The sequence below is a fragment of the Arvicanthis niloticus genome, chromosome 26, assembly GCF_011762505.2.
Source record: "Arvicanthis niloticus isolate mArvNil1 chromosome 26, mArvNil1.pat.X, whole genome shotgun sequence".
NCBI classification, from domain to species: Eukaryota; Metazoa; Chordata; class Mammalia; order Rodentia; family Muridae; genus Arvicanthis; species Arvicanthis niloticus.
In genome coordinates this window covers 12,949,618-13,218,107 of record NC_133434.1, presented here as the reverse complement: position 1 = coordinate 13,218,107, position 268,490 = coordinate 12,949,618, and the positions used below count along the sequence as shown (strand labels likewise).

The following is a 268,490-nucleotide window of genomic DNA, read 5'->3' as shown; positions in this document are numbered from 1 at the left end:
TTTTGTCTCCCCCACCCCACAAAAACATTCATGTCTGTAAGCCTAGTAGTTGGGAGGTAGGGTTGGGAGGTTCACTACACGTTTAAAGCTAACTTAGTCTACACAGTTTTAGGCCAGTAATGGTTATACAATTAAACTCTTATCTCTAAAAAAGAAAGAGGCCAGAAATTTACACAGGTGTAGTGCATACACCCAACAACAGAAAGGACTGATGTAAGACCACTTGAGTCAAGGAGTTCAAGACCAGCCTGAATGTATAATGGGATTTCTTCTCACAAGGAAGTATGGGGAGGGGCAGGAGTTTAATGCCAACATGGGCGATGGGAGACCTTGTCTCATAAATGGTAACTACAAAAAAGAAAATTGGGTTATTTTTCAGCAATTCTGTAAAAATGTTGATGGTACTTCTCAAATATTTACATCCTCAAGGAGAAAAAGGGTAGTATTCTTAGATCTATGATTATAACATCTTAGCTGGTAGAGCAGGGTAAAAGAGCCATGTAACTGGGTGGTCTGGTGGCATGCACCTCTCGTCCTAGCACTCAGGAGGGAAGCAGAGGCAGGCAGGTCTCTGAGTTCAAAGCCATCTGGTCTGCCTGTTCAGTTCCAGTGTAGCCAGGACTACATAGTCAGATCCTGTCTCTCTTCAAAGAATAATCTAACTGGGATGTATTATTAATCTGGTTTTGTGATTCTTGCAGCTTTGCAAGATTCAATAGGTAGTTAATGTCGTCCAAGGGTTTTAGTGGTGTGTTACGGGCTAAAGTCGACAGTGGTTAGTATCAGTCTGTCTTGTGGATGTTAGAACTGATCCAGCGTTGCCACTGCTGCAGACCCTGCAGCCTCTGGTTGGCTCAGGAGTGTGATTCTAACCCATTCCTAACCTTTGCAGCTCATAAGGGGGTTGTACATTTGTAAAAGTCATATGGCCCATAGCACAGTAGTGTTTAGCTTTTGTCCTTTAAATCCCACAATTACATCCTGCAGTTGGAACATGGCTTCTATACCTTCGTGAAGAAACAGTACAGCTCTTCTAGAGATGAGCAGAGCAGCAAAGTCTATGAGACTGTCCCTCTTCTGAAATATAATGTTCTAAGGGACACAAGTGAGCCAAACTAAAACCACCCTGTTTCTGGACGTAGTCTGTCATTTAAATTGCATAGCAGAGGACTGTAGAGATGCTTCTATGATGCTTTAGGTGACTTTCTTTCCCATGTAGTGCATGACTAGTAAAGCTAACCAGGAGAAAAACACAACAAAGGTCGGAATTCAGCCATGCCTGCTGTAACCTGAACTCAAGTGGTTTGTAATATGTAATGCTCTTTTTTTAAAGCAACAGTCACACCAGAAGACACAGTCTTCTCTACTACTTCCTTCTTCCCCACAGCACACCTTTGTGACTCACACTGTGTCTGCATTTTCTTAGATTAAAATAGCAGGGGGCTGCTTGTAGTGACCAGTGGATTTCACCAGGCTTCTTGCCCCTATCCCTTCCACATACCTTGCCTCCTAGCAGAGAACTGTTTGGAGTTTGATGGAATTTGTGGATACTGATTGCTTGGTTTTCGTTGTAGTTCAGTTGTTTATGTGTACCAGCTAAGTTCCAAGTTCTTCCTAAGCATAGAAACCTGTTCAGGACTGTTCGCTGTTCTGAGAGCTCTGTCTGGTTTTAAGATGAGGACAGTGGAAGATAAACTTGGAAGAACCTAACCTAGACTTTGTTGAGAAGATGGACCAAAAGAGGCTTTCTGGAGATAACCTAAGGAAAACCTCAAGACTGAGGCAGGAGGTTCTAGAGTATGAGTCCAGTCTGTTACTTAGAGCCCCGGTCTCAAACCAGGAGGATGCAATCCAAGAAGAATGGAGTAGGGTAAGGAACATGTGTGATGCCAGCAGGGAGGGTGGAACTGCACAGTCAAAGGTCAAGGCTTGAACAGAAGGTTTGCTGGTTAAGGAGCACTGGCTGCCCTTACAGAAGACCCAGGTTCAATTCCCAACACCTACATGTCAGCTAACAATCATCTCTAACAAGTTCCAGGGGATCCAATGCCCTCTTCTGACCTCTAGACATAGTGAACAGATACGCATGAAATGTAGGCAAAAAACACCCATATACATTTTTTTAAATTAAGTATTGTGTGTCAAAACTTTTCATGGGGAGATGCAACACACATTTATATACCCCAGACAGGAATTTCACGACAGACCCAAATTAGGATACCACCTAAGTCTAAACTTGGCAAACCAATGAATTCTATTGGAGTTACTATAGGAACAGAAAGGACTCAAAGCATCACCAAAGCCTACTGCAATGTGGCTAACAGCTCAGAGAAGCTGGGGAACCTACGAAACAGGTAGGAGAGATTCTTAACCAGGTCGGTTAAAGTTTGTTGGTCTTAGTTAGTCTAAACCTCTTCCAGGCAGGTGATGGTCTGATCTAGGAGTCTTTGCAGTTCAGTTTCTTTCCATCTGAGAGGCTCTCAGCTTTTATTAACTCTGGCAGAGAGGCCTAGTGAATCTGGTCAGTTTCAGGGACTTCCTGAAACTATTTTAAGTTGTTTACCTTCATGCATAAGGAGCTTCCTTGTAGGGTGCAATGTTTCAATCTAGATAAAATTTCCACTACAAAAAAAAATCAGGATCACATTTGGCTATGTAGCAAGGAAACTGACATGAAAAAGTAATACACACTCCTTAAATTTCTGGCATTCTGACATAGTGGGCATTCTGGAAGAACACTAGTGTGTCTGAAGTAGTGGGTAGGGAACAGTAGTAAGATGATAGCCAGTATGTTTAGAAGAACATGAAGTATCTTTTATGCCATTTTAAGAATTGCACTGCCTGAAGCTGGGCATGGTGGTACACTTTTAATCCCAGCCCTCTGGATGCAGAGGCAGGTGGATCTCTGAGTTTGAGGCCAGCCTGGTCTACAGAGTGCATGTCAAAACAACCAGAGCTACATTGTGAGACCCCATCTCAAAAAAAAAAAGAAAAGAAAGAACTGCACTGCTTGGTTATATATACTAGTAGGAAATGCTGAAGAGGCATAGGTGGAAGGAGCATGACTTTGAGGCTAGCCTGAGCTATACCATGGAGTCAGTAAGATGACTCAGTGGGTAAAGGTACTTGCCACCAAACCTGATGTTCAACCCCTGAAATATACACGGTTGAAGGGGAGAAGTAACTCCTGCAAGTTACCCACTGACCTCATGTGCCCAGTCATAACCCATCTGCCAACATGTTTTTGTTTTTTAGAAAAAGGATTGAATTGGGGCTGGAGATGTAGCTCAGTTGGTACTTCTTGCCTAGCACACACACACACACACACACACACACACACACACACACACACACACACACACACACAGCCCCACCCCCCACAAACACACACAAAGCCTTGGGCTCAATTCCCTGAATTGCATAAACTAGGACTGTGGCCCATGGTCTGTAATGCCTGCACTTGAGAGGTAGAGCAATCCGAAGTCCTGCTTGGCTACCTACGAAGTTTGAGACCAACCTCAAAACATTGACTGACTTCAGCCAGGTGGGTGGCACTCTTAAGCCCTTGGCACAAGGCTGAGGCAGAAAGATCAAGAGCTGAAGGCTGGCTTACGTTACCCACTGGCTCAAGTCAGTTTGAGCTACATGGTGGTGAGACCCTTTCCAGAGAGAGAGAGAGAAAGAAACTGTACTATTGGGCTAAGACTAGCTTAGTGACAGTGCCTGCCTACCAAACAGCCCTGAATTTGATCCCTAACACCAGAAAAAGAAATCCCAGTACTTGAAGAACAGTAAAGACAAGATTATTAGGAAAAAAGATTTTAACAAGTGGAATGGTGGTGCATGCCTCTTGGAAAACAGACACAAGTAGATCTCTGTGGTTAAAGGCAGTCCTGGTCTATAAGTTAAATCCCAGGACAGCCCAGTGAGGCCCTGTTTTTGTTTGTTATGAGCAGGCAATTTCAGTTCTCTGTGACAAAAGCTAGGCTAGTAGGATAGACAGCATAGGGTGTGTGTTCTGCATCTCCCAGTCTGTAAAGAGAAAACATGAGGCCAGGGACAGTAGCTTCTGCAACCCACACCAGTTACATCAGCAGTGGTCACTCAGCTGCTTCTAAAAAAGCAACAATGTTGGTAAACAGCAAAGTTTTTTTTTTTTTTTTTTTTTAGTTGCTTTTTTTTTTTTTTTTTTTTTTGGTAAACTTTTAATTTTCTTTTATGTATAGGAATGTTTTGTCTTCATGTACTTATGTGCACCAGATATGTGCCCAGTGTTCAAGGAGGTCCGAAAAGAGCATCAGATCTCCTGGAATTAGGGTTACAGATGGCTGGAGCCACCACGCTTGTGCTGGGAACCAAACCCCCTCTATCCCCTACGAATCAGCAAGTGATCTTAACTGCTGAGCCATTTCTCCATCCTCTGAATCTTTCATTATTTTATGTATGTGAGTACACTGTCGCTGTCTTCAGACACACCAGAAGAGGGCATTAGATCTTGTTACAGATGGTTGTGAGCCTCCATGTGGTTGCTGGGAATTGAACTCAGGACCTCTGGAAGAGCAGTCGGTGCTCTTAACCACTGAGCCATCTCTCCAGCCCATCTTTCATTATTTTAAGACTATTATGAAGCCAGGCATGGTGCTGCACACATGTAATTCCAGCTAGGAAATGAGGCTGCTAGGAAAGCAAAGGTTGGGTTCTAGCTCAGTAAGAAAGAGCCTGCCTAGTATGAACCAGGCCCTCGGTTTGATCACCAGCACTCTCTAAAGAGACAGGAGGGAGGGAGGGAGGGAGGGCTGTGAAGCTATCTGTGCTGTGCATTCTCTACTTTGTGATATCTCTATTGTTTTCTTTGGGTAGCAGACTGTTCTCACTTGGTCATCTCTTACACACCTAAGAGATACATACCATACATCATCTTCTGTGTATCCCTCAGTCAATACATTTCTTTCTTGTTGTCGGTTTGTTATTGTTTGGGGTTTTGTTTTCTTTCATGGATGCTGCTTTGTTTGTGAGATTAGAGTCTCACTGTGTAGCCCGGGCTGGCGTGGAGCTCACAGCGATCCACTTCCCTCTGCCTCCCTCTGTGCTGGGTTAAAGTCGTGTGCCACCACTGCCCAGCTGAGTGTTCATATCTTGAAAGCACTTGTATTGGCCATCGTGATTATCCCTCCACTTTCTCTAAGGCACGTTACACACCGGATTCACCCACCAACAGGTCTCAGGTCTCATGCTGAGCAGGAGAAACAGTGGGGACTGGCCAAGTAGGTAGTAAGTGGTGGAGGGAGCACAGGCGGGTCCATGCAACGGTGCTGCTGTAGTCTGTATTCCCTTAGAGCATCCTGAACTGCTTTCTCACAGTCTCAGCTCTGTTTGTTTCCACTCTCAGACTATGCTAAGGTTTATTTTCTCTTAGTAACTTCCTAATCCTAAATACTGCAGAGCTTGGTGGAACCTCTTATTCCCTAATTAGTTTGCTTTTTACTTCTCCCAGGATTGTGATCACTCTTGTGATGAGTATCAACACAGTCTACCAGGGATACTTTACAGGGCACTTACCTGCACCTGCTCCCCACCCAAAAGACTCCCATACTCATTAGAACTCTCCATGCATGGGCCCCTCACCATCCAGCTGTGACCTTGCCTTAATCTCGCTTTGACTACCAAATATCCTTTAGCCCCACAGTTTCTAATCAGTTCTCATAAAAATCAGCTTTTAAATATCAGGTCATGTGATAGTTTTCTACTCCCCTGGTTGCCTACCAATCAATCACCAGGCCACGTGCCCTTTCATCTCTTGGCCATTTTGTCTCCTGGTTCGCTGTCACTCTAACACGGTGGTCCTCAACCTTCTAACATTGTGACCCTTCGTACATACAGTTCCTCATGTGGTGACTCACAACCATAAAATTATTCTGTGGCTTCTTCCTAACTGTAACTTTGCTTCTGGTTTGAATCGTAATGTAAATGTGATTGTGATAGAGGATATCTGAGAGGTGACCCTCGGGGGGTCAAGACCCACAGGTTGAGAATCACTGCAATAGCATTCCTCTGCGATGTACATGCTGGTCTCTGATTGCCAGAATTACAGCATCACTGCCACTAAGGATCTTTTTAAAAATCATTTATTTTGTATGTATGTGGAACACTTGTAGTGGCCCGAGGACAACACGTGGGAGTTGAATCTTTCATCAAACCCAGGTCCTCAGGCTTCTAGGCAAGCACCATTACCTGATAACCCATCTTTCCAGCCCCCACCAGGGGTCTTAGAAATGTACATTTCCAGGCCCTCAGTTCTTCTCCAAATTCCCAAGAACCAGCCTACCTTTCTTTAGCACTGCTTCCTGTGTCCTTATGAAACAAGCATCCCTTTCTAACCGCCCACCAGCCCATGCTCCGAAATGCGCATCTACGTGTATTCGAACACACTTTAACCATCAACAATCCGATCCTTATAACCTTGACTCTCCCCCACTCCCCAAACTCATTCGCAGTCTCTAGCGTATGCTTGTCATCCTTTTGAACACACCTTCAACTTCCTTGCCTCTCACCATGGATTTGCCAAAACCACATCCTTGGTCTACTCTAAGTTCTCTGTGCTTCACCCAGCTAAGTGGAGCTGGAGAAAGCAACTGAGAAGACTAGTTTCCTTTTATACTCACAGTCAGAACCTTAAGACGGCACCTCATAAGACCTGCCAATCATAGCGTAGTTTTTTTTCCCCCCTTAGGCCGTGATTATTTCTATCAACAGATGATCTTGCTTCCCACTTGACTAAGAAAATGTAAGCAGTTGGAGCGCTTCCACTTCGGAGACATCATCTACACACCTACCCTGTTTGCACCCATGTAAATATAGATGCAGGAGTGACTCAGCTGGCACCCGCTCGGGAGCAGTCTCAGCCTGCAGGCCTTCAGGAAGTGAGTCCCCCCAGGCCAGCATCTCCCTCTGTGGCAGGCTGCCACCAAAGCCTGCTGCTGTTTATCAGCCCAGGACCAAACACGGCAAGTGGTACACTTCGCCTGAACTAGGTGCTGCAGATTGCAAGCTCCAAGCACACAGAACTCACTTGTACAAACTGTGATGGGGAGAGTCAGCTTATCTATTCAGGATCCATGTTTTATGAAAGCTTCTCCTGTTGCCTCTGGTCCTGGCCTCTTCTATTTGGCACATCTTTGTTCCCCTTTCTTCAGCTCATCACCTCTTTTGAGCGGTCTCTTCCAATTTCTCCAGACTGCCCTCCTCGCCTTTCATGGATGACTGTACAGCACACATCCTTGTACTCTGGTGCTGCATTTACCTTTTCTCCCTCACTATGCTGCAACTGCTTAAGGAAGACATGGTATCCAAGTCACCCTTGCAATCCTAGCCTATCACATTATCTGGCTTATATAGTAGGGCTTCAAAATATGAGAAAAGCAGACTTGACTTGCCTGTGTTTGGTCCCGGGCTGATAAACAGCAGGCTTTGGTGGCAGCCTGCCACAGAGGGAGATGCTGGCCTGGGAGACTCACTTCCTGAAGGCCTGCAGGCTGAGACTGCTCCTGAGCTGCGAGCAAGCGGGTGCCAGCTGACTCACTCCTGCATCTCAACCTCCTGCGCTCAAACAGATTTGGATCCTGATTCATTGTGTTGCTGGCTGGCTGTTGGAGCAGAGACGCTTGTGCCTGAGGCTGGGAAGGAAGAGACAAGAGGTGGGCAGCTGAAGAGCCTTTATGGGGACTTACGCAATAGACTCCTGAAAATCCCTGGAATGCTTCAGAACCGTCCCATCTGAACTCTCTCTCTGCCAAGCCTGCATTTCAGGGTACATCATCCTCTGTGCAGCTGAAAGAACGTCATGAACAGCATGCTTTTCCTTACAGAGGTTTCAACATGCACCTCATAGATGGGCTTTGATAAGAATTAATACCCTGGGCTTCTTGCATGAAGCAAAAAAGGTTATCTTCAGAAACTTCAATTCCAGTGTTGGCAAATCTAAAAGCAATTAAAATACTGTTGTGTGGTTTGGAATTATAGCTTGCATGTTAAAATAGAACCATTTCCCCTAAGGACAGCCTGCGTTTTTACCCTGATGTCATCTCACTCTGGGTCTCAAGAGAGTAGGGAACTCAATAGAACAAGTTATTGAAGCCAAGTTTGATAGCACACACCTCTAATGCCAGGAATGACTCCAAAAGCAGAGTCAGGATTGCTGTAAGTTCAGCTCCAGCCAATCAACACAGTGGGCTCCAGGCCAGCAGGGCTGCATGGTAAGACCTTGTCTCATAAACAAGTGTTCTCCAACACCATCAATATGAACACCATGGAAGAGTAGCCACCAAGTCTAGGGACACTTGGAGTCGGAGTCGTGGGGAGAAAATGAAAAGCACCATTGACCAAGCAGACAGGAGAGTGGGGCTCCCTCACTGCCTTACCCTGAACCTCATTACAGCTTTGTCTTCTTAGTGTACATTGGTTTGTTAAATGATATCGAGTCATCACTACCACAGCCTACAACAGCAAACTGATTACACCTCTCTCTCTCTCTCTCTCTCTCTCTCTCTCTCTCTCTCTCTCTCTGTTTGTCTCTCTCTCTCTCCTTGTTTTGCTTTTTTTTTGAGACAGAATCTCACTGTGTAACTCTGGTAACTCACTAAGTAGATCAGGCTGTCTTTGAACTCACAGAGATCCTCCTGCCTCTGCTTATGTTCTTGGATCCAAATTTCACCCCACTGCCCCAGAGGTAAACGCTGAAGCCAAATGGACCTGGATTCGGGGCCTTGAGCTTCTTTGCTCAACGATAACCATTCAGCCCAACTGCCCCCTCCCCCCACCCAATAGCCACCCTTCCCAGGAGCAAGCGCCTCCAAGAGCCGAGTAGTAAATCCCTCAGAAGCTCTTGTGGGTAAAGCCAAAGGACACAAACCAACAAGAAAATTCTTTCTCCCACTTAAAAAGTGTTCAACTCCCATGTTAAGACAAGGTAGTCAAATGTCTTCCTGGCCTGACATCTCTGGCCACCTTCTCTCCTCTCCGGGCAGTGGTTACTCCACTGGGATGGACTGGAGTGGAGAAGGGATGTCTTCCTTTCACATCTGAACTCCAGCCCACTGAAAGGATGCTCCATTTTAGGTTGAGCTGGAGCAAACCATGGCACACAACGTGTGCCCTGTGTCAGAGCCCTGGCTAGCACAGTTTTCCTGGGCTCCTAAACAACTGGACGGGCTTTATGTTAGTAGAGAGAGCTCTAACCACAGAAAAGAGTGAGGGAAAGGGAGGAAGACCTGACCCTCAATAGTTTAGAAGTCCAAACAACCCATGGTGGTTTTAATGACCTCCTTTCTGCTCATGTTTCAAAATAAATTCTCCTTTGTTAATTTGCTTGTCTGTTTGTTGTGAGGGTCTCACTGTGTAGCCCTAGCTGGTCTGGAACTTGCTATGTAGACCAGGCTGGCCTTGAAGTCACAAAGATCTACCTGCTTCTTAGCGCTGGATTAAAAGTGTAACATCATGCCTGACTCTGTCATTGTTTTTTAAAGATTTATTTATTTATTTACTTGGTTGCTTTTGTTTTTCCAGATAAGGTTTCTCTGGGTAGCCCTGGCTATCCTGGAACTCGCTCAGTAGACCAGGCTGGCCTCGAACTTACAGATATCCACCTGCCTCAGCCTCTCTAGTGCTGGGATCAAAGAAAGGTGTGCACTGCCACCGCTTGGCCTAATTTTTAGCTTTAATTTTTTTTTTTTTACATTTATTTAGTTAGTTAGTTACCACATATGTATGGATGTGTTTGAGTGTGGGAGAGGTGTGCGTGGTATATGCACACGTGTGTGGGTATGAGCACCTGTGAGCATTTGAAGGACCCAGAAGACACTGGAGCCCAGCTCTGTCTCTGCTCACTTATTCCCCTCAGATAGGTTCGCTCACTGTCTGCTAGCTCACTGGAGCTAGCCTGGCAGCTAGCAGGTTCCAGCCATCCTCCTGTCTCTGACCTTTGCTCTATACTTTCTTCTCCCAGATTGAGGTTACAGGTACACGAGAACATGTCCAGCTTTGTATGGGTACTGGCTATTTCAACTCATGTCTTTATGCTTGCATAGTTACCCACAGCCTGTCGATTTAGATTTTTTTTTTCTTTTGGTTTTTCGAGACAGGGTTTCTCTGAGTAGCCCTGGCTATCCTGGAACTCACTCTGTAGACCAGGCTGGCCTCGAACTCAGAAATCCGCCTGCCTCTGCCTCCCAAGTGCTGGGATTAAAGGCGTGCGCCACCACTGCCCGGCAAGTTACAGCTTTCTATATAGATCAAGCTGGCCCCCAGTTTATAGTGATTCTCCTGCCTCTGCTTCACAGGTGCTGAGTTTCCACACACAGTCAGCTTTTTGTTGTCATTTGTCTTAGTGAGGGTTTCTATTACCATGACCAAAAGCAAGTTGGGGAGAAAAGGGTTTATTCAGTTTATATTCCCAGATCACAGTCCATCACTGGAGAAAGTCAGGACAGGAACTCATGCAGGGCAGGAACCTGGAGGCAGGAGCTGACACGGAAGTCATAGAGGGCTGTTGCTTACAGTCTTGCTCAGCATGGCTTGTTCAGCCTTAGAGAACTCAGGACCAGCAGCCCAAGGGTGGCTCCACCCACCAGGGGCTGGGCTCTCTTTCATCAGTCTCTAAAAGCTGCAGTTGGGTCCTATGAGGCATTTTCTAATCGAGGTTCCCTCCTATCGGATATCTCCAGCTTGTGTCAAGCTGGCGTAAGACACACATAAGTGCATCGTTGTATAGAGATGGGGTACTCAGTGTGTACCCGTGATGTCCCCACAGCAATCCTCCTCTCTCAGACTACGAGATTACAGGAGCAGGCCATCATATCTGGTGAAGTCTTAGAGATAGGGAGATAGCTCAATCAGTGAAGTGGTAAGTTGAAACTAATATACTCAAAAACCAAGATGCCAGGGGTGGTGTCACACATCTTTGATCTCAGTACTGGAGAGACTGAGGCAGGCAGATCTCTGTGAATTCCAGGCCAGTCTCATCCTCATAAGAGTTTCAGGTCAGCTAGGGCTACACAGACCTTGTCTCATAAGACAAACAAACAAACAAACAAACAAATATCAATAGCAATAAAAATCACGATGATTTATAATCCCGGCACTGGAAAGACAGAGACAGGCAGACCCCTGAGGCTCTCTGGCCAGCCAGCCTAGTCTACTTGGTTAGGTCAAGACCAGTGAGAGAGTTTGTCTCAAACTTTCACAGCTATTTCTTATGACTTTGTTTATTTGTTTTGTATTGTCAGCTCTCGAAAGATGAGTAGTGGGTATGTTTTTGTTCAATTGTCTACTCCTGAATCTGTAAATTAAATTATTTTGAGCTGACACATAAAAACAATAGTTATCTATGAAGTACCATGTGATAGTTAACTATGCAATACACTATGTAGAGGTGCCATGTGATAGTTAAATCCGCGTATCCACTATGCAGAGGTAGTAACATTTTATTTTATGTGTTTGGGTATTTTGCCTGCATGCATCTCTATGCATCACGTGCACGCCTGGTACCAGCAGAGGCCAGCAGAGGGTCGTGGATCTCCTGGAACTAGAGTTATGGGTGGTTGTGAGCTTCCATGTGGGTGCAGGGGATCAAACTTCAGTTCTCTGAAAAACAAGGACTCTTAACCACAGAGCCAACTCTCTATCCAGGCAACAATTTTTTGTTAGTTGGTTGGTTTTTCGAGACAAGAGTTTCTCTGTGTACCAGCCCTAGCTGTTCTGGAATTTACTCTGTAAACCACCCTCAAACTCACAGAGATCCACTTGCCTCTGCCTCCTGAGTACTGGGATTCAAGGCATGGGCCACTACCCCTGGCTGAATGTTTTTAAAGTATGCATTATGCTATATATATTCCAGAACATGTCAAGGGGCTGAGAATGTAGCCCTTTGAGCATGTGGGGACGATAGTGTTGGCCCTTGGTACTATTTTTAGTTAAGCGACGAAACCATGCCAAAATACCTTTACCCAACTGGTCTTGAGAATGGTGGCTTTGGGGGACTTTTTCAGGCCAGTTTCTGGGGAAAAGCCAAGCAAATCCTTGTTCAATGGTCTTAAATGACAGATTTCTAGTCACTGAGTACTGACAGTGTTCTTTATGGACTATATCTTAGAACTCTAGAACTGGCAGCTACTAACGCCTCTAAGAATGTCTGTCAACCAACACGTTGTCCACCTAGCTAAGGAACAGCTTCCTGGAATTAAAGACGGCAGAACCTAGGTTATAATTAACTCAGACTTCCTTCTCCTCTTGTACCTTGGCCATGACCTTAATCCTCACCTAGATTTTCCTTCTCATCTACGGATACAGATTTATTCTGAATCAGATCAATTGAACTGAGGTCCTGGTAGCCTTAGGAAGTTGGCTTGGTGGCCGCAGGGAATCTTAGACCATACATTTAGACTTATTCATGACTTACATAAGCAGACATCTCGTTTAGTGAGCACGCTGTAGGGTAGCTCACGACTGCCTAAAACTCCAGCTCCAGGGTCATCTGACGGCTCTGGCCTATGTGACCACCCACTCTCATATCCACACAAAGACACATCCACGATTGAATAAATATTTAAAGATAAAGGGAATTGTGACTGAGGAGATCATGTAGGGTAGGGCATTAGATAAGTAAGTAGCAGTAGACCACACTGACTGTCACTCCAATCTGACTTTAAATCCATCCAGCTGGAAATTCTTCATTTCCCAAGCCATTTGCTTTTTTATCCTCCCCACTCATTTTATCCACCCCCCTTTATTTTAAACTCCTATTAAAAACAAAGCAAACATTGCTTGGTAAGGATAAGTGGACCTTTTTCAAGGTAATTTCTTGCACACAGAATGTTTCCAGTTCCTGGAACCACATCGGTGACAATGCAAAGGAAGAATGAACAGGGAAGATAAAGCTGTGAATGGCTTTAGAAATGAGCAGTTTCCAGCTGAGCAGGTTTAAAGTCAGATGTAAATGATGGTCAGGTCAGTGAGCCCACTGCTACTTACTGAAAGCACTCAAAGCTTACCCTATGAGATCTCCTCAGTCCCCACAACTTTATTTAATTGTGTGTGTGTGTGTGTGTGTGTGTGTGTGTGTGTGTGTGTGTGTGTGTGTACATCAGATCCCCCTAAAGCTAGAGCTTTAGACAGTTTTGAGTGCTGGGAACTGAGTCCAGGTCCTCTGCAAGAATAAGATGTACGCCGGGCGGTGGTGGCGCACGCCTTTAATCCCAGCACTTGGGAGGCAGAGGCAGGCGGATTTCTGAGTTCGAGGCCAGCCTGGTCTACAGAGTGAGTTCCAGGTCAGCCAAGGCTATACAGAGAAACCCTGTCTCCAAAAAAACAAAAAAAAAAAAAAAAAAGAATAAGATGTACAATTAACTGCAGAGTCATCTCTTCAGCCTCAGGTCTCAATGAAGGAGCTGAAGTCATTATCAGATTAAAGAATAGAATGAAGAATTGTAGTCCGTTATTTATTTATTTTTAGTGTATGTGTGTGGATATTTTGCTTACATGTATATCTGTGTACCACATGTGTGCCCAGTGCCTACTAAGGCTTGGATTCCCTGGTACTGGAGTTACAGACAGTTGTGAGATGCCATGTGGGTACTGGGAATCAAACCCAAGTTATGGAAGAGCTCTCAGCCTCGGAGCCATTTCTCCAGCCCCTGTTTGTTTAGTTATTGAGACAAGGTTTCCGTGTAACCCAGCCTGACCTAGAACTTACTATGTAGTCAAGGCTGGCCTTAAACTTCCTACCCTGCTCTCACTTCTAAGAGCCAGGATTACAGGTGAGCATCAGCCTGCCTGGCCAGAAAGAAGAAAAAGAAACAGCTCGCCCATTGCTGGACAGAGAGAAACAGATACTTTTCAGCACAATCTCCCCATTTTCCTCCCCCAACCCAGAGTTGATTGACTCCTGCCACACCCTCCCTCCCGCCCTGCCCCGCTTTCTTCTTTTTCACTTAGGAAATACATTCCCAAACCATCCTTCTACATTTTCAGATAAGTCTCCTCCTGTCTGGCCATGCATTCTCTCTTTCTAGTCACCCACCATTTCATTTGTCCACTCACTCAATGATTAGCAGAATTATTATATGCCTGCTATATATTAGGATAATTGCTTGGGATTCTGAAGTGTGTGTGTATGTGTGTGTGGTAGGTGTGTGTGTGTGTGTGTGTGCGCGCGCGCGCACGCGCATGTGTGGTAGGTGTATGTAGTTTGAACACAAAGACCAGAGAAGAACATCACCAGCTGTCCTGCCTTCTCACTCTCCAGCTTATTCTCTTGAGACAGGGTCTCAATTTGGAGCTAGGATAGCAGCCAGCAAGCCCTAGTGATCCAGGTATTTCAGCCCCCTACTGGGGCTCGGGTTTGCAGGCCTATATGTAACCACATTCAGCTTTTAATATAGATGCTGGAGAATCTAACTCAGATCCTCATGCTTGCTCAGCAAGGCCTCTTACCCCCTGAGCCATCTCCACACCCCTTTTTGTGAAGGATTTTAAAATGTTACTTGTTGTTGTTGGAGTCAGGTGCACGTATACTTTGATGTAGGGCGGCGCAGAGGACAGCTTTCGGATGTCGATTCTCTACTCGTACGGTGCATTCTGGGGCTGAGACTCAGTGGTTTATTTAGTGCTGCATGGCAAATGCATTTACCACTGAGATATCTTGCCAGCCTTCGTTCTGGAGTTTTATAAGACTTACTACCTAGCATGGCATGAGAGGCATGCCTGTAATCCTAGTACTTGGGGCTGAGGCAGGAGGATTGTATGGTCAGTCTGAGATACGGAATGAGTTCTAAGCCAGCCAGGGAAACCTACAGTGTAAGATTCTGTGTCAAAGAACTGAACTAAATTTAAAAAATAAAGGAAAAGCATGGTCCCTGGATGGTTGCCAGGTTGTTTTCCGTCTGCCAGGGATTGAACCTAGGGCCTCATGTTCTCCTGTCAAGTGCTCTGTTACTGAGCTATGTCTCCCAGTGATAGCTGAACAATGTCTAAAACTGTACTCTGTGCAGCCCTGAGTCCAGGCATCTATTACACTGGGGTGAGGTACAACAAAGCAGGCGACAATGCCTTAACTGTGTTATTAGATGCGAGGGCTCCCTCCATCTCTGTCAAGGGAAGGCTAACTTCTTTCCTTTTGTATGACACGGCTCCATGTTTCCTATTTCTATGGGGCTTACAGTCCAGCAGAAAAGATAGCAAGATAAAGTCACAAGCCATACAAAGTGCAAGCTATGCTGAGGGGATCAACAGCAGGCGTCTGCATTGCACGTGAGGGAGGGATGAACACCCGGGAGAGGCTGAGGAAGGCTGGGGTGTAGAAGATGAGCTAGAAATCAGTCAAGGGGATGAGAAGGGGAAATGAACACATTAGACAGCAGGGATGGGCACCGAAGCAGGGTAGGATGAGAGAATCTGAGCAGCAAGGCAGGGAGGACCACAGGGATGGATGTATCCTAGAGACAAAGGGCAAAAGAGCCTTACGTTAAATGATGAAGCATTCTGAAGATGCTGGGGAGAGTAAAGTGTTTTAAAGAGGCAAGAACTGCAGTCAGATTTTCATCTTGGGAAGCTCAGTGTCAGAACACAATACTGAGGAACACTATGGAGGACAATGGTAGCTCATGGCGGGGTGCTTAGGAAAGGGAGCACCAGAGACAAACCAGAGCTAAGAGGCATTCAGTTTAGGAAGGTGCTCCACAAAGTATTGGGTAGGTGTGTCTGAAACTCAGAATGGTGGTTAGGGCTGCTATCTCATTTCGGGGAATGGGTGGGACTGCTTAGGAGGAAATCCCAAGCCAAGTGAGTACAGGGTTTGTTTCTTGCTGTAGCCCCAGCACCTAAAGCCTTCCTGGCAGCAGAAAGCATTTGAGATTTGAATAAATGACTAAGATAATGAAAATAGAGGCAGTCTAAGAGCATGGCTCTGAGAAACCACCATTTAGAGATGCAAAGAGGCTAGAGCAAAGATTTCATATGACTAGGGAAGTGAAGGCTGAGTCTGATCTCCAGGACCCATATGGTGGAATGAATTCCCACAGGTTATCCTCTGACCAAATCACAAGTGGTGCACACACACACACACACACACACACACACACTAAAAGTGTAATTAAAAATAAAGAAAAGAAAATCACTGTTGTTTGAGCTGGCCATGGTAGGTTACATCTATAATCTTGGGAAGCTGAGACAAAGAGACCATGAATCCAAGGACATTCTTGGCTACATAGCAAGTACCAAGTAATCCAAGGCTCTGAGACCCCATTTCTAAAGAGCAAGGTAAATACAATAATACAATAGAAAAGAACCCCTGGTGTCTGGTGGCCATAGTCTCAGCAGCGGTGGCAGTGGTTGTGGTTGAGAGGGTTTGGAAGGCTGTGACAGAGCAGGCTGAAGTACAGCTCACTGGTTCCCTGAACTTGACCCCCTCTTCGTCGTCCCTCTTTGTTTTTGTTTCCTATTTGTTTTCTTTGAGTTTGAGACAGAGTCTTGCTCTGTAGCTCAAGCTGGCTTTGAACTCATTATATAACCTTTCCTGGTCTCAAATTCCTGATCCTCCTGCCTGTCTTTCCAGCACTGGGATTACAGATGGGTCATCATGTCTGCTCTTTGCCTTTTCTTCAGTTTTTCCCTTAAGTTAGGAGGTAGGCTCAATCCTCTTGTCTTTAAATTCCTGTTTTTTTTAAAAAAAATAAAATAAATAAAATGTTCTCTTCATTCTCATACTAATGGCCTATCTTTTCTCTCTGCTAGTAAATGATAGTGTCATAAAGATATCATACATCTATTGATATTTTCTTCTTACCTGTTTTCCTGTTTTCTGATTTAGGCAGCCTGGTAATCAATCAATCAATCTCTCTCTCTCTCTCTCTCTCTCTCTCTCTCTCTCTCTCTCTCTCTCTCACACACACACACACACACACACACACACACACACACCTCAATTTATTTGCTTTTTAAAGATGCTTGGGCCTTTGTGTTTATTTTGTATAGGAGTGTTTTGCCTGTGTGTGTGTATATGGACCATATGAATGCCTGTTGCCCAAGAAGGCCAGAAGAGGGGATTAGATCCCCAGAACCTGGAGTTACAGACAGTTGTGGGCAGCTCTGCTGGGATCCGAACCCAGATCCTCTGCAAGAGCAGCAAGTGCTCTTAACCACTGAGCCATCCCTCCAGCCCACACTCATTTTGTTATCCGTTTACCTCTGCTTCTACTCTTCCTCTCACCCTCTGTATTTAGTACTTTAGCAAGACTTACTCTAGCTTCAAGTGTCTCCTGCATCTGGGCTGATGAGATAGCTCAGAGGTACAGGCTCTTGATATTTTGCCTGATGACCTGGAATGTAAACCCTGGGACTCATGTGGTGGCAAAAAAGCACTGAAGTCCTCAAAGTTGTCCGCTGACCTCCTCAAGCACATGGTGTGGCATGAGCATACATGGATAAATAAATACATAAAAATTTAAAACGAACAAGCTAGGGATGGAGAACTATTTCTGTGTTTTTGTTTTTGCTTTGTGGTTTCGTGTCTTGAAGTATTTAGTGTTCTTGAAGATGTGGGGAGTCATATCCAGGGCCTGACACACGTTAGGCAAATACTTTACCACTAAGCCACACCCATCCACTTTCTTGATTCTTTTTATTGTTTTTAGATTTTGTGTGTTCCATGTGTGCCTTTTTGTTTGCGTGTGGATGCAGGTGTGTCCATGACCTCACAGGCATGTGGAATCCGAAGGACAATCAGGTGCACCTCCTTACATACCATCTACACCCCCCAAGCCCTATCAATCGGGTGCCCTTTCTTAGGTACCATCTATTTTTCCCTCCTCCTCCCCACAGGTTTCACTCATCTGGAACTTGACACTTAGCCTGTGTAGCCAGTGAGCCCCAGGTATCTGCTTATCTCCACTTCTAGGTGCTAGGATCAGAAGTAGGCAGCCTAACTCTAGAGATTAAACTTAAGTTGTTGTAGCTTATGTGACAAGCCCTTTACCTGCACCTCAGTTTATCCTTTTTTTTTTGAGTGTTCTTGGAGACAGGGCCTTATTATATAACCTCAGGTCATCTGAAACTGAATATGCAGAACAGTGATGTGTAACAGTTTTCGCCAAGACTGAAACATTCCATCCTACAGGAAAGCTCTTTAAAGAGGTGAACAACTTAAAATAACTTCAGGAAGTCCCTGAAACTGACCAGATTCACTGAGTCTGGTCCTGCCAGAGTAAGCTATAAGAGTTGAGAGTCTGTCTGACACGAAGCTGATCTTCAAAGAAGTCTCTCAGATAAACCGAGCTACAAAGAAGACTCTGAGACCAAACCAACTAACTACCCAGGAGAAGCAACAACCAGCTGAGCTGTCTGGAAGAGGTGAAGACCATCAGAGGCACCTAGAAAGAACACCCTCTAACCTGTTGAGCTGCCTGTAGACTGTGGGTGTGTGCCAGGCCCCCAGCTTTTGATAGCTGTCACCTATGCTTCAGCAGGCTTTAGTGATGCAGCTGTCTGTTGAGGCTTGGTCTTTTGCTATGTACTGTAATACTAAATACCAGGCCTCCGGGCCTGGTTGTCCTCAGTGACCAAAGAAATACATATATACAAGTGGCGCTGTGTAGACTGTCCCCTAAGTTATTCCTGATTGGTGAGTAAAGATGCCTACAGCCTACTGCAGAAAAGAGGTAGATGAAGTTTGGGTTCTGGGCTTGGGGTCAGAGGAGGGACCACGAGGGAGAGGGAAGAAGGTGATAGAGGAGAAATGCAATGGGGTGGGTGAGCTATGAAAACATGGCTGGCCAATCGGAGTTAAGGGCAGCTCAGATGGAACATAGCAAGTTACTGTTGATAGGAAAGGAGATATAATAGCACAGCTTTAGTGCTGATTAAGGCTTATTATAAATATAAAATTCGTGTGTCTTTTATCTGGGAACTGAATGATCAAAGGTGGATTAGAAACCCTACCATCCGAGATGAAACGTTAAATACAACAAACTGGTGCCCATTTCTGCTCCTCTAAATAATCCAAGTAAAACTCATTGATCTACACAGAGAAAAAAACAAAACAAAAAACAAAAAAAGAAAAGAAAAGACTCATTGGTTCACAGAGTTGACTTTGGTGGTATCTGTAGTTAGGTCTGTTGTGGGCTCCCTATCTGGGGTGAGTATATGTGAGTGTCCCCAGAAGTTTTGTCACACAACAGTCAGGCTGGCCTCTAAATTAAGGTCATCCTCTTCCCTCTACTTACTAAATGCTGAGAACACTGGCTTGTGTCACCATGCCTAGTTTATCTCAGTGCTGGGGATTGAACCCAGGGCTTCACGTGTGCTCGGGAAGCACCTGGCCAACAGAAGGCTTCTCTAGCCCTTCTTTCATCTGTTCTTGACAGCATCCAGAATGATGGGTCAGAGCTGATCAACCTTCTCCTCAAAATCTTCCAGCAGCTTCTCAGTTATATGCCAGTGTAAAATCTGCAGCCATCAGCACCCGTCTCTTACCTCACTTCTTATCACTAATTCTGTCATTCATCTTTCTATATCCAGTCATATGATGTCTCTCCATGCCACACACCACATCCTGGGGCTCATATGTGTGCTGGTTTATATTGGAATCCTCTTCTCTTTGGGCACCATTTGACTTAACTTTCCCTTTGCCCAAAGCCTGGCCATCCTTTCTAACAATGGTGGCACCTTAGCTTCTCCGAGCTCTCTAGTGTCTTTAACTCACTAACATAGCCCTCCTAGACAGCTGCTGACCTCCAGATGCTTGCTTCTCTCCAACAGACTGTGAACACTGGGAAGCAGACCTTCCAAGAACACCTAGCCTGGAGGAGCAGAGATAAAGATAACCAAGAAGCTATTCCTGTCCTTGAGGAACCCACTCTGGTGAGTCATTCGACCTAACAAGTAATTAGAATGGAAATGCTTAAAGCATTTGGATGCCAGAGGCTGAGGCTCTATGGAAAGGGGCTGTTTGAGATGACAGTTACTGATCTCTGCAGCCTGGGTAGTAGTTAAAACCATGAGATCACCCGAAAAGAATGTGAGAAATGACACTCAGAGCCACCTGTGTCTAAGAATGAAGGACAGGGAAATGAGACTGGGAAGAACCATCTAGAAGATGGAGAAGAGCCAGCTCAGCAGAGCCACCCATGACCAAACTGCTTAGATTGCTTTTTGGGACTTGAATTTTTTTTTTTATTCGTTCCAAGACTGGGTCTTGTAGCCCACCCAGGCTGGCCTAGAATTTGGTGTTTCCTTGGCTGTCCTCAAACTTTTGGTCTTCCTGCCTCAGTATCCTGAATGCTAGATTATAGGTGTCTGCCATCATGTTTAGCTAAATAGGCCTTATAAAATCTACCAACAGAGCTAGGGAAAAGTTAGCGTGAAAGCTATTGTCTAGTGTGCACAAGGTCCTGGCTCTTCAACAAAACCCAGAACCCTACCAAAAAATATACATCAAAGAGTCCCAACAGTTCCTATGACAGTTATTACTGTGAACATGTTATATATATATATATATATATATATATATATATATATATATATATATATTATAAGGACCTAGGATTAGTACTAAGATGACCTGGTTGCTTAGCAAAGGAGACCAGCTCGCCTTCCCAAGTATATGCATCTGCTAAGAAAATAAAGATATGCTAGCAAGCCATGGTGGCATTTGTGTTCCCAGCCCTTGGAGTCTGAGGCAGAAGTATTTTGAGTTTTAAGCTAGCCTGGGATACATAGGGAGTCCCTGTCTCAAACAAGAAAAATGAAACCATACAGCTTTGAACCCAGGCAATTTGAGCATGTAATGGTTTTTCTTTTGTTTTTTAAGATTTATTTATATTTTACTTATTTATTACTTTTTTTTTTTTTGAGACAGGGTTTTTCTGTGTACCCCTGGCTAGCCTGGAACTCACTCTGTAGACCAGGTCATCCACGAACTCAAAGATCTGCCTTCCTCTGCCTCCCAAGTGCAACAACAGCGTGTACTCATAATCACTATGTTTTGATGCCAGCTCTCTGTGACTTTTCATATTTTACTAAACACCCATTGAGGGTCATGTCCCTGTTGTATCCTCAGGGTACAGCAACTGGAAGCACAGAACCCTCCACTCATGGAGCTTCTCTCCCCTTGAGACACTGACACTAAAGCAAGAAAATCCAGACAAGTGAGATGACTCAGCGGTAAGGACACCTGCTGCCAAGCCTGACAACCAGTTGATCCCTGGGACCCACATGATGGGAGGAGATAACTGACTCCTGGAAGTTGTCCTCTGACTTCCACATAAACACATAAATTTTTTAAAAAAGTAATAAAAAGTTTAAAATAAGCAAATCCATGGTAATAAGTGTTGTGGAGGAAAAAAAATCAGCATCCGGGTCTGTCGGTAGAGTGTTTGTGTAGCATGCATGGGGCCCTGAGTGGGACCCCAGCACTGAGTACAACCAGGGGTGGAGGTGTTCCCTTGTAAGGGAGAGATGGAGACACATTTAGAAAAAAAAGAGATATCTCAAACTTAGTGGTGAGAAGGGAGAGACCTTGAAGGGGATAGAGAGAGAGAGGGCCTGTGACAGGGGAATGTGAATTCTCGGAGGCCTGCCTTCTAGAAATAAGGTAGCAGGAAGAAAGCATTAGGGAGGGGGTGGAAGCAGGAAGATCAGAAAGTTCAGGATCATCCTCCAAAACATAGTGAGTCAGAGGCTAGCCTGGGCTATATATGCCTCAATTAGAAAGAGGAGGAGTAGGGAAACTGGAGAGACAGCTAAGCAGTAAAGAACCCCGGCTGCTTGCTCTCCCAGAGAACCTGGGTTTGAATCCAAGCATCCACATGCTGGCTCATAATAACCCTTTATAATTCCAGCCCTCTCCTGGCCTCTGTGGGCACCAGGCAAATACTTGTGCAGACATACATGCAGGCAAAACACCTGGATACATGACTATTTTAAAGAGAAAGAGAGACAGAGAGAAAATGCCGACGGGTGGGGGGTACAGCTCAGTGGTAGAGCTTGCCTGGAACAGGAGGCCCTGATCAATCTCCACAACTGTAAAAGGAAGGGGGAAGAAGTAGAATATGGTACCATGAACAGTAACGGTGTCCGCTGAGGAGAGGGCCACGAGCAGAGATACAGAGGAAGTGTGACAGCGAGCCAAGAGGCTTTCTGGTGGAAGAGCGCTCCAGACAGAGGGAACAGCAAGTGCAAAAGCCGTAAGGTGAAAGTGAGCCTGGCTGTTCTCAGAACTCACGGAGGTCAAGACGGTAGCGACAGGAGGTAGAGCTCTGGAGAGACGGGAGATAAGGTCAGGAGATAAGGGCTTCTGGGAGTTGCCTGAGATTAAAGGACCAAGCTGAAGAGGTCTGTGTGCTGTGTTCACATCAGTTTAAAAGATATATATGCCCAGCACTCTGGAGGCGAAGGCAGGCAGATCTCTGTGAGTTAAAAGGCAGCCTGTTCTACATTGAGAAACCTTGTCTCAAAAAAAAAACCATTACAAACAAGTGCATATTTATACATATTTACATATATACACGTATATTTGCATATTTACAGGTGCGCGTGCAGTATTTGAGGGAGAACAAGAGAACATAAACCTTGTAAATTTATGCCTTTTAAGAATATTGTAAATCTTTACCTTGCATTCTCAGTACAAGGTCATGGTAACCAAAAATGAGTTTAAAAATAAACTCTGTTGGAGAGATGGCTCAGTGGTTAAGACCACTTCCTGTGTGTGTCCCTGCCCCTACTTGGCAGCTCACAACCATCCTTAACCCCAGTTCCAGGGGATCCAAGGTTCTCTTCTGAATTTCTCTAGCAACAGGCATCCGCATGATGCGTATACGTATATGCAGGCAAAACAGGCACAAAAAAATAAGTCTAAACTAATAAAATAAAAGTTTAAATAAACTCTTGAGGGCCAGCAAGATGGCTCAGAAGGTAAAACCACTTGTTAAACAAGACTGATAACTCCCCAGAGCTCCGCATGGTGGAAAGAGGCAAGAACTGATTGCCAGACGTCATCTTCCTGACTTCCCATATGTCATATGTCATAAAAAAAAAACATAAAAATAATCTCTAGGGCTAGGGATGCAGTTCAGTTGGTAGAGGGCTTGGCTCTCACACAGGAGGTTGTGGGTTCCATCTCCCAGACTACATAAACCAGGCATGGTAGGGTATGCTTGTAATCCCAGCACCAGGAGCAACCAAGAGGATCGGGACTTCAGTGTCAGCCTCAGTGACGTGGAGTGTTCAAGGCCAAGCAAGGTTGCATGAAACCCTGTCTCAAAAACAAATGCAGCGACATCTTAGCCATGTGTTAGGGGGCTCCAGCTAAAGCCCCCGTTTTTCCTTTTACAGGTGTGCCTCCTGAAAAAGATGCTTCCTCTTGCTCCTTCCTGCCTTCTTAACCAAACGTCTGTCTTGAGCATTGACGTCCCCTGCAGCTCCTCCTCCAGACCTCGCTTGAGTCTGCTCTAGAATTGCCCATGGCTTCATGGCTGTGTTTGACTCCGCAATGAGCCTTTGTGTCGTCCTTATTCCTGTTACATCAAAACTATTTATTTTTTATTTTTTGTGTATGATTATTTTCGTGTACCACGTGCATGCCTGGTGCTCCAGGAGATCAGGAGAGGGTGTCAGGACCCCTGGAACTGAGAAACTTTTGTGAGCTACCACGTGGATTAGAACTCCTGACAAGGATCCTCTGCAAGAACTGTAAGTGCTCTTAACCTCTGAGCCATCTCTCCAGCATCTTATGATTATAGTTTCAATGTATGTGTAGGTGTGTGCACAGGTGTAGAGATCAGAGGATAACTTGGGTGAGCTGATGCTCTTCTCCAACGGTGTGGGTCCTGGGAATTAAACTCAGGGAATCAGGCTTGACAGCAAGATGTTTTGCCTGATGAGCCATCTCACTTGCCCCTCCCACTATCTCTTGGACACTTTTCACCCCTAGACTTGTTCTCGGTTCCTCCTTCCTGCTCTTTCCTCTAGCCTTCCTATACTTCACAGGTCCATTTCTTTCTCTGTCTCCAGTGACTGGGTACTTTGAGTTAACTTGCACAGCAGACCATACCCGGGCCAATCAAAAGTCACTATGACTGCGACTTAGAGACACCTGGAAAGAGAGAGAAAGAAATCGCTCGAGTACACAATTTCTAGGGAGCTTCTCCACACTAAAACAGTCATAAGCAAATAATTGCTTCTCACCACTTTTCTCTTCTTTAAAATATGAACTTGGATCACTGGTATAAATTTCAAATGGAGATAATTTTGACCCTGCCCAATCCTCGGATAACACCATCTCCTTGAACTGACAGACAGTTTGGTGGGTAAATGCACTCGCTTCCAAGCCTGACTACTTGAGTCCAATCCTTGGAACACATGTAGTAGAAGGAGAAAATCAGCTCCTACTAGTCATCCTCTGATGTCCACACACATGTCATGGCATGCGCCAACCCACTCACATGCACGCACACAGACATACGAAATAAATAAATAGATGTTTTAAAGACACCTACATAAGGAAGACAACATGTTAAAGTCCTTTCGAGTGAGTCCCCAAATCTACAAGTGTGGCTGGGAAGAACCATGTACTTAGGAGACATTAATTGGGCTTTATAGACACAGTAGATGGAAGTATGATTAATATATACATAGTTCCTGACTTTAGAAAGTTCTGTCTCCCCAGTCAGTTAGACCTTGACTTTGACTTACACCAAATGTGGGACACAAAGCCAGCTGCCGTCTCTGCTAGATTCCGTAAAACCCTTTCAGTCGTAAATACAACTAGTTATGCCAAGTTCTTTTTCAAGTTCAGGAATGAAAACTCAATGGACACAGGGACTGCAACCATTACTTCCTCCCCCTCCTCTTCTTTTTTTCTTTTTCTTTTTTTTTATTGGATATTATATTTACATTTCAGATTTTATCCCCTTACACCATTCCTCCCACCACCCAGGAACCCCCTATCCCGTCCCCCCTCCTGCTTCTATGAGGATGTGCCCCCATCAACCACCCCACTCCCACCTCCCCACCCTCGAATTCCCCCCACTCGGTGTTCAGCCTCCATGGGACCAAGGATCTCCTCTCCCACCTATGCCCGACAAGGCCATCCTCCCCTACAGATACAGCTGGAGTCATCGGTCCCTCCCTAAGTACTCCCAGGCTGGTGGTTTAGACCCTGGGAGCTCTGGTTGGTTGGTATTGTTGCTCTCCTCATGGGTCCACAAACCCTTTCAGCTCCTTCAGTCTTCTCTCTAACGAATCCATTGGGAACCCCTTGATCAGATCAATGGTTAGCTGTGAGCATCTGCCTCTGAATATGTCAGACTCTGGCAGATCTCTAAGGAGACAGCTATATCAGGCTCCTGACAGCATGCACTTCCTGACATCCATATCCGTGTCTACCTTTGGTGACTGAACATGGGATGGATATTTTTATTTTTCTTAAAGCTCAGGAGGCTAGCCTTGAACTCAGTGTTCAGATCACACTGGCTTCACACTCTGCATCCATCCACAGCCTTTACCTAGTGCAGGGATTACAGGTGTGCACCATATGCCCAGGTTGAACTGTTACCTGTGCGATGTAAGGGTGCCTTTATCAGAGAGTTATAGATTTGGCCCTTTCTTTTCAGAAGAAAGCAGTACCAGAGATTCTAAACAGATCCCTGTTCTGTGATGACCCTGTATGGGTTATTTAAATGACTCAGCCAGCTTCTTGTTTAAGTTCAAAGACCTTTGGGTCTCCTGTACTGATGCACTATGTTAGAGCTCTTTTGGAGAATGGGAATTGGGAGCGATGTCTTTACCAATAGTGAGGAAAGACTGGGTGTAACACTGGGAAGGTTGAAGCAGAAGGAGCAAGAGTTCAAGGTCAGTCTAAGCCACATAGCAAGTTTGAGGTCAGCCTGAGTTGTATGAAATCCTGTCTTAAAACAGAGGAAAAAGAAATCTGGGTAGCCTCTATCCTTACCATTAGCAAATAGACCAACAAAACGTGTGTGTGTGTGTGTGTGTGTGTGTGTGTGTGTGTGTGTGTGTGTGTGTTGGGAGGGGGTGTTGTTGTTTCCATTTGAATGAAAAAGAAGATGCTTAGATTAAATAATTTAATCTTCTTGTAATCTCGTGAAGCTGCTATTAATATTCTTATTTTTGCAAATGAGGAAACAGATATATGGCTAGGTACTTGGAAATCAAGCCTAGGCTTGTGACTCTGAACCTGTGTTAGTCACACCACGATACTGATTTGCAGTCGGGACTTCTCAGGGTAGAGAAAAAGAGAGTCAACATCTAGGAGTCCCTTTGAAAGAAATTTAGGTTTATTCGTTCTGTGTGTGTTTGCTTGCATATATGTATGTGTTAGCACTTGCATGTCTGCTGTCCATGAAGGTCAGCTGGGGCACTGAATCTCCTGGAGCTGGAGTTAGGATGGTTGTAAATGCTGAGAATTGAGCACAGGTCCTCTGCAAAAGCAACAATTGCTCTTAACTTGTGCACCAACCTCTCCAGCCCCCTTTAAAGCCAAAGTAATTTATGAGTTCACAGAAATGAGCAAAGATTGAAGTTTCCTTCCTGAAAGTTTCCTTCTCTCATTTGAAAAAAAAATGTAAAATATGTGCATTTTTATTAGGTTGGCAAAGATCAAGAAGGTTAAGAAAAAACTTTCAGGAAAGTTATGGAGAAAAAGGCCCCCTTAGAATTGCTGATGGGAATATGAATTACTAGGACAAGCTTTACTGGGGACAATTTGGTAGCATCTGTCAAAATCACAAATGTCCGTGCTTGGAGTTCAGCAACTGCACTTCTGAGACTTGATACTAAAGTTATATCACACAGTTGCAAAGTGGTGTCCAAGGTTGGGCACCGTGTTATGATGTGAAATTGAATAGAATGGCCAGGTATAGTGGGTCATACCTATAATATTAGTATTCAACAGAGGCAAGAGGATTGCCTCAAATTTGATGTCAGAGTCTGGGCTACAGAGTGAGTTCTGGGAGAACTTGGGCTACACAGTGAAACGCTGCTTCGTTTTGTTTGGATGAGAGGATGGCTCAGTGGTCAAGAGCACTGGCTGTTCTTCCAGAGGACCCAGGTTCGAGTCCCAACATCCACATGGCAACTCATAGTCATTTATAACTCCAGTCTAGGGTGAATTCTGCATTTTCTTATGGCCTCCACAGCTACTGCTTATAGGTAGTGCATAGACATACATGCAGGCAAAACACCCATCTACATAAAGTAAAAATAAAAAAAGAGACTAGGGGGAGGAGGAAGGGTTGGAGAAGGAGCAGGCCATTCAGTGGATTGAAAGCCACAATACATTTCCACTGCATGTTTAAAAACTGCATGTTTTCAGACATCCCCAAGAGTATTAAAAACAATTTCCCAGTTTGATTAAGTGAAACCACTGGGATGCCATATAAAACTTGATAGTCTTTTATTTATGGACAAAGTTCTCTATGAACTCACTTGTTTAGATATAGGTCATCTTTGGAAGTATTAGCGTAACATCTGCTATGAAATATTTACCATGAAAGGACGATAGAAATTGATGTCAGCAGTGTGCTATCTCAGAACCCATGCAGTGGGGTTTTAAATTTCATTAACATTTTAACCACATGAAGCCAGACGTGACCGTAATTCCAGTACTCAGAGACAGAAGCAGGAGGACCTTTCTACGTTTGAGGGGCTAGATTGGTTTACATAGATGAGGTCTAGACCAGTTAGACTCAAAAAAAAAAAAAAAAAAAAGCAGGGTGTGTATGTTAGGGGGCTGGAGAGAGAGTGCCACAGCTAAGGGTGGGTACCACTCTAATGGCCCACTGAGCTTTGTTTCCCACCTGTATCAGGTGGTGCCCAACTGCTTGCCACTCCAATTCCAGAGGTTCTGATGTCCTCTCTTGTCCTCTGTGGTCACCCCATGCTGCACATAAAAACAAGGACACATAAACTACAGAGGCAGAAAATTCAGTGTCATCCTTGGCTGCTACATAAGTTCAAGATCGCTCTCAGATAGGTAAGTCCATGTCTCAAAAGTAACTATTTAGAAAAAAAAATCAGCCTTATGACATACAGATATTCAAGAGAAATGAGTTAAACTTTACAACTAAAAACAAAGCACATGCATTTTTAGGGTAACATGAGAAAGGTAAAAAAGAATCTCTCTCAGTGCAACCCCCCTAACCCTGTGTGTGTGTGTGTGTCTGTGTGTGTGTTTTCTCAGGATCAAACCCAGGGCTTTCTTTCCAAATGTTAGACAAGCTCTTTCCCATTGAATGTCCTTCTGCCAAGATCGTTTTATTGGATATTGGTATTAGACCCCACTAAAGTTTTAGACCTATCCCTATGTATGTGGCCTAGGACATTATTCTAAGACTCAGTTTCCCCACCAGTAAAATAAGGGTTATCTTACATGATTAGTAAGAACTGAATGTACATAAAACATTTGGGTCATTGAAAGTACTCAATAAGAGTTAGTTATTTCTGCTCTAAAACATCCAGTCATAAACCAGATTCTGAGCTATACCAGGTCGCTTTGCATCAGCCAGAGAGAGACCGACTAGATAATTTTTCAAGGATTTCTTTCCCACTTTCCTGGCTCATGGCTTCACAACCTGCAAATACTCTCTATTCTTGCTGCTGCCACCCACCCTGCAGACCTCCCACCTGTGCTAAATCAACTGTGCATGTAGGGCGGGAGTTACGCAGAATCTAGCGGGTTTGTTTTCTCAAAGGTGGAGGGCGGGAAGAAATCCTGTTGACACAGTTATATAAAGCCTGTCACTCAGTCCCCTGCCTACTACCTCTGAAGGCCGTTATGCATATTAAAGAAGGGGGGCGGCAAATACAAAAGAAAAATAAACGAGAAAGAGTGAGAGAGGGAACAAATCAGGATGCTTGAGGGACTCCACGTGGTCGCCAATCTGTAACTGATCAGAGCAGCTATACTGAAGCAAAAACCCCAGAGCCCAACGCTAAATACATTGCAATAGAGAAACCGTCCACAATGGGGTGTGTTATGTCTTGAGCAGAGTCTTGGGTTGCTGTTTAATATCCTTTCGCAGCTCCTACCCTCTCGGCACCTAGTAAGCCACGGGAAGCAACAACGGAATCTGGTTGTGTGTGCGCAGTTGTGAATGTGCGTTTTGCAAACCATCTGGGCCCCATCCTGAGTGGTTGGAAGGATGATCGATCCCGGACGAGTTTGGGGAGTTGGGGCTTGACTATGTCTCCTCCCCTTCTCTGTTCCTTTCCTCGCTCCCTCCCCCCCCCCCGCTCCCCCCTATTCAGGCACAGACGTCTCTCTGTAGGAAGGACGTAGATTTTTCAGCACCAGGAGGCCGTGGACCTCTGGAGGCGTGCAGTACACCCTCCAGTGGGCTGGAGCTGGTTGCTACCTGCCTTACTACGACCCACCCTGCCGTCCCCAAATCTGCCACCCGGGGAGGTCCTAGTTAGAGAGCAGCTCCGGGCACGGGTGCGGGAGACCTGGGTGGCTGCGTGACCTTCCTGCGAACTCCACCTCGGCTGGGGGTTGGGGGGAGATGGAGGCAGCTCCGGGTCTGCAGGCAGTGTATCGATCCCTAAACCTCAGCCAAGGCAAATTCTTCGGGCAGCAATCTCTCCCTCCCTCCTTGGCTTTTCCATCCCCGCAGGCTTCTAACGCCTTGCTGGAGGCGCCCTCTCCTATTTCCCGCAATAAAGTAAACCCCGTGGATATTCACCCCATCATCACCCGCCGCCGCGGCCCCATCCCTCTTCCCTCCCCCTCGGCTTGCTAACCCTGCGTGCAGAGCTCGCCAGCGGCGGGCCCCTTCCACCCAGTGTATCATAATGCCCAACGCCGGGCTTCACCCCCCCAACCCCCATCATGAGAAATGTGCAGGCGAGCCCCCTCCCTCCGCGTGCATACATTAGGGTCTGCTTTGCATGCAGCGGCAGGCTGGAAGCGGAGGAAGAAGGGGCGGGGCGCCTTTGCCCGCCTCTTCCCTCCAGGCCCTGTCCGTTAGCCACCCAGTTTCAGCTCCGTTGTAACGCCAGGTCGTTCGCGCAGCGCGCACGCTGTGGCTCCAACGCCTGGGCTGGGAAAACGCACCCCAACTCCGGAGAAGGGCACGAAAGCCAGAAGCCCCTCATCTCCCTCCAGCGCACAGTGGAGCGAGGAGGTGGCGGAGGCGACCACTCGGTTGTGTGCATTTTGGAAAGAGCTCCAAGCATGAAGATGGGAGGGGCTCCTCTTTTATTGGATTTTATTTTTTTAAGGCGCGTTCACCCAGAGCCTTGCCATTTTGCATAGGAGCAACTGGGCGACGCTTCGGTTTTGCATGGAGTACAATGGAGCTTTCTGGATTCTAGAAGCGTTCCATAAGGGCTAAGCCCGCCGCTCTCCAAAGCGGAGGAGAAGGCTCGCTCCTCCGGGGACCCAGCAGCCGCGCCGCACTGGAAGCGGTTCTCCAGGGCCGCTCAAGTCCCTGCGCGTCCCGGGAACGTGTGTAATCGGCCTCTCGGCTCTCTCGGCTGCGGGCCACCCGCTCCCTCCGCCTCCATCCTCCCGCCGCCCTCGCCCCCTCCCCCCTCTCCCCGGAACCCGCCTCCGCTCCGGGCTCCAGGGCTTCCTTCCCCCCCCCCATCTTCCCTGGCGCTGCCGCTCCCGGAGGGCGGGGCATGCACTTATCCAGGTTGCCGGGCGGGAGGAGCCGGGCCCGGGGCTCGGCATAGTGCAGCGGCCTCCAGGCGGCGGAGGCGGAGGCCAGAGGCCCATATGCAGATTGCAGGGCAGGCGAGCGCCACCCGGCGCTCGGCATAGCGGGCCGCGGGGTACGGGCAGCCGGGCGGCGCCAGGCGGGTTAGGCAGGTTCCGGGGCCCGCCGCTCCCCCCCCCCTCCGCCTCCCCGCCCCCCTGTGTTGTCGCCTCTCCCTCTCGCTGCTTCACTTACGGGGCGAACATGGCGCACAGCTGTCGGTGGCGCTTCCCCGCCCGACCCGGGACCACCGGGGGCGGCGGCGGCGGGGGGCGCCGGGGCCTAGGGGGCGCCCCGCGGCAACGCGTCCCGGCCTTGCTGCTTCCCCCCGGGCCCCCGGCCGGCGGTGGCGGCCCCGGGGCGCCCCCCTCCCCCCCGGCGGTGGCGGCGGCGGCGGCGGCGGCGGGAAGCAGCGGGGCTGGGGTTCCAGGGGGAGCGGCCGCCGCCTCAGCAGCCTCTTCGTCGTCTGCCTCGTCTTCGTCTTCGTCATCGTCCTCAGCCTCCTCAGGGCCGGCCCTGCTCCGGGTGGGCCCGGGCTTCGACGCGGCGCTGCAGGTCTCGGCCGCCATCGGCACCAACCTGCGCCGGTTCCGGGCAGTGTTTGGAGAGAGCGGCGGGGGAGGCGGCAGCGGAGAGGTAAGGGGGCGAGGAACCCCCAGGTCCGGGGTCTCGACCCTCTGAGGAACCCCTCCCCTCCCCCATGCAGGTTTGAGGAGCATCCCAATTCTGGAAACATCCTGGGGTCCCTTACGCGGGGCAAATGGCCCTCCCATCTTAGGACCTCCCTTATGGGCTGCAGACCCCCAGGCGCCCTTACCCGAGGGTTCAGAGCCTTCTGGTTGAGGGCCTTTAGCCCCCGTCCCGCCTTCTTTCCCTGGACCCTTCCCCAAATCCCTTGGCACAGACCCCCTTGCGGGGGGTTTCCCATCCCGGGACTGAACCCCTCCTCCCTTTCACAGATTACCTCATCCGAGCCAGATTCCTCCCTCCCTCTGCCAGAGACCTGATCCCGCCACATCTCCGCCTCCTTCCCCGGGCAGATGTGTTACTCCTAGCACAGTCTTCCCCTTGGACATCTCTTGGGTGGTGGCTTCATCCAGGACCACGTTCTTATCCTAGCCCTTGGGAAATCCAGGTTCCTTCCTGCACCTTGCTTCCGAAAACCTGACAGACCCTCCCTCCATCCCCAGCCAGGTCCTCACCTTGCCAGTCACTCCCCCTTGTCTCTCTCACCTCTACTACCAGCCCACTCCCACCTCCTGCACCCCGGGCCTCCTCATTCCGCCCTACCCCTCAGGGGACGCTTTCCTCTCCACCTTGTCTGTTCTCATCTCTACTGCGAAGATAACAGTGCTCTCTCCCTGCGTTGTCTCTTTCCCCATCTTCCAGGGCTACGTTTCCTAGGCTGCTGGTGTCAGGAATTTACCTCCAACTCCACCCCTTTCCCTCCTTTAGAGGAAGGACCAGAGGTGTGTTAGAGGGAAAATGGCCCAGTGTCTCCCTAGGCTTGGAGCAGAACTACTTTCTAGCATTCTCCTTGAGAGGAGCAGGGTTTCCCTCCAGCTCTTGAGAAAGGGGGCCCCGGTGAGGGGTGATGTTTGTGGGGGAACGAGGACTGCATCCTCCCAAGGGAAGCAGCTGCTCTCTTACCCCACCCACTGCGCCTGAGAGCTTGCAGCCTCTAGCCCTGGCTCCCTCCCGCCCTTCTCTTTTTTCTCGTCATTTCATTATTGATCCACCTTTTCCTAGGCCAATCCTGGGTCTTAGAAGGGGGTGGAGGGAAAGCCGGGTTGGGATGAGAGTAGATAAAGGGATAGTTTTACCTTAGTGTGGTGGTGGTTGTTGATGCTTTGGGTTGGGAGAAAAAGGAGGATTATGAAGCCAAGTTAGTCTTTAGAAGGAGGAGGTAAGGCTCTCTGTGATTCCTAGTGGGAGACTCAAGGTGGGTGAGGTAAACGGTTGAGAACCGGGATGCTTTGATAAGCGGTATTCAGCCTTTTTTAAAGTTGCCCTGGGAAGGGAAGTTGAGTTCAGGTTCAGTCAGTGGCGATGCGCATTTGTTTTCCATTGGATGCAGAGAGGGCAGTTTGAATCGCGGGGGAAGGAGGAGGGAGAATGTGATGGGGGATTCTAGGGGGAGGAAGAGCAGCTGCCAGGGGCTGAAGTGAGGGGGGGCGGGGGTAGGGGTTTGCTGCTCTGGAGTGCTGTTGATTGAAACAGAAAGGGAAAGATAGCAACCAGCCGTTTCCTGCGTGCACTGCCGTTGGGGCACACAAAATGTCCTGGGCAAACCCCTTGTGGCCCATTGTGCCCCGCACCCCTTTAGATTTAGCAAAGCCTTTGGGAGGGAGGGGATCCTAGGGACCCCTGCCTCTCCTTTCAAGGAGCTGGTGTGTCTCTCTCTCTCTCTCTCTCTCTCTCTTTCTCTCTCTCTTTTAAGTTTTTAGTCTTCCAGCCTCCTTTTAAAATTTGTTTCTAAGGCAGCTGGCTCAGTAGACTGACAACCGCCTCTGACAGAGCAAGGAGGACATGATGGGGGCGTGTTCCTTGCTATGTAGCTTGCTGGCTGCAGCATCCTCTTTTCCTGCCTCTCTGTCTCCACCCCCTTTTCCCAGCCTTCAGAAGGCAGCTGCAGTAAACAGGGTTGTTTGCAAGTATTTATTGTTTGCTGTAGATTATTACTATTTTTTGAAAGGCCAATTCTGTATTTTCTAAGCTAACAACACAGATCTTTGGGTAGTTGGAGAACCAGAAGCATACATGGCGAAAAGGATGAGCCGTTGAGGTCACTTGCATGGAGTTGGTGCCTACATGTGAGTTGACTTTGCTGCTTTTTAAAAAAGGTACAGCAGCAAAACAAAACACCACCTAACACTGACATATCATTCATCTGCTGTATATTTTCAAAATTGAGACTCGACTGGTTATATGTAGAATTCTAGTACTGTGTGTGTTTGAGTAAAATAAGGAAGTCTATTAGGAGAAGGCCGTCTGCTTTAAGGGGATTCCTGAGCCGGCAACGTTCTGTTGCTTGGCATGCATTTTGTATTGAAGGACCATGTGTTCAAGTTCTAAATGTTCTGATCACATATTCAAAAGCAAAGTCAGCAGCAGAGACTGCTGAGAGAGAGAGAGAGAGAGAGAGAGAGAGAGAGAGAGAGGCAGACAGACAGACAGACAGAGATAGACAGACACCCCTGGATTCAGGGACCTAATGTCTGTCTGGGCATCAGAATATTTTATCTGTTGGTCTTTGACAAAGTACCAGGAAAGTTTTAGTCCTGTACTAAGGATTTCTTACCTGTCAGTGTTCTGAGAGGGTTGTGAGCTAGTTCTTTATTTTGCCTTCCTGGAAATTTGTGGTGTAACGCTGTTTGACGGTGAGAAGAGTGGTTGACTCCTTGCATCAGATTCCAGTGTTACTATTTTTTTTTCCTGAACTGGGCTTGAATGGGCTGTTGGTAAGCTTTCTGTCTGGTAGTTTGAGCCTGTCTAGCATGGGTCGGGAGTTCTGTGTTGCTCGTGGTGGCTTCAGCAGAGAAGCTGAGCATTTTGTGATGTAGTCTTACACATCCATGAGAGTCCCGCAGGGCCTACTGTAGGCCGATACACTTCAGGATCCTGAAGGTTGCGTCTTAGAACTTATTTGTGCGTCTTAGGAAGTCTTGTCTGGCCTCTTGAAATGGTTATAGGACCCAGATGGATTCTAACCCCTTTAAAATGCAGTTTGCTTTATGTGAATAGTGACTCGGAGTTGCGTATAATCAAAGCTAAGTTCTAAAGCTGCGTGACCGAGCTTCCAGATCCCCCGGTAGGAACCGTGTTGCCCACAGGAGACCTGTCCTCATTGCCATTGGCTCCTTGCTCTCCTTGGGTGGAAGTCCCTCTGGTAACAACATGTGAGTCCTTGAGACTCCATTCTGTTATGATGAGGTGGTTTTTCAAAGTACACAGACGTTTGGGCGCCCTATGTAAGTTACGAAGTGGATCTGAAGCTTTGTTTGTAGGACATCACAGAGGTCTGAGTCCTGTACTTCCTTTCCGTGATCTTCGTGGTGTCAGCAGCAGCTGTCATCCAGCCAGGCAGCATCTTCTGTTGACTAGAATTTGTACTACCTTGACATACATTTCAGAAATCTTTTAGCACCTGGAGGCCCTCATTGATTTCATGTGCCTTTCATGTCACCTCTCAACACGTTAAAGGTGCTTTTCTCTTGATTTCAACACTGCACTCTTTAATTATATGTGACATTAAAGCTGAATTACAACGAGGTGCATATTTGTTTTTATTTAAAGTTTCAGTGAAGTCCCTGTGGCCTGGGGCAGGCTTTTAGATTGGGCTTAGAGAAGAGGGTAGTTCTCTATCTAGCTGGAAAGCAGCTGGAGAGGGTCTGTGATTTTTTTTTACTGCCCCCCCCATCTGCTAGGACACACTGAGAAGTTCATATGCTTTATTTGCTTGTTTGTTTTTGAGTCAGGGTCTTACTATGTAGACTACTAGGCTGGCTTTGAGTTTGTGGAGATCTGCCATTCAACATTTCCTGTGTGCTGGGATCAAAGGCATGTGCCACCATGCCTGACTGGGAAGTTCACTTTTTACCTTAAGTTTCTGATCTATAAATGATGTTGTACTAAATAACTCACAAACCTTTCTGTTTCATTATTTTACTCTCCTCCTCTTCTCTTTCTTGTTCTCCTTGTTCTTCCTCTTCTTCATTATTGTCATCATCATGAAGCCTTGTTCTTGCCCTATGTCGTGGAACGCCCTGTGTAGTCCAGACTAGTTTTGGATTTGTCAATCCTCCTGCCTTGGTGTCCCCCAAGGGATGCATGCACCACCACACCTAGATCAGGATTTCTTATTCTGAGTTTATTTTCAAGATCCAGAGTAAGTGAGACTCTTTGCTGCCTTTTAGCATCAGACTTGCCCATTTCACTAACAGTATTAGGAGAAATTTCATCTTGGTGGGAAAGTTCTCTTGTATGGAAAAGCCATAAGGGTTTTGCTGAAGTTGACAACCAACTTGGAGATCCCATGTGTTGGGCTCTAGCTGTGTTCCTCATGGTGACCTTGAACTTCTAGGCTCAAGCAGTCCTGCCTCTGCCTCTTAACGTTGTTCGGATGGCAGACACCACTGTGTCTGACTCGAAGATCAACTTTGAAATAAAATGCTGAGTACCTGTAGAACCCTGGCGTTATATCCTTGTTTGGCTAGATTTGTTTTCATGGCTGGAATTTTCTTACCTAAACGGAAACTATTTACAGTCTGGATGATATATATTTTGTTAAGTGTATAAGCTTTTAAATGAAAAGAGAACGCCAGCTCATCAATGCATCTGTAAGTCCAGAGCAATAACATCTCCCTTGAGTTATTCATTAGAAAGTTCTGAAATGGATATTAAGAATACAATCTTAGGCTAATATGCTCCTTCCCTCCCTCTCTCTCATATTCATTCATTCTTTCTCTCTCTCTCTCTCTCTCTCTCTCTCTCTCTCTCTCTCTCTGCCGAATACTATGTCTCCACCCTTCTTTCCCAATTAAGCATCCCAGGGCTCATGCTCCTGGAGGAAACGGTTCACAATATAGCAAGCTCCCTTCTGACTTGAGGTTGGGAGACCATGCTCCCATTTGGGCTACACTTCTCCTCTCTGCTCACCTTGGAGCTGTCCTTCCAGAGAGCAGCTGTGCAGCCCGTGCCAGCCAGTTGCCTCCCTTACTCTGTGGCTGGAGGGGGTGGCAGCAGTACTTTTGCCTGCTCGGAGGCGTAACAGACTGCAACGCCTCTCTCTCTTTTGGAGACTCACTGTGTTTTAATTGTAGGTCTCCTAATTAAGATCTCTTGGTGCCTGCCCACATTCCTCTAGTGCTGGCACAGGGCTTCAGCTCTCTTCTAGCACTTCACTGAAGGCCTTCGATCGGGTCCTTTGTGAATATCTTGTCTCCATTCTTCTGCCACGGTGGAGAGAGCCTGGTGGCCTGGGTTCTGAGGAAGGGCAGCGTTGTGACTATCGCTGTACTAGTAGTAACCTCCCTGAGGATGGTTGTGATGGACCCTTTTCTCTTTGTGTGTGTCATTTTTGATATTAAGAAAGGTTAAATTACTAATGAATCTGGCATGATGCGCCTACATTTCAACCAGATTCTTAACCCTCTAGGCACCAGTAGGAAGTAGACGCTAAAGAGCTTACTGGGATAAAGTACTCACTCTGGCCTGTCTCCTCAAGATTGGCTCATGAAACCTAAGGAATTAAGTTTGATAATAAATTAAGTCAGAGACCTGTGGTTTTTGTGGGCTGCTAGATTGTAAGGATAAATAATAAAATGAAATTATTGGTTGAACCCAAATTGTACCAAATTTTGGAACAGATTGAATAAAATAACTTTGGTATTGGAATTAGCTTTTTAAAAATTACATTTACTGTATATGCGTGTGAGAGCCCATATGAATGGACATGTATGCATGTTTTAGCATTCTTATGGAGGTCAGAGGATAATTGGTGGGATTGATTTCTTTCATCATGTAGGACCCAGGGATCAAACTCAGGTTGTCAGGTTTGGTACAAATGCCTTTACCTGCTGATCCATCTCATGGGTTCTGAATTAGTTTTTTCCCCACCAAAATTGCTTATTAATTGTAAGTGCCAGTGTTTCTTGAGGTCAGGAACTAACTGAACTGAGCTTCCAGAATAGTTTTAGAATAGGATAGAATAATTTCTGCAAAAGGTGGCTCGGCTTTGGTTTCCAGTATACTGGTGCTGAGAATGTAGCCCGCCCTTTCCTATGTCTCATGTGGTGTGCTAGAGGACATGGGAAATCCTTATGAAGAAAAGGATCTTAAGCCTTTCACCTGGGTGCAGGTGATTTTACTGAACACATCACTGCAAGGTAGGCAGACAGAGGGCCATTTTGTTGCTGTCCCTGTCCTTCCTTAGTGGCGAAGGCCTGAGAGAGGGACTCACAGGATTTTTATGGCATGCTTTAAATAAGCTGCAGGCCTGTGCTCTTATACCTGAGTGGGTGGTTTTATGGCCTAATTCTCTAATTGTTGGCATTTATGACAGTGTGGATGCTACTGGCCCTGTGGCTGAGGTAGATTATGCTGGGAATAGGAAGAGAAAGGCGGCCCTTTGTTAGCCTTTCATTTTTCCCTTCAATAATGTCTCTCAGAAGGCCCTGAGGAAAGACTTAGGCACTAGAACTGAGAGAATGAATGAATCCGGTAAAATGGTTCTTTATGTTTTAAAAGGAATGAGTTGCTTCTCTTGACCTATCCAAAGAAATCCATACCACCACTGTTAAATATTTCAATGAGTTTTTTACCTTGTCGGGTTACACACCTCCTGGGAAGCCAACCATGAAGCTGAAGCCATTACCTAAAGTTTGCTTTTAAAGACCTGACATGCAGTTGTAGACTTGGAGAAGAAAGGGTTAGTCCACAGCTTCCTGGAGGCCAGGCTTGGTTAACTTTTTCAATTTAGAATATAGCACCCTATTAGATTTTAGTTTAACAGTGCATCAATGTAATAGTTAGTTGGCAGTTTTCTGCACAGCACATGAAAATTCCCCTTCTTTGAAATGAGTAGTTGTTTTTCTATTTGACAAAGAGACTGGAGGGATTTCCCCAGAAGATTTACCTCTAATTCTTGCTGCAGCAAGACTGTCTGAGGTACCAGTGGGTGGGTCTTGTTTCCTTGCTGTTTGTGTCAAAGTTGGAGTTTCTCCCATATATTTTATCTGTTTTCTTGCATTTCTGGTTTTGTGTTTTGTTGAGATGTTTGTTGATGACTTTGAGCAGCACGAACCTTTCTAACATCTGTACTGCCCGAGAGCTCTGACCCTCACTGTCGACAAGCTGCGTAGTCTCATTCTCATTTGACTGCATCAGAGTAACCGTGGTTCTGTCTGCAAACAGGAGAGAACGTGACTTGTGAGGAGTAGTTTTGGAGGGAATGTTTTCTGTGGGCTTACTTCTGGACTTGCTTCTAAAACCCCGAGAAGTTAATCACACGTTCATAACAAATATCTCACTCCTAGAGCAATAAATATTGATAAGGTGCCTGAAGTTAGCTTTTGTCCATTCATTAAAACAAACTAATTTTTAGATCAAACGCAGTACTGTCCCTAGATTATAAGCAGTAATTATAAGCAGTAAAATCTTGAGGATAACATCTCTTTAAGCTTGGTTAATGAGGAAATCCTTTTGTAATCTCTCTGGCTGGAGGTTTTTATTTGTGCATATATAAATGCCTTTACAGAGGGGATGGCAAATCTCATAGTCTAATCTGGAATAGTGTGAGATAATATAGCCCAGTGATTAGAGGCTGATAAAGCAGGGCCCTGGGTTTAGACTGCCTGGGTTCAAATCTTAACTTAACCCTGTATTAGCTCAATGACCTTGTAGAGTTTAACTCCTTCTCGACTTAGTTTCTTCATTTGCAAATCAGGGGTAATGATGCTTTAGAAGAGTCTTTATTGTGAGACTTAATTGAGAGCTTGCATGCAAAGCACTTAGCTCTTTGCTTAGCACATAGGGAACCCTAGTTATTATTAGAATGAGAAGTTGAACCAACAGGATGGCTATGATCTTTTCACCGAAACTGGATTGTTTTATTATTTTGTGGGGTGTGTGTGTGTGTGTGTGTGTATGTGTGTATGCACAAACCTGTCTGAGTGCTGTTGTCGACCCCAGCCCTGACATGACAAATGCTCTGTGTGTCCTGACTTCAGAATGTTACTGATTTTGCTTTAGGTTTTAAGTTACCTGTAAGCTAAGTGGAACCAAACCAAAGGACAACTACCCATCTTGGTAACAGTAGGCATCATTAGTAGCCAAGGAAAACATAATCAGAGATAAGACCCAGAGAGGGGAGAAAGAGAACAAGGAAGGTTGGCTCGAGCTGTGGAATGATCCGGCCCAGGCAGCTGCATAGGAGTTGCTACCCTTGATCCTTATGACTAATTTTCTCTCTCTGTAGTCCTGGCTGTCCTGGAACTCACTCTATAGACCAGGCTGGCCTCACAGAGTTCTGTCTGCCTTTGCTTCCTAACTGCTGGAATTAACTAATGGTGTGCACCACTGCGCCTGGCTATGACTGATATTCTTAATCTTTTTATTAATGTAATCACTTGATGGTTGCATAACCAAAAACCAGGTTTGTTTGTTTGTTTTGCTTTTTTTGTCTCCCAGGTTCAGCTCCATTGGTCTGTAATTGATAACTGTTTTACATTTGTCCTCAAGTTTCAATTTGGACAGAATCACTTTTGTTTGCTCTAGAGAGATCAGTGCAACTAACAATTTAATTATAGAAGAGAAACGGGGTTGTAAATTACAAACTCTGAGGATTGAAACTTTTGAGAAATAATAATAACTTCAAATAGTAAAAATTGAATTAAAGTTTTAAAATAATTAGTAGAAGCCAGGTAACAGCATTTGATAGTCAAAAGCAGGCAGGTCTCTGTGAGTTCAAGGCCAGCCTGGTCTACAGAACAAGTTCCAGGACAGCCAGGGCCACACAAAGAAACCCTGTCTCGGAACAAACAAACAAAAAAGAAAACATACAGTTCTGTAGTAACTCTCCTTTTAGAACTATTCTTATTTTGGGGCTAGAGAAATGGATCAACAGTTAAGAGCACTTAATGCTTTTGCAGAAAACGTGGGTTCTATTCCAAGCACCCACATGGTGCTTTACAACCATCCATAACTCCAATCCCATGGAATCTGAAGCCTCTTCTGACTTCCTCAGGCATCAGACATGCACTTGGTGCTCGATCATGTGTATATTCTTATGTACATACATACATGCATACATCAGACATGCACATGGTGCCCATCATCTGTATATTCTTATGTACATACATGCATGCATACATACATATAGGCAAAACATTCATACATAAAATAAATCTAACAAATGTTTTTATTTGTATGAATGTCTTGCCTCCATGTATGTATGGTCATTGGGTGTGTTGCAGTACCTTCCAGAAGAGTGGATGGCATGTCCTGGAACTGGAGTTAGCAAGTGTTGTGAGTTGCCGTGTCAGTGCAGGGAAGAGAACTCAGATCCTCTACAAGAGCAGCAAGTGCTCTCAACCACTGAACCGTCTTTAATCTTTCCAGCCCAGCAGTACCTCTCCAAAATGAGAACATCTTTGGGGCCAATGAGGTGGCTCAGTAGATAAAAGGTGCTACACACTGAACTTGATGACCTGAGTTCGATTCTTACAAGGTACATGGTGGAAGGAGAGAACCAACTTCTGCAGGTTGTCTTCTGGCCTTCATGCATACACTGTGGCACACGCACACCTGCACTTACGCACACAGATCACATACACATACAAAATAAATATGACTGAACTTTTAAAAGAGGAAATGCTTACTACAGCCCTTCATACCGCCCTTTGCAGGTCCAGGCGATGGTTTTCCTTGAGTGTTGTGCCTAGGAGGTGGCAGAGCTAAGATTCAAATCCTAATGTGTACGCTCCCTCTGAGTTCACTAGTGTTTCCTCATTGGGTGGAAGTCCTTTCACTCCCACCCCCACCCGCTGCACGTCTGAGTCCTGCCCATGATGCTGTTGTAGTCTCTTCAGTCTGGCCTTGTTTGCTGTTCAGTCCTCACAGTGTAGTGTAGGTCTGTAATTGAGGACCATTATGGTGCTCTCCTAATTAGCCACCCCCGCTTTCCATTGCACACAGTGTGGCCAGTGTTTTCCTCGAATGGAGATAGGAGTCTGTTACTGTTTTTTTTAAAGCTCTTGACTTCTCACAAACAGGTGGTTTTACATTCTCAACCCTATGTAGCTCACCTGGCCTGCATGTCTACATTTTAACCTTAACCTGCTACGTACACTGTCTCACTTCCTTGCTTTACATTGTACAGGGGGTACACTTCATGTGCCCTCTGGTCTTTATGCCCCCTGCCTTGGTGTATTTGCAAAGCCTCTTTGCCTGAGCCTTCACTTCTTTACCTGCCTCTGGCTTATTCAACTCTGTGGCTCAACTCAGATCTCCTTATGGCAACACATTCATGAATCATTCACGGATGCTGCTGTTGAGTTGAAATTCAGTGTCTTCTTTTACAAACTGTTGGACCTAACCCTCAAAGAACTTACTTGGTCCAGGCTTCCTTTTGTTATAGGTACCATGCACTTGTCTGTCTTTGTCCCAGTAGTTATGACTACCTTTCAAGACTGGGATGGTTTCTAAGCCGTTGTTTGTTTTACAGCGGTAACTTCTTGTGTCAAATGGATCAGTGAGTATTTATTGAACTTTTAGGAACACTTTGCTTGGATTGATTAAACTAGGAGAATGTGTACAACTAGGTGATTTTGACTTTTTTTTTTAAAATACAATAGGCTGGGAAGATGGTTCCGTGGGTAAGGGAGTTTGCCACACAAGTGTGAGGGTATGGGCTTGGATGCTCAGTACCCGTGTAAAAGCCAGGCATGGCTGCATGAGCCTGGATCCAGCACTGAGCTGGGCAGGGTCAGGTGGGTTCTTGGAGCTCACTGGCCAGCCAGCCTTGTCAGAAAATGTTGAGCTCCAAGTATAGTGAGAGACTCTGTCTCAAGGTGATAACGCAGAGAGTAGAATCCCCCACCCCATCCCTCTGTATGTGCAAGCATGCACACTCCCCACACATGTGCATATACATACATATGGCAGAGGAAAGTATAAGAACCATCACAGGACTTGTTAATGAGTCATTATTAATTACTGTTTGACTATTCATTATTGGCTAGTCTGGAACTCCTTATGTGCACTAGGCTGACCTCAGATTCAGGGATCCATCCAGGACGTAGTTTTAAAGGCACTCCAAGGCAGGGGTTTGGAAGTGATGTTGGGCTATTCTGATTAGTTGGCATTGTCTTTTATAATGATAGCATTTAGCACTGGTCATCCCCATGCTTGGATGTTGTTTCCATTTCTAGGTGCCTCAGCTTTAAAGGGATGAGGAGACCTTGGGGATGGTTGCGAGGAGACTCAAAAGCCGATAATGTAGTTAAAAGTCAGTAAGGAAAGGTTGAACGAATGAAGGGTTAAGGGATAGCTTACAATTCTTCAAAAACTCTAGCTCCACTGATACTGAGATAAGAGAAAGTAGGTTTAAACTGATGGCGGGTGGTGTTGAAAGAAGAACTGTTGCCAGTGATGGTTGTCATAGAGATGGGAAAAGGTTACCAAAATAATCCTCTCCGGAGGTAAATTTTTAAAATGCAGTTCTGCCTACATATGTATAACGTGACCTCTCTCTACCTTCCCTTCTTGTGAGTCAATAAATACAGCTTCACTCAGCCTTGAGGATATGGATCAGGTTTTATATATTTTAATATTCCTCAAGGGATCCCAGGGCTTCACTGGTTTCTCAAGAAGTACTTGATTTGGATTTTCAGTTTATGATGATAATTAATTTTTGTAGTAAGCTTCCAGAGAAATGTCTTTATGGAATAATGGTTTTTGTAGTGGTTTTATAGGAGAATAAAAACTTTTTAAAGTGAAGCTAAAAGACAAATCTTAGGCATCAAAAAGAGCCAGGAGTAAGTAGATGTGGCCTCACACAGGGAGTAAGTAATTGATTGCCTAGAGAGTTTATGTCTGTCTTCGGCTCCAGAACCCCTGTATATGGACGATTGGAGCAACGCTTGCAAGTTGCTTCCAGTCTAACATCAACTTGCTTCATGTGAATGAGTCTTATATAAACCTCTGACCCTTGGCTTTTGAGTCTGTGTGGAGGGTTTGCATCACTCAGAATGAAACCGTTTTAGATATGTTGGGTTACAGAAAGCATTTCCTGTACAGTCAGACTGAGAGCTGTGAATTGGGATTATTCATCTAGATTACTAAAACTCTGGGCAGAATTCATACATCAGGCATCTTCCCGCCGCCGCCAGGCCTCCATTGCGGTGCTAAACTGTTCAAATTTTTTAATTTAGCACTGAGAATTAATTGAGTATCAGTGCCTTATTTTTTTAAGTAAATTACTACTGAGTTTATTCTCTATGTTTCACCAAGTCTCTTTACAGCTTGTAAAAGCTGGTTCGCTGCAGGAATCCTGTGAGTGGCACCAAAGCAAGGACAGGCCACCACCTGTGTGCATGGTTGCTGCCATCAGAGAGGAGAGACCAAACTCAGACTTTACTTGTAGTTTTCCATTGCTAGCCATGCTGGTCCACACCCGCAGAGGGGAGAAGACAGACGCGGAATTCCCTCGTGCTTTCTCTGTTCTTCTGGTTTTGTTTTTGTTTTTGAGACCAGGCCTTATATTCACAGAGATCTACCTTCCTCTACCTCTCAAGTACTGGTATCAAAGGCATGCAATACCCATGCATCTGTTTTCCTTCTTTCTTTCTTTCTTTCTTTCTTCCTTCCTTCCTTCCTTTCTTTCTTTCTTTCTTTCTCTCTCCCTTCCTTCTTTCCTTCCTTCCTTTTTTCTTTCTTTCTTCTCCACCTCCTCCATAATTTATTTTTTTTTAAATTCGCAGTACAATTACATTCTTTCTTCTTGAAAGACTCCAGTATCTGAGCAATTTTAAAAATACCAGGGACTTTCTTTAAAAAGTAGTTATTGCCATCTAGTGTGGGCTTCTCAGAACTTGATAGCAAGCTTCCAAATATGACATAGTTATCAATAGAACATGAGTTCTCTGACTGTATTATTTGATCATTACATCCTAAAAGATAATGACTTGATAGAGACCTTGGTAGCCCCATTGCTTCCCTAATGAGATGTTCATGTTATTCTTCATGGTGCCTCTGCAGTGAGAAGGCCCAGCACTCGGGAGAGGAGTCAAGAGAAGTGCTAATTAGTGAATAGCAGGCCAGCCAGGGCTACATCCCAGGACCTTTATCTCAGAAGGAAAAAGAAGAAGGAAAGAGGGAAGGGGGGAGGGAAGGAAGGATGGGGGAGCAAAAACTCCTAAACTTGAATTAGGATATAACTCAAATGAAGCTAACTGCTTCAAGGTGGTAAGGGGCCAGATCCTCTTACCATAAGAAGAACCATCGTCCAAAACTAAATTAGTGTTTAATATTCCAGCCTTACAGATCTGGTTCCCTGAGAGAGAAGACTAAGCCCTGTGGTTGTGATTCTTAACAATTTTCTGCAGTGTGCCTGTTATGTGGGCTCATTTCTTTTTCTTTGATAAACAGATAAGCCAGTTGGGACTTGGAAACTGGGGAGGCTGGAACAGTACTTGGTTTCCTGAGACAGGTTCTCACATAACCTTGAACTTGCTGTGTAAGTGAGAATGGCCTTGAACTCCTGATTCTCTTGCCTCTACCTCAAGATGCTGGAATTACAGGCCTGTACTCCATGCTCAGTCTTGATTATTTGTTTTTAATGATTCTGTGAAGTAATTTGGGTCATAGCCAAGAATCTGAATAGCCTGCTGTCTGAGCTGGTGCTTGCATCCCACTGTTGTGTTTTTAAAGACAGATGAGCTATTTTATGACTTCCTCTCTTTCTGAAGCAGGGTGGGTAGAATTCACCTGGCTCATTTGCCTAACTCTCTTGGGCATCTTTACTTCTTGCTCTTGTTGACCTGGAGTGGGTTTGAAGGGCACCGTCTCCTCCCGTTAAGGTATATAGCATTTATAGGTCTTTGGATGACAGTTACTAGGTAGAACTGAATTAAAAGCTTAGAAACTAGAGTTCATTTTTGTATATTGAAAGTGTGGCCTTCTATTGTTACTGAAGAACAGTGTGTTACAGTCTTTGCACCCTCTAATCCTGGGTGACCTTTCCCTGTTAATGTTTTTTTTTTTTCAACAGCAGTCAGAGCATATGTAAAAGAGCTTCAGTCTCTTTCACCTCCCTGTGGTGCATTCAGACAGACAGCTGTCCCCTGGATGCACATGCCACCAGAGAGAATTGGCCCTCACCCCTGCTGACCAGTTCACAAGACACTGATGTCGTCAGTTCAGTTACTGTATACATTTCTTCTCTTTTTAAAGCAAAACTCTCATTATGAAAACCAGTAATGGAATTATTCCCAAGGACAGTTCTGTTAACATTGGTTTTAAGAGCGTCAGCCTTCAAATTGTCAATTCCCCAAGTATCTTGTAAAGTGCTATAATTGTTTTAGTCCTTACATTCATGTTATATTTTAAGCTGAACTTTTAAAAAAGAACTTAGATAATAAGCACCAAGTGGGAGGAGCTTGTCAAGTAAGCTCCAAGGGGGCAGAGCTTGTCAAGTAAGCTCCAAGTGGGAGGAGCTTGTCAAGTAAGCTCCAAGGGGGCAGAGCTTGTCAAGTAAGCTCCAAGGGGGCAGAGCTTGTCAAGTAAGCTCCAAGGGGGAGGAGCTTGTCAGGTAAGCTCCAAGGGGGTGAGCTTGTCAGGTAAGCTCCAAGGGGGAGGAGCTTGGCAAGTGCTGAAGCTCCAGCACTCCAAGGGGGAGGAGCTTGGCAAGTGCAGAAACTCTAGCCCTTGTCACTGACTGGTTTCTTGGGAATTTGGGGACCCCAGGGGTTTATACAAGTTGACTAAACACTCAACTACTGAATTATTGATTTGCTTTTATTTTGAAGCATGTTTGTTTTGTTTTAAAGACAGGGTCTCATGTAACCCAGACTGGCCTGGAACTCTATGTAGGCCTGCCTGGCCTCTGCCTCCCAAGTGCTAGAATTGAAGGCATATACCTCTGCACCAGGAGGCTAAACTCTTCTTGCTTCCACAGTTAGCAGCATGTACCCACACTCTGAGGCAGAATCTTCCTGGGTTGCTTAGGCTTGTCTGTCTTCCTGCTTCAGCCTTCCAACTTACTGGGATTACAACAGTTTATTTGACAGTTGTTTCTGTTATACTGGGCATAAAAATAGAGAAACTTAAAAACTATTCTCAAAGTATCCGATAGTGTTTCCTTTTCAGTTTAAGGGAACTTGGCAATACTTTTAGGCCACACTCTCTAATCAGAGTTCTCCTTCCTGTGTAAGGCCATTTTTCCCCTTGAGCACTGGATCCTGGCTCTTCTCCTCTACTCAGTGTTGCACCCCGTCAGCCCCTCGCTCACACAGGCAGTTTCTCAGCCCGTCACAGTATGAAACCATCCGTCCGAGTACAACCCTCCTTTGAAACCACCCTTGGCCGTGTCCTTCACCAGCTACTACCTGTGTTTTCATCCCTTTTACAACAGAACTCTTTTTTTATTTGTTTGTTTGTTTGTTTTTCAAGACAGGGTTTCTCTGTATAGCCCTGACTGTCCTGGAACTCACTCAGTAGACCAGGCTGGCCTCGAACTCAGAAATCCGCCTGCCTCTGCCTCCTAAGTGCTGGGATTAAAGGTGTGTGCCACCACCGCCCGGCTCACAACAGAACTCTTTAATGTGGGGTAGCTGCTGTCGCCACTTTCTCAGGCTCCCTGAACAACTGCAGTTGGCCTTTTTCCCCAAGACTCGGCTTTCCTCAAAGTCCCCCAGGGTCTGTGAGTAGATGAGTCTCAGTCCTTGTCTGATTAACCCTTGCACAGTGTTTGAAGCCCCCCTGCACTTCTCCCAGGCCTCTGATACTCTGTACTCAGCAGCTGTTACTTTTCAGTGTTCAGCATAGCTCTGTCTGCACTGAGTCTGCCTGGCTGTGGAGCACCCAGGAGCCCACCTTCTGCTGCCTTCTCTCCCCAGGCTTCCTCTGTATGCTGAGAACGACTGCACACAATTTAGTCTTCAACACTGGATACTTCGGGAAGTTCCCAACTTTATAACCAAGTGCATATTTGACATTTTTATTTAGATAATAGTAACAATAACTTGACTAAGTGTTTATTGTGGGCCAGGCTATATTGTGACCCTTGTGTATTTTCTCCCCTAATCTTCATGACCCTCTGTAAGGTGCCACTGTCCCTAGCCTATAGGCAAGGAAATGGCCACTTGGAATCCAATAGCTATTTCATACCATGCATCTTCGAAATACAAATCTTTGCCGTTTGTATTCTGTTTTGGGTTGAGTCTCCACAGTCAGCTGCTCAGGCCTAAACTCCATAAGAGGTGTACTTTACTTCTCTTCGTTCTTACCCCAAATCTAAGCTCAGTAAATTCTCAAGACTACGTCCAAAACATACCCCAACTCCCAGCTTCCTCTCACCAGCTCTACTACTCAAACCCAGGCTATTCCTTGTACTTGCCTGCCTGGACTACATTTTTTCCTCTCCTCACTGCTACTCTTTCCCTCCAGAGTTTGTTCTTCACACAGTGACCGTGTGTCCCAGTATCAGACGTATTACTCACTCAGGTTAAGCCTGGTGGTGTCTGCCACTGCTAGAGTGAACTGAGATTCTTCAACTATGGCCAGAGGTGAGAAGTTGGCCTCTGGCCCAGCATGCTTTTCTTCTTCACCTCTTCCCATTCTTTCTGTCCCAGAGCCACACTGGCTGCCTCTGGCTGCTACGCTGTGTTCGTTGCTGTCTCTACACTTTCGTACTTGTTGGGCTATCTGTGTCATCGAGGCCTTTATGTTTAGATTCTCCTCATTTAGGTCCATTCAGCAAGTTTGACTCTGCAAAAGCCAGATGCTCTCTGTTGTGGTGTACAAACAGTAGACAGTGTACAGACAGTAAAAGTTTATTTATTGGTGGTTTGCACTAGAGGTCAACTGTGGGTATTCCTTCTACCGCTATTTACCAGGGTGTGTTTTGTTTTTTAAGAATTATTTATTTATTTTATGTATATGAGTACACTGTAGCTATCTTCAGATATACCAAACACAGCATCGGATCCCCTTAAAGATGGTTATGAGCCACCATGTGGTTGCCAGGAATTGAACTCAGGACCTCTGGAAGAGCAGTCAGTGCTCTTAACCACTGAGCCATCTCTCCAGCCCTCTACCATGTTTTTTAAGACAGGGACTTTTATGAAACCAAGTTTGCATCTTCTCTAGACTGACTGGACAGCAAACCCCTGGAATATGCCTGTCTCTATTCCCACTAGTATTAAGGTTACAGATGAATACTGCCACGCTGGGCTTTCATGTGGGTGTCCGGGATTTGAACTCTAGTCCTCATGGAGGGCATTGTAAGCCAAATGAACTTTTTTCTCTCCAGATTGCTCTTGGTTTAGGTGTTTATTACAGCAACAGGAAGCAAACTAGGACATTTTTCATCAGTACTAGTTAGTATTTGTCAACATGACATAAACTAGTGACCTAAAAAAAAGGAAACCTCATTTGAGGAAGTGCTTCCATCAGATTGACCTGTAGGCATGGCCTGTAATTTCTAAATGATGGAGAGGACCTGGACCACTGTGGACACTGTTATCCCAGGCAGATGGGTCTGGATTACGTAGGAACGGCACTAAGTAAGCCATGCCGCCATGGTCTCTGCTTCAGTTTCTGTCTCACCTGTAAACCAGATGAACTCATTCTTCCCCGAGTTGTTTTATCAGAGCCAAGAGAAGATTGCAAGAGCCTTGGTCTGTGTGTCTTCAGTCAGACAGTGCCTGGCAGCACTCAGTAGCCACTGCCCGAGTGAGTGCCTGCTGAGCACGCTCGCACTGTGGCTGCCGGTGCTCCCCTCTCTTCAGTCTCCTTCCTGCCATGGTTCATTGGGTAGCATCATTGCTAGACACAGTGCTCGTCTCCATGTTTGGGTTTTGCCTTTGTTTTTACTTTTATCTTGTGTGGATAGATGTTTGTCTCTCCTCTCTGTCCTGCTGGGGTGATTTCCGTCCATCGGAGCCAGTTTCTGTTCATTCCTGCATCTGATGTTCTCTTTCTCCCATTATTCTGTGTAAGCTGTGGCCTGTTATCATTTCATAGTTTGAGTGTTCTTGAACAACTCGATATATAGTCAAGGATGCTTCATCCAGGCATGTGCCATTGTGTCTTGCCAGAGCTAAACTTTTAAAAACATAGTGGTTGTGAACTCCCTTGAAAGTCTGAAGAAATGTGTTGTTTCTCATGGTACAGTTAGTTATATATACGCGTGTGATTTGCCTGTGTTTTCGAGGACTTTCTAACCCTGCTCTTGCCTGTAAACATATTTGCAACTAAATCCGTGCTTATCCCCCTTCCCCTTCTTAAGAGAGTTCCCCTCCGTGGTGCTTCATGTCATCGCCTCCCACGGCTGCCCCACCCCTCCTCATCCCTTTCCCACTCTCTGCTCTTTAGGATTTTCAGTTACTTCTTGCCTGTTATGCTCCCCATTAATGAACAAACACAGTCAACCTCAGAAACTGCGCCCCAATACGTCCCTTCCCTGTCCCACTGCTCTTTCCTCGTGTAACTGAGGTTTTCAGAGGTAGCCTCCGTTCATCCCATTTCCCACTGTGTATGTGTTTGTCTGTGTACGTCTGCTGCTGGGGATCACACTGAGCCTCTAGCATGCTGGGCAAGCGTGCTGGGCAAGGGTGCTGGGCAAGCAGTCTATCCATGAGCTGTAGCCTCCAGCCCCATCCCTCTTTCCACAATATGGCTTGCTTCCTCCTGCCTGTGTACTGCACAGACATCAGCTTTGCCACTCCACTGTGCAACGTGAGTCGTTGCTGACCAGACCACTCCTGGGTAAGCACTTTCCCCAATCGTCCCATGTCCTTGGTTTCCCCTTCTGCCATGAAAAGCTTGGTGTACACATTCCCTTGGGACTGTTGACCAACCTTCTTTTTTTTTTTTTTTTTTTTTTATTCTTTTCCTGGTAAGTTGATCTAATACTTCCATAAAAGTCAGGTGTGTTTTCTTCAGGCCATTGTTTCCAGTAGACAACACAGACAGACATTTCTAACTCAGATAGCTGAGGTGTTCTGCCTTCCTAGTCCTGAAAGTCCATCTCTGTTCTGTACTCCCAATTTTAGTGACTATCCTCCACAAACCAGTCAGCCCGAGCCAGGCACCTGCAGTCCTCTGTTAACAACCTCCATATCAAAAGCAAATGTCAGGTTGGAAAGACTCGGTTGTTAAGGGCACATACTGCTCAAGACAAGAGTTCGATCCTAGCACCCATGTCTAATGGCTCACAACCACCTGTAACTCCAGCTCTAGGGGGTCTGATGCCCTCGTCTCACTTCTGTGGGCACCCCTCAGACACACACATAAAAAATTAAAATAAAATAAGCATGCTGTAAAATGTTTGTGGAATCTCTTCCTTTGGCTCAACCCTCTGCCATTGTAGTCACTGGCTCTGTAAGCAATCTCAGAGTATATAATGTTATACATACCCAGAATCCTAGCCTGGGCTACATGAGATAAAAAGAAAAAAAGCCCGTGTAAGCTAGGATGAACAGATGCAGGGACCTTCTCTGTCTAGCTTCTCAGAAGGTGGACAGCCTACTTATCACTATGTCTTAGTTACTCTCCTTTTGTGAAGAGACACCATGGCCAAGGAATGTTTAACTGGGGGTCTGCTAGAGTTTCTGTGGCTTTGTCATGGTGGGGAGCACACGTGGAGCCTGTCAGCACTCATGGCACGGAGCAGTAGCCAGAAAAGTAGCCCAGAGCTGCAGCTTGACCTGATTGCCTAGTGTGGGCCTTTGACTCCTCAAAGCTTACCCCAGTGACACACCTCCAACAAGGCCACACCTCCTCATCCTAATCCGCCTCAGATAGTGCTGCTTCCTGATGACTCTGCATTCAAGTGTGCGAGCCTATGGGGGCCATTCCTGTTTAAACCACCACAGTCTCTAAATGTGCAATATGTCCAGAAAGGATTTCTGTGCAGTTTACATAGTTGGAGGATGGGTATGTTTTCAGTGCACATGCAGCCCAAATGTCACTCATAGGCTTATCGTTACAGAGTTCTTTCCTGTTGGTTTATTTAAACACTGGGATATGGATATGGCTTTTTTCATTGATGTTTTACTATATAGTTATAGACAGTTACAGGGAGGAAAAAACAATTCGAGTTTCCTTGGGTAGCTCAAGCTGGCCTAAGACTCGGAGGTCTTGCCAAAATGCTGAGATTACAGAGTGCTGGGATCTCAGGTGTGTGCCATTCTGCCTGTAGAATCTCCAACCTGCAGAGCCTTTAAGATGGAGTCATCTGTGCTAGAGAGTCATCTTTAAGCACTTGAAGTCGCAGACCTAGGATCTGCTTCCCACCTCCCCACCTTCTGTCTCTTTTTGCCTCTGCCTTGGTTTGTTGTTTGCTAGGCCAGCAAACACTTGGTCTCATTCACAAGCTTTATCATCATCCAAGGGTGAGCTAGTCTCATCCTGTGTGCAGTGGCTTTCCTGACCCTGTGTCTTGCCTGGCTAGCTCACTTTGTGCAGTGTTGACACATTTGGTCCCCATGTATTGCATTCTGTTACTGTACTTAGATATCCCCTCCTCCCTCTTTCTGCAGAGTCTCACTGCAGAGTTGCAGAGGCTAGCTTCAAACTACATACCTGTTCAGCCTTCCAAAAGCTGGGATTATAAACCTGTACCACCATACCAGACCCTGCTTGAAGATGTCTTCTATCTCTGTTCATTCCTTTACCTATATGTAGATTTTGAAAGAGGTGTGTGTGTGTGTGTGTGTGTGTGTGTGCGCGCGCGCATGCTCGTGCAGGAGCCCACAGAGGCCAGAAGAGTGTGTTGGATTCCCTACAACTGGAATTCTATACAGTTGTAAGTCTTCATGTGGCCACTAGGAGCTGAACCCCCAGCCCTCTGCACAAACAGCAAGTGCAACTTCTGACTATCTCTGCAGCCACCCACTCATGTTGTTTCTTATAGAATGAATCGGTTTAGATAGTCTCCCAACCTGCACTTGTTTGTTTGTTTGTTTATGTGTTTATTTGAGGGGGTAGGGTATGAGATGTAGTCCCACTGTGTAAAGCAGACTGGCTTGAACTTGCAGTGACTCTCCTGCCTCTGCCTTCTGAGTACTGGAATTACAAACATGGGTCTTCCCATCAGACATCCCGTTTAAAAAAAAAAATTAAATAAAAAAACAAACAGAAAAACTTACTTTCTTGGAAGTTCTGGAAATTGAATCCAGGACCGTGTGCCTTATTTATGCTAGTAAGCACCCTACTACATTCCGTCTCAGCCCCCCAAAAGCACAACTTCCAGAGTAATCATCATAAACATCATATACTTTCTTTGAAACACTTCTCTCATTGGTCTGAAACTTACCAATTGGGCTAGACTGGCCGGCCAGTGAGCCCCAAGGCTCTCTTTGTCTCTGCTTCCCTAGTGTTGGGATTACAAATATGTGTGTATGAAGGACTTCATTAAGCTAAAGAATATATTCATCAGCATCTTAATGTTATGGTATCACTGTTAAAAACTTGTTTTTTTTTTCAAAGCAGTCTTTATATTTTAATTTTACTAATTTCTCTTTCATGTGTATGGGTGTTTTGCCTACATGCATGTATGTGAACCACGTGTATGACTGGTGCCAGTGTCAGATCCTCTGAAACTGGAGTTTTAGATGGCTGTGAGCTGCCATATGGGTGCTGAGAGTTGGACTTGGGTCCTTCTCAAGAGCAGCCAGGCTGCTGCACCATCTCCCCAGCCCCCTTTGACCTCTTTTGGCATTATTTAAATACATCCTCCGTTGTCACCTGTGGTTACCTTTCAGCACTGTATATCATCAGTACAACTCATTCCTCCATTAGAGCCAAAATCGTGGGTGCCTCTTGCTCAGACTCTTCTCTGTCCTTCTCCTCAGCTTCAGGTCACTTTACTGCTCTCCCTTTAGATACCAAGGGTAAGCAAGTGCTCAAGAGTACTTAAATTTCAGTGTGTGCGCGCGCGCATGTGTGCATGGTACCTTCTGTGTTTGTGATGTCTTGTATCATATGTACACATACAGAGATCGGGACAGCCTTCAGGTCAGCTCTCTCATTTTACCATGTGAGTCCTGGGGATCAAACTGAGGCCATCATCTCAGTAAACACATTAAAAAAGAAATCCCTCTGGCTAAGCAGGCATGGTAGCACACACCTGTTATCCTAGCACACTGCAAGCTGAGGCAGAAGGATCCTAAGTTTGGGGCCAATCTGGGTTACATAGCAAAGTCCCTGTCTAGGGAAAAGAAAAATTCCATCTAATTAAGTACTAGTAATTATGAGTGTGAGTCTTTAAAATACAACATAAAACCTTGGTATTTTATAGCAAGTAGCAAGAGACTCCAAGGGAATTGTGCCAACAGAAGTGATAGCTAACAGGAATACATTCCCACAGGGAGGTGTTACTCTTTTAAAGTAGAGCTGCCAAAATATCCAGCTTGCCTCCTGGGGGTTTAGTCTCTTAGTTCTCCTGTGGCCTCCTCATCAGAGTGAACCATGTATAGCAATGCCAGCTTAGTCCTGAACAAAAGTATCTCACAAAATGAGTGTGTCAGGAGTGATTTTAAAAAGGAGAGAGAGAGAGAGATTTTATTACAGGTAGTTGTGAGCTGCCTAATGTGCGTGCTAGGAACTGAACTCTGGTCTCTGGAAGAACATAATCACTCTTAACCTCTGAGCCATCTCTCCAGCCCCTCAGGAAGGATTCTTACTTACATGTTTAGTTTTCAGTTGTGTGCATGTGAGTTCGGGTGGCCACACTCGCCTTGTGGCATCGATCTCCCTGAAGCTGGAGTCATAGGCAAGTGTGAACTGCCTTGATGTGGATCCTGGGAATTGAATTCAGGTCCACTGGAAGACCATTACATGCTTTTAACCTCCAAGCCATTTCTCCAAATCCAAGGGGTGATTTTGATACTATGTTCATTGATGTTTTTTTTTTTTTCCTCATTGATTCAGTAAAGTTAATTTTGTAATTGGAGGAATTTGAGGTTTTGGACATTTTAGAGACAGATGCTGAGAAACGGCTACTGAAGGGCATGTGTGGGTTACACAGCGCTTACTTAATAAAGTAAGGTGTCCAGGAACAGGCAGGAGCAGAGAGTGAGTCATGGCAGGCTTGTCCGTCTCAGGCTCACGGTGTCTGTTTAATCGAGATGTGTTGTGATTGTCTGTGGCGATGGCTTGGGTTTCAGGAGGACCACCTAGATGGGTATCACATTTGGGATATTATGAATCATGTGTCCATGTTCTTGTATCTGAGACTGAGTGTCTTCCATAGAGTAGATGAGGATGACCCTGAACTTCTGATGCTCCTGCCTCACTTCTAAGTGCTGGGATGAGATACAGAAGTATGTAATCACACCTAGTCTTACATAGTGCTGGGGGTCATCCTTGCTAGGCAGTTACTCTCCCAGCTGAGCTCCTTCCCCATCACGGTAGAGATGCTTTCAGTGTAGCCTTGGCGGCACTCCACCTTAGGTCGAGAAGTTAAGGATTCTAAGTAGGCTGTTTTTTCCTCCCCAGACTGTGGTAAATTGGTAAGCATTAAGAAAGGCACAGAAAACCAACCGTTTTAATTGGATATAGGGAAAGGAAGTTACTAAGTGCCTGAACAATGGCATTTCATAAGGAATACTTATGAAATAAGTGCATGCAAAGGAACTGTGCCATGCCTGATGGCTATAGAGGATCAGGCCTGTGGTCTCAGCCCTGTTGAGAGGCCGAGTTATAAGATAATTATAAGATAATGCTTTGGGAGACTTCTGAAGTTTGCTGAGTGTCCTTACCCAGCAGACACTATGTAAGTGGGAGAATGAGCCGTTCTCGGTGAGAGCATGTTTTTATCCTGGAATATGAGTTAAGGCAGATTTTGTTCTCATGTTAACAAAACCTTGGTTTTTGGAAGGAAAGCTGAGGCTACACCTGCCCGTCCTTACCTTAGGTACTACTTGGAAGCAGGAATTGTGTATTTTCCAACTTTTCATCTGGAACATAGCTCTGGCTGGGACACGTGTGTGATGGTTTTAAAAGACCCAATAGATGAAATACTACTTTGAAAAGTTTGCCTAGTCTTACATAATTCTGCAAAGCACAGATTTTCATGTATTTTTCTAATTGCCTTTACTAAGTTTTATGTGTAACATCTGTAATATTATTTTGGGCTGGGGTTCTCTTGTGGGAAGTGTATTCTTATTACTTCACAAATACCACTACAAAAATAAAACAATCTTTCTGAAATGCGGTCTCACTATGTAGTTTTTTTTTTCTTTTTCGAAGACAGTGCCTTACTATGTAACCCTGACTGGCCTCAAACTCACAGAAATTCATTTATCTCTGCATCTTGGGTGCTGGGATTAAAGTCATTTTCCACCATGCCCAGCAAATAAAATGCATAAAATATTTATGAGCCAGGGAGTTTAATAGTAAAAGTGTACCTGGAAGCTCCCAGCCAGCTGCCCTATAGTTATGACTAGGAGTAGGGAATTCTACATTAATTTTTTTATAATTATATTTCACTTAGGGGATGACATTGGATAGCTTAATTTACCATAAGTCACTGGACACTGAATATGACTTAACAGTATTTATAGAGCTCAACTTGACTAGAGGGTTTTTTAATCTTGGAGCTAAGAAAAAATGTTGAACTCTTAGCAGCCCAGCCTCTAGGAACATGACTGACTGTGAGGGGCAGGTGTTCCAGCTCTTGGCCATGGTTTGTTTAGGAATATTGTGCTCCTCAGATAAGGCCCTGAGGAAGGAAAAGGTGTGTGCGTGTTGGCCTAGGTATGGTAGCATACACCTTCAGTTCCAGCACGCAGAAGGCAGAGGCAGGAGGACCTCTCTTGAGTTTGAGGCCAGCCTGATCTTCAGAGTATCAAAACAAAACATCAGGGAAACAGGAAAAGAAAACTGTGTGTACTGAGTGGTCCTGGGACCCTTAGCGCTGTGCAGCACCACGTCTCTGGCTCACTCTTCAGCTGGGCTGATGTTGGGTGTGGTGTGTGTGTGGCAATGACTGAGTGTGCACTGCCTTGATCTGGTTTTGTCAGCAAGTCTGAAGCTATTGAAAGCTAGGACTGCTACCTCTTTACATGGTCCTGACTAAGGTGAGCAGTGGAGCCATATGAGAAGCCGGCGGGGACGGTAGTTTAGTGTGTAGCCGTGGGCGAAGACTTGCTATAGCAGTCTCTGCTGCTATTTGCTTGGGGGATCTTTCACAGGGCATTTTCAGCTTGGCTTCCCTTAAGGTTTGGCTAATTTTATCTATCTATCTATCTATCTATCTATCTATCTATCTATCTATCTATCTATCTATTTTAGAAATCTGTCTATTTAGAAATTTTAGCATAGAATTTGAAGTTCAGAGTTGGAAGACTCTGACATAACAATGACAGCTTTTGCTTTCACCAGGTTGTCTGGGTCTTTGAAGAGTGAGCTTTTACTTTAAGCATAGTCAAGAAATCTGTATACATTTCAAATGCAAAAAAAACCCAAACCAACTAACTAAACAAATAAATTAAAAAACGGTTATTGGGTTGAGATATAGCCTTTAGGGGAAAGGGTCCTCACTATGTGTTACAGGGTATCCTGGAACTCACTATGTAAACCAGGCTGGCCTCAACTTCTGCCTCAGCCTCCCAAGTGCTAGCATTAAGGGCAGTCCTTTTGACTGTACATCCTTTTCTCTTCTTGTTCAATTCTTGATCTCTTATTCTGAGACCAGAATCAATTTAGAAAAATGCTTGGAAAAACTCTAAACATTGACAGTTGAATGACTGCCTGACAGCTCAGTGGAGGACTTCACAGCTAGGATTGTGTAGTTAGGTTTGTGAATGTTTGTAGTACAGATAGTACTACAAACTACATGGTTACTACAAACACTATGGTTACCGACAGTGAACACACTGGTATTCATTTTGTTTCCCTTAAAGCAAATAAATATCTCACCTGTTGGTGTATAGTTGCTTGCACTGGGCTTGGAGCATAAGACTCACACAGTTAGTGGTGTGGCCTCCTGGGATGCATTTGGCAATATCCAGATACTGTGAAATACAGGCGCGAATTGGCAGGTTGTTGGATGAGGATGATGTAGACAAAGAACAGATCGGCCAGAAGCTTGAAGGATCTGAACATGGGCATTTCATGGCTTTAGTGGTAGAATAGGAAGTTTGGTTCTGTGGGTGCTTTATTTGAACCCTTCAGTTATTTATAGGTTTAATTTAACAATTGTGGTACTGCAGTGATTACAACCGGTAATAACTGCACCCACTTTAAACATAGCTCCTTGATTGTTACCTGTTATGTGTGTAATCTTGGCCAGGTCATTTGGCTCGACCTTTGTTCTTCAACTACAACCCTAATAAAAGTAATCGAAATATGCATGCTGCTTTTAGTTTCCTAAGTGACTTTGTATAAATGGCTTGCTTCACTTTTCTCAGTGCTCAATAAAGAAAGAAACGGAGGGAGAAAGGGACTTGACTAAGCTCATGTAGCTGAGAATAGCAGAGCTGAGTCCCGGAGCCAGACTTTCTGGTGTCTCGGCCCAACAAACGTGGTCTGGCCCCCTCTAAACAGTCGAAGATTTTGTGATTTTAAGTTAGTCTCCCGCTCCTTGTTTGAAATAATTTACCATTACCTATAGTGTTTGTTTGTTTTTCTCCTAAACTACTCTTTGTCTTTCCTTCTGAGCAAGGGTGTAGTAGACTTCTTGTCTAAGGCCTGGGATTCAGTCCCCAACACCAAAATATAAAGTAACTAAATTTACCCAAAGTATATATTTAAAGTAGAATAGTATGGACTTCTTATTTTAAAAATTCAATTAAGCTGGTTGGTGGTAGCACATGCATTTAATCCTAGTACTCAGGAGGCAGAGAAAGGCAGATCTCTGAGTTCAGGGCCAGCCTGATCTACAAAGTGAGTTCCAGGACATCCAGGGCTACACAGAGAAACCCTGTCTCGAAAACAAACAAACAAAAAACGGATGAGGCTGGTTTGATATCACATGCTTGTAGTCCCATGCTGGGCTGGGGCCCAGCAGAGGGTGAGCACCTTTGAGACCACTAGCCTGGGTTATGACAATTTTGGATTGATTGGGCCTGTGTGGTTTTTGATAACTTTTTTTTTTTTTTGATACTGAGCCATCCAGTCTGCAGATCCACAGAAATGTATTTGGCTTTTTAAAAAAGTATTTTATTATTCTGTGTGTGGGTGTTTGGCCTACATATATATCTGTGCATGCGGTGTCCTGGAAGCCAGAAGAAAGTATTGGTTCCCCTGGAACTAGAGTTATGGATGGACCCTTGTGAATCGCCGTGCGGGTTCTCAGAATTGCACTGGAACGCCAGTCCTCTGCAGAGCAACAGGTGCTGTTAACACTGGAGCCATCTCTAGCCCTGTCTGGCTTGTTTTATTGTAAGATAAAGGCAGAGTTTTCCTTACAAATAATGTTCACAATAAAAGCTTATTTTAAACTAAGAGAACTTTAAAAATTACTTTTAACCTAGCAACAAAAGAAACAGAGAAAGAGAGAGAGAGAAAGAGAGAGAAAGAGAAAGAGAGAGAGAGGCGCTCTAGTATATGTTCTTTAGATTAATACATTAATTCATTTTTGGAATTATAATAGTTTTCTAAAAATATATTTTCTGAAGAGAATATCATCTTTTTTCCTCCTTCCTTTCTGGAGAGGAGATAGGGACTCGATCTGTAGATCAGGCTGGCCTTGAACTCACAGAGATTCACCTCCCTCTGCCTCAAAGTGCTGGGATTAAAGGTATGTGGGTGGCATTGCCAACCATCTTTATCTTTCTCTTAAATATTTACTTTGTGTGTGTGTGTGTGTATGTGTGTGTATATATATATATATATATATATATATATAGAGAGAGAGAGAGAGAGAGAGAGAGAGAGAGAGAGAGAAAGAGAGAAAGAGAGAGAGAGAGAGAGAGAGAGAGAGAGAAATATTGATTGATTCTGCCTGCACTTATGTTTGTGTGCTGTGTACTACTCTTGTGCTCTCAGAGGCTGAAGAGGGCATCAGATTCCTTGGAACTAGTTTTAGGTGGCTATGAATCACCATGTGGGTGCTAGGAATCAAACCTAAGTCCTCTTAGATGATCAGCCAGTGCTCCTAGCGGCTGAGGCGTTTGTCCAGCCCCATAAAATACTTTTTCACCTTAGTCTTGAAGAAGAAAAAAATGCTTCCTAAAGCTGTTAAGTTTAAGAGTTGTTTCATTTGCTTGATCAGTGGCTAAGGAGCTCACTAGCGCCTGGCTGGGGTTTTAAACTGAGGAAGAGCTCTTCACTCAGTGTCTGTCGGCGCTGTCCACAGAGGAAACTCTGGAGACGTGAAATGTTGGGACACAGCTGGGGACTGATCAGACTCTAGTATAGTGCTGTTTGTTTGTGTGTTGGGTTTGTGTGGAATCTGAAATATTTTCTCTGTCTCTCTCTCTCCCTTTCTCTCCCTCTCTCTATCTCTTTCCTCCCTCCCCTCCCCCTCTGCTTTTCTAGAAAGAGCTTTTTCTTACTCAGTAAATTCATACCAATCAATATGTTTATCTGTAGACTTTTTCTTGAGAACTTGTCCAAAATAGGCTAAAACATTCTTAGTAATTTTAAGGTAGGTTAAAATTTAGAGGTTAGGAGAGTTTTTGCTTTTGTCTTTCCTAAGCAGAATTGGGAATAAGATGTTTCCCTGTCACTGTGTGTGGTCAGTATACGATTCTTGCTGCTATCATTGCTGCCCACAGGGCATTTTAAGGTGGTACCATAAAATGCACGTTGAGACTCTCTAATGTCAGATGTACATAAATCACATCCGAATAACAGCTCCCGAATTAAGGAACTGATGGCTAAGGCACTTACAGTGTCTATACTATTTAGCAGGCAAGAGATCATCATAGGGTTTATGTTATTCCCTATACGTCTGTAGCTGTACTTGTTTTATTTGTGGCTGTGAATTTTTATACTGATTTGCTTATATGTATTAAAATTATCTTTTAAAGGTTTGGGCCTGTATATGTAGTTTGAAATTCAGGACTATCCCTTATCTCCAAAGATAAGCTTTCTATGCATTGTTGAGTAATTACACAGCTATCATGTGTAATGAACTCTATGCCTGGGTCCATGGTTTTATAGACTGTTTGGATAATGACAATTAGGATACACAGAGCAATTTTCCAATGCATTTGTTTCATCCAGGCATTTTCTTTGGGATTTATTCACATTTGTGTTTTCATTTCTGATTTTAAAATTATTTTCCTTTGTCGTAGGATGAGCAGTTCTTAGGTTTTGGCTCAGATGAAGAAGTCAGAGTGCGAAGCCCCACAAGGTCTCCTTCAGGTACGGCTAATGAAGCATGTGTGCAGATCTGCGTTCTGTCTGTTAGGAGAGCGCGGCTTCTTCCTGCCGTGTTTCGAGGAAGGGTGATTGATTGCAGTCCAGGCTAGGAAACAACGTGTGAGCTAGACTGGACGGACTGGTTCCTGCTGCTTGTGCTTGTAAATTCTTCACTCTGTTTTTCTGGGTAATACTTGGTTGGGCATGGGAAGTAGGTTTCCACAGAATGATTTTGGGAAACTTGGTTAAATTGATCATGTTCTAGTCTATGGTAGCATTTATGATTGTTAGGGGGATATTGGCTCTTGTTTTTTTGTAGATGAAATTTAGTGCACTGTTGTCAAAGAACCAGAAACATGTTGTTGCTCTATGACACCATTTTATCTAACCCTTAAAAGGCTGTACTAAAATAAAGAAACTGAAAATGACGTGGATGTTTCCAGTTATTAGCACTGTTTATCAATGTTCTCAACAAAGTTCTAGACCTACAAGCAGTCTCCTAGACAGTCAGAGGACTTCACCTTTGGTAGCTTGGATAACTGAGTTGGAGGAAAGACTTGGGGTTCTTTTGATGTGAAATCTGCTCCTCGTGTGGATAAACAGACTAGTAAAATATTCTGTTGTTAGATGGTTTTTACTCTGTTCAATTTGTGATGGTTCCTGACATTCGGGTCTCACTTAGGAGTCATTAAATATTATATAGTACTCTAATTAAACACCCAAGCTAGCAACTTTTGTTTGCCCAGGGATGGTATTGATACCTGGTTGCCCTGTTATTTAGACAGTGACAGTGCTTTCCTTAAGAGGCCATGGAGTCTTAAGTCTTTGTATAGGAACGAGACTTTAGGGATCCTTACTCTAACTCTTCCTTTACAGTTGATAAAAACGAGGGCAATTCCATGAGCCAGCGTGTGCCTCAAGTGTCAGAAGTTAGCCAGCTGAGTAAGGACCCTGCTCTGCTCTGCTTTTTCTACATGTCTGTGAAAGCTTCTTTTAAAAAGTACTGTAGAAGTGGTTTTCAAAATTGCTGAAGTCATCTCGGCAGCCCCGTGAAATGCCCCATAGTCTGAAGGAGTCAGTCTAGGCTTAGCTAATTCACAGTGGTTTCCTAGTGAGGTTTTTCTTGGCATTGATTTACCTTGAATGTTGTGCTTATTATTTTAAAGCATCTGGCTATGTATTACTTAAATGAATTCTTACCTACTATTTTATGGTCCAGTACTTTGGGTATAATTAGTAAATACTGAGAATTGATTTGTAAACTCTTAATCTGTTAGGGGAAGTCTCCTACGTTACTTGGTGAGGAATGCACTTGTGTTTCTGTTTGGGAAGTTCAGCCATTAGACCTGCTTGATTCCTGTTGTGTTGGAAAGCAGCTCTATAGCACAGCTGCCGATAGTGTCTGAAATCCCTTTTGATGTCTGGTAAGGGAGAGTTTGGTCTCAGAAGAATCTTCTACTACACAACGCTGAGAAGCTAAGAAAGAATTAAAAACAAAAACAAAAAACCCACCAAACCATAAGCTTTTTTTTTGGCAGAGTCTTACTTTGTAGCCCAAGTTGGCATGGAGCTCACTGCGTAGCCCTGACTAACCTTGAACTTGAAGTGTCCATCTTTCTTTGCTTTGCAAGTCCTGGGATCACACGTGTGATCATCATGCCTGGCTGCCGGAGCCAGTTCTTAGTGCATTTTCAGTATAAGCTATGTTGGGTGTTAGGGGCAGTTTTGCTCTTTAACTGTCTTCATAGCAGCAGGTTGAGCATCTTTATAATTTTGGAAATTCCTGTTTGTAAGAAGATCTCAGATACGTGGCCCTGGCTGGAACTCCATAGGCAGACCAGGATGACCTTGAACTAGTGGGTAGTCTCCTGCTTCTGCTTTCTTAGTGATGGGTTTACAGGTGTGTTCCATCACACCTAGTGTTTCCTTTTTATCTGAAATAGCAATGATCTGTCTTAATGAATTGTTGACTTGAGCTTCACATCAGCTGGGGCCAAATCTTTTTGTAACTTGGGACTAACTAGTTCAAGAAGTCCTAGGAGAGCCTAGACTAAGGAGCACGTCACACAGCCGCTGCTTTCATAAACTCCCCTGCGTGCTGGTGAGCGTGCTGGTGTCTCATGAGTAGGCATTTGTCTCCGAAGCAATCCTTTCCTAGTGTGCACTACCAGAACAGATTGGAAAGACAGGATGCTGAGCTGCCTGGGAAGAAGGAGCCTCTTCGCAAGAAAATTGATATTGTTCACATTGATGTTGTTCAGATTTATTCAGAGTCAGTTATAGATTAAAAAGCTGGAATGTCTATTGTCATCTTGGTTGAGTTGAGGTTTTTTGTTTGTGTATGCCTTTGTTTTGTTTTGGTGTGGTTGTTTTGTTTTGAGACCACATCTCTCTGTGCAGTTCAAGGCTGACCTCAGACTTGTCAGCCTTCTGTCTTAGCCTCCTGAGTGCTTCCATTCTCAGCTTTTGCAACATGTTCTTAACTGGCACTCTTCATGAGCTGAATAGTGTAGTACAGATTTTAAGAGACAGTTATTTTATTTTATTTTATTTTAAATTTAGAAAAGGAATAAAAACCACGCTCATCTGAGGAGCAGGCATTTCTGTTTTCTAGGTCACTTCAGTTGAAAGCCTTATTTTGATTTTGTATCAAAAAAGTAATCAGATGTTTTAAGGTGGGGCATTATTGTGTTATTAACTTCATTTCTTTGAGGTAATTATTTGGTGAGAAAAAGTTAAGCACATTACGCTGTAGCATTGACTCTGTAGTCCCAGTGAACTCACTACAAAATGGCCTGTGCTAGATAATATTCAGCTTAGCTAAGACCTGAACTTCACAGCTAAATATTGCTCTTCATTGTTTAATTTCTATACACAGTTAAAGCTAGTCCTCGAAAACCTCGCGGGAGACCTAGAAGTGGCTCTGACCGAAATCCAGCTATCCTCTCAGACCCGTCTGTGTTTTCCCCTCTAAATAAATCAGAGACCAAATCTGCAGATAAAATCAAGAAGAAAGATTCTAAGAGCATAGAAAAGAAGAGAGGAAGACCTCCCACCTTCCCTGGGGTAAAAATCAAAATCACACATGGAAAGGACATTGCAGAGTTAACACAAGGAAGCAAAGAGGATAGCCTGAAAAAAGTTAAACGGACCCCTTCTGCCATGTTCCAGCAAGCCACAAAGATTAAAAAGTTAAGAGCAGGTAAACTGTCTCCTCTCAAGTCTAAGTTTAAGACAGGGAAGCTACAACTAGGAAGGAAGGGGGTACAGATTGTCAGACGGCGAGGAAGGCCTCCATCCACAGAGCGGATAAAGACCCCTCCAGGTCTTCTCCTTAATTCTGAACTGGAAAAGCCCCAGAAGGTCCGGAAAGACAAGGAAGGAACACCCCCACTCACAAAAGAAGATAAGACAGTTGTCAGACAAAGCCCTCGAAGGATTAAACCCGTCAGGATTATTCCTTCTTCTAAAAGGACAGATGCCACAATTGCTAAGCAACTCCTGCAGAGGGCAAAGAAGGGGGCACAGAAGAAAATTGAGAAAGAAGCAGCGCAGCTACAGGGAAGGAAGGTGAAGACCCAGGTCAAGAATATCCGGCAGTTCATCATGCCTGTGGTCAGCGCCATCTCCTCAAGGATCATCAAAACTCCCCGACGCTTCATAGAGGATGAGGACTATGACCCTCCGATTAAAATCGCGCGACTAGAGTCCACACCAAACAGTAGATTCAGCGCCACGTCCTGTGGATCTTCTGAAAAGTCCAGTGCAGCTTCCCAGCATTCCTCTCAGATGTCTTCAGACTCCTCCCGATCTAGCAGTCCCAGTATTGATACCACCTCAGATTCTCAGGCCTCTGAAGAGATCCAGGCACTTCCCGAGGAGCGAAGTAATACCCCCGAAGTTCATACTCCACTGCCTATTTCCCAGTCCCCAGAAAATGAGAGTAACGATAGGAGAAGCAGGCGGTATTCGATGTCTGAGAGAAGTTTTGGATCTAGAACAACTAAAAAATTACCAACTCTACAAAGTGCCCCACAGCAGCAGACCTCTTCCTCACCACCTCCACCTCTGCTGACTCCTCCCCCTCCACTGCAGCCAGCCTCCGGCATCTCTGACCACACACCTTGGCTTATGCCGCCCACCATCCCCTTAGCATCACCATTTCTGCCTGCTTCTGCTGCTCCCATGCAAGGGAAGCGGAAATCTATTTTGCGGGAGCCAACATTTAGGTGGACTTCTTTAAAGCATTCGAGGTCAGAGCCACAGTACTTTTCCTCAGCAAAGTATGCCAAAGAAGGTCTGATCCGCAAACCAATATTTGATAACTTCCGACCCCCTCCGCTGACTCCCGAGGATGTTGGCTTTGCTTCTGGTTTTTCTGCATCTGGTACTGCCGCTTCAGCCCGGTTGTTTTCACCACTCCATTCTGGAACAAGGTTTGATATTCATAAAAGGAGCCCCATTTTGAGAGCTCCCAGATTCACTCCAAGTGAGGCTCACTCTAGAATATTCGAGTCTGTGACCTTGCCTAGTAATCGAACTTCTTCTGGAGCATCCTCTTCGGGAGTATCTAGTAGAAAAAGGAAAAGGAAAGTGTTCAGTCCGATCCGGTCTGAACCAAGATCACCTTCTCACTCCATGAGGACAAGAAGTGGAAGGCTTAGCACCTCTGAGTTGTCACCTCTCACTCCCCCGGCTTCTGTCTCCTCCTCATTAAGCATTCCTGTTAGTCCTCTTGCCGCTAGTGCCTTAAACCCAACTTTTCCTTTTCCTTCTCATTCCCTAACTCAGTCTGGGGAATCTACAGAGAAAAATCAGAGAGCAAGGAAGCAGACTAGTGCTCCGGCAGAGCCGTTTTCATCAAATAGCCCTGCTCTCTTCCCATGGTTCACCCCAGGCTCTCAGACCGAGAAGGGGAGAAAGAAAGACACAGCCCCGGAGGAGCTGTCCAAAGATCGCGATGCTGACAAGAGCGTGGAGAAAGACAAGAGTAGAGAGAGAGACCGGGAGAGAGAGAAGGAGAATAAGCGGGAGTCAAGGAAAGAGAAAAGGAAAAAGGGCTCAGACATTCAGAGTAGCTCTGCTCTGTATCCTGTGGGTCGGGTTTCCAAAGAGAAGGTTGCTGGAGAAGATGTTGGCACTTCATCTTCTGCCAAAAAAGCAACAGGGCGGAAGAAGTCTTCATCACTTGATTCTGGGGCTGATACTGCTCCTGTGACTCTTGGGGACACAACAGCTGTCAAAGCCAAAATTCTTATAAAGAAAGGGAGAGGAAATCTGGAAAAAAACAACTTGGACCTCGGCCCAACTGCCCCATCCCTGGAGAAGGAGAAAACCCTCTGCCTTTCCACTCCTTCATCTAGCACTGTTAAACATTCCACTTCCTCCATAGGCTCCATGTTGGCTCAGGCAGACAAGCTTCCAATGACTGACAAGAGGGTTGCCAGCCTCCTAAAAAAGGCCAAAGCCCAGCTCTGCAAGATTGAGAAGAGTAAGAGTCTCAAACAGACTGACCAGCCCAAAGCACAGGTACTCTTTCCCACCTCGCCTGTTCAAACCAAGGTCATGGAGCCCCTTCTTGGGGCAGGTTTTGGCTAGGCTAAATGTTTGAGCTGCATCGATTATGTGAGCTAGGAGGTGGGTGGTATGTGCAGTGGTCCTTCAAGGACCTGTAGCATTTTAAGAAGTAGAAAATTATGTTCTGATGTAACAGAGGTGACAGTATAGGTAGCGTGGAGAAGTAGTTGATTTCCATATATTGGCTTACATATATAGGAATAGTTAGAGTTGTATGCTTCGATGATAGATTATAATAAGTTGGTCAGGTATACTTTGGCTTCATTTAGTTGTAATTGCAACATGCATGGTTGTCTTTATTTGTGGCTTATTTTATACTCAGGGTCAAGAAAGTGATTCATCAGAAACCTCTGTTCGAGGACCCCGGATTAAACATGTCTGCAGAAGAGCTGCTGTTGCTCTTGGCCGCAAACGAGCTGTGTTTCCTGATGACATGCCCACCTTGAGTGCCTTACCGTGGGAAGAACGAGAAAAAATTCTGTCTTCCATGGGGAATGATGGTAAGTCAGGGAAGTCGGCCTTAGAGCTGCGTTTCTTTGCTTTCGTTCTGCAGATGCCAGTAGGCTCTTCATAGTTTGTTAGACTGTATTAAAACAACAACAAACCAAAACCAGTTAGCTGGGAGGGCATTAAATATGTGAAGATTTAATTAGAGGAAGTGCCTCAGAAAGAAAAGGAAGGTACCCAGGAAAAACTGGTTAGCCATCAGATGCGGATACAAGTTTAACTCCTGAAAGGGAAGAAGGAAGAATGGGCAAAGCCTTCCTGGACTGCTGTGCAGTAGAAGAAAGGTCTGAGAAGGCTGTCTGAGGCATTTCTTCTCTCAAAAACAATACTGGTATCTTTCTTGGCCACACTAAGAACCTGCCTGGAGGCAGCTGTGCTGAGCGTGCCCTCTTTGTTCCAGTAGTTTCAGAATACAGCAGTTGGACACTTTGGTCATTTACATTTCCTGGAATTAGAGGTCTGTGAAGTACTCTATTAATTAGGCTGTCACGTGCTTCTCTGAATAAAATACCGTGGTCAAAAGCAACTGGGGAGGAAAGGGTTTATTTCACCTCATAACTCTCAGGTCCCACTGAATCACTGAGGGAAGCCAGGGAAGGAACTCAAGGCAGGAGCCTGGAGGCAGGAACTGAAGCCAAGAGCCTGGAGGACCACTGCTTCCTGACTCGATCCTTATGGCTTGTTAACCTTGACTTCTTATACAACTCAGAATCACCTGCCCAGGGATGGCACCAGCCATGATGAGCTGGGCCTTAACTCATCAGTTGCTTCTCAAGAAAATGCCCTCCAGCCTTGTCCACAGGCAGAGGCATGTTCTCAGTTGAGGTTCCTCTTCCCAGATAACTGTAGCTTGTGTCACGTCGGCAAAAACAAAACAACCACCAGGATAGGCATGTACTCATGACTGCCATCTGACTCTGAAATGCTGGGTGCCTTCTCCTGATGGTTAGTCATCTAGAGAGAGTTCTCAGAAACACTCAGCTTGTCCGTGATTTGCAGTCAGGGTGTTGTGTTCAGGGTTTAGATGTTTGCTTTCATCAGGCTGTAAGGTGAAGGTGTTTAGAAGCATTTAGATAATTCTTTTGAACACTTGAGTGTGTGTGTGTGTGTGTGTGTGTGTGTGTGTGTGTGTGTATAAAATAAATTCTTCTATTTTGACTAGCAATTCAGATAAGGTTTAATGTATCTAATGATACAAAGGGACTCTGAGGATTTCTCAAGAAGATATTAGAAATTCCCTTGGAACTAAAGATACATTTTTCTTAATAGACAAGTCATCAATTGCTGGCTCAGAAGATGCAGAACCTCTTGCTCCACCCATCAAACCAATTAAGCCTGTCACCAGAAACAAGGCACCCCAGGAGCCTCCGGTGAAGAAAGGGCGGCGATCAAGGCGGTGTGGACAGTGTCCTGGCTGCCAGGTGCCTGAGGACTGTGGCGTTTGCACTAATTGCTTGGACAAGCCCAAGTTTGGTGGCCGCAATATAAAGAAGCAGTGCTGCAAGTGAGTGAGTCTACTCAGAGGCAGTGACCTCACGGAGGTCACACGGTTTGTCACACAGGGCGACAGCCTGGTGTGCTTGCACTTCCTTGCTGGGTGTCTAGGTTAGATGCAGAGTTCAGTTTTGTGATGTGATGAGGTATGAGCTAAGTATTCTGCAGCCGTGCTATCTAATAAGACAGTCTCAATAATGAAACATTCTTTCTGTGGTTAGTTCAGTGTGGCACCCAGTAACTGCATGTGGCCATTGAGTACTTGACATGTGGTTAGTGTGACTGAAGAACTATATTTTTAAAAATAATTTAACTATTTTAACTTTAAATAGCTGCATGTGACTTGTGACTACTGTATTAGTGTAGTTTTGAACAGTTTCTTCTTAAAACCTGTAGTATGGCACCTTTAGTTTGACTTTCTGACTCTTTCAAAATATTTCCATTCATACAGTTTTTTTTGTGGGTGGGTGGTCAGTGCTGGGGCTCACCTCTGCCATTGAGATACACTCTCAGCCCGGCATCTGGAGCTTTTGATACAGACAACTTCTGCAGTCAATTTTGGGCACACTTTCTGCCATTTGGGGATGATTTGTTTAAAATGTATTAGGAGAATTGTGTAAACAGTAATTCTGGCAACTGGGCTTCCTACAAAGTGCCTGGCACAAGAGATACTTAGGAATGAATGACATTAAAGTGATTGACATAAAATGTAGTTGAGAAATGCTCTGTCATTTACTTAAGGAATCCAGTCTCTAGAAGACAGAAAGCAGTCCTAAGATGACTGTGGAGGCTCATGCCTGTAATCCCAGCACTACGGTGGGTGAGGCAGGAGGACTGCTGTGAGTTCAAGATTAACTTGGATTATACACTGAGACTCTTTCAAAAAGACAAAGTTCTATGTTTTGGTTTCTGGACTTAGGCAAGAATTCTGGTTTGGGTACTTTAATGGTAAGAAGTAACTTAATTTGCACAATGTAAAAACGTGCCTAAGCTACATTTGAGGTGACAGTGGATTGGGTGTGAGCAAGGCGTGTAGATCACAGTGGACCTTGTGCCTTACACATTGAGGCACTGATGTTCACTCCCCAGTTCCAAAAAGAGAACCTTTGTTTGGGGCTTGGAATATATTCATTTGTGGAGTAATGAGGATGGATTTAGTGCAGTTTGAATCAAATTAAGTTTAAATTTTGTTAAATTTAAACTATGGGCTAAAACATATCAGTTATGAGATACACCTGGAATTTTCTAGTAGCAAAGGCCTCGGTGAGTTTTAATTACTGCTGTGTGAACATGAATGTTAAATCTCATAAGAGAGCAGTAATTATTTGACTGTAAGAAATATTGACCATCATGTCTGGTGTCCACATTGTTGACAACACTTGAGAGGCAGAGGCAGGGGGATCAAGAATTCAGGTCATCATCCCTCTACTGTATAGTGTAACCTGGACTGTATGGGACTCTGTCTCAAAGCAGGAAGGACAGAAGGCAGGCAGGGAGAGGAAGGGGGAGGGAAAATCCCTTGTGGGGTACAAGTTCCTATTAAATTACAAGAAATTTGAGTACCATTTCAAAGATAATATGACATTTGGTCCTTTTAGATCCTAAGGGTAGGTAAAATTGTCGACCCAAGGATTTTAAAGGTTCAGAATAAACTGAACCCTAAGAAGTCCTTGTTCTGTCAAACGACCCTGAGTGGCGACCCACTGTTTTCTGCAGACAAACAAGCAAGCATTTATTTCACTTCTTCTCTTGTTTATTCAGTTTATCTTACGCTTTATCCTTTGTTACCGTAGGATGAGAAAATGTCAGAATCTGCAGTGGATGCCTTCCAAAGCCTTCCTTCAGAAGCAGACTAAAGGTAGTGGTGTGAGAGAGCCTCCCTGGGACATCCCGTGCCTTAATGTCATACAGCCATGTGCATTCAGTGTAAAGAGAATACGAGGGTTTTGTTTCTGTTTTTGTTTTTCTTTTAAAGTACTGCTCTCTCCCGGGGAGTTGGTGGTTGTGAAAGCTGGATGATAGGTACATGGGGGTTCACTTGACTCTTGATTTGGGGGTATGTTTGAAATTTTACATAATTGAGACACTTGTTTAAAATTCATGTAAAAATTATAGCCCTGCTCATTTGCTAGAACAATAAAATTTCCCTGTGTTACCTGATCACCATAGCCTCAACTTTGTGGAGACTCTGAGTACCTGCTTGGGCTGCAGGAGACTGAGAACAAGACTCTTAAAGATCTTGTGCTTTTTTTTCCCCCATGGAAACTTTTCTCACTTATGGATAGATGGTCTTGTTTTATTCTCCTAGCTGTGAAAAAGAAAGAGAAGAAGTCTAAGAGCACTGAAAAGAAAGAGAGCAAAGAGAGCACTGTTGTGAAGAGTCCCTTGGAGTCAGCTCAGAAGGCTGCCCCGCCGCCGCGCGAGGAGCCTGCCCCAAAGAAGAGCAGCATCGAGCCTCCACCCCGCAAGCCTGTGGAAGAAAAGAGTGAAGACGGGGGTGCCCCTGCGCCTGCGCCTGCACCTGCCCCTGAACCCAAACAGGTCAACACGCCAGCATCCCGGAAGTCTAGCAAGCAGGTCTCTCAGCCACCCGCAGTTGTCCCCCCTCAGCCTCCTAGCACAGCACTGCAGAAAAAAGAAGCTCCCAAGGCCGTTCCAAGTGAGCCCAAGAAAAAGCAACCTCCACCCCCAGAACCAGGTGAGGCAGACCAGAAAGCTAGATTGGTGTGTCACCTTGACTTCTAGAAGGTTGCATGGCCCTCTCCACAGGCTAGTCAGTCTGAAAGTAGTCATTGCTGGCATCTCACCAAAACCTGCTTTGAATCCTTTAGGGCCAGAGCAAAGCAAGCAGAAAAAAGTGGCCCCCCGCCCAAGTATCCCTGTAAAACAAAAACCAAAGGACAAGGTAAGCAGACGGCTGACGACGCTTCTTTAGGGATGCATTTGTTCTATTCTGTAGCGGAAGCCTGCCTTTGGCATTTTCTTGGCTGAATGAAACTGTCCCCTGCGTCCCTGGATAAGGCAGTGGGGTCTCCTAAAATTAAAGTGTAGGCTTTCACCCCTGTTGGTTAGTTGGTGTTTTGCTTTGCTGGTCACTTTGCTTTGTTGATTTCCCTCTTCGTTGTGGCCTTGCATGTTGTAGCCTAGCAGCAGTTTATTCTAACAGCCGTCTGGTGTGGTTCTTGCCTTCTGTATACATGTTTTATATATACGTATATGTATGTATGTTAATAACATTTGTCTCTAAAAGCAACCCGTACCTGTTTCTACCATGGATAGCTACAGAATTTCAGAATTTTCTGAAGATTATCCTTCCTCTATCTTGAGACAGGGTCACAGTCTGTATGTCAAGCTGGCTTTGAACTTCCAACAGTTCTACTTCAACATCCAGTGTGAGCCATCACACCTAGCTCTCTTTCTCCTTCTACAGGCTACTTATTCTGAAATATGTTTTCATATCTGAGAATAGGCATTTGTATTCTCTCCTGTTGCAAATGTGAGGGCAAGTGGTTATTTTCTACATTCATCTTCCATCTCAGGAGAAGCCACCTCCAATAAGTAAGCAAGAGAACGCAGGCACTTTGAACATCCTCAACCCACTCTCGAATGGCATCAGTTCTAAGCAGAAAATCCCAGCAGATGGAGTCCACAGGATCAGAGTGGACTTTAAGGTAAAAGTGTTTAGTGATCATGCCTTTATTGAGTAGTATGACTTTTAAAGAAAAGGTGACGTTCAAAGGGAAACAGTGCCCACTAGAGGAAGGAGTAAGAACTACAGCTAACAGGCAGGTTCTGCTTCATGAAAGCCTAGACAGCATGAGGCCAATTTGTGGACTGGTGGAAAAGCACAGGCATCCTGAGCAGCATCAGGGAAAAGGATTATTTCAAACTTGTGTTACTTGATTCAGCAAAGCTTAGTACATTCAGACTCGGTGTACCTTTGCACTTATTTAGGTAGAATTGCACCAATAGTGGGCTTTCAATAGATCATTTGCATCTAAGTTTATAATGTTTTAAAGCAGCACTTATGTTTGGACTAGTGGAAGTGAAATGCTTCCACTCGGCATGCGGGTGGCACTCTGTGTTTATGCTTCTTGTCCTTGTTTTGACACTGCAAAGCTTTCATAAGTGATCTTTATGTCTCTTTCCCCACAGGAAGACTGTGAAGCAGAAAACGTGTGGGAGATGGGAGGCTTGGGGATCCTGACCTCCGTTCCCATCACACCCAGAGTAGTGTGCTTTCTCTGTGCCAGCAGTGGGCATGTAGAGGTAAGGCGCCTTGCTGCTCTGCCTCCTCTGCGAAGACCGACCACTGGGCTCTGCTCTTGTTTTTAGTAGTCAGCAGTGTCTTCTTGCTTAAACCAGCTACTGAATTTTTTTTTTAATTTTTAGAAATTTTAAGAAGGAATCTGGTAGTAAATACTTTCATATCTTTTATTATAGAGTCCTTACCTTTCTCTTAGAACAAAAGGGATTGCTGTTGGTTTTTAATATTGAATACGTATGAATATAAAAGGCTCTTAGCGATTATTAAGAAGTAGAGAATACACAGCAGAAAATGGGCAAAAGAGAGATAGATGATTCGGAAATAACAAATAAGAGTGTCCTCCATATGGTGGGGTGGTTCTTAAACACCGTCCCCCCGCCACACCCAGTAACCAAGCACTGCCAGTTGGAGGATGCAGGTCCAGGTGTGCTGGCATTACCCTTAATCCAGCACTCAGATACAGAGACAGGTGGATAGCCATGAGTTCATGGCCAGCCTGGTCAACAGAGTGAGCTTTAAGACAGCCAGAGCTGCGGAGTGAGACCCTGAAAACAACAATAGAAATTATACAGAAAGATTTTCCAATAGAAGGAATATAGCTAGTGGTCTTACCTTTTGGGGGAGTTGTTTGGAAATGGTGTTTATTTATTTATTTTTAAATAATTATTGAATATAATATATATATAACTGTCCCTGTCTTCAGACACACCAGAAGAGGCATCAGGTCCTATAGATGGTTGTGAGCCACCATGTGGTTGCTGGGAATTGAACTCAGGACCTCTGGAAGAGCAGTCAGTGCTCTTAACCACTGAGCCATCTCTCCAGCTCAAATGGTGTTTACTTTTAGAATGGTATTTTTAGACTGGCATGTTCTTTAACCCAACTATTGTACGTGAGGTATTTATTTTTAAAGTAATAAAGTACCAGATACATATATATAATAAATTATATTTGTGTGTGGATGTTTTGGCTGCATGTAGTGTGTGCACCGTGTGCATGCCTGCTGCCTTCAGGAGTCAGAAGAGGATCTTCTGCTACTGGAATTACAGACACTTGGGAGCCTATATTTGGGAGCTGGGAGTCAAACCTGGCTCCTCTGCAAGAGCAGTCTATGCCCTTGGCCACTGAGCCATCTCTCCAGCTCCAATGTTTAAAACTCAAGTGTCTGTTAGTGTGGAGCCCTGGTTAAAATTGTAGGGCTTGCGTGTAACAGCAAAGGGGATAGTGTAGTTTGATGTTAGTACACAGATCCATAACATCGCTGATTAGAAACATCAGATTACAAAATATCTATAAAGCATGATTTTATTTGATTGGATAAATGTTTTTAAAGTTTGTAGTCTGTGTATGGTGGCTCATATCCTCCAGAGTCTGAGGTAAAAGGATTGTGATTTGAGGTCAGCCTAAGATACACAGTTTGGCCCTGCATAGCTCATTGGTAAAGCATTTGCCTCCCGTGTGCAAGGTCTTGGCTTCATTCCCTAGCACAGACAAATAATGAGTTGCTTCCTGTGTTCACTCTTTAAGAAGATAGTTTCTGTTATGAACTGCATTATTTTAAGTGCTAGAGTTGCCTCAGACATTACAGAGACTGAGACTATTCAATCTGCAAATGCCTGGTGACTATTCCAAGTCCATTCCTTCAATAATCAAGTGCTTTGCATCCCAGCACACCCTACCCACAAGGAAATGCTTCCTTTTGTACTCTCAGTCTTCAGCTCCTGTGATTAAGCAGATTTGGGGGTGGGGGTGCTGTGCATAGCAATCTCAGAATTCCTTATTTAAAAAAGACTTTGGAGCTGGCTGTGGTGATGCACACCTTTAATACCGGCACTGGGGAGGCAGAGTCAAGTGATCTCTGTGAGTTTGGGACCAGCTGGTCTACAAAGTGACTTCCAGGACAGCCAGAGCTGCACAGAGAAACCCTGTCTTGAAAAGCCATAAAATAAAATAAAATTAAATTAAATTAAAATGGAATGGAGGAGCCAGCGTACAACGCACCTTTCATCTCTGCGTTCAGGAGATAGAGAGGCAGAGGGGTCCTTGTGAATTTCAGCCTAGCCAGAGCCACGTGGTAAGACCCTGACTAAAACAAAAGGAAGAATTAAGGGCCAGAGAGATGCGCTTCAGAGAACCCAAGTTCAGTTCCCATACCCACATCAGGTGGTTCACTGCAACTCCCGCTCAAGGGATCCGGTTCCACATCTGGCCTTTGCTGCCATCCCACACACATCGACATAATGTACAGAGGTAAAATTAGAAATGAGTATTAAAAAAAAAAAAAACATAATCCAAGTGACCAGTACACAGCCTGCGCTGTATTACTACTAACTATGACTACTGCTTGAGGAATTTTCTGTTAAATTTTTTATGGTAACCTACTTTACTCCAAGCTTATAGGAAAACATAAAAAACCCAGTACCCTCTGCCTAGATTCTCCAAATGTGAGCAGAGTTCCTTTTTCTGTTTCTGTTTGTGTGTATGTATTTTTCCAAAATACAAAATGATTCTCAGTCTTGCAGCTAAGATTAAGTTTAAAATAAGAAATAAAAATGTATATACATATGTAATATATTCTGTTTTCTAAAAACTGTGAGCAAGTTGCAAACAAAAGCCATTCTGCCTCTATGATAGGGTATATTTCCTGAAATCAAGGACACACTTGTATAACCTCTGTATAGTTACCAAGATTAGAAAGCTAACACTGGTGCATTGCTTGCACCTACTTGTAGGCCTTCCTATAAGTCTGACCACTTGTCCCTGTAATAAAAACAGGACTTTTGTTTGTTTGTTTGGTCAGAAGAAAATTGAGGGTTGTTACATTTTTAAAATATTACTTTTATTATTTTAAATCACGTGTAGATGTCTCTGCATGGAAGTATGGGCACATGAGTGCAGCGCCCGAGAAGGCCACAGACCTGGGACTCCCAGGAACTGGAACCCCCTGAGGTGCTAGGTATTAAACTTCGGTCCTCAGGAAGAGCAGTACTGATGGTTGTATTTTTAAAAATCTTCTGCCAGTAGAAGATGCATCTTTAAATTACAGTTGGAAAGTGTAGGTCATTCTCACAATGTTCGTAAGAATTAAAACATAGACATGTTAAAGGCGTACAAGTGCCCTGTTAAGTCTTGGATTTTTTTACTTCTTTGTCATTTTATGATTCTGCTGCTCCTGCTTTGGTTGCCTGAATCTCTTGTGTGGCCCAGTGACTGCTTAATTCCATGTTGAATTAAGTACGAGCAAGTAGCTCTTCTGTTTTAAATACCTGAAACCAGAAATGTTTTAGGTATTTTTTTTCTTTTTTTTTTTTCTTAAGTTTTAGGATATTTGCAAGTTAAAGGGATATTTGGGAGATGGATAAAAATAAAATTTATTTTATTTCATGTATTGTTATCCTCAGAATAATATTTGTCTTCATGGAAGCACATAGCCTATGAATGCAGTAGCTATAACTGTAAATAATAGGATTACTCCGTTATTTCATGTCTCTAGAAATGTATAGCATCTATAATATATACCTCGTCCTACATGGAGAAATAGGCAAATAAAGAATATTGAGACTCCATTTGCATGTACATATCGAATTAATCATCTGTAGTTAACGTTTCAGCAGATATCTCAAGAGTAATCTTAGACAATAGTTTTTTGAGACAGAAACTCACTTTGTAGACCAAGCTGGCCTCAAATTCACAGAGTGCCACCTGCCTCTCTCTACTGCTGGTATCAAAGGTGTGCGCCACCCTGGTCAGGTTATACTTGTAATAGTGTCAGCTATGAGACAGAATTTGTGTACATTCAACATAGCAGGTCATTGTGTGGTTTTCTTCTTCCTGAGCATCCTGTAAGACCGCAAGGGTCCCATTACAGTGCACTGGATGATCACCAGTGGATGCCTAGCACCCACAGCATGTAAATAGACTGTTTATTGTTTCTCTGTGCACCCTGGCTACATGCACTGTTCTCTTCCTGCTACAGTTTGTGTATTGCCAAGTGTGTTGTGAACCCTTCCACAAGTTTTGCTTAGAGGAGAATGAGCGCCCTCTGGAGGACCAGCTGGAAAACTGGTGTTGTCGCCGCTGCAAGTTCTGCCATGTTTGTGGAAGACAGCATCAGGCTACAAAGGTAGACCTAGTCCTGGCAGCAGGGAGCCTCCCTGTCTCCGTCCCCCGCCTTCGGTACTGGGATTTTGTGTCAGTATATACTGTCTATTGATGGGTTTTCTGACTGAAGATAACATCTTGATTTTTCTTTTAGTTTTTGGGAAATAGAAGAAAATGACTTTAGGAAATAAAATCCAAAAACAAGTAAAATCTGTGTGATAAATTCCCTTATTACTGAGTGGCTTTGGGAGGGCAAGCCTCTGTGTTTACTGGGGTATCTCAGTGTAGAGGATGGTGTAACCTGTGCTCTGGCTTTTGTCTCCCCACAGCAGCTGCTGGAGTGTAACAAGTGCCGAAACAGCTATCACCCCGAGTGCCTGGGACCAAACTACCCCACCAAACCCACGAAGAAAAAGAAAGTGTGGGTGGGTACACACACCGTGCTACTTCCACAAGCATCGTAGTGGCTGGGTGAGGCTGGTGGCTTGTAGCAGGATACCCCTCCTTTAGTCTGCCAGCGTAGCAGCTGCTTCATGGTAGTCTCCGTGGAGAAATCAGATTTAGGAATAATTGCATTTCCAGTCTTCTTAAATAACACAAGATACTAGCCCCAGAGATGCCTACTGAGTGCCTCTTATTCCTTTCCAGATCTGCACCAAGTGTGTCCGCTGCAAGAGCTGTGGATCCACGACTCCAGGCAAAGGGTGGGACGCACAGTGGTCTCACGATTTTTCACTGTGCCATGATTGTGCCAAACTCTTTGCTAAAGGTACCTAGTGCTGAGTGACTGGTCCGGTGTAGTGTTTGTGGGGACTTTGTGGAAGGATGTAGGACCCTCCTTACTGTGTCTCAGATGGGGTTAGAAACATGTTCTACTCCTGCCTTTTTATTTCTTGTTTGTTTATTTGTTTTGTTTTGAGACAGAGTGTCTATGTAACCCTGGTTGTCTTAGAACTCACCACATTGACCAGATTGACCTTTAACTCACTAAGATTCACACGTATCAGCCTCCCAAACACAGAGATTAAAGGTGCAGTCGCCTCCCAGTGCTTCTTGCTTTTCTATTTACATAGACAGCAACTTGGACCATTTTTCTAATTAATATAGGAAGAATTATGAGGAATACTATTACTGCTACTTAGAAACTACTGTTCTAAAACAGTAGACCCAAAATGTGGTAAATACACATTGGATTTCAGAAATGAGTTCAGGTGGTATGTAAACATCTTATTTCAGTAATTACACCAGAAATGTGACCTTAACACAGGCCCATAATCCAGCACGCAGGGTGCAGAGGCAAGAGTCGAAGGTCAGCCCTGGGAGCTTAGTAAGACCCTGTCTCAAAATAAAAAGTAAAAGGGGAAAAAAAGAGCTGGGGCTGTAGCTCAGTTGAGTTCTTGCCTAGAGATTGCACGGCCCAGGGCTCAGTCCTTAGCACTGAAGAAAATAACCGCAGCTGCACTTCAGCACAGCTTTAATGACTTACGGTGAAGGTGACACACTCCTGTCAATCTTTTCTCCCGTGCATCCTTCCCTCCTCCATCCCTCCCGTCGTTCTGTCCTCACTGTGTCACCCAGTGTGTGGTCCACACTGCCTCCTCCTCTTCCTCTGTGCTGGGCTGCAGGTGTGTGCCACCACACTTTACACGAAGTAAGCGGCGGCACGGAAGGGTGTTTACTGAATGGTAAACAGTAGAGGATGTGTGGCCCAGTCCGACCTGCAGAGGTTGTACTTAGAAAGCACTGGTCTGAATTGTAATATAAAAGCTGTAAGGGTAGGAGTGAATGACAGTGTGGACGTCTGCTTGGACGTGAGGCTAGGTGAAGGTTTATGGTAGATGTGAGGGGGAACAGCCAGAGGTGTCCAGCCTTAGCCGTGGGCTGGGGGGCAGGGAGCCAGAGAGGGAGAGGACAGAGGGCAAGGGTGGGGGACCGAGAACTCAGTGGTGAGTCACAGGAATGAGAGGCTGGGGGAGGGCAGTGAAGGCAGGCCCCTATGGTAGAGGTTTGGGGTACAGGTGGCCAGGTGACGAGGGCCCAGGAGAGCCACGGGAGAGCCACGGGTACTGAGTGGACTTTGCCCGAGGTTTCTTTGGGACTTGACAAGGAAAAAAATTTCAGTTTACTGTTTCTTATTCCTGTATTGTCTTTAAAAGTGCAGACATTGTGTTTAAAAGAAATGTTGTTTCTTCTGATTCCCACCATATACCTGTGGTGCTGAGGCTGTGGTTAAACTCTTAATCCTCCTGCCTCTGCCTCATCGATTTGAGTTACAGTACCTCCAGCCTCCACTGTGGCCCTTACAGATGTGTCTGAAGCTTTCCCGTGAGCTCTGCAGCTCACAATTCTCTCAATACCCTAGTGGGTGAGCACCGTAAGCACTCTCCCAGTGTTCACTGGTGACTCCAGGAGACAGGGAGCTTTAGCTTAGGTTGACACACAGAAGCCAGAGGCTGTGAGAACGTTGGTTTGGGCCACAGCAGGCTGCAACCTTGGCTTTCAGGGAACTTCTGCCCTCTCTGTGACAAGTGCTACGATGACGATGACTACGAGAGCAAGATGATGCAGTGTGGGAAGTGTGACCGCTGGGTCCACTCCAAGTGCGAGAGTCTCTCAGGTACAGAAGGTTGGAGTCTTTTGTTATTTTTAGTTTCTTTCTAGTGCTACAAGGATGGCCACTGAGGACTTAATACTGTGGGGTGTCCGTGGGCTCTTTGTAGTTTAGGTTTTGGTCTCCAGAGCTATACCAGTGTCTTTTCTTACTGCTGTGACCTGATGAGAAGCCATGGAAGCGAGGGCAGGCTTTATTTGGCTCACAGTTCAGAGGAATACAGTCCATTGTGGTAGCAGAGCTTGTGATCGTGGCCTGTGGTGTCAGCTGGTTTTCTTCTTTTCCTTTTCACTCTGTTCCAGACCTTAGCCCATAGGACCATATGCCACCCACACTAAGGGTGGATTCCCCTCCTCATTTAAGCCTCTCTGGAAACCCTGTCACAGACACAGCCAGGTGTATGTTCCGGGTGAGCCTAAGTCCCATCCACTTAGTAATGAAGATGAGCCGTCACAGCAGCAATGTGTCATTTCTCTTAAACAGTTTCCGTTCTGGGCACCAAACCCTGCTTCTCCAAACCTGTTGCTTACTATTTACTCATGAGTTTATGCTAATAATGTCCCTCTTTGGGGGCAGAATGTGGGTATCGTGTAAGACAGTGGTTCTCAACCTGTGGGTCACAACCCCTTTGGAGGTTGAAACAGTAGTAAAAATTCAGTTATGAAGTAGGGATAAAAATAATGTTATGGTTGGGGTCACTACAGCATTAGACACTGTATTAGAGGGTGGCAGCATTAGGAAGTTGAGAACCGCTGCTGTCAAACTACCAGCTTAGCTCAGATCCTAGCAGGTACCTCTGTGGGTCAGCAGGGTAGTTTGCTCTTCTCCCTCTCCTGCCCTTCGAAGGCCCTCATTATTCTGAGTTTTGTTTTCCTAGATGAGATGTATGAGATTCTGTCTAATCTGCCAGAAAGTGTGGCCTACACTTGTGTGAACTGCACTGAGCGGCACCCTGCAGAGTGGAGACTGGCGCTGGAGAAGGAGCTGCAGGCGTCCCTCAAGCAGGTTCTCACCGCCCTGTTGAATTCTCGGACTACCAGTCACTTGCTGCGTTACCGCCAGGTGGGCAGAGGTTCTGTTGGTTTTGAGGATGTGATTTTGGGTGGTTTTACCTGGTAATAAAATAAGGCTGGTTTTGTTACTTGCTTATCTTTGCTTCATTCTTCATTTACTTTTTATAGTTTCTTCTCTTTGTCATAACATTAGGAAATTTTTTAGAGCTAAGAATAGAACCTTGGGGTTGGGAGGATTAGTGCTTAGTGGTTAGGAACACTTCCTGCTTTTGCAGAGGACCCAGGTTTGATTCCCAGCTCACAGCAGTCTGTAATCTCAGTTCCAGGTGATCTATACCCTGTCCAGCCTTCCTGAGCACCAAGCCAAAAGCTGTTTGGTTTGGGTGTGGTGCAGTACGCCTGTCACTCCAGCACTCGGGAGGCAGAGGCAGGACTGTGGCTGTGCGTTTAGGTTTACATAGTATTTCCCATCTCAAAAAGAAAGATGAAAAGGAAGTTTGAGCTTCATGTGCCATCACTCACAGGGATTCAGTGAAGGCTTCTTCAAGGGGGCAGCCTGATCTTGATTGCCTTTGAGAAAAAAACCTTAACTCTGCCTCTCCAGCAAGGGCTGAGGAGGCTTGAGCCTGAAGGCAGCTTTGGCAAGCAGCATAAACATCCCTGTTGTCTGTAGAAATTTATAAAGTGGTCATTGACAACATAAGCAATCCTGCTGGAAGAGCAAGTGCTCCACCTTAGCCAGAGCTGCTTGGTGCTGCTTTATCTTTCAATACGAAGCTCTGACTGTGTGTGTGTGTGTGTGTGTGTGTTTTGATTGCATACCACACTGTTACCCGATGAGCCATTTCTCTAGCCACTAAATTCCCAGTTTAGTGTAAGAAACTTTTCTGCTGTCTGTTCAAAGGATTGGACGTAGTTCTGGCCTGTTTTTATTCCACCTTTACAGATGGTTGAGCACAACTCTCTTAAGTTTACCTAGACAAGCTGTTAGAAAATAGGTCCATCTTTAACTCCTGTTTAAGAAATCTCTGGGATTTCCATGTTCTGTGTCATTTCTAGTGCCATCTTACTAGTTTTAATAGAATGTGCACAGATGCCTCTTTCTTGGTGTGTGATGACAGAACCCTCTTTCCTGGCAACAGGCTGCCAAGCCTCCAGACTTAAACCCTGAGACGGAGGAAAGCATACCTTCCCGGAGCTCCCCAGAAGGGCCGGATCCTCCTGTTCTTACTGAAGTCAGCAAACAGGACGAACAGCAGCCTTTAGACCTCGAGGGAGTCAAGAAGAAAATGGACCAGGGCAGCTACGTATCTGTGGTACGTCTTGAGCACATGGCCGATTTTCAAGTGTTTTTCTTTCAGCTTCCTCCGCTCTTTGGAAGTATAGCTGGGTCTAAGTAAATTTCAGAATGATTCAGACTGTGTTCGAGGCATCATGTAGCTTCAGGGTCCCCAGAATAGGAGTTATTTCAGCTTTATGTTTCAGAAGGGTGTTGATATGGTGGTACCTAAAATAATTATTTTAGTTGGCTTTTGTCTGAGTTACTTAAAGTGTTTTTATATTATGAGGAAGCACCAAACTACTTAATGGAAAATGCTAACCGTGACATTCATGTCTCCCCTTTAAGCTTAGATCTGAATACTTGTGCCTTCCTTTATTCCCCTGTAGATAGATGACATGGACTGTGTGATTTAAGGATGCACAGGGAGAGCTCATTTGCTGTGTCACCCTTACTTACTACTGAGTTGGTTCTTCGTTTGAGTACAAATACAAAAACAGCGAGCTTGTTTTGGGCACTTACCATGACAGAGCCAGTCTGTTTGCATTCTTGCCTTATTAGCCTGGCATCTGTTGATTGCCTCGAGTTAATTGTGAACTGAATCCTAAAGGCCTCAGAGAGTAATTACACTGTATTAAAATAGGTTGTGGGTTTCCTGCTGGGTGATGGTGGAGGGAGGAGAGGTGGTTTTGAGAGCATGGAACTATGTTATGAATTATTGATGTTTTATTTTTGTATACAGTTGGAGTTCAGCGATGATATTGTGAAGATCATTCAGGCAGCCATTAATTCAGATGGAGGGCAGCCAGAGATAAAAAAAGCCAACAGCATGGTCAAGTCTTTCTTTATTCGGGTGAATGAGATAACCAGTTCATGTTTTTAATGCCCACTGTCTAATTGCCCTGTGAATGCCTTTTCTTTTCTGTTACTTTCTTTACGCTGTGCCGAAAGCTTTTTGGGTTTCACTTCTTTCCTCCAGTTCTTTGGGAGGAGGTTGGGAAGTTGGTAAGGTTACCAGGATAAATGGATCTTTGCCTTGGCCTGAGCGCCTCATGTTGACTGAGACACTGGTGTGTAGTTGGTTTTATTTGGTTTCTACATGAACCTTCTCATTTGCATTCTCTTTGTTTTCTTCTAGCAAATGGAACGAGTTTTTCCATGGTTCAGTGTCAAAAAGTCCAGATTTTGGGAGCCAAATAAAGTCTCAAACAAGTGAGTGAGAGCGGTGGGTGAGGCGGACACCTCACTTCTGCAGATTGGATTTGTAAATTTTAATATTAAAATCAACCATCTGAAATGCCTTTTCTATGCTAGCTTAGAAATGACAAATCACATTATGTTTGATGTAGGCCGGAACTTTTTTGTGTTTGTTATCCTGTTCCAATCCTAGTTTGACGTGTGCCATATGGGCAGCGTGTGCTAGAACAATGTCATGTGGCCGTAGTGTAACCGGGTTCTGGGTTACTAACTGCAGCCTCTGCCTCCTCCTGCTTTTCAGTCTCAATATGTACCCTTTAATTTTTATTCCAGTAACCTATTTTGATTTTTTTGTAGAGTTAATCGTTGTTTCTGGATGTTTAATTAAAAGTTAGGCATGCAGTCCTTCCCCTACTGAAGTGCTGGGGGGTGAACCGAGGACCTTATGTATTCTGCCACCGAGATCCCTCCCCAGCCATGAGAGTCACATGTTAAGATTATTACTTAACTCTGTGTGCTAGTACTCACCTGTACTCCCTGCAGGTGGAAGACTAAAGCAGGAGGATGAGGAATTCAGGGCCAACCTGGACTACATTGTGTGAGCCTGTCCCAAACAGAATTGAAGCTTTTAAGATGTTAAGTGCAGTTAGGCAGTTTTCAGAGGCTATGACTAGTTCTTCCATTCTGTGAGTGGCTTGGACGTGGGCGGGTTCGAGGCCTGCTGCCGGCAGGTGCGGCTGTAGCACGGCTTGGGTTTCTTAGCACTCAGTAAGTACTTGTTGGCTCCATTGTTTCCAGCAGTGGGATGTTACCAAACGCAGTGCTTCCGCCTTCCCTTGACCATAACTATGCTCAGTGGCAGGAGCGAGAGGAGAGCAGCCACGAGCAGCCTCCTCTAATGAAGAAAATCATCCCAGCTCCCAAGCCCAAAGGACCCGGAGAGCCGGACTCGCCCACGCCGCTCCACCCTCCCACACCCCCGATCCTGAGTAAGTCATTACGGATCTGGACACAAATGGCTTAACTAATCTAAATTTAATATACTTGGAGATCAGAAAATTTCAGATAACTGTAACACCTTTTGCAAGTGTCTGTTTTATACACTACTCAAGCTGACTTCCCTGGAAAACCACAGTGCCACCAATTTTAACTGTGTGTCTCTGGGATCCTAAGGTGCTGACAGGAGTCGAGAAGACAGTCCAGAGCTGAATCCACCCCCAGGCATAGATGACAACCGACAGTGTGCTCTGTGTCTGATGTACGGTGATGACAGTGCTAATGTAAGTACTTTGGGGACATGCGGCCGGGTGATAAGGACGTCTCATGACCGTTTGTCCTTGATGCTGGTACCTAATGATTTTAATGAGTTTACTTCTGAGTGTGTGGCACCTAGAGTTATTTTTGGTTTTGTTTTCGTTTTGAGACAGAGTCTTACCATTTTGCCCAGGCTGGCTAAGGACTTTTGATCCTCCTGCCTCAGCCCCCTTAGTAGCTGGGAATATAAACAGCTGGCATTGTGATTGGCTTTAGAGATTTCTTTAAATTGTAGGAGTTGTTTTAAATGTGTATGAATGTTTTCCCTGCGTGGATGTGTGTGCTACATGTGGAGGTTAGAAGAGCACGAGAGAGCCTCTGGAACTATAGTCATGGACGCTCATAGCTACCACATGGGCCTGGGAGCCCAACCCAGGTTCCTTACAAGGCACCAGGCGCTCTAACCACTGAGCCATGTCTGCAGTCCTGGCTTTAGAGAGTCGTAAATAAATGATTAGTTGACTCAAAAGGTGATTTGCTGTAAATGAAGTTACTAATAACTAATCTTCAAAAATACTTCATCAAACATAAGTTGTATATACTGTAGCCTGTGTTTAATGTACGTGGTAGAATAGTTACTATCCCTGGTTCTGACAGACTGCCTCGTGTCATCCTGGGCCTTCCTGCCTGCTAACATTAGCAAGAGCTAACCCTAGCAGCCCTCAGTTACATCCTTAAATGAAGGTGATCCCTTTTCTTGAAAGATGGGTTTGTGTTGGTTTGTGTTTTGATTTCATTTTTGTTTTTTGAGTCAAGGTTTCTCTGTATAGCCCTGGCTGTCCTAGAATTTGATCTGTAGACCGGGCTGGCCTTGAATCCACAGAGATCAATCTGCCTCTGCCCTTTGCCCTCTGTCCTCTGCCTCTCTCTGTAGACCAGGCTGACCTCAGAGATCTGTCTGCTTCTGTCTTTAGTACTGGGATTAAAGGTGTGCACCACCACTACCCAACTAGAAAATGCTCTTAACCCCTGACCCATGTCTCCATTCCCAAAAGGAGATGGTTTTTAACCTAGAGTGGTTATAAGGATTAAATGAAAAAATTTATGTAAAGTTTTTATTTAATGGCTTTACACTGAGAACTTAAAATGCATCATTTGGGGAATATTAGAGTATCTGCATGCATGAAGCCCTGTTTCAGTCCACCCACACTGTGGGGGAACGTTTTAGTACAGTCTGGAAGAATTAAATTTTAAATACAGTTTTAAAGAAGTATGTATATTTATGTAAACCTACCATATACTGTTCTTCTGCTTTCAATAGAATTATAAAATATTTTCATTTTATGGGGGGAAATTGAGAAAGACTATAGAAGAAACAATGAAAACTGGATTATGATTTAATCTCTAAAGAATTAGAGTTTTTTTCCCTTGAGGTATCTTACCTGAGGTCAAGCTAACATGAAGCCTTTTGTTGTATGTTCTTTAGGATGCTGGTCGTTTGCTGTACATCGGCCAAAATGAGTGGACACATGTGAACTGTGCTCTGTGGTCAGCAGAGGTGTTTGAAGATGACGATGGATCGCTGAAGAATGTGCACATGGCTGTGATTAGGGGCAAGCAGCTGGTAAGAACTTACTGTGCACATTTATGAGAGACACCCCTAGTGCTTTTAGTCTCTTTCTGTGCCTGATGCAGCCTCCCTGGTTTGTGACAGCCCTGTCAGAGCACTCACTGGTAAGAATTGGTGTATGCTGTAGGTCATTTGTTTCCTTGGAGAAGGAAACAAAGCATCAGTTTAATACTCGGCCACAGAATTAGCCCAGAGGCCGAGTGAAATCAGCATTCTGAAGGTCAGAGACTAGACCCTGCGAGCATGCATTGAAAGGTCCGGGACTCCCCAGAAAGGGGTCCACTTAAGTCACAGGATAGCACGCACCCAAAGGACACACGAGAGACCGTCTTGCTGTAAAGCACATGAGGTGGTTTATTATATCAGAGCTCTGGGCCAGCCCATATCCCCATATCTCACATAGGGGATAGAGGGACTGACCTCGTGGCTCAGGGGCATAGCGCTTATATATGGGCGGGGTGGGGAAAAAGCGAACTTTCGCGCGGGTGCACAGGATTGGTTGTTTTACCTTTTTTGAACACTAGCAGGCCGTACCATGGGGCAGGGTGTAGTTCTTCCCTTGGCCAGTCAGTTTCTGGGATGTTCTTAACAGGCCTTTGTACTGTAACTCCCCGTCCTCTGTAACTAATTAGATGGACCCAAACCTGCTGGCAGGTGCTTTTCTGCCCAAGGTCTAAGGCGAAAAATTTACACATATTTCATAAGATGGCCTTTATAATTTTTCACTCTACGACCAAGGGAGATGGAGAGCAGTCGCAGCAGCCGAGCTCAGTCTCAGTGGTGTCGAAGGAGTGACATCTCAAAGCTGGAGTTTGACTGACCCTAAGGAGTCACCAGAATGTAGCCAGTGGACAAAGTAGCTCAAGCAAAGAAGGAGATGTGGGTTATAGAAAGACCAGATAAGAGGAGCAGAGTGTCTGGGAGAGTAAGAGTGACAGCCAGGGCCTGGTGAATGGGATCTTTGAGATATGCAGTAAGGTAGTGAGCTGTGACGCCTAATAGCACAGAGTGGGTGATCTGGCTAACTTTATGTCATCTGAGAGGAGAAACACCTCCATAAGATGTAGCTGTAGGGCATTTTCTCAATTAGTGATTGATGGGGGAGAGCCCAGCCCATTGTGGGTGCTGCCATCCTGGCACTGGTGGTCCTGGGTTCTGTAAGAAAGCAAGCTGAGGGCTGGACAAGGCGGTGGCACACACCTTTAGTCTCAGCACTCAGGGGAGATCTACACTGGTAGATCTCTGAGTTCAAGGCCAGCCTGGTCTACAGAGTGAATTTCAGGACATCCTAGGCTACGTGGAGAAACCCTATTTCCCCCCACTCCCCCCCCCCACAAAAAAAGAAGAAAAAAAAAGGAAGCAAGCAGGTAGGATGAGTAAACCAGTAAGCAGCACCCTCCATGGCATAGGTGTCGGGTCTGTCCTATTAGAGTTCCTGCCCTTGCTTCTGATGACAGACTGTTGCATGGAAATGTGAGTGAAATAACCCTTCTCTCCCTACTTTGCTCTTAGTCCCAGTGTTTCATCACAGCAGTTGTAACCCTAAGACATCTAATTTCATGTTAGTAAAACTGAGTTGCTTTGGGATGTAACAGCTTTCTTGCAAGGATATGGTTTTTTGACATTGTTCTTCATAATTTCATGTCTAATAAATCAGCCATGCGTTCTGGGAAAAATATTTCAGTCCAAAGTCTAAATCCAGTTGTAATATTTAAATCATCTAGTTTCCGAGTTGTGCTTGTATCCTTTCCCAGTAATTTAGCAGGCTAACAGTAAAGAGAGAAGCACAGATGCTCAGAAGGGGCGAGTCTATCAAGACTTGTCTCAAAACGTCTCAAAGTGCCTGCCAGTCTAAACAGGGCTGTTCCTTCTACACTTGCAGAGATGTGAATTCTGCCAGAAGCCAGGAGCCACTGTGGGTTGCTGCCTCACATCCTGCACCAGCAACTACCATTTCATGTGTTCCCGGGCCAAGAACTGTGTCTTTCTAGATGATAAAAAGGTGTATTGTCAGCGGCATCGGGATTTGATCAAAGGCGAGGTGAGAAGCTGAGCTATATGGTTGCTTCTGTTGTAGTTGTTAATAACAGGCTTTATTATCTCAGAGCAGACTTAAATTCACAGTGAAATTAGCAAAAGGTAGAGATTTCCTGGCCCTGCCTCCACCCTAACATAGCCTCTCCCACTAGAGTGGTGTCTCTTTGGTGTAGATGGTCTACATGGATATATACACATACGCATCTGCCCAGAGTCATCGATTACGTCAGGGTTCACTCCTGACATTGTGCATCCTAGGGCTTGGACAAATTTCATATAAGGATTTTCATTTCTTAAGAATTCTGTGTTTGCCCTGTTTTTTCTCTTTCCCCCTAAAAACCACTGAGTTTTTAATTTAATTTTATTTTTTTTGCTACTATCTACAAGTATTTTTAGCTTACATCCAAGCAGTTTCCACTTCCAGGGTTTCTTGTGGTTGGGATCTTGCAGTTTGTAGCAAGAAGTGTTGAAGATTCCTCCTCACCTTTTGAAATCTCTAGGAATTTAGGAGGGAAATACTGAAAATAGCAAAACAGTCAATGCGGTTTTGCCTCTCAGGTGTTCGAAGACGTCATCTCCTGTTTTGAGAAACAAAGGGTGGTGGTAAAACAGAAGGGTGACTTTAAGACAGGCTCTCTGCTCTGCCCCCAGAGGTTGGTTCTCTGAAAATAACGTGTAAAGGGACAGTCCACTAACAGCAACCTTGGGTGTCATTTAAGGTGGTTCCTGAGAATGGATTTGAAGTTTTTAGAAGAGTGTTTGTAGACTTTGAAGGAATCAGCTTGCGCAGGAAGTTCCTCAATGGCCTGGAACCAGAAAACATACACATGATGATAGGTAGGACCCAGGCCCGCCTTAGTGGGGAAGGCCGTATTATCATAAGTGGGTTTTGGTCCTTGGTTAGAAAATGATTCTCCTCATCATTTCTTCTAACCAGTTCTTCTTTCCTTGGTTAGGCTCAATGACGATCGACTGTTTGGGAATTCTCAATGATCTCTCTGACTGTGAAGATAAACTCTTTCCTATTGGATACCAGTAAGTCCAGTGAAGGCAGGGCGTGGCAGCCGACACATGGCTCCCTAACAGTGTGGATCACTAAGTGTGGAGATGAACTTGGTAGTTGCCTTTAACTGTTGTAAACCCACTACCAGCCAGTTCTCCTAGTTAGGCTCAGGCTGTCCTAACACTCACATTCCCGGGGCCTCAGCCTCATGAGTGCTGGGATTATATGCTTGCATTACCCTGCCCAGCTAAAAGATTGTAAATGTAGTCTGGCTACATAGTGAGAAACCCTGTCTCAAAGCAGACAAGTTATAACATGTTATGTGAACTGAATTGTTTAAGTACTTGACAGGCTGGCAGTGTAAGCTCATATCCCCTTCTAGAGCTGCTCGTGCTTGTGTACACCTTTAACACGGGGTGCCTGGGAGGGAAGCAGAGTCAGGTGGATCTCTGAGTTTCAGGCCAGCTAGATCCCCAGGGAGATGCTTCTACATCGCCCTCTTCAGAACCTCATTTTGTAACGCTTTCTCCAGTTCTGCATTCCAGCTCTCTTAACGCCTGTGTTTGTCTGGTAGTTCTGTGTACAGACATGAAGCAGTCATATTTTCCTTGTTCTGTGCAACTTTACTGACAATGGAGTGCCTTGTGTTTGAGCTGGTTTTAGAGTCTCAAGTTCAGTGCACTGTAAGGCATTAATTCTTCATGGGAGGCAGTGATGTTATAGTTCCCATTTTTCTTTTTCAGTAGTTTAGAATAGTTTGCTTTTTCTGGTATTGTTTTAAGAAGCCATACAACTTTTCTAAGAGCGTAAGAAACATCAGGGACTTCACAAAGTTTAAAACCACCACATTTGGACACTCTCAACCAAGAACCTAAGAAATAAAGCTATATTCCCTGAATTAAGGAGACCAGAGAACCCATGATGGGGAGAAATTTGGGAAATGGTAGTTAGTTTGTGCATATATCGTCTGTTGTGGTTTTTCCTATTTGCCAGGTGTTCTCGGGTGTACTGGAGCACCACAGATGCCCGCAAGCGCTGTGTGTACACGTGCAAGATCATGGAGTGCCGTCCTCCTGTCGTAGAGCCAGATATCAATAGCACGGTTGAGCACGATGACAACAGGACCATCGCCCATAGCCCTTCATCATTTATAGGTTAGTCCTAATCCAAGTAGGACTTGAACTTAAGTGTTGTGACTATGCTCTGGGATTGAAAAATGGGGCAAAGTCATTTACCTCATTTGTTTCCAGTTAAACGTTATCTAATAGCACTCTTGTGTGTGTGTGTGTGTGTGTGTGTGTGTGTGTGTGTGTGCTGTATGTGTGTGTGTGCTGTGTGTGTGTGTGTGTGTGCTGTGTGTGTGTGTGTGTGCTGTGTGTGTGTGTGCTGTGTGTGTGCTGTATGTGTGTGTGTGTGTGTGTGCTGTATGTGTGTGTGTGTGTGTGTGCTGTGTGTGTGTGTGCTGTGTGTGTGCGTGTGTGTGTGTGTGCTGTGTGTGTGTGTGTGTGCTGTGTGTGTGTGTGTGTGTATGTGTGTGCTGTGTGTGTGTGTGCGCTGTGTGTGTGTGTGTGTGTGCTGTGTGTGCGTGTGTGTGCTGTGTGTGCGTGTGCGTGTGCGTGTGCGTGTGTGTGTGTGTGTGTGTGTGTGTGATGTGCATGGGATACGGCAGACGACAACTTGTGGGACTTGGTTCTTTCACGGTGGGTTGCAGGGACGGAGCTCAGATTTGAGCTCTTTGCCCACTGCAGCCTGCCAGCCCTGATAGCGAGCTGGCACCACATTGGTTCATTTGTTAGCACCTTTAACTGTGTTCTTCCAGTTACACATTTTTATTTGTCATAGAAGCGTCGTGTAAGGACAGTCCAAGCACAGCTGCAATTCTCGGTCCTCCGTCGCCAGACCGTCCTCATTCACAGAGCTCCAGCTCCTGCTATTACCATGTTATCTCAAAAGTCCCTAGGATTCGAACCCCCAGCTACTCCCCTACACAGAGGTCCCCCGGCTGCCGACCATTGCCTTCTGCAGGTAAAGGACTTGTTGACGCACTGAATATTCTCTTGGGCAACCTTAACTTTGTGACCTTTACTAACCAAAAATTGCCTATAAATGGGTATATCCAAATGCTGGAAAGTAGTGATTCGCCACATTTGTTCTGTCCTTGATCAACTTCCTTTTTCTCCCCTGTTCAGGAAGTCCTACGCCAACCACTCATGAAATTGTCACAGTCGGCGACCCTCTACTGTCCTCTGGTCTTCGGAGCATTGGCTCCAGACGTCACAGTACTTCTTCCTTGTCACCCCTTCGGTCCAAGCTTCGGATAATGTCTCCAGTGAGAACTGGGAGTGTTTACTCCAGGAGTAGTGTTTCCTCAGTCCCCAGCCTTGGGACTGCTACAGATCCCGAGTCCAGTGCCAAAGCATCGGACCGAGTAGGGCCTCTGAATTCAAGTGCTAATCTAGGGCACAACACTCCCACCTCTTCAGGCTCACAACGGACAGTGCTCCCTGGAGGCTCCAAAACCAGTCATCTGGATGGGTCATCATCCTCAGAAGTGAAGCGGTCCAGTGCTTCAGACTTGGCACCCAAAGGCTCGTCATTAAAGGGAGAGAAAAACAGAACTCTGGGTTCCAGGAGCTCAGACGGCTCTGCACATACCACAGCTTACCCTGGAGTTCCTAAACTGCCACCACAGGGTCATAACGCAGTTCCTGGAGAACTAAACGGTAGCAAAATTGGCAGTTTTGCTGAACCCTCCACAGTGCCCTTTTCTAAGGAAACAATCTCCTACCCACAGCTCCACTCAAGGGGGCAAAGAAATGACAGAGACCAGCACATGGATTCTACCCAGTCAGTAAAGCCCTCTCCAAATGAAGACGGTGAAATCAAAACCTTGAAGCTCCCTGGTGTGAGCCACAGGCCATCCATTCTGCATGAACATGTAGGGTCTAGTTCCAGAGACAGGAGACAGAAAGGGAAAAAGTCTTCTAAAGAGACTTGCAAAGAAAAGCATTCCAGTAAATCCTTTTTGGAACCTGGTCAGGTGACAACTGGTGAGGAAGGAAACCTAAAGCCAGAGTTTGTTGATGAGGTCTTGACTCCTGGGTTTCTTGGGCAACGGCCATGTAATAATGTTTCATCTGATAAGATTGGAGATAAAGTCCTTCCTCTTTCAGGAGTCCCTAAAGGTCAACCCACACAAGTGGAAGGATCTTCCAAGGAGTTACAGGCACCCCGGAAGTGCTCAGTCAAAGTGACACCTCTGAAAATGGAAAGTGAGAATCAGTCCAAAAATACCCAGAAAGAAAGTACCCCTGGCTCCCCTGCACATATAGAGTCAGCATGTCCAGTAGAGCCAGTCTCAGCATCCAGAAGTCCAGGAGCTGGCCCAGGGGTTCAGCCAAGCCCCAACAATACCTCATCCCAAGATCCTCAAAGTAACAACTATCAGAATCTTCCAGAACAGGACAGAAACCTGATGATTCCAGATGGCCCCAAGCCTCAGGAGGATGGCTCTTTTAAAAGGCGGTATCCCCGCCGCAGTGCACGCGCACGGTCTAACATGTTCTTTGGGCTCACCCCACTCTATGGAGTCAGGTCTTATGGTGAAGAAGACATTCCGTTCTACAGCAGTTCCACTGGGAAAAAGCGAGGAAAGAGATCAGCAGAAGGCCAGGTAGATGGGGCCGATGACCTGAGCACTTCAGACGAAGATGACTTATACTATTACAACTTCACTAGGACAGTGATTGCTTCCGGTGCAGATGAGCGGCTGGCATCCCATAATTTATTTCGGGAGGAGGAACAATGTGATCTTCCAAAAATCTCACAGCTGGATGGCGTGGATGATGGGACAGAGAGTGACACCAGTGTCACTGCCACAAGCAGGAAAAGCAGCCAGATTCCAAAGAGAAATGGGAAAGAAAATGGAACAGAAAACTTAAAGATTGATCGACCTGAAGATGCTGGCGAGAAAGAGCATGTCATTAAGAGTGCTGTTGGCCACAAAAACGAGCCAAAGCTGGATAACTGCCACTCTGTAAGCAGAGTGAAAGCCCAGGGCCAGGATTCCTTGGAAGCTCAGCTCAGCTCCCTGGAATCCAGCCGCAGAGTGCACACAAGTACCCCCTCAGACAAAAACTTACTGGACACCTACAACGCCGAGCTCCTCAAGTCAGACTCTGACAATAACAACAGCGATGACTGTGGGAACATCCTGCCTTCAGACATCATGGACTTTGTACTAAAGAATACTCCATCCATGCAGGCCCTGGGTGAGAGTCCGGAGTCCTCGTCCTCTGAGCTTTTGACTCTTGGTGAAGGACTGGGTCTTGACAGTAATCGGGAAAAGGATATGGGTCTTTTTGAAGTGTTTTCTCAGCAACTGCCAGCGACAGAGCCTGTGGACAGTAGTGTCTCCTCTTCCATCTCTGCAGAGGAGCAGTTTGAGCTGCCTCTTGAGCTGCCCTCCGACCTCTCTGTCCTGACCACCCGCAGTCCCACCGTCCCCAGCCAGAATCCCAGCAGACTGGCCGTAATCTCAGACTCAGGGGAGAAGCGAGTGACCATCACAGAAAAGTCAGTAGCTTCTACCGAGGGTGACCCAGCCCTGCTAAGTCCAGGAGTAGACCCTGCTCCTGAAGGCCACATGACTCCTGACCACTTCATCCAAGGACACATGGATGCAGACCATATCTCCAGCCCTCCCTGTGGGTCAGTGGAACAAGGTCATGGCAACAATCAGGATTTAACTAGAAACAGTAGCACTCCTGGCCTTCAGGTACCTGTTTCCCCCACTGTTCCCATCCAGAACCAGAAGTATGTGCCCAATTCTACTGATAGCCCCGGCCCATCTCAGATCTCTAATGCAGCTGTCCAGACCACTCCACCCCACCTGAAACCAGCCACTGAGAAACTCATTGTTGTTAACCAGAACATGCAGCCACTTTATGTTCTCCAGACTCTTCCAAATGGAGTGACCCAAAAAATCCAGTTGACCTCTCCTGTTAGTTCTGCACCCAATGTGATGGAGACAAATACCTCGGTCTTGGGGCCCATGGGAAGTGGGCTCACCCTGACCACAGGACTAAATCCAAGTCTGCCACCTTCTCAGTCTCTGTTCCCTCCTGCTAGCAAAGGCCTGCTCTCCATGCCGCACCACCAGCACTTACATCCCTTCCCCGCGGCTGCTCAGAGCAGCTTCCCACCTAACATCAGCAGTCCTCCTTCAGGCCTACTTATTGGGGTTCAGCCTCCTCCAGATCCCCAACTTTTGGGTTCAGAAGCCAACCAGAGGACAGACCTCACTACTACAGTGGCCACTCCATCCTCTGGACTCAAGAAAAGACCCATATCTCGTCTGCACACTCGAAAGAATAAAAAGCTTGCTCCCTCTAGTGCCCCTTCAAATATCGCCCCTTCTGATGTGGTTTCTAACATGACACTGATCAACTTCACACCCTCCCAGCTTTCAAACCACCCCAGTCTGTTAGACTTGGGGTCACTTAACCCTTCATCTCACCGAACTGTCCCCAACATCATAAAAAGATCTAAATCTGGCATCATGTATTTTGAACAGGCACCCCTGTTACCACCACAGAGTGTGGGCGGAACCGCTGCCACAGCAGCGGGCTCGTCAACGATAAGCCAGGATACTAGCCACCTCACATCTGGGCCTGTGTCTGCCTTGGCATCCGGTTCGTCTGTCCTGAATGTGGTATCCATGCAAACTACAACAACCCCTACGAGTAGCCCATCCGTTCCAGGACATGTCACCTTAGCTAACCAGAGGTTGCTTGGGACCCCAGATATTGGCTCAATAAGTCATCTTCTCATCAAAGCCAGCCACCAGAGCCTGGGCATGCAGGACCAGCCTGTGGCTTTACCACCAAGTTCAGGAATGTTCCCCCAGCTGGGGACGTCACAGACTCCCACTGCTGCTGCAATGACAGGAGCATCTAGCATCTGCGTGCTCCCCTCTTCTCAGACTGCAGGCATGACTGCTGCATCCCCTCCTGAGGAGGCTGAAGAACACTATAAGCTACAGCGAGTAAACCAGCTCTTATCTGGCAAAACCAGTACCCTGTCTTCGCAGCGGGGTCGGGATCCTGACCCTGCTCCGGGGACCCAGACATCCAGCTTCACACAGGCAGCAGAAGCTCCTAATGGTGTGAAGCTAGAGCAGAACAAGACTTTACCCTCAGCTAAGCAAGCTAGCTCCACCTCTCCAGGGAGCTCCCCATCCTCTGGACAGCAGTCAGGAAGTTCCTCAGTGCCAGGTCCCACAAAACCAAAACCAAAAGTCAAACGGATTCAGCTGCCCCTAGACAAGGGGAGCGGCAAGAAGCACAAAGTTTCCCATTTGCGGACCAGTTCTGAAGCACACATTCCACACCGAGAAGCCAACCCAGCTCCCCAGCCCTCAGTCACACAGTAAGTGGTGTGCAGCTTAATTCTCCACTGCAGGCTTGTGTGCTCTGGGTGTGATAAGCACACAAGGCACTCACATGGTACCCGAGTGGTGCTCTCCTGGTACTCAGGAGTTTTCATCCCCTTAGGCTTCTGGTAGTGATCATCAGAGCAAAGACTGGGACCTGCCACGTTGATTGTCCTTTGCTTTGATTTCAGACACAGTGCTCATACTTGGTCCTGTTTCTGTTCTGCTGAGATTTGGGGGATGTGAGGGAATGATAGTCCTGTCAGATGGACAAGGGCTCCTACTGTAGAGTCTCATGGAGCCCTCTCTGTTTTAACAACCTCACTGGAAGTATAACATATAAAGCATAGAGGACTCTTCTCTTCCCCTTGTGCCCTCTTACTAGCTTTTGTAACCATAGTTACTGTTGCATGCTTGGGAACTTCATCTGTCCAATGTGTATTTGTTGATGGCTGCTTGAAAAGATACCATTCTCTCTTGTAGGACTCCTAGAGTGGGCAGGGAGCAGCAGGATGCAGCTGGAGTGGAACAGTCATCGCAGAAGGAGTGTGGGCAGCCTGCAGGGTGAGCTGCAGATGACTGTTTACCACATGTAAAATAGGCTTCCTCCTGATTTGCGTTGGGTTTTGTTTGTTGTCAAGAGTGTTCTTGGCCAGCACCACGCAGTATGGATGTCTTGAATCCCAGAGCTGGGGAAACCTAGGCAGGTCAGCCTGAGTTTGAAGCCAATAAAGGCCACATACTGAGACCTCCCTACCCCCTCAAAAGAAAAAGCTTCATTTTGTTTAATGAAACTGAGTAGTTTAGGAACTAAATACAGACAGGCTTGTAAAACAAAAATGGGGTAAGATATACTCTTTTATCTCTTAATTCGTGTTTATTATTTGTGTGTGAATATGTCCCCTTGTATAGCATGGAAAGAGGTCAGAGAACAACTCTGTGCAGTCATTTCTCTCCTCCTGCCATTATATGGGAGATCAAAGTCTGGTGCCCAGGCTTGCACAGCAAGTCTTTTACTCTCTGAGCCATTTTGCTGGCCCACTTTATCCACACACCCCCTTTTTTTCTTTTTCTAAGCTAGAATTATTTACATAATTTCTGTTGGCCCGTTTGCCCTGCTCTCCCCTTCTCAGTCTGTTCCTAGAAGTGGCTTTGGTGATGGTTTGGCAGGATTTTGTTGTTTGTTTTGTTTTTGATTATTTTATGTACTTTGGTGACTCACTGGCATGGTGTCTGTGAGGGTGTCGGATCCCCTGGAACTGGAGTTACAAATACTTGTCAGCTCCCATGTGAGTGCTGGGAATTGAACCATGGTCCTCTGGAAGAGCAGCCAGGGGATGCTCTTAATCATTGGAGCATCTCTTCAGCCCCATAGTTTGGTTTTATTCTGCAGATATTTCTGTGTGTACCCTTTGTAAACATGTACTTACTTTTATATTAATGGATGCTTGCTGTACTTAATGTTTTTGTCTTTGTGCTTGTTTTATGTACCTCTTCCTGGGCTGGCATGCATGCATGCTGTGTTCCGAGTGGTCCTTCCTGGGCTGGCATGCGTGCATGCTGTGTTCCGAGTGGTCCTTCCTGGGCTGGCACGCATGCATGCTGTGTTCCGAGTGGTCCTTCCTGGGCTGGCACGCGTGCATGCTGTGTTCCGAGTGGTCCTTCCTGGGCTGGCACGCGTGCATGCTGTGTTCCGAGTGGTCCTTCCTGGGCTGGCACGCGTGCATGCTGTGTTCCGGGTGGTCCTTCACTGCTTCTAGCGCTGTTGTGTGATCTACAGTAATTTGCTTGGTTGGCTTCATACTTGTTAGTATGTGCTTGGGCTGTTGGTATACTTACTGGCTCGCTCGTGCGGCTTAGCTGTATTTTCAGTTAAGCCAGCTAACTTAAATTCTATAGCACTGTCCTGAGAAGCGCCTTTGTATTTTTCCTACTGTAAGATCATGAGAAGAATTTCAGAGATACAGTCCACAGTCTCAAAATCAGATGCTTTTTACCAACATTTGGGAAGAAATTTCATAAAGCATGGTCTTAGGACTGGAGAAATGGCGAAGTAGCTAAGGATGTTTCTGTTCTAACAGAGCACCCATGCTTGGATTTAGTACGTCTCCAGCTTCTGTGGGCACCCACACAGTCACAGGACACCTATGCATACTAAACACTTTGGAATCAGCTGACCTAAAAGTGCTTTATGCTCATTTTCTTGGTAGTTGTTTTAAATAACTGACGGGAGATGTGCCAGAGTGTGAACAGTTGTTTTTATCTTTGAGTTGAAAACCAGCTGGCCTTGCCTCTCATGTCTGCTTTTATTTTCATTCAGACCAGTGGCTGCTCTTCCAGAGATCCAAGCAACACAGAATCCAGCAAATGAGCAGGAAAATGCAGGTATGTAGTTGATTAATAGGTTATAGTAGAGAACTCTAAAGCTGGAAGAACTGCGTAGAAATCATATATGCTATTTGGGCATGGTGGCACACACTTGGAAACCTTGCTCTTGGAAAGCTGAGACAGGATTATGAATTCAAGGTGAGAGTGAGCTGCATAGTAGGCTCGGGGGCAGCCTGTGCTACATTGCAGCCTGAAACACAAGAGAATCACCTGCATTGTCTCCTAATAGTCTAGATGGGAAAGAAGCAAAGTCTCAAGAGCTAAGCTTTGATGTGAAGTCGTAGGGTCCCAGCTGTCTTCAGTTATGCTGTCTGTCATTGTCAGTGTCGGATCCTCTTTTGCTCAACTAACTTTAAGGATGGTGACATTTTAGGTAGCTGGGGATAACCTGTTGTCTTTTGAGTTGTTTCTCATATCTGATGGCAACTTGGGATAATTCCCTTCCATAAACTGGAGGACTCTCTCTTAGGAGTTTGGAATTTGGTTCTAAGCCACATGCATCTCACAACTCTTCATGTGTGGCCTAGTGCAGTCTGCTCACTTTACAATTAGTGTAGTACCCACACTCCAGAACCTGAGCACCTGGCTCAGGAGGCAGAGGTGGGAAGGATGTCATGAATTTGAAGTCAACCTGGGCTACATCATGAAGTCCAGAACAACCTGGACCTCAGAATGAGCTCATGTCTTAGGAAAGTAAATAGATTGACTAAATAAATGATCATAAATAGTGACTTCCCAGAAGAGAAAGGCTTAGGCTTGGGATTTGGGCTGTTACTGTATCCTGCTAATTGGCCAGTTCCTCAAGCCCAAGGCCGGATTACAGGCAGGCATGGTAGCTGAATACAGTCTCCAGAACCAGTTAGGTTCAAATCCCATGTATGCTTTAGCTGTGTGAGCATGGCTTTTACTTGGCCTGCTTCAGTTTCCCTGTGTTTGTTCATATATTCTTTCATTTATTCACTCACTACTTTGAATGAGGTCTCACTGTATTGTCCTCCTTGACCTAGAACTTTAGGGTAGCCCGAGCTAGCATTGGCCATCAGCCTCAGAACAATAGAATTACAGGCAGGCATCACCACACCCTGCTCAGTTCTCTTACCTTTAAAAAGGAATCCCCCTGGGTTTGATGTAGCAGCAGTACTTGGGAAGCAGAGACAGGCAGCATAGCCTACATCACAAGCTCTGAGGCCATGCTGACTACAGACCAATACCTTATCTCAAAAAGAGTCAATAATAACACCTACCTCAGTGGCTGTTGTTAGGATCCCATGAGATAATCTGAGAGAAGTTGTAGAAGAGTGTCCGAGACACAGTCATGCTTCACACAAAGGAGGGAAGATTTGCGTTTGCTTTGGTTTGGCTTGGCCTTGATCCTATTAAAAGCAGTTATGTATGAAAAAAAAAAAATGATTATACTGTCATGCCAGAAGCTCTGCTACAAAAAAAGAAACCTATTAAATACACCACCACACACATGCACACGAGCACACACACACACCATTTTAGTACCCAGGGCAAGCTCTTGAACCTCGGTGCTCTTTCTGGTGAATAGGCATAACACTGGATATAGACTGTTCTCAAAAATGGAGGTGATGCATGTAGAGCGAGTGGTTCTCAACCTTCCTAGTGCTGTGACCCTCATTCTGTGGTGACCCCAACCATAAAGTAATTTTTGTTGCTACTTCATAACTGTAGTTTTGCTGCTGTTGTGAATGGTAATGCGAGTGTCTGTGGTTTCCGGTGTTCGTGGACAAGCCCTGTGAACGGCCATTTGTTGTGTTGAGAACTGCCCGTGTAGATCATCGTGGCAGAGCTCTCGGTGCACACTAGCTTCAGCAGATACGTTTTTCCATTGTAGCACCTAAAGCAGTGGAGGAAGAAGAGAGCAGTTTCAGCTCTCCTCTGATGCTTTGGCTCCAGCAAGAACAAAAGAGGAAGGAAAGCATTACTGAGAGAAAGCCCAAGAAAGGACTCGTGTTTGAAATTTCAAGTGATGATGGCTTTCAGATCTGTGCGGAAAGTATCGAAGGTGAGTGGCTTGTTAGGTCAGCTCTCTGTCAGGCCCTGCTGAGGTTGTTCCTCTGCTTGGGAGAAGCTTGCCTTGTTGAGACACAGTCATGCTTCACACAAAGGAGGGAAGATTTGCATTTGCTTTGGTTTGGCTTGGCCTTGATCCTATTAAAAGCAGTTATGTGTGGGAAAAAAAAGAAAAATGATCATACTGTCATACCAGAAGCTCTGCTACAAAAAAAAACAAAAAACAAACAACAACAAAAAAAAAACTATTAACTACACCACCACACACATGCACGCGAGCACACACCATTTTAGTACCCAGGGCAAGCTCTTCATTCTTGGGATTATTCTTGAGAAGTGCTCAGAGCCGCAGCTTGTGTGGTACACACTTAGACCCGCTGTCAGCAATTCTTGACACCTCCTGCCTGCCGTGCAGTCTCTGCTCTCTGGATTCTCCCACGAGCTTTCTGCAGTGCTCCTGGCTCTCTCCTCCATGACTACCAGCTGTACATAGCTGTTCTGCCCCCTGCAGCAGGGAAGCTCTCTGTGCAAGTGTTATGGTCCAGTCCCTGCCATTTAGCCCTGAGCTCTCAGGAAAGGCTGTGGTTTTAGTGAAGGCCTCCTAGGCAGTACTAGGAAAATGAAAAAAATGAAAGCTCACTGGGAAGAGGACCAAACAACAGAGCCACTTAAAGGGGGATCTGGAATTTGGGTTAGCCAAAGAGGAATACAGGGAGCTTTACACAAAGAGAATGTAACCAAGTTAGAAAAACTTTGCTTTTCAATAGTATTGGATGGAAAATGATTTTGAACAATGAAAGGAAAATTGGAAGGTGAATTGGGCACAAATTGGCAAGAGAGTCCATATTGACAACCGATAAGCCCTTTGACGTAATTCAGGAAGCTCCGTGTGCCAGCTCCTTACAAGATAGGCCAAAACCAGGCCTGATACAACTTTTTAAAAATTAAATAAATAAAAATGGCTGGGGTACAGATCAGTGGGAAAGTTCTTATCTATCATGTGGAGAGCCTTCAGTTTGATCCCCAATTCCTCGAAGGGGATGGAGGAGACTGAGTTAGAGATACTGGCAGGGATGAAATTCTTAGGAGTATTGCTATTGTACAAATGCCAGGTAATAAAGACCACATGGGAAAGGAAAGGAAAGGTGGGCAGACTGGTGACTATGTGGATATGAGTAGAGAGAGAACAGTCAAAGACATTTGGACCTGGATGTCGCCTTAGCTGGGTGGTGGTGTCACATACCTTTAATCCTAGCACTTAGCAGGCAGGGGCAAGGCAGATCTCTGAGAGTTTGAGACCAGCTTGGTATATAGAAAGTTCCAGAAGAAGCTGGGCTCTCCTGTCTCAAAACCCTGTCTCAAAAAAAAAAAAAAAGAAAGAAAGAAAGAAAAAAAAAAGGTGTGAGTCCTAAAAAACCTACATAGACAGACATGTGTGAAGAGTTAATAAGGCTGGATGCTGTGCACTAGGCTTGCTGGAGCGTGCCTGCAATGCCACCATTCCAGAAGCAGAGCCAAGAAGATTGCCACACAGTGAATTCCAGGCTAGCCTGGGCTAAAATATGAAACCTTGACTTTATTAAAAAAATGAAAGGGAATCATAATGATCCCTGTACTTTTCTATATTAACTTTTGTTGTTGCTGAGACAGGGTCTCACTGTGTAGCCTTCACTGGCCTGGAATTCACTATAGATCAGACTGACTTCAAACTCACAGGGCTCCAGGCATCTGCTTCCAGAGAGATGAGACTGAAGGCAGACATCAGCACACTCATTCCTGCTAACCTTTAAACCTAAAGGTTAGGAGTGGTGATGTGTCAAAGGATGTGGGTACTCTAGGGATTCAGGAAATATCCTTGCTGCTCTGGCCCATGGTACAAAGAAGCCTGCTGAGCAGTGTGCCTGGTCCCTCTCACATGCCAGACTGACCGAGGATAGCTGCCTGGTCCCTCTCACATGCCAGACTGACCGAGGATAGCTGCCTGGTCGCTCTCGCATGCCAAACTGACCGAGGATAGCTGCCTGGTCGCTCTCACATGCCAGACTGACCGAGGATAGCAGCCTGGTCGCTCTCACATGCCCGACTGAGGACAGCTGCCTGGTCGCTCTCACATGCCCGACTGAGGATAGCTACCTGGTCACTCTCACATGCCAGACTGATGGAGGATAGCTGCCTGGTCCCTCTCACATGCCAGACTGATTGAGGATAGCCGGGCACTGACGTCAGCTGCAGGGTGATTCTCCACACCAGGGACTGCACACTGATGCCAGTAGGACATTATGGTACAAATTCTCTCCTGCTTACAGTTTCCTTCTGTTTCCTTTCAGATGCCTGGAAGTCACTGACAGATAAAGTCCAGGAAGCACGATCCAATGCCCGCCTGAAGCAGCTCTCGTTTGCAGGTAATAGCTGATGTGCTACATCTTGCTACAACCTCCAAATATTCTGGCAGTTTGTTAGTGTAAGCCACAGAATTGAATCTAAAAAAAATAAAAGCAATTTAAATAAATAATTTGAGGATTTAGGACGTAGCGCACACACCGTTGGGTTTACGCATTTACACACAGTTCAGTGTTTTCAGTGTATCTATTCACGGATGTGCGATACTGTCTTATGACCTAAGCTCACTCCTAACTTGGTGCCTTTGGATCTGCCCACTCTGGATATTTCCCATGAGTGAACCTTAATCTGTAACTGTCCTCTGTCACTCTGTGCTCTCAGAGTCCTTTCTACCCTGGGCTTGGAGCTCAGTGGTCATGCTCAACTCCCCCGAGGCTTGAGTTCAGTCGCTAACACATTAGTAAGGTTTTATTTCTTAATGTGCCACAGACATAAACTTCATGGTTTCTGGCATTGTATATGATCCTAGTACAAGCACAGCCTTAAAATAGAGAGCTCATTCACAATAAACACCTTCATCCTGTATCTAATAATAATAATGGCAGAATTTATTTTTATTTTTTGTAATACTGGGGATTAAACCTAAGATGTCAGACATACTAGGCAAGTACTCCACACAGCCATGTTCAGAGGCCCTAAGAAGTAGTGTTTTAGTTGAAATATCATATGCTTAATAAAGATCTGTAGAACATGAGTGTTGACTACTGCAGAGAGAATTGTGATTACAGAACCTCAATTAGTGTCTTGTTTCTTTAAAATACCTTTTAACCATCCATGCCAAAACATTTTTACAAATGTGCTGGCAGGGGTGTTTTTTTTTGTTTTGTTTTGTTTTGTTTGTTTTTTCTATTTTATTGGGTTCTTACATGTCTGCCTTTCTTCTAACCCTTATTCCGCCCTGATCCTTCTTGATCCCCCGACACCAGGTAGAAGAGAAAGAAGGTTAGAGGAGAAGGGAGGTATAGAGCTGTTTAAGCTGCTTCCTGCTGATTAGGGACAGTGAGCTCCTTGGGACAAGTCCAATCTACATTGTCAGGATATCTCCAATTTCTGCTTCTCTCTTTGCTCATGAACACTTGACAGTCTGCAACATCAGCAACTGGAAGCAGCAGAAGCAGCATCTGCCCTCTTCTTCTTCTAAGCACCTCCCAACTTTCTTGGGGCTCTGGCATTTATCTACTCTCCAGAGTCCCCAGAATTTCAAATATAAGCTATCTGAAGCTGGCAAAAATCCTGCCCCTCCTAGAGCACAAGACAGTCATATTAACGGCTGTGAACACATCAAAGCAGTCCATGTCCCACACCAGGGGTTAAAACAAAAAACATATTCACATAACTGGGTTTTTTTAAGAAACCAAAATTCTCACTACAGAAATGTTTTCATAAAATAAAGAGAAAATTTGAGTGCTTATGCCAGTGTGAAGGTGAGGTGTGTTGAGTTCTCCAAGCACTTACCTCGTATACAAGGCTCTTGTTCAATCTTACAAAAAAAACCTTGTGATTCCAACGTTGGGTGGTCATTATGAGCAGGAAGTGAAGGGACACGTGGCACTTCTATACGTGAGTATACAGGAGTTAGGCCAGAGAAGCGGTTTATAGTACCCATTCATCTGTACTGACAAGTCAATCTACCGTTCTTTCACTAGCATTCTAGGCTAACTTAAATGTCTGATGTCCCTGATCCCCGGGTAGCCTCTGGCTGCTACTCTCTAACCGCCATTTGTTAATGCTGTGCAGCTTCCTGTTGGCGACACAGTTCACCACCCTGGTGCCTTTCATTCTGTAGGTGTGAATGGTCTGAGGATGCTGGGGATCCTCCATGATGCAGTTGTGTTTCTGATCGAGCAGCTATCTGGTGCCAAGCACTGTCGGAATTACAAGTTCCGTTTCCACAAACCAGAAGAGGCCAATGAACCCCCCTTGAACCCTCACGGATCAGCCAGGGCTGAGGTCCACCTGAGGCAAGTTCCATTCTGTCTTATGAGCATTTGATATCTTTGTTACCTCATGACAGCTCTTGTCTCACTTGCCCTCCGAGATTTTTCATGATAATGGCACCATCTTTACTTCTTTATTAGAACATTTCTCTAAAAACAAACCTTAATCTTTTGGCACCAGGAAGTCAGCGTTTGACATGTTTAACTTCCTGGCTTCTAAACATCGACAGCCCCCTGAATACAACCCTAATGATGAGGAAGAGGAAGAGGTCCAGCTGAAGTCCGCACGGTAAGTAATCGTGCCCAGTCACCTAGCACCTCCCATTCCTGCAGCTCGTGCATGGAACAAGAGTTTAATGTGACGTACAGTAGACTGCTGCTCTCCTACCAGGCTGTGATGTGGAACGGCCATGTGTTAATAGCCATCAGAACCCCACTGCTAGCTGGGCATGGAGCCACACACCTGGAATCCCAGCACTCGGGATCTAGAAGCAAGAGGATCTCAGGTGTAAGATCGGCCCAGCTACGTTCTGAGCTTAGGTTAAAAACCAGCCCGAGTTCCCTAAGATCCTCTCTCAAATAACACAAATAAAAAACAAAAGTGTAGGGGGAAGTGGCAGGGTGGCTGTTTCCTGGGTGACATATGAAGACCAAGTCATAGTGTACTGAGGGAGAGTAGCTGGCTGATAACAAAAAATATGAAATAGAAGAAATTTGAATCATTGTGGGATGCGTGTATTCTTTAACAGTAATCTATCCTACTAGCTGTTCATGTGACACCAATCACCATGTCCTAAAGAGCCTTGTATATTGATATGGAGCTAGTCAATATGAACACATGCCTGTGGTCCCAGCACTCAGGAGGCTGAGGCAGGAATGTTGCCCCAAGTTTGAGGTTAGTCTGGGTCACAAAGACCTTGTCTAGAGAAACCCACAGTGAAATCGGGTGTAGTGAGGTTTCGGGAGGCAGAGACAAGTCTGAGACAAGTGTGCTCATTCTGCCGGCGCCCTGAACCCACTCCTCAGACCGCTGAGCTCATAACGCCATTCCTCTCTCTTAGGAGGGCAACAAGCATGGATCTCCCAATGCCCATGCGATTCCGGCACTTAAAGAAGACTTCTAAGGAGGCGGTTGGTGTCTACAGGTAGGGCTGTAGATTTACTGCAGGGCATGTCACATGCCTGCAGTGCTTGGTGGAGTGGTCACTGGTGCTTAGTAATCTGTCAGTACAGTTCATACAAATGAGGCGGGGCCAGACTTTCTTCGCCTATTCACACGATTAATTAACTTGAAGAATTTGTGTTTTCGTATCTGCAAAGATGGCTCGACCATTAAAAACACTCCCTGCCCTTGCAGAGGCCCTAAGTCTGGTTTTCAGCAGTTGCTGACTGCTGTCTGTAATTACAGTTCCTTCTGACCACCACAAGCAGCAGGCATGTACATGGTACACACACATACATGCAGCCGGGCGGTGGTGGCGCACGCCTTTAATCCCAGTACTCGGGAGGCAGAGGCAGGCCGATTTCTAAGTTCGAGGCTAGCCTGGTCTACAGAGTGAGTTCCAGGACAGCCAGGACTACACAGAGAAACCCTGTCTCGAAAAAACAAAAACAAACAAACAAACAAACACACATACATGCAGACAAAACACTCAGACACATAAGAAGTAAATCTGAAAGGACATTTGTGCCTGTTTGTTTCGGTCTCCATGGCCTAGGTCTGCCATCCACGGTCGGGGTCTTTTCTGTAAGAGGAACATCGATGCAGGAGAGATGGTGATTGAATATGCCGGCAACGTCATCCGCTCCATCCAGACAGACAAGCGTGAGAAGTACTATGACAGCAAGGTGTGTGCCACAGCTTACTCCCTAGGTTTTCTTAATTGCTATAGGTAGGGGTCATCAAACCTTAGCATGACCCTTGGATCCCAAAAGAGTAACATGCTTTCACTTCGGAGGTGGGTAGTTGCTTTTGTTGTTGGTGGGGTGCTGTTGTTGTTGCTGTTGTTTGGAGGCTGAGTTGAATCCACAAAACCTTTTTAAAACATTGTACATCTCCATATTTTGTGATGAGCCCATAAGTGTTCTGACCTCCTCTAAGGATTAGTAAACAAGGCCACTCTTTGATGATGATCTGTGGGTGCCTGGATCAGAAGTACATGGCTACAGTTTTTCTCCAGTCTAGTGCCTATAATCTAGAAACTCCTTCTCAAAGCATGTTTAAAAAAAAAAAAAAAATAGGCACCCTGAGAAATGTGTAAATTGTAGGAGAAACGTGGCTCCTCTGTGGCTATCGGTAACATCAGGGGCAGCACAGCAAATGATTTTAAACCTGCGTGATAACAAGTTCAGCCAGGTATGATGCTGCTGTAGCTGTCATCCCAGCACCTAAGCTTGCATGGGAAGCCTCAGGCTCAAGGCCAACCTGGGTTACACAGGGAAATCCTGTGACAAACCCTATGACTCAGTGGGTAAAAGCGTCTGTTGTCAAGCCTGGTTACCTGAATTATGTCCCCAGAACCCATGTGGTAGAAAGGAGATCTGACTCCTAAACGTGATCCTCTGACCTCCACCCACGTCCCATAGCTCTTGAAGAAAGCCTGAGTTCAGGGCTGGGAGTGTGGCTTGGCGGTAGACTGCTTGCCTGCGTAGCATTTGTAAGACTTTAGATCTGATTCAATAAAATCATAAGTAAATAAAATGGTTCTTTCCTTCGTGTGTAGGGCATTGGTTGCTACATGTTCCGAATTGATGACTCGGAGGTAGTGGATGCCACCATGCATGGAAATGCTGCACGCTTCATCAATCACTCTTGTGAGCCTAACTGCTACTCCCGGGTCATCAATATTGATGGGCAGAAACACATTGTCATCTTCGCCATGCGTAAGATCTACCGGGGGGAGGAACTCACCTATGACTATAAGTTCCCTATTGAGGACGCCAGCAACAAGCTGCCCTGCAACTGTGGCGCCAAGAAGTGCCGGAAGTTCCTGAACTAAAGCTGCTCATCGTCCTGTGATGGAGGACCAGGGCCACCCAAAGCCATGCTGAAGGACTTCCCAGCACCCATGAGCTCCAAGGATTGAGCGGGCAGTTGAGGGTCCTCTGGCCGAGCACCCTAGTGTCCCACATGCACATCATGGGATCATGGTCTTGGAGAGAGAAGGGTCTCAAAGAGCAAATCCGCAGATGGCGTTCTCCCGGGGCCTTTCTGATTATTGAAACTGGTTCCTGGGAGCTTCACCTGCAAGGAGCATGTAGAGGGTTCCTTACCCTGGGAGATGGGGTCTGAGAACAGTTGGTCATCCTCGTCATAGCCCTTTCCCAGGCCCTAAAAGCAGTGGGTCGGACAAGACCCCAGATACAGGGTTGGTGGGATACCTGGTAGTTTGCCAGTTAGCCAGGCCTGTGGCCATCTGTTGAACAAACAGGCGGCCTGGTGGCTTTCCCTACTCTCTGCCCACTTAAGAGTTGACTCTGGTTGGGAGACAGGTTTCCTAGCACCTCTGGTGTCACAAGGCTGTCTTGGGGTTGTGCCAATTACTTACCAAACATTGAGCCTGTGGCTGTAAGTGGGAGTGTTACCCTGTGAGCCTTACCGTAGCCAGTGACCTTTCTTGATGATAGGAGCGGCTCCTTCTCCATCCCTTCTCTTCACTCCCTTCTCCCTCCTCCATCCGTCATCTGCTGCTTTCCCATTCTTCTTTCTGGGTAGCAGGAGCGTGCCTCCTTGCTCACGGACACTCCCTACTTGGTATAGGAAGTGCCTACAGAAAGTCCCCCAAGCCTATAAGCACTCCAGGTGGGGAAGTGGACAGGAGCCATTGGTCATAACCAGACAGAATTTGAGATCTCATAAAGCTCCATTGAGAGTTTTAGAGAGATATATGTAGCAAGATTTTTTTTAACAAGAGGCTAAAGATTATTTAAATAGGATTTGAGTCATGCAACAGCCAGAGTACAATAGCCAGGATAGCCCAGCCCCTTCCTAGGACATGCTTACTTTCTTTTCCCTTTCTGAAGACATAGGAAGATGAAATTCTAAAAGGTCAGTGTCCGGCTGAAAGAACACTAATCAGATGTCAAGGCCCCAGACTTGGGGGACTAGACCACAAGCGCTGAGGAACCTCTGCCGCCTGTGTTCAGCCTGCGGCTGAGCAAACGTGATGACACTACTGCCCTGATTACTCCTTAGTAATGGATGTGGACAACCAGCAGCAAATGTTTCTTTCTTCCCTCAAGACAGTGTCTTGAACCTGCTAAATTAAGTCATTGGATTTTCCTCTGTTCTGTTTACAGTTTACTATTTAAGGTTTTATAATGTAAATATATTTTGTATATTTTTCTATGCGAAGCACTTCATAGGGAGAAGCACTTAAGACAAGGCTATTTTTAAACAGCGGTATTATCCTAATTTAAAAGAAGATCGGTTTTTAATGATTTTTTATTTTCATAGGATGAAGTTAGAGAAAATATTCAGCTGTCCACACAGAGTCTGGTTTTTCCTGCCCAGCTTCCCCCTGGAAGTGTACTTTCTGTTGTTTGCGTGTAGCTCGTTTGTGCCCGTTGACATAAATGTTCCTTGGGCCGGCTCTCTATAATAATTGAGAAGGAAGGTCACCTGCTCCATTAGGCCAGTGCCCTCCATGGCCAAGGGATGAGGGTGCAGAACCCTAGCACACCAGTGTCTCCTCCTCGTGGCCGCACTGCCCCTCTCCCTCTGGGTCAGCTCCAGAGCTCTGAGCAGCAGGCTCCAGTTCACTCCTCTTTGTCTTTCTGAGTTAGCAACCAAGAAGCTGCAACTTGACCTTTGCCATCACTCTCTGCCTCATAGATCATCTCCTTCCCTTCTCTGCCCACCAACTCCGTGTACCTGCAAAGAACCCACTGAGCGCCTCCTGCCCTCTCAGGGGCAGCCTGTTGAACCTGAAGCACAGTATGACCACTCACGATCAAGCAGACCTCTGCACCTGCCACAAGGTTTCAGGGTAGCGTAGTCCAAGTGGAGGGCAGGGCCCCCTTTCTCTTATGGAAGTCAGCAAAGCAATATGATGCAGCCCAGAACTCTCTGCCAGGACTTGTGGCTCTGCTGTGCCTTCCACCCTGGGCTCCCTTTCCTTCCGTGACCTTAAGAACTTTGTCTGGTGGCTTTGCTGGAACATTGTCACTGTTTCCACTGTGGGAAGCCCAGCACTGTGGCCAGGATGGCAGAGATTTCCTTGTCATCATGGAGAAGTGCCAGCAGGGGACTGGGGAAAAGCACTCTACCCAGACCTCACCTCCCACCCTCCTTTTGCCCATGAACAAGATGCAGTGGCCCAAGGGGTTCCACTAGTGTCTGGTTTCCTTTCTTATTGCACTGTGTGAGGTTTTTTTTTGTAAATCCTTGTATTCCTATTTTTTTTTATGAAAAAAAAATTGAAGCTGCATTTGTTACTGAAATGATTAATGCACTGATGGGTCATGCGTTCATCTTGAGAGAGACCCAAAGGCCAGTCAGAGGGTGGGGGGAACTCAGCTAACAGACCTAGTTACTGCTCTGCTAGGCCATGCTGTACTGTGAGCCCCTCCTCATCCTCTTTCTACAACCCCAATCCCTGAGGATGGGGGAACCCACCTTTCCTCCTCCTCTAACTGGTTTGCCTTGCCCTCCCACCCACTGTCAATCACAGAAATGAGAAATTCCTCTTTCAGCTCAGCCTTGAGTCCATTGCCAAAATTCAGCATACCTGCCAGCAACTTGGGGGATAAGCCAGAGTATCCCCAGAAGCGGGAGAGAAGGCAACAGAACAGAAGGCACAGCTGTCTCCAGAACACATCTGCTTTGTTTTGAAAGTGACCAAGAGAACCTCCGCACAAAAGTGCAGGTTGAGGACTTTGCGCTGGGTCATTCCCAAGAATCCCCCAAGGGGCAACCCACAGCCCCAGGAGTGACAGCTGCGGACCTCGTAGGTTCTTGGAGAGCCAGCTCACTTCGGCTTTGCTGCTAGAACCTGTTGTGGCTGCATTTCCTGGTGGCCAGTGACAACTGTGTAACCAGAATAGCTGCATGGCGCTGACCCTTTGGTCGGAACTTGGCCCCTGGGCTCCTTCCTTGCTGCCCACCATATCCAGCACAACCCCTCCCTGTTTTTAAACCAATCACAATTCAGGAGGAAGCCCTGGCACTTAGGTTTTCACCCCAAACTCCTTTGCCAGGACCCAGCTTACCTCTGTCATCCCCCGGCCAATCCAATAAGCACCATGCAGCAACCTTGATTTTAAAAAAGGAAAAAAAAAAAGAAGAAGAAAAAAAACTAAAAATAAATAAAAGCAAAAAAAAATACAACACACATACAAAAAAAAATCTTTTAATGAATGTATCTTTCTAAAGGACTGACGCTCAAATACCTGAAAATACTAGAGGTCACAGCCTCATCAGATGTTAACTTTTATTGGATTTGGGATTCTTTTTCATAGAAACCAAGTTGTTTTTTGTTGTTGTTGTTTTTGTTTTTGTTTTTTTAAGGAAAAGCGGGTCATTGCAAAGGGCTGGGTGTAATTTTACGTTTCCTTTCCTTCATTTTAAAGCAATACAAAGTTATTGAGCAGATAGTTTTGTGCTGAATCATGAACACCAGTCAAGTCTCACACTCTGAAAACTTAAAACCTTTTTGTTTGTTTGTTTTGGTTTTTCAAATAAATATAAATATATATATATATGAACTAATATAGGAATGCACCATTGTAACAAAGCCTAGTTCAGTCCATGGCTTTTAATTCTCTTAACACTATAGATAAGGATCGTGCTACAGTTGCTAGTTGAGGCAGGAGAGTGTCAGGCTCCCGGTGACGCCGACTCCACATACGGATAACAGATGTCCGAGATGTCCGTCCACGCGAGATGGGCACGCAGAGCAGAGCTGCTGTCACCTGGGTTCTTCCTGCCTGTGAATGTTGCCAGTCGGTACCTGTACTCCTCGTCTCTCTGCTTCCGGTTATGAATGTTGGGGTCACCACCTGCATTTAGGGGAAAATTGTGTTCTGTGCTTTCTGGTATCTTGTTCCGAGGTACACTAGTTCTGTCTTTCAACCAAGAAAAAAAAAAATAGACTTGTGGTGTTTTTTTTTTCTTGAACTTTAACAGTCTCCTTAGCAAATACAGGTAGTTGAATAATTGTTTCACGAGCTGAACAGTGACAAGCTTCATATCTAGAATAAGACATTTCTCTGCAGCTGTGTCATGTACAATGGATTTTGGGGGGTTTTTTTTTTGTTTGTTTTGTTTGCTTCCCTTTTTTTTCCTTGTGTTCTTCCAAGCTTCTGGTTAGAGACAAAATGGGGGGGAAAGGAAAATGTGTCTAAAGTCCATCAGTGTTAACTCCCTGAGACAGGGATGAAGGAAAATACTTTAATAGTTCAAAAAATAATAATAATGCTGAAAGCTCTACGAAAGACTGAATGTAAAAGTAAAAAGTGTACATAGTTGTAAAAAAAAAAAAACAAAAAAGGAGTTTTTAAACATGTTTATTTTCTATGCACTTTTTTTTATTTAAGTGATAGTTTAATTAATAAACATGTCAAGTTTATTGCTGCACTCTGTTGAGCTTCCTTTTGGCCTTGGGGGTGGGGAAGGGAGGGGCTTGTAAATGGGTTACCTAGTGCCTTCCAGCCTCCCTTCTTTAAGATGGAATCACTCAGCTGATTCCCTTGTCTGAAGTATCCTCCCTCTGTGAGCAGTGATGTGTGAGCAGTGATGTTGTGTTACTGTCTGCCTATCTCGTTCAATAGGAGGCTAAGTAGTGGTTTTTAAAAAGACTATAGTAAAACGAAAGCATACGAGCACCTTCTGTCTCCACTCCACCTTAAAGCTGAAACAGGATTTATTTATTCTGTGTTGGGGGTGGAGGTTCAGTTGGGAAATACTGAAAAACCACCAGGCCAGGTCAGCAACCCTAGCCACTGAGACTGAACCAAGGATTGGAAGCCACCACTCTGTCCCCGAACAGAACCTCCATTCACAGCGTCTGCCAGCTGGAGGCTCTACCCTGTCCCCTGCCATCTTCCTTCCTCCACCCCCCGAGTTACCGGTTGAGACTTTGGAACAGAGCATCATGGGGACTCCAAATGACCAGGCAGTGTTGCAGGCCATCTTCAACCCTGATACCCCCTTTGGAGATGTTGTTGGATTGGACCTGGAAGAAGCAGAGGAGGAAGATGAAGGTGAGCCCTTGACATTGGCATCCATCCCTCTGTAGGCTGCCTGACAGGCCCCTGAGATGTCCTACAGGACATGGTGTGGCTGGACCCCTCGTTCTACCCTTACAGGTTATTTCAGAGACCAGTTCAAGAGGGCCTCTGAACTTCAATGTGTGGGTCAATTGTTGGCAGGAGTAGATCTGCCAAGAGAAAGCCAGAGTTTCTCTATCATTCACTCCCATAGCTCTAAGCCTACCGCTACATTCTTCCGTGATCCAAACTTATCTGTACTGGCTTAAGTCAAACACTGAAGTATTTGACGTTGAGAATGTCACACTTACCCTCTCCACGGCAAGGATGGAAGACAAACAGGCCGGGGTGGTGGCTCAGTTGGCCTATCCTGACATAGCAGGTAGAGCTTCATTTGTTATACATTATTATGAGCTAGATACTGAGCTAGCTCTTCCAGGGGACCAGCGTGGCCCATTGCCTGATAATGAAGATGTTCGGGGCTTTGCTTCTGCAGAAGTGAAGGCTGAGCATTACTGAGGCTTTAGAGTGAAAAACTGAAAAATGGATCTGGAGTAATGTTCATGACCTGGGGTGGTTACGGCGGCCTATGTGTCAGATAGTGTGTAAAGCAAAATGAGGAGACGCCAAAAGGCTGTAGAAAAGAGTTCCGATCTAAGGTCCAAACCCTGGAGCTGTGGTCTAGAGCAAGTCACCAGTGGACAAGTTGGTGAGCTTCTCTTAGCCAAGGAGGATTGCCCAGTGCCTCTTTTCTCAAGTCTCTTAACCATGTTAGTTCCCAGTTTTACTGACCTCAGCTACTATCCCTAACTCTGCAAGTTGCCTTGCTGTGACCCACCCCGGGTCAGCTCGTTCCAGTCTCAGTGCCAAAGACCAAGGTAGCTTTCCATTTTCTTCCCTACTGTACGTGTGTCCCACCTTGTTTCTTCCCTGGTGCAGATGGAGTTTTCCCTCAAGCACAACTGGAGCAGTCCAAGGCCCTGGAGTTGCAGGGAGTGAGGGCAGCAGAAGCTGGGGACCTCCACACAGCCCTGGAGAGGTTTGGCGAAGCCATTAGTCTGCTACCTGAGAGAGCCTCTGCCTACAACAACCGGGCCCAAGCCCTGCGGCTCCAGGGAGATGTAGCAGGTGAGGAGAAGACACCAGAGATCTTCCACAGAAAGGACCCCTCCCATGAAGGGCAGAGATGAGTTGGTTATGGGTGGAGAGCAGAGGAACAGACACTAAACTCCCTGACATCTATGTTTTTACCTATAAAACCCAAGACGGTATGGGTTCTGCTAGCTTCATGAGACCACATGAGAATCAGGAGGCTGCATTCTGCTCATGGATTTAAGGGAACATTTAATAAGAGCCTTCTAGGCAGCGGTAAGCTTGAAGTGGAAGGTATGGAGATAAAACATTTATATAGCGGTTACTGTGAAGTAGGCATTATGCATTCAACTAGGCTGTAGTACCAATCCTCATGAGCCCCCCTAGAGGGTGTGTGTTGTCATTATTCCATTGTAGAGATGAAGAATGGAAGCACACAGAGGTTTCGTAGCTTCCTCCTTATCCTCAAGCCAAGAAGTGGCTGGGCTCGTGTGAACCCAGGTGGTGGGGCTCTAAATCCCATGAAATTACTCTCCAGGGAGCTGCTAATTAAGTAACAGCAGGCAGATTTGAGAGGAAGCAACATGGGGACCTGTTCCTGAAGGGCATGTTCTGAAAGATGAGCCATGAGTCCATACAGCCTCTAGGGGGGCCTAGCAAGAGTGCATAGGCCTGGGAAGCTTCCGCTCTCCAGGCTGGGTGGAGCAGGCCCCCGTGGAAGGGTGGAAAGCTGACCCTCGCAGAGATGGACAGAGATCCGGGGGTGACAGACTAGAAGTGTCAGATGAGAAGGTGGTTGTCACTCAGGGATTTGGCCTGGACAGGGAAGGTAACTGGATCAAACCTGATATTCAGTTTCTGTGGCCAGAATGGGGAGAAGAGGATAGAGCCAACAGTGCTAGGAGTTGGGGGCCAGGTGGGTGTGAAAGCTTCCGCAGAGGCCTGGTACCGCAGGTCATAGATATGACTAGTTAGTGGGGTGTTCCTAGATCCTAAACTAGAGAATCTGGACTCCATCATAATGACAGTAGGAGGTAGCCCAAGGACTCCTTAAGGAGGCTTGTCATCGGTTTTTGGTGACAACCTACAGATGGAAAGGCCAGAGATGCAGAGGTAGCTCTACTTGTAAAGGCTCGGATTCCCACAGACTAGCCGTGAAGAGGGAAACTGAGTTGGTCCCAGCGCTGCTCCGTCTGCAGTCTGAACCAGCTCCAACGATGGGGCTGAGCAACGCAAGGATCCTGGCAGCCTGAGGAGACTGTAGAATATACATTGAGGCAGGGTCCAAAGAAAGCAGCTGCTGAACTTAAACGAAACCCTGAGCTGGCTGCCTGAGGCTCCAGAATGAGTTCTGAGACTCAACCCAAGTATGTACGTTCCTCTGAGAATCACAAAAATAAAGCAGTGCAGCCAGCTCAGGCTCCACGACCTTCTTCCAGTGAAATTAGATACAGAGTAATGAAGGCCGTGGAGATAATGGAGAAAATGGGGAAAGTGCTTTCATAGCCTGCACTGGAAAAGAGGAGACTGGCCATAGCAGGAAACAGTTAGCTGTGTAGTTAATGGTACGGTTTTTTTTTTTTTTTTTTTTTTTTTTAAATCTAGGATTCAGAGTGGGTCACCAAGCACTCAGTAGGTTCTAGGCTTCATTTGTGTGAACTACCGCTATTTGGCGATTGGTAGATTCACTAACATAATGGCCAAATCCTCTAGACAACATCCAGGTTTGGGTGCATCAGTGTTAGAACGTAACAGGGGAGAGCCTTGGACTTTGATCTCAACTCTGCCCTTGGGCGGGCCCCCAAGCCAGTTCTAGCAGCCCTTCAAACTCCGTGTTAGAACTAATCCCTCGTGGTTCAAAAGTCTGCTGCACGAAGGAGGTTGTGAAAGGGGGGGACCGGGCTGCTCGGCAGGTGGCCTGCGGCTCGGTTGCCCACACCAGGCTGACCCGCGCCCTCTCCCCGTCCGCCCACAGGCGCCCTGGAGGACTTGGAGCGCGCAGTGACATTGAGTGGCGGCCGGGGTCGCGCCGCCCGCCAGAGCTTCGTGCAGCGTGGGCTGCTGGCGCGATTTCAGGGCCGGGACGACGACGCCCGCAGGGACTTCGAGCAGGCTGCGCGACTGGGCAGCCCGTTCGCACGGCGCCAGCTGGTGCTGCTCAACCCGTACGCCGCGCTGTGCAACCGCATGCTGGCCGACATGATGGGGCAGCTGCGCGCGCCCAGCAACGGGCGCTGAGCGCGGCCGGCAGGATGATGGAGAGGGGGGACCCTGACCCAACCAGGACCCAATAAAACTTCCAGGACTCTCTGAGTGCATCTGCTTTGTGTTCGCCTGCTTACTAACCAGATTCAGAGTGGGGACGGTGGCGCGGGCGGGACAGGGCGGGGCTGGAGTGGCCACCTGCGCTTGCTCGGGCAGCGATTGGTCCTGCCTGGCGCGGGCCCCGCCCTTGCAGCGGACTGCGGTGCTCAGCCGACTTGAGCGATTGCTGGGGCTCTGCTCCGGGAGGGAGCCAGGTGAGCTGCCCCAAAAGCGGGATGCTCCAGCGACCCCCGAATCCGCCACGCTCTCTTGCTGGGCCCAAGTCCACCTTGAGCAGCCAAGATTGGAAAAGGGGTGCACGGCGAGATATGGGAAGGAGAGCCAAGGCCAGCAAGGAGTGAACCGGGTCAAGAGAAGGACGATTCTTTGGGGGAAGGGCGCGCGCGCGTGTCTGTCTGTCGTGTCTGTCTGTCTGTCTGTCTGTGGTCACCTACTGTCAGTGCTGGCCTCTGTGCCTGCAGAGTGTCGAAGTGTGCCCATAGGTCTCTTCCTTGGGGTCTTCCTGATTGTGCCTGTTTGTGCCCATTTCTTGGCTACTGTGGGCCAGTCTACATCAGTGCTTGGTAAAATATTGGAGGAATTGCTAGGCCTACATGGCTGGTACCCTTCTCTCAGCAGCCTGGAGGCCGGTTCCTGATCACCATGGAATTGCCTCTAAGCCAAGCTACCCTCCGGCACACACTGCTGCTCCTGCCTGCCCTCTTAAGTTCAGGTACACCCATTCATCCTTTGACCAAACATTTAAGGGGCCAGAGCCCCTCTTTGCCCTCCTTGCTTGCATCTCCTCTCAAGATACCCAACTCCAGGCTCCAGGGCTGGGTTCCCATACCCCTACTTCCCTACCATAAGTCTATTGCCCTCCTTGCTTGCATCTCCTCTCAAGATACCCAACTCCAGGCTCCAGGGCTGGGTTCCCATATCCCCACTTCCCTACCATAAGTCTATCCAGGTCCCGATGAGAGAAACCAGCTGCCCTGTTTCTTAGCCTGCTGCCTCTCTGTAACTGCACCTCACCCTGGTTTCTCCAAGTCCCTCCCAGAGGCTGCCTGCTCTGTTCCAGGTCAAGGGGAGCTGGCACCGCAAATTGATGGTCAGACCTGGGCTGAGAGAGCACTTAGGGAGAATGAGCGCCACGCCTTCACCTGTCGGGTTGCAGGGGGTTCTGCCACTCCCCGATTAGCCTGGTACCTGGATGGACAGCTCCAGGAGGCCACCACCTCACGACTCCTGAGTGTGGGCGGGGACGCCTTCTCTGGAGGTACCAGCACTTTCACTGTCACTGCCCAGCGCTACCAACATGAGCTTAACTGCTCCCTGCAGGACCCAGGGAGTGGCCGGCCAGCCAATGCCTCTGTCATCCTCAACGTGCAATGTAAGTATCTCTGAGGTGGTCAGGGAGAGACATTCTTGGACCCCAAGCAGAACATTTTTTTTTGTTTTGTTTTGTGTCTTTTGTTTCGAGACAGTCTTACTACATCGCCTAGACTACATCGCCTCAAACTTGTGAATCTCCTGCCTCGGCCTCCAGAGTGCTGAGATTACTCATATGAGTCACACATTTAGCTTTAACAGGACATTCATAAATACTACTTGAGGAAATTTCTATTTTTATCCCTACTTTACAAATGAGAAATTGAGACACAAACAGGCTAAGCTCTCTGCCCAACATCATACACAATGAAGAAGTAGGTCCAGGATACAAATCTAGACCCTTTATCTGGCTCTCTTCTTATTTTTGTACTTTGAGACTTTTTTTCAAGGGTGACTTTGAACTTCTGATCTTCTTACTTCTACTTCCCCAGTGCAGAGATCATAGGGTTATGTGGTATGAGGACCGAACCCAGGACCTTGTGCGTGATAGGCAAGCACTCTACCCACTGAGCTACATCCCCAGCCCAGGGTTTTAAATTTTAAGACAGTCTTACCATGTATCCAAGAGCGGCCCCAAACTGGAAATTCCCCTGCCTCTGCTTCCACTGAGCCACATCCCCAGTGGCTTTCTATTCTTTTTTCTTTTTCTGGTTTCTCTATGTAACAGTCCTGGCTGTCCTGGAACTTTTGTGGACCTGGAAGCTTTGTAGACCTTGAACTCACAGTGATCCTCCTGCCTGTGCCTTCTGAAAGCTGGGATTAAAGATGTGCGCCACTAACTGCCCAGCAAAACCTTTTTTTTTTAAAAATTTATATTTATTATTTATTAATTTTTTAAATGTAGGGGTGCTGTCTGTATGTACATCTGCGTGCCAGAAGAGGGCATTAGATCTCTTTATAGAGGGTCATGAGCCACCATGTGGTTGCTGGAAAATTAACTCAAGACCAGTCAGTTAAGCTCAGGAATTGAACTCAGGAGCAGCCAGTGTTCTTAACTGCTGAGCTGTCTCACAAGCGCATGGCTATGTACTCTTCATCACTGTGAATTGATGCTGTACCCGCAGACCCTGCTTCCTGCTCCTTAATGTTCTTTCTGAGGAGAGGCCCAAGGCCCTTGCTCCCATCCATATTTGGGAAGAAAGGGCCAGCGTAGGGGGGCTGTAATGAAAGCAGAGATTATTCTCTGCTCTACCCTGCTCTGCTCTGCTCTAGTCAAACCAGAGATTGCCCAGGTTGGAGCCAAGTACCAGGAAGCTCAGGGTCCAGGCCTTCTGGTTGTCCTGTTTGCCCTGGTGCGGGCCAACCCACCTGCCAATGTCACCTGGATTGACCAGGATGGGCCAGTGACTGTCAATGCCTCTGACTTCCTGGTGCTGGATGCTCAGAACTATCCCTGGCTCACCAACCACACCGTGCAGCTGCAGCTCCGAAGCTTGCCCCATAACCTCTCGGTGGTGGCCACCAATGACGTGGGTGTCACCAGCGCCTCACTTCCAGCTTCAGGTGAGCAACTAGCGTAGCAAACCCTCAGGTGGGTGCAGGGGTCCTGGAATGAAAAGGGAGGGCTCGTTGCCCTGAAGATAGAGCCCGTGAATGAGCTATCCCCAGCCACTTTGGGCAAGGACAGAGTACTCAGACTTGTGGCATGTCAGGGTGGGGTACCGCTCATGTGGAAACTAACAAGTGGACAATCTGCAGGACTCCTGGCCACGCGGATAGAAGTGCCACTGCTGGGCATCGTTGTGGCTGCGGGACTCGCCTTGGGTACTCTAGTGGGGTTCAGTACCCTGGTGGCTTGCCTGGTCTGCAGGAAAGAGAAGAAAACAAAAGGTAGGGCCAGGGGCAGTGGAGGCCAAGGGTGGGGAAGAGTAACAGTGAAACAGTGAAGTTGTGAAGGGTGAGCGGCAAAGGTGGCAGGCAGAGGTGGGCAGAGCACTTGCAGGGATTGGCTGTGGGCAAGACCACCGCATGCCTTGCAGGAGGCAGGGATGGGTGCTGGAAAGGGATCTCTGGTCCCAGAGCCAGGACTGGGCATTTGATAGACTCTTGGCTCAGGAGTCTTGAGTCTGAAAGGGCAGGGGGCAGAGCTCAGGATGGGAGGTCACACTGACTCTGTGACATGATTTCTTTGTCCTCAGGCCCCTCCCGGCGTCCTTCTCTGATATCTAGGTAATGCTTCCTGGGGCTGGGCAGATGGCCTAATCTAAAATACAAGGCACTGGATTAAAAATTAAAGGACAGTTGGCAAGCTGGGATTTCTAGGAGGTCTGGATTGAGCCGCAAAGCAGACTCCATTTCTGCTGGTACCAGGGTCTATTTTAGCTTTTGTCTGTCCTGTAGTGACTCCAATAACCTGAAACTGAATAATGTGCGCCTGCCACGGGAGAACATGTCCCTCCCATCCAACCTACAGCTCAACGACCTCACTCCGGATCTCAGAGGTACACCGGGACCAGTACTCTGCCTGTGCTTTAATGTTCAGGATTTTTAAGAAAGGGAGACCCTGGTTCTTAGGAGGAGACATGTCCCATTAGGTAAAGCCCTGTCCTGGGCACCACCCCCTTTGTCACCCACAGGGAAAGCAACAGAGCGGCCAATGGCTCAACATAGCAGCCGTCCAGAACTTCTAGAAGCCGAGCCTGGTGGCCTCCTCACCAGCCGAGGTACTGAGCAGAGACCTCCTGTTCTCGTCCACCTCCTCTTCCCATCCTTGTCCTCATACCCAAGGCCCCTGAGTGCTGAGAGCAGACAGGGCGTCCCCAAGCTCCAGAGAACCAAGGTTACTAATCCCCTGGCATCTCTGACCCACAGGTTTCATCCGTCTCCCAATGTTGGGCTACATCTACCGTGTGTCCAGCGTAAGCAGTGATGAGATTTGGCTCTGAACTTGAGGCTGAGGCATGAGGCCCAGGTGGCCTGTGGACTCCCCGGAGTGCCCACCCCACTGTCTCCTTCAAGCTTTCCTCTGCCTGGCCCCGTTGTGACCATGAAGAAACCATGTCACTGCCATCTGGCCCGCCTGGCAAGGATACCCCGTGGGACATGCATGTATATTTCATTGCACTCTAACCTGCAAGGCATGGGTACCCTTGGCAAGACCACCGGTCAGAACTAAGCCCCTTGCACTCACTCAGTTTGGGGCCCTGCATGTGATAGCCTGGTCCAAGCAGACAGAACTCTGGTGTCACCCAACATCTAAGAGATGGGCCTATTTATTTTATGTCCCACACTAGTATCCTCTGCACCTTGTGCAGTAGGCAGAGAGATACCTACGGGGGATGACAGGAGGGTCCCTGCACAACTCAGATGTCTTTTATTTGCTATGCAGCTTTGTTCCCTCAGGGAAAACTTAGCCCCTGCTATCTGTTATAGAATCAAATTGCCCTTTGCTCAGGAACCAGCCCCTTGCCCAGGTATCTGGCCAAGCACAAATTAGTCCCTTTTGCTGCATCTCTTTCTACCTGTTTGTCCCCACCTCTTCTTGGGCATCATAGGTCATACCCTAGACCTTCTTCACTGGGCATTAGACCTCCATTGGCTGGGGCCCGCAGTTGCCAGCCTTTGTTATTAGCACAAGATGAACAAGAAGAGGTGACAGGTGGGCTGGCTCCCAGGACAGCATGTAGCTATGCGCCATTTTGTACAATGTCCGTACTTTAAGCACATTCTCCAAGAGAGAGGAGGGCCCAGGGCCTTCTTAGGTTCCCTGTTTGGCCTTCCTGGTCTTCCGCAATCACTGTGAGTGTTCTGAGCACTCGGGGTCAGTGGTTTCCCTCTCTGCATGTTTCTCCCCCATGCAGCCACATTCCGGACCAAACCTGGCTGCCCCATCCTATTCTTTAGGGGATGGTCACAGTGGGTATATAATCCAACAGCACCAGAAGCTTTAGGGGAACAGAGAAAGCAGGGGGCCACAGAGCTCCAAAGAGCTAAGAATACTTCTTTAAAAGCAACCCAAAAATGGCTGGCACACAGCAGAGTATGGAATCTATTTTCCCTTCTTCGTATCTTGTTTTGTAATTTTTCTCATGTTCCTGGTAAGGACAGTGTTGCACACACAGTAAACTCCTTTGACCAAAGAAGCATGTGTTTGTTCATTTCTTCCAAATGTTATTTGTTTGTTTTTTGAGACTCATGTAATCTAGGCTAGCCTTGAATTCAGTATTGGACAGAGACAGTGTGATCTTCTGATCCTCCTGCCTCCACCTCTCAAGTGCTGTGGTTACAGCCATGTACTACCACCCTGAGTTTTTCAAGTATGTTTTAAAATGAACCCCACTTCCTCTGTGGGGCCTGGTGTGTGACACACATGCCAGTGCGTAAATGGTAACCTTTTCTCTTTCATCTTTTTTTTTTTTTTTTTTTTGACATTTCTAGCAGATTTATCCACAAAGTAACAAGGAGATAATGCCCTGTACAGAAAAAAATTTTATGGCTCTCTTCACAAATTTCCACATCACATCATCCTTGTGGATGGGCTATGCCAGTCTTCTCTGTATTGAGTTCTCAGTCACACAGCAAGCACCTGTGAACCCACCAGGAGCAGCAGTTCAGCATCTAATGACCTAAGAGCTGTAGCTACAATGGCCTGGTCCCTGAAAACCTGAGGGAGCATCTGAGCTACCAGAGCATGCTCCCACTCCTCACAGGCGGATTCTAACACTCATGATGAGAAGGCAGAGTGCCTGGCCTAGTGTCAGAATAAGGTGGCAACAGAGCCTCAAGCCTGACATGATGACAGCTGGTTTGAGTTTGTAAGACACATGAACAGTCTGTAGTCCGTGTGTGTTGGTGAGGCTGACAGTGAAGTCTTTCCTCCGATCCATCATGGCCTCCCCTTTCTCCCTGTCAATACATGGCTCCATTGCCCAGTCACTTGCTTAAGCCTAAAATATGTCAGCGTCATCCTTGGTTCTATTAGCCTGTCTCTCAGGGAGGAGGGAATACTGAAGGATCAAAGACAGAGGCCTTGCTGGGTTTCCCTCCCCAGCGTCTTAGCAATAGATCACAGTCTGGGTCTGGTTTTATTTCTACACATTTGTCCTGGGGTCAATTAAGCCTGTGCAATGAGGTCCCCATAAAAATTCCAAGGGCAGGACTAAGAGCTTCCACAAAGACAAAGGAAAACTCCTCATTCTTATGCTGCTGGATCCTGATTCCCGGCCTGCATTTGTGTCTGTCATGGGAGGTGAGGAAGTGGAAGAGGAAGCAACAACCTTGTTCAAAGTCCCTGCAGTGCTGGGTGAGGCTCTGCAACCCTCCTTTGCCCCCAGCATCTGGCCACAGCCACCTCCTAGGTACTAACCTTTAAACTACCATGCACCACTGTTTGCATGTGTGTGTGTGTGTGTGTGTGTGAGAGAGAGAGAGAGAGAGAGAGAGAGAGAGAGAGAGAGAGAGAGAGAGAGAGAGAGAGAGTGTGTGTGTGTGTCCATGCAAGTGCATGTGGCTTACAGAAGACAAGTTTTACTAGTTCTCTCTTCCCACCTTGTGAGTTCCAGGGATTGAACTCAGGTGGTCAGGCTTTGTGGCAAGCATCTGTGCCTGCTGAGCCATCTTGCCAGCTCCTTCCCCTAATTTTGTAACCAAATTGTTGTGTTAAGTGTCCTTTGTTAAAAACACCTAGAATGGGACTGGAGAGATGGCTCAGCGGTTAAGAGCACTGCTCTTCCAGAGGTCCTGAGTTCAATTCCCAGCAACCACGTGGTAGCTCACAACCATCTGTAATGGGATCCAATGCTCTCTCCTGGTGTGTCTGAAGACAGCAACAAAAACTCAACAAAACACCTAGAATGGTTTCAGGTTTCCTGACTAGGGACCAAAATATTTCCTGAATCTGTTCTCCACTTCTACCCCACTTAAGTGGGGCCTCCGAACCCTGCCACAGCGATGATCCCTGGAGCCACATGCTCTGGCCTGTGCTTCCTAACAACCACCAGTAAGTTAGGAGTTCCCACAACCTGCTCCTCGGATTTCAACATCTTGCAGAACTCTTTCCCAATTTCTCATAAAAGATGTTCAAAGGATGCAGGTGAAGAGGGAACAGTGGGCATGGTGGCTCAGGCCTGTAATCCTAGCACCCAGGAGGCAAAAGGAAGAGGATAGTGAGTTTGACCTAGCCTGAGCTTCATAGTGACCACTTTTGGGGTGTACAGAGAACCAGTCTAAAATAAATTAATAAGATTACTTTAAAATTCACAAAGATGCATGCATGCCACCTTTTGGGTACCCTCCCTGCATCTGACTGTCTGGAAACTCTTTGAGACCTGACTTTTTAAGTTTCCATGGAGACATCACACAAATGAACAGCTGAAACCTGGACCACTATGCTGGCATGTGACTGGGCGGGCACAGACAGTCTGAGCTAATGGGTGGGAAGCCCAGTGAGGTCTGGAGATTACTCAGTACTGCTTCCTTCCTAGTAAGGGGCAAGCCCCCATCTAAAATGAGGGTCTATTATCCCAGTAGGTCAAAGAATTTAAGATAAGCTGGGTTTGGCTGAAGACGCCTGTAAGCCTGGTGACTGGGAGGTCTAGGTGGAGGCAGGAAGATCAGGTCTTCAAGACCAGCTCGCACACGGTTCAAAGCCAAGCTGGGCTACATGAGACACTGTCTCACAGCGTCAACAAAAGTAAAATGAAGAATGTAAGACTGTAAGAGCAGAGGTCCATACCTGCCTTGAGGAAGAGATTCAGGGCTGTGGGCTGCTTGGGGAGGAAGGGAGGTGATAGGAGGGCAGAAAGGCAGAGATCGAAGGACATGATTCTCAGAGGCAGAGGCAGGCCTGATGTGAGGCCCCCAACCCGATCCTACTCACTCTAGAAATCATCAGAGCAATGGGAGAGTAATGAGCCAGGAGCCATGGGTGAAAACCAGTATGTATTCCACCACAACAGACAGAACAGACTGTGTGTCTTCAGAAGCTCCTCCCCCAACCTGTGTCCTGGGGCTCTCAGAGTTCCAGTTCTTCCAACTCAGAGGCCCACAGCAGTGTGGATACATCCTTCTCAGGAAAGGCAACGGGAGGCAGGTGAAACCCAGGTGTGCCCTGCTCTCAAGGACAAGGCGGCAGGACTCATGTTGCCAGAGCCCAGGAGTGGAGCAGGGAGAGGTTAAGCTGCCAACAGAGCCCATGTCTCCATCTGACTTGGAAACACAGCCCCAGGAGGAGGCTCAGATGAATGTCAGTGTCTCCACATCCCCGGCCTGGGAGGCAGAGTTGGGTGGAGGGGTGAATGTTTTCTTGCCTTCAGCAAGAGCTTTAAAATGCTGCAAGAAAGGAGAGGACACCTTTGCAATGTGCTAGCTGCTGCATTTTAACAAGGACGACCACTTTAAAACCCCTTTAAGCTAAACTGGGCGTGGTGGCACAGGCCTGTCACCCCAGCAGTTGGGAGGCTGAAGCAGGAGGGTCACTGTGAATCTAAAGCTAGTCTGGGCAATGCCATGAGTCTCAGGTTAACCTGGGCCACAGTGAGACATGTCTCAAAACAAAACCATTTACTCTTTCTCCTAGGTCTGCTTCCAAACTCATTAATTAGTTTTCCCTTTGAAAGAGACAGCAATGTGCCCATCTTCTTCAAAACCCTTGCTCTACTTCCTTCCTGCTTGCATTCATGAAGCTGCTTGTTTGTGTGTGTGGGTACTCCCTGAGCTCCACCTGAAGCCCCACCCCACCCCTGCTCCAACCTTCTCTTAATCATGGGAAGGGTATGAATGCCAGATGAGAACATGCCCAGCAAGGCCCTGGACAGCTCCGGTCAACACGCTGCTAGTCTCACCTGGGAGTTCTTGAACTCTGAGTAGAGGGAAAAGAGCAGGTGGAGGGACTGAATCCGGCTCTTGTAGAAAGGAATGTCCAGGATAGCTGCAACGGACAAGCGTGTACAGGGACAGAAACAAACACGCTCTGGCACTGGGGGTGGGGGGTTGGGGGGGGTGTCTTCTGTTGGGGATGCCAGTCCCCTCCCAAGTGGGACATGTTATTTTAGGGTTTGATACTCAGCCCCAAAACTACCCTAGAGGGTGTAAACAGCATGGCTGGCTTCCAGTGAAGACTGTAAACCAAGACACGACTGTGCAGGGATCAGGAAACCCTTCCAAAGGCCTAGAACACAGCAGTCAGAGGCAGGGCTGGGGAGGATGGATGAGGAGCTTACCACAGATCATGTCGATGTACTCAGCCAGGCTGCAATCGATCTCGACAGTGGGCAGACTCACCTGGTGGGAGCATAGGATGGCCCACAGTCAAAAGGCTCAAGATAGGAGGCCCTTGAATCCCAGCACTCGGGAGACAGAACTCATAGATAGATCTCTATGAGTTCCAGGATAGCCTGGTCTACGTAGTAAGTTTCAGACCATCTGGGGCTACATTGAGAGATTGTCACAAAGGGACAACAAACAAAGGGACTGGAAGGATGGCTCAGCCATTAAGAATGTATACTGCTGCCAATAGGTAAAACATCTGCCTTGCGAGCCTTGTAGCCTGAGTTCAAACCCCAGAGGTGGAAGGAGAGACCACCTCCACAGTTTCCTTTGACTTCCACATGCACACCATGGCATGCCTGCACTTGCCTCACAGTTACAATGCATACTGTGAAAACTGCCACACTGCTGGACATAGCATAGATACAATGCAGTCCCCATCAAAATTCCAATGACATTCTTCACACAACCAGGACAGACATTTCTAAAATTTATATGGGAATACAAAAACCACAGATAGTCTAAGTAGTCAAGGTAACCCTAAACAAAGAGAACACAGCCAGAGGTGTCCCATTACCTCAAACTTACCTCAAACTACACTACAGAGCCACAGTGACACAGCTAGCACAATACTGCCGCACAAAACAGTGTAGACCAAAAGGTACAGCAAGTGCACTCTATGCAGTAACTAGTGCTGGGAAACCCAAATCCACTTGTACAGAATGGCATTGGGTCCACACTTGTCACTCTGCACAAAAATCAACCCGAATCCATCTCCTTGATGACTACAGAAAGCAAAAAAAATTACTTTGCTGCTATCTCTCACAAGTCAGAGCAGCCAGGGTCGAAGAAACATGACAACAACCAATGGCAGGAATGAGGGAACGAGGAACCTTATTCCCGGCTGACAGTGTAAACTATAAACTGCCAACTGCCATGCTAGGAATCGGTATGGAGGCTTCTCTAAAACCTAGAACTAGAATGTCTGTACAGGACTCAGCACTGCCCTCCTGGGCACATATGCATCCTCTGACGCCTGCGACAGAGACATTCACTCATCCGTGTCTATTGATGCTCTATTTACAATAGCAACGAAATGGATTCCGTCTACACCATCAACAGATGAACGGATAATGAAAATGGACACCTATAGACAACGGAATTTCACTTAGCCATAAAGACAAAATTAAATTCACAAATAGCAAAAGACAAATAGAAAAGACAAATAGCAATATCATCACCCACATATGTAGTTATGTGGGATAAGTGTTGGAAGAGGCTAAGAAATAAGAAGGAGGCCCTTGAGAAGGGGAAAATGAGGGCTTTAAGGGAATGAGAAAGAGAATACCCATGATACAAAAGCAGAAGAGAGTTCACTGGGGCATAAGTTTCAAATAGGGAGGCAATGAGGAGGCCTTGGGAAAGGGTCAGCAGGTGAGTATATGTGAACACGTCCTAATCAAAGTTGTTAGTTTGTATGGTACTAAAGAAAAGGAGGAAAAATCTGATTTTGTTTGGGCATGGTGGCTCATCCTGTAATCCCAGCAACTCAGGAGGCTGAAGCAGGAGGACCAACCTGGGCTATATAGTCAGTTCCAGTTTAGGATATTCAGTGACAACCTGTCTCTGAAAAACAAAAACAAAGACTAGTCTCAAACTTTTCTCTTGCTAGAGGACAAAGAATGCCACTCAGCTGGTAAAGCACTTGCCTAACCCGCAGGAAGCCCTTGGTTTGATCTCCAGGATATAGACGGTTGTTAGACAAACAGACCGACAGACAAAAAATAGATGAATGGCTAGACAAAATTTAAGTATATTGGCAATTAAAAATGAGACATCAATTTCTTAGACAAACATAAATATTACCTCTAGACAAAGTATCATCTAAAGCAATAACATAGGTCAACCATGCCTGCTAGGCACACAATGTCCGAGTAGCATTACTGAAATACATGACAACTGGAAACCACCCAAGTACTCATTGCAGATAACTGTCACCTACACACACATTAAAGGACGGTGTACAGTTCATTTATGAAAATGGATAAACAAGACATAGAACAGGATGGATGGCTCTCCCATCACGTAGAGAAGAGAACACAGAGCATGCTTCCAGGGCTTCTACTCTGACTGGCTCAGTGGCAGAGCACTTGCCTTCCATGTGTGAGGTCCTAGGTTCAATCTCTGCTACTGGGGATGGGCAGGGGGAGGAGCTTTTAGATTTAGAGAAAATACAAAACCAGGACAGTGATCCCTGTGGAAGCGGGGAGGAGAGGCCTTTGGGAGGCGGGCAGTGTGCTGTTTACTAATCTAATGTGCTGGTTACATACATATGTTCAGTTGGCAAAACAATCAAGCTTTCTGATAAGCATATTTCTATCATGGGTTCCAGTTCCACTAAAAAGTCCCAGTGATAACAGGAGAGGAGCCCTGGGCCCTGGACAGACGTCACATGACCCCTACTCCCCCCTCACCTTTCCCAGGAGCTCTTCAAACTCCGGGGACCACTCCTGCATCAGAGTGTCAATGTCAGGCATGGGCCTAAAAGTGGAGAAGACAATATGAAGCAGGATCATTGAGCAATGACACAAGCCACCTCTAAGCCAGGTCCTCACCTGTGCACACCAGGGTTTCAGGAGAACCTAGACTGGAAAACCAAATTTACAAGGGCATGGTTTGAAGCAGCTGGCTCAGTAACCATAGCAAGAGAACTCTCATCCTTGCACCTGCAATCTGCCAGCAGCTGCCAACTTTCCTACTTTATATGAAGTACGGTGTAAATGTACATTTTCTTAAGGACCTCAGGTTGATCGAGGTTACCCCCAGGTTTCCTCAGGAGCAAAGGGTCACAGTGGTGAAGTCATGTCTCTGCCGGGTATTGTCATGCAGGAGGCAGAGAAGCAGGAGGTCAGCCAAGACTACATAGTGACCTGTAGTTATTGTCACCTGGTGTAGTGCACAGTCGCAGGGGGCTTGGAGCGGTGTAACTCAGAGATGCTCTCGATCCAGGTGTCAATGGCTTTGGGGTTCTTTTCTGCATCTTCCAGGCTCTTGACTTTCATATGTTGCTAGAAAAATATGGAGAACAATGATTAGAAACATTACATTGAAACCCAAACCAACCCACAATAACTGTTGGTTGTGTGGTGTGTGTGTGTGTTATTGTTTCATGTCAACACAGGCTGACATCATCTAGGAGGACAGGGCTGCAGCTGGGGAACTACCTCCATTAACCTGCCCTGTGGCCAAGTTTGTGGGGCATTATCTTGGTTGATGATTTACAGCCCAGAGCACACTGTGGGCTATGCTTCCCCTAAGCAGGCAGTGTGTAAGAAAGCAGACTGAGCAAGACAGGAGAACAGCCAGCAAGCAGCACTCTTCCATGGCTCTGCTTCGACTCCTGCCTTACGGTTCCTGCCTTGACTTCTTTCACTGAATGAACTGTGACATGGCATGTGTAAGCCCAATAAACCCTCTCCCCCCAAAGCTGTCTTTGGTCATGATGTTTATCACAGCAACAGAAAGAATACTAGAACAGCCATTTAAAGTAAGCAGTTGGAAAACTGCTGTTTGCTGGGCGTTCCTAGCACTTGGAAGGCAGAGGTAGGTAGATTTCAGTGAGTTTGAGGTCATCCTGGTATATAGTGATTTCCAGGCAAGCCAGGACTATAGAGACAGACTTTACCTCAAAAAGCCAGAAAGAAAAAAGAAAAGAAAAAGAAAGGAAGGAACAGAGGGAGGGAGGGAGAGAGGGAAGAAGAAAGAGAGTTGTTAATAGGGCATAGCGATGTACACCTGCCACCTACAATCCCAGTACTTGGGAGCAGAGGCAGAAGATCGAGATCAAGGCTAGTCTGGGATACCTGGGATACGTGAGATCTTGTCTCAAAAAGAAAGAAAACATAAAAACCCTGGTGTAGCCTGTGAGAAGGATGCGCGGTAGCAGGGAGGCTGACCGCAGTGGAATGCCGTTTACATCTGCTCTAGATGGCCAGAATTTAAAAGGCCACTCACAAGTTTAAACAGGGACTTGGAGAAGTTTATATTCTCATTCACTGCCGGTAGCACTGCTACCAATTTAAAAAACATTTTGGGTTCTTCAAAATGCTGACCAGAGTAACTAAATGGCAATGCGGTCTTCCCCTCCACATCCGTCCACGAGAAATCACACGTATGCCACACTGACTTACACTTCAATGTGCTAGTGACATCATTAACAAAAGTGGGAACAGCTGATGGGGCCAAGTGCACTGTGGTTCATACATAGATAGAGTATTACTTAGTCACAGGAGGAGTGAAGGTCTCTGCAGTTTAAGGGGAGAGGACGCCATCTATAGGGCTTCTTTCTGGAGTGACGAAACTTTGTAAGTTATGAGGGACTGGAGCCCAGCTCAGTGCTAGCGCATCCAGCTAGCACGGACAAGTCTGGCTTCGGCCCTGACTACCACACTAACTGTAGAGTAAAGGTAAGCATACAACCCCATGAATGTACTGAAAGCGGTGAATTGTCTAATTTAAAAGGGTGACTCGGGCCTGGAGAGATGGCTTAGAGGTTAAGAGCACTGGCTGCTCTTACAGAAAAGCCAGGTTCAGTTCCTACCACCAATATAGCGGCTCACTTCTGGCTCCCATGGGCCACCCATGTGATGCACAGACATGCGTGCAAGCGAAACACCTATGTACACAGTCTTTCAAAAAAAAAAAAAAAAAGTGTGTATGCGACTCTCACAGTATGTAAAGTCCATCACTAAAACCCTCGGCCTGTCTGAAGCCACACCCCCTTTAACAGTCAGTGATCAACTGAATACAAATGGCAGTGCAGCCTCTGACCTGGGCCCTGCTTTGGACCAGCAGCTCACCGTAATGTTATGCTGCTTGGAATTCTCTGTCAACCACAGCGAAAGCACAGTAGGGTCTGACTGCTTTGTGGATGGCTCATCCAACACCAAGAGGCCAAGGTGGTCAGGCTTTCCGTCAGGACGCGGCACCTGGTTCAGAGAGGTTAGGATCACTGAGAGGAAATGTGCGAGCCACAGCACAGGCCTGGCTTCTGCTTCCGGTACGCTGCTGGAAATGACTTATAGTAGTGAATTTCCAGTAGGTATCTAACATTAAAAAGCATGCGTGACGATTATGCTATAGAAAATGAACTCACATGATGTATGGAGCACATACATAGGGCTAAACTCATGGTTAGTTAGGAGACAAACGCAGACTGCTGTACCACACAACGCAGGGAGTGGAATCTGCAGGAGTCAACAAGGTTAAGAACTCCAACGCAATGAGCACTGCTAAGGCGGCCAATACTCATCAGAGGAACTATTAGAATAGAGGAGCTGGAACAAACCCCAGGGGACACATTTTTAGGATGCACCATCTGTACCTTTAAAAATGCATCGATATCCCCAACAGCTGGGATAAAGTCCGGAATGAAAGGTTTCAGTTTGTGGTCCAGATCAATCAACTGAGGTGTGTACCTGCCAGGGACAGTTGAGGGAAGACGGAAGCAGTCAGAAAATGTCACTTGACTGACTGGGCTAAAAAGCCTCAAAGGAGCTTGGTGCTGCTTCAGACTGGAGAGTACACAGGCTGGAGCAAGGCAGGCGAGGTGTGTACAGACGGCTCGCATGCTTACCGGCTGATGTACTCAAATAGCTCCTTGATCTCCGCGGAGACTGGCAGATGCTCGTAGTCGGCAGGATCATAGGCCCTGGAGGAGACATGCCGGTCAGACTGGGCCATGGGGGCACAGCAGCAGGCCTGGCCAGCCCATGTGTGATCTCATGAACAGGGATGTGACCCCAATACCTTCTGCCCTGCCACAACCTACATTCTTGATGGCCTACAAGGCAGCTTCAACACTGATTATAGTTAGCTGTAATATAATTATCTCTTACACTAAAGGAATAAGCTGCAGAAAATTCATGCACTTTTCTTTTTAATGTGTGTGAGTGTTTTGCCTACAAGTATGACTCTGCATTACATTTGTACCCAAGGAAGCCCGAAGAGGGTGTCAGATCCCCTGGGATTGGAGTTACAGACAACTGTGAGCAGCCCTGTGGGTGTTGGGAACTGAACCCAGGTCTTCTGTAAGAGCACTCAGTGCTCTTAACTGCTGAGCCATCTCTCCAGGCCCCACAGCAGAGCTTTTAAAAGTCTTTGGGTGTGTGCATATGTGTGCATATGTGGTGAATGAATGTGATGTATGTGCATGTGTGTGTAAGTGCACATGCCAGTGCATGCACACGGAGGTAAGAGGAAGAGACAGTGTATGAGAGAACAGACATGTGTGCACAGGTCAGAGACAATTTGAGGGAATTGGTTCTTCCACCATATGGGTCCCAAGGAAAGAACTCATGTCCTCAGGCTTAAAGGCAGGTGCCTTTACTCTCTAGACCATCTGACCCAATCCTTGGGTTTTTTTGAAACAGGGTCTTGTATAGCTCAAGCTGCCCACAGGCTTGTAATACTCTGGCTTTAGCGTGCTGAGTATTGGGATTACAGATCTGTGTTCCCATGTCCAACATCATTAAATATATTTTATACACTTTAAAAAGACTTATTTATTATGGTTTTAAAAAAATATTTATTTTATTTATATGAGTACACTGTAGCTGTCTTCAGACACACCAGAAGAAGGCATCAGATGCCATTACAGATGGTTGTGAGCCACCACGTGGTTGCCAGGAATTGAACTCAGGACCTCTGGAAGAGCAGTCAGTGCTCTTAACCACTGAGCCATCTCTCCAGCCCAAAAGCTTTATTTTTTATATGTATGTTTGTGTGCACGGGTGCAATCTAAGTACATAAATACACCCGAGGCCTCCCACATCCAGGCAGATGTACGACCACTGAGCTATAGCCCCAGTATAAATGGATGGTCTTCAGAACACATGTTGATTATAGCCTACAGGAGTGAATCATGACTGTGACAATGGGGCTGCAACAGGATAAAATGGAGTGTTGTTGTTATTGTTTTCTTAGTGTCACCAAGAACCCTGCCTCAATGTGAAGCCCTGAAGCTCTTCTCTCCTATCCAGGAAAGACCTCAGCCTAAATCAGAAATGCTTACGTGCACACAGTTTGTCCCACTAGATAGAGATGCTTTGACATAGGTGCAAGTACACTTCTCTCCCCAACTGGGGGCTCTGTGAAAGGCTGGAGCAATGTTTTAGGTTTTAGGTTAACCCAGTGTACTTGCCGAGTCCACAAATGTCTCACATAGTTTAAGTGACATCACAGGCAGACGAGGCAGTGGAGCCAGAATAAAATGAAAACTCACAGTGCTGGGTTTCTGAGATTAGAGGAAAATCCTAAGTAGAGGACATCAAAGCATGCTGCAATCTATGCCCCTTCCACTGCCATCCTGAAGGATGTCCCCGTGCACAGGGTCCTTCCTACCCTTCCAGAGGTGCCCCATGTTCCTCGTCGTCATCGTCGTCATCAGAGTCGGTCTCAGAAGAGTCATCGTCGTCATCATCATCATTCTCACTGAAACCCTGCTGGGGTGTCAGCTGGGAGGGCTTCTTCTTCTCCTGGACAGGGGAGGGGAGGGGAAGTGGTTATGTGAAGAACAATTCAGTTCCTATGCCTGACTCTGCACTGCTCTCATAGTGTCCACAGACTCTGCCACGGAGTCACCAGAAAGGGAGCCCCGTCCCTAGGGGCCTTCTAAGTGTAGACCTCTACATTCTTCAACCGTAGTCCCCTACTAGAAATGGTACAAATTCTACCCTACTTATGCTTAGGAGCCTATTACTTGCTCTTGGAAGCTGTGCATAAACTCTATCCAGGAGCCTCACTCTCTAAAATTTAGAAAGGGTGGTGGGGCTGAGGAGTGGCTCATCAGTTAAGAGCACCCAATATCCACTCGTAGCATCCATGTCCGGTGGCTCACAACTGCCTGGAACTCAAGTCCCAGGGGATCCTTCTAGACTCTGAGGGCACCTGCATTCACATTCATGTAACCACATGGCCCCCATAAAATAAATCACAGAGGGCTGGAGAGACAGCTCAGTGGCTAGGAGCACAAACTACTCTTGCAGAAGACTGGAATTTGGCTCCCAAAATCCCCATCAGGCAGCTGACAACCTCCCCGTCTGAAACTCCAGCTCAAGGGAATCTGGCTTCCATGATACACACATAGATACACACACACAACTTTAAATATTAAATAAATAAATATTGGAAAAGGATAACAACTTGAGATTATTTGGGGAGTCAGAAAAGATGAAGTGGGGAAGACAAATTTTACAGGGTCATAGTACTCAAAGACCACAGAGAAACCTGGCATCTAATTTGCAAGAATGCTCAGAGTTAGGTGCTGAAAATATCAGCAGAATAAAGTCCATAATTAACCCTGAGCGTGGATTCACAGCAGCAGCTCAGGAGAATAGGGGCTTCACATGTTTGCTCTGTGATACCTCCTCCATGGTGTATCTGCACAGTGTTCATGGACCCCTTCCCTGTGAGCTAAGCATAATAACTATACATTCTAGTTCAGAATAAGAGGCCCCTTGTTCTTGACATTAGAGCCTAAGTTTGAGTTTCTAGCTGGCCATGCTCCATTTTACCCTCTCAGGTCCATGAGAGAGGGCCTGGTGGTATCTGACTAGCAGACAGTTGAGACAGGATCCGTATCTTTGCCTCTGTGCTCACAACCCTTAGGACATGACAGGTGGCCAACTGGCCTCCTTTTTTAAAGTAGCTTTTAGTAGCTAGAGAGATAGCTCAGTGGTTAGAGCACTGGCTGCTCTTCCAGAGGTCCTGAGTTCAATTCCCAGCATCTGTTTCTGAGGACTAGCATTGAAACCCTGGGTTCAATTCCAACTGCCACATAAACTGGTAGCCCACACCTGTAATCCCTAGACTCTAGAGACAGGACGATTAGGAATTTAAAGCCAATCTTAGAGACATGAGATCCCAAAAAAGACCTGGTTTCGGTCACATTGTCCTCTAATAATAAATAAAAGTATATTATGACTTCTAATAGCTACACTATTACTAACCACACAAATGTAGAATTTATTGGTAAACTGGTATAATTGATAAGAACTTATCCTTGGTCATATAGGAAGCAGTTTTTTTTTTACTATATTTTTATTCATTTGTGGGGGGAGGGGATGCACATGCCACAGTGTATGTATGGAAGTCAGAAAACAACTTGCTGCAACTCTCCTTCCAGGATGTGAGTCACAAAGATCAATAGGGGGACAAGCGTAGCGGTGAGCACTCTTACCTACCGAAGCATCTCAGCCCAGGCGGTTTTGGCAAAAGGCAACTTTTAAGAATATTGACTGTCACCCGGCAGTGGTGGCACACGCCTTTAATCCCAGCACTTGGGAGGCAGAGGCAGGCGGATTTCTGAGTTCGAGGCCAGCCTGGTCTACAGAGTGAGTTCCAGGACAGCCAGGGCTACACAGAGAAACCCTGTCTCGAAAAACCAAAAAAAAAAAAAAAAAAAAAGGAATATTGACTGTCAGACTGGCAATACATGACTTTAATCTTAGCACTCAGGAGGCAGAGGCAGATGGAATAGATTTTTCTAAGTAAGTTTGAGACCAGCCTAGTCTACATAGTGAGTTCCAGGACATCCAGAGTTTTATAGAGACCTATCTCAAAAACAAAAATATTAGCTGTTGAGCCAGGACATGCTGTTGCACAATTTTAATCCCAGCACTTGGGAGGCAGAGGCAGGTGGATCTCTGTGAGTTCAAGGCCAACTTGGTCCACAAAGTGAGTTCCAGGACAGCCAGGGTTACTGCACAGAGAAATCCTGTTTTAAAAAACCACACACACATAAAAAAAAAAAAAAAAAAAAAAAAAAAAGACATTGTCATAAAATATTGGCATCACCACAAGTGCTGGGAATAAAACTATGACTGAGTTAATAATTCTAAAAACTTGCTTAGTATATAAATTTCCAAGACTGCTTATAGGACCTTTGAGACCCTGGGAGGGAACTAGGAATCTATATTTTGATGTTTTACTGTTTTATTATATGTGTACGGGTGTTTTTGCCTGCATATATGTCAGTGCACAGCCTTGATGTCTGGTGCCCAGAGAGGCCAGAGACAGCACTAGATTCCCTGAAACTGGAGTTACAGTGTGAGCTGCCATTTGTGGACTGGGAATTGAACCCAGGTCCTCTAGAAGAGCAATCAGTGTTCTTAGCCACTGAAGACATTATCTCTAACCCAAAGGAATCTTATTTTTTAAGAGCAAATATCCTAGTTGATTCTTAAAATCAATAAAGTCTAAAACACACACAATTTAGACTAAAAGCCAGCTGTAATGATAGTCTGTGTCAGAGATGGGCTCACCAGTAAAAGTGAAATTCTAGCTTTGATAGCTAGCATCTGACAGGAAATAACAATAGCAGGCTTTATTCTTGAAGAAGACAACATCTCAAGACTCTACTTTTTCCTCCAGGATTTTCCTACAGCAGCTCAAAGGTCCTCAGGCACTAGAGGTGAGTGTTCCTGCAGACTCAGCGTCATCTCGCACTGACCACACCAGAGCCCGATTCTCAAAGGAAGCCGAGGGTCACAGCGCATGCGCACGCACCTTGTTGTCGTCCTCGTACTCGTCACTGCTATTATCAGCCATCGTCTTGTTGGGAAGAGCAGCAGAAAAAGGAGGGCCTTAGAGGAAGAATCTTTTCATTAGTTAACGTCTAAATTATTATTTTAAAAATAGTTCACATTTTTATTTAACTTATGTATTTATTTTTGGTTTTTCCTTTTATCTTTTACCCCCTACCCAACACCCCTGTACCTAACATGCATGAGCTATGAAACACACACACACACACACACACACACACACACACACACACACACACACACACAAAGCAAACATGTTTTAGTCCTAGCACTAGGGAGGCAGAGGCAGATGGACCTGTGAACTCAAGATTAGGGCTACATGGTAAGACCCTGTCTCAAAAATAAAATAAAATAAAATAAAATAAAATAAAATAAAATAACAAAACATGAAGGGAAAGCTAGCATACTGAATTCTAGGCACAGCTGTGTCCATTCAAGACGTTGTTATGAACGTTCCTTTATATGAGGAGCTCTGGACTAGATACTACACTACCTGACTTAGCTGCAACTGTATGAACGGGGCTGGAGATGAGCAGGGGGGACGCGACCTGTGTGACAGTGGCTGGGCTTGAGGACAACTCTATCACTTGCAGGTGGTGACTTACCCTCTCTGAGGGCCAGTATTTCCCCCTATAAATGGGGTCAGTGACAGGACTGAGTGACAAAGCCTACCTGGAAGGGAGTGACTGAGAGCCTAGCAAATAGCCAGTTGTGAATATGAATTTGAATCAGGGCATAAGAGAAATAAGAGAATCTGTAGGAATAAGAACTTATTCTGAAACCAAAAGTATAACTGGATGTAAGATTAGCCAGCATGAAACGTTAGATGCAAACTAAACATTTTTGACTTATTAAACTACCCAGCTGAGGGGCTCAGTGGTTAAGAGCACCAACTGTTCTTCCAGAGGTCCTGAGTTCAATTCCCAGCAACCACATGGTGGCCACAGCCATCTGTAATGAGATCCAATACATTCTTCTGGTGTGTCTGAAGACACCTAAAGTGTACTCATATAAATAAAAATAAGTAAATCTTTTAAAAAAAATTACCTATCTGAAAACAAGTCCACAGCTGACAAGAGTGTAAATTTGTTATGTTTCTGACACGGTAGCTTTCAGCACTCAGGAAACTGAGGCCGGAAGAGTACCTCAAATCCAAGGCCAGCCTGAGCTACACGGTGAGTTCCAGGTTAGTCCAGGCTCCACAGAATAAAACCCTATTTTATTTTCTTTTTTCTTTTTTTTTCTTTTTTTTTTTTTTTTTTGTTTGTTTGTTTGTTTGTTTTTCGAGACAGGGTTTCTCTGTGTAGCCCTGGCTGTCCTGGAACTCACTCTGCAGACCAGGCTGGCTTCCAACTCAGAAATCCACCTGCCTCTGCTTCCCAAGTGCTGGAATTAAAGGCATGCACCACCACCGCCCGGCCAAAACCCTATTTTCAAATAAACAAATAAAACCCTAACATGTTGGAGTAAAAAAAAAAAAAAAACCAACAACCTAGAGGCTCGGTGTTACTCAGGATGCTGGCTTCCACAGCGCAGAGCCTCACACAGCCTGCGCAAGGACGACATGGAGAGTCATGAAGCACTCCGGAATTTGGGAAAATAAAGTATGTATTAAAAAGTACTAAAAATGAGAATTCAGACAGACACTTGTATACCACCAGACACAGCAGCACTGTTCAAAATTGCCACAGGCAAAAACAACACAGTGTCCATTAGGAAATGAGATATTTAAAAACATTGTGTATCCATACAATAGACTATTATTCAGCCATAAAATTGAAAAAGAAATATGATCATGCTACAGCATAAACAAACCTTGAAATATGTATATGTGACATGAGCCAGCCACAAAAGGACATTATGATTTTACCGAGGAAATGCCATTGATAGGCAAATTCATAGGAGCAAAGTAGTGGTCAGCAGGGACTGGGAAGAAGAAAGGAATCAAGAAATCTTTTGTTTCTTTGTTTCTGAGACAGGGTAGGTATCTATGTAGCCCTGGCTGTCCTGGAACTCACTATGCATATCAGGTTGGCCTCAAACTCATAGAGATCCACCTGCCTCTGCCTCCCAAGTGCTGGGATTCAAGTCACATACCACCATGCCTTGCAGTAGCTACTGTTTAATGAGGAAGTTCTAGTAGTGTTTTGAATGAGAACAGCCCCCAGAGGCTCACGTGTTGGCATGTTTGGTCAGCAGTTGGTAGAGCTGTTTGGGAAAGATTAGGAAGTAAGGTCTTGTTGGAGAATCTGTGTCACTGGAGATGGCTTTGAGGTTTTAAAAGCCAAGGCCATTCCAGTTAGCTCTCTCTGCCTCATGCTTGTGTCTAAAGATACAGACTCTTACACTGTTCCTGCTGCCACGATTGTTCTCAGCCATCATGGACTCTAATCACCTGAAACTTTAATCCCCAAATAAACTTTCTTCTATAAGTTGCTTTGGCCATGGTGTCATATCACAGCAATAGAAAAATAACTAAGACAGTGGTGACAGTTACCATAAAATGTAAATGTACTTACAGCCATTTAACTGTACACTTGAAGTGGCTAAAACAGTATTCTATACCATGTATATTTTACCACAGTAACAAAAATGAGTGTGATCCCCACCTCAGGACTGAAATCTAATGCATGGTTCTGTCATCTATGTTGTCTCTATCCAGTCCAAACCAGCCACTGCCACAGCACTGCCACTCACCGCCCCAGTCTTACCTCCAATAAATTCTACACGTGACAGCAACAGCCTTTGGAGTTCTGCATTCCGATTGACATACTTCTCCCCTCCCTTCTGATCAGACATAACTCACTCCCCTCTCACTAAGCACTGGTCTTTTCTCTTGAGTCTTTTCCTGGCCACAAATCAATCCCCACCCACCTCCATTATGTGTCATAGCAGTAAACAATTTGTCTCCACTGCTGCACACATGACATTTGTCATAATGACTGGTTTATTCACTGGCCATCTTACAAGTGTCAGGATGACAGGGATGTGTCTTTTGTTTGTCATTGTATTACCCAGTACTAGCATGGCACATAGCAAATATTCAAAAATGTTAGGTGAGGGCTGTGGTTAAGAGTACTGACTGCTCTTCCAGAGGTCCTGAGTTCAACTCCAAACAACCACATGGTGGCTCACAACCATCTGTAATGTGATCTGATGCCCTCTTCTGGTGTCTGAAGACAGCAATTTTATATGTATATATGTGTGTGTGTGTATATATATATATATATATATATATATATATATATATATACATATATAATATAGATATGTGTATATATACATATATAATATATATGTGTGTGTGTGTATATATATATATACACATATATATGTGTGTATATATATATATATATACACACACACATATATATATGCCTTTATTCTCAGCAATGAGGAGGCAGAGGCAGGCAGATCTCTGAGTTGGAGACCTGTCTAGAGTGAATTACAGGGCAGCCAGGACTACACAGAGAAACCCTGTCTCAAAAAAACAAAAACAAAATAAAAAAAGGTTAGGTGACTCAACAAATGATGTCAAGTCTTCTGATAAAACTGTAGCAATTATGGTTGGGCTGGCAAGTTCAGGGCAAACTGTGAAGCATCTTAATGAATTCTTAAAAACAAAATCACAGTGAGCCGGGCTGGAGTGATGGCTCAATGATTAAGGGCACTAGCTGATCTTCCAGAGGTCCCAGGGTTCCATTCCCAGTACCCACACAGCAGCTCACAACCATCTGTAACTGCAGTTCAAGATCTGACATCCTCTTCTGGACTCTGAGGGCATCAGGCAGGCAAGTGGGTCACAGACAAACATGCAGACAAATAACATTCATACACATAAACATTTAAAAAATAATCAAAAGGGCTGGAGAGACAATTCAGTGGTTAAGAGCACTGACTGCTCTTCCAGAGGTTCTGAGTTCAATTCCTAGCAACCACATGGTGGCTCACAACCATCTGTAATAGACTCTGGTGCCCTCTTCTGGTGTGTCTGAAGACAGCTACAGTGTACTCATATAAATAATAATAAATAAATAATATTTTTTTTAAAAAATTAAAAAAAAAAAAAACACAGTAAACCTGTGCCAGAATCTATATAGAACAATAACATTAAGTTAGCAGTGACAGGGGATAAGTTTGCACTCAAAGAAGATCCCAAAATCTGATGAACTAATTTCTCCCTCAACTAGTGAGAAAACAAAATTAGCGGCAAGTTAACGCAGGAAATTAACACTTGCTTGATATAATCTAAGAACTTGCTGAATGCAATCTGAATCCTATCGGCGCCACTATTTTAAAAACCACCTCCCTTTTTGTCTCTCATCTTCTCTTACCTTGACGTCCCGGGGTTGGAGTGCTAATACTGGCAACCTCTTCCGGGTCGATAATCTCTAGACGCTCATCGTATGTCTGGTTCTCAACAATTTTGGTCTAAGCAAAAGAAGATATGACTACATAACTCCTACCGTGGGCTATACATCCAGAGATGCATTCACCTCGCACCCAAGCTTTCCCCAAAGGAACGTTTCCTGACCCAAGAGCAAGCGGATAATCAGCCTCAACTCTTATTTAGCCAACACTGGCTGAGTGCTGAGACAACTGCGGAGGAAAACGGTATCCAACCGTTTCCAACAGGAAACCAAAAGCTACACCCAAGATGCAGTCAAGGGAAGCACAGCACGCATAGGCCGCCGCCGGCCGGCTCAGGTTTGGTTAGTTTTCGCAGAGCTGTTGAGGCTTCTGTCAGGGGGTGGAGGGCACAGGGATGGGACGGGGCTATTGAAGTTCTAGAGTCTAGCCAGAGTTCAGCCTGTGGGTCACCTCTGACCCGAAAGGGGGAAGAATGGTCCTAAGAGAAGGCAACCTCCAGTCTCGGCCCCATCCACTAATCTCCCAAACATCACCTCTACTTCCACCCGTTTTGAAGATAGGATCCCACTGGGTTCTCGGAGAGTCAAGAACCAGGGCAGTTGATGGGGCGCGGAGAGCAAAGAACGGCGGTCGGGAGTGCGCTTGCGGGAGCACCTATTACCTGTAGCCCCTCTGGATCCGTTTCCTCTATTTGGAAAGAACCCCAGCCTAGGACTGGGGTCTCACTCTCAGGCCCGGCCACTTCAAGGGTCCCTAAGTGCAACCAGCCGCCTGTTGTCAGTCGTTAGGCAAAAAGATAAGTAAATAAATAAAACAAAACAAAGCGAGCGCCAGAAGGAATGATCGCGAGACGTGCGAGCGGCGCCGCCACCCCGCTCCCCCTCCTCCCCTAACCCCCCCCCCCCCCCCAGCTTGGGCGGTGTATGGCGGAAGCAGAGACGCGGCGCTGGGATAGAGCGGCCCGGCACTCTAGGCGGCCGAGCCGCCTGCTTGTCTATGGTTTCTGCAACTGAGTCGGCTGTGGCATCTAGTGGCCAAAGGTGGGAGGCCAAGCTAGTGGATTTCTTTTCTCCAACTGGAAACTGTCATCTCAAAGACAAGGCTCATTTGGCCCACAGTTTGTCCTAGACACTTCAGGGGAAAATCTTAGCACGTTTAAAAGCCCTTTTATATCGCATCTCTATATCTCTATGGCACGATAGCCCCTTTCCTCATAGTGTCCTATGACACATGTGCATAATTTTTCTTCCTTCATCTGAGATTAGGATTTAACTGTGTCCTTGCTAAAGAAAACTATGAGCTGGGTAAATTGGTGCATAACTGCAATCCTAGCGCTTTGGAAATGGAAGCAGGAGGATTAGAAGTTCTAGATCAGCCTCAGTCAGTAACTTGGTAAGTTTGAGGTCAGTTTGAGGTCCAGTTTCAAAACAACAAAAACTGATAAAAAAAAATAAAAACACATTATTTCATGTAGGAAAGCACATATGCTCTGTGTGTGTGTGTGTGTGTGTGTGCGTGTGTGTGCAGAACAGCAGGCAACTTTATGGACTTTATGGAGTCTGTTAAAATTCTTCCTAGTAACAGTAGATTGCATAAATAGTACTTTGAAAATCCTCACTGGAGGCCAGGCATGGTGTGCAGGTCTATGTGCTTTCCTTCATGAAATAAAGTGTTTTACTTATTTTTAAATCAAATTTTGTGATGGCTCAGTGGTTAAAAGCACTGGCTGCTCTTCCAGAGGACCCAGGTTTTAGTCCCAGCACACACACACACACATACACACACACACACACACACACACACACACACACACACGACAGTTCATGACCCCCTGTAACTCTAGACCCAGGGAGCTCTAATGCCTTCTTCTGGCCTCCAAAGGTACAGACACATGCATATACACACATATACTCATACACATAAAAAAGTTTTTAAAATAATAAAGCAATAACAAGAAGTTCTCACTGGTAAGGGCAAAGAGGTGCACCTCTGTGGTAGAGCACTTACCTAGCATGCAGAGGGCCCTGGGTTGAATACTGATGAAATACAGAATAACAGAATGTTCATGGGGCTGGAGAGATGGCTCAGCAGTTAAGAGCACTGACTGCTCTTCCAGAGGTCCTGAGTTCAATTCCTAGCAACTAAATGGTGGCTCACAACCATGTGTAATGGGATCTCACACCCTCTTCCGGTGTGTCTGAAGACAGCTATAATTGTACTCATACACATAAAGTAAATAAATCTTTTTTAAAACAATAAAAAAAAAGGAATGCTCGCTGGACAAATCAAGGAATAAGTGATTAAGGAAGATGTAATGAATAAATAAAACTACGGGTGTAATTAACTTTGGAAATCAAGGTTAGAAAAACGTGTGAGAATGATAGAAATTCACCACAAAAGCTGCCTTAAAATGAAACAGTGCGGTCAGGCAAGGTGGCGTACACCTTTAGTCCAGCACTGAGGAGGGAGAGGCAGATGGATCTCTGAGTCCTACATCTCTACAAGCTGAGTTTCAGGAAACCCATGGTTATGCACAGAGAAAACCTGTTTGGAACCCAAACCCTCCACTCCCACAAGAAAAAAAAAAGAAAGAAAGGAAGAAAACTGTGTTCAGACCTGCAAATCCCAACTCAGAAAAAGAAAACTGAGAGACTAAAACATACTTTAAAAAAGAAAATCGATACCTAAACATTGCACAGATCTATGGGGCATTTTCTGTTGTTTCTGTGCATGTGGACATTACAAAGTATTTCAAAACCTAGCATTTCTAGATCCTCAACCTCTTTTTTTTTTTTTTTTTTTTTTTTTTTTAATGAATGAGTGCTCTGCTGCATGTACACCTGCATGCCAGAAGAGGGCAGCAGATCCCCTTACAGATGGTTGTGAGCCACCATGTGGTTGCTGGGAATCGAACTCAGGACCTCTGGAAGAACAGTGTTTTTAACTGGCTGAGCCACCTCTCCAGCCCTTCAACTTTTTTTTTGTTTTTGTTTTTGTTTTCTTGCTTGACACAAGGGCTCATGATGCACCTCTGGCTGACCTACATCTCACTCTACTGACTTAGCCTCAAACTCATAGTACCCTGCTTGTGCCACATATGTGCTGCCAACGGTTCTCATTACTTTGTGTGTGTGTGTGGGGGGGGGGGATCAAGGCTCTTCCTTCTACATTTTTTTAAATAAATATATACTAAACTATATTATGCTTTTAATAGTCAACTTTTCTATGCAACAGAACACCAGACCATACTTCTTCCTTTCCATAATTTTATTTTTATTTTATGTACCTTGGTGTTCTGCTTGCATGTATGTCTACAGGAGGGTGCCAGATTCCCTGAAACAGGAGTTACAGACAGTTGTGAGCTGCCATGGAGGTGATGGACATTGAACCAGGGTTCTCTGGAAGAGCAGCCAATACTGAGCTGTTTCTCCAGCCTAATCTTTCTTATTTTTTTTTTTAAATTTTTACTTTTATTTTCTGTTAGTGAGTGTTTTTCTAATTCTTAAAAAAAATATATTGGGGCTGAAGAGATGGCTCAGCAGTTAGGAGCACTGACTACTCTTCCAGAGGTCTTGAGTTCGGTTCTCAGCAACCACATGGTGGCTCACAACCATCTGTAATGGGATCCGATGCTCTTTTCTGGCATGCCTGAAGACAGTGATAGTGTACTCACATACATAAAATAAATCTTTAAAAATATCTATTTACTTTTACATGTATGGGTGTTTTACCTGCATGTATGTTTATATACCATCTACAAGTCTGGTACCCTCAGAGTCAAGAAGAGTGTCAGATTCCTTGGAACTGGAATTAAAGATGGTGTGAGCTGCCATGAAGGAGCTAGAAATTGAACACCAGTTCTCTAGAATAGCAGAAAATCTTTGTAAACTCTTGAGTCTTTCTCCAATCCAGACTTTGAAATTTTGAGTCTCCTGCCTCTACCTCTCAAGTGTTGAGATCAAAAGTATGTGTCAGATTAGCTGGCTTTTGTTTTGACTCACCTCAACTGATATATATTGTATTTTTTTTTATCCACTCATCAGTTGGTGGCCACAGGTTGATCCCATTTTGGGGCTACTAACTAGCACATACCTCTTTTGCTGCTTCAAATTAAAAATGAAATTGCCTCTAATCTTAACACTAAGGATGCAAAGGCAGGCAGGTCTCTTTGAGTTTAAGGCCAGCCTCATCTACATAGGGAGTTCTAGGCCAGCCAAGTATATGAAGTAAAACTGTCTCAAAAATATGTTTTTAGTGGAATTGCTATTTTTTGTTTTATTTCTGTGATGCTATGTCCATAGTAACAAGTATTTACTGTTAAGCAATTACTGTGGTGGAACGCTTAGCTCATATAGTCTAATTTATTTTATATTATCTAACTTCATAAATTTATGAAGTATGTGTTACCACCAGTTTAAAGAGTAATAACTGAGGTTTAGAGAAGTGTAGTGACTTAACTAATGACTCAGGCCTTAAGTACTGAAAAGGAGTTAAGCACAGGTCACTCTGATTCCTGGTTTGTTTTAACTTATGTTATATGGCCTCTAACTCTCTCCTTACCAAGGATACTTGTGAACATACATTTTCTTTTCTTCCTTTTTTGAGGCAGGGGGAAAACAAATCTGCAAGATTGGTATTCTGCAAGAGCAATATAGGATTTTAACTGCTGAGCCATCTCTCAGGACCCTAAAACAAAACAAAAAAACCCACCCTTTTGAAGTATACAGTTCAGTACTGGAGAAGTGACTCAGTAGTTAAGAGTATCTGTTGCTTTCTCAGAGGACCCCAGTTTGATTCCCAGCACCCATATCAAGCAGTGCCTGCATTCATAGGCACATAACTGAACACACACAGGATTTAAAAGTAATATAATTATATAATTAAGGTAAAGCATACAGTTCAGTGCAGGACATTTACCTCTGGGTAATTCCATGACACACTCCAAACACAAGCTTCTCATGCACTAATAGTCACTTTCTAGTCTTCTGGAACTCCAATAAATCACTTACATACTTTCTATTTTCACAGATATCCCTGGTTTGGACATTGTATAAAAACTGTGGCCTTTCATCTCGCTTTCTTTTTCACCTGTTTTCAAGGTTAACCCACGTTGTCATATGTGTCAGTATTTTATTCCTCTTCTCTTTAAAATTTTTTAGAATTATTGCTTTGCTTTTCAAGGCAGGGTTTCTCTGTGTAGCTCTGGCTCTCCCGGACTCGCTCTGTAGACTAGGCTGGCTTCAAATTTACAGAGATCGACCTGCCTCTGGCTCCCGAGTGCTGGGATTAAAGGTGTGTGCCCGGCTGGCTGGACAATTTTTGATCTTCCTCCTCAGCCTCTTACTTACCTGGAATTACAGGTGAGGGGACACCATGCCAGCTTTATTACGGAGTTCTAGACGTTATGTATTCTGGATACTAGTTCCTCATGCTCACCGATTATTTTATATATTCCATTGAGTGGTTTTATGAACCTTAAGAAGAAACACCCAATAAACGCAGGCGAAGAGAAGGAAAGGACAGAGGGATGACGCTTCACAATTCTACCCAAACTCTCTGCAAACCCTGGTACTGGGGACCCAGAAGCGGCCTGTCGGCCCCGCCCCCCGCCCTTTGACCCGCGCCGTTTCCGGTTGGAGACGTGGCTTGGGGCCGCCATCTTGCCAAGAGGCGAAGCGGCGGAGGCTCCTGTCAGGGGCGGCAGGTCCGGAGCGGCCAGAGCTCCGCTTCTCTGGGCGGCAGCCCGAGCCCCTGCAGAGCCAGAGCGCGGCGCGCCCCATCTGCGGCCTCACCATGGTAAGCACCGAGCCGGGTTTGCTCGCCACGTCCTCGCTGGCTGAGCCGGGACCGCAGTAGCCGCGCCCGGAGCCCCGCTGTCGGCCCGGGCTTGGCGCGGCCTCCGGGAGTCCCCGAGCGAGCTGCCGCGCCCACCCGGCCTCCGCCGGCAGCGCCGCCACGTCCGCCCGCCACTCCGACCCACCCGGGCTGGTGGTTGTCCCGTGGGCCTTCCGCCCTCATGTCCCGCCGGTTCCCTGCCAGCTCCGTGTCCGCAAGACTGGGCCTGTCCGCCCCTTCTGGTCCTCCGGTCACCACGTCGTCTCGAAGCTCTTGTTCTTGTTCTTCGTTTTTTTTTTTTTTTCCTTAATTGAAAGGGGGAAGTAGAGGCAATACGGAAATAGTAACTTGGGACGCCCGTTTGTTGGACCCCCGTGTCCCTGTAGCCACCCTGTACTAGGGTAGCGCGTACGTGTGTCTTTGGCAGCGAGGCTGGCGCGGAGTGTATATAGAACATAAAGAAACGGAGTGACAGCACAGGGGTTCTGTCTTTGAGGAACCTACCGTTGAGGTGCAGTGACATGATTGTGGCATATCGTAATCACGGGTGTTGTGTGGAGTAGGAGAGGTGAGCCGTGCTTCGGGGCTCCTTAGGTGCCATCCGAGCCTTTTTCTGTACGTCCTACCTACTCATCTGTTACCAAGATACGAGAAACGACTGTAGGTGAGGATGGGAGAAAGCAGAATTGACTCCACCAGAGAACCTCCTTTAGCAACTGAAATTTGAACATTCGTGAAAAAAGAGGGGGTTCTCCATTTCCCAGCGATCTAGTAATTTATCTTTTGAAGAATTTTTTTAAGGTGCTCTGAAAGCATACCTAAGTAACATGACTCTTTCGGTCCTTGTCCTATTAAGTTCTAGTAACAACTCTTTTGATAAGAACTTGGTTAGAGAAGAGATTCATGTTTGGTTTTTTGTAACCACTGAAAGTTTCTTTTCCAGCCTCAGGTGTATAAATTACATCAATTAGGTTTGCCCCCCCCCCCAAAATTTGGTATTAGACATAACATTTCCAAAACCTCATATACCAACCCTGAACCCCAATTCCACAGGTTGGTTTTTTGTTTGTTTGTTTGCTGTGTTTGTATGGGTTTTTTTTTCTTTTTAAGATGTTTTTATTTTATGTGTATGAAGTTGTGTGTCTGTGTAACACCTGAAGGTGGTATTGGATCCCATAGAACTGGAGTTATGGACACTTGTCAGCCTCCTTGTGGTGCAGGGATTCTAACCTAGGTCCTATGCAAGAACAAGGAGCACTCTCAATGGCTGAGCCGTCTCTAGCCCCCGGTTTTTGGGGGGTTTTTTTGTTTGTTTGTTTGGTTTTTTTTTTTTTAGTTTTTAGAGAAAGGGTTTCTTATGTTGACCAGGCTAACCTCTGCCTTCCCATCACTGGAATTAAGGGTGTACAGGCTACTCTTTTATGCTTTAGGGAGTGTTCATGGTTCGAGTTAGAGTGTGTAATTTTAATATTAATGTTAGAACCTTATGGAAATAAAATCCAAATAATCTTTACCAAAAGCTAGTTTGTTAAAATATTCTTGGAATGTTTAATATTTTAAATTTGTTGATAATTGAGAAATGTGCCCGACATGGTAGTACATGTCTTTAATCCCAGGACTAGGGAGGCAGAGGCAGGCAGATATTTGAGTTCAAGGCCACATTGCCCTACAGATTGAATTCCAGGGCAGCCAAGGCTACACAGAGAAACCCTGTCTCAAAACAAAATGAAAGATAATTGAGAAACAATAAAGCTCTAAGTGTTCCATGGTCATGTGTGTATACATACACATGTGTGCATGTAAGTGTATACTTTTGTGTGTGTACTTACATATATGTTTGCTTGTCCTTTTGATGTGAATACATATTCATATAGCTGTGTCCTATATTTCTGAATTAGACACTTAGCATGATCCAGATATCCGCAGACTCCTGTGTTGTGGAGAGCAGTTATCTCAGTATATTCTACTCTGTCAAGTCAAAGACTTGCTTGGTATTACTTCTGTATGTTTTGAGCTCTACTTAATTACAGAAATATCATTATACCATAGAGTTACATCAAGTGGGATGAAATTTTGATCTTAAAGTTGCATCAAAATATCTAGTAGTTTTTCCTCAACATTTTAATACAAGATATTCCAACATTTAGAAAATTTCAAAGAACTCTATAGGGAACAGCCCTGTAACTGCCAACTAGTTTCTCTTGACATTTAACTATAATTATTTCATCCATTCCTTTCTATCTTTTATTTATTTTTATTTGGGGGGTGGGTTGGTTTTCAAGGCAGGGTTTCTCTGTGTAGCTCTGGCTGTCTTGGAACTCACTCTGTAGACCAGGCTGGCCTTGAACTCAGAGATCCACCTGCCTCTGCCTCCCAAGTGCTGGGATTAAAGGCGTGCACCACCACTGCCTGGCAGCCCTTTCTATCTTTTAAAACATATATTTCAGAATAAGTTACAGGTCCATAAATATTGTTTTGAGAAATAAAATTTCTTTGGTTTTACTCAGTTGTCAACACAAAATATCCAAGAGAAAATAATCCCCTCCTTTTTCTTTAACCAGAAGATCTCTATATAGTCCAGGCTGGCCTGGAACTCACCATCATCTTGGCTTGGCTTCCTGACAGACCTGGCCATGTTAGCTGAAACGCATCTTCTCATTTGTCCTTTTTCTTTAGTTTTCTGTAAGCTTAATTTTCTTAACATTTGCCAAGCATTTTTTAAACTAACTTTATGTTTGAATAAACTTGATAATTAGTCTTGCCATACCACCCATTCTAAAGTTTGCTTATCTATAGAACATTGTTAGTAAATAGACTTACTATGATGGCAAATACCTTTACCTACTGAGCCCTACTAAGAAGTTTTCAAATGCTTAAACTTACAAAGTCTGTAGACTTCCAGGACAGTGAAACTTCCATTACAGATTGTGTGTGTGGTGGGGTCCAGGGGTGTGAGGGTCTGGTGTAAGTTTGGGCATCTTCTCTTGCTCTCTGCTGTTTGAGCTATGCTGGCTGGCCAGTGAGCTCAGGATTTGCCTGTCTCTGACCTCCAGTGCTGAGGTTATACGCACTTGCAGCCATGGCTACATGTCTGATTTTTTATGTAGGTGATAGGATTCAGATCCAGGTCCTCATGCTTACAGCTAGCTATTTTCCCAGCCTGCACCCCCCCCACACACACACCTTTTTTTTTTTTTTTTTTTATAACATTTGTTTCTTTAGTAGAGCAAGGCAAACTCTCTGGTCCTTTTTTAAAGATTTGTTTGTTTTCTGTGTATTCATGCTTTGCCTGGGTGAGTATGTATGTACCATGACATGTGTGCCTGGTGCTTGCAGAAGCCAGAAAGAGTATTGGAGAACCTTCAAATTGGAGTTAGAAATGGTTGTGAGCTGCCCACCAGGTGGGTGCTGGGATCTGAACCTCTGTTTTCTTCAAAGAATATAAAATTTCAAAACAAAATTTTATAAGACAGAATTTCTCTGTGTAACAGTCCTTGCTATCCTGGAACTCACTCTGTAGACCAGGCTGGCCTTGAACTGGCCTCAGAGAGATCTGCCTACCTATGCCTCCCAAGTGCTGGGATTAAAGGCATGTGCCAGTACTACCTGGCCAAAACAAGCAAACAAACTTTTGAGAGTCATAGTTACTCATTTTTTTTAAATGAACTCTTAAAACTGTGATGTGTGAGAACATTTTGTCTTTGTGTATTTATGTGCATCACATGCATGCTTGGTGCCTGAAGGAGGGCAGGCAGAGAAGGGTGTCTGGAGTTACATGTGGTGTGTGTTTCTGTGAGTGCTTTGGATCGATTCCAGGCTCTCTGCAGGAGCAGAAAATTCTCCTGACTCATGAACTCTTGTTAGGCATGGTGTAGCATCCCTATAATTCCAGTAGGCAGATCTCTGTGAGTTTACCTGGTCCACATAGTGAATTTTAGGCCAGCCAGGGCTATGTAGTGAAACCCTAGTGAAAATTGTGGTGGGAGAATTTACCTTTTAATACGCTTTCTATTTTAGTAGTTGCTAAACTTCATTGAATGTGAATATGAAGCATTACTATGTTGAGGCATTTAAGAAAAGTATTAATTTTGCAGAGGATACATTTATGTTTTTCAGAAATGATCTTTCTAGCTATTTTAGTGACTGGAGGCTGCATAATGGACCTTGTGACTTATGTCCTAGGTGTTTGAGGTTTATCTACATTCGCTATAGGGAACTTTGATCCTGCTTCGAGAATCTTACTTGCTTATATCTGGTTAATGAAATGACTAAAATAGAGTCTCAGAGTTTTCCTACTTGAGATATTATTTTTATCCTGCTGATTTGTTGTTGTTGTTTGTTTTGGGACATGGTCTCTACATAACCATGGCTGTTCTGGAACTTACTGTGTAGACCAGACTGGCCTCAAACTGACAGGTGATCCTCCAGTCTCTGCCTCCTGAGTGCTGGAATTAAAGGCAGGCATTAGCATACCCTGCTGCTTTATCTTTATGTATTCAATCCCTGAATTAATCAAATGTTATTGTTATTTCTTTTATCAGTTAGAGGTAATCTTTTCTCCTCTGTCCACTCTCTGAGGTTTCTAAGCATATAATGCCTTATATTCCAATATCTTATTTTTTGTCATATCTACTAATTAGTCTGCTTCTGAGCAGAATGTCAATTTTTTTTCTTTTTAAATTTATGTTATGCATATGGATGTTTTGACTGCATGTATGTCTATATCATGTGCATGGCTAGTGCTTGTAAAGGCCAGAAGAGGGTTATTGGAAACCTAGAAGTGGAGTTACAGAGAGCTGTGAACTACCGTATGGATACTGGGAATTGAATCCTGGTGGTCTGGAAAGGTAGCTAGTGCTCTTAACCACTGAGTCATCTCTCCAGACCCAACTGTGTTCTTTATAATCAGAGAGCATCTAGTGTGATAGTAGGCTTTCAGTAGGTCATGCAGCCCTGACATTGTGGCACATATAGGTTATCTCAGCATTCAGGAAACAGAGGCAGGAGAATGGAAGGTTACAGGCCAATCTCAACTATATAAGGAGAACTCTCAAAAAAAGGCAGATCGGAACAAGATTCAAGGCTGAAGATGTAATGGTAATACGCCGTGTACACAACCCTGGATAAAGTAAATTCGGTGTAGAGTTGATAGAATCAGAGATGCAGGAGAATTCTGTTACTTCCTTTACATCTAGCCTTTTCTAAACTTTGGTACTTATTTGGGAAGTGGAACAGTATCAGTTCTTGAGATTTCATATGAGAAAAATGCAATGTTCACTTAAAGTAAATCAGAAAAAATACAAAATTATTTATTAAGATTGGTGGGGTTGTTTAATTTTTTTCTAGACAGAATCTAGGTAGCCCTGGCTATCCTGGAACCTGATACATAGACCAGAGTAGCCTTGAACTCACAGAGATCTATCTACCTGCCTTTGTCTCCTGAGTGCTGGGACTAAAACTTTGCACCACCACCCCGGCACAGTTGAATTGTTTTATTCTGCTGCTTAAAAACAAGTATGGTGGTAATTCTCTCTCAGACACCCTAACTAGCTAACCTCTTCCCTCCCCTTCTATCCCTACCCTACCCTACCCTACCCTACCCTACCCTACCCTGTATAGCTCTGGATGTCCCAAACTCACCCTGTAGATAGTGCTGTCCTCAGACTCACAGAGATCCACCAGCTTCTGCATCCCCAGTGCTGGAATTAAAGGTGTATACTACCAGCGCCCAGCTTTAGGACAGCCTTGAGTTTCTAATCCTTCCTTTGCCTCCCAGGGCTGGGACCACGTATTCTCTTTGCATGCTGAAGCCTCCTGTACTGATGACAAAACACTGAGACTGACTGGATGCATTTTGTAATCCAGCTGCTTTGGAAGCTGAGGCAGAAAGAACGAACATATGTTTGAAGGCAGCTTGGGCAATTTAGGAAGACACCGTATAATATAAAATAAGATGAAAACTTAGGACAGAATGCTGGGATATATAACATGCTTGCCTATTATGCTAGAGGCCTGGGTTCAGTCTCCAGTGCTGGGAGAGGGGAGTGTTGCCACTGTGGGATATTTATTCAAATTGACTGACTTGTGTTTTTCAAGCTCTTCATCTGTAATGGACAGGTTTCCATAAAGTTGAGACATTTAACAAGTAGGGTTTGTTTAAGAGGTTACATCCTAACGGTGAGTCTTGCCAAGTCTGTCAGTCTTTTGTTGTTGCTTGTGCTTATGAACACTTGGATCTCTATACTGAAGAGGCTATTAGGACATTGCTTAGACCAGTAATCTTAACACTCGGCAGGCGGAGATAGGAAGATTGCTGAATTTGAGACCTGTGTGGTCTAGTGTGATCGGGTTCTAGGACACTAGGGCTACACAGAGAAACCCTTTCTTCAAAAACCAAATTAAAAAAAAAAAAACAAAACAAAACAAAAAAACCACTGTTTAGCCTTTCTACTCTCATTGGTATTTGAAGATCTTCCTCCTCCTGCATTTGTTTTTTTTAAATAAATGGAAGATACCAAAAAGTTGTTGGGTCTTAATTATCGCTCAATGTCAAAACTTTGGTGAAAAAGCAGGCCTGTAGAATTTCTATGTTACCGCTCCTTTGCTTGTCTAGCCTAGAGGAGTTCGTGGATCGGAAGGCTGATCAAAGGGCAGATCACTCAGACCTAATGAACTACAGTAAAAACAAAAAGGAGGCTGGGGCCTTCCTGTGTGGGCCTTCCTGTGTGCTACTCTTTGCTTTTTCTGAGACAGGTATACACCCTAAGCCAGTGCTCCTCCTGCCTTAGCATCCTGAGAGTAGAGTTAGCCTAGTGCTGCCATACTTGAGAGCTCTTGAAAACCTTTTATCTGCCTCATCAGACTGCATCATTTTGACATGGAAATCTCTACCCGTTTTTAAGAACATCTGTTGTTGTCTATGGTTGTGCCAAAGCAGAGTGCAAGCCAGCTTTGAGTCATAATGCACTAATCAGTAATGTGTGTATGCAGGTTGCTGAGACGCTCACCTGCCTGACAACCTGAGTTCAATTTTTGGAGCCCGTAGTAGGAGAGAACTGACTCCCTCAAGTTGTTCTCTGGCTTCCATGCATAATGGGTACTCCCACAGGGTCTCACATTCCGTCAACCAATATAAATAATAATTTAAGAATACACTTTGGAAAAAATAACTCCATGCATGCTTGTGTGTAATGCTGGTGGTAGAACCTCACTCTTTGCACATTCTAGGCAAAAGTTATTTTTTTAACATACATACATACATACATACATACATACATACATGCATTCACACACACACCCTTCTTAAGGGTGGTAAGAGACCTGTAATACTGGGTTATACTGTTGTATTATGTTTTTTATCGTGTGTGTGTGTGAATGTATGTATGTATATGTATATATTTTGCTTTAGGTATATTATGGAATAATTGCTTCATTTTCTTCCACCTTAATTTTGTCTTTTTTTTTTTTTTTTTTTTTTTGGTTTTTTAAGACAGGGTTTCTCTGTGTAGTCCTGGCTGTCCTGGAACTCACTTTGTAGACCAGGCTGGCCTCAAACTCAGAAATCCGCCTGCCTCTGCCTCCCAAATGCTGGGATTAAAGGTGTGCGCCACCACCGCCCGGCTAACTTTGTCTTATAAATTAAATTATATGCTGTAATTAAAAAAAAACAAGTATATTTTAAAAGACAATGTAATGTCACTGAATGTGTTGTTATTTGGAAGCTCTCCTGAGGTGCTGAGAAAATAAATGTAAGAAATAAGTAAGAGTACTTATTTATGTGTGTGTTCTTGGCAGGTGCTGTTGGCAGCAGCAGTCTGCACGAAAGCGGGAAAGGCTATTGTTTCTCGACAGTTTGTGGAGATGACCCGAACTCGGATTGAGGGCTTATTAGCAGCTTTCCCAAAACTCATGAACACTGGAAAACAACATACTTTTGTTGAAACAGAGAGTGTAAGATATGTCTATCAACCTATGGAGAAACTGTACATGGTATTGATCACTACAAAAAACAGCAATATCTTAGAAGATTTGGAGACGTTGAGGCTCTTCTCAAGGGTGGTAAGAGACCTGTAATACTGGATTATACCGTTGTATTGTTTTTTATTGAAAATAGGTTTGACCATAAAATAACTGATATGATCAGTTTGTGAACCCTCGTACACATCTCAACAACTTACCCATGCACCTCGGGGTTTTTTTAATGCCTGCCTGCTTACTTGCTTGCTGTTTTTTCTTTTTTTTTTTCTTTTGCAGTGCCTTATGCATTTTGTGCAAGCATTCTGTCGCTCAACTACACCCATTACCCCCCAGCTCTTCATTCATTCAGCAGACACTTGTTGGGCTCCTTCCAAAAGAGAATGCAGACTCATTCTTTCATATCTCAGTTCTTAACTAATTTAGTATGTCTGTGTTTCTGAAATTTGTTTGGACCCCTGCCCTGTTGTGTGTCTGTGTTACCATATGGGTGGTGGGAATTGAACTCAAGTCCTCTGGAAAAACAGTCTGTACTGTTAGCCACTGAGCCATCTCTCCAACTCCATTGTTTTATTAGTTGGGATCTTTTTGAGACAAGATTTCATGTAGCCCAGGCTAGCTTTAACCTTGCTATGTAGCCAAAGATGACTGTGAACTTCCACCTCCCAAGTACTACAATTCATTGTTTTTGCAATTTGTATTTAAAAGCTAAGACTTAGAAATACAACTGCTATGAAATTCTTAATCTTTATTGTCTATTACTGTCCATAATTAGATCCCTGAATATTGCCGAGCCTTAGAGGAAAATGAAATATCTGAGCACTGTTTTGATTTGATTTTTGCTTTTGATGAAATTGTTGCCCTGGGATACCGGGAGAATGTTAACCTGGCACAGATCAGAACCTTCACAGAAATGGACTCTCATGAGGAGAAAGTATTCAGAGCAGTCAGAGAGGTAAGTGACTGCCAGTTTGAGTGTCTTTCTGTTAGCTCTCATTAATCTGATTTTCCTGGTTTTACTTCATAATATAGCTACTGAAAGCTACAAACAAGTGTGTCTCTTTTCATAGACTCAAGAACGTGAAGCCAAGGCTGAGATGCGGCGTAAAGCAAAGGAATTACAACAGGCCCGAAGAGATGCAGAGAGACAGGGAAAAAAAGCACCCGGATTTGGGGGATTTGGTAGTTCTGCAGTGTCTGGAGGCAGCACAGCAGCCATGATTACAGAGACTATCATTGAAACTGATAAGCCAAAAGTGGCTCCTGCACCAGCCAGGTATTGTCTCGTGTATTACCAGCAACCGAGGATGCAGAGGAAGGCTCTGTATATGTATGCTTCATGGGAGTGATTTTTGGTTTCTAAGCTAGCTGTAAATAATGAGGCACTTAATGATGTAAGCTGTGATACTAAATTTGGATATATAAAAGACAGGAATAAAGGAAATATCTGTTATTTTTCCTTTTATAAGAGCGTTCTACAAATTATACCATGATTTCTTCATTTCTTAAGACAGCTGTTTTAATTGGAATATGAATTTTTATATTTATTTATTTATTTATTTATTTATTTTGGTTTTTCAAGACAGGGTTTCTCTGAGTAGCCCTGGCTGTCCTGGAACTCACTCTGTAGACCAGGCTGGCCTCGAACTCAGAAATTCGCCTGCCTCTGCCTCCCACGTGCTGGGATTAAAGGCGTGCGCCACCACTGCCCGGCGAATTTTTCTTTTTAAATAATTATTACTTTATGGTGTAACTGCCCTGCCTGTGTGTATGTATGTTCATCATATTTGTGCCTCTGAGAGGCCAAAGGAGTGTGTTAGATCACCTTGAACTGTAGTAATACACAGTTGCGAGCAGCCTTATGGGTACTGGGAACTAGACCCAAGTCCTCTTCAGGAGCTGCAGGTGCTCTTAGAATAATCAGCTGTTTTGTGGGTTTTTTAATTATTTTTAAATTTTATGTGTATGCCTGCAAGTATGTATGTGCCCCTGGTGCCCATAGAGGTCAGGAGAGTACATTCAAAACTGGAACTAGAGATGATTGTGAGCCACCATGTTGGTGCTGGGAACCACACCTGGGACTTCTTCAAGAACAGGTGCTCTTGACCTCTAAGCCATCTCTCTGACACCAAAATATGATTTTTTTAGTCTTATTGTTTCAGAAGAATCTATGGCTGCTGAAAGTATATGCAAAATTAATGGAAGATGCTATGTTTCATCAGACCATGTATGACTATAACGTTATAGCTTATAGTTAATAGTGGCTGTCCATTCTTGCAAGTTCATATTATACCATCAGTGTTGTAGTTGTCCACCAAGTCTAGGAAACAGCTTTTCTCCTAAGATCTTCACATTCTTCCAGAGAAAGCTTTGTTGGTAGGAGGCTATTAATTAATGGTTGTGGTCTTTTATGTTTTTATCATATATTTAACTTGTTTTGTATTCTTCCACTTAGACCTTCAGGCCCCAGCAAGGCTCTGAAACTTGGAGCTAAAGGCAAGGAAGTAGATAACTTTGTGGACAAACTGAAATCTGAAGGTGAAACTATTATGTCTTCTAATATGGGGAAACGCACCTCAGAAGCAACCAAAGTGCATGCTCCACCCATTAATATGGAAAGGTAAGCCATATTACCTTGACTTCTTCAAGAACAAACAATACAGTTTTTTAAACCATCTTTTTAAAAAATACTGTAGTTGTTCTGTTTTTCTTTAAGATAGGATTTCACTATGTAGCCCAGGCTCACCCGCAACTCAACTGTATGTCAGGCTGGCCTTAAATTCACAAGAGATCCTCCTGCCTCTGCCTCTCAAATGCTGGAATTAAAGGTATGTGCTACCACACCTGGGTATTTTTATTATTTTTAGTTCATGTATATCTGGTTGAGGTCTGTAGAGTGCAGGTGCCTGAAGAGGCAAGAGGTATTAGATCTCCCAGGAGTTGGAGTTACCTCTAAAAGAGCAGTGTGTGCTCTTAACTCCTATTCCATCTCTCTAGCCCTTAAAAGTTGTCTTTAAATTCTGTCAGTTTTTGCTTCTTTATGTATGTATTTTTGGGCTAGGGATCCAACCCAGAACCTCTTGTGTGCTGAGCACACTGTCTACCTCTGAGCTGCATACATTCTAGCCCCATGGTCTTGTGCCGTTTAACTGTTACTGACTTAAAATCTTTATTTAGTACATATTCCAGATACTAACCTACAGTATTTTTTCCCCACTTTAAATATCATTGGAGACTCAGCCATCTATTTCCTATGAAGCTTAAAACTTGCCTTTTATTGGCTAACTTAGGAAAAGTAGCTTTATGCCTGTTGTGTAGCTTGTCTCTTAAGCATGGCATGGTGAAACTTATCTGTGATCCCAACATTTGGGAGGTGGAGTGGACACTGGAAGATCTGGAGTTCAAGGTCAGCCTCAGTTATATGAAAGCCTAGGTCAAAGAAAAAACCTTCGACTTATAGGCTAGAGTTACTTTAACCTATATTTTGTCCTGTCTTTTTCTAATTAAAAGTATAAACAGAAGTCAATCTTTAATACAAAATTTTTGAAGGTCTTTAAAGCGAATTAACATGCTAAATTTTATTTGAATCCAGTGTAATTCAATCTGCCTTGTATCTCAGAGCTGAAACAATGGTTGGTGGCATTTTTAAACAATAGGTTAATCAAGTTCATATAATCAAGATGCAAAATTCTTGCCCTTAATCCCAGACCTACAGTTATTGATAGTTTGAAAGTCAACTGAAAGATGAGTCTGGGAGGATACCACTATCAGGTGTGCATAAAAAAGTGGACTGTTTACTCCTTGTGTGTTCTGTTTTGTTAGACATGAATAGTCACATCTGGACAGATCTTTCCATTCACTAAATTACTTGTGCTATTTTGGTTGTTTTGAGAAAAGCTGAAGCTTCATGCCTTTTTTTTTTTTTTTTTTTTTTTTTTGTATTTTAAGTGCATTGGTGTTCTGCCTGCATGTATGTCTGTGTAAGGGCATCAGATTCTCTGGAACTGAAATTATAGACAGTTGCGAACTGCCATGAGTTCTGGGAATTGAACCCAGGTTCTTTGAACGAACAGCCAGTATTCTTTTTTTTTTTTAAGATTTACTTTATTTATATGAGTTACACTGAAGGCATCAGATCCCATTACAGATGGTTGTGAGCCACCATGTGGTTGCTGGGAATTGAACTCAGGACCTCTGGAAGAGCAGTTAGTGCTCTTAACCACTGGGCCATCTCTCCAGCCCCCCAGCCAGTATTCTTAACCACTGAGCCATCTCTCCAGTTCCCATGCCTTTGAAAAAAAAAATATATATGTACATATATACATATACACACACACACACACACACACACATATATATATATACATATATACACACATACACACACACACACACACACACACACACACACACACACACACACATATATATATATATATTCTTTAACTTAGGTATTATACTTCCGGGTCTTGTGCATGTGTGAGTGCGGTACCCACAGAAGCCAGAAGAGGGCATTGGATTCCCCTGGCGCTGGAGTTAAAAGCTGTTGTGAGCTTGCTGTACATGGGTGCAGGGAACTGAACTTAGGGTTTCTGTGAGAGCAAAATATGTTCTTGATCAATGGAGGCTGCATACTTTCAAACACCATCACATAGAAATGAGAATTTAAGACTTTTTTTCTAAGTGATTAAATTAACAAGAGAACTCTTGTAAAAGGTAATGTGGGATCATACATTACTAAGATTTGGACTTTTGTGGTTTTGAGTCTAGTGTCTTTGTTTTTGGAAGGAACTAAGAGGCTGGGACAAAACAGAAACAAACAAAAACAAAATAAGAGCCCAAAATATTCTTTGTAGCCACTTTAGTTTAAATTAAATTTCAAATTTAAATTAAATTTCAAAGTAATTCTATAGCTGGGAAGATGGCTCAGCAGTTAAGAACACTGATAGGCTGCTTTTCTAGAGGATCCAAGTTCAGTTCCCAGCACCCTCATGGTCAATCACAGCCATCTGTAACTCTTGCTCTAGAGAATCCAATGTCCTCTTCTCTGGTGTTTGCAGGCACCAAGTGTACATGTGGTGCACCAGGCAATAGGCACACATGCATATAGACATACATTTCTATTATAGAATATGTATAGATTGTACTTATTAATTGCCCAAAGCAGTAGCATTATTCTTATTGTTATGTATTTCTAATTTCTATAGTAAACAATTTTTTTAATGTATAAAAGTCTTCTCAACTGTGTAAGTTTCATATGGTGAAGACAACCAATATTAACTACTTTTTAGACATTTTTCTGAGGGGATAGGATAATCTGTAGTATAGAGGGGAATAAAACCTGTGGCTTATCTCTTAAAAATCTTTATACAAACCAGACATATATTTATATCTTTGTTATGTTCTATTGCTGTAAAAAAGAAAAAAGCCACCATGATGAAGACAAGAAAGCATCTGTGAGTTCTCTTATAGTTGTGGAGTGAGTTGATGGTCGTCATGGACTGGAGCATGGCATCAGGCAGACAGACATGCGCTACAACAGTAGCTGAGAGAACGAGTGCGAGCGAGAGCACTGAGGCTTTACGTGGGCTTCTGAAACCTCAGAGCCAACTCCCAGGCTCACACGTCCTTCAACAAGGCTAAACCTCCTAATTCTCCGTAAACATTCCACCAGCTGGGAACCAAACATTCAAAAACCAATACTCAGTAGCCTTTGGAGGCCATTCTCATTTAGACCACCACAATTAGACATAATTTCCAGCTGCCTTTTTCCATTAAATTATAGATAATGAATGAGCAAATAGTAAATAGTGCTTTGTTGTGGTAAATCTCCAACCCCAATAAGTCCATGCAAAGAACACACAACTCAGTTATAATATTTATAAGCTGTGTGTCTAGATCGGACAGATCTGTCACTACACTACTCTGTTCCCCAGCTGAGATGCCTTGTTACTTGTGGCTCCGCCAGGCCACGTGGCTCTGCTCCATCTTCCTTCCACCTCCTCTTCTTTCAGCTTCCTCTCTCTCCTCCATCTCTCCTACTTCCTCTCTAAAACCTCCAGCCCCACCTTTCCCTTCCACTGCCCAGTCACAGGCTCTAGCCTTTATTTGACCAGTTAGAATGGGGAGAAGGTTCTCATGAAATCACCTGACTGAGTACATGATCCACTTCTCTTTAGGACAGCCCCTCTTGAGGAAGCAGAATTAGCTTCAAAATACTAATCTAATACCAGTCGGGGAACATTCTGCAGCAGTGCTTGCCTAACCTGTGTGAGGCTCTAGGTTCAACTCCTAGAGGCATAAAAGAAGTAAACTGTAGTCAGGTGGTACTGGCCCATAACCCTAGCACTCAGAAGGCAGAGACAGGTGGATCTGGTCTACAGAGTGAGTTCCAGAACAGCCAGGACTATACAGAGAAACCCTGTCTATACACACACACACACACACACACACACACACACTGGAGAGATGGCTCAGTGGTTAAGAGCACTGACTGCTCTTCCAGAGGTCGGTCACACACACACACACACACACACACACACACACACACACACACTGGAGAGATGGCTCAGTGGTTAAGAGCACTGACTTCTCTTCCAGAGGTCCTGAGTTCAATTCCCAGCAACTACATGGTGGCTCACAACCATCTGCAATGGGGTCTGATGCCCTTTTCTGGTGTGTCTGAAGAGAGCAATGGTTTACTCATATACATAAAATAAATAAATCTTTTAAAAAAAAAACACCCCCCCCCCCCCAAAAAAAGAAGAAAACCCAGGAATTTACTTACTTGAAATCATAGCAATGTGACTTCTAAATGCAGTATTTTACCCTGAATAGGATCCTGTACTGTGTCTTGTGATAATGCACAACTGATAATGCTTTTGGTAGGTTAGATCAAGGTGTTAATTCAGTATAAATTCATGAAGTTGATGATTGCATTAATATGGCTATATTGGAGAATACTCTTACGCATTCTAGGCAAGCACTTTAATACAGAAAGAACTACAAGAATGTCTTTGTTCTTGTAAAGTAAGAATGAAGTGTTTAGAGGTAGAAGGGCTACGGTGTTGATAACCTGCCTCTTACTAGTACATGGGAGAAAAAAAGTCAGTGTATGTGTATATAGATAATACTTAAAAACAGACTGTGAGTGTACAGAGATATGAAACAAGTGGGATATGATGTTAACAATAGGTAACCAAGGTAGTACTTGGTAAAAATATATGCAGTCTTTGTTTAAATTGTATTAATTTTTTAGGATATGTTTTATTCTTACATTACTTCATACATATATACTATGTATCTTGATCATACCCCACCCCTAGGTTAACCCTTTCACTTCCGGGACATTCTTCAACATGTTCCCCTCCCACGTTCATGACAGTCTCCTTTTTATTTATTTTTTCCTTTTTTTTTTTTTTTCTTTTTGTAAGCCACCAAATCCAGTTAGTATTGCTTGCTAGAATGCTTAATGATCTTGTTACTTGATCTTGTCCACATAACCGTAGCTGCAGTGAGTTGGTGAGGGCAGCAGCCATATTATGTCCAGCAGACAGCAGTTCTTGGAGCTCTTCCCTAGCCTTTGGCTCTGAACCCTGTTGCTCCCCTTCTTCTGTGAGTTTCCCTGAGCCTGCAGAAGAAGGTGTTGATAAAGATGTTCCATTTAGAGCTGTTCTTAGCACTTTGAAGAGTTAGGCATCTGCATTGGTGCCAACTGCAGAAAGAGGCTTTTCTAGCCAAGACTGGGAACAACGCTAACCTGAGTCTAAACATTTAGGAAGCAGTATCATGATTTAGCAGAATAACAGTAGTAAATTTGCTAAGGCCGGTGACATCCCAAACCATGGGCTTTAACTAGGTTTACAGTATCATGCATGAATTTCCTCTTGTGAAGTAGAGGCCTCAGATCAAACCAGAAAGCAGTTGGTTACCCTCCTATAACCTACATGCCACTGTTGCACCGTTGGGCATATCTTGCCTAGCAGGTCACTAGTACAGCCTTCAGGGTCTAGTACTTGGTAAGGCCATTTATCTTTTTCTCCCCAGTGGCCTGCGTAGTACCTTCCAGCACTGAAAGCTAGCCACAGAGAAGACGTTTTCAGGTCAGTTCCCTGTGTCCTGCGACCAAAGTGAGTTGTATCTTCAGCAGTAGTCCTGTCATGTGGTTAAGGTGAGCAAACAAGCAGTAGTGGTGTTTTAGAGGCCTTATAACCCATACCTGATACAGAGGTTTTTCTTTAATGAAACATCTCTTCTAGGGGAAGCGTTGTCTACCTTTACAGAGTATCTATGTTGGAATTCCTTTTTTTTTTTAAAAATTATGTTTTTTGTTGTTTGTTTTTGAGACAAACACTACCTAGAACTTGCTATGTAGAACAGGCTGGCCTTAAACTCACAGAAATCCACCTCATCTGCCTCCTAAGTGTTGGGATTTAAAGGGTATACCATACACCTGGCTTTTATTTTTTTAATTTGCTTACAAAGTAACTTTAGACATTACTGTCTTCTTTCTTTGTTTCCTTTTTTCTTTCTTGTTTCTTGAAACATGTGGTACTCATTGTCAGAGTCCATGTTCAACTTTGTGAGAATCCTCCTGTGTTAGTCCCTTCGTGCTCAGATTGTAGGCAAGGGCTTCCATTCTACTTATACGTGATTTTCATATTGAAGGTTTTCTTTGTTTTTTTTTTCTCACTGCTATCTAGTATTCATTTGTGTGCACGCCTCTCCTATGTAGTTGCTACTATAAACTCCTGTAGACCATTCTTTAGTAGATAACACTGTGTTGCTTCATGCATGAGAAATTTTTTATTTACTTTTTTTTTTTTTTTAGATTTAGTGTGTGTGTGTGCGCGCGCGCGTGTGTGCAATGTCGCTGTCAGACACACCAGAAGAGGGCACTGGATTTCATTCCAGATGGTTGTGAGCCACCACATGGTTGCTGGGAATTGAACTCAGGACCCATGGAAGAGCAGTCAGTGCTATTAACTACTGAGCCATCTCTCTAGTCCCTAGAATTTATTTTTAAGATAAATTCTGGGAAGGCCTTTTGGAGAGGGGGGCTCTCTGTAAACACCATGGCCAGACTCGTGTTGATCCATGAACTCCACAAAGTTTGAAGTTTTTTAACAAACGTATTGGTTGGATTGAAGAGATGACTCTCCAATTAAGAGCATGTGTGGCTCTTGTGGAGGATCGGTTGGATTCCCAGTAATAGGTGATGAGTTTACAGCCATCCCTAATTCCAGTTCCGGTGGATCTGTTGCTCTCTTCTGACTGCCTCAGGCATCAGACATGCACTTAGTAGTGCACATACATTCATACAAACAAAACACCCAATAAATAAGACATAAGACTGGTTTTTAAAAGTGTGTGTGTGTGTGTGTGTGTGTGTGTGATAAAAGTCAGGCAGTTTTTGGTTCTTTTGTAGCATTGTAGGTTCCAAAAATTGAGCTCAGATCATTAACAAAAGAGTATAAAGCTTTAATTGAGGCTAATCACTATTAAACTTCAAAGTAGCATTGAGTTCTGGTTTCTTTTCTTTCTTTTTAAAATTTACTTATTTATTTTGGTTTTTCGAGACAGGGTTTCTCTGTGTAGTCCTGGCTGTCCTGGAACTCACTCTGTAGACCAGGCTGGCCTCAAACTCAGAAATCCGCCTGCCTCTGCCTCCCAAGTGCTGGGATTAAAGGCGTGCGCCACCACCGCCCGGCAGCATGAACTCTTGATTCTCCTCCCAACCCTACCTCCCATGTACACATTTCAAAGCAGTGGCATCATACCTGGTTTTATGTGGAGCTGGGGATCACTCAGTGTCTCATGGTACTAGACAGACACTACCAACTGAACTGCAGCCTGGGTACCACTCAGCTGACATACTGATGTGCTTTTGTTCCATAGTGTGCATATGAAGATTGAAGAAAAGATCACACTAACTTGTGGGAGAGATGGAGGATTACAGAACATGGAGTTGCACGGCATGATCATGCTTAGGATCTCAGATGACAAATTTGGCCGGATTCGTCTTCATGTAGAAAATGAAGATAAGAAAGGGGTACAGCTACAGGTATGTAGAGGCTTTTCATACTGAGTGCTAGGATAGTCTCTTCTGGATTTTCTATTTGATTTTTGCAGTACTTTGAAATTGAATACAGGCTCTTGCTTGAGCTAGGCTCAACTATATAGCCTTGGCCCCCTTTTTAAAAAGATGATCTAAAATCTTAAATCTTTATAGAAGGTGAATCTTTCCACAAAAATTTTTTTAAAAAATTATAATTTCTTAGGAATCCTATTTATCCACTATGTAAGCCAAAGGGGTTTAGTTTCTGTTTTCTTCATCTTCCTTCCTTCCTTCCTTCCTTCCTTCCTTCCTTCCTTCCTTCCTTCCTTTTGTTTTTTGTTTTTTTTTGTTTGTTTGTTTGTTTGTTTTTCAAGACAGGGTTTCTCTGTATAGCCCTGACTGTCCTGGAACTCACTCTGTAGACCAGGCTGGCCTCAGACTCAGAAATCTGCCTGCCTCTGCCTCCCAAGTGCTGGGATCAAAGGCATGCGCCACCACTGCCCGACACTTTCTTTCTTTCTTGATGTGCAGTAGTTGAGACAAGGCCTCACATAGGTCAGGCTGGCCTTAGACTCACTATGTAATAGAGTATGACCGTGAACTTCTAATTGTCTGATTCTCCTACCTCTAACTTCAGAGTGCTAGGACTCTAGGCAGTTGAATCTAGAGCCCCATATATGCTAGGCAAATTCTCTGCTACATTTTCAGCTTCTTACTTCTTTATTTTTAGTGTATTTATTCTGTGTGTCTTTTTTTTTTTTTTTGTGCTTATGAATATATGTCATGTGTGGACATGCATATGCCATGTGTTGGTTCTCTTCTTTGTGGGTCCTAGGGACTGAGCTCAGGTTGTTGCTTAGAAACAAGTGCCTTTACCCACTAAGCCATCTCGCTGGCCCCCTCACTTGTCATTGAATTTCAGGCTTTCTTCTCATTCCAGACCCATCCAAATGTGGATAAAAAACTTTTTACTGCAGAGTCTCTCATTGGCTTGAAAAACCCAGAGAAGTCATTTCCAGTCAACAGTGATGTAGGGGTACTAAAGTGGAGACTACAAACAACAGAGGAATCTTTTATTCCTTTGACAAGTAGGTATCTGTGATGGGTGTTCTCTTATCTTTATTGTCATAACAAGTTCTTTTTGGCAAAGTGGAATTGATGCTAAATTTTGTATATTTGAATTAGTCATTTTAATTTTTTAAAAGATTTGTGTGTGTTTTTGAGTGAATGTATGCCATCTATGAATAGGTGCCTGTGACAACCAGAAGCCATCAGATCCCCAGAGCTGGGATTACAGACGGTTTGAGCCACCAGTGTATAGTTTACATTAGGATGCTATAAAGCAGCTGTGTGTGCAATTTGAACATTTTCTATCCTTTCATACTCTTGATCTTAGCCCAAAGGCCAAGACACAGTTGTACTCTTTTTCTAAAGCTGAGGTGTGATGGCTTTGTTTTTCTTCTCAGTTAATTGCTGGCCTTCTGAAAGTGGAAACGGCTGTGATGTCAACATAGAATATGAGTTACAGGAAGATAATTTAGAACTCAATGATGTGGTCATCACCATCCCACTCCCGTAAGTGACACTCTCTTAGTAATCCTTATCCTTGGGTTGATCTGCAGAGCTGCTTCCTGGGGCTTGGGGATGAAACCCCAGGAGGCAGTACCTCACTGAAGATCCATTCTGACATGTTTGCCTACTTTCTTCTCAGTGTGACACTATTGGTTAAACCTGGAGGCTCAAACACAGCAGGGGCTCTAGCAATGAGCTTCTCTTAGTCCTCTTCTCACCTGTTTTAAGACAGACTTTCACAAAATGACCCAGACTGTCCCTTCTTAACCTCAAGAGTAGCTAGGATTGTAGGTCTGAAGCACTAGGTGTAACGGATACTGCTTCTTCATAAATACCAGATGGAGAGATGGCTCAGCAGTTCAGAGCACTGACTGTTCTTCCAGAGGTCCTGAGTTTAACTCCCAGCAACCACATGGTGGCTCCCAACCATCTGCAATGGGATCTGATGCCCTCTTCTGGAGTGTCTGAAGACAGCTACAGTGTACTCGTGTAAAAGAGAGAGAGAGAGAGAGAGAGAGAGGGAGAGGGAGAGGGAGAGGGAGAGGGAGAGGGAGAGGGAGAGGGAGAGGGAGAGGGAGGGGGGGTAATGTATGTATGTATGTATGTCAGTTGTGCATCACTCTGGAGACAGAGTATCTCCTGAGTTTGAGGGCACCCTAGTCTACAGCGCTTGGAAAACCACTGGTCTTCAGGGCTATGGAAAACCACTTTAGAAAAACAAAAGCAGTTAGTTGATTAAAAAATAAATTAAAAACCAGTTGTGAAGCCTGTTATGGTGGCACAGGCTCATAATTCTACCACTTGGAAGGTAGAGACAGGAGGACCGTAGCTTTGATCCTGGGCTGTGTGTAACCCTGTTGTGAGAAAGGAAGAAGGTGGGATGGGGACCATGACTAGTGTGAAGGAAGGCAGACACATTTGGCTTTCTAGAAAAGGGTAATTGAGGCTGCAGAGATGGCTCCGCAGTTAAGACCACTGACTGCTCTTCCGGATGTCCTAAGTTCAAATCCCAGCAACCACATGGTGGCTCACAACCATCCATAATGAGATCTGATGCCCTCTTCTGGGTGTCTGAAAACAGCTAGAGTGTAATTACATAAACCTTTGGGCCAAGAGCTGACAGGGCCAGAGCAAGAGGGAGAAGGGAAGGGGAAAAAAGAGAAAAAAAAAAGGGGGGGGTTAATCCTTTTTGAACAGAAATGAAGAGGTAGAGAGTAAAGTTCTTATGGGAAAGGAGCCAAGTGGTGAAGCTGTTCTGTGACTTGCGTTGGTAGACCTCATAGACAGCATGTGTTTGCCAGAGAACATGCTGCTGTGCAGTGGTTAAAGGCTTCAACAACTTGTTGAAGTGAGCTGTACATTTTGAAAGGGATGGAATTTACTTTGAAACCAAGACAAATTAATTGTAGTGCTAGAGCTGTTTAGTTAGGCTTCATGCACTTCGTAGTCTTTCCAGGGCCAAGAGGATGAACCCATTTCCAGTCAGTCTGCCAGCCTGCGTTTTCCCCTCTCTCTCACTGAAGGTGGGAGTATGTTTTGGATACAGTATGCCTACATCAGTTTCATTGAGTTTTCTAGAAGCATTAAGTTATGATTGACGTGCCGGGTGGTGGTGGCGCACACCTTTAATCCCAGCGCTTGGGAGGCAGAGGCAGGTGGATTTTTGAGTTCGAGGCCAGCCTGGTCTACAGAGTGAGTTCCAGGACAGCCAGGGCTGCACAGAGAAACCCTGTCTCGAAAAACCAAAAAAAAAAAAAAAAAAAAAAAAGTTATGATTGACATGAAGCATGCAGTGCAGTAAGTTTAGACATGTATACACCAGGGAAACTGTCAGCACAGGCAAGATAAACACGTATGTCAAGCTGGGTGTGGTGGCTTACACACTAATCCCAGCACTTGGGCCACCAAAGCAGAAGGATCCTCTGAGTTTGAGTTCCAGGTCAGCCTAGGCTATGGTGTGAGACCCTGTCACACACATATGCACCTCAGAATTTTTCTTCCATTGATGTCTTGTGTACTTCACTGGCATATTCTCATGGTCCTCTGGACTATCGTGTATCTCCAGTAGAGTGTGCACTGTCATTACCTCCGCTATTACCCTCATCCACAGCCCTGCCATAGGCAATACAGGGTTTAATTGTGAGCCACAGAGTATTTCTATTGTTATATGCCTCAACTTTTATTGCAACAAAATAATACTTAATTTCTAGTTTTGTTGCTTTTGATTACTGAGGGATGTATCTTGGCCAGGTCTCACTTTTGTCCTGATTGTTTCTGGGGGCTCCCTCTCTCAGACAGGGTTTCTCTGTGTGGCCTTGGCTGTCCTGGAACTCTCTGTAGACCAGGCTGGCCTCGAACTCACAGAGATCCACCTCCCTATACCTCCCAAATGCTGGGATTAAAGGCATGCTCCACGACCACGTGGCTTTATTTCTACTTTTTAAAATAATTCTTTATTACCAATTGTCTTATTATTCTGAAGAGATACCATGACCGTGGCAGCTTTTAAAAAAAGAAAGCATTTTTTTAAAAAGATTTCTTTATTATGTATACCGCATTCTGTCTGCATGTATACTTGCAGGCTAGAAGAGGGCAAAAAAATCTCATTACAGATGGTTGTGAGCCACCATGTGGTTGCCGGGAATTGAACTCAAGACTTCTAGAAGAGCAGACAGTGCTCTTAACCTCTGAGCCATCTCTCTATCTCCCTTTAAAGGAAAGCATTTAATTAGGGCTGGCTTACAGGTTCCGAGGTTTACTGCATTAATGTCATGGCAGGAAGCATGGTGGCAAGCAAGCAGACACCATGCTGGAGAGGTAGCTAAGAGTTCCACGTTCAGATCCTCAGGCAGCAGAACAGTGAGCCACTTGGCTTGGCTTGAGCTCCTAAAACCTCAAAGCACCCCTCCAGTGACACACTTCCTCCAACAAAGCCACTCTTCATAATAGTGCCACTCTCCCTGTGGGGCTAAAGGGGCCATTTTTTTATTCAAACCACCATGCCAATATTTCCATTAATAGGATTAACCAGCACACCTATAGTTCCAGCCCTTGAGAGGCAAGAGAGTTGTGATTTCAAGCCTATGTTATTCAAAAAGACCCTAATTTGAAAAAAGTAAAATAATACTGTGACTGTCTTCACAAGTCAGTTGTCTCTTCAGAACAATACATAGCTGCCTCGAAGAGTGGCAGGACTTGGGCACTGCTGATAGGTGGACTCTGTTGAGATTTATTTTACTAGACTATTTTTAGAATGCCACAGTTTTTAGGTCTGTCTGTCTATTCTATAATTATGGCTTTGGTGGTTTCCTGTGTCTTCGTTAACTTTACAGTGGCCTGAAGAGATCTTTGAAAACATTTTACCCCAGTGTCTAGAGCAGATTAGAAGTCAGTCAGAACTGGGCACAGAGAAGGAGCAAACACTGTAAAATTGATAGGAAAGAGTTAAATCTTTTGCCACCTTTTAAGTCTTTGTTTTCCTCATTCACCCTGCCCCTAATGTAAGCATTGAGTGTCGTGGTGAACTAACAGAGCGTAAATTTAGAATCTGTGGGAGTAGGTGACACTGCCTGTCAGCCATTTGTGGGAGTGCAAAGTACATCCTAACTAGCCCTGATTCTTCTGTGACAGAGACAACCTTGTATCTCTTTTTCTAGTCTATTTTACCCACACCTTGTAGTCATGGTTTCACTTTTCCTTTACCAAATAAATCCACTAAATTATAATCAGATCAACTCACTAGCATTGGCTTCAGTAAGGTTTGAAACATTTTGGTAACAAATCTTCTCAAAGATCTGAGTTTACCTCTATTTTTGGTGTATAAAGTCTTCTGCTGGGGCTGGAGAGATGGCTCAGCAGTAAAGAACACTGACTGCTCTTCCAGAGGTCCTGAGTTCAATTCCCAGCAACCATATGGTGGCTCACAACCATCTATAATGGGATCTGATGCCCTCTTCTGGTGTGTGTGAAGACAGTGACAGTGTACTCATATACATAAAATAAATAAATCTTTAAAAAAAAAAAAAAGTCTTCTGCTACCAAACTGCTATATTTCTCATCGTTATTTATTAAAGAATTTCATGGTTAAAAAGTCCTTAACGGGCTGGAGAGATGGCTTAGTGGTTAAGAGAACTGGCCACTCTTCCAAAGGACCAGGTTCAGTGCTCAGCACCCATATAGCAGCTCACAACTGTTTGTAACTCCTGTTTCAAGGGATACGACACCCTCATAATGACATACACAGTCAAAACACCAATAAATGTAAAATCTTAAAAATGTCCTTAACAGGCTACCAAACCATTAATGATTTTTTTTTTTACAATGAAAATATTTTTATAGACATCCGCCATCTTGGTTCCCTGTTAGCTCCTAGGTCTAGTCAGCCCCCAGAGCTGTATCCTAAATGCCTGTTGTTCTATTTGTCTTTCTCTACAAAGGGAGTTAAGTGATTGATGTCCTTAGCCAAGGTTTTACAACTGTGATCCTTGAAGTTACCAAGCAGCCTAATTTTTAGAGAATTTGAGGCAGAATTTGAAATATGTAATCAAATTTGAGGTTGGTTTTCCTTGTTGGAGTTCTCTGAGCTCTAGACATCTACTACACTGACGAGATGTTTCTTGTGACAGATCGGGTGTTGGTGCGCCTGTGATCGGCGAGATCGATGGGGAATATCGACATGACAGTCGGAGAAATACCTTGGAGTGGTGCCTGCCAGTGATTGATGCCAAAAATAAGAGTGGCAGCCTGGAGTTCAGCATTCCTGGGCAGCCCAATGACTTCTTCCCTGTTCAAGTTTCTTTCATCTCCAAAAAGAATTACTGCAACATACAGGTACTCTGTTGTAACAGAAGGCAAGACAAGTGTCTGATAGGCTGCACGGTTTCATGTCAAGGCAAAAATCACAGCTGAAGTCTTCTGCAGACTACAGCTCTGACTCAACATCATACTTCCTTTCCCCCTTTTATAACAGGGTCTGCTTATGTAGCCCTGGCTGGCCTAGAACTTGCTATGTAGACCAGGTGTCCCTTCAGCTCATAGAGGTCTGCCTTCTGTTTGTAGGAGCCAGAGAACTCAGCAGATAAAGAGCACTTGCCCTTCTTGCAGAGAACCTGGCCTTGGTTCCCAGCACCAACATAGTTATTTACAGCCATCCAGAACTCCACTTCCAGTGGATCCAATGCCCTCTTCTGACCTCTGCAGGCACCAGGCAAAAACTACACACACATAGAATAAAATAAATCTAAAAAGAAAACAATGTATTTTGTGTGTATATGTAGGACCATGTGAGTGCCAGCTCATTTGTGGAGGTCAGAGGACAGGCTAATGGAGTCAGTTCTTTCCTTCTCAGCAGCAGAGCCACCCTACTGCTCTCAGGTTTCTTTCCTAGATAAAGTTGAAAAATAATAAAATATTTCATGTAAGAGTACTTACTGATTGTACATGGTTCATATACATTAAATTTGTTATAACTTCAGTTATCATAAAGTCTTTTTGCATATTCATTGCCTTGCTGTTGCTTTACCTTTTACCCAGGAAATCAAAATACCTTATGTATTTAATAGTGCTGAAAATCCAGCCCAGAGCCTCAGCATGCTAGGCAAATGCTTTACCATTGGTTATATATTCTTGGCCTCCAATTTGTTTTTTTAGAAGCAAAATGACTGCATAAAACTGGGACCAAGGATCAGTGACTAGTGCTTGGTTAGCCTACCTAAGCCCTGAGTGTTAAAATGTGTGAGTCTGAGCCTTGCATAGTGGCTCACACCTTTAATCCCAGCACTTGGGAGGCAGAGGCAGGCCTGTATCTATGAGTGTGAGGCCAGCCTGGTCTACATCCAGAGCAAGTTCCAGGACAGCCAGAGCTACATGGAGAAACCCTGTCTCTAAAAACAAAAGCAAACAAACAAAAAGAAGAAGAAAACATTAATTCTGGGGCTGGAGAGGTGACTCAGTAGTTAAGAGCACTGGCTGCTCTTCCAGAGGTCCCAGGTTTTACTTACATGACAACTCTGACTCCTATGTCTGTGTCTCCAGTCCCAGCTGATCCAATGCCTACTCTTGGCTTTGCTGTCACTAGACACAAAATGATGCACAAACACCCATACACATAAAGTAAGTGTAGAAAAAGAAGATCTTGCAACATAGTCTGGCTTTGGACACAAGAGACTGAGATGGATTTAGTAAGTAATGCAGGAGAGGTAGCAGGCTTATTTAGGATCAGAATGTTAATTGATCGTCCTTATAGAATGTCTGGCTTTCCTGGGTTTTATATGGCAGACTGAGCCTCGACACTCATTCTGGCTTTTACTGTAGTAGTCATTTTTCTCTAGAGGACAGATTAGATGGTGCCACAAGTAACGAGTACGAGCTCTGAGTACTTTTTGGTATTTCCAAGGTGCTTTTAGTGCTGTGATAAAATGAAAATTTAGTTAACATTTCAGAGACTCACCATTCTTTTTCCTCTCCCCCTTCCCTCTCTGTTTTCCTAGGTTACCAAAGTGACCCAGGTAGATGGAAACAGCCCTGTCAGGTTTTCCACAGAGACCACTTTCTTAGTGGACAAATATGAAATCCTGTAATACCAAGAAGGGAAAGCTGAAAAGGAAGGATTTCAGAGTAATAAAGAAGAAGCCGAAAGTGGCTGAAGAGTTTTTCCAAATTTACAAGCCATTGGAGACCCCCCCTCCCCCCTTTTTCTGCTACAGTGCACGTTCTCTGCGCGCAAGGACCCTCAACTCACCATGTTGCGGTGTCACAGAGACATTTTTGACAAAGAAATGACACTGACATAAAGGGAAAGGCTGCTGATTTCTTTGGCCAGCAGGAAGCCAGCTCTCCAGGGAATGCCCAGTAAATAGCTCTTCTGCCTTCACCCAAGTCTCCCTTTATTTTAAGCCCTAAATATAGGTATATTTCATACTTTGTTTTTAAAAGTTTTCTCTATAGATTTGAGTCTTTCCTTTCTGTTTTCTTTCAGTACACTTACACCCTAGTCATCTGTGTGTAGGTAATTGTGTTTAGCACTCTGAGAACAAGGTTAACCCATTCTTGTCGTTCAGAAGTGCAGTGAACTGCTTAAGGAACGAGGAGTCTAAAAGTTGAAATACAAGATTGTTTTATTTTCTCTCCTGTATCCATCTACTGCTCCATTTCTTTATGACATTGTTCCCTGTGAGCCCTGCCCTGCCAGTTGCAGGCAGTGCCTGAGAAGCAGCTTTTATATGTGCACATCTTTTCAAGGTGCCTGGTAAGATGGCTACATCCATTTTCACATGTAATCATGTCCGCTGCTAATGCTACCCAAACTTAAAGTTCCACATGCTGTGGGACAGTTGAGCTGAAGCATTGTCACTCAAAAGTGTCGTAGCCCTCTTTGAGTCCTCGTGTCCACCTCCTCCCCCTTCCCAGATGCTCGTCCCTTCATCAGTCTCTCCAGCAGGACAGTCTAGTGAGTCTGTACCCTCTCTCATTAGCCTCAACCACTGAAGAGACCCCATGTTCACCATTGGAGTGCTAGCATCTTGAGAGGCGTGTGATTATATTGGTATGTATGAGGGGTTACTTACATAGACCCCATCTAACCTGACATTTTCTACCTGCCTCTCTGTCCTTGTTTCTGAAAACCTTTTTCCCTTCCTCAGCCTTTTTGGTGTCATCGTGTAATAATGGTAGGAGTTTCTCAGCTCATTTTGATCCATTACCTTTTCAGTGGAGGCTGAATCAGCCAGTCCTGCCAAGCATTGCACTGATGGGGTGGGTGATCAGATACTGCAAGGCTACAGGCAGTTGCAGTGGGAAGCAGTAAATGACAGTAGGTGACCTCCACTCTCTCAGGTGACTGCAGAGCAGAGCTCTCACTCTGAACACCTGGCCTTCCCTGGCAAGAGTATACTACCTGTGAAGCAGAGCAGGCACACAGAAGGCCATGGCTGGGATGGCTTGCCAAAGAAATTTCTAGCCTTTCCCTTCCCCCAAGCTGCATCAGGGAAGAATCCTTATCTCTAGCGTGGTTTTCACATGAGGTTTTCTGAGGAAGGGGACTGGGATAAGAAGTCTGTCATGTAGTAAAGTAGACAAGAAATCTTATTAATCCAGCTGTATTTCAGAGTTGTTCGTCCCTATGATTTTTAAAGTCAAGTTTAATTTCACAAAGACTTTTTTTCTGAAATTACTTTTGGGGTAATATTTAAAATGAGAGACATTTTGTAACCCTGTAAAATACATAGGGAATATAACATTCCAGTGTACACAACGGAGGCAAATTCTTTAATCAAATAAAAGAGTATTATAAAATGAGATGTTTACTGGACTCTAACTTTGAGAACTGCTTGGTGATTCATGATACTGTAATAGGATCTAAAATTAAAGATTAATGATGCATTGTTTTTTTAAAGAAAATAATCTATCCAAGTGTATTCATTGCCTTGTCTCCATTTCCCAGGTATTGTGTCCCTGTTGTATGTATTTGAGTACATATACTAAATCTTGACAGCATAGTTTTTAATAGGATTAAGGCTTCTTAGAGCTTTTGCTGGGTCTGGAGTCTTCCATTTGTCAGCAGTTTAGAGTCAGTCAAATGAATTATTTTTTTTAAAGGATAGCATTCTGCAGTATCCTGGAGCCTTCCCTTTGTCAGTGATGAGTAACTGAACCAGGACAGTATGGGGGACGCTTTAGAAACTTGCTTATTCCCTCAAATGGTTCCTTGTCAAACGTGGTAGTACTTGCCTTTGGTCTCAGCACTTGGGAGGCAGAGGCAGGCGGATTTCTGAGTTTGAGGCCAGCCTGGTCTACAGAGTGAGTTCCAGGACAGCCAGGGCTACACAGAGAAACCCTGTCTCAAAAAACCAAAAAAAAAAAAAAAAAAAAAAATGGAAGAATGAGGAGTATGTTTCTTACCTTGTAGGCTTCTTAGAAGCAAAACCTTAGGAGTGACCCCTTACTACAAAACTGTCTCCCTCCTTTTCCTGCATCCTTTTGTAAAACATACTTGCAGCTCATGTGCTTTTTCAACACAATGGGTAGAAAATCCACAAATGGTTGGTGGCTGTGTGTTGCTGTTATCCGATGGTAGGACAAATCTCTTAACACTGCCTCATTTTGTCCCAGGGAGTTTGTGACTGACACAAAGCAGGCCTTTATAAAATCGAGGCCACCTTGCCCAACTAGGCTTTTCCTGTCCATAAACAGAAGTCAGGGTGCCTTGCGGTTTTAGAAGCAGAGACTTCTCATCCAGTCTGCTGCCAAAAAGGAAAGGTCTTTTACTTTGTTACTCATTGGGCAGGGCTAAGTAGTCACATGGCAGTGTGACCCAACAAAACCATAAACTTACTCAGAATTACCATTTTCTCTTTTTTTTTTTTTGTCTTGCTGGATTTTTAATGTTTTAGTATTTTTAATGTGTTTGTGTCTGATTGCCTGAGTGTAAGTAAGTCCACGTGAATGCAGATGCTGACAGGACAGAGGCATTAGCCTCCCTGGCCCTGGGGTCATAGCGGTAGTCAGTGACTCGGTGTGGATGAACTAAATTCTAGTCCTGCCAAGCGGTTTACTAAGCCATCTCTCCAGCCCCATTTGGTTGGTTGTTGTGGTGGTGGTGGTTGGCTGGTTGGTTTGCTTTGGTTTGGTTTTAAAATAATTTTTATTGCCACCAAGTTTGGTGGCACATGCTTCTAATCCCAGAGGCAGAGGCAGGCAGATCTCTGTGGGTTTAAAGGCTAGTCAGATTACAAAGAGGACATCCAGGGCTATGCAAAGAAACCCTGTCTCAAAAAAAAAAAAAAAAAAAACTAAATTTTTATTGTCTTATACTTTTTTCATTTTAAAAATTATTTTATGTGTATGAGTGTTTTGCCTACATGTATATCTGTACCACTTGAGTCCTGGTACCAGCAGAGGCCAGAGGAGGGCATTGTATTCCTTGAGACTCAGAATTGGAGACCATTGTGAACCACATGTGGGTGCTGGGAATCAAAGCCAGGTTCTCCAGAGGATCAGCAGGTGCTCTCGATCACTGAGCCAACTCTCCAGCCCCCCCCCCCCCCAGTACACCCTTTTAACTCATTTACATGATTCTTGAGTTCCATCTTGATAGACTACAAGTAGTGGTTTGTTTTTTGTTTTGTTTTTTTTTTTGGTTTTTTGAGACAGGGTTTCTCTGTGTAGCCCTGGCTGTCCTGGAACTCACTCTGTAGACCAGGCTGGCCTCAAACTCAGAAATCCACCTGCCTCTGCCTCCCAAGTGCTGGGATTAAAGGCATGCGCCACCACCGCCTACAAGTAGTGTAGCCCACACCGGCTACAAGTAGTGTTAAAATGTCAAATAGTTGAAAACTCCTCCTAGCTCTTAAACATCCTAATTCAGTTCTGGGAAACACCTGTGTGTCCCATTTGATCAGGTTTATAAACAAACCAGATCAGGAACTATTTGAAAGAGTGGCCCTGCGAATTCAAGGCAACGAGAGAAGCAACTGATTTTATCTCCCCAATAAAAGTGTATGCAGTGCTGGGGGTCGCATTCAACACGCTGTACACCAAACGGCACGCGCTGGACATATGTGCTGTGCTCTCCATCCTCAGGGCCTGTTCTTTGCTCACAGGCAGGTCCTGAGCCAGGGAGGTGGCGAGACCTTTCTTCAGTCCTGGCCCAAGTTTCCCATCCCGCTTGATTGCATTAGATTTGCATACAAGTGTGGACTGTGTGAATTTTGTAAGACCAACTGATAAAATCATGGCTTACCACTGTTAAAGTTTAAGCACTCTTTACCAAATTGGATGGAATGAGGTGGTACCTGGCACCAATGATGCCACTATACCTACACAACACCTACACAACACCTTCACCAGTGGTGGTATTTAAGACCCAAAGGGGTCACAGAGATGGATGACACAACTTTTCTTAGGGAGACCCAACACACAGGTCTACTTACTCCATAAAGGGAACCCACAACAGACCAAAGTAAAGATACCACCTGTCTTAGGGTTTCCGTTGTTGTGAAGAGACACCATGACCAACTTTTTTTCTTTTTTACAAATAAAGTTTTATTGAAACAGTCACATCATTTGTTTATTTAGTAGCTATGACTTGTTTTTATGCTATGAAAACAGGGTCAGTCAGTTATGACACAGACAACATAGCCTGTCAAGCCCAGAGTATTTACTCTCAGGCCTTTTATAGAGCATGTGGGCTGACACCTAGCTGAGTAACAAGTGCCACTTGTCTTATGGCTCACTTGCATCGTTTTCAGAGGGATCCAAAGAGCTACAGTCTGAGAAAATATGTGGACAGAAGCCCAGTGTGGGCAGTGCAAACCTGTAAGCTAGCATTTGGGAGGCGGAAGCAGGAAGATTTAAGAGTTTGTAGCTAGCATGTGCTGTATGAAAACTGGTCTAAAAAAATGTATAAATGACATGTGGCTTAAGGCTTTTATGACATCCCAGATGGTTTAAAGGAGGAAATTAAACATGCAAAACAATAGGCAGTATCTCTAGGCAATAATTTCAATAAACTGGACTGTTACAGAGAAAACCGAGAGCCAGTCCAATACATACAATTATCACTTTGCCAGGGAACACTCCTTGTGGTGGCAACAGTATACCTCCTGCTGACAGAATTATAAGTGGCTAACAGACTGTATCCACCATGTCGGTACACAGGCCTCTTTCTCTGAAAAATGTCCAGAAGAGAAGAAGAGGGAGAGGCTAGGAACTGTGAGGCATTGCCTAGGGTCCCAGTGCCCAGGTCTCAGAACTTCAGGGGAATGACAGGCCAGTACTTCGGCTGCTTTCTGTCACAGTGCTTGTCAAAGCTCCGCTGCACAGCAGCCTCCATGGCCAGGATCTTGGGAGCACTGTTCCCATACAAGTGCTTCATCTCTGCTTGGCGCTGTTCCCAGAACTTCTCAGATGGGGGCTCCACTGACCTGTAGTGGTTGAAGTACAGGCCATGGTCTGCGTTCACATAGTCACTCAGGCACTCAGCGTCCAGCAGTTGCTGTCGATGTCTCTCTTCTCCAAGCAACTCTTACAAGGGACATTTAACTGGAGCTGGCTCACAGGTTCAGAGGTTTGGTCCATTATGATAGCAGAAAGCATCCAGGCAGACATGGTGCTGGAGAAGGAGCCAAGAATTACACATCTCGATCCGAAGGCAGTCAGGACATGACTGACTTCCAGGCTGCTAGGAGGAGGTTCTCTAAGTCCACCCCCATAGTGACACACTTTCAACAAGGCCACACCCACTCCAACAAGGCCACGCCTCCTAATAGTGCCTCTCTCTGGGCAAACCACCACACCACCAAAGTCCAGCTTAGTAAACCAATGAGTTATACTGGGGTTGCTTTATTTTTATTGTAGTTACTTATGGGTGATAGGTTACTTACAGGAGTAGAAATGACTCAAAGATTTATCACAAGCCCACCCCAGCATGAGAGCTCACAGAGCTGGGAACTTGGAGCATAACACAGAGCCTGCAAGGCTGCTCAACCTGGAGAGTGGCTTTTCCAAAAGATTCAGATGGTTTAAACCTCTTCCAGGCAGCTGCTGTGGTCTATTTTATTGGAAGCTCAGCTTGTCTGAGAAGCACTCTTCCCTTTTATTCCTTACTGAGGCAGGGAGGGACCTAGAGAATCTGGTCAGTTTCAGGGACTTCCTTGACTTGACTTGTTTCCCTTCCTTAAGGAACTTCCCTGCAGGAAGGAATAGTTTCTTGAGGAAACTATTACACAACAAGAGGGTCCTTTCTGGGAGAGGGAGTAGACGACAGAGGCTGTTGGCCAAATGAGTAACATTCGCCCTCTTCTGGAGCCAGTGGGAGCACAATTGAGACGAAAGACAGAATGGGAAATGTGCCAAGGCAAAGACAGGAGGAGTGTGGAAAGCCACTCTTGACAGCCACAGCTAAGTGCAGAAGGCTTTGAAGAACTCACCCTTCCTTCCACACCCAGCCTTTGCCCTCTCCCCCTGCTTCCATTTCGGAAAGTCTGAAGCATGCTTGGAAAGCTGTCCTCTGTTTTCTTCTCTCCCTCCCCCTTTTCAGCCCTGAGCTGCGCTCCCAGCTGCTCAACCTCTTGCATAACTGTGAGAGAGCACTGAGCTTCTTGATGGGCTCCAGATGTGCAGTGGGGTGAGGGTGGAGGGGTGGGGGCAGGAGGTCTTTTAGTCCCCTGAGTGCTCTAACTGTGGGAACACAGAGGCTGGACACAGCAGGAGATAGGACAAGCGTCGTAGGGTCAGCTGGACACTGAGACACTGAGAAAAAATTAAGTGCTTTAAAAAAAAAAACAAAAAACAAAAAAAGAAAAAAACAAAAAACCTGCCTCAGCATCATCTGCCTCTGGCAGGGTTAATTATTGTTTGACAGTCCTCCTGACAGCAGCTGGAGGTTAAGAAAAAGATGGAAGAGTTTGAGCCCCCTCTCCAAATGCTAGGTCTTCACAATACCGAACAAGATAGTTTGGTTTTGTTTTCTCTTTTTGCTCAAAAACACACTAGAACAGCATGAAAATTTTTTGTCATGAATGATACGTGCCTCGGGAAGGCTGTCCAGAGTGGAAATTGTTCCTTGAGCTTCAAATGATAGGAAGAGAGGTAGAACGAGGCTGCATAAATCGTTGGGCTTCCCGGTGACAACAGTGTATGTCTCACCTCTACTGGCTAGAGGTGGCAGGTGGGACCCTTTCTCCTCCTTCCTCTTGTCCCCTGCTCGGCTGTCTCCGGTTTAACTGCCAGCTATGGGTGGCCCCTACTAATGCTAGTTCTGTCAATGAGTGACCAAATTCCTGCAGTGGCCATTCCCGGGAAAGAGAGTGAGAGAGGGCACAGCACAAAAGCCACTGGAACAGAGCAGGGCTTGTCCATTCCAAAGAGGACTTTCATTTAAAATTTTTTTTTCCAATACATCCCATCTGGAATTTAGGCCAGACTTGGGGGGCTTCCTGCTCTTCCCTTCCCTTCACTGAGGAAGAGCGTCTGCCAGTCCTTTAGTGTAAGTTAAAGAGGCCCAGTCTAGTCAAGCTCAACTCCCATGAGAGGCCTCCTGGCCGTCTCCTGGGGCAAGAGCAGGCTTTGCAAGGTGCGGCTCCACTGTCAGCTTGGATTTCGGGGTGGGGGTTGAATTGCTGAATGACTTCGCCAGGCTGGGTTTCTAAACCGTCCCCCACTCTTTTCTTCTTCCTCAAACTCTCATTCTTCAGTCAACCTGGTGTCTTTCTACCCTGCCCTCAGCTCCAGCCGTAACCCACCAAGTCTGTATTGGAGGCAAATGGACGGAGGCCAAGGGGCGAGCTCCATTCAGCCTTCCTGGGTCCTGTGGTTTGCACCACACTTTTTGGTTTATTTTTGTTTTTCCGAGACAGAGTTTCTCTGTGTAGCCCTGGTGTCCTTGAACTTATTCCGAGACCAGCCTGGTCTCGAACTGACAGAGATCCACCTGCCTCTGCCTCCCGAGTGCTGGGACAAAGGCCACCACCATCTGACTTACAGCACACTTTTAACAGACTTTCACGTTAATTTCTGAAGCCTGGTGTGTATTATTAATGCGACTGACAGGTCTCTATGGTGGGGCTTGGCATAGGGAAGGGTAGGGATTGACCTGGGCGCCTTCAGTAGATGTTCGGAAAGGAAAGTTGAACATCTGTGGTAGGAATATTGCTGGGGCTCATTGAGAGTCAGTGAAAGACTCAAGATTCTTGGGTAGGCGGAGGTAAATAAAGTGTTTCGAGGCCCAGAGTGGAGGGTGGTCTAGGCGGGTCGGAAGGGGAGGGCAGGAGAGCATGCACGGTGGCCGTGGTGGTGGTGGTGGAAAGCCCAGCTGTACAGATGAACAAAGCGGGCGCTGTGCAAGCGGGGGAGGTGCTGCTGTGGGAAAGGCTGGGTGGGGGCCTTGGGCTCCAGCACCACAAGGGCGTCTTCTCTAGCTGGCCAGGCGGACAGGACGGGATGGGGGCGGGGACTCAGGGAAGGGGGGCGGGACAGTCTCCCTCTCCTCCTACTCAGCTGGCTGCAGGGGAAAAGCAACAGTGTCCCCGCCAGCCTGAGGCCGCCGCGGCCCGCTTGGGCAAAGGGGCCGGTGTCCCCCCAACTCCCCACAAGGTAAGCGTGCCTCTCCCACTATGCCTCGGGGGTTCCATTCGCCGTTTGCCTGGGTCTACAGAAGGGAAAGTCCCCGGGACCAGACGAGACCAGTCTGGCCCAGAGAGCTGGGTAGAAAGGTGCGGAAAAAGGGGGCCATGCCAGGTGAGAGCGTTGGCGGAAGGGGCTTTGTGGGCCGTCCTCGGCAAACTGCTTGCTTTTGCCCTCCTGAGTCGTTGCCAGCGCCACCGCCAGAGGGGGCCCTGGTATTAATGCGGAAGGACCCCCCCCCAAACTTGGGGGATCTCGATTCTCTTGTGGGGACCCCGACGGCCAGTATCCCATACTCGCAGTCTCGGGTTGGGTACGCGCGCGGGATCTTGTCTACAGCATCTCGCATGGTCCCTCTCCACATCAGCAGGACCACAAGAAGGGGGATCCCCTAGGCGTCTCCGCTCTCGTTCTAGTTCCAGATGTCTGGCTGGACTCAACAAGAAGTGGAGTCCAACTCTGAGGCGTAGGAGTCAGGGAGGGATCCTGGGGTTTCCACGTCTAGGGTCTCCTGGGCACTCTTCCAGGACCCCCGTTATCCTTGAGGGTCCCCGGCGACCTGGGATGACTGAGCCGTAGACTCTCGCTCCGCCTCCGCGGTCTGGATCCAAATACAGCGCGGAGTTCCCCAACAGAGGCCGAGCCCCGTCATCCGGCTCCCCCGGGATGGGGAAGCGCGGGCAGGCGGCTGGGTGGGGCCGTGGGGCGCAGGGTTGCCCAGGCGCCGCGGACGCTTCCGCCCAGGCCAGCGCAGCGGGGACTTGGCCCGCGACCGCGCGGCCCGGCGGGGGACCCAGTGAGCCGGGGTGGGGCTGCATTCTGGGCCCGTTAGCTCAGCGGTCCTGGAGACTCCCGGAGACTGACTCATCGCACTTCGGGCTCACCCCCACAGCAGTCACACAAACAGAACTGGCCACTCACACTGGCGTCCGCGCAGCTCCCACGCACAGCATCCCACGCCTCACCTCCGCGCACCCGCAAGACACATCACACGGACGGTCCAGTGTCACACCGCCGGTGCGCACGTGAATCCTTTACATGTGCCTCGACTTCACACACTTAGTACGCGTCACACCACGCACTCCACAAGCTGGGAAGGGTCGCCCGGGAAGGCTGCTCCAGTCACGCAACCTCCCCGCACGCACGCACCTCCCTCCACATGCCAGCCCCCTTCCTGCAGCTGCGAGGCCGCCCCCTTTCCCTGCCGTGCAAACAAGCGACTTCTTCTCTCCGTCCTGCTGAAGAAAGGCCGCTTGTCCCCGGGGCCGGACGGGCGGGGCAGCCGCAGCAGGCGACCCAACACTGCTGCCTTGTCCCACCCGGTGGCCTGGGGAGGGCCAGGCCTCTGGTGTGCGGAGATCCACGAACCCTGCGGGTTTCCCAGAAGTGCACCTTTCCAGCGTCGTTCCCCAATCAATACTCCACCCCAACTGCTCTTCCCAGCTGTCTTCTCTGCCCCCGGATTGTCCAAGACTCTCTTCTCCCGTTTCTGGGGATTTCTCTTTTCCTAGCTGCCCTCTGGTTCCCCACTCCAAGGTGCTCTGAAGCGCCTGGTTCTTCCTTTTCTATTTGGGGACTGTATGCCAAGTCGTGCCCCTAGCACCCCGCCCCCCCCCATCACCACTACGTGCGCTTTTGAGGGTCCCCTGGCCTCCCCTACAGTCTCTCTGTCTCATCCCAGCACTGCTGTTATTTTTTGAGACAAGGTCTCATGAAGCCTAGGCCGAGGCTGGCCTTCAGTGCCTGATATCCTGTCGCCACATCCGGAGTCCAGGGAATCGGGTTTACAGGCATGTACCACCACACCCCGGCTCTCCTCGCCAGCTTTCGGTATTTCCTCCTGATTTCACACACCATTATCCCTGCGCCTCGTCCTTTCTACAAGCCCTCTTTTTTTCTCTGCCTATTTTTCTTATTTCTAATTTCTTCTCTACATGTCTGGCCTTTGGACATGCGCCCTGCCTCTCCTGGGCATTCTGCCCGCCCAGCCTCAGTTTCCTTCCCGTCCTGACTCCTTCCTCTGCTGGTGGCCCTTCCTCGAGGGCAGATGTGAGCAGGGAAGACAAAGTGATTGTGACCAGAATGGCCTTGGCCTACCGCTATGCGTTGGCCCCGTGAGACCCAGGTGAGGGAGGGGGACCTGACTTTTTGCTCCAAGGCTGGCTTTGGACCTTAGATCTTGGGGCCCCTTTGGATCCTAGGGATTTTCTTCAGTGCTTGCTGGTACCAGAGCTGGTGGGCTCTTCCCAGGACTCCCTTCGCTTTTATTCAGGTGCTAAGACCTAGAAACAGGTGTTGTAGGCTGTCGGCACATTGGGGTTGGGGCTCAGGTTACCTGTGTGTGTCCCCAGTCTTTATACTCTAGGGCGTCTTCCCCTACATTGATAATACAGGCACAACCAGGCCCCTGCTTGGGTGTCTGCATTTGGGTGCAAGTGGCTTGCAGAGAGGGCTAGGCCCACTCTTCGGCAGTGGGAGCCAAACCACAAGGGGTTTGGGTTTGTTTGTTGTTTGTTTGTTTGTTTTTGTTTCGTTTTGCATCTGGGCATAGCTGAGTTCTCCACAAGTGCAGCACAGAGTGGCTATTTAAAGCCCTGGGTATGGATAGCAGCTCGGTGGGACCACAGCGTGCCAGCCAGTGGAGAGTGTCAGGGGACAGCGCTGCTTCTCCAAGGGACATGGGATTGGGGTCAGAGAAGAGGGCACCTGGGCCACGGTGAGATCCCTCTATCAAAGCACCGTCTGAGCCCAGGTCAGGTTGGTCTGGTGTCTTTTTCCTCTGCCGTGGGTTAGGTTTCTGAGCTGAGGCCATAGCCTCGCACCTTCCAATTGCTGTGCGGTTTCTTATCTTCTCTCTACACCTCTTTCCTTATCTCTGCCTCTCGTTTCACCTCCTTATTCCCCTCTAGCCTCTCCTTGAGTCACTCTTATTTCCTCACTAACCTAATTCGTTTGCAATCTTTATTCCACTTGAATTTATTCACTGTAAATAAGTAAGGGCTTCGCAGGTGACAGTGACAAGCACTCTAGTGTAGCAGATAGGGAAACTGAGACCCATGTGCCTTCCGCAGCTAATCAAACCTGCTATTTTTAGATTGCCTTGTAGCTCATGGAGTGTGATTGTGTATCCTACCTGAATCTTCAGATAAACTTTTCAAAATTGTTTTAATTTGTATTTTATGTGTACGGTGTTTTGCTTGCATGTACGTTTGTGCACCTTGTATGTGTCTGGAGCCCACTGAATCCAGAAGAAGGTGCAGAATCCCTGAAACAGGAGCTACAAATGATTGTGAGCCGCCATGTGGATGCTGGGAACAGAATTCCCATCTTTTGAAAGAGCAACAAGTGCTCTCGACAAAGAGTGGTTTCTCCAAATTCCAGTCTCTTTAGATTCTTAAGGGTTAATCTATATAGCATAAAATCAGCCCAAGTTAAGTATGCAGTTACTTTCAGCCTATTTACAGAGCTATGTAACTATCATTGAAACTTAATTTTAGAACATTCCTGTTGCAGGCTGGCTTAGCAGATAAAAATGGATGCTCCTCAAGCAGGAGGAACTGAGTTCGAATCCCTAGCACCTGTGCCTATAATTTCAGAACTGGGGGTGGGAAAGAGGCAGGAGGATTGCTGGGTTTGATGGCCAACTGCCTACTTCAGATTCAATGAGATAACCCCACTGAATAACCGGGTAGGGGCACCTAACATCTGCCTCTGACCTCTGCACATGTGTCCTAGACACACATGTGCATACATGACAGCCCCCCAGAAAGAACATTTCTGTTGCACACAGCTCAAAAATCTTGTGCCTATTCACCGTCTATTTCTGTTCTACTCCTAGCCCCAGGCAAGTACTGTTCTAGACAAGCCCTGTTCTGACTAATTTTTCTTTAATTATTATTATTATGGTTTTATAGAAGATTGATTTGACAATGTGAGAAGTTTAATGACTTGTCCAATCCAGGAATGGTGGCTTTCTTGACCTGTGGAAGCCCAGCAATCGGGAGGGGTAAAACAGGAGTTCTAGACCAGCCTGGGGTGCATAGTTCTAGACCAGCATTAGCTACAGACCGAAACTCTGTCTCAATGAACGAACAACCAAAAAACCACCTCCATCCTGGGGTTGTAGAATGGTCTCTAAAAACAGCAACAACAAAAGCCCTGGATTGCCGGGTGGTGGTGGCGCACACCTTTAATCCCAGCACTTGGGAGGCAGAGGCAGGTGGATTTCTGAGTTCGAGGCCAGCCTGATCTACAGAGTGAGTTCCAGGACAGCCAGGACTACACAGAGAAACCCTGTCTCGAAAAACACAACAAAACAAAACAAAACAAGCCCTGGATTCCATCCCTAGCACCACATAAAAGAGGGCATGATGTCATACACCCAAGGTATATCAGAAAGATTAGAAAGAAATTCAAGGTCTCCTCCTCCACTACCACCACCTCCCATCCCCCATCCTTATACAAAAGTTCCTGGGATGAAACTTTAGCTGGCCAGGAATTTGCTGTGTGGCTCAAGCTGGTCTCAGACTCCAGAGATCCACCTGCCTCTGTCTCCTGCATGCTAAGACTAAAAGCATGTACCACCACACCCAGCCTTCATTTCTTGTTTTATAGCCAGCCTGGGATATACTAGGTCTTGCCTAAAAAAGACAAAAACAAAACCCCAAAGAAACGTGTGTGTGTGTGTGTGTGTGTGTGTGTGTGTGTGTGTGTGTGTGTGTGTAAAATGCATTGTATGACATTGTACAGCTAATGACGCCAGGGTTAATTTTAGGGGTCTTGCATCCTAGTCTAAAGTCTGTCTTCCTACTCAAGAACCTTTATTGTTTTTGTTTTCTTTCCTGGACTTTTTACATAATACTCCCCTTCCCCCATTTCAACCCACTCTGTTGCCTTTCCTCCCCCCACCCTCCCCTCCCCAAAAAAAAATGCTGAGACATTTCCCTGTGCAGAAGAAAAACCTCCGGGCTGGAGAGATGGCTCAGTAGTTAAGAGACCTGGGTTCAATTCCCAGCACCCACATGGCAGCTCACAACTGTCTGCAACTCCAGTTCCAGGGAATCTGATACCCTCACATAGACCATGCAGGTGGAACACCAAGCACATAAAAATAAATAAATCTTAGAGAGAGAGAGAGAGAGAGAGAGAGAGAGAGAGAGAGAGAGAGAGAGAGAGAGCTCTGTCTCTAAGAACATTCCTGTGGCTAGTGCTTTTGGAGATGGGCCAGTGAAGACCAGTGAGGGTGGGTGGCCTGAGTTTTCCCTCTTCCCAGCCAGTCCTAGAGTGAGTCCCACGCACTCACTGTTCCTGTCTCTTTTCTGCCAACTTGGGTGGAAATGGTGGCAGAGATGATGAAGGCCAGGCCAGGAAGAGGGTGGATGTGGGAAAGATACATTTAGTAACTCCATGGCTGAGGGCCTAGAGTTCAGGAGGGGACAGGCCTTGGAATCCAGGCTCTCACTCTACTTCCTTTGAGAGTCACTTGTGTGACAGCTGGAAGAGAAGTGGGAAGGGACTCTGATGAGTGGGTAACATGTTTATACCCGAAAGTCAGACACCAAAACACAAGCCTAAGAACCGAGAGGGGTGGGTATGACTATGCTGATAACCATACTGATCAGTGGCTTAGACTTCGGGGTTACACCGCTTGTAATAGCTGCCTTTTCCAGAGGGAGTTGTACCCCATGGAGTGTGACCTAGTATACTGCTTGGTCTTCACACACTTTAAAAATATGACTAACAGATTTATTGAGGTATGCCCGCTAGGTAAGAGATTCAAGTTTGGGCTCAGGAATCTACTTCTGGTTCCTCCAGCACCAAGCCGCTGAAGAGCCGCAGAGTTCAGAACTCAAAAGCGCTAAGGTTTTATGGCTGATTATATTAGGTGAGGTAGCTTTCAAGGAAAGAAAAAGTTACTGGAGCTGAGACATACAGGTATGACAGGAATGCCTGGGTTTCCCCACTCTGTCTCCTTTAAGAAAACATCCTATTGAGAGCCTTGGGGAAACAGACAAAGGCAGTGGAGGAAAAAGGAAAGGTTGGGGGAGGGGTTGTAGTTACCATCAGTCCTTGCGGTCCACCTGGCTGATCTCTGGGTATCTGTGTCCTTGGAGGGGCTTCCTTCTTCTCTTGCTAGGCCCTGCCTGCTCCATTTAAGGCTCCAGATGGTTAGGGGTGTGGGGAGGGGGAGGGGGACGGGGCCAGGCATCTTGTGCTGAATCAGAGGGTGGGCATGTCACCTCTGCTCCCCACTCCCTCAAGCTTCCTAGCTTCTCTCCACCACCTTTTCTTCATCCTATGTGTTCTGGAGATAGTTGGGGCTGCCACTGGCTTTGGCCTGAGAACGCTGTCACCACAGAAGCCTACTTCTTGCCTTCATCCTGGGCCTTCCCACTTACCTGCTTTTTATTGTGTTCCCAGAAGCTCTGGAGCCCTGGGACCATGGATCCTCTCAATAGGAACCAGCTAGGCCCTGGATGCAAGCCCCAGGCTGTGGTGCAGGTGAGTGGGACCCAGTAAGAGGACTCCTGGTGAGGGTGGTTCAGATATTTTCCCTTTTTGAGTTTTATTTTTATTTTAAACATGTGAAGTGCAGGTGCCCAAGGAGGTCAGAGTCAGATAACCCCGGGTTGGAATTATAGGGATGTTGTATGTAGCCTTCTGATGGGGGTGCTGGGAATTGAACCTGGGTCCTCCACAAGAGCAGAACACTCTGACACCCCCGAGTCATCTCTCCAGCCTTGGGTTTAGCTCTTTTACTCATCAGCTGTCTAAGTCCAAGGACGAAAGCAGCAGTGTGCTAGTAGCTCATCCCTTGTCCCAAGCCCATTACTAGCTCAGCCAAAGTCTGAAATCGGTTTACAGACTGTCTGGCGGGATCACTCTCCTGGTTCATGCCTTCCCGCTGCTCCCTTGTAGTTCAGTTTAGGAGGCGGAGACACAGACACATGCGTAGCCGTTACAAGCCTCCCAGGAGCTAGACTGGCCCTCCTCTTACTGGGTGTGGCACTCCCTCCTGTTTCTGTCTAAACAAAAGGGACACTTGAGCTTAGCCTGGAGATAACTGCAGTGAGATGAGCTAGGGGCCCAGATTCAGGCGTAATTAGAATCTAGTGCAGGAATGTGCTACATAAGATTATTGTGCTAGGCCGGGCGGTGGTGGTGGTGGTGGTGGCGGCGGCGGCGGCGCACGCCTTTAATCCCAACACTTGGGAGGCAGAGGCAGGCGGATTTCTGAGTTCGAGGCCAGCCTGGTCTACAGAGTGAGTTCCAGGACAGCCAGGGCTACACAGAGCTACACAGAGAAACCCTGTCTCGAAAAACAAAAAAAAAAAAAAAAAAATAAAAAAAAAAAAAAAATATATATATATATATATATTGTTAAGTCTTCCAGACCCTCACTCAGAGCCTTGGAGAGGGCCAAGGGCTGCAGGAAATGTTGGTGTGACTGGGAGTAGGGTGCTGGCCTGGAGTCTGTCCGTCTCACCGCCCATCCACATTACCTGCAGAAGGGGCCGTTGGATCTGATTGAGACGGGTCAGGGACTGAAGGTGCAGACGGACAAACCGCATCTAGTGAGCCTGGGCAGCGGGAGACTCAGCACAGCCATCACTCTCCTGCCGCTGGAGGAAGGTGAGCTAAGGACTGGCAGGACAAGGCTCCTCCCCCTTCACCGCTGCCTGCATTCCTGCCCCGGAGGCTGTGCTTGTGGGGGCCCTTCTGCCTTCCGCAGGCAACGCTCGCCTCCTGCTTGCCTTCCCTGACTGCCTGCCCTCTTTGGCAGATGAACTGATTAAAGATCAGTTTAGAATGAGTAAATAAATATCAGTTTAGAACCAAGGGAGCCGGCAGAGGGAAAGAAGAAAGCACATTGCTCTTAGCAGTGGGATCTATGGGATCAAGAGCCAGCCCCCTCCCCCTTGCTCCAGGGTGATGGCTGGCATGGGAGACCGAACTGTGTGGAACTTGAAAAGATGGGCATATATCCTAACCGGAGGCCCTGGCATGGCTTTGCCTGCCCTTCGCCCTTCCTGGCTGCACCTGTTGCCTGGGTGACACTGCATTCCCCACATTCTCCAAATGCCAGTCCCAGGGGCTCTACCAGGGAGGGATGGAGGGAAGAGGCTGCTCTGGAGAGAGAGAGGGGACAGGAGAGAGGAAGGAGGGGAAGGAGAGAGAAGGGGCCTTTCTAAGAAGATGGGGGGCTAGAAAGGAAATATGGGAAGTCAGTTGGAGGAACAGAGAGAGGTCCCCCTCTCTGCTGCCAAGGTGTCTTGAGTTCTGTGGCCTCTCTCTGGATGCTACTCAGACACAGAGCTTTCGCTGCTTGCTTGAGAGGCGTTTCTACCCCTTTCGGACCTTCAAGGGGTAGCCAGAACTGGGCAGGGTCTCAGCATAAGTAAGAGATAGGCATGTGTTTCCACAATGTCCCCTCACCATCTCCTTGCCTTCTTTGCCTGGATGATCATTCTGATTCAGTTTGTCTCCTGTCTCCAGGGAGGACAGTGATTGGTTCTGCAGCCAGGGACATCTCACTGCAGGGTCCAGGCCTGGCACCAGAGCACTGCTACATCGAGAATCTGAGGGGCACTCTCACCCTGTACCCCTGTGGCAATGCCTGCACTGTTGATGGACTCCCCGTTCGGCAGCCCACCCGGCTCACTCAGGGTAAGGTTTGATACCTCCACACCAACAAGGTGTGTGTGTGTGTGTGTGTGTGTGTGTGTGTCTGTCTGTCTGTCTGTCTGTCTGTCTCATAGCTCGTGCGTGTTAGTTGCTGGAGAGGCCTAATGTGGTGGTTGCCATGTCAGTTGGATGGTTGGCTTATCCTCAAGTTCAATACAACCCTACCCCACCCTACCCCCCAGCACCCAGACTTTCCCCGACCCCCACCCCCACACTCTTTCTTCACAATTACATAGAAGAGGTTTTAGTTCCTGGGTCTAGTACTTAGTAAGGCTTTTAGCGTTTGTAGGAGGGGAGAATGGAACAATAGAGAGAAAGGACCTGAGGTTTCTGTGACGTCAGCAGGGAGTCGTATTGAGTTGCCTTAGAGAACTAGAGGAGGAAGTCCCCTGAGGGCATGCTTGTCCCTGCTGCTTATAGCTTAGGGTCTTGACTTTAGCTATCCTCCTGTTTCCTAAGGCACCAGGCTTAGGGAGGCCCCGGGTAGGGGTAGGTAAAGTCCCCTAATTACCATGGTTACCAGGCAGGTAAGGGCTGGCCCAGTGGTACTTTGAATTGGCCCGATGTATTCACCTTAGAAACAGGCAGGGAGCATCCTTAGTTAGTTTGTGGGTCTTTTTATTAACAGACTGAGAAGAGAGGCTCCGGCCAGATGTGATTCTGTAAGTCAAGTCACATCGGAGAGAGGGTTGAGCCTGGCTCTCTAGCTGCATTGCAGAGGAAATCCCACTCACCCACTGTCTCTCGAGCTCCTTGGGGGTCACTCCCTCACCTCTGGCTTAGGAGCCACTCCTCCCCTGTGCTCTTGTGGCGTGGCAGAGCACGGATACTCTGTATCAGGGAGGTAGGTCCTACAGCAGCCAAGGGCAGACTCGCCTTCTCCTGGGGCTCAGGGTCTCTGACTCTGAGTGAGAGGAGTTCCCACAAATTGGGGCTTTGGCTGGGATGCTGTCTGGTCCCTGGCAATCCTCTTCAGGGTCAGAGAGAACATCTGCTCCAGGGTTCAGTGTGTCACAGAGCAGCAAAGGAAGAGACTGGGCAAATTCCAAGACCTCCCAGCCCCTACCTCATAGCCCCCGATCCCATCATCTCCCTGGTGTAAAAGCACTCTTGCCCTCTCTGGAAAGTGAACAGCCTGGAAGCATCACACCAGTGCTGTGGTCCAGTTTCCTAGGGCATCATTTAGCTCTTGAGAAGAGCGAGGATCTGAGGCCACAGCAGGGTACTTACTCATTTTCTGTGGCCCTAGTGACCCCACTTTCCAGATCTAGAAAGTGAGGTCATTTATCCTTTGAGAAGATCGAGGGTCTGAGGCCACAGCAGGGTACTTACACATTTCCTAGTGGCCCATCTTGCCAAGTATGTACCCTCCTACATTCTTCTGACCCCAAGTTCCTTTTGGCATCCCCCCCCCCCCCACCCCCCAGCCTTCTTGTCTGGACTCGCCTGTTTCAGAAGCTTGGCAGGGTAGGCGGAGGCACAAAGGGATGGGTGTTCTTCCTAGCCCCCACCCCCCCTTGGGTTCTAGGAGCTGAGAGTTTCCTTGTCTCATCTCTGGAGCGAGGCACCAAGCCCAGCCCTGCCTGGCCCCAGTCCGGACATTCTTGGGAGTGTGTTTCCTTGGTTACTGGGTGGTGCGGGGGTGATGTGCTATCTCTCTGTGTCTGTGTGACTGGACTGTGTTTATGTTGTCTTCAGATATGTTTGTGTCTCTGGGCTTGCGTGTTTTGCTGTTTATTTGTGCCTTTCCTTGTGTTTACAGACCTGTGTATTCAAATGGGTGGTGGATGAGCTCAGAACTAATGGCATCAAAATGTCTATGTGTGTATTCCTGTGTGTACATGAGAACTCCGTGGTGTGCCATGTGTACAGAAGGATCACATAAGGCTGGAACTGTAGCTCAGTGGGAAAGCAACACAGGCCCTGGGTGCAGCATGCACGTGCACAAACACATACATTTTTCTCGTCGTATTGTCTACTCTGGCCTTGTATCGGGGATCCTCTTTGAGAGGTAAAGGGATATCTTGGGAATAACAAGGAGCCTTCTTTGGCTGGGCCAGGCTTCAAAAGCACCATTCTGGGCACTATGCCCAGCCATAGGCAACTTGGAACAACACTCTTCAATGGCAAGTAGAGATGGCAGCGACAGGCTCTTGTAGTCAGGAGTATGCTTGGGCCAGGGGAGGGAGAGGAGGCCAGAACACAGATGCCAACCTTTAGCCCAGAGAACTGAACATGTGAGGGTGCCACCCCTGTACCCAGGCATCTTGGCACATCCCGTGCTGCCCTCTTCTCTACAGAGCAAAGGGTGGAGCTGGGGAAGGGACCAAGGAAACAAATGGGGTGGTTTGCAACTCAATCTAGGGTCTAGGCTGCTCCACCCTGGGACCGCAGCACCAAACCACATGAAAGATCTGGGAGGGGCTAATGATGAGAGATTCCAGAGAGCCACACAGCACTGGCCCTGGGCTGTCTAGACAGGAGGTCCCCCATCAATTCCTACCACGGGCTGCCTAAGTGTCCTTCACTTCTGAAGCCCCCGTTGGTGGGAAGGAGCTGCAGTATCACCAGGATCCCTGGGAAGCCAGCTGCCACCCCGAGATCTAGGACACCAGGCTCTCCCTCTCCCCGTGGGCTATGTTATTTCTTCTGTGAACTGGGCAGGAAGCCTCCAAGCTTTCTCTGTTAGGATTGATAAGGATCTTTACTAGGGAAACTCAAGGGAAGGAGAGAAGTGAAGGCTGGGAGCTCCCAGCTTCCTTGTGTCTGCCTTCTGCACTGTTCCTTACTGGCTGCATCCTCCTGTCTGCCTGGTTCTGTCCAGCTGGCCATCACAGGTTCCAGACTGGTGAATCACTCTTCCTGGGGAGTCTTTGTTTTTTAACGCCTCCCCTCCTTTTACATTTGACCCTATATGGGTCTTCCTTTTTTCTTCAGAAAGGAAACAGGTTTCCTGTGTACATGTGAGTGTGTGTTTGCACGTGGGCGTGTATAGTATGCCAGTGAGTGGGTGAAGCAGTGACCTAATAAGAATGGAAAAATCACTTCTTATTTCTTTAAGGAAGCTGGCTTTTTATTTCAGAGTCCCCCCAGGGGCTGCTTGGAAGACTAGCTCTGTTCAAATAAGTATATAACTAGGAGGGAACTGAGGGCTGGGGACTTGAGAATGTGACAATAACTGTGTGTAACAGAGCGTGGGGGCTTGTCTGGATCCGTGTGCGCCTGGCTGAGGTGGTGTCATTGTAACTGGGCAGTGTTGGTTTGTATTGGAGATGACAGTCAGGCTGTTCCCCCGGGGCTGCTGAGAATACAGTGTGTCTGAGAGTGTGTGTGGTTTATCCGTGAGGTCTGGAGGCCAGGTCCAGGTCCCTAGGTTAAAAGCAATTCTCTGTGGCTTCAGCTAGAATGTTCCAGTCTGGTTGACTGGTTGACAGTGTTACTTGACTTTTTGACCTTGGAGGCTTCAGATAGCAAGGGTCTTTAAATTTATTTTTATATATGCATATATATGCATGCATTTATATGTCTGTCTGTCTGTCTGTCTGTATGTATGTATATAATGGGTGGGGTGTTTTGCCTACAATTGTCTGTATACCACATGTGTGCCTAGTGTCCACACAGTGACCAGAGGAGGAAGGTGGATTCCCCTAGAATTGGAGTTAAAGACAGTAAAGGACCATGTGGGTACTGAGACTTGAACTCAGATCCTCTAGACGGCCCTCAGTCACCTAGCCATCTTTCCAGCTCTAGAAAGGGACTTAATAGGGGACAGATCTTTGCTGCAGCTATCACAACTTGAAATTGTGGCTAAGAGAAAGGAGGGCTGACCTGTGGACCAACTCTGGAGGAACAGCACACTGATACAGCCTGGGTCAACGCGGGTGAGCTCTGGCGGGTGGGGGCCAGAAGAAAAAAGGCAGTTAGGGTGGTGACAGGAACTGAGATCTGTGTTGCTTGCATTGCACAGAACACTGCCTTGGCCTGAGCTCTCAACCCAGGGTGACCTTGTCACAGTGTTGGACTGAGGATCATAGCTGAACCTAGTGACCCTAACTGGATCCCATCGTGATTCCCACTGTTTCTCCATCATGTATGGAGTCATAGAATGTCCTCTGCTGTCACTGAGGCCATCCTCCTCATTCAGTGGATAGGAATCCAAGGCCACCAGGCCAGAAGGTGTGACTGCCCCAAGGTGACACTGGCCCCTAGCCATGGGCTTCAGTCATTGGCTTCCTATTCTGGAGAGCTTTAGGTGAGACAGAACCTGGTATCACTCCAACCTCTGGCTCTCCATCTTCTGGCCTCTGTTTACCTCTCACCTTAACTTTTAACTTCATCTCCCTGGGAACCTCTCCCTGCCTGCCCCACTATCCCTCCAGCCCCGAGCGCGGGTTCTTCATCCCGCCGCCTGGTGGCATCCTCCCTCCCACCCCGCCCTCTCCATCCAGCTCCACACTCCTCTCCTCCATCACTTCCTCTTCCCCTCCTCCTCGCCTTTGTCCCTCCCTCTCTGGCTCCCTTCCCCCGCCACTGGTGGCCGGCCCGCCCCTCCCCGGGCATTGGCGGCTGCTCGCTCCCTGGCTGCTCGCACCGCGCCTGGAGCCGGCGGCGCGGGAGGTCGGCCCGCCCCCTCAAAGGCCCTGAGCGGGCGGGCGACCTGCAGGGCCCGGGCTGGTAGGAGCGAACAGTCCGGAGGTCCGGGTTCAGCGGTGAGTCCTCAGTCAGGTCAGCCACAGCTCCAGGCAACCGGGCGTAGACGCTCCAGCTGGGAGGGGCGTTCTGGGATGGGTGGGCGCAATGAGAGGAATGGGGTCCTCGACCCCCAGTGGGAGCCTGGGGCTGTTAATGTGATGGTTTCTGTGCCCAGAACGTCTGTGAGTGGTGGTTTGAGTTACTGAATGGCTGTGCAGACCCCATCTTCCCCATCTCTGGGGAGTCTGCTCCTTGGGACCCGCCTCCGGAGCCTGTAGAGGGGTTCTGTATAGGTTGAGGGAGCCTGTGCTATCACCAGGAGTCTCTGATGAGAAGAGCTAAGATTCTTTCTCTCCTCCTCCCCTCACCCAGCTTCCCTTCGGCCAGTCCATTCTATTTGTGTGGCCAGCAGGTCAGTGACTGTCGCCGTGAGTGTGCAGCGTGTCTGCCCATATGGCCGGGAGCCTGTACGGTTTCTGAGTGTCTGTGTGTGAGTCTGCGTGGGGTGTTTCCCTTCTGCATCTCACACAAACAGGATCCACCCTCCCCTTTGCCTAGTGTTTTCCCTCCAGATGTACAGTTCCTCCACCCACCTGTACACAGCTGGACCCTGAGTCCTTCTGGGCAGAGAGGACAAGGTGGGGACTGTGGGTCTGGCTGGCTGGCCAGAGTGTCCAGGGATTCTGTGGGGTCTGAGTGAGCAGAGTGGGGGCTTCCTAACATAGACGGGCTGGCCAGGTCTCTGGGGGGCAGTAGGTGCCAGAGTTGGAGCAATGCCTGGGGCCCTCGAATACAAATAGTAAGTTAATTTGGGCCAGAGCTGGTCTGTCCTCTGTTCCGCTGCCCTCCTGCCCACTCTATTAATACAGCGCCAGTGCCTGGCACCACTATTTATAGCCCAGAGCAACATGGCCACACCCCCTGGGTGTGAAGGGGGGGAAGGGCAGTGTATCCAGGCTGTAGGTGCCAGGGAAGAGGGTCCCTACATACCCAGAGCCTCCTTGGGTGGCACTGCTTGGATGGAACCCACCCAGCCTCCCCACCTGCCGTCCAGACTTCACAGGGAGAGCCACAGCCCTTGCTCCCTCTCACCCTGGAGTTGAGTGAATCTGTCTAGACCCTTCAAATTCATCATTAATTAGACTGTTAAATATTTGTCTGAAAGGGGAGGGGGTGACTGGCTTTCTCTGAAACAGCTGTGGTTGTAATTAGGTGGATGGCTTGGGTGACTATTATTTATCCCAGTTATGATTACTATGGGATTAGCTCCTCTGATTGGTGGCTTGGCAGGGCAGGCTTTCCCTGTTCTCTCAACTACCCATCAGCCTTTAGAACTGTTGGTGCCGTCTGCCTGGGAGGGCCTGTGGGTGTGCCAAAGTAGTGGGTGGCTTTGTCCGCTCTAGTTCTCTGCTATGGGTGGGCTTCTTAGAGTGTCAACCTCTCAGAGTCCAGGGTCCCAGGATCAGACCTCTGAGCTCAGTAGGGTCCTGTCAAAGTGTACCCCCTTGGCCTGGGATGCCCCTTGCCCTTGCAGCCTCCCTGAGCTGAAACTGCCTCAACGTCCTGGAATGTAGACTTCCTTGCCAGTCTTATCCCAGACTGGCGTGAAGCATGGGGCACCACGTAGCACCGCATTGGGTAGCCAAGAGGTCGGGGCTGGGGAGTGTGGACAAATTGGAGAGCCCTAGGACTTTGGCTTCTTTCAGTATAGCATCTTCTGCAGGAGTCTGGCACACCTGGCATGGCCAGGAGAAGGAATTCTGCCAGCCAGGCTTAGGCGCCCGTGGGCACACCTGCTGCTCTGCACACTCCCAAGCCCCTGGCTATATTTTCTGGCTCCCACATACCCACCTCTTTCTATGCACTCGTACGTCTTGGGCAGGACTGGGCTTGTATGTCTTGCCTGGGAATGTGCTTGGCTGAAGCCGGCCCAGTGGCGGAGAACCAGCTAGAGTCTGTGGGAGACCGAGATATAGTCAGGGGATGCTTTGCCTGAAAAAGAGAAGAGCTTGCCCCCTAGATGCTCGGGGAGAGTGGTAGCCCTCCTGAAGTCAGACCATAGGAGGGGATCTGAGTAGATGCAGAGCCACACCCGTGCACCTGACTGGTCTGTGGGGTTTTACTTGTCCGGTATCTTACCGGTTTGTGTGTGTGTGTGTGACTCTGGAAGATGCTGCCTCTAAAACTAGCACTTTTACCCAAGAGGCATTTCGGTGAATCACTGATACACATTGGTGCTGGATGTTCATTTTTCCTGGTTTGTTTAGTTTTTTTTTGTTTTTCGAGACAGGGTTTCTCTGTGTAGCCCTGGCTGTCCTGGAACTCGCTCTGTAGACCAGTCTCAGAAATACGCCTGCCTCTGCCTCCCAAGTGCTGGGATTAAAGGCATGCACCACCACTGCCCGGCTTCATTTTTCCTTTTTTGTTTGCTTGTCTGTCTTTCGTTTGAGTGTTTTACCTGTATGTAAGGGTACCACATGTGTACCTGTGCATTCAGGAATTAGAAGGCATCACAGCCTTCGGAACTGGAGGTACAGATGGTTTTGAGCCGCCTTGTAGGTCCTGGGAACCAAGTTCCAGTCTCCTACAAGAACAGCAAGTCCTCTTACCCACTAGCCATCTCTTTAGCCCCGGAGCATTCTTATTTTCTGAAGAATTTTTCCCACTTCTGGAATATATTCACAAATACAGTCTTATTAAACCTGGGAGATCTAGTAGCATCAAGTGTCCCGTTTCTGTGAAAGAACTAGCTTGGAGATGTAGTGGCGTCACCTGAAGATTTCATAGCTAGTGGGTAGGACTCCAATTTGGGGAACCTACCTGCCAGTGATCTTTCCTATTCTGACTTGTGCCGTGGAACCCACTGTGTCAGGACTCCATTGCAAAGAGAGGGAGGCCAGGTAAGCCTTGTATGGACACCTTGAGAACAGGCAGGGATGGCTCTTGGGAGCTGAGGGTAAGCACACTTGTAATGTGGCTGGGGTGGCTTCATCCCTGCCTGCACTTTCTAAGTGAGTGCTTTCTCTGCAGGCTGCATGTTATGTCTGGGTCAATCCACCTTCCTGCGTTTTAACCACCCAGCTGAAGCCAAGTGGATGAAGAGTATGATTCCAGCGGGGGCCCGGGCCCCAGGGTCCACCTATAACCCTGGCTCTGGTAAGTAGCCAGCTGGGGCAGGTGGCTGGGTAAGTGGCACCCCTTGGACATGTGTCCTTGCCCTCTTGCAACCACTCTCAGAGTGTCAGGGCAGGACAATACTGATGGTCTGGGCTCACTGCCACCTGCCATGGGCTGGTAGAAAATGCTAGGCCATAGGGCCACTGGAAAAGATCCAATGCCTTGCTGCTTGGCTCAAACTGGGAAGTCATGTGCCTTGAGGGTACATACAAGGTTCTGTTAGCCTGGAACCCCCCCCCACCCCCGCTGCCGTGGAAGATGGCACTCATTGTATGGGACCCGTGTCATCTCAGGAGTGCCTCACTTGAGGGGGTCTGAGTATTATGATGAACCTTGGTAGCTTGGGGGGGGGGGGTGCCCCACTTTCTGGTGATCGCATCCAGAGGCACTTCTCACCCCTCAGGCCATGCCATGCTGACCCAATGACTCAGAGAGCAGCTGCAGCCAGCTGCAGCCTGTGTGTGAATTATTGATCCCTCGGAGAGAATTGGTGATTGTTCTAGGAATCAACACAGGCCCCTCAGCAGGCTGCCGAGGGGGCGGGGTGCAGATGGAGAAGCTAGCTAGTTGTGTGTGCCAGGCCCCTCTGCAATGTCGTTCAGATGGAGGTGGGACTACAGGGCCAACGCTGGTTCTATGACTGGTGAGCATGTATGTCATGTTCACTTGATGGGGTGGTTATTAGTGACCTACGTAGTCTGGTGACTTCAAGAAAGGCAAGTGGTTACTGGAAACACATGGGGGCCCCCTCTGACTAGGACCCAAACACAGCCTTCCAAACCCATTCTTTCTTTCACACCCCATACCTGTGACTTCCAGTCCCCTGGGGAATCCCTTGGCCCCCAACCCAGTCTGGGTCATGTCACTCCTTTAGCCATTTGGATATTGTTTCTGAGGATTCTAGACTCCTGGATGGTTGACAACGGCTAGGGCCAGATCTTGCTGGTGTGACTTAATGAAATAATTGGAGACACTGAACTGCACCTCGGCTCCTCAGCCAGGCTTCCAGGCACACCCCATTAGCAGATCCTTCTCCTGTGTTGGATTGGATAAGATGTTACTTCATCCACTACTCATGCAACCTTGGAGCCCCGCCCCCACCCCAGCCTCTGACTGTTACATTGAAAGGCTCCGGTGTCCTCTTAGACTGAGAAGTCTTGGAACTTCTGGCCAGCTCCACAGTAGGTCCACATCTCTTTTGTAGTGTGCCTACTTGCTCTTCCTAAAAAGAGAGGCACTCAAAGTTGGGAAAAACCAAAGCAAGGAGGATGGTATTGTTGGAACGAGTTAGAAATAACTAGAAGTAACTACCTGGGGCTGGAGAGATGGCTCATCGGTTAAGAGCACCGACTGCTCTTCCAGAGGTCCTGAGTTCAATTCCCAGCAACCACATGGTGGCTCATAACCATCTGTAATGGAGTCCGATGCCCTCTTTTGGTGTGTCTAAAGAAAGCAATGGTGTACTCATGTACATAAATAAATAAATATTAAAAAAAAAAAAGAAGAAGAAGAAGAAGAAGAAGAAGAAGTAGTAAATACCTGGTACTGTTGCTGACTCTGTCTTGAGTCATTCAGAGTTAGAGGCAGGAAGGCCTTGCCTATCATTTCCCTTTATAGGAGGGGAACCTAGGGCAAGAGTGTTTGGCTACAGCTGCAGAACAGGTCAGTGGCCTAGTGGGTTGGTACCAGAACTCAGCTCTCCTGCCCCTTCTCCAGAGCCCTCATGGCCCCACTGCCCTGGGATAAGGTTGGATGGTACTTTCTTGCTTGTGCATGTATGTGGCTCCCTAGAGCCAAAAACCGGAGCTTAAGGCCTCTTTGCATTTCCCCTCAGCTGAATCAGAGAGCCTGGTCAATGGGAACCACACAGCACAGCCTCCAACCCGGGCACCTTCAGCCTGTGCCAGCCACAGTTCCCTGGTGAGCTCTATTGAAAAGGACCTGCAGGAAATCATGGACTCGCTGGTGCTTGAGGACCCTGGAGCTGCAGGCAAGAAGCCTGCAGCCACATCCCCGTTGTCGCCAATGGCTAATGGCGGGCGCTACCTGTTGTCCCCTCCAACCAGCCCCGGTGCCATGTCTGTGGGCTCCAGCTATGAGAACACCTCTCCAGCCTTCTCTCCACTTTCCTCACCAGCTAGCAGCGGAAGCTGTGCCAGCCACTCACCAAGTGGGCAGGAGCCAGGACCTTCTGTGCCCCCACTGGTGCCTGCCCGTTCCTCCAGCTACCATTTGGCTCTGCAACCTCCACAGTCTCGCCCAAGTGGTTCCCGCTCCTCTGAAAGTCCCCGGCTTGCCAGAAAAGGGGGTCATGAGAGGCCTCCCAGCCCCGGTCTCCGAGGTCTTTTGACTGACAGTCCTGCAGCCACAGTCTTGGCTGAGGCCCGCAGAACCACTGAGAGCCCCCGGCTAGGTGGGCAGTTGCCTGTGGTGGCTATCAGCCTGAGTGAACATCCATCTTCCGGTGCTCGAAGCCAACCCACCAGTATTCCTGGCAGCCCCAAGTTCCAGTCTCCAGTGCCTGCTCCCCGAAACAAGATCGGCACACTCCACGACCGCCCTCCCAGTCCTTTCCGTGAGCCCCCAGGCACAGAGCGAGTACTAACAACCAGCCCCTCTCGACAGTTGGTGGGCAGAACATTTTCAGATGGGTCAGCAACTCGTACCCTCCAGCCACCTGAGAGTCCCCGCCTGGGCCGGCGGGGCCTGGATAGTATGCGGGAACTGCCCCCACTGAGTCCATCTCTGTCTCGAAGGGCTCTGTCCCCACTGCCAGCCCGGACTGCCCCAGATCCTAAGCTCAGCAGGGAAGTGGCCGAGAGCCCCCGGCCCCGGCGCTGGGCAGCCCATGGAACTTCACCTGAGGACTTCTCCCTGACTGTAGGAGCACGGGGCCGCAGGACTCGGAGTCCCTCGCCCACACTTGGGGAGTCCCTGGCACCTCGCAAGGGCAGCTTCAGTGGCAGGCTGAGCCCAGCCTACAGTCTGGGCTCTCTTACTGGGGCTTCACCTCGTCAGAGCCCCCGTGCTCAGAGAAAGCTTTCCAGTGGGGACTTGCGGGTGCCCATCCCACGGGAGAGGAAAAATAGCATCACCGAGATCAGCGACAACGAAGAGGATCTCCTGGAGTACCATCGTCGGCAGCGCCAAGAGCGGCTCAGGGAGCAGGAGATGGAGAGGCTGGTGAGCCAATGCCAGGGAGCCTGCCGCTGCCCAAGGCAGCGCCTCTGCCAGGGTGTGGGCTGGCCAGCTGGCAGAACAGGAGGGGCCATGTACAGGGCCTGGCCTGACTCAGGATGAACCATCAGGTTAAGTGACCTGTATCTCATGATCCTGGTGCCCTGAAGAGGAGCCATCTTTGAAATCGCTATGGCTTTCTTTTTTTTTTTTTTTTTTTTAGTTTTTGTATGTGTGTGTGCATGCATGTGCAGGTGTGTGTCGGTGTGTTGGCCAGAGATGGGTGGAGAGTGGCTTCCTCAGTTGCTCTTTCGTTTCGTTTTTTGAGACAGTCTCTCGCTGAACCTGAGACATACTAATTTAGCTGAACTGGCTGTACAAGAAGCACAGGGATCTTCTGTCTCTGCCTTCCCCAGTGCTAGAATTACTGGAGGACCAAACTCAGGTCCTGGAGACCTTTGCCAGCCGAGCCATCTTCCAAACCCCTAAGTCTTGGTTTTAAATTCTTGCTAATTTTGCATTTATTCTACGGCAGATCATTTGTGTGAGTTAGGTTCATTGTGTTTGCCCCAAGCGCAGTGTTTCAGGAAAACACACCACATTTACAGTGAAGTCTTGCATCCTGAAATTTGAAAATCAAGTTTTGAGGCCGAAGCCCAGACAGGAACATGAATGTATTTGGCCATTTTTGTATGGTACCAGGCTTTGAACCTAGGACCTTTGGCATGTCAGGACAGCACTCCAGCATCAAGCTACATCTCCAGTCCTAGAATTATTTCTCTCTCCTGCTCCTCCTTTTTTTGGTTGTGTAACCGTGTGGCTGCGAGCTTGCTGTGTGGCCCAGGTTGAGCTTGAGTTCATGATCTTTCTGATTGCCTCCTATACATACGACATAATGCCTGGGCTGGGGTTGGGGGGAGCCCTTCTTTTAGAGCTTTTATTTATTGAGTGTGTGTGTGTGTGTGTTGTGTGTATTTGTGTTGTGTGTGTCTGTGTGTGTTGTGTGTGTATTTGTTGTGTGTGTCTGTGTGTATTTGTGTTGTGTGTGTCTGTGTATTTGTGTTGTGTCTGTGTGTGTTGTGTCTGTGTGTTGTGTGTGTGTTGTATATGTGTGTCTGTGGTGTGTGTGTGTTTGTGGTGTGTGTGTTGTATATGTGTGTCTGTGCGGTGTGTGTGTGTGTGTGTGTGTGTTGATGGAGACCTATGCCACAGTGAGTGTGTGGAGACCAGGGGACAATTTTTGTGGAGTCATTCTTTTTCTTCTGCATGGGTTTCAGGGATCAGACTCAGGTCATCAAGCTTGTACGTAAGCAAGCACCTTTACTTCAGACTTACGCTTTAGGAAAACTCTGGTCCCCCTTTCTTGCTTCTCTTTGGCATCTACAAATGGGCATGAATCAATTACTCTGGCTCAGACGGGTCCTCTAAGAGTGTGGTGCTAAGAAAGAGGGAAAGGCAGGGGCAGCCCCCCTGGTCTGCCTTCGTGATTGTATGTGTCTGCATGCATAAATGTGGGTGCTGCCGAGTCTGGGTGTGGTTCTGGGCAGCTGTTCTAGAGATGGCATCTGAGCTGGGAGAGGGGGCTGGGATTCCCCCAAATAGCATAGGGAGCTCCAGGGGTATTGGCCACTGTGTACATACTCAAAGCCCACACACGAGAACATGGATTTCCCCCTCCTCTCCTCAAGAGCAGAAGCCCAGGGTATTTTGAGACACAGGTACCCTGGAATTGGTTTGAGGAGGATGTTTGAAGAATCTGGGAAGAGACTAGTCAGAGTGGGGTGAGGGGATGGGATGGGATGGTATACTTGTGGGAGTCAGGACTCCTGGTTTGTCTTTGTTACACCTTCTGGTCATTGTTGTGCTTTGGTGACCCCTGATTCTCATCCCAGGAGGGCTGAGGAGAGTGCATAGTCAAGTGCTGGGCCCAGCCTCCCCACCCCCATCACCACCACACACAGGTACACACCTCACCGCCAGCCCCAACCTGCCCCACCTGCCACTTTAAGTCAGAGGCCGCCCGCACCCTGCCCCTCCCACCTTAGCCAGGCTGCTTATCTGGGTCCTAGGGCGGGGGGTGAGGCATTGGCCCAACCTCCTGGGTGCTGAGGCTTGGTTCCTGGATTTTTTGCCACAGAACCACCGGGCAAGCAGCAGGAAGGAAGCTGGTAAGTTGTTGTGGGATGGGAAGGTAAGGCCGAAAGATAGGTGATGATATTTGGGATCAGAGACCCCAGGGAACACTGTAACTTAGCTCTGGGCTTAAAAGCCAGGGCTCGGATGTTACAAATGGATGAGTAGGCTAGGGACCAGGAACATGACTGCTGGAGTCCTAGGCATCCTGAGAGGTGACCATGTCTGCATTGGAATTTATAATGGGAGAAGAGAGTGGCAGCCATAGAGTCCTCGATCACACCCGGCCAGCTTACCTTGTCTTAAGGAGCAAAGGGATAGCAGCCCGAGTGACTTGGAGCAGAGGTAGGGCTGGAAAGACAGTGTCCTCTCTGCCTTCTCTCTCTGTGTCTGGACTGTCATCAGGTCCTGTGGCCCGTGCTCTACTTCCTAGCCCTGGCTGTCTGCAGATGGCCACCCAGCTGTATGTAGACCGTGTAGACTGTGTTTATCGCTCTCTGTGTGTGCGCATGTCTGGGCTGGTGTCTTAGTGTGTGTCTACCTGTTAATGCTGATGTACCTCCCAGGGCACATGGAATATCTGTGTGTGACAGAACTAATGTATTAGTGTGCCCAAACCTGTATATATATACGTACCTGTGTCAATGCGAGCATTCGACGGCTCTGGGTCTCATTATGGTCTTTTTGTCTTTGCTGTGTAGCCTTGGCTGTCCTAGAACTCTCTCTGTAGACCAGGCTGGCCTCGAACTCACAGAAATCCCCCTACCTCTGTCTCCAGGGATTAAAGGTGTACAGTAGCACCACCGCCTGGCTTCATTCTGGTCTTGAGGCTGCTTACCCTGTATATTCCCGTGTGTGTTTAGATGTCTCTGTGTGACTATGAAGAAGCTTCATCTAAGGGAGAGTAAACAGTGAGATGGGAGGGGCCAGCAAATGGACAGGTGACACATGGCCACATCTCTTGCCTACTTTTGAGGAACCCTCTTTCCCCTCGGCCTCCCATAGACTTTTCTTTTAAGACAGGTTCTCACTATAGTCTTTGGCTGGATGGCCTGAGTCTCACTCTGTAGACCAGGCTGGCCTCAGATTCTGAGATCTGCCACTCTGCCTCCAAAGTGCTGTGGACCACCACCTGGTCTCCTACAGTTCTTAAAGTTGAGGTCATCCTTGTGATGCTGAGCCCAGAGTTTCTAGGGTTCAACACACCCTGGCTCGAGCCACGCTGGGTCTCAGATTTCTGGTCCTCACATTCTGCTCTGTCCATTGTCCCTAGGAGCGCCAGCGCCTGGAGACCATCCTGAACCTGTGTGCCGAGTACAGCCGAGCTGACGGGGGACCTGAGGCTGGGGAACTGCCCAGTATTGGAGAGGCCACGGCAGCGCTGGCATTGGCAGGCAGAAGGCCCTCAAGAGGCTTGGCAGGAGCCATCGTGGTCTCTGGGAGGAGCGGCGAGGAGTCTGGAGGTGCCTCCCAGCGCCTGTGGGAGAGCATGGAGCGCTCTGATGAAGAGAACCTCAAAGAAGAGTGTAGCAGCACAGAGAGCACCCAGCAGGAGGTAAGGGGCCCGGGGTGGGGCCAGTGTGGTGGTAGTGAAGGGATCAAGGCTTGGGTGAGACCAGAAGTGAAGAACTGTGGGTGTAAGGAGGGAAAGGAGGTGACCGTAACTTTCCCAAGCTATAAATGCGTTTTATGACCTGTTTTTCCTCTGGGCCCCACCCAACCCTGGCACTGTGGTAAATCCTTTCCCTATAGCTGAGCTCCCTGACTGGGAGGAAAGTGGCCTCTTGTTTTAGTTCCCCCTTCCCAGTGCTTTGAGGAGCGTGTGACCCCGGAAGGTTCTAGACTTCTCCCATGATGCTTTCCTCCCCTTCAGCATGAAGATGCTCCCAGCGCGAAGCTCCAAGGAGAGGTGCTGGCTGTGGAAGAAGAGCGGGCTCAGGTTCTCGGGCGTGTGGAGCAGCTGAAGGTCCGAGTGAAGGAACTGGAACAGCAGCTGCAGGAAGCAGCCCGAGAGGTGACCCGGCTGGGAGAAGTGCCGCCCTGGGATGGGGCCCCACCCTTAGTTCCCCGCCTTGATGAGGACCCTGATGTCTTTGTCTAGGCTGAAATGGAGAGAGCTCTGCTGCAGGGGGAGAGGGAGGCAGAGCGAGCACTGCTGCAGAAGGAGCAAAGGGCCGTGGACCAGCTGCAGGAGAAGTTGGTGGCCTTGGAGACAGGCATCCAGAAGGAGAGGGACAAGGTAACCCATACCTGACTACCAGTGGCCCAGAAGAGAAAGAGATACGCCTTCCCTGGGGATGTACAGCCTTCAGCATCCATCCTGCATACCAAGTGGTCTCTGTAGCCCTCTAGGGTCAGGGGGCCTTGTTCTCTGTGGAAGATACAAGCTTGGATGGTACTGCCAGGGGCTGGGCTGGTGTTTGGGGTCTAGGTCTCTGTGCTGTCTCTGGTTGCCTGGGTGCCTGCCATTCTGGAGCCTGTGTGGTTCTTCTAGGAAGTGCCAACGCCCTTTCTTGGGCAGTGAGCACAGCCTGAAGGACTGACTGGTGCTGCTGGGGCGGGAGGCATGACTGGGGTTTGGAGCCCACCACGAGGAGAAGCGTCCTCCAGCATGCCTCGGGTGCTTAGGATGTGGTCTTTGGGAGATGGCCCACAGGCCTTCGTTTCCTGTCATCAGGATCTACAACCTCCCATCCCAGATGGTCCCAGCCCTGCCCCTGCCCCTTTCAGATTGAGTGCCAGTCTTCAGGGGCTGCTCCGTCCCACAGGGGTTGTGCCAGCCATGTCCAAGATGCCCAACGGCGTGCCAAAAGCTCTGAAGTGGACAGGGTTCATCTATTTCTGGATTTGACAGTATTTTTCTAAAAAGTTTAATTTTCCTTCTGGATTGTTTTTGGGGAGTTATCTTCCTCTTGTTCAAAACTTTGAGGATCTTAAAAATTCGTTGCCCCCCCCCTTTTTTTATGGAGCTTTGGCTCTGGCCCCCAAAACCACACTCCCAGATTCTGTGCCAGATTAACCCTATGCTTGCCGACCAGGCCTGCACTAACGCCCCCTCTAATCACTGTCCTGGGCTCTTCGCATGCCCCTAACTGCCAGGCCGCCCAGGCAGGGCTGAGGTATGCCAGCTTTACTAACTCGATGGGTGCCTTTGTGCCCTGGACCTCTCCCCTCTAATGAGGCCTTCTTTTCTTGGTGTGGGTCCCCATTATCAGAAGAGAACTGGCAGGAAGGCACAGCTACATTTTGCTTAGTGGATCACTGACAGGAAGGGTATAAGAATGTGTGTGTGTGTGTGTGTGTGTGTGTGTGTGTGTGTGTCTGTGTGTGTATTTTGCAGGGAGGCGTGCATGACCAAAGCGACGTTCTGCCCAAACAGCGCCTCCTACTGGAAAGGTCTGGGCTTTACTTCCTGAATGTTGGCCGCTTACTGAAGGGCAGGGGTTGGAGTTGGAGTGAGCTGTTTGTCTCTCCTGCCTAATCCTCGGGAGCTGAGTAATAAGGAGGTCCAGATGTGGGCACAGTCTTGGAGGGCTTGGACAGGGCCTTTCTGAGTGGCTGGCTACCCATTCTTGCTTCCCTGAATTCAGATGTTCCTTCCCCTCCCTCTACTTCTGGAGGCCACCTAGAACACAGATAATTTAGAGGCAGTAGTGTCTAGACCTCAGGACTGGCTTGACCAAGGCCTTCCCTCCAGGATGGGCAGATGAACTGGGCTGGTGCAGCATAGGGGTATATATACTCCTTAGGGGTAAGGCATTCCACAAGCATCTTGCCTCACTTAGCTGAGATTGTTCACAGCCCTGGACTTTGCCTTCCCTCAGGTCCAGGTATTTGAGGCAGGATGGTGACCGTGGTAGTGGTGGTGCTGCTGCTGCTGCTGCTGGTGGTTTTGGGAAGGTTCTCTTGACTTTCCCGCCCAGCTTCCAGCCCAGGGCCCCACTCTGACTTTGGAATCAGTAATCACAGTTTCTCCTCTGCCTGTCCTTCGGAGGGGTGACTCACCAACTCCTCCCTCGTCCCCCTTTCCGCCCTCAGAGGTGTCATCTCGCCCCAGACAGAGCCATCCACCTCCTCCCTGTATCCACTCCTGGGGCTCCTGTTACCATGGCAATGGGCCGAACTAATTGCAACCCTCATCCCTACTGAAGTTCAGCCTGCTTTGCTGGCACCCCGCCCCCACCCTGGGCAGGAGGGGAGGGAGGTCATGGGGGTTGGGCTGGGGTTCCCTTGCTGCACCGCTGTAACTCTTAACTTTAGCTCCTCGCTTACTCCCAAATCCTGGATTTAACCCTTCCCACCACCACCACCCCATTTTCCCCAGGGTTAAATTTTGGTCCCGAGACAGTGATAGAACTCGAGGCTCGGTACTTGTCTTGTTGCATCAGCTTTAAACTTTAGTTTGGAGCGGAAGCGGAAGGTCCTCTCTTAGGACCTTCCTAAACATTCCTAAAGGGACCAACATTTCCACCCTGCCCACCCCCACACCTCTATGCCTTTGTCACACCGTCCCCTGCCTGAGTCCCGTCTTAAACTTCTGCTTCTGTTCTCTTCCGTCTCGCTGCTTGCCCCCCACTCCCGGTGTACCCCTGTGCTCGCCCCTGCCCCCCGCGCCGGGCCGGAGTTGAGGAGTGTGTGTTCTCTCTCCCCTGTGCCCCGCCTCCCTCCCCTCCCGCCGACCAGGAGAGGGCGGAGCTGGCCGCGGGACGGAGGCACCTGGAGGCCCGCCAGGCGCTCTACGCCGAGCTCCAGACGCAGCTCGATAACTGCCCCGAGTCAGTGCGGGAACAGTTACAGGAGCAGCTGAGAAGGGTCAGTTCCACCAGCCCCCTCCCCCGGCCCCCATGGGCCACCGCCCAGACCGAAGATAGGAGAGCGGTGGGACAGGACCGCCTGGCCCCTGCAGTACTTGCTGGACAAACAGGGTCGGTGCAGTGACTTAGAAGGGGACCGGCAAGGTTGGGTGGGGATCAGCGCTCCAGACGGCGAATGTCCCTCGAAAAGGGCTCAGCCGAATTAATAGTGGGGGTTGGGCGGTGGGACCGGTTCCTTCCCTAGTTTCCCCGGGTTAAGCCCCCCCATCACTCACGGCTCTGTGGCCTGGCCTTCCTGGCCCAGAGTGGCTTTGAGAGCATCCCGCCACCCAAACCCGATGTCACTGTCGTTGAAGGAGGCAGACGCTCTAGAGACGGAGACAAAGCTCTTTGAGGACCTGGAGTTCCAGCAGCTGGAGCGGGAGAGTCGCGTGGAGGAGGAGCGGGAGCTGGCCGGCCAAGGGCTGCTCAGAAGCAAGGCTGAGTTGCTGCGCAGCGTGAGCAAGAGAAAGGTGCGCTCGGCTCACGCCTGCCTAGCAGGATGGAGGCTAGTGACCTGGGGTTGAGTCACAGTCTGTGAACGACACAAAAGACATCTTTCTGTGTGCCTGTTACTTAGTGACTATCAGTAAAAATGAGAACTATAGGGCTGGTGTGAAATTAATATGCAAAGGCAGAACGGCATATGATGGCAGCCGGGCTCTGCAAGGACAGTTAGTATTACTGAACCCTGGCTCGGCTCTCCACAATCTCTCAGGGCAAAGTAGAATTGCTCACACTAGGAAAAGAAGGTGGAGGATGAGTCTAGCTGAGGTCCCTTGAATGTCTTATGTGTTGGAGATCCAGCCCAGAGCCTTCTGTATGCTAAGCACATCTCTGCTACCGAGCTATATCTCTGTCATCCAGCGCCATCCCCGTCCATGCCCTTTCTAGAGCTGTTGGAAGTTCCGGGATGCACACAGAGACCTAAGGTCTGGATACTAGCCTAGCTAGGAAGAGTATCCACCTGGGTTTCTGCTTTGGTCCCACTCAGACTATATGCAAAGAGAGAAGATATTGTCCCTGGTCAGCTCTGATTTGCTAAAGCTGTAGTCTCAGTCACACCAGGCATAGATTTTTTTTTTTTTTTTTTTTTTTTTTTTTTTTTTTTTTTTTTTTGGTTTTTCGAGACAGGGTTTCTCTGTGTAGTCCTGGCTGTCCTGGAACTCACTTTGTAGAGCAGGCTGGCCTCGAACTCAGAAATCCGCCTGCCTCTGCCTCCCAAGTGCTGGGATTAAAGGCGTGCGACACCACCGCCCCGGCCAGGCATAGATCTTGACAGAGGATGGACCTCGGCCAGGCATAGATCTTGACAGAGGATGGACCTCGTGTTAGCGAGAAGCGTGGGGTGGGGGCATAGGGGACGTGGCTTAGGTGATGCCAGAGTCTATGGCTGGCAGCGCTTCAAAGGCCTGAGTAACGTGCAGTTTCCTGGCTAGAAGTGTATGTGGAAGATAAGAACAGCAAATTCTGGTGAGAAGGGTTCAAATGGGAGATGAGGACTTGCTGGTCAGCCTGGGGTTCCGTGGTAAAAGGGAGCCGCTGGTTGTCCTAAATTCAGATCCCTTGTTTCGCTCCCTGAGCTGTTCTGTCCAAAAAAAAAAAAGTGCCCTTGGGGACTGGAGAGATGGCTCAGTAGTTAAGAGTACCGGGGGCTTTCCCAAAGAACCCACATTCGATTTCCATCCCCACTTGGTGGGTCACAATCACCTCTAACCATAGGTTTAGGGGATCCAACACCTTTTCTGACCTTCTCTGGCTGTATGTCTGGTACACAGATAGTACACACACAAATATATGTAAAATAAAGTAAGTAAATATATTTTTTTAAATGCACTCACTGTCCTGATAGAAGATGCAGGAAAGAAACAAAACTACCATTTCCCAGGTTCATGTGGCAGACCCTACTAGAACCATTCCCTGAGTTTCCTTGTGTTCTTCTTAGGGTATTGCCTAGTTTTAAAGGTGAGTGACTAGGACCCAGAAACTACCTGTTTGCACAGAACCTTCTATCGTAAAAGCTTCAGAGTCAGGATGGGAACCCAAGCCTGATAGGCTTCACTAGGCTTTCAAAGCCCAAGGTGTGTCTGCTATGCCACATGTCATCTGGGTTGGCATTTCTTCACTGTTCTCTGCTTGGAGATGATACAGCCAGGAGCCCCAGATCAGCTGATTCTTTGGAGGTCCAGGGATTCTGTCTCTTCTCTTTATGCCCAGCCTGGGGTTGCGTTGGGAAGCCAGCTCAGGCTATAACGCCAGGAGTGTGTGTGTGTGTGTGTGTGTGTGTGTGTGTGTGTGTGTGTGTGCGCGCGCACGCGCATTGTGACATACTTTTCTATACTGGTGAACTTTGTCCAGCCCTCCTGGTGAACTTTGTCCAGCCCTCGTCCCTGCAGAAGTCCCCTCAAGCTCTCTGTCTTCCCTAGAGGAATGTCTGTCCACTGTGGGGCAGAGCGGTTAAGAAAGCTGTCCTACAGGTCTGGTTCTAGTCCTGAGTTCACCACTACTACCCAGTAAGTCTTAGCTCCTAAAGCACATCAGTGTTCTCCTCTCTAAAGCAGGCAGAAAGCACCTGCTGCATAAGGTTAGCTGAAGTAGCAGATAAAACACTCAGCAGCACTTCCAGTCCTCCTACCTTCCGAGCTCCGGCTGCATGTGACTGAGGATTCCTGTCTGCTGTTTCCTTTTTTTTTTTTTTTTTTTTTTTTTTTTTTTTTGCATGTGCTGACTCCCAGGTTTAGGTGAGCTCCCTTCCTTGTGCCTCCCCTTCCTGTGCGCTGCTCCTAAGTGATGGTTGAGGACCTCCTGAGATGAATTATTCAACATGTTTTGCCTAGCTCTCATCTTTTCCTCTCGAAATATTTTCATTTTCTTTTAGCACGTGGTTATTGAGCCAGGTGCTGTGCTAAGCTCCCGTCGGGGGTTCTGGAGACAGAAATGACACTGGTCCTGCCCCTGGTTTTACAGAGAGGGCGGGGCTGATTTGGTCACAGATCACAGTATGGCGAGGTAGACGGCTATAGGCTATAAACGGATGTGGATGCATAGGCAGAAGGAAGGAGGTGGATTGGCAATCAGGAAGGCTGTGGGGAGGAGGTGGCATTCAGCCTGGCCTTGGAATAGCAGAAAGAACTGGGATGGCCCTCATCCCAACAAGGCCATAGACTAAGAAGTCTACAGTGGCACAGTTGAGAGTACAGCGTGGCAGAGCTAGGTGCATGAAGGAACAAGCAGGCTGAGGAGTTTGTGCTCTAGCCTGTGAGTAGTGAGGAACCATTGAAAGATTTTGAGGTGAGGGGTAATCCGACCTTGCTGATTTTTTTTTTTTAATTTGTTTTGGTTTCTTGGCTCTACCTTGTTTGCTTTATCTGAATAGATGTTCTGTCTGCCCATGTGTCTGTACACCAGGTGTGTGTGTTGGATCCCCTGGGACTGGAATTACAGGCAGTTGTAAGCTGCTATGGGGGTGCTGGGAATGAATCCTGGTCTTGCAGAAGACCGACCAGTGAACCCCCCCTGAGCCGTCTCTTCATTCTCAGCTTGTTGAGGTTTATTTTTAAAGTTACTGAACAGCCAGTGTTGTGGTCCACACCGGGCTTCTAAGGATATGTTCCAGTTTCTCTGGTGATTGAGGCAAGAAGAGTTACCTGGGCCCGGGAGCCAAGTCCAGCCTAGGGTGCATGAGACCTGGTCTCAGAACTGAAGGAAAACCGTGGCATGATGGTTCAGAACTCAGGAGGCTGAGGCAAGAGGATTGCCGTGAGTTCAAGACTTGCCTACACTCCAGAGTCAGCTTAAGGCCAGCCTGGACTGTAGTGTGACTTTAAAGCCAGTTTGGATTATATAGCAAGACCGAAAAATCGAAATCAAGCAAACAGAATGACTCAAGTAATAGGGAATTCTTTTCAAGATGCTTAGGAAATTCAGATAAGCAGACAGGGTTCAAAGGTTATTTTCGGACCATGTAGAAATGTTGGAGTGGGTCTAGGGCTTGTGAGAGGGACGGTAAAAGAAGCAGGAAGTGGAGGACCTGGATTCCAGCGATGGCAGTGGGGGATGGGCAGAGGCCTAATGTCAGCTTTGGGAGCCATTGGCTGTGGGGTGAGGGAATAGAGACCAGGGGATTGGTTTTATCATGCCTGATAATACAAGGGTCACTGGCTCAGGGAGGGAGGAAGAAACAAGAGAAGGAACTGACCTCCTTAGGGGTGAGTTGAGGCCAAGCAGGAGATGTGGCAGTTGCCTTCACAGCTTCCTGGGTCTCTGGATAGGAGAATCAGTCAGGCTGTGGGTTGAGTTATGTCCCTCCAGGGCCTGATCACATCACATTTCCTCAGGAGCGCCTAGCTGTACTGGACAGTCAGGCTGGGCAGATCAGGGCCCAAGCAGTACAGGAATCAGAGCGTCTGGCCCGGGAAAAGAATGCCGCCCTGCAGCTACTGCAAAAGGTAGCTGGCCTTGGGTCCTGAGGTGCTGGGAGTGGGTGAGGGGAGCCGAGTTCCCGACACTGGGGTGGGATTGCAGCACAAGAGTGGGGTGTGGGTCCTCACAGGGTTCCTCCCTCCTGTGTTTCTGACTCGTCATGTCTCTGACCCCTGCTATTCTGGGCTCCAGGAGAAGGAGAGGCTGACTGTGCTTGAAAGGAGATATCATTCGCTCACGGGTGGCAGGCCTTTCCCGAAGACCACCTCCACCCTCAAAGAGGTAATGTCACCAGGTTAGCCCCCAGGCTTAGGGGGGATCCTGAGAGGCTCCAGAGTTTGGTGAGCCACCTTCTTCCTGGGTGGTTGAGTTTCTGGTGAAGTTCCTGGGCACTTCCTGAACTGGAGAGATTTGAAACAGATGGCCTTAGAGGCTGGCCTTCAGCCCTCCACAGCCACCAGCCTTTTACTTAGCTTTCGGACCTCACCCTGTGGCTGAGAGGCCCAGGGGCCCTGTAGTGGAGAACTCAGGATTTAGTAAAGTGCGGGGCTAGGTAAACCCTACCTAGGATACCAGGATCTAAGGCTTTTTTCCCTGGAGCTCCTGATCATCTGTCTGAAGCTAGGCTTTCAGCTTGGAAGTGGGCCTTGAATTGAGTGGTTCTTTCCCAGACCTGTACATCTGGTGTGGGAAGTCCAGTCAGGACCGCCTGGTTTCCAGACTTTTATTCCCCCTTCTTCTGTCTGATTGCCCAAGCAATTTAGGTCTGGGATAGGGTGGTTGAGTTGAGCCTTAGGGGTGAGACTCCCTCTCACCGTGTTTCCTCTTGTAGGCTCAGCTACTCATCTCCGAGGCCTCAGAGATAGGGCTGGAGACCAAAGCTCTGGGCCAGTCCCCAAGGTCTTCCGAGGCTGGGGCCTCCTCTGTTCCCCTAACCCTTCCTGCTCCCACTCAGCTCTGTCCCAAAGCACAAGAGGTAACCCCAGCTGACTCGTTCCGCCTTGCCCGCTGCTGCCTGTCTCCCTGCCTCTAACTCTTCCCAGGGAGGGCTGAAGGGCATGTGGCATATCCTCTAGCTGGCAGTTTGAGAGTTTGTGTTTGTACCATGATGTCATTCATGGCCTAGGCAGCCCATGCAAAATAATAGCATTAATTTGCATGTGATCTGCACGCCATTCTCCACTATTCACAGCACATGGAACTCTCTGGCCCTTCTTGCTTTTCTTTGACCCCAGAAGGTTGCCTGGCTCTGGGGGCTAGATTGGGCACCTTGGATAGGCACCCTAGAGGATCTCCTTTAGCGAAGGAAGTGTTAATGACCAGCACCCAGATGATCTCAGGACTTAAGGACAGGTGATGGAGAATCACAGTCCCTGTGTCCCAACCTCCAGTGAAGTGGGCTGACATCCTTCCACATACTTGGCTTGAACAGTGGGCCCACTTTTATGCTGTCACAGAGGTTGCTCTCTGCTAAGGCCAGGCCTGTTTCTCTGAGCTTGTCTTGCTCAGGCCCGAGTGGTGTCTCCACTCTCCTGCCCTCATTCTGACGATTGTCCTCTGGGGACCTTTCCCCTTCCTGGGCACTGCTGTGTCACTAGTGCTTAGTGCATGCGTGTGGCCAACCGGGGATGCCCAGTGTGACATGCAGGTGGGGTTCTAGAATCTGGGTTCTGCTTTTCCCTGTGCTTTTGGAAGGCCGTCTCTGGACTTCCTCAGCCCAGGGACGATCCACAGATGGTTATATTGGTTCTCCAGGCAACAAGTAAATGCTATGCTAGCCTCCAGAGCTGAGGTGGAGTTGAGCCTTCCACTGTTGGTTCTGCCTGCCCCTTTTCAAGTCTGCTTTTCTACTGCCTTTATGGCCGTGGTTGGCTGCTTCATTCTGGTCTCTGTATCCACACGAAGTGATGAATCTAGCTTGGCACGAAGTGTGGGATATTGACTACATGGTTGAAACTGTTCATTTCTTCTCTGTCCCTCACCCTGGGCACCCTAGGAGTGTGTGAGCCTGCCTGAGGTTCTCCAGCTGTGCTCTTGCTTGGCCCCTTATGCTTCTGCTACCTGCCCCTGCAGGCTTTCCCCAGTCCCTACCTGACAGCAAAGTACCAGCCACAGACTTTACCCACCTATGCCCAAGGGTCTCAATTGCCTCGCAGCCTGGGTGGGGACCAGAGCAGACAAGGTCTTCACTTGGCCTAGAGGGTTGAACATTGTTCACTTTCTTCCGTGGGACCTTGTGAGCTCTTTTCAACGCCTAATGGCCTGAGAGGGGCAGGCCCTGCCTCCTGATCTTCAAGGAGAGAATCTTGCTGAGAGAATGCTGGCTCTCTCCCAGGGTTCTACCCTTCCCCTCCCCATGGTCAGGGCCATCTCTTGGGTTCTACTCCCATTAATCTTTTGTATTCCCTCCTGTGGTTGCCCTTCTCTAAAGTACGTGACGCTTGAGCGGCTAAGAGTGATGTGGGGCACCCCACCCATGCCCCCAAGCCCTCCGCCAGGCCTGCCTTCCTGGGCTTCTGCCTCCCAGGACTTGGTTCCCATCATCTGTCTTCCTCCCATGCTGCCCTCTTCCTTCGTTTCCATCACGCCTTCGTCTAAGGTTGGTGGTCTGTGTGTCCTTCCCATCCCCATTCCACGGCTGCTGGGATTGTGTGTTGCCCTGCTCACAGGCCTCTGTGTTCTAAACCAGCGGAGGGCCTAGTGCTGTGCCTGACGCCTGCAGGTGCTGGCTGCCCGGCTGCTGACATAGCACAAGTGTGTGCTCCGGAGCCTCTACCTTGACTGTTTCTCTTTGCTCTCAACACAGTCTGCCCAGTTGTCTTACTGTTTTTCTCTTCCTTCTCCTTATACTCTCCTCCCTCCCTTCCTCTCTCCCTCCCTCAAACCTTCCTTCCCGTGTCCCCCACATGGCCACCCTTTACCTTCCCTTCTTCCTCCTCTTCCCGAGTCTCTCCCCTCCTTGTCTTGGCCCTTCCTCTCCCTCCTTGCCTTTCCCCTGCCCCTCCAGATGGAGAAGCTGCTGCTCCCTGCTGTAGACTTAGAGCAGTGGTACCAGGAGCTGATGGCCGGGCTGGGGACTGGCCTTGCTGCTGCCTCCCCTCGCTCCTCTCCCCCGCCTCTGCCTGCCAAAGCTTCCCGTCAGCTGCAGGTAACCCTCTCCGCCTGTCTTCTTCAGGTCCTGTTCCTGTCTGCCAGGAGCACCTCCTGCCAGTCCTTCAGGCACAATGTATACCTAGGGTCATGGGATCAGCCCAGCAGAGCAAGGAGGATCCTTGGGGCCCAGAGAGGGCAACAAGGCTCTTTCCTTGGGCAGCCATGTTGCCACTCTAGTACCTTGGGCAGCATCTGGGTCCCAGGGGGTCAAGATTGACTGACCAATGGAAGGGAATTTTTCTTCAAAGGTGTTTCCCTAAGACCTGGTGCTTGACATGCCCTTGGGCCTGTTGCAGGTAGGACTAGTGTGACCTGGGGAAGCTATTTTGCTGGTTTGTTCTCCTGGTCTTCCCGTGGTAACTTGGATCCAGAGAAAGGTTCTATGAAATGACAACCTTGGAGAGTTACCTGTGTGACCACCGTAATCTCTGAGTCTCCAGCAGTGTCGAGTGTTAGCGGGCAAGGGTACTTCTCTACTCTTCCAAATTTTGCTTACTTAACATGCCGTGGTGCCTATAATCCCACCTTCAAAATTCGTTCTTCGGTGAAGGAGCTGTATCTCTTAGGCTGTGGCCTCGGCTCACATCCTGTGGTTCCCTCCGGGAAGATTCTGATTCATGTAACACATGTGGTATCTCTCCCGGATGGAGGCTTGGGCAAGTTCTGACGGTTGAACCCCCTCCACAGGCCTTTGAGGTAGATGGTGGTATCGCTCAGTATATATAGATCAAAGGCTAAGGCATGGAGGGAAAAAAATAGAGGGAAAAAAGATGCTTTTACCCATGCCGCTCAGGCGGAAGACTCCTGACTCCAAAGAACAGATTCACCCACCTGTTGGTGATGAGGAGTTTGCCAGTTACTTGTCTGGCTCTACCCTTGTCTTTACAGATGAGAAAGCCCAGGTGCAGGGCAGGAGGTGTGTGGCTCAAGGCCACTCAGTCTGCTAACAGCCAACCTGCGACCAGGAACCTGGCCTCCACTTAGCCCCCTGCCCAGCTCTCCCCAGCTGACACTAACTTCCTACACGGGTTTACAGGGTCCAGGGTCTGGCTGGAGATTGGCTCATGGAGTGAGGGCCTGGAAAAGAGGCTTGGCAGTTGCTAGTAGCATCTGCCCACTGTTCCTCCTTGGGAGGCTCAATCCTACTGTCTGCTAGAGACAGAAGGTCTTAGGCCCTGTGCCAGGGTAGTACCTGGGATCACAGCTGGGTTAGGCGCTGTGACGTGGTGTGACGTGGCAGCCAGTGGGGAAGCTGGAGGGTCATTGGGCAGTATCTCTCTCCTCCAGGTTTACCGCTCCAAAATGGATGGTGACGCGGCCAGCTCCCTGCCCAGGGCACGCAGTGGCCCTCTCCCCTCCTCCTCAGGCTCCTCGTCCTCTTCTTCACAGCTCAGCGTGGCTACCCTGGGCCGTAGTCCTTCCCCAAAGGTCTGAGGACATGGGTAATGGTGGGGATGGAGATAGCCATGTTGGGTAGAGGCTAAGAGTAAGGTTGGGGTCTGCTGAGCCCCAATACCAGCGCTTGTATATCCTCTCCCAGAGTGCTCTGCTCGCCCAGAATGGCACCAGTAGCCTTCCTCGCAACCTGGCAGCCACGCTGCAGGACATTGAGACCAAGCGCCAGCTGGCCCTACAGCAAAAGGGTAAGTGGCTGTAATGCCAGCCTGTCCCTGCCTCCATACCCTGGGCTGATCCTCTGTCACCTCACGCATGCCTGGCCCTCTCACGGGATATCTTTCCTGTCATTGGGCTCTGGGCACAAGCAGAAGGGGTTATTGGATCTCAATGAGATCTACCCGAGACTTTTCAGAAAACCCCAGGTTGGGATGAAAGGTCTGAGGGCCTGTGGCATCTTAGAGGGCCCGTCTAATAAGGGGATGTTTTGGTTAACCAAGTAGGGTAGACTTGGGAAGCAGAGGGCTGGATGTGACGATAACCTCCAGAAGCCGTTTTGCCGAAACAGGGGCTCTTCAGACAGGAGTCCGGTGCCTGCGTGTTTCAGATGTTCTGAAAGCCCGTGTCTATGCCTTTCTCTCCTCTTACCCCCTCTGTGTCTCTCTCCTGCACCCTCTTCCCTGGGCCCCCCACACCAGTCGAGTTACCTCCTGCCGAGCCCCTCCCACCCGAAGACCCAGCAGGTAGAGCATTGGTTCAGGACATCGCTTTAGCCAATCAGCCCCTGCCCTGACATTAGCATGATGTGTTCTGCCCGGGCTCTGCTGCCTGCCGGCATAGCCCTGGGCCCCGCTGGGCTGGGGTGCCTGGCTGGCTGCACCTCCATCTCGGCTCCCTTGTTGCCCTCAGCCTGGCTCCCAGTCTCCTTGCCTCTCTCCTCGCCATCCCTTCTTGCTCTGGCTGTATTCGCTTCTGCACCGTTCAAGGGTTCCCATCAGCTCCTCTCCTCCTTCCCCAGGAGAAATGGTGGGTGCATGTGCCCTGCTCGTCTGTACAGGCCCCAGCCAAGAGCGCGAACAGCTGACTGGCATGCTGCCTGGGCACAGCTAGGACAGTTCTGGTGCCCTGCGTGTGCTCAGGATGCAGAAAAGGGCCTGAAGTCAGACCGCAGACACTGGCCTGCACAACTGCACAGTTGGTAGAGCCATGGTCTAGAAGCTGTGGAGGCAGGGGCTGCTCTGTGTTAGCCTCTTCCTGCTCGCCTCTCCTCCCTCCCCTGATGCTCCAGTGTTCCCTTCCCTGGTGAGTGAAGAGCCCTCTCTGACTCCCACCGTCCCTCCTTCAGGGCACCAAGTGATCGAGGAGCAACGGAGGCGACTGGCTGAGCTGAAGCAAAAAGCAGCCGCCGAGGCTCAGTGCCAGTGGGACGCCTTGCATGGTGCAGCTCCCTTTCCAGCGGGTCCCCCGGGCTTCCCCGCACTCATGCACCATTCCATCCTTCACCACCTGCCGGCCGGCCGGGAGCGTGGAGAGGAGAGCGAACACGCTTACGACACCCTGAGCCTGGAGAGTTCAGACAGCATGGAGACCAGCATCTCCACAGGAGGCAATTCAGCCTGCTCCCCTGACAACATGTCCAGGTGCCTCCTACCTCCGGCCCTCTGCTTCCGCCGGATACTCTTGAGCCCACTTGACAACGCTCTCTCTCGTCCCCTTCTCTTTCTAGTGCCAGTGGTCTGGACATGGGCAAGATCGAGGAAATGGAGAAGATGCTAAAGGAAGCTCACGCAGAGAAGAGCCGGCTCATGGAGTCCAGGGTGAGGCTGACTGGAACCAGGAGGCAGCAGGTGGTGAGCAGGGAGCTGCCCTCCGCCTTCCAGTGCCCTTCCACCCACGTTAATTGTGCAGTGACAAGTTTGCATTTCTCAAATGCGGCTTGGGAAGCGTGGGCGTGGGCGGGCTTCAGCATTCCAACCTGAGGAGCATAAGGCAGTGGTCACCTTGTTTAACCACAGGTCTCCTCTAGGGGATCTCCAGTCTGTGTCCCATTCTGTGGACCTTGTGGGAACCTAAGTAGGGGGCGTTCTCCTTCAGAACAGTTAGGAAAACAGGAAGTCGGAGTTGAGGTAGACGACAAAAATAAATTAATTAATTAATAAAAGGTATCTAAGCCAGGGCAGAGGTGTTGGCTGGGGGACTCTAGGGGATACCTGGTGCTAAACAAAGGGATCTGAGTTTATCCTGGGCACAGGTAGGCAGAGGAAATCAGTGCCTGGGTGGCAAATTAAAGAAGAGGTTTGTAGAAGCTGTCCTAGCCTGCGTTTTGCTCCCACCCACCCCTCTCCCTCACTCCCTCCTCACTCCCTGAAATAGTGGTCTTGCTGGCATCCTGATCTAGCAATGCCCTCCCCCACCCCACCCCCCAAAAAAAAAAACAAAAAAAACCTGTATCCGCTGTAGGCGGTATGGTCATGCATGCCTTTGATCCTTGCACTTGGAAGGCAGAGATGGCCAGATCTTATGTGAATCTGAGGCTAGCTAGCCGGGGCTATACTGAGAAACCCTGTGTCAAAAAGCCAAAACCAACAACCAAGCCACAGTCAAATCCCTCGCAGTCTCTTGATTGAGAAACAGTGAGTAGATGCCAGGAGTCGCTATTCTCAGTTTTAAGCTGTAGGAAACCAGTGCTGAGGCCTCTATTGATTAAGACACACAGAGTTCAGTTGTGATGTTAATCTCTGTGACTATTTGCCCATTAAGTTTGGAATTCAACAATAAATGTTACATGTGGAGTTCTAAAAAGCCTTATTAAGTCAGTGACTGGGAAAGGACTGTATGTACCAGCTGTCAAAACCGGTGGCTAAACAGTGCCATTTCTAGGAATTCAGATAAAGTTTTTAAAAGCCTGGGGCTGGAGAGATAGCTTAGCAGTTAAGAGGGCTTGCTCTTCTCTCAGAGGACCCCAGTTTCCGTGCTAGCACCAATGTCACAATTGTCCACGACTCCAGGCCCAGAGGATATGACAGCCTCTTTTGTGGATACACACACATATACACACACAAATAAAAATACAGTAATTTCTTTTAAAATTATAACTGGGTATGATGGCATGTATGCTGTTCATCCCAGCACTTGGGAGGCAGAGGTGGGCGGATCTCTGAGTTCGAGGCCAGTCTGGTCTACATAGAGTTTGAGGCTAGCCAGAGTTACATGAGACCCTATGTCATTAAAAGAAAGTTGTACAAGACCCACTTTATTGCGTGCTAGTTTTGTGCTGGAAATCTGATGGTTTATCTGGATTCTCTGGATTTTTTTTACCCCATTCCCAGGGCAAGCATGTGGAAGCCCATTTTTCTAATGAGGTAGCTGAGGCTTAGAAAGTGTAAGGGAGTTTCGTTTGTAGGGTGACAGCCCATAGACAGGTGTCACAGCCCAGGAGAGGGTGACAAACCTGTGAGGACTTGATTGCTCAGCCAGGCCATTGTCCAGGGCCGGTGCCCCCTGCAGCTCTGGCCAGGCTGGAGGTCCCTGAACCCTGGCTTTCTGCTCAGGAGCGGGAGATGGAGCTAAGGAGGCAGGCCCTGGAGGAGGAGCGGCGGAGGCGGGAACAAGTGGAGCGGAGGCTGCAGAGTGAGAGCGCCCGTAGGCAGCAGCTGGTGGAGAAAGAAGTCAAGCTCCGGGAGAAACAGTTCTCCCAGGTGAGTGGGTGGCCGATATATGGCCATGCTTAGCTTGGTGATGAGGGATATGAAGGAGGCAGGATGCCCCAGGCCTCTCTGCTGCCCTGTGGAGCCTGTTGTCCAAAAAACATGGCTGTGGGCTTAGCACAGATAGAATTCTACTTGGGACTCATTGGCCACAAAAAAAAAAAAAAAAAAAATAGACCCACTAGGGTTTGTTGAAGCATGTGCGTGCATGAGTGATTGTGTGTTGTGTGTGTGTGTTGGGGTGGGTAGGGTGTGAAGCTATAACAGACCACCTCTTATCTCTGGAATCAGATAGGGTCTAAAGAAAAACATATCTAGACAAATACTACATAAACACATATATATAGAGAGAGTGACAGACAGACAGACAGACAGACAGACAGACCATATTAATAAGGTCATAGGCGGGAACACTGAGACAAGGAGCTGACAGCATCTCGCCTGGGTCTAGGAGAGTCAGGCGTGCTAGGTCTCCGCTCTAGTCACAAGTCCTGTGAACCCAGTGAACACTGCAGGAGCCGAGAGGGGCTGATGTGAAATTGTGGGAGGGTCAGGACTGAAACAGAGAAATGAGAACAAGAGAACGAGGCGAAAAGAGAACTAACTCTGCTATCCCTGCACTTTTCCCCCAGGCACGACCTCTTACTCGTTATCTTCCCAACCGGAAAGAAGACTTTGATCTGAAAACCCACATAGAGTCGTCAGGCCACGGGGTGGACACCTGTCTACACGTGGTACTTAGCAGCAAGGTACCAGACCTACGTGGCTTGGGGGTAAGGGGGTGTGTTACTCACAGTCAGATCACATTTAGAAGCTTCCCCGGGGGCCTTGGGATTTGGCCTCAGTCTGTCCCAACATTATCAGGACTGTCTCAGTACCTTGAGTGCCAGCTGGGGATAGTCTCCTGAAATGCCACCGGTGGTGGCTAAAGGAGACAAAAGGAGCTTCTTGGAGAGGAAGGCTCAGGGCCTCCATGTTCACATACTTCTTCGCTCTTGCTTCCCACCAGGTCTGCCGTGGCTACCTGATCAAGATGGGGGGCAAGATTAAATCGTGGAAGAAGCGCTGGTTTGTCTTCGATCGGCTGAAGCGCACCCTTTCCTATTATGTGGGTGAGTTATCATAGGCTGCCCTTGGGCCAATCAGGGAGGGGGCCTCTCTGGGTTCTAGCAGCGGGGTTGTCTGATCTGCTAGAAGGAGGCTAGGTTTCCAGGTAGAGGGTCAGAGGCTCTAATGGGCTTTGACTTCCCACCCCTGAAAATGTAGTGCGTTCATTCATTCATTCACTCATTCATTAATTCTGTGGTGGTGTTGAGCACCTAATAAACTCCAATCCCTGTTTTAGGCCCTGGGGACAACAAAGTGGCCATGCTTTCTTTTTTCCCTTGGTGCATATATGGTCAGGAAGTTAGATACTAAGCAGAGAGTTAAAGTAAATACAGTGAGTGAGTTTGCTGACAGGGGAATACCCAGATGCTGGGTGCAAAATCTCAGCTTCGCACTGCCCCTTGGTCTTCTTCAGAGACTTCAGGGTAATCACTTCAGCAGTTTCAAGGACTCTCGGGACAGTCCAGGAACCAGGGACCTTATTCGTGATACTCTTCCTCACCCTCCTGTCCCAGAATACCTTTGGACTTTCCTATTAGAGCATCAGGTTCTGTGTGGCCCTCTAGTCAGCAAAGGCCCAACTGTGCAGTGATCGGCAGTCCTCCATAGACACAACATGAATTTGATGTGCATTATGGGCTGGGTTTCTTTCTTTCTTTTTTTTTTTTTTTTTTTTTTTTTTGGTTTTTTTGAGACAGGGTTTCTCTGTGTAGCCCTGGCTGTCCTGGCACTCACTCTGTAGACCAGGCTGGCCTCGAACTCAGAAATCCACCTGCCTCTGCCTCCCAAGTACATGGGCTGGTTTTCTTTGTAGCACAATGGGCCTTTCTGGAACGTTACTGGGCATATTGGCAGAGCCAAGAGAGGTTTGAGGAGCTTCGCTTTGACATTTAGGGGCCTCCGCTGGGAAGTAATGTGTGGCATACCTGCCTACCAGTCACCCAGCCCTGCCACCTGCAGAGCTGGGGAAAACGGTCCTACCTACCAAGAGCCTGGAAAGGAGAGGCCTTCCAGGTCAGGATACCCAGGCCCAGGGCCTTGCTTGCCTCTCTCAACTTTAAGAAGCCTTCCCCAGTCACTGTAGGTCATGGATGGGGAGAGACAGAAGCCCAAGTGTAGCTAGTCTGAAGCAAAAGAGGGAAGTTGTCAGCCTGAGAAGCAGAGCCCCACTTCAGACACGTTGAGGCTGAGATACATCTAGCTAGGTCCAGGAAAAAGGTTAGGCTGTGGGGCAGACCCTAGTTGAATGTCTTGGCGTAATAATCATAGCAAATTCGGGTCCTGTTCATCAGACACTTGTATGGTCGGTACTGTGTTCATCAGCTCATCTCATTTTTGCCAAAAGCACTATATTGTCACCTCCTTGATGTATAAGGAAGACGGGGCTCAGAAAGCCTTTGCCCACAATCTCACAGCAGCTACAAGGCAGAGCAGAGGGGAGGGGCAGCCACTTGTGGAGAAGCAGCAGGAAGAGAAACCAGCAGAGGCAGAAGGGCAGGAAGCAGGAACTGGCTCTGACCGTGTGCCAGGTGCTAGGCTGGCACTTGGCACATAGGATCTTGGTTCGTGTCTGTGAAACAAAGGAGACCTACATTTAGACGGGCAGTGGAAACAGAAGAAAGCCAGCCAAAGGAACAGACATTTGTAAGCCCAAAGTGTCACCAGCAATGATAGATACTACCAGAGGGCCAAGAGGGATGTGGCCCAAAGGCGGTTTGTCTCCGGGTCTGAGATTTGTGGAGAGAAGGTTTTCCGCCATGCAAGCAGGCAGAAGCCAGATTGCACAAGACCAAGGATAGGTGGGCGGGACAGAGTGTAGGCAGGTTACTGTTTTCCTTGTTACTATTTCCAGGGAAAGAAGAGGGCGGGGCACAATAGGGCTGGAGGATGGCCAGGAGGAAACGCTGAGATGGGTTTAGGGCTATACCAGGACCTGGGTGCGGCTTGCTTGCTGGACCTACACTCTCCTTCCTATAACAGGAAATCACATTAGATTAGCGTGGGTAAACCCTTCAGGCGCTCGCCTTACCTGGAACGGTTCCCACCCGCCTCAGCACTCGGGCAGTCATCCTGTCTTGCTGTGTGACATCAGCCCAGAGCGTAATGTTGTAGTGACAGATGCCGAGTTCCCTGCCAGATTCTGCTGGATGCTCTGAATGGACTCTTGCTTTTCACACCTCTTCCCTCCCTCAGATGTGGCAGAGTACTCCTGAGCTCCACGCCACGCTGGCAAGTGACTAGGCTGTGTGCCTGTACCTCCTTACCACACTGTCGCTTCCTAGCACAAGAGCGTATGATTCCTCTCTGGGTGTCAGTTCCTAGGACTCAGTCATTCTGCCACGAGCGCGCACCCATAGCTGTTGCCACTGGAGGAGGATATAGGTGTGGATAACAGAGGTTCAGATTCAGTGTTGCGGGTTCTATGTCGAGGATTCGCAATGTTTGTTTTAGTCGTCCGCAGAGGGTCTTGAAGGTTGGTTAGGCGTTTGCTGTGCATGTGGACAGGAGGAGATGGTCCTGGGATGTGAGGAGTGGGGCTGCTAAGGGGACAGTGAGAAGCTCAAGCGGCTTCACCTAATTCAGTGTGGAGGAGGCTGCGAGACGGGGGCTGTGTTGGCAGCCAGCATGTGCCGAGACACAGAGGCAGCTGGTTCCCCATCACAGAAGAGGGACCATCAGAGAAGGTTGGGCCCTGAAGCTTTAAATCTCATCCCTCAATACCGGGTCAGGTGAGTGGCAGGGCTGGAGCCAGGGGCAGGACCTTAAGGGGGCTGGAGCGTCTGAAATAACCTGGAGTGTGGGGAAGGATCGATGTCACTTCTGAATTCAGTGCTTGGCATCATCGTCTCCTGGAGGACTCAGGCTGGTGGCTGAGGGTGGCAGTTGTACCATGTGATCAGTGTTCGCAATCACCTGTTTCCCTTCTTCCTCCATACCTAGTGGTCACCTCTGCTCTAACGGCTTCCCCCTCCCCCCTGACCTTGAATGTTGGATGTTCTATGTATGCTCTGCGCTGTGCGGGTCACATGAAGGGAACAGAATGGCCTAGAAGAGCCCAGCAGGGCTCTGTCTCCATCCTCCTCAGCCCCACCCCCAGGGGGCGGGTCAAACCTACAGTGCTTTGTGCTCTACCATGGAGCTGGACATGTGTCCCCAGCTCTGTGGCTGCGTCCTTCTGTGTTTTGTTTGGTTTGGGTTTGGGTTCTGTTTTAGGTTTTCCTTTTTGAGACAGACTCTCACGTAGCCCAGGTTGGCCTTGAATTTGCTATGGTAATGATGACCCTTGAACTTCTGATCTTCCTGCCTCTGCTTCCCAAGTTCTGGGATTACCAGTGTGAAACATCATGCCTGTATTTTGTTTTTAATTACAAAATAATTTCAAGGTACAATGGTCAGAGACACCAGCTCCCACGGAGCTGGAGTTACAGGTGGTTCTCAAGCCTTCTGACATGGGAACCCTTCACCGCTGAGCCAGCTCAGCCCCCACCATGCCGGGGTTGTGTGATGCTAGGAGCCCAGGGGTCCATGTCTGATAGGCAAGCATGTTGCCAACTGAGCTGTAACCCCTGCCTGCCTTGTTTCCTTTAATAACACGAGATTCATATCTATATGGTTCAAAATTAAAACATAAAAAAGTTTTACTTTGAGAAATATGTCTCCACCAAGCACAGGTAATAGAAGCTTCCTCCCCCCCCCCCGAAACTTTTAGATTCATCCCTGCACCTGTATACCTGCCGACTGTTTCTTGGGGCTGGAGGGATGGCTTAGTGGGTAAGAGCACTTGTGGCTCAGGCATGAGGATCTAAGTACTCTTTTGGACTGATGCATTCATTCCTGGTACCCCAGTGCTGTGACAGAGGGAGAAGGGAGTGCTGGGGTTTACTAGCAGCCAACACAGCCTGGGGTTCAATGAGAGACCCTATCTCAAGAGAATATGGTAGGGAATGACACCTTCCTCTGGCCTCTTGAGTATGTGTACATGGGTATGTACATCCTCACACATACACACAAATTCTGTATCATCTTACAAAAGAGCAATTATGTATCATTGTATCACATGGTACACTCTGACTTACTAACTCGAGGGGTAGTTAGTAGTGCTTACTTACACAAAGATGTGGTGACTATTGTAAATCTGTAACTTTATGTAAGTCATTTAAATGATTCTTGTTTGCTTGTTTCTTGGCACAGAGTCTCATTGTGTAGCTCTGTCTGGCCTGGAACTTATTAGGTAGACCAGGCTAGCCTCAAACTCACCTGCCTCTGCCTCCTGAGTGCTGAGATTAAAGTCTTTCTAGTCTATGTATTATTTGTATTTATGTTTCAGTGTATTTATTTTAGAGCTGTGTATTATTTTAAAGATATGTATTATGTCAGTTAGGCTGGCCAGGAGCTCAAAACCATCCTGCCTTAGCCTTGGCAAATTGCTAGCTAGGATGCCAGGTGCCTCCTTTTAATCGATGTGGTCACGTTATCTGTACGAGTCTCACCAGCTTTGTGTCCAGCTGTCATGGACCTAGCAGTTTTGGCTTATATCTGATCGCATCTCTGACTCACATCGTCCCTGCTTCTAGGGTCCCCCTTTAGACTCCGTTTGGAGTCCTGTAAGCCATTCCCCAGATGAGGAAGTGAACTCAGACACTCCATGCTGTGTCCGGCTCAGCCCACTCCTCCTTCCTTTGCAGACAAACATGAGACGAAGCTGAAGGGGGTCATCTACTTCCAGGCCATCGAAGAAGTGTACTACGACCACCTGCGCAGCGCAGCCAAGGTGAGGCAGGGAGGACCTGAGTGTGGCCGCAGGAATAGCCCAGGAAGGGGGGTCGGTCGTGTGTTGTTCTGGGCACAAAGGCTTCGAGCCTGTCCTCCGCCCAGGCTCCGGCTTCCCTTCTCTTTACCATTTGTCTCTTCCTTTCTTCCTCTCCTCCTCCCAGAAAAGGTTTTTCCACTTCACCATGGTGACTGAGGTATCCCTAACCCCACATGCCAATAACCAGAACTCCTTATGTTAACATTCCCGTTCCCTTTGACCCCTGACCTCTGACTCCCTCCATCCTTCTAACTTGTCCCAGGCCAGAGAGGAGGGAGCAAGGAGCCCTGTGAGTTGAAGCCCTGCTGTTGCCTTCCTCTCTGGCCAGGACAGCTGGTGTTGCCCCGAGGGCAGGGTCAGTACAGACGGGAGCCTGGGGAAGTTGGAGAGAACAGGCGCTAGTCTGGAGAGGAGAGCTTGATAAAAGGTGACCTTGGAGGCTGAGCCGGCTAGCCTGGTGCAAGTTCCCCTTTCTCTTGCCAGCCCTCAGACCTCACCCAACCCTGACCTCTGCCCCTCTGGGGTGTGGACCACTGTCCTACTTAGAGCCTTCTCCTTCCTGGCTTAGAGGAGAATCTGGGTCTCATTGGGACAACCCTTGTGACTGATTCTCTTGTATTAACTTTGGAACTGAGGTATGTCCCTGTTGGAGTTGTCTGGGTTTAGAGAGCCTTGTCCTGCAAGCCTATGGACCCTTGGGGACCAGGGTTTGGCCTGTTTGAGACTCAGCCTTAAATTCTGGGGCTCCTTGGGGACTTTGAGGAGAAATTCAGACTAGGCAGATGAACAAAACGTTCTAGGCATGGAGTCCTGTCTTAGCACTAACTAACTGTCTTGCCTTCCAGAGTCCAAATCCGGCCCTCACCTTCTGTGTGAAGACCCATGACCGGCTATACTACATGGTGGCCCCATCTGCAGAGGCCATGCGCATCTGGATGGACGTCATCGTCACAGGAGCTGAAGGCTACACTCAATTCATGAACTAACCACCAGGCACCTCCTGGGTTCCCCAGGTCAGCCCCAGGACTCTATGCCCTGCCACTTGCTGCTCTGCTTGTTCCTGGAGACAGTGGCACATTGGGCACGGGGCCTCAAAGGTTCAGGATGTAGTTGAGTACCCCAGGGCTTTTGTGCAAGAAGACAAATTGTTTTATGAGGAGTTTGGTGCTCGGGAATTGGGCTTCGGTCCCTAAGGAGCCAGCAGAGAGGGAAGAAGTCGCCTCCTGGGAGTCCAGAAGCGCAGGGTTCCCTCCTGGGTCCAGCAGGCTGAAGAGGTGTAGCTAAGCTGTGCTCTCAGCTCTGTTCTGGTCCCTCACACACCCCAGCTTGTTTTCTCTTGTAAAGGACATATTATGGTACCAAAATCTGCCAAAGATCCCCTTTTCATCTCATCCCCTCTGCGGGGACCTGGGGGGTCCTGAGCAGAGCCGTATGTAGAACTGGGGAGCAGGCCTGCACTCCTCGCCCCTGGTCTGCCTCCTCCTCTCCCCACCTCCCACTTTCCACTACTCAGCTCAAGGACCAGAGACCTCAAGTGTTATTCTCGAGGTCCAGCCCCATCATCCTTGTCTCCATGGTGACTGCTTCCTCACCATGGTTACACACTAATTGCCATGGCCACTCTGTGGCTCTGCCCACTGCTTCAGCTGTGGGCCACATGAGGGTACGTGCCATCATCTCTCCAACCCAGGCCTGGGGGCACGTCACATGGTGGGAGGAGATGGAATTCCTCCCAGCTGCAGTGTGTCTCTAGCCTCCAGCCCAACCCTCTCCCTTTTACTGTGCCTTGCTTAGAGCCAGAAGGGATGATGTCCGGGGATCTGAGACCAGAGGAACAGCATCACTGAGGGGAGAGGAAGCTAAGAGGCCCGCCCTCCCATTCTGACAGGACTAGTTCTCAGTAAGGAACAAGGGTAGCTCAGAGTGCCCGAAAAGAAGCCTGAGTTGGGGGTGGAGCGGGCAGAAGCAGAGGCCCTGAACTGTAGTAACCTCCCTTCAGTTTCCCAAAGGCGATGGGAAAGGAGAATGGGGGGATCGAGTCTCCAGCTGGCTGGCCTCAGCCTTGCGCCTTAACACTAAGCCACCCTCCCTGCCCTTCCCAGCACTGGGCCCTTGGTTGCTGGGCCTGGCTGGGTGTTTTGCAGTATTTGTAAGCATTTCAGCAGAACAATAAAAGCATTTTGACTATGTACGTGAGTGTGGAAGTCTGGGCTGTATGTGACACCTGGTGGGACGCTTTAGATACCAGGATTCAGTTTCTTCCCTAGTGAAAATGACAGTCTTGACCTCTTGGTCACTTCTTGGCTCAGTACACTAGGGGGGGGGAGGGAAGGGGGCGGGCAGAGAGGAAGAAGGAAAAGGGAGGGGAGTGGGGGAGAGGATGAGGGGAGTGAAACAGGGGTTTAATGAACCATGAGCTGGGGCCAGGGAAGAAAGTGCAGGCAGTGAGTCCATGCATGTCCTTGTCACTGAAGCAGAAGACTGAGAAGAAGAGCAGCCACTAGGCAGTGGGGTCCCAGGGAAGCTAACTGGGTCCCTGAAGTCAGCTGGTCACCATAGCGGTCCAGAAGCATCAGGGCTAGTCCGTTCGTCCAACCAAATCCTTCCTGGAGAGAGGCCAGGACAGAAGGGCCAGGTCACTGAGGCCCTCAAGCCCTTTTTGGGGATCCCCTCTTCCCAGGGTATCTGACCCCAGGGGCACCAAGGATTACCATTCAGAATCTCTCCCATGGGCCCACATACTGGGCATCTCAGACCTAAGGGGGACGTATATGTTCTGGGACAGCAGATCCCAGGAGTTACCTGCAACTAGATCGATCAGCGCACCCTAGCTTGCTCACCTGAACTTCATACTCCCCTCCTCCACCTGGATGTCCACCGTTGCTGATGTCGTACTGGAGACAAACAGAGGGGTTATAGGTGGATACTGGCCCTAAGCCAGACCACCCTAGCTATAGAGCCTCTGAAGAAAAAGATGTACCGAGATGCTGCTCAGATCCCTGCAGTGCCCAAGAGTGGCCACCAGGGGTCGCACTGCACTGGCTTGTTCTGTCTTTAGGCCTGGCAAAGTCTGACAATTCCCGTTTCAACCGCGGAATGAGAACCTGATGACAGACGCATACCCCAGCCAGCTCACCTTCTCATACATGGCTGACTTTTGGGAGTAGACTTTGAAGTTGGTTTTGATCCAATTCTGGGCCAGCTGGAAAGCCACGTCCTGAGTCCGGGGGGAAGCTGACTTGGCCAAACCTAGACCCCCACCCCAGATAAGGCCTGAGTATTCAGAGACCTCATCCTGGGCAGAAAAGCTTTGGCCTTACTCTCCCCAGGGCAGGAAGAAGATCTCTGACCTCAGATCTCCTTTCTGGACCCATGGACCCCATGTTCTTAATCCAGGGCCTGGGGTTGGTGTGAAGGAGAGGAGGGTGGGTCTTCTAGACAAGTGGAAAGGGTGTATCAAGTGTCCCCTTTCATACCTCTAATGACCAGGTCCTGCAGTGGGGCCCAGGCATTGGGGAAGTCCCACTGCTGGCCTGTTGTACGAAGAGAGGTTGGGATCCCATACTGGTAGGTCAAGATCTTGCTGTCCTAGAAGGTTCCAGACATTGATGTGACTGTGAGTGACAGCTGAAGCAGGAGCCAAGGACCCTGGGCCCCCAGGGAAGGCAGATCTGACCCTTCCCATCCTGCCTCACAGCTACTCCCAGTGACCTCAATGAGACTTGCAGGGAAGGGAGGGTCCTGCCTCCAGGATGCCAGGCCTGCCCACTATCCCCTGCCCACTGTCCCCTCACCTCCAAGTACTTCAGAGCCCTGTCAGCCACACTAGGGTCTGAGAAGCAGCCAGCCCAGAGGGGGGTGAGGTTGGAAGGATAAAACTCCAGGTTCTTCTTCCCTTTTTCCAAGTCGTAGTCGAACCAGGCACCCTTCTGCTCGTCCCACAGGATGGCCTCCATGGCGGCCAAGCGCTGGGCCCGCCGGTTCCTGTACTTTGTAGCCTCGGTGTCATTCCCTGTGTGGTACTGCCTTTAGTCTCACCAGGCAGAGCACTGGGCTCTGAATGCCCTTGGGTCACTGGTTTTAGATGTCTTTATGTTGTCCCCTTGCATATGTGGTGCCCATACAGACCAAGAGTCCTAAGGATCAAGGAACATGACTCCCCAGTGCCCACTAGAATTCATGGCTCCTTGAACTAATAGCCCTGCCCTCCTCCCTCAGACTTGCTGCTCTGTCTCCCAGGTTCACCATTCGGATGGCTCTTGCCTGAGGAGCCTAAGGAGAGCTTCGGGGAATGGAGAGAGATCTGATGTATGCACCAAGGTGCCCCTCACAAAAAGGACAGCAATGTGCATTTAAGTGTTAGGTTCTCTCTCTCTCTCTCTCTCTCTCTCTCTCTCTCTCTCTCTGTCTCTCTCTCTCTCTCTCTCTCTCTCTCTCCCCTCTCTCTCTCTCTCTCTGTTACCATAGGGGTGAAGGCTTAAACTGGCTGAGGCTGATGCAGGAGCCCACAGTGGCCTGTCTCCTGTCACAGGGTACTCACCTAGTCTGGAGTAGAAGTTACTTATCAATTCTTCTGCTTGGCACAGGAACGCATTCAGGTCAGCAGGTACCATTTTGCTGGTTCGGATGCTGCTAAGCAAATCAGGGTCTGGGCCTCCAACAAGCCAGCGTGAAGAGAAGTCCCAGCCAGATTCAGCTCCAGCCTTGAGCTCAGCCAACAGAGTCTCTCGGTCCCCTGTGAGGACAGAACAGTAATCCCAGGCCACAGCTGACTACAGGACAGGACCAAGCAGCCACAGATCAAAGCTGGACAACCTCAGAGGCTCAGTACCCCCATCCCCGTCAGTCCTTCCTCCTCCTGTTCCTGCTTACCTTCTGGCACAGAGTCTGCCAATTCTGCATCTTTGCTGTAGGACTCTGGCCTGGCCAAGAGAAGGAGAAGAGCCCAACATTGAGAGGTGCTAAAGCCCTTCTACCAACTAGAAAGCTGGGTCGTCTTGACTCAGCTACTCTGCCACCCCAACACACACAGCACAAGGAGGCCTAATGTTCCCAGGGTCCACATCTGATGAGCTGAGTCTCCCCTCCGGCTCGAGGTTCCAGAAATACTCATATCAGAGTGAGCAGATGAGGGACTAAGTGCAGACCAGTTTCTCACCTAGGTCCCCCGTAAGGGACATAGTAGCGATTCAAGACATAGCTTTGTCCTCCCGAGCCCACAGACACAGTCCTGTTCACAGTCCAGAAGTCCAGTTCCAAGGCTAGAGTCCTAATATTCTCCCTGGGTTGGAGAAAGCAACACCTCAGCCCAGGTACAAAGGCATTGCCTTTGGCCCTGGGAAGTCTCTAACACTGTCAGGGTACCCACCGAAGGAAGGCGACATCCTTGGTGTGAACCACATATCTATCCATCATGAGAGTCAAGAGTGGGGGCTGACTCCGTTGCAGGTAATACACACGTCCACCGTTGGGGATATGTCCGTAGCTGTCAACACGGACTCTGCTTAGTTACCTCCTGGCCCAAGAACAAGGCCAAGGCAAGCCCAGACCCCTGCTCAAGGTCCCTTCTTACGTCTTCACCAGATCCAGAAAGTTCTGCAGCATACCCTTCACCGTTGAAGCCATCTCGGAGAGAAGCAGGCCTTCCATCACCCAGTACGAGTCCCTGAGAAGGAGCCAGCACTCATCAGCCAGCTTGTACTCTCTGCCTGGCACTCCCATGTTGGAGGTGCTGGCCCTGGGTTCTCCACACCTCTGCCAGTCTCCATGAGCCCCTAGCCTTTTAGATGTGGGCACTCACCAGTAGTAGAATTCAACAAAGCGCCCACCGGGCACAATGAAGGGGTGCTCTGAATAGATCAGGGAGGACCGCTCAGGGTGGTTGAGGACTTCTGCTTTCATCTGGAATCAGGGAAGAGGACCCAGGGGAGCCTAGCATCAGCCATGAGAGTGAAGGATGCCGAAGGTGGAGGAGCTGGGGAGCCTAGCTGGGGAGGCTGCATCTCTTCCTTGTTTTGCTGTGTGGTCAAGGCTGAATTCTGGGAATCTTAGTCTCCTCAACTCTCCACATGCCAGCCTCAGGGACCCTGGCTCAACTTGGTGGTGTGCTGAAGCCTGGACCGCTCAGGCAGGTGACCACTGGTGATATCCATTGTTGTGACCCAGATGAGTCTGATGCTATTCGAGGTCTCCCTTAATCCTTAAACCTCCCCCCCACCCCCCCACCTCCCACTCCAGCCCCTCCACCTCCCACCCCAGCCCCCCACCGCCTCCCGCCCCACCTTGCCACTTGAAACCAAACTCAGAGGGGGAGCACGTTCTCCCTGCTCCCCCATCCCAGGAAGATGAAACCCATGGTCTTTCCCCAAGGGCAGTTGAGATGGGAGCAGAGAGGACTGGCATGGGCCCCTCCCTTGAGTTCATCTTCAATCTGTTCCTGCCAGCTTTAAGTATGTTAGCGGGGAGCCTTCCTCAATCACTGTGAACAAGCAGCAGGATGGGGGTCAGGTATGTTTCTACTGGAGTGGCTGGTCCTGGGCAGCCTTAGGGCAGGAGAGTCCCTCAGCACTGGGCTGAACACAGGCTGGCAACATGCAGCCAAAGTAACTGTCCTTCAGACTGAGCCTGGCCCAGAAGCTCAGGAAGGGAGAGAGGCAGAGGACACGCCCCCTGATCTTGGCTGCAGGAGGCAGCACTGGCTATCTCTTGGGCAGCGAGACAAGCTTGCTTAACATGGGAGGATGTGAGGGGTTAGAAGCAAATGTTCTCGTCTGAAGTCAGAAGAGCATTCTAGAAGGCTTCTATTTAGAGCTTAGGGCTGTGATCTTAGGAATATATCTGTGCTCCCAGACACTGTGGGTCCCACCAGGCAGGGCTCTGTCCCATCCCTGGAGCAGTCAGCTGGGTCATAAAGCAGGCCCGGGCCACTGCTACCTTCCTCCCCAGCTTTCTCCAGATCTTGTGTAACTCCTCCGCCCAGACACGCAGCTTGGCATCTGAGATCTTCTGTAGGAACTGAGGGCTAAAAAAGATGGTCCCACAGGGTTTGTGGAGGTCCCAAGTGAGGGACCCTCTCTTGTCTTCCCCTCTAGAGCAGCACCTGTCCTTCCAGTCCTCAGGGGTCCAGGACTGCAGCTCCTGCCCCACAGGCTGGAAGTGACTCTGGACAAATTCCTGAAGCTGTTCCCTGGGGATGCTATGGTTGTGGGCCGTGGCCAGCTCCCTGAACTTCTGCAGGACTTCATCTGAAGAGCAGGTGACATGGAGGGTCAAGGTATAATGAGACCCACCCCGATCAGGGAAGTCTATGCTTCTCCCTCACCCTCCTGGTAGAAGATTCAGGACAAGCCAAGGTGACTTTACCTGGAGATGTGACCAGTGACATATCCACAAACTGCTTGTCATCTTGGTAGAGCTTGGCCATCTGAACTTGGTGAAGGAGCTCTCCATGGCAGTAGATCTGGCTGTAGAGACAGTCGGGGTGGTAGTGGAACTTGATATGTAGATGAGGCTAGCCTCTAACTCAGAGATCCACTTCTCTCTGCCTCCAGAGTACTGGGATCAAAACCCTGTACCACCTCTAAGCTTGCCCTTGCCTGTGGAAATGCCTTAGTAAATCTTCCCAAGCTGAGTATGGTAGAACATACCCTTAAAATGTCAGGATTCCAGAGTCGGGGCCAGGCAGATTTATATGAGTTAGAGACCAGCCTGGAACATATAGAGTTCCAGAATAGCCACAGCTACATCATAAGACCCTATCTCAGGAAAGGGAAGGGAAGGGAAGGGAGGAGGAGGGGGAGGGGAGGGGAAGGGCAGGGGGAAGGGAAGGGACGGGAAGGGAAGGGAAGGGAAGGGAAGGGAAGGGAAGGGAAGGGAAGGGAAGGGAAGGGAAGGGAAGGGAAGGGAAGGGAAGGGAAGCACTAGATAAAGAATCTCAGGCCACAAGTATTTTAAGGGAACTTCAAATTCAAGAAACAAACAAACAAGACCACTGTCTCATTTTCTCCAAAAGAATAAAGTAAGCACTGGAGAAATAGCTGGGTAGTTAAGAGCACTTGCTGCTCCAGAGGACGTAAGTTCAATGCCCAGCGCCCACAAGGCTGCTCACAACTGGCTGTAACTCCTGTTTCAGAGTCCTCTGACGCCTTCTGGTCTCCGTGGGCACCAGCCATACAAGTGGTGGATGGATGTACAGGCAGATCAAAAAATGTACCCATACATTTTTTTTAATTGAGAGAGAGAGAGAGCAGTGGGGAAGAATACAGTCCGAGAGGCCACCAGTGGTCCGAGTGACAGCACATCAAATGGACACATAAGGAACTGAACCCAAGTTCTCTGCAAGTGCCTTGAGGAGCCAGCTCTGTAGTTCCTGGTTATTTTTGCTTGTTTATTCCTAAGATGGGGTCTCACTATATAAACTAGGCTGGCCTTGAACTCACAAAGACCTACTGGCCTTGCCTTTTGTTCTGTCCTGTGTTTTTTGTTTTTTTGTTTTTTGGTTTTTGGTTTTTGGTTTTTGGTTTTTGGTTTTGTTTTGTTTTGGGTTTTTCGAGACAGCGTTTCTCTGTGTAGCTCTGGCTGTCCTGGAACTCACTCTGTAGACTAGGCTGGCCTCGAACTCAGAAATCCACCTGCCTCTGCCTCCCAAGTGCTGGGATTAAAGGCGTGGGCCACCACCGCCCGGCTGTTTTGTTTTGTTTTGAGATGTGCTGTTACTATGTGTAGCTCAGGCAGATCTCAAACTCTAGTTCCCCGGGCCTTGTGCAGCCTCCTGGGTGCTTAGATTTACAAAACGTAGGACACTGAGTTCAATGGAAACCTACTTTTAATGAGGAGAAGCCTTCAGAGGTAAAGATTTATTAATTAGAGCAAACAGATCTCTCCCTGGAGGGGAGTAAAGGTTAGAAAAGGGAAGGAAGGGCAGGTCAAATCGATAAATGATGCCAGATAATGCCAGGACCCAGCCCGGGGAGGGCACGGCACTGCCCCAGCGGGGAGGGCCTCCTGATAATTTAATGCATATTGAGGCCAAAGTAGTTATGGGCAACACCCTGCACCCCAGCTGCCAGGGTGCAACGGACATCTCCCACCCTTCTGCCATATTTTCTGCAGGCTTACAATATGCACTGATGTGCTCTGGCCTCCCTTGCTGTAAGGGTCAGAAGACACACCCTTTGGGACACCAGGAAGGAGAGTTAGGTACTTTTCTGAGGACCACTTGTGTCTTCCCTTTAAGAAGGCTTGGGTTCTGTGATATGATGATGTACTATGGGGACCCATTTTGGTCCGAGCTTTTGAACTGAGACTGGGTGACCGACTTTGTTCCCAACCAACATGGAACCCAGAAAATAATCAAAGCCCCTCCCTCCCACCAGGCAGCAATGTCTACACACCATATTTGGTAAATAGATGAGGCACAGAAAATGTCTCTGTAATTTTCGCAGGCTTGTCTCTAAGGAAGCTGAACATCACTGCGATACATGGCCAGGGGGTGCAGACATCACTGGTAAACTTTAACTATCTAGCATAAATAACTTATTTAATGACACTCGTACTGGGAGCTCAAGCAAGAGTATCTTCTGGACAGAGTGCCAACAGAACAGACTGGCCTGAGAACTGAGTCCTTTCTGAACTTAGTATTTCTACCACGTTTGTCTATGGCACAAAAACAGACCAAGGAGATCAATCAAGTTATGGCTAAATACATCCATAGAGGTTATTAAGTAAGATTGATCATTTCTTTAAATCTGTCACTGTCACTAATTGATACCTTCAAATACTGCCGTACACCAACTGACCAGCACCATGTCTTTTATGTAAGTTCTATAAGTGGAAATATCCAGACGTACAGGATGATGTTGTTATAAAAGTCTCGGCCAGGGCTGAAGAGATGGCTCAGTGGCTAAGAGCACTGACTGTTCTTCCAGAAGTTCTGAGTTCAATTCTCAGCAACCACATGATGGGTCACGACCATATCTATAAGGGGATCTGCTGCCCTCTTCTGGCATCCAGGTGTACATGCAGCAGAGCACTCATCCATTAAATAAAGTTAAAAAAAAAAAAAAAGCTGGGCTGGAGAGTGGTTGATCAGTTAAGAGCATTTGCTGTCCTTGCAGAGGACCAGGGTTCTGTTCCAAGCAACCACATGGTGGCTCTCAAACATCTCTGACTGCAGTTTCAGGGGGTCTGACGCCCTCTTCTGGCCTCCACAGGCACTGCATGCATGTGATTCACTGACATGCAGGCAAAATACTTCTAAACATAAAACAACAACAACAACAAAATAAAAGTATGACCCAGGTATGCTGGCAAATCTCTCTCTCTCTCTCTCTCTCTCTCTCTCTCTCTCTCTCTCTCTCTCTCTCTTTCTCTCTCTCTCTTTTAAATATTTATTTATTATGTATACAGCATTCTGCATGCATGTACACCTACAGGTCAGAAGAGGGCACCAGATGTCATTATAGTTCTGAGCCACTCAGGACCTCTGGAAGAGCCACAGTGCTCTTAACCGCTGAGCAGTCTCTCCAGTCTTTTAATCCTAGTGCTTGGGGAGGCTCTCTGTGAGTTCGAGGCCAGCGTGGTCCTCATAGTGAGTTCCTGAACAGCTAGGGCTACATAGAGAGACACTGTATCAAAACAAACAAACAAACAAAAGAATGAATTAATTAAAAACAACCTGGGTGGAAGCCAGGATAACTGGGATGTTGACAATTCAGTTCTGAAACTCATCAGGTTCCACATGTTTAAGTCTAATAAAACCACCTCACTCAGACTCCAGTTATAAATTTGAGGGTCTCTGGCTGTTTACAGCCTGGAGTAGCTGGTCACACACTGCGTGGGAATTCTTACTGGTAGGTACAGCTTCACTTCCGTGCTTGGGAACTACCCTGGCTTCTGGCACTTGTAGTGGCCATCCCACTACTGGGAGCTTGGCATCAGGAGAGAGAGAGAGAGAGAGAGAGAGAGAGAGAGAGAGAGAGAGAGAGAGAGAGAGAGAGAGAGAGACAGAGACAGAGAGAGACAGAGTGCACACACACACACACACAGACACACACACACACACACACACACACACACACACACACACGCAAGCTCAGGTGACAAGAAAACAACAGCTGTACTGTCCCCTCCCCCACAGGAAGAACTGGCTAGTCAGGCCAGGCTCTCCCACACCTGGTCTCCAAGCCACCATAGAGAACACACTGTGGGTTCCTTGAGAGTGTCCACAGGGCACAGACCTCTTTCTGAGAGCTTTTATTTCAACACTGACCAGTATGCCCTAGTCTTTCATGTGTCAACAGTATTCCATGGTCTTTACTTTTAGGGGAAATTTCAACGTTCTAATAGCTACTGATTACCTCGCCAGCCTGTAATTCTCTAGTTCAAAGTATCAGCAATTATGCGGGGGGAAGGTGTCCAAAGGCTGCTTGCTGCTCTTCAGAAGGTAAGCAATCCCTTTGGGCATGCCTATAATCCCATACTCCAGTGCGTGAAGGAGGAGGATGGTGAAGGAATTAGCCTGGACTCCACAGTGAGACTCACGGAGTCATCCCCTCAGTTAATAGTTTAGTCTCTGAGACAGGGTCTCACATAACTCAAGGTAGCCTCCAACTTGCTATGTAGCTGAGGACGACCTACAGGCTGACTGAACTTGTAATTCTCCTGTCTCCACCTCCCAAGAGCTGGGATTAGAGGTAGGGGCCACCGTGCTTTGTTTATGCAGGACTGGGATCGAACCCAGGACATTACTCATGCTACGGGAGGGCCTCTACAAACAAGCTACACCCCATGTCCCATGTCCCACTAAGGACAGAGGGTGTTGGATCACTTGGAGCTGAAATTATAGTCAGGTGTGAGCTGCCAGGTGTGGGTGCTGGGAACCGAACTCCAGTCCTCTGGAAGAAGATTGTATTCTTAAACACTGAGCCATCTCTCCAGCCCCTCCTTGTTCCTCATTGTTGTCCTTTGCCTAGAGGATCAGGGAATCGGTTCCCTAGGAATTAGATTGGCCATCTCGTCATTAACTTACCACAGCAGAACTATTCTGTTTGTTTGGGTTTTTGTTGTTGTTTTTGAGACACAGTCTCTCTGTGTAGCTCTAGCTGTCCTGGAACTCCCTTTGTAGACGAGGCTGGCCTGGAACTGACAGAGATCCTCCTGCCTCTGCTTCCTGAGTGCTGGGATTAAGGGTGTGTACCAAGAGTCACACAAGTATTCTTCAGTACCAAAGCAGACACCCAGGTGACCTATGGTCACCCAGGAATGAAAACGCCCTCATCACCTGACCTTTTGTTCTTCTCTGAATAGTCCCCTAAGGGGTTAATGCCATTCTCCTAAAACAGACACTAACACTAACTGCAATTTAATTCTGGGGCAAGCTATCTGGAGACATGCAGATTCCATACACAGGTTAAGGAAATAGTCTTTCCTTTACAAAAAGGACACCCATAGGAAGCGTAGGGGGTCCTCATTCCACCTGCAATTCTGATCAACTGTGTATAAATGTGTGGGTGGAGGCAGTTTCCCATAATCCACTCAGATTCCATAATTTGCTAGAACCCAGAAACCAGGAAACCACTATACCTGTGGCTGTATTTCTCTCTCTCTCTCTCTCTCTCTCTCTCTCTCTCTCTCTCTCTCTCTCTCTCTCTCTTTTCGTGACAGGTTTTCTCTGTGTAGCCCTGGCTGTCCTGGAATTTGCTCTGTAGACCAGGCTGGCCTCAAACTCAGAGATAGGTCTCCCTCTGCCTTGTGAGGCATTAAAGGCATGTGCCACCATGCCCAACTGATTATATTTTTCTTATGGAGAGGAAATCAGGATGAGCCGAATAACGACACACAAGGGAAGAAGTAGGAAAACGCTCGATCACCTTGATGTTTCTTACTGGGGAACTGTGACGCTTCACCCTACCAACCCACCGCTGTGTCTCCAACCAGAAAGCTTCACCAGTGTCCGGAATGTAGAGTTTTAGTCAGAGTCTTATTACAAAGAGCCCAGTTAGCTGAGTCACTGGCCATGTGATGGAATCTTCCATGTACAGGAACCTTCCTTTTCCTGAAGGTCGAATGGTATCTTGTGACTCAAAGGTCCAAGTTTCTAAACACCTTCTTGTGTTTCTGGAGTGCCTGTCCTCATCCTGAGTCATACTAGAAGCTCCTGGGGACAATGCCACAAATCACCTTATCTTCATAAGTCATAAAGGCCCATGCTAAGCAACAAAGGCAGTCTTATCCCATGAGAAATACCAATGGCTGAGAGATACCTTGCCAAGAACCCAAGAGGAAAACCATTCAGAGTCTTCATCACACAGCAGAGAAGTGCCACTGCACAGGTGGCCATGTTCCCACTTCTACCTGAGAGAACAGGGCTAAGACATCAGAGTGAGCTGCCTGATGAGTGTTTACATGGGACTTGGAGCACACTGGCTATCGTAGGCTAATTCTGTCATTTATGATGGGGGCAACAGGTCACACGATGTCAGTTTAATCTTTGGAGTCCTACAGGGGTCATTGTGAAGAATCTCAAGAAACTGAACATGAAGACTCAGGGGTGCCTCCTGGTTAGTGGCATTTCACACGCACGTCCTCTGGGAGAAAACTGCTGGAAGTTTGTGTTTATTCTCTCCTGGACTCTACCCTATACATCTGTGCCTTCAGTGGCATCCATCCACAAGTACACATGTGACTGTCCAAGTAGATGACTGGTCTGAGGGACAAGCAGCAGCAGCCCTCATGCTGGACACTCTGCAAATAGCCCGACAGGACACAAGAGACTGCATCAAATAGCCGCTCTGAATTCCTGCCTACTGCTGAACAAGTCCTGGTGATTATTCCAGATCCTTCCTTTCCTTCCATACTCCACAACTGGGCATCAACAAATATTCACAGCTTCGTGCATCTCTAATCCACTCTGCAGCCCCACCCCACCCCCCAGTCCTGCCACCAGAAGGGCTTGCTCTCCCTTTCCTTAGAGCCATCTCTACCTCATAGCCTGGTTCTACTTCTGTCCAGGCCACATGGGACTTTGTGACCCTTGGCGGACACCTCAGAGCCTTTGCCCTGCAGACTCTTGCCCTTCTATTCAAAGATGGCTCCTTCCACAGTCCGCTGGCCCGCTACCTCCTCTAAGACTCCCCCTTCTGCTTATTCCTTGCTTACTTAGCTTCCTGGCTTCTCTTTGTTCTTCGCCACCCTAGGCCCTGTTTTTACCCTTCTTGCAAGAGCTGGTGATGTGGGGGTGAAGGGAGGGCTCTATGAGTTCATGTGGAAGAGAGAATGACAGTTCCATATCCAGGAGGCAGGGTGGTATCCCCTAGCCCCCATCTTTGTATTTGCTAGTAGAAGCTGAAGCTCAGGAGAAATGATTGACTTGCCCTGGGACCCAGAAAGAGCAGCAGGGTAGGCTGAACCCCATAAGCTCTTGACGGCATCTAGACTCCCCTCACACCAGGCTAGAAAAGGTTTGTTAGAACAGTGGAGAGAACAGCCCTGCTTAGTCTAAGAAGCAGCTTGGCTGGTGAGCTCTGATGGAGGGCAGACTTTGGTCGACAGTTCTGGAGTCATACATAGAGCTGCCTCAGAGTTCTCACTTGTTCCAACACAGTGAGGTTGGTGCCTGGTTTTGATCCTACTACCCCTACAAGCCCGGCTTCCTCCTTCCTCTCCTCTGAGAGGCTGGTCCTCAGAGGGTGAGCTCTCACCCCAGCCTTCCACCCTTGTCTTCCTCCCCACACCCCTACCTCTCACAGGGTGGTGGCAGGGCCTCCTGGGACCTAAGTCCCAGCCCCAGCAGAAGCAGCAGGTGCAGCTCCCAGGTCATCCTGGGCACAGTGCCTGGAACAGAATGAGCAAGCCCTGACACCTCTGGCTTGCCGAACATGGCCTGCTTCACTTGCCTACCCAGGTCAGCCAAAGTCCAAGCCATGAGGTGTGGCCACCTGAAGTGGGATGTCTGTTTCAACTTCTTGTGGAGTGCTTACCACTTCTGCCCTCTAGTCACAGTGGTCACTATCCCATCAGCCACTTTTTTCCATTTCTCAATTCTAACTGGTGCCGCACGCTCAGAGACTTTCCTCAGAGTCATATGGGTGGGCACCCAAGGTCCTGGGCTACAACTGAGGTTACCCAAGTATAAGTTAGACACCAAGTTTGTGTGTGGCTCCCAAGTCACTAATGCCAGAAGGGACCACTTCTTTTATCATTTTAAATAGAGTGGCTCAAGTCTTCTCCAATGTGATGTCAAACCCACTGTTATCTATAGAAGACCCTGTGAGGACACAGGACAGCCTCTCAGGGAATGGGGTCAGGAAGCCCCATCGTAAGATGATATCTGCACTGAGTCTTGAGGAACAGTCAGGAGGCCATTCCATGACATGAGACATCCAGAGACTTGGTGCAGAGGTTGTGTGCCACGCTGGAGGGACGTGCTGGCACCAGGTACTGAAAAGGTTTTTACCAAGGAGCTGGAGAAATGGGCTCAGAGGTTAAGAATATTGGCTGCTCTTCCAGAGAACCCTGGTTCAATTTTCAGCACCTCCATGGCAGCTCACAACTGTCTGTAACTTCAGTTCCAGGGGATATGACTCCCTCACACAGATATACGTGCAGGCAAATACCCTGCATACACACATAAAAATAGATAGATAGATAGATAGATAGATAGATAGATAGATAGATGATAGATAGATAGATAATAGGTAGAAAGATTATAGGTAGAAAGATAGATGATAGGTAGAAAAATAGAAAGATCAATAAAAGTAGAAAGATAGGTAGAAAAATAGATGGAAAGATAGATAGATAGATAGATAGATAGACAGACAGACAGACAGATAGATAGATAGATATAGAGAGATAGATAGGAAAAGGTTTTGCCAAGACAGAGGGATTCAGTTCCCCAAAGAGAACCAATGAAAGTAGTGGTCTAGCCGGGCGGTGGTGGCACACGCCTATAATCCCAGCACTTGGGAGGCAGAGGCAGGCGGATTTCTGAGTTCAAGGCCAGCCTGGTCTACAGAGTGAGTTCCAGGACAGCCAGGACTACACAGAGAAACCCTGTCTCGAAAAACCAAAAACCAAAAACCAAAAAAAAAAAAAAAAAAAAAAAAAAAGAAAGTAGTGGTCTGAAGCATCAGATTAGGCTTTCAGAAGAGGCTTGTGCCTATGAGTGGTGGCAGGGGAGGGGTGAGGAGGAAAGGGGTGTTGGACAGAGCCACAGAGCTCTTGGGGGGCTGCAGCAAAGATACAATATAGTCCATCCAGGTCTATGGCCTAAAACCGCCACAGGGAGGAGGGCACGTCCTTTCCTCTAGGGCTGGGCTGACAGCTGTTGCAGAGTATTTGAAAAACCAGTTTCTAGTTGTGGTATGGCTCAGCACACACCTTTAATCCAGGAGCCTCTTGTTTACTGTAAACAGGATTAAATAAACTCAATCATAGGTCAAGAGACAGAGCATGTATCCCGTTGACAGGAAAAAACCATACAGAGCAAAAGGGAGTCAAGATGGATAGAGAGACCCACAGGAAGTGGAAGGGAGGGACTTCAGTTTGAGGAGATTTCTAGGTGTGGGGAAGGAGAGATTCCTTTGTGATATCAGCCTTACTCACAGGTTTCATATTAAAGAGTGTAACTTTTTACTATTCCTTCTTTTAAATGACTACTCTCAATAATCAACTGCCTGTGTCTCATAATAAGTAACTGGATGAAAATATGTAAAATGTAAAATTTATTTAAGTTCTGAGAAAAAAAATATTTGTGGGTCTAGAAAAATGTTTAAAATTGATCAATGCAAATGGTGATGATTAGAGGGTGTAAAAAACTTGAACGGTGAGAGAAAAATGATTTAGAATAAAAAATGCTTCAAATAAAATATGTTTGAGCCGGGCAGTGGTGGTGCACGCCTTTAATCCCAGCACTTGGGAGGCAGAGGCAGGTGGATTTCTGAGTTCGAGGCCAGCCTGGTCTACTGAGTGAGTTCCAGGACAGCCAAAGGCTATACAGAGAAACCCTGTCTCGAAAAACCAAAAAATAAATAAATAAATAAATAAATAAATAAATAAATAAAATATGTTTGAGCTTGGTAAATGTAAGTTATCCATATTGGCGAGTCTAAGAAGATGTTTAAGCTTGGAGGGTCTACAAAGGTGTTTTCATGTACATAAATACAAGTTGTAGAGGTACAAAAAATGATTTTCTATATCCCCTTTGCTATTATTATATCAAGATTTCAAAGTTTAGGATTTTAACATTTATTATTGGAGCTTTGATAAGCTAATGGACCACTGGCTGCTTACAATTCAGTCACAAGCTCAAGACTTTAAATTTCCTTTTGTTGTCTTCTGCATATAGACTTAAGGGTGCTTCTCATCATGCTAACAAAACAAAACAACAACAAAAAAAATCTCTGTTCAATCTATATATCTAACCCTCTGGACTGAGAAAAGAATGTTTCATGCCTTTCAACCCAAAACTATAGCTTTTGCTAGGTCTCGAAAAAGGAATGAGTCTACTCCTGTCGTCTTACAGATACTTGTTAAATACTTTTTCTAAAATGTGGATTTCACCTTTAATCCCAGCACTTGGGAGGCAGAGGCAGGCGGATTTCTGAGTTCGAGGCCAGCCTGGTCTACAGAGTGAGTTCCAGGACAGCCAGGACTACACAGAGAAACCCTGTCTCGAAAAACCAAATAAATAAATAAATAAAATAAAATAAAATAAAATGTGGATTTCAATACAATGGTAAATACTAGTGTTCATTGTTTTGTAAACTAAAATTCACATAAGCTTTAGGGAATCAAAAAGGCATAAGATTTGGATTCACCTGCCTCGGATCAAATGGACTCCAGGTGAGTACAACTCCTGTTCTTCAAAAAGGGATTTTCCCTTGGTCTTGGGATTGCTTACCTTCCCCAATCACTAGACAATGTTAACTTATGTCCCTAGTCTATATTTGTCTCACCATATTTTCCCCTGGCTGACAACTGCATTCAGGAATCACCTGTGGAACTGCTGTTCTGACTTGCTGAAAGCTGATGTTAGCCAGTCCGGCTGATGTGATTGCTGTCTGTCTTTCAGCTGCATCAGCTAATCAGATGCATCTGATAAATGCCCCATTGCCCATCCTTTGACTTAGCATTTCAGTCTTCCTGGGTCCCTATGGCAACAATCTAATGTCAGCTAGAAGCAGTTACAGAAGAAAAATATGACACCCCTTTTCCCACCTAACAGGCTGAAAGGCTAAGTTAAAAAAGAACCCCCAGCCCAGACCCACACTGAAAAGGACCCCACTTCATGATCCTGACCACCCCGATGGACATGAAAATAGATGGGACCCAATCCTGGACTCAACACTCTCATCTGAAGTTTGGTCCCAGTAAACATCAGGACCTGGACCAGCAATGGGTCATCAGACAACATCCACTGGACCCTGGCCTCAGAGAAAAAATTTGAGTTAATGATTTGGCTCACTGAAACAACTCAAAGGGGGAAATGTTGAGGTCTAATCCTCCCCCAGCATAGCTGTAGCCATTTTGTTCCATGTCTGCCAGCTATTCATATTTTTGCTGTAACATGCCTGCCAGTCATTGACACAGAAAAATAACGACTCAGAGCAGGGTCATGCTGACCACATACTCTGTTATGTTCTGTATGTTCTGAGGTTTATTAAACTTAGGAAATTCCACAAAACTTTACGTAGAACCCATCAGATTAAAGTTTCAATATGAACTGTTATGTCTAACCTGACTATCGGGCACCATGTCCTGCACCTGAATATGAGCTCACTGTGGTTTTATGTGGGTTTAGCCTTTATAAGCTGGTAGAATAAGATGTCTGTCATTGTGACTCAGCCCCCAAATTCTGAGCTACAGCCCTGATCAATCAGTATTACTGTGGTGCATTCAATAAACCATCCTGTCTGACTATGATTGGTGTTCATGTGGCTTGTGGGTGACTCCTGGACCCCAACAATTACAGATTTAAGAGCCATAGATAAGATGATTCAGCCAATGGGCTCCTTACAACATGGAATTTCCTCGTCTTCTTTATAACTTAAGTTATAGCCTATGATAGTAATTGATTTTAAAAGATTGCTTTTTTCACAATTCCTTTGCATGAGCATCATAGGGAAAGGTTTGATTTCCCAGTACCTACTTATAATAATAGTTGCCCAGTAAAGAGATATTATTGGAAAGTTTTACCACCAGGAATATTAAACAGTCCTACCTTGTGCCAATATTTTGTACAACAGCCATTAGAAATACTTTGTAAACAGATTCCTCAATCTAAAATTTACTATTATATGGATGATATCTTACTGGTTGATTCAGATGTAGATACCTTAGAAAAATGTTTGATGAAGTAAAGACAATTTTGCCTTGCTGGGGATTACAAATGCTCCTGAAAAAAATACAAAGAGGTGATTCTGTTAATTATCTAGGAAATAAAATAGGTTTACAGAAGTAAAGTTCAGAAAGTACAAATTAGGAGAGATATGTTACAAACTCTTGATGATTTTCAAAAAATTGCTGGGAGATATTAACTGGCTATGGCCCATAATTGGATTAACTACTCAAGAGGTAAGTAATTTATTTCAAACCTTACAAGGTGATAAGGGTTTAAATAGTCCAAGAAAATTATCAGCTTAAGCTGAGAGAGAGTTGGCTCTGGTGAGAAAGAGATTACAGGATGCACATGTGGACTGATTGGATCCAAAGCTGGATTGTATTTTAGTTATTTTTCCCTCTACTCATTCTCCCACAGGAATTCTTATGCAAAGAGAAACTATCTTAGGGTTTTGTGTGTGTGTGTGTGTGTTTTTGTTTTTGGTTTTTTTTTTTTACCACACAGGTATCTTAGGATATTTTTATCTTAGGATATTTTTACCACACAGAGTAAAAAAATTAAAGGCCTATGTAGAAAAAGTTTCTGAATTAATTCTGAAAGGAAAAAAATGAGACTTTGTCAATCAGCTGGAAGAGATCCAGCTAAGATTGTGATACCTTTTACCAATGCTGAAATTACCTCATTATGGAGAGAAAATGAACACTGGCAAAGAGCTTGCAGTAATTTTTTTTTGGGGGGGGGGAGAGATTAACAACAAATATCCTCAAGCAAGAGACTTCAGTTTATAAAAAGAATTAATTGGATTCTCCCTCATATAGTAATAGTGACACCAATTTCTGGAGCCCCTGTATTCTATACTGGTGCAAATAAATCAGGAAAGGCAGGTTACAAGTCAGGAAAAATAAGCAAAGTGGCTCAGACTCCTTATTTATTTTTTTTAAATCTATTTTATATATGCGAGTACATTGTAGTTCTCTTCAGACACACCAGAAGAGGCCACCAGATCTCATTATAGATGGTTGTGAGCCACCATGTGGTTGCTGGGAGTTGAACTCAGGACCTCTGGAAGAACAGTCAAGTGCTCTTAACCACTGAGCCACCTCTCCAGCCCCTCAGACTCCTTATGATTTAGTTCAAAAATCAGTGCTGTATGCCATTCCTATGGCATTAGATTTTCCTGAATTTTTTAGTATAGTTACAGACTCTCAATATGCAGAAAGAGTTGTTTTACCTATTGAAACTGTTGGGGTTCAGGGATTGTCTCATAAACCACACAGAAACCAATCTCAGTCAAACAGGGGTAGTTTATTGAGCATATGCTCCAGAATTGGTCACCTAGGGCCATGATATTGATTCAGGAATTGAGCGATGACCCCAAGTTAAGATCCTACAGGGTTTTTAGTCCAAAATTCACAAGCTGTGCCAAGTTATTTCACCATTCAGAATTTAGGGATGGAGGATTTCCTCAGGAACATGTCTTTGTTGTACATTTATCCTGCTCCCATTGGCTGGGGTATTCAACTGTGGCAGGGGACTTGCCTTGTCTAATATTCATGTCCTAATTTGTTTACCAGGATGGGACTTGTCTAACATTCATGTCTTAACTTGCCAACCAGGCAAGTCAGTTGCCCACGGATATGTCTCTGCAAAGTAGGATGTCAGTTTCCAGGGAGGTCTTGGGAACTTAAACTTTACTAGATCACTACTCAAAATAGAAGTCTTATTCCAAATAGTTTCTTATATTGGAGCAGGTGTCTCTCTTACGTTGGGGTCTATCCCAGGGGCATGTTATAACATAAAAGCTTATATACAGGCACAGGAAGTGTTGTTAGATGGTTGGTTTGGGTCTAAGCTTATTATAGGTAACTATATGTCTTAGTTAGGATTTTACTTCTGAGCACAGGCACCATGACCAAGGCAACTCTTATAAGGACAACATTTAATTGGGGCTGGCTTACAAGTTCAGAGGTTCAGTCTATTATCATCAAGGCAGGAACATGGCAGCATCCAGGCAGGCATGGTGCAGAAGGAGCTGAGAGTTCTACATCTTCACCTGAAGGCTGCTAGAAGAATACTGGTTTCCAGACAGCTAGGATGAGGGTCTTAATGCCCACATCCACAGTGATACATCTACTCCAACAGGGTCACACCTTCTAACCTTGCCATTCCCTGGGCCAAGCATATATAAACCATCACATACCACTCTCTGGCCCCCATAGGCTTGTCAAACATATGAGTCTATGGGGGGCAAACCTAAACATAGCATAACCAAAGTACATTTAGTTTAACTTCAAAAGTCCCCATAATCTATCTATAGCAGTCTCAACAATGTTAAAAGTCCAAAGTTCAAAGTGTCTTCTGAGATCTATCCAATCACTTAACTGTAATCCCCCAAGCAAGACAGGAAACCAGCTGGGCAAACTCCAAACTCTGTATTTCCATGGCTGATGTCAAAGTGGTCTTCAAGTCTCCAACTCCTTTTTTCATCTTTGTTGACTGCAACAAACTTCTTTCTCCTGGGCTGGTTCCATTCCCTGTTAGCAGCTTTCCTCAGCAGATAACCCATGGTTCTGACATCTTAAACATCTTGGGGTATCCTAGGTAACTTCAATGTTACACTTTCTTGTTTCAATGTCTGGGATCCACACATGACCTTCTAGGTTCCTTCTAAGGGCTGGTGTCACTTATAGAAATATATAGTTATAGAAAGGTCTAATCATACTTTTAAAACATGCTTTTTTTTAAAGATAAGATAAGAGAGGAGCCTATTTTTTTATTTATTTTATGGATATGAATACACTGTGGCTGTCTTCAAACACACCAGAAGAGAGCATCAGATCCTGTTACAGATGGTTGTGAGCTACCATGTGGGTGCTGGGAATTGAACTCAAGACCACTGGAAGAGCAGTCAGTGCTCTTAACTGCAGAGCCATCTCTCCAGCCCCTAAAACATGCTTAATAAACAGAAAGGAGTAATAAAGACCTCCAGACATACATTACACAGGACTTTATTTATAAATAAATTTTATATTTAAAAATGCTAATGAGAAAGGGACAACAGCTGCAGAGAGATATTGATTGGATATCAGAAAATAACCTGCTAAATTAAATAAGCTGGTTTATTTTAAAGATGTGCCAACCTCAGAATGGAAACCAGAATATGTGTTATATTGGGGAAGAGGTTTTGTCTTTGTTTCCACAAGAGGAGAAAAGCTGTGGCTACCATCAAAATTGATAAAGATCAGATTTGAACAGGAGAGACCTCCTGAATAAGGAGAGGTGATAGTTCACTGTATGGCTTGATCATTTGGTCCAAACTAACTTATAAAGACTAACAAAAGTCTTTCATCTGATCAGGCATGAAAAAAAAAAACAGTGATATTTTTGAATGATAATTTACCAAAGGCATACTTGACTTACTGGCATGAAATATGAGACGGTTCTTCTTAAGCCACGGGTGTCTTAATTCCATGTTAGAGTGTTAAACTATAGATTGCCATATGGCCCACCACCATCTTGGCCATCAGCTTTTTGAGTTCTTAAATTAAAAGGATACTTTTGTTGCTTTGTATTAAAAACACGATTAAGAGATTCAAAGCATTTTAAGTAAATTCACACTGTAATGCTATAGTTCAGACTTGTTTTCTAAATCTCTAAGAGTTGGAGTGGCTTGGAGCTAAGGTAAAATTTTTGAGCAGGGAGATGGTAGCTGATACCTTTAATCCCAGCAGAGAGAGAGAGGTATGGATCTCTACTAATTAGTTGTTTTCTAGAGTTATATGAACATGGTGATGGTGGCCCATTCTTTGATCCCACCACCCAGGGACAAAACTCAGGTACAGCTCCTAACGTGTATTTTTGCACACTAGAAAAATTGCACATCATAATCACAGCTTATTATAAAACACTCCCTACAAGGTTCTAGAAGGGAAACTAATTTCCACTGGGGACAGGGACAAAGAGCAGCTTTTGTGACTGCAGCTCTAACCAATATTGAACCAGTTGGTACCCTGATTATGGAAGTCATATTTATTGGCAACTGGGGACTCTTCATAAAACAAAAAGGAGTCCACCAATATTTGCCTCTTGGCTTCTATTGCAAATGCTTTCAATATACACAGAATAATATTCTCTCTCTGAGAAACAAATCTGGACGTTTTACAATGCGTAGATAACCTTATACTCAGTCATCGTCAACAACCCTATGGTCATAAAGATGCCCCTTACAATGACAGATTAGACACATTCAAAGGTAAAGTCCTTCACAGGCTTAGCCATGGAAGGATGTGCCCTACCCCCAGGCCTGAGCAGGCCTGCAAAGTCATTTACAATAGACCAAGCAATAGTAGGACCTGAGATGCATTGCATTACCAGCCTTGGCGCCTTGGAGTTGGCTACCTGAGCTAAGAAGAATGGACTGCCTGCTGAGCTAGCCTGGACACCTTCAGGACTACTATCTCCCTCCAGCTCCTGGGCTGAACTGAGAAGAGACTCTGGGGGCGGGGCTTCCCCTTTATATGTGAAAGCAAATTATTAAGCTTCGGGCCTTGATCGATCAGAATACTTTGTCTTGGCCCCACGTTTCTCTCTCCCTCCATTCCCATTAATTCCCAGGCTTCGTCTCAGGAGAACCCAGTAACTGTAGTTGTAGGCAACTACAGAAGGAAAGGTAATACAGTTGCCTGGTACCTATCTGAATTCCTTCATGACCAGGATGTGGTCTGTGCCTTTCCACACTGAGAAAAATTCCTCAGTTGTCTAAAATCTGTTAGGAGTTGGTCTGTATGCTACTGGTGCTATGTATTCAAACGCTAAATTCTATACCTGTCTTAGTCAGGGTTTCTATTCCTGCACAAAACATCATGACCAAGAAGCAAGTTGGGGAGCAAAGGGTTTATTCAGTTTACACTTCCACAGTGCTGTTCATCACCAAAGGAAGACAGGAACTCACACAGGGCAGGAACTTGGAGGCAGGAGCTGATGCAGAGGCCATGGAGGGGTGCTGCTCTCTGGCTTGCTCAGCTTGCTTTCTTATAGAATCCAGGACTGCTGGCCCAGGGATGGCACCACCCACAACGGGCCCTCCCCCCTTGATCACTAATTGAGCCTTACAGCTGCTCATGAAGGTATTTCCTCAAGGGAGGCTCCTTTCTCTGAGATAACTCCAGCTTGTGTCAAGTTGACACACAAAACCAGCCAGTACAATTGATCCCTTGTCAACCTGACACACAAACAGCAACAAAAACCAACACCAACACCAACAAAAACCATTTTGTCCTAGGAAAGCTATGTTTTAAAAAAAAAAAAAAGGAACCCCCAGAATTAGGTTTGGGACAGGATTTTGTTTTTAATCTTCGAAGGAGAATAAAAGCATCTGACTAAGGAATCTGGAGACCACTGGACAAGTGTAACATTTGAGGAAAGAGAAAGCATTCTAAGAAAAAGAGTCAGTTAGCTGACTGGGGGGACCACGTCCAGCTTGTCTCTGCTGCCCCCTACAGACATAAGTAGCAAATGGTCTTTCTGTGGTCCCAATTCAATGAAACTTAATTTAAAATTAAAGCTGGTTTTGAGGTTGGAGCGTGGCTCTCTCCTTCTCTAAACCCACACATGCTTGTTAAAGGCTACAGTAGACCTTGTCTCTGTAGAAAAGGAAAGAAGAAAAATGTATGGAAAGATCGACAAAATTGAAGCAGAAGACTCAGGCAGGTGCCTACAAATCAGCTCTGAGCTGTTCTTACAAACACATCATGCAGCCGGGTGTGCTGGTATAAACACTTCATGGATCCCAGAACTCTGGAGGAAGAGGCAGGCATATCTGAGTTTAGGCCAGCACTGTGTCACCATGCTGGGCACTCAAGGGACCTTTAATTCCACACCTAACCAGCACTTCACCAGCAAGGGTGCGTACCCCAGAGCCCTACTGGAAGCTTTGCTCAGTGGAACTAACTTATTATCATCTATTTTGAGATTGCTACTGATTTAGGGGTGTTTGTTTGTTTTGTCTTTTGCTCTTTGAGACAGGTTTTCTCTGTATAGCCCTGGCTGTCCTGGAACTCACTCTGTAGACCAGGCTGCCTCGAACTCAGAAATCCACTTGTCTCTGCCTCCCAAGTGCTGGGATTAAAAGCGTGTGCCACCACTGTTTTTGACTATTTCATTTCCTGTTTATAGGGGACGTTATGTACAGTACTTCAGGGACTGTGAGCATGAGCCAGGTCAGACACCAAGATCTGAAGGCCTAAGAGAACAAATTCCCAGGAGACCCTGGGCAGGCCCTCAAGGGCTGGAAGAGAGAGCCACCTAGAGGACTCTGAGCAGAGTTCTGTTTGTTTTGGGTTTGCGTAGCCCCTGAGTGAAGTCTTGCGGGACTTTATTATGGTTTCTTAATAGCAGGCTGTAAGGGCTGTTAGTTGAAAGAGACTTTGTTGGATGTAATATAGTGACGTCATATAAGCAATTACCCATACCTTTATAAGTAGTCTCCAGGCCATGAGTTTGTGATGCCTGGAAGCACAATATACCTTTGGCAAGCATGACTCAGACAGGGTTTGTATATTTGATATCAACTAGATTAATAGTTATTAATTATTATTAATTATTAACCATTTTGAATTACTCAAATGAAATCCTTGAGGCAATCAACTTATAAAGAGAAAAGGTTTATGTTTGGCTTATGGTTCTGGATTGACCCATTCATTGGGGCCAGTGGTGAGGGTTCAAGATTGACTGATCCTATTACTTGAGGCCTCTGGTGACATGCTGGCAGGAACATGTGTAGAATAAAGTACTTACATCATAAGCCAGGCATCAGAACAGCACTGAGACTGATATTCCACTCTCCTCCAAGAGTTCACCCTCCAGTGCCCTGAACACATCCTCTAAGCGTCATTTTTTGTATATATGAGTACACTGTCACTGTCTTCAGAAGAGGGCATCAGATCCCATTACAGATGGCTGTGAACCACCATGCGGTTTTGAAAGGGTTAAAAATTTTCAAAAACTCCTATCAGGCAGAGCAGAACCAAGAGTGCAGGTCAGCTTGGTCGTGAGCTCTGTGTTTCAGGAACTTGGCTGACCACAAGATAGATGGTTGAGTATGAATAGGCTCTTAGAGAATAGCCTATACAAAATGTTCCCCATGACTGTTCCGTGGACCCTGTCACAAACTGAATAATGGACTGGGACTTTCCACAGGTACTCTCCAATAACCCTCCTTCACTCCCCCTGGGTTGTGGTCCCCCCCCTCCCAGTTGTGGTTTTTGGCTTTAAATTCTGTCTCCAAAGCCCTGGGTTCAGACCCCATTGCCCCTGCGTGGGCTACAGGTCTTGACCTCAACATGTTGATTGAAATGTACCTCTTGCTGATTGCATCAAGTTCAGTGTCTTGTGAGTTACTGGGTAGCCGAGAATTCCTGAGGCTTGGGTGAGGTCCTCCCTTCATGGGGGCCTTACAGTTTCTGGGAATTGAATTCAGGACCTCTGGAAGAGCAGTCAGTGTTCTTAGCCATTGAGCCATCTCTCCAGACTCTAGGGCTCATTTCTTAAAGCATCTTTTACCTTTTGTTATTGTTGTTATTGGTAGGGGTGTTTTGTTGTTTTATTTTTTGAGACTGGGTTTCATGTGACTTAGGCTGGTCTTAAAGTCACTATGTAGCTAGCAGTGGCTTGCTGGCCAGCTCCCAGTTTCATTCTTAGCTTTCTTCTATTGTTCGGAATCACCAGCCCAGGGGATGTTACCACCCATGGTGGCCCGGGCCCTCCATTATCAAACAACAGTCAAGATAATCCCTCACAGACATGTTCACAGGCCTATCTGGCTGGGTGATCCCTCAATTGAGACTCCCTTCTGAGGTGACTCTAGGCTAAGACAAGCTGACAGTTACACCTAACTAGGGCAGATCCAATCCAATCATGGACCCAGTTCAGTAAACGTTGCTCAGTGACCCCAGGAAGCAACTTTATGGAGCTTGACTCTAAGAGAGAAGTCATGCATGATGTCAGGGGCTGTGAGAGAACGAAGGGCAGCCAGCCCCAGTGCCCCAGGGACAGCCTCCTTTCTACCTCCAGGTGATACAGCAATACCCCAGTCAGTCTAAAGCGACAAGAGTCCTGGTGAGGCTCCCTTCTTCCATTGAAATGAACATCTTGCCTGCTTCCCTCCCCAGCACGCACCCTTGGTTACTTTGAGCAGTGGGGGCTCACTTATCCCCAGAGAGGCCTTCCACACTAGAGAAGGCTTCAGGAAGCACCCATGTCCCAGCCCTCCAAGGCACTGCCTTCCTCAGTGCACTGTGACAGAGGACAGTGGGGGTGGGGCGGAGGCAAAGGAAGCAGCAGTGGAAGAAAAGCTAAGGGAGGGAGGGGATAGAGCCTGGGGGTGGAGCCTGAGGAGGAAGCAAGGGTGCCCAGGTGGTCACCGAGGCCCGACATCTTTCATTCACATGGCAGGAAGCTTAGCAGAAAGTAGACTTCAGACAGTGCAGTCCAGGAGAGCCATCTGGGTCCCTGACATCAGCAGTCACCACAGCGATCCAGGAATACTGATCTGGCTAAACTCCTCCTGGAGAGAGGACAGGACAGTGAGGCCAGACTTCTGAGGGCTTCAAACCCTGTTTTGGGGGGTTCTCTCTCCAGGAGCTGTGGCTCCACCTAGCTCTGAGCGCACCGATGATTGCCGTTTAGGATTTCCCTGTGGGTCCACATATCTTGCACCCTGAGGCCTTAGAAGGCCCTATTTGTTCTGAGGGACAGAGATCCAAGCATTCTCCATACCGGCACACCTGGATTTCATATTCCTTTCATCTGCCTGCTATCCACTGTTACGATGTCATACTGAGGACCAGGGGACCGGCTGTATTAGGGTGAGCTCCCCTCCAATAAATTGGTCTGGTCTGGGTGCTTCCTTCTTGCTGGCTAGACTTCATAGTTTGGGAAGGTGCTATGTAGATTGGGGGATGGTATTACTCAGCTGTGGACTCTGGGTGCTAACATCAGCCAGGCCAGATGTGCCCACTGGTAAACTAGTGGCCAATATGCCATAGAGGTAGCCAACGGCTTTCTGATTAGACCTGAGGCCTATGACCCAGGAAGGAATTCATGTCTGACACTTTAAACCTGGTCCAAATCTCTGGGCAGGGGAAGTGATAGGCCCTGGTGTGGAAGCTAGAGTTGTTTTGCTGAAGGGATGTGGTGTGGTCAAGGAATTGCCCTTGAGGGGCTGGAGAGATGGCTCAGAGGGGGTTAAGAGCACTGACTAATCTCCCAGAGGTCCTGAGTTCAATTCCCAGCAACCACATGGGGGCTCACAACCATCTGTAATGGGATCTGATGCTCTCTTCTGGTGTGTCTGAAGATGGCTACAGTGTACTCATATACATAAAATAAATAAATCTTAGAAAAAGAATTATTTACAAAAAATAAATTGCCCTTGAAACAGCAATGCTTATCTCTCACTGGGCTCTGTCAGAGAAGCTTCTGTTTGTTTGGTTGTTTTTGAGACAAGGTCTCTCTCTATAGCTTTGGCTGGCCTGAAACTTGCTCTACAGACTAGGCTGGTTTTAAACTCAAGAGATCTACGTGTCTCTGCCACCCAAGTGATGGAATTTAAGGTGAGTGCCACCACTCAGCCTAGAGAAGTTTATGTTGGGGGCAGCAGTAACTGTGAACTCAGAATGGTCGAAGTGGGAGAGTAAATGACCATTTATTTATTCTGAGAGCACTCAGCCATAAGTGGGACATCTGTGTCACCAGTGGGCTAAGGCTTGAGAAACAGCAGGGAAGAGAGGGCGGAGTGTAAGAGCGGACAATGGGGTGGACTGTTGTCCAACGTTCTCGCCCCGCTTCCATGTCGCTGCTGGACTCTAGAACTCACCGTACAAGACCTGGACAAGAACGGGCCTGTCAACATCCTGACCTGGAGGAGGAGGGACACACGGCCTCCAGAGTTTCTTGAGGGTTTATAGCAGTGAATGGTTGCCGGGAGTAGCGAGATATGTTTCCTTTAGTAGTGTATCCCTGGTAAGGTGCCCACATTCCTGTGAAAACCCTCCTATCCGATGCCCCTGTAAGCAACAGTAATGAAACTCATTGAGACATCCAAAATGGAGACAGGAAAGGAAGAGACCAGTTTGGAAGAGGAAGATCAAAGGGCTATAGAAGGTGTACAGAGAAAAGGAATGGAAGTGCATATGATCAAAATATATTAAATCACGTTTGATAATGTCATAATGGAACTATCACTGTCTGTCATAAATATATACATACACACTTGAGGGCATATAAACATAAAAGATGAGTTGTAGGTCGGGCACTGCATCTGGGCACACCACCATCACAGAGGCCATGGAGAGCTGTACTGGCCTGCAGTTCCAACCTCTGCAGTGTCCAAGAGTGGCCACTGGGGGCCGCCACAGCTCTGAATGTGCTGCTCAGAGATGGACCCAGCCTGACCTGGGGAAGAAGGCTCTGGACAGAGATGTCCCTGACGGATGACGTCATACACTGCTGACTTTTATGAATAAATAAAAAAAAAAGTTGGTTTTGACTCAATTCTAGGCCAGCTCAAAGCCATCTCCCAGGTCTGGGAAAAACTGGCTAAATTAAGCCTTAGACCCCACCCCAGCCAGGAGCTGAATATCCAAAGTGCCCACCCTGAGTGAAGGAGCTTAGTCTCCCCAAGATGGGCCCTCAGAAGCCTTATCTGGACCTGTGCACCCACGAGTCCTTAATCCAGGGCTGCGGGTTGGAGGTGTTAATCCTGAGATTTGCAAAAGAAAAACCAGTTCCACAATTTTGAGACAAATTCGAAGTGAAGTAAGCGTTACTTAAGTCCTGACCAGGACCACCCTCTGGGGTTCCAGCAAGTGGTGATGAGACAGGATCGTAGGGTTTCTTAAGGACAAAGCCTATGGCTGCCGGATTTGCCCGTATGGCATTGTTACTAAGAACTACAACAAGTAGCATTCCAGGAAGTTACCTGGTCCTTGGGCAGGTGGGGCTTACAGGTTAACTTTGAGTCTTACAAAAAGGGAGAAGTCTTGGGACTCCCTGGACAGGTGGAGGTAGGTGTGTTGGCTGAGGGGTTCCCAACAGATCAGAGTAGCCAGGGAGAGGATGAGGAGCCCTGGATTCTTGTTCGTAACTCAAAGGCCAAGCATGGCTTCACCCTGGTCAGGCCTTGGTGGATACCCTCTGCTTGGCTCCAGACTTCTAATGACTAATCCTGCAGAAGGACCCCAGACATTTGAGAAATCCCACGGCTAGAGAGAGGCTATACTGATAGGTCAAGATCTTGCTGTCCTAGAAGGTTCCAGACTTTGATGCAACCGTGAGCGATGGCTGAAGCAGGAGCCAAGGACAGACGCTGGGCCCTCAGGGAAGGCAGATCTGACCCTCCTGACCCTTCTCATCCTGCCTCACAGCTACTCCCAGTGGCCTCAGTGAGACTTGCAGGGAAGGGAGGGTCCTGCCTCCAGGATGCCAGGCCTGCCCACTATCCCCTGCCCACTGTCCCCTCACCTCCAAGTACTTCAGAGCCCTGTCAGCCACACTAGGGTCTGAGAAGCAGCCATCCCAGAATGGGGTGAGGTTGGAGGGATAAAACTCCAGCTTCTTCTTCCGTTTTTCCAAGTCGTAGTCGAACCAGGCACCCTTCTGCTCTTCCCACAAGAAGGCCTCCATGGCAGCCAAGTGCTGGGCCTGCAAGCTCCTGTTCATCTGGCTTTGCTACGCTTCTGTTTGGTTCTGCCCTTAGTCTCAGCAGGCAGGACTCTGCTCTTGGGTAATAAGGCAACTTCCCTGTAAGGTATTTCTAGAACCAAAGGGATCATCTCCTATCTCCACATCCTTCAGGGAGCCTCCCAGACCCCAGGCAGGTCTAGCCAGCCTTGGTATCACCAGGATGCTGAGTCTATCTGCTGTATCCCATAGGTGTAGCAGAGACTCAGGCCATGCTGTGTTATCTTCTGTCTCAGTAACAGTAACGGTTGCTGCAGAAGGTGCTCCCGTGCTCAGCAGTTCTGAAGGACTGTCTTTTGTTTTTTTGTTTTTTGTTTTTTTTCCTCTGAAGTCCTTATTATACAGCTTAGGACAAAATCTACTAGTTGTCTGATTGCTTCCTTTAATGGTTACTTATTTTGTATGGTTGTGTGAGGTGTGTGCGGCACACGTTAAGGCTGAGTGAGTATGAGCACATGGAGGCCAGAGAAGGATGTCACCGCTTTGTCTCCTAGTCGTTCTCATTGATCTGTGCTAGGCTGGCAGCCTGTGAACTGCAGCGATCCCCTGCCTCAGTCCTCCACACACTGGGGTTATAGGCGCTGTTGACAATGCCTGGCTTTTTACCCAGAATGCCTGGGTTCTGGGGATTTTAACCCAGGTCTTCAAGCTTACACACTTGTCCTCTGAACCATCCCCTCAGCCTGTACAGGTGCCCCCCTTTCCCATCATGCCCCACAACTGGATTCACAAGTGTGACAGCTCAGTCTTCAGAATATATCCCTTGTCGACTGTGGGGACGAATCTCGCGGGCGGGGGGAAGGGAGGGAGTCCGGCGACAGAGTCTCAGGGCGGTCCGGCACCAGGGCTTCCCGCGCCACCAGCGGAGGATCCCACATTCACGCAGCTGTAGGTGGGCTGGCCAGTGGCTGCATTGGCAAGGTTCCAGGGTTCCAAAAGCTGGGAATCAGGCAGAGAGACCATAGACACGTGGAGTCCGGTTTTCCAAAGCTTTTATTGTTCATGACATGGTGAATGGATGCAGGTGTTGTGCGCTTCCCCCGCCAAAGGCCAGGGGAGACCAGTCTTAAAGGGAAGGGAGAAAGGGGAGGGAATAACTTAATTAGCTACGCCCATGGCCTTTTGATAATTCATTAATATTTAAATCTCTGGAGGTAGAGACTTGTTAGTCACACCCTCTACCTGTCCTACGTGACTGAAAGTAACAGGTTAAATGGAGTTACCTAGTCCAAGGCCCAACAGTCGACCTGCTTGGCCCCATCCCCATCCTTCCCGTGAGCCCAGAGCCCCTCTTCCTTTGAGCCATCTCTGTTCTTTAGCCTGCCCCTGCTTCTGTCCCAGACACATGGGACTTTGTGACTCTCGAAAGATAACTCAGGGTCTTTACACTGCAGACTCCTGTCTGGCTGTCCCCTCTCTACCGGCTCAGGGATGTCTCTGCCCATACATCACCTCCTCTGAGACATGTCCCATCCTGTATAACACCCTCTGCTCTCCTTTCCCATGGTCCCACAGCTTCCCCTCTCCTTGACTGTTTTTTACTAGTATTGAGTGAGCTGGGGATGAGGGGACGGGTGAGCGTGCCGTAAGTCCGAACAGAGTGAGGCAAGACACTGCCCTTGTCTCTGGTCTTGCTGCTAGAAGCTGAAGCTCAGAAGGAGATCTGACATCCTCTGACATAGAGCATCAGGGTAGGCTGAACCCCAGGGGCTCCTGACAGCCCCCCAGTCTCCCCTCACACCCAGACTGGTAAAGGTTTGCTTGAACAATGGAGAGAACAACCCTCAGGGGTCCAACCCTAGACGGAACCGTCTAGGCAGCAACCTAGACAGAAGGCTGTGGCCAGCAGCCCTGGGGACCCATGTGGCTACAGCTTGTCAGAAGGTGTAAGGCTGATAGCTCAGGGAGCCAACTCTGTAAGGAGAGAAGGCTGAGCCTTCCCCTTCCAGAGAATCGCCCAAGGTCTGCAACGGAGACTCGCTTCATTGGCCAGTCTGATGGCAGAATGCTTAGTGGTGGGACCTCTTGGAATTCTATGTCCTACTCTGGGCTATTCCAGAAAGAAAAGACCGTGTGTGTGTGTGTGTGTGTGTGTGTGTGTGTGTGTGTGTGTGTGTGGCGTGCACAGGGAGGAAGCAAGGCCTAGGGTGGGGGTGTAGGAGGGCTATATCTGAACCTAAGAAAAGGAGGGGTGGAGGAGACATGTGGGCTAGGTTCAGGTACACAGGACTTCTCTGCAATTTAGCTACCAGTTTGAGCCATGCCCTGCCACCCCTCACCTCCACCCCCGCAGGACAGGCCTCCATTTGGCCAAGGACTCTACTCAAACCACAACCACCTGTGGATCAAAAACCCACAGCCTTTGTACACACAACTCGGGGCGGGGGCTGGGGAGAAGCATGTCTCAGGCATCCTTTTTCTTTTCTGCACGGGACAGCAATTTTGCAGAGAGAGAGAGAGTGGAGGCTGCATGTGGGCCCCACAGCAGCCAGCGGCCACCTGCCCTGACTCTGCCTGCTCTACCTACCCTAGCTCTTGTCAGCACCCCAACCACGGTGGCTTCCTGTCTCCCCGTGGGAACGTGGCATGAGGTCTGAGTGCCCAAGTGACTGAGCATCTCCCCGCCACAGCTCATGTCAGCAGAGTCAGTGCCACCTGGGGATCCAACTCAAGTCAGGCTGCCCCCGTGATCACTGTCTGCTGTGCAATCCCTGAGAGTCACGGTGTTTATAAATCTCCATGAAAGATATTTTGAATCTGAAATAAATCCTAGAGAGCTAATTGAGAACTAGGTTGCACCCTAACAGGCTGAGGGTCACTGGTGGGGTGAGCCTTGTCTCTGTAGCTTCTTCTCATTGCTGTCTCTTGTTTTATATTATTGATTTTTGTTTGTTTTGAAACAGGGCAGACAGATCTCACGAGGGAACCCTGGCTGGCCTGGAACTCAATATAAAGGCCATGTTGTCAAAGTCACAGAGATGTCTGTCTCCCAAGTGCTGGCATTAAAGACCTTTGTAGGTCTTTTTGGTTTTTGTTTGTTTCTTTGTTTCTTTGTTTTGTTTTTGTTTTGTTTTAAAGAGAAATAAATTAAGTTTGTTTTTTTTTCTTTGTTTTTTGTTTTGTTTTGTTTTGTTTTGTTTTTTCGAGACAGGGTTTCACTGTGTAGTCCTGGCTGTCCTCGAACTCACTCTGTAGACCAGGCTGGCCTTGAACTCAGAAATCCGCCTGCCTCTGCCTCCCAAGTGCTGGGATTAAAGGCGTGCGCCACCACCGCCCGGCGATTAAGTTTGTTTTTAAAGATTTATTTATTTTATTTATATGAGTACACTATCCCTTATCTTCAGACACACTAGAAGAGGGCATCAAAGAATCAGATCCCATTACCGATGGTTCGTGAGCCACCATGTGGTTGCTGAGAACTGATTTAGGACCTCTGGGGGAGCAGTTAGTGCTTTTAACTGCTGAGCCATCTGTCCAGCCTGGTTTTTTTGTTGTTGTTGTTGGAGTTTTTGTTTGTTTGTTTTGTTTTGTTTTTTACTTATTTTTACTTTTAAGTGCTTCTGTGTGTGCTTGAGACTGTGCAGGTCAGAGGCATCGGACATCTCCGAGGCTGGAGATACAGGGTGTTGCGAGGGGCCTGACAGGTGCCTGGAACTCAAGTCCTCAGGAGAGCAGTCCCTACTCTCCAGATCCACGTTTTTGTTTTCGGTTTTCCTGGGATAAGTTCTCATAGCCCAAGCAGGCGAGGATCGAAGTGTCCCAGGTTGGCTCAGACTCACAGCAATCCTCCTGCTTCAGTCTCTTACACTGCACAGCCTCTTTAACTCACAAACGCCCTAGGCTCCTGTTAAATGAGACAAAGGAATTTCCTCCCTGATTAAGCCATCCTTTTCCAGAGTTCTGTCCTGGCTGCTGCCAAGCGGCATCTTGAATGGTGCCCTCTGCAGAGTGGTTCCTCTTCATTGCTCTTTTATTTTTTAAGAACTTTCCATAAGGACCAGGGGTTGTAGGGGTGGTGGTGGCACGGGCCTTTAATCCCAGCACTTAGGAGGCAGAGGCAGGTCGATCTCTGAGTTCAAGGCCAGCCTGGTCTACAGAGTGAGTTCCAGGACAGTCAGGGCTACACAGAGAAACCCTGTCTCGAAAAACAACAAACAAACAAACATAAAACAATAAACAAAACCAAAACAAACGACCCCCCCCCAAAAAAAAAAAAAACACACCACTTCCCATTAGGATCCATAGCTCCATGACATTTCCAGCCAGGGGTCAAGGTCTTGTTGGCTTCCATCTCTTTCTGTACATGTAGGTGTGCATGTATTTAGAAGCCAGAAGTCAGCGTCCAAAGTCTTCTTCAGTTGCTATTTTGATTTTCAAGGAAGGAATTCCTACAGAACCCAGAGCTCACCGATTTGACTAGACTGGCTGGCTGGAATTCCCAAGGATGCTCCTGTCTCTGCCTCCTCAGCACTGCAAGCACAGGCAGAGTACCGGAGGTCTAAACTTAGGTCCTGGTGCTCGAGACGAAAGCACTCTGGAGTCTGAGCCATCGCTGCAGCTCCATCTGGAGCTGTTCTGTATTCTCGCTTGCCCGCCCCATCTGTGGCCAGCTGAGGGTACAGAAAGAACTAAAAATGGCCAGCCCTGAAAACATACATACAAGTAACAAACATTAAACAAGGTGAGAAGGTTGTATTTAGGTGTACACGCTTGCACACGCATGCGTGCGCGTGCGCGCACTCACACACGCGCGCGCGCGCGCGCGCGCACACACACACACACACACACACACACACACACACACACACACACGTGCACATAGCAACAATTATTGAAAAACAGAGGCCATGAATTTGAAACAGAGCAGGGAGGGGTGTATGAGAAGGCTTGGAAGGAGGAAGAGAAGAAATGATGCAATGATATTAGTCTCAAAAAATAAAAAGAAATAGTTTGTTAAAGGCTGTGTGATATCTACCTAGGAATGCCAGCAGCCGCCTCCCTGGTGGTGGAGAACCTGACTGCCCCTCATGCTCGCCTGTCAGCTGTGCACCTGTTCCAGCCACCTGCACTTCAAGGCCTTCTCGGGCAAAGGGCTCCTAGTTCTCTGGAACTTAGGTGGTGCCAGAATGACAGGACTTCCTTGTCCCAGTCCCGGGGTGCTGAGGTGGTCAGTGTCATGACTCATGACAAGATGTCTACTGACAGCAAACTGTTAAACTGTCCCACGTGTCACACACTATATGTAGCCGACTAGAACGTCATTGGAAAACTAAAAAAAAAATCCCACCAGGATGGGTGGTTTGGCCCCATTTGACAGGAGGGGAAAGGGCCTGTGTGGTTGCAGGCCGGCTCTAAACACCAGCTTCCAGCCTGAGGAGCTGCAGGCATCTCGTGCTGGGCGGGGACAGAGCCATGGGATGGCAGGCGGCGGTGGTGTGACGGAGTACTAATAGGAAGTCACACATAGTTCGTTCTCCTAGAATAGCTATGCACCTGCAGATAAGCAGTTTCTGTTGTGGTGAAAAAAAAAAAAAACAGTACAAGAAAGAAATGTAAAGGCAGGCCAGGGCCCAGCCGGTCCCGACTGTGACAATTCTTTTTTGTGGTGAAGTTGTTGTGGCCCTCACACCTCCTACTCACTTTCAATCAGTGCCACCTGCGGCCGGCCACCAGTCACTCAAGCCACACAGACACCTGTGCAGAGGGGCAGCCAAGCCTGTCCCCAGACCACTCCCCCTCACCTGAGACCACTGAGACCACTCTCACTCATAGCCTTAGAGACAGAGATGAGCCCTGGTTCGGCCACATTTGATCTCCATACATGCAGACAAGTCATATACAGTTTGTTGGAGCCGTAGTTTCCTCTTTTGCAAAGTAGTACTAATGGCAGCTCTCTTCAGAGGCTATTGTGATATGGCCCACAGGTGGCCAGCTGAGGGCGGTTCCTGTCCTGTTTGTCGGTGGGGATGCCCCAGTTAAGCCTCCTGTCCCATTGTGCAACCTGTCCTGTGGCTGAGGAATATTCCACTGAGCTTGAGAGAAAGTGTGTTTAAGGCATGATCTGTGTGCTGACTGGTTTTATGTCAACTGGACACACGCTGGGGTCAGCTGAGAGGAGGGAGCCGCAACTGAGAGAATGACTCTGTAAGACTGGGCTTGGATGAGCTTATAGGGCATTGTCTTAATTTGTGATTAATTGGGAAGGGCCTAGCCCATGGCGGATGGTGTCATCCCTGGGCTGGTGGTTCTGGATTCTATAAGAAAGCAGGCTGAGCAAGCCAGGAGGAGCAAGTCAGTAAGCAGCTCCCCCTCCGTGGCCTCTGCATCAGTTCCTGCCTCCAGGATCCTGCCCTGCTTGAGTTCCTGTCCTGACTTCCTTTGGTAATAAATTGTGAGGTCTAAGTGTAAATGGAATAAACCCTTTTCTCCCCGGGGTTGCTTTGGTCATGGTGTTTCACAGCAGCAATGATAACCCTGACTAAGACAGATCCCTCTAGGACAGTGGCTCTTAATCTTAATGCTACAGCCTTTCTTCCATTACTACTACAATCTTGCTACTACTATGAATTGTATATAAATATCTGTGTTTTCTGATGTCTTAAGGCGACCCTGGGAAAGGGTTATTTGACCCACAAAGGGTCTCGACCCATAGGTTGAGCCTGAGCCTGAGATAGCACAGGCCAGAGAAGCAAAGGCCAGCCTCAAAACATTGGAACAGGACCATGTTCCACAGGGCCTTGTCCTGGTCTGTGTGGTACACTGTCTGTTAGGTCAGCTACTCACGTGAGAACAGGACAACGCGCAGGGAAGATGATGCCGAGGACCACAGCTCAGCCTGAAAGAGAGACTGGAAAAGAGGAGGAGAGGAGAGCAAAGGGGGAAGGAGGAGGAGAAGAAAAGACAGAGATGAGAAAGAATAGGAGGGGAATAAAAGAAGACAGAACAAACAGGGCAAAACAGCAGAATCAGAGTTGGTCAGAGGTAGCATTAATCTTAGCATTTAGAAGGTAGCAGCAGGCAGATCTCTGAGTTCAAAGCCAGCCTGGTCTGCACAGTGATTTCCAGGACATCTAGGGCTACATAAAGATCCTTGGGCTGGAGAGATGGCTCAACGGCCAAGAGCTTTGTCTGCTCTTCCAGAGGACCTGGGTTCAATTCTTAGCACCCATGTGGCAGTTCACAATTGTCTACAACAGAGGTGAGGCAACACTCTCATATAGACATACATGCAGGCAAAACACCAATGCACGTGGAATTGAAAATAAATAAAAGAAATAGTTTTAAAAAGAGACCCTGCTTCAACAAAACAAACAAACAAAAACAAAAAAAAAAAAAAAAAGAAAAGAAAAACTTGGAGGTGGGATAAGCAAACATATCTGATGAGATAGAGTTGTCTCCGAAACTTGGCATTCTTTTTTGGTTTTTTTTTTTTTTTTTTTGTTTTTCAAGACAGGGTTTCTCTGTATAGCCCCAGCTGTCCTGGAACTCACTCTGTAGACCAGGCTGGCCTCAAACTCAGAAATCCGCCTGCCTCTGCCTCCCAAGTGCTGGGATTAAAGGCGTGCGCCACCACTGCCCGGCTCCTTCTCGCTCTTGGAAAGATGTGAAATACACAACAGCATAATTTAGAACTAACCATTAGCCAGGTGAGGCAGGGCATGCCTGTGGTCCCAGCTACGGGAGAGGCTGAGTTACAAGGACACTGAGCATTTTGGTTAAGATCAGCCTAGGCCATGGGGAAGGACTGAAGGCGCTGAAGGGGTTTGCAACCCCACAGGAAGAACAACAACATCAACCAACCAGACCCCCCAGAGCTCCCAGGAACTAAATCACCAGCCAAAGAATACACATGGAGGGACCCATGGCTCCAGCTGCATATGTAGCAGAGGATGGCTTTGCCTGGCATCAGTGGGAGGAGAGGCCCTTGGTCCTGTGAAGGCTCGATGTCCCAGTGTAGGGGAATGCTAGGGTGGTGGGGCTGGAGTGGGTGGGTGGGTGAGCACCCTCTCAGAGGCATGGAGTGTGGAATGGGGAGGCTTTGGAGCGGAAACCAGGAAGTGGGGGATAACATTTGAAATGTAAATAAACAAAATAACAACATCAACAAAAAAGATCAGCCCAGGCAACCTAGCATGGCCTCGTCAAAAGTAAGAGGGGAGTAGGGAAAGGAGACAAGACAGAATATCCATGACTGCTGAATCAATCAGGGGCCTTAGATCTTTCATTAGTTCTGAAAACCTTTCATCCCAGGTCTGTATGTTCTCTTCATGATTTTTGCTGGTTTCCCTTTTCTTCTCTCTCTCTCTCTCTCTTTTTTTTTTTTTTGGATAAGGACACTTTATGCATCTGTTGGTTCCTACTTATTTCTCTCTAGTTCAGTGTAATCTTCCTATCAAAGTGACGTTGTTTGTCTCATAGTTTCATTTCCTACAAGAACTGGGACCATAGCTCAGCTGGTAGCATGCACGAATGCCTGGGTGTCATCCGCAGAACCATATGAACCATATGGTAGGTAGCATATGCCTATACTCTGAATATTTGGAGGGCAGAGAGGCATTGGGATTTGAAGTTCGAGATCACCCTTCACTAGGCGTTGAGCTGAAGATTAGCCTGGGAATACATTTAGACCCTGTTTCACCTAACAGAATATCAGAAATATATCAAGCCCCTTGGAAGGGGAGGGCTGCAATTCGTCCCTGTCACTTCTCCAGCTATGCTCAATCTGCTTTTGGTTGAGGCAGAAACCTCCTTTGACTAAGACACAGGGGTAATCTTTACCATAGCTTACCTGGTAGGAGATTGGGAGAAAACAAAAGGAGAATAAACAGCGGAGACATGCTCAGAACTGTCTTTTCCACAACTGGTAAGGTGCCCATAAATGCCCAGTGTAATTTGCTTCTTACTTATACTTGTCCCGAAGCTTTGCAGGCTGAAACAATCCACATATATTTTTCAGACCTGGGGATCGAACTCAGGGACTTAAGGATTGCTAGGCAAACACCCTACCATTAAGATACATCTCCAGTCCAAACTGTCCTTGAGGCCTCTGGGCTGTCAGCTGTGTAGCCTACCCTATGGCACTATCCCTTTTATCATATTAGATGGGAGCCCTGGGGACCTACCTGGTCACAGACATGTTCTTTCTTATCCTGACAGTAGCTCCAACCCAGTTTCATTTTTTCTAATCAAGATTGGCTACTGAATATGGTGTTAAAATGCCTGTGGGTTCCTTAGCCCCACGTGAGCAAGGGGCAGCCTGTTCTTAGTTTAAAGGAGTCACTTTGAATCCTGGAGGTATTCCTCTATTGAGAACCATAACTTCTGGACCAACAAAGCTCAAAGCTGCCCTATAGCTTGAACTAAGTGACCTGTAATTTGTGGTAGGCAGCTCTTAGCCTGTTGACTTGGTAACACATACTTAATGTGGTGGCTGAAGGCTTCAAGTTGCGTGCACTGGGCAGCCCTGGCTGTCCTGGAACTTTTGTAGATCAGGCTGGCCTCAAACTCAGATCTGCTTGCCTCTGCCTCTGGAGTGCTGGACTTAAAGGCATGTACCACCACGCCACTACGATCTCATTTTCAGTCTGTTTCCTGAGGCCACTAATAATGTGTATTTATCAATCTAGATCCCAACAAGAAACATAACCGGCTCTGGACAGGTTAGCGTGAGGAGGGCTTATTAACAGGCATAGGGGAACCTAACAAGGAAGGAGCTGACAGAGGTGAGAAGCGGTGATATGACTTCAGTTTGAGATGAGACACAGCAGCTAGAGCCCGCCCTGTAAAGGAATGGGAGGAGCTACGGGACTGTATCCTCTTCCATTTCTTTGAATCTCTGAGGGGTGGTGAGAGGGTTGGATATCCCTAAATGGAAGCTGGAGATCTGACGCTAACTTAGCTCCTGCAAGTCCATCTATGGAGAAAGTGAGAACGACCCTGGGGGCCGGATGTTTGGTACCTTAGACTTAAGGAAGGATCCAAATGTGACTGTGGGAGTCCAGTCCTCCAGCATGGAGTCCCATCACTATAGCAATCTCAAATGGTCCTTAGGTGGAATATATATACATACATACATACATACATACATACACACATATATATATATGATGCAGTCACAGAGCTGATTCTCAAGGTAGATATTTGAGGTGTGACTTTCACACATTAAAAACTGTAAATGTTAGTAATTGCCTTAAATCCTGAAGTGCCAACTCCTGTCATCCGACGACAGCACTTGTGTTATACTCCACATGGCGCCTAACAGGTCAAATCCACCAAGGCCAAGATGGAGAAGAGAGGGGACTGGAGTCTTTTTCTTGCCACAACCTCCAAAGCAGCTAAAACCTTACTCAGGTGAGCATTCTGTTTCACACCCCTTCCCCACAGAGTCCTTTGCATTGGGAAACATCAACTGCTGGTGTGGTGGCAGCGCCTGGGACCTGCCCACTTCTGAATTAGAGCTGAAGGCAGGCCAGCTTGGGCTGCATACAAAGCTTTCTCACAAGAAAGCAGCAAAACAGAACTGCATCTCCTTTGGGACTGACGTTTTCCCAATCCTCAAATGCTCTGGACAACCATCTTTGGGCTGAGCCCTCCTTTTGTGTGTACCATGTTGCTGTGGCATGCCTTCCCATTCAGTTCACAACACTGGATTTCTACCCACCTGTAGGTAGTGACCTCTTTGGGTTGGAATGACCCTTTCACAGGGACTGCCTGAGCCCATAGGAAAACACAGGCATTTACAACTCATAACACTTAGCAAAATTTCAATTATGAACTAGCAACTAAAACCACCTTACAGTTGGGGAGGGGGTCACCACATGAGGAGCTGTACTGAAGAACCTCAGGTCTACACAGTTTATGGGCATTTATAGAAGCGTGCTAAGGTTGGAAATGTAGGCTCTGAGCTCCAAGGGCTCAGCACTCTTGCCGTCCCCTCCTCCCTCCCTTTTTCCACTTGAGGCTGATCTTTCACTAGTAGATTTGCTTGTATCTAAGCAGACCCCTGGGGAACGACTGGCAAGGTCCTATTTTGGAATGTCTGTCTACTGATTTTTTCTTGTTAAGATTTGGGAATATGTACAGCTTGACACTTGACAGTAATTCTGGGAGCTGATGATTTAGAATCCCATCTAAACTTGGTTCTTGACGTCTGCAGTGAACACTGTGTGTGCAGCAGGCAATCCAGGGTGGAAGCCAGGACTCAAGTTTACTCAACTAGATTCACAACAAAATGGGCTGGCTGCACCTCATGTACAATAGTAACATACTCTCAGGTTCCTAAAGGCACACCCTGCTTCAAGAACACACATACAAGATGCTTGGAGTTCCAGTGGGCTTTTATTGAGATAAACAACAAAAGGAAATAATCAAGATTTTACCAACCATCTTTTCTGAACCGTGTATAA

General features: G+C 46.9%; 7 protein-coding genes and 1 pseudogene across 45 annotated transcripts; 5 read left to right on the top strand and 3 right to left on the bottom strand.

The window, feature by feature from the left end:
• Window positions 1-15,059: 15,059 nt before the first annotated feature.
• On the bottom strand, window positions 15,060-15,177 carry LOC143439454 (U6atac minor spliceosomal RNA; annotated as a pseudogene).
• Window positions 15,178-30,932: 15,755 nt separating this feature from the next.
• On the top strand, window positions 30,933-111,530 carry Kmt2a (lysine methyltransferase 2A). 7 transcript variants are annotated; one of them, XM_076924945.1, is made up of 37 exons: window positions 30,933-31,397; window positions 60,731-60,800; window positions 63,676-63,999; window positions 66,190-66,326; window positions 66,697-66,874; window positions 68,151-68,385; window positions 70,169-70,233; window positions 70,684-71,073; window positions 71,207-71,280; window positions 71,915-72,046; window positions 72,531-72,644; window positions 76,619-76,765; window positions 77,073-77,168; window positions 77,392-77,512; window positions 79,247-79,369; window positions 80,232-80,416; window positions 81,510-81,683; window positions 82,389-82,499; window positions 82,785-82,858; window positions 83,642-83,832; window positions 84,017-84,123; window positions 85,584-85,721; window positions 87,610-87,768; window positions 88,484-88,601; window positions 88,721-88,799; window positions 89,761-89,921; window positions 90,610-90,792; window positions 90,957-95,196; window positions 95,684-95,764; window positions 97,521-97,585; window positions 99,447-99,617; window positions 101,953-102,027; window positions 103,812-103,986; window positions 104,144-104,251; window positions 105,024-105,107; window positions 105,681-105,810; window positions 106,686-111,530. In XM_076924945.1, the coding sequence occupies exons 1-37, from the start codon at window positions 30,966-30,968 to the stop codon at window positions 106,959-106,961; spliced, it is 9,723 nt and encodes a 3,240-aa protein (XP_076781060.1). In that variant the 5' UTR covers window positions 30,933-30,965; the 3' UTR covers window positions 106,962-111,530. The 7 variants fall into 7 exon arrangements, with proteins under 7 accessions (XP_076781060.1, XP_076781061.1, XP_076781057.1 ...); XM_076924946.1 differs by lacking the exon at window positions 63,676-63,999; XM_076924942.1 differs by having other exon boundaries at window positions 63,676-66,326; window positions 77,076-77,168.
• Window positions 111,531-111,888: 358 nt separating this feature from the next.
• On the top strand, window positions 111,889-115,580 carry Ttc36 (tetratricopeptide repeat domain 36). The gene is made up of 3 exons (XM_076924949.1): window positions 111,889-112,164; window positions 113,110-113,298; window positions 115,238-115,580. The coding sequence occupies exons 1-3, from the start codon at window positions 112,056-112,058 to the stop codon at window positions 115,498-115,500; spliced, it is 561 nt and encodes a 186-aa protein (XP_076781064.1). The 5' UTR covers window positions 111,889-112,055; the 3' UTR covers window positions 115,501-115,580.
• Window positions 115,581-115,665: 85 nt separating this feature from the next.
• Window positions 115,666-121,040, top strand: Tmem25 (transmembrane protein 25). 2 transcript variants are annotated; one of them, XM_076924947.1, is made up of 9 exons: window positions 115,666-115,781; window positions 116,206-116,299; window positions 116,648-116,959; window positions 118,171-118,461; window positions 118,657-118,788; window positions 119,097-119,127; window positions 119,299-119,399; window positions 119,535-119,621; window positions 119,770-121,040. In XM_076924947.1, exons 2-9 carry the CDS (start codon window positions 116,230-116,232, stop codon window positions 119,841-119,843), a joined length of 1,098 nt encoding a protein of 365 aa, XP_076781062.1. In that variant the 5' UTR covers window positions 115,666-115,781; window positions 116,206-116,229; the 3' UTR covers window positions 119,844-121,040. The 2 variants fall into 2 exon arrangements, with proteins under 2 accessions (XP_076781062.1, XP_076781063.1); XM_076924948.1 differs by having other exon boundaries at window positions 115,688-115,781; window positions 116,203-116,299.
• A 2,778-nt stretch (window positions 121,041-123,818) lies between these two features.
• Window positions 123,819-145,696, bottom strand: Ift46 (intraflagellar transport 46). Of its 7 annotated transcripts, none has more exons than XM_076924934.1 (12): window positions 145,487-145,628; window positions 140,102-140,198; window positions 135,730-135,806; window positions 132,565-132,698; window positions 130,799-130,873; window positions 130,547-130,640; window positions 130,023-130,151; window positions 128,110-128,231; window positions 127,638-127,704; window positions 125,118-125,178; window positions 124,740-124,825; window positions 123,819-124,227 (listed from the first exon to the last, which is right to left on the bottom strand). In XM_076924934.1, exons 3-12 carry the CDS (start codon window positions 135,769-135,771, stop codon window positions 124,132-124,134), a joined length of 906 nt encoding a protein of 301 aa, XP_076781049.1. In that variant the 5' UTR covers window positions 135,772-135,806; window positions 140,102-140,198; window positions 145,487-145,628; the 3' UTR covers window positions 123,819-124,131. The 7 variants fall into 7 exon arrangements, with proteins under 7 accessions (XP_076781049.1, XP_076781053.1, XP_076781048.1 ...); XM_076924938.1 differs by having other exon boundaries at window positions 135,730-135,774; XM_076924933.1 differs by lacking the exon at window positions 145,487-145,628 and adding an exon at window positions 140,800-141,108.
• Window positions 145,697-145,782: 86 nt separating this feature from the next.
• On the top strand, window positions 145,783-173,871 carry Arcn1 (archain 1 coat protein complex I subunit delta). The gene is made up of 10 exons (XM_076924931.1): window positions 145,783-145,934; window positions 153,768-154,031; window positions 154,723-154,902; window positions 155,018-155,223; window positions 156,403-156,567; window positions 163,845-164,010; window positions 164,945-165,092; window positions 165,471-165,579; window positions 170,202-170,406; window positions 172,065-173,871. The coding sequence occupies exons 1-10, from the start codon at window positions 145,932-145,934 to the stop codon at window positions 172,152-172,154; spliced, it is 1,536 nt and encodes a 511-aa protein (XP_076781046.1). The 5' UTR covers window positions 145,783-145,931; the 3' UTR covers window positions 172,155-173,871.
• A 6,665-nt stretch (window positions 173,872-180,536) lies between these two features.
• Window positions 180,537-228,198, top strand: Phldb1 (pleckstrin homology like domain family B member 1). Of its 24 annotated transcripts, XM_076924908.1 has the most exons (26): window positions 180,537-180,666; window positions 187,117-187,197; window positions 188,205-188,328; window positions 189,193-189,363; window positions 197,104-197,229; window positions 199,085-200,433; window positions 203,834-204,115; window positions 204,434-204,574; window positions 204,662-204,799; window positions 207,244-207,372; window positions 207,731-207,886; window positions 211,751-211,861; window positions 212,028-212,117; window positions 214,843-214,983; window positions 216,276-216,416; window positions 216,529-216,631; window positions 217,082-217,126; window positions 217,729-218,023; window positions 218,110-218,233; window positions 219,935-220,081; window positions 220,723-220,839; window positions 221,100-221,202; window positions 225,883-225,968; window positions 226,132-226,164; window positions 226,336-226,434; window positions 226,853-227,025. In XM_076924908.1, exons 2-25 carry the CDS (start codon window positions 187,138-187,140, stop codon window positions 226,426-226,428), a joined length of 4,305 nt encoding a protein of 1,434 aa, XP_076781023.1. In that variant the 5' UTR covers window positions 180,537-180,666; window positions 187,117-187,137; the 3' UTR covers window positions 226,429-226,434; window positions 226,853-227,025. The 24 variants fall into 24 exon arrangements, with proteins under 24 accessions (XP_076781023.1, XP_076781020.1, XP_076781018.1 ...); XM_076924905.1 differs by lacking the exon at window positions 226,336-226,434 and having other exon boundaries at window positions 218,110-218,200; window positions 226,853-228,198; XM_076924903.1 differs by lacking the exon at window positions 226,336-226,434 and having other exon boundaries at window positions 226,853-228,198.
• Window positions 228,199-228,298: 100 nt separating this feature from the next.
• Window positions 228,299-240,891, bottom strand: Treh (trehalase). Of its 3 annotated transcripts, XM_076924928.1 has the most exons (15): window positions 240,746-240,891; window positions 233,370-233,470; window positions 233,107-233,251; window positions 232,941-233,028; window positions 231,808-231,908; window positions 231,580-231,672; window positions 231,376-231,492; window positions 231,166-231,288; window positions 230,880-230,929; window positions 230,548-230,742; window positions 229,802-230,019; window positions 229,484-229,595; window positions 229,144-229,256; window positions 228,848-228,901; window positions 228,299-228,613 (listed from the first exon to the last, which is right to left on the bottom strand). In XM_076924928.1, exons 1-15 carry the CDS (start codon window positions 240,883-240,885, stop codon window positions 228,473-228,475), a joined length of 1,791 nt encoding a protein of 596 aa, XP_076781043.1. In that variant the 5' UTR covers window positions 240,886-240,891; the 3' UTR covers window positions 228,299-228,472. The 3 variants fall into 3 exon arrangements, with proteins under 3 accessions (XP_076781043.1, XP_076781045.1, XP_076781044.1); XM_076924930.1 differs by lacking the exon at window positions 231,808-231,908 and having other exon boundaries at window positions 233,370-233,466; window positions 240,746-240,881; XM_076924929.1 differs by lacking the exons at window positions 232,941-233,028; window positions 233,107-233,251 and having other exon boundaries at window positions 240,746-240,881.
• Between the last annotated feature and the right edge of the window lie 27,599 nt (window positions 240,892-268,490).

What these genes read in the sequence shown, in the direction of transcription:
- Kmt2a (XM_076924939.1), top strand. Translation starts at nt 30,966, where the DNA reads ATGGCGCACAGCTGTCGGTGGCGCTTCCCCGCCCGACCCGGGACCACC. An exon ending in CCCCAGCCCTCAGTCACACA is followed by an intron (nt 95,197 to 95,683) that starts GTAAGTGGTGTG and finishes TCTCTCTTGTAG; the next exon opens with GACTCCTAGAGTGGGCAGGG. An exon ending in AGGGCTGAGGTCCACCTGAG is followed by an intron (nt 103,987 to 104,143) that starts GCAAGTTCCATT and finishes TTTTGGCACCAG; the next exon opens with GAAGTCAGCGTTTGACATGT.
- Ttc36 (XM_076924949.1), top strand. Translation starts at nt 112,056, where the DNA reads ATGGGGACTCCAAATGACCAGGCAGTGTTGCAGGCCATCTTCAACCCT. An exon ending in AGCAGAGGAGGAAGATGAAG is followed by an intron (nt 112,165 to 113,109) that starts GTGAGCCCTTGA and finishes TCCCTGGTGCAG; the next exon opens with ATGGAGTTTTCCCTCAAGCA. An exon ending in GCTCCAGGGAGATGTAGCAG is followed by an intron (nt 113,299 to 115,237) that starts GTGAGGAGAAGA and finishes GTCCGCCCACAG; the next exon opens with GCGCCCTGGAGGACTTGGAG.
- Tmem25 (XM_076924947.1), top strand. Translation starts at nt 116,230, where the DNA reads ATGGAATTGCCTCTAAGCCAAGCTACCCTCCGGCACACACTGCTGCTC. An exon ending in GAAAGAGAAGAAAACAAAAG is followed by an intron (nt 118,789 to 119,096) that starts GTAGGGCCAGGG and finishes CTTTGTCCTCAG; the next exon opens with GCCCCTCCCGGCGTCCTTCT. An exon ending in CGTCCTTCTCTGATATCTAG is followed by an intron (nt 119,128 to 119,298) that starts GTAATGCTTCCT and finishes TCTGTCCTGTAG; the next exon opens with TGACTCCAATAACCTGAAAC.
- Ift46 (XM_076924932.1), bottom strand. Translation starts at nt 135,569, where the DNA reads ATGTTGTCTTCTTCAAGAATAAAGCCTGCTATTGTTATTTCCTGTCAG. An exon ending in TTGAAGAGCTCCTGGGAAAG is followed by an intron (nt 125,179 to 127,637) that starts GTGAGGGGGGAG and finishes TGCTCCCACCAG; the next exon opens with GTGAGTCTGCCCACTGTCGA. An exon ending in GTACATCGACATGATCTGTG is followed by an intron (nt 124,826 to 125,117) that starts GTAAGCTCCTCA and finishes TGTCCGTTGCAG; the next exon opens with CTATCCTGGACATTCCTTTC.
- Arcn1 (XM_076924931.1), top strand. An exon ending in TATTCAGAGCAGTCAGAGAG is followed by an intron (nt 154,903 to 155,017) that starts GTAAGTGACTGC and finishes CTCTTTTCATAG; the next exon opens with ACTCAAGAACGTGAAGCCAA. An exon ending in CCACCCATTAATATGGAAAG is followed by an intron (nt 156,568 to 163,844) that starts GTAAGCCATATT and finishes TTTGTTCCATAG; the next exon opens with TGTGCATATGAAGATTGAAG.
- Phldb1 (XM_076924927.1), top strand. Translation starts at nt 187,138, where the DNA reads ATGGATCCTCTCAATAGGAACCAGCTAGGCCCTGGATGCAAGCCCCAG. An exon ending in CACCTATAACCCTGGCTCTG is followed by an intron (nt 197,230 to 199,084) that starts GTAAGTAGCCAG and finishes ATTTCCCCTCAG; the next exon opens with CTGAATCAGAGAGCCTGGTC. An exon ending in CCCACCCGAAGACCCAGCAG is followed by an intron (nt 217,127 to 217,728) that starts GTAGAGCATTGG and finishes TCCCTCCTTCAG; the next exon opens with GGCACCAAGTGATCGAGGAG.
- Treh (XM_076924928.1), bottom strand. Translation starts at nt 240,885, where the DNA reads ATGTTCGGCAAGCCAGAGGTGTCAGGGCTTGCTCATTCTGTTCCAGGC. An exon ending in CTGCCACCACCCTGTGAGAG is followed by an intron (nt 233,471 to 240,745) that starts GTAGGGGTGTGG and finishes CTGTCTCTACAG; the next exon opens with CCAGATCTACTGCCATGGAG. An exon ending in TAACTTCTACTCCAGACTAG is followed by an intron (nt 230,020 to 230,547) that starts GTGAGTACCCTG and finishes AGTACCACACAG; the next exon opens with GGAATGACACCGAGGCTACA.